At 47.6% G+C, this 255910-nt stretch overlaps 15 protein-coding genes, 1 long non-coding RNA gene and 1 pseudogene across 65 annotated transcripts; 6 read left to right on the top strand and 11 right to left on the bottom strand.

Annotated features, from left to right (window-relative positions):
* The first annotated feature begins 9064 nt into the window (after positions 1-9064).
* On the top strand, positions 9065-16857 carry PRRT3 (proline rich transmembrane protein 3). 3 transcript variants are annotated; one of them, XM_019428212.2, is made up of 4 exons: positions 9065-9327; positions 12683-13766; positions 13978-14133; positions 14716-16857. In XM_019428212.2, exons 2-4 carry the CDS (start codon positions 12740-12742, stop codon positions 16479-16481), a joined length of 2949 nt encoding a protein of 982 aa, XP_019283757.1. In that variant the 5' UTR covers positions 9065-9327; positions 12683-12739; the 3' UTR covers positions 16482-16857. The 3 variants fall into 3 exon arrangements, with proteins under 3 accessions (XP_019283757.1, XP_019283755.1, XP_019283756.1); XM_019428210.2 differs by lacking the exon at positions 9065-9327 and adding an exon at positions 9576-9862; XM_019428211.2 differs by lacking the exon at positions 9065-9327 and adding an exon at positions 9871-10027.
* Positions 16858-17392: 535 nt separating this feature from the next.
* On the bottom strand, positions 17393-26574 carry CRELD1 (cysteine rich with EGF like domains 1). 2 transcript variants are annotated; one of them, XM_019428243.2, is made up of 11 exons: positions 26465-26574; positions 25743-25936; positions 25428-25510; positions 21989-22099; positions 21570-21661; positions 20680-20856; positions 20500-20595; positions 19490-19573; positions 19192-19287; positions 18843-18977; positions 17393-18033 (listed from the first exon to the last, which is right to left on the bottom strand). In XM_019428243.2, the coding sequence occupies exons 2-11, from the start codon at positions 25914-25916 to the stop codon at positions 17819-17821; spliced, it is 1263 nt and encodes a 420-aa protein (XP_019283788.1). In that variant the 5' UTR covers positions 25917-25936; positions 26465-26574; the 3' UTR covers positions 17393-17818. The 2 variants fall into 2 exon arrangements, with proteins under 2 accessions (XP_019283788.1, XP_019283789.1); XM_019428244.2 differs by lacking the exon at positions 17393-18033 and adding an exon at positions 18270-18381.
* Positions 18381-20089, top strand: LOC109254393 (uncharacterized). The gene is made up of 2 exons (XR_002074777.2): positions 18381-18570; positions 19477-20089. It is a non-coding gene; the product is annotated as an uncharacterized LOC109254393 (long non-coding RNA).
* Positions 26575-26723: 149 nt separating the features above from the next.
* On the bottom strand, positions 26724-38316 carry IL17RC (interleukin 17 receptor C). Of its 6 annotated transcripts, none has more exons than XM_019428213.2 (19): positions 37975-38315; positions 37674-37695; positions 37331-37483; positions 36962-37036; positions 36761-36870; positions 35457-35568; positions 35090-35134; positions 33432-33571; positions 33149-33208; positions 31179-31245; positions 30911-31092; positions 30772-30822; positions 30032-30077; positions 29737-29858; positions 29408-29467; positions 28783-28831; positions 27624-27719; positions 27480-27518; positions 26724-27386 (listed from the first exon to the last, which is right to left on the bottom strand). In XM_019428213.2, the coding sequence occupies exons 1-19, from the start codon at positions 38077-38079 to the stop codon at positions 26767-26769; spliced, it is 2154 nt and encodes a 717-aa protein (XP_019283758.2). In that variant the 5' UTR covers positions 38080-38315; the 3' UTR covers positions 26724-26766. The 6 variants fall into 6 exon arrangements, with proteins under 6 accessions (XP_019283758.2, XP_019283759.2, XP_019283762.2 ...); XM_019428214.2 differs by having other exon boundaries at positions 31179-31233; positions 37975-38314; XM_019428217.2 differs by lacking the exon at positions 33149-33208 and having other exon boundaries at positions 31179-31233; positions 37975-38316.
* Positions 38317-39016: 700 nt separating this feature from the next.
* IL17RE (interleukin 17 receptor E) lies at positions 39017-50177 on the bottom strand. 3 transcript variants are annotated; one of them, XM_019428223.2, is made up of 17 exons: positions 50127-50177; positions 49729-49900; positions 49370-49385; positions 48678-48800; positions 47947-48044; positions 47540-47699; positions 47306-47445; positions 46348-46416; positions 45390-45456; positions 44004-44179; positions 43875-43922; positions 43747-43792; positions 43429-43577; positions 41392-41460; positions 40844-40895; positions 40662-40760; positions 39017-40147 (listed from the first exon to the last, which is right to left on the bottom strand). In XM_019428223.2, the coding sequence occupies exons 1-17, from the start codon at positions 50150-50152 to the stop codon at positions 39552-39554; spliced, it is 2106 nt and encodes a 701-aa protein (XP_019283768.2). In that variant the 5' UTR covers positions 50153-50177; the 3' UTR covers positions 39017-39551. The 3 variants fall into 3 exon arrangements, with proteins under 3 accessions (XP_019283768.2, XP_053753791.1, XP_053753790.1); XM_053897816.1 differs by lacking the exon at positions 49370-49385 and having other exon boundaries at positions 47540-47723; positions 50127-50176; XM_053897815.1 differs by lacking the exons at positions 49370-49385; positions 50127-50177 and having other exon boundaries at positions 49729-50001.
* A 5387-nt stretch (positions 50178-55564) lies between these two features.
* On the bottom strand, positions 55565-58600 carry JAGN1 (jagunal homolog 1). The gene is made up of 2 exons (XM_019428257.2): positions 58359-58600; positions 55565-56505 (listed from the first exon to the last, which is right to left on the bottom strand). The coding sequence occupies exons 1-2, from the start codon at positions 58445-58447 to the stop codon at positions 56043-56045; spliced, it is 552 nt and encodes a 183-aa protein (XP_019283802.1). The 5' UTR covers positions 58448-58600; the 3' UTR covers positions 55565-56042.
* Positions 58601-69953: 11353 nt separating this feature from the next.
* CIDEC (cell death inducing DFFA like effector c) lies at positions 69954-81492 on the top strand. Of its 2 annotated transcripts, none has more exons than XM_019428256.2 (6): positions 69954-70049; positions 71364-71441; positions 72340-72499; positions 77843-78001; positions 78107-78294; positions 81086-81492. In XM_019428256.2, the coding sequence occupies exons 2-6, from the start codon at positions 71389-71391 to the stop codon at positions 81246-81248; spliced, it is 723 nt and encodes a 240-aa protein (XP_019283801.1). In that variant the 5' UTR covers positions 69954-70049; positions 71364-71388; the 3' UTR covers positions 81249-81492. The 2 variants fall into 2 exon arrangements, with proteins under 2 accessions (XP_019283801.1, XP_019283800.1); XM_019428255.2 differs by lacking the exon at positions 69954-70049 and adding an exon at positions 71070-71120.
* Positions 81493-86051: 4559 nt separating this feature from the next.
* RPUSD3 (RNA pseudouridine synthase D3) lies at positions 86052-92896 on the top strand. Of its 3 annotated transcripts, XM_019428245.2 has the most exons (9): positions 86052-86174; positions 86498-86637; positions 87516-87560; positions 87702-87801; positions 88529-88636; positions 88718-88802; positions 89033-89156; positions 91508-91647; positions 92465-92896. In XM_019428245.2, exons 1-9 carry the CDS (start codon positions 86074-86076, stop codon positions 92654-92656), a joined length of 1035 nt encoding a protein of 344 aa, XP_019283790.2. In that variant the 5' UTR covers positions 86052-86073; the 3' UTR covers positions 92657-92896. The 3 variants fall into 3 exon arrangements, with proteins under 3 accessions (XP_019283790.2, XP_019283791.2, XP_053753796.1); XM_019428246.2 differs by lacking the exon at positions 87516-87560; XM_053897821.1 differs by lacking the exon at positions 91508-91647 and having other exon boundaries at positions 92465-92582.
* A 47-nt stretch (positions 92897-92943) lies between these two features.
* Positions 92944-118700, bottom strand: TTLL3 (tubulin tyrosine ligase like 3). Of its 8 annotated transcripts, none has more exons than XM_053897803.1 (14): positions 117222-118700; positions 116985-117076; positions 115067-115211; positions 114804-114901; positions 113555-113683; positions 112312-112426; positions 111473-111571; positions 110033-110228; positions 106664-106812; positions 103118-103361; positions 101532-101967; positions 96318-96753; positions 95394-95617; positions 92944-95188 (listed from the first exon to the last, which is right to left on the bottom strand). In XM_053897803.1, exons 1-14 carry the CDS (start codon positions 117685-117687, stop codon positions 95012-95014), a joined length of 3006 nt encoding a protein of 1001 aa, XP_053753778.1. In that variant the 5' UTR covers positions 117688-118700; the 3' UTR covers positions 92944-95011. The 8 variants fall into 8 exon arrangements, with proteins under 8 accessions (XP_053753778.1, XP_053753777.1, XP_053753780.1 ...); XM_053897802.1 differs by having other exon boundaries at positions 115043-115208; XM_053897805.1 differs by having other exon boundaries at positions 115043-115208; positions 117249-118699.
* Positions 118701-120413: 1713 nt separating this feature from the next.
* Positions 120414-130828, bottom strand: ARPC4 (actin related protein 2/3 complex subunit 4). The gene is made up of 6 exons (XM_019428258.2): positions 130638-130828; positions 127295-127413; positions 125967-126078; positions 124671-124766; positions 123526-123696; positions 120414-121373 (listed from the first exon to the last, which is right to left on the bottom strand). Exons 1-6 carry the CDS (start codon positions 130638-130640, stop codon positions 121368-121370), a joined length of 507 nt encoding a protein of 168 aa, XP_019283803.1. The 5' UTR covers positions 130641-130828; the 3' UTR covers positions 120414-121367.
* Positions 127302-171904, bottom strand: OGG1 (8-oxoguanine DNA glycosylase). 6 transcript variants are annotated; one of them, XR_008420489.1, is made up of 9 exons: positions 170775-171904; positions 170030-170277; positions 169297-169476; positions 167670-167851; positions 166284-166434; positions 156873-157060; positions 156333-156423; positions 146248-146341; positions 127302-127413 (listed from the first exon to the last, which is right to left on the bottom strand). XR_008420489.1 is itself a non-coding variant. In XM_019428250.2 (7 exons), exons 1-7 carry the CDS (start codon positions 170879-170881, stop codon positions 165820-165822), a joined length of 957 nt encoding a protein of 318 aa, XP_019283795.1. In that variant the 5' UTR covers positions 170882-171901; the 3' UTR covers positions 164906-165819. The 6 variants fall into 6 exon arrangements, 4 of the variants coding, with proteins under 4 accessions (XP_019283795.1, XP_019283792.1, XP_053753797.1 ...); XR_008420490.1 differs by lacking the exon at positions 127302-127413 and adding an exon at positions 136881-137753; XM_019428250.2 differs by lacking the exons at positions 127302-127413; positions 146248-146341; positions 156333-156423; positions 156873-157060 and adding exons at positions 164906-165858; positions 166094-166143 and having other exon boundaries at positions 170775-171901.
* TADA3 (transcriptional adaptor 3) lies at positions 130972-143305 on the top strand. Of its 4 annotated transcripts, none has more exons than XM_019428239.2 (9): positions 130981-131380; positions 132756-132988; positions 134319-134569; positions 134689-134794; positions 136310-136451; positions 136545-136648; positions 137860-137969; positions 140268-140453; positions 142798-143305. In XM_019428239.2, exons 2-9 carry the CDS (start codon positions 132782-132784, stop codon positions 142988-142990), a joined length of 1299 nt encoding a protein of 432 aa, XP_019283784.1. In that variant the 5' UTR covers positions 130981-131380; positions 132756-132781; the 3' UTR covers positions 142991-143305. The 4 variants fall into 4 exon arrangements, with proteins under 4 accessions (XP_019283786.1, XP_019283784.1, XP_019283783.1 ...); XM_019428238.2 differs by having other exon boundaries at positions 130981-131554; XM_019428240.2 differs by lacking the exon at positions 130981-131380 and adding an exon at positions 132458-132480.
* Positions 154041-165576, top strand: CAMK1 (calcium/calmodulin dependent protein kinase I). Of its 4 annotated transcripts, none has more exons than XM_053897819.1 (12): positions 154048-154613; positions 156679-156793; positions 158559-158690; positions 160439-160513; positions 160599-160737; positions 161505-161706; positions 161801-161876; positions 162550-162662; positions 163212-163290; positions 163386-163473; positions 165078-165195; positions 165299-165576. In XM_053897819.1, exons 2-12 carry the CDS (start codon positions 156711-156713, stop codon positions 165379-165381), a joined length of 1188 nt encoding a protein of 395 aa, XP_053753794.1. In that variant the 5' UTR covers positions 154048-154613; positions 156679-156710; the 3' UTR covers positions 165382-165576. The 4 variants fall into 4 exon arrangements, with proteins under 4 accessions (XP_053753792.1, XP_053753794.1, XP_053753793.1 ...); XM_053897820.1 differs by having other exon boundaries at positions 154057-154613; positions 161580-161706; XM_053897817.1 differs by having other exon boundaries at positions 154041-154613; positions 165078-165576.
* A 1028-nt stretch (positions 171905-172932) lies between the features above and the next one.
* BRPF1 (bromodomain and PHD finger containing 1) lies at positions 172933-188109 on the bottom strand. 8 transcript variants are annotated; one of them, XM_019428203.2, is made up of 14 exons: positions 187995-188109; positions 185493-186101; positions 181007-181966; positions 180040-180202; positions 179493-179624; positions 178939-179085; positions 177850-178159; positions 177198-177521; positions 176593-176877; positions 175948-176095; positions 175250-175386; positions 175029-175147; positions 174529-174683; positions 172933-173783 (listed from the first exon to the last, which is right to left on the bottom strand). In XM_019428203.2, exons 2-14 carry the CDS (start codon positions 186089-186091, stop codon positions 173600-173602), a joined length of 3663 nt encoding a protein of 1220 aa, XP_019283748.1. In that variant the 5' UTR covers positions 186092-186101; positions 187995-188109; the 3' UTR covers positions 172933-173599. The 8 variants fall into 8 exon arrangements, with proteins under 8 accessions (XP_019283748.1, XP_019283749.1, XP_019283750.1 ...); XM_019428204.2 differs by having other exon boundaries at positions 177198-177518; XM_019428205.2 differs by having other exon boundaries at positions 178957-179085.
* A 2125-nt stretch (positions 188110-190234) lies between these two features.
* Positions 190235-209213, bottom strand: CPNE9 (copine family member 9). Of its 4 annotated transcripts, XM_053897811.1 has the most exons (21): positions 209097-209213; positions 208742-208839; positions 208170-208210; positions 208013-208059; positions 207811-207914; positions 207295-207331; positions 206716-206792; positions 203191-203254; positions 202971-203074; positions 202618-202722; positions 200930-200971; positions 200553-200628; positions 200391-200444; positions 199931-199992; positions 199167-199213; positions 198133-198314; positions 197742-197869; positions 193322-193424; positions 192669-192726; positions 192213-192286; positions 190235-190635 (listed from the first exon to the last, which is right to left on the bottom strand). In XM_053897811.1, exons 2-21 carry the CDS (start codon positions 208807-208809, stop codon positions 190450-190452), a joined length of 1659 nt encoding a protein of 552 aa, XP_053753786.1. In that variant the 5' UTR covers positions 208810-208839; positions 209097-209213; the 3' UTR covers positions 190235-190449. The 4 variants fall into 4 exon arrangements, with proteins under 4 accessions (XP_053753786.1, XP_053753787.1, XP_053753789.1 ...); XM_053897812.1 differs by lacking the exons at positions 202618-202722; positions 202971-203074; positions 203191-203254; positions 209097-209213 and having other exon boundaries at positions 208742-208971; XM_053897814.1 differs by lacking the exons at positions 203191-203254; positions 207295-207331; positions 207811-207914; ... (2 more) ...; positions 208742-208839; positions 209097-209213 and having other exon boundaries at positions 202971-203131; positions 206716-207230.
* A 1263-nt stretch (positions 209214-210476) lies between these two features.
* MTMR14 (myotubularin related protein 14) lies at positions 210477-254962 on the bottom strand. Of its 9 annotated transcripts, none has more exons than XM_019428227.2 (19): positions 254666-254961; positions 252382-252530; positions 247251-247359; positions 240691-240766; positions 240352-240412; positions 238720-238839; positions 237367-237440; positions 233220-233290; positions 232341-232415; positions 227741-227807; positions 226391-226476; positions 226033-226109; positions 225733-225769; positions 222970-223040; positions 222153-222211; positions 221841-221979; positions 220905-221081; positions 213623-213778; positions 210477-210700 (listed from the first exon to the last, which is right to left on the bottom strand). In XM_019428227.2, the coding sequence occupies exons 1-19, from the start codon at positions 254819-254821 to the stop codon at positions 210517-210519; spliced, it is 1944 nt and encodes a 647-aa protein (XP_019283772.1). In that variant the 5' UTR covers positions 254822-254961; the 3' UTR covers positions 210477-210516. The 9 variants fall into 9 exon arrangements, with proteins under 9 accessions (XP_019283772.1, XP_019283771.1, XP_019283773.1 ...); XM_019428226.2 differs by having other exon boundaries at positions 238720-238842; positions 254666-254960; XM_019428229.2 differs by having other exon boundaries at positions 210586-210700; positions 213623-213773; positions 238720-238842; positions 254666-254962.
* Positions 240882-243266, bottom strand: LOC128775618 (60S ribosomal protein L13a-like; annotated as a pseudogene).
* Positions 254963-255910: the final 948 nt, after the last annotated feature.

The following is a 255910-nucleotide window of genomic DNA, read 5'->3' as shown; positions in this document are numbered from 1 at the left end:
CGCATTCCAAGCAGACAGGATAGAACCAGCAAAGGCCCACAGATTAAAATGTCCACAAATGGGGAGCCTGAGTGGCGCAGTCAGTTGAGCGTCTGACTTGATTTCGGCTCAAGTCATAATCTCCTAGTTTGTGAGTTCAAGCCCTGCGCCTCTCTCTGTCCTACCCCATTTGCACTGTCTCTCTCTCAAAATAAACTTAAAAAGAAAACCTGTTTTTAAAAAAACGTCCACAATTTGCTGGACCCTGAATAAGTGGGGTGTGGTATAGTATGTACCGAAAAGGGCAGGTTGTGTTGGAATACAAGCAGTACTTGATGACTGAGTGATGTCACCCTCATTCCCATGAGGAATCTCTGAACATTTCATTTTGCCTCCACCCACACAAAGTTTATCTTTTTCCCTGTAGCAAAGTTGGGTGGATAAAACATGTGAGCTCTTTCTGACCCCTCATGTTGATGATAAATGCACATGTCCTTGGCAGCAGGTAGTCAAAGGAAAAACTTTTGTTCGTTTTATCAGGCTCTTCTCAGAATCAGCACACTAGTTCAGCATACAGTGCTCATCGTGTGTGTTTCCTGGAGTTCAGTTTGGGCCGGGCTACTAAATGAGCACCTAACCTTTCCATCAACCTGGACTTAACACCTAGAATCATTTAAGACAATCTGAAGTGTCCTTTTACTGATCATGGTGTGGAAAGTACCACACACAGAAGTCTTAATATGGACAGTCAGAGATACAACACAACACAGAAAAATAATCATGACTTAGATTTGAGAATAGTAGGTAAACCTACATTTGGGGGCAAAAACCTGTGTGGTTCTTCTATTTGGTCAAAAGGGGTATGATGGGTGGGTATATAAGTGAACGACATGGAGGGTTACTGTGTGAGAAATGCTGCAGCTGCAAGTTATAGAAACTCAACTTGGCTTAAGCAATTTTTTTAAAAGGAATGTAAATGGCAGAATGTCCACTGGTCAGTTGGCTTCAAGTATAGCTGGATCCAGGTTCTCAAATGATGTCATTATGACTGCATTGCTTTCTCAACTCTGCTTCTAGTCTGAGGCAGGCTGTCTTCTTAAGGAGACACGAGCTTGGTGAAAAGAAAACACTCCTTTCTGAAAATTTCCAGTAAGTCAGGTAATTGACCTGATGTAGGTCATGTGTAAATTCTAGGGACTATTTAGCCCCACCTAAACTATAAAGACCAAAGGTGGGAAAGAGGTGATTCCTTAGAGGAAAACTGGGGTACTGTTGCCAGAAGAAAGTGGCAAGGGCACCAGACAAGAAAAAATAATTTTTACCTGTTAATCACACAAACTGTCTGGAATGTTACCAGAAGGAGGTATTGCCCTTGTCCTGGTAAGCAGTAAAGTCTGCAAACGTTTATGGGACTTCTACAATATGCTCAGTGTCGTGTTACATATTTTCAGATCTTTCTATTCACTTGTTCACTGACCATCTGCCAGACGCTGCATGTGAACAAGCCACACTCCCAGACCTTAAGAGTTCAGACTGATGTGTCAATGCCATGATAGCGTGATCCAAGGGACACTGTGGGAATGTCCTGCAGGCCATCCATCCAGCCTGGGTGGTCAGGAAAGGCTTTCCAGCATAAGTATCATCCCAAGATATGAAGGATCACAGGAAATATATACAGAACCAGGGAAATACTTAAGGAAAGACTATCTCAGACAGAGGAGACGGTGTGCAAGATCCTGAAAGCAAAGGTGATGGCATTTTCACAAAACCAGAACAAGGCCTGTGTGGCCCTGAAGGGTAGAGAATAAAAAGATGTGAGAGCATTGGGTTAGACCCTTTAAATGAGTGAAGAGTCTGGTGTGTGAGTTAGGTTTCAATACAGTAGCTTTAAAAAAAAGATGAGATGAGGCAGCATGGGGCCAGATGGCAGCTTGTAAATCATCCCTCAGAGGTGAACTCGATCCTGACGTGATAGCAGGGAGCCTTTGGGAGGGACTGGTGTGAAGGGATTTGCTGCTGGCTGGCAAGGAATGGAGAGGGTAACAGTGGGTGAGGGCGTGGCAGGGTGAGAATGGGCAGGGACTGGGGCCATTTACATGATTGGCTCCTGCTTTCTTGCACTTAGAGTTCTGTGTAGCTTTGCATAGAACATTTGCCTTCTCTGGGCCTCAGTCTCCCCATGTGTCAAAAGCAGATCATATGGTGTAGCCCCTTGGGATAATAGTCTGGCAGTTCCTCAAAAGGTTATGCATAACATAAGGTTTCCATATGACCTAGGAATTCCACTCTGTACCCAAGAGAAGTGAGAACACACATCCACATGAAAACTCACATATGAATGTTCATAGCAGCATTATTTATAATAGCTACAAAGGAGAAACAATCCAAATGTCCAAATAAATAGATAAATAAATAAAATATGGTACATCCATACAGTGGAATTTATACAGCGATAAAAAAAGAATGAAATGCTAATACAGCCTACAACATGGGTGAACCTTGAAACACACTAAAGAAAGAAGCCAATCACAAAAAACCGCATTTATGATCCTGTGTTTTATGTCCTGTCCATGGAGACAGAACATAGATTAGTGGTTGCCAGGGCCTGGGGGAGGGGAATGGGAAGTGACTGCTAATGGGTACAGGTTTCTTTTCAGGGAATGAAAATGTTCTAAAATGGAAAGTGGTGACAGTGGCACAACTTTGTGAATATACAAAAACCACCAAATAGTACACCTTCAATAGGTAAATTTTGCACATGTGAGTGATATCCCATTAAAGCTGTTAAGGTGGGCAGGGGTCATTAGTCCTTGGCCACAGACATCAAGATCTCTCGTGACCGTGGCTATGAGAGCCTCGTGTAGACTATACTGACTGCAGACGGAGTCTGGCTGCAGAGGGTCTTGGGACAGCTGGTGTGTTCCTGAGCTTCTTAGGTGCTTTCACCCCCAGCCCTGCCACCCCTCCTGCTGACCTAGCTCTCACCCTGATCTACCTGCCCACCTCCCTTCCAGGTCTCTTGGCTCTGCCTCACTGGAACTGGCCTGGGAAGACCAGCAGGGTTCAGAAATCTGGGTTATGTATCCATGCTCCTCCAAGATGGGCTAGTCCCCAGTAAGCAAAACGTTTCATTTTTGCAGTCAGCTCACAAAATGCCATCCCTGTACTACCTTTCCTTTCTCCCATTTCTTTGTGAATTTCTTTATCATTTTTAATTTTTTATTATGGAAAATTTCAAACATATCCAAAAGAGGGAAGAACACATAATGATGTACCTATCACCGTGTTTTACTAAGTGTCAATATTTTGCCAATCTTTCATGTATCTCCCAAACCCATTTTTCTTTTCTGGAATGTTTTAAAAGTAAATCCCATATTTCACACATAAATATTTTAGTAAGTGGAGTGCCTGCGTGGCTTAGTCTGTTAAGCATCTGACTCTTGATTTTGGCTCAGGTAATGATCTCATGGTTGTGGGATCAAGCCCTGCATCAGGCTCTGCACTTAGTGTGGAGCCCGCTTGGGATTCTCTCTCTCCTTCTCTCTCTGCCTCTCTGCTACTTGCTCTTTCTCTCTGTCTCTCAAAATAAATATATAAATGTTAGAAAATATATATTTTAGTAAGGATGTCTAACAGATAAGGAATTTTTTAAATATAACCCACAGTACCATTATCTTACCTAATTAGACATTCTTTAGTATGTCCTAAAGCCCAATCGTGTTCAAATTTCCTGTTATCTTAAAATGTCTTTGTACAATTGGTTTGAATGAGGATCCCCAAAAGGCCCCCATGTAGCATTTGATTGCTGTGTCTCATAACTCTTATTTTTTTTCTTTTAACTCTCTTTTAAATAGGTGCCCCTCCTCATCCATTTTTCAAGCCACTTATTTGTTCTGTAGAATTCTGTGAGTCTTTAAAAAAATTTTTTTTTTCATGTTTATTGTTTTTAAGAGAGAGACAGAGCACGAGCAGGGGAGGGGCAGAGAGAGAGGGAGACACAGAATCTGAAGCAGGCTCCGGGCTCTGAGCTGTCAGCACAGAGCCCAACACGGGATCGAACTCACAAATCGAGAGATCATGACCTGAGCCAAAGCCAGCCGCTCAACCAACTGAACCACCCAGGCACCCCTGTGAGTCTTTTTTAAAGTATTCCTATCTAGGGGCGCCTGGGTGGCTCAGTCAGTTAAGTGCCTGACTTCGGCTCAGGTCATGATCTCACAGTTCCCATGTCCAGCTCTGTGCTGACAGTTCAGAACCTGGAGACTGCTTCGGATTCTGTGTCTCCCTCCCTCTTCTGCCCCTCCCCTACTCGTGCTCTGTCTCTCTCAAGAATAAATAAACATTTAAAAAAGTAAAGTATTCCTATCTCGATGGGAAATCAAATCTTCAGATTGTTTTTCACTTCAAGAAAAGATTAAGGAGACTAAACTAGTGATAAATGCATAGATGCATATTTTTAAACAAACAAAAAAACAAGCATTACCCCTGGAAAACAACATCTAACAAAGGAATTGTAATCACAGTACACTTCTTGAGTCAGCTTGATTCATTGTTTCATGGTTCTAGTATTGTAAATGCAGAAGAATAATGACATTAACAAAAGCAGTACAGAAAAACGTAGAAATGTGGAAAGCTAAATCTTCATATTCCTTAGTGGTAATCAATAGATGAAAGTCTAAATCTGAAAAAAAAAATAACATGAGCAGTACAAGTCTGGCACTTAGATAATAGATATAAAAACCAGAAGAGGCCCGTCTGGGTGGCTCAGTCAGTTAAGTGCACGACTTTGGCTCAGGTCATGATCTCATGGTTCGTGAGTTTGAGCCCTATGTGGAGCTCTGTGGCTGACAGCTCAGAGCCTTAAGCCTGCTTTGGATTCTGTGTCTCTCTTCTCTCTCTCTCTCTCTCTCTCTCTCTCTCTCTCTGCCCCTTCCCTGCTCATGCTCTGTCTCTCTGTCTCTCTCTCAAAAATAAATAAACATTAAAAAAATTTTTTTAAAAAGTAAGAAATAATCAGAAATATCAGAAAGAGTTGACAGGAATTGGAAGTGAGAGGGAATGGGCTAGGAAACAGTGGTTTTAAAGTGTATACCAGATTATCATATTTATTCACACCAAAAATATCTTTTAAAAGTTTCACTCAACTGATATCGCTGGAGGCTAAAATCTGAAAAAGAATGAGTTAAGACTCCAGAAACCCTTGTGGCTTAATTTGGCAAATTCTGTGAAGGAGTGTAACTCTCCACCCAACCCTCCGAGTTTACAGCACAGAGAAGGTTCATCTGGCTGCACCTTCTCCCACCTGTTCTGTCTTTTTGCTGGTGCCTGCCAGAGTGACCAGCCAGAATGAAAATGCCAGCCAACTGTCCTGGACATTGTCTAAGCAGGAGACTTCATCATTGCCAGCCACATCACCTTTGCCTTTTCCTCCTCTCTCCCCTTCCTTAGGAGCCTCTAAGGTACTTTTCAGTGGCTGCTCCCAACAACTCCCAACTTTGTTGAAGATCCTTCAAAAGAGATGTACTGGAGTCTATTTTCATAGCCTAACACAGCAGGGCCACTTGGAAGGGCTGGGATGTTCGTCTCCCTCCCATCTACCTCTCTGAGGTACTTCCTCAGGGATAGGATGGTGCCATCAGTATTAAGAGCACTGGTTCTAGGGGCGCCTGCATGGCTCAGTCAATTAAGCATCCGTCTCTTGATTTTGGCTTAGGTCATGATCTCATGGTTCGAGTCCCGTGTCTCTCTCCCTCCTCTCTCTGCCCCTTCCCCCACTCATGCATACACACATGCTCTCACTCTCTCTCTCTCAAAATAAATAAATGTCAAATAGAAAAAAAAAAAGGGGGTGCCTGGGTGGCTCAGTCGGTTAAGCGTCCGACTTCGGCTCAGGTCATGATCTCACAGTTTGTGAGTTCGAGCCCCGCGTCAGGCTCTGTGCTGACAGCTTAGAGCCTGGAGCCTGCTCAAATTCTATGTCTCCCTCTCTCTCTGCCCCTACCCCGCTCATGCTCTGTCTCTCTCTCTCTGTCAAAAATAAATAAACATTAAAAACATTTTTAAAAAAATAAGAGCACTGGTTCTAAAGTCAGACTTATAGCTTGGTCTCTTATGTGCTGTGTGACTTTGAACAAATTACTTAAGCTCTCTTGAGTTTCAGCTTGCCAGCTGTAAAACGGAGAGCATAATAATACATAGGTTCTTGTAAGGACTTAAAAAGAATAACACGTGTAATAAGGTCTTCATGGCCAATTAAGTGCTTCACAAATGGAGCTATTAACCATCTCCCAGATACTTGAATCATCCCCCACCTATCCCTGCCATTCCAGAGTCTCCAGGATGATGCTGACAGCTCCTTTTGGAACCAGGATACTCCCCACCCATACCTGTGCTCCCCATGTTCCCCATTTATACTTATCTCCACCCCCAGCCAGTCTCCCCTTTCCATAGAATCAGCTTACATCTTGGCCTCTGGCCAAAGGGATCATAATCTCACTTGCCTTTGTGTAGAATCTCAAATCCCCTACCAATAGATGGTTTGGAAACAATGAGATTGGGGCTCCTGCCTCCAAAGAGAGCACTCAGGGAGCAGCTGGCTGGTCTTATGTGGATTGTAGGATTGGGCACTATAAGGCCAGCAAGACTGCAGGGATGAATGGGTAGTCCTACTCGGGGGAAACTGAGGAAGAGAACCAGGCCAGCTCTGAACCTGCTGAAGGAATCTCAACGTCTCCAAAGAAATCTCACCAGAGAGTTCACAGGAAGCAATGACAGGAGGGATTTGGACCCCTCAGCTTCTGTAGTGGGCCCCTAGAACTACCTTCCCCTTAAGAGTGCCCATGGGGGAAAAAACAGTTTCCTCAAAGGAAGTTAGGATGCCGTCAGGAAGAGAGATGGATCTTGGACAATGCGTTAAAAAATGCCCATTATCTATTATGTATAGAATCAGGATCCAGATAACTTATCACAAGATCAGAACAACTGGCTGGATCTAACAAGAAAAAAATAAACAAGAAACAAATGTGAAGTCCTACCCTGAGGGTCAAGAAACCAACTGCACACAAAGAGGTGGGGAGGACCTAGCAGACTGATACTGGGCAACAAAGTGATGTGGCTGCCAGGAACATTAATTCAGTGTGAGGTCATATTAATGGAAGAGGAGAATCTGGGAAAGGGAGGTGAAAGTCCAGCTTTGTCACCAACTGGGTTCAGTTCTAAGAGTTATACTTTAAGGGGGACATTGTTGACCTGGTAAGAAGCCAACAGAGGAAGATGTCAGAATGCTGAGAGCCCAGAATCCTGTCCTTTGAAGAAAGGCTGAAAGAACCTCATTCTAGACGAATGAGAGGTGCCTTTACAATTCTGAAGGGGTTCCCACAAAGAAAATAGTAGAGCTGGTCAGATGATCAGGTGAACTGGGAAAAGCCCAGTTTTTCTCCTAGAGTCAATTAGAGCAGCTGGATTCTGGGGGCACCTGGGTGGCTCAGTCAGTTGAGCATCAGACTCTTGATTTTGGCTCAGGAAGTTATCCCAGGGTTGTGGGAGTCTGTCTGCCTCGCTCTCTGCCCCTCCCCCACTCAGGCCCAGAAGAAGGAGAAGAAGAAGGAGGAGGAGGAGGACAAGGAGGAGGAGAAGAAGGGGAAGAAGAAGGAGAAAAGCTGGATTCGGACTCCACCATTTACTGGCTCTTAGGGACTGAACACTCTTCAAACTGCAACATGTCAGACACAACTGAGGGCTGAGTGTTGCTATTCTGTGAGAGCCAAAGGTAGGCAAACACCGGGAGGAAAATTTCAGCTTGATGCTAGGAAGAATTTTTTTCTTTCTTTTTTACTTTATTTTATTTATTGTTATTTTTATTTTAGAGAGAGAAAGTGCAAGCAGGGCAGAGAGGCAGAGGGAGAGAGAGAATATTAAACAGGCCCCAAGCTCAGTACTGAGCCCTATGTAGGGCTCAATCCCATGACCCTGGGGTCATGACCTGAGCCAAATCAAGAGTTGGATGTTCAATCGACTGAGCCACCCAGGTGCCCCTCTTTCTTTCTTTTTTAAGTGATATTTAGCATTCCTATCTCTGATCACAAAAGAAATACATGGTTGTGTAGAATATTGGTAAACAGAAAAGCAAAATTAAATAAAAATCACATCAACTACTATTTACCTGCTAATAATTAGGGATAGGATAGGTAGGATAGGTACACAGATACATGGATGATAGATAGATACATCCAGGTAGATATTAACAAAAATGGGATCATACAAATAATTATCTGAGAGAACAGAGTATCGCCACATAAAGATGTACGTATTGGTATGTAAGGATGTTTATTGCAGTATTGTTTCTAGTAGAAAAGAAGTAGTTATAAACCAGCTAAATACTGTTCAGTAGGAGAATGTTGGGAATGTGCGTAAATGACAGTGCATCCACACCATGCAGCACTCCACAGCTAGTTGAAAAAAAGGGTGGAGCTATAAGTATGCATCGCCTTCAGAACGTTTCCAACATATATTGCTTAAGGCCAAAAGAAAGTTATAGGATAATATGCCTAGTATGATCCCATTTTTGTGAAAAGAATAGCATGCACATACATGTTTTTATAAGTGAAGGAAACAACATGATGCTAACAGTGGGTACACCTGGGGAGGCAGATTTGAAGAGGCCACAAGACATTGAATGTGTTCTTTGAACGTTTCTGTGTTGACTTGGGACAATCAGCCTACATGATTTTTACACAGAATGACTGAAATTTAAATAAATAAACAATAATCTACCCTGGAAATTTCTCCATGGCATTAAAGATTTTACATCATATTAACGACCACATGTATTCCTTGTGTAAATTTCTCTTAATGTTACTGAACCCGATGGTGGACATTGAGTACATCAGGAGCTGTCCAAAGAGGGACCAGGGGCATTCTGACAGTGTCTATCAAGACCTGAAAATGTGCAGACTCCTAGATCTAACCATACCTCACGTAGGAGATTATCCGACAGGCACACTAGTGCTTGTGCCCCAAGATGTCTACCCAAGAATGGCCCCTGCCTTATTATTCCTGCCAGCAAGAGGCTAGAAACAATCTACATCTCCACCCTCAGGACTGGATAAATTAAAAGTATAGGCTGAGTGCATGCTCCAATTCTCAACAGCAGATACAAGAAATGAAATGGAGCTGTAGAAATTTACATGGAAAATGTGCCAGCACATATTCCACCGTGAAGAGAAGAAAGGCAAGTTACAGAACAGTATGTACAGTATGATCTCATTTCTATTTAAAACGTATATGTGACTGTGCATTGAAAAAGATCTGAAGGATAAACAGCAAGCTGTAAGTAGGATTTACCTCTAGGTATGTATGTATGTATGTATGTATGTATATATGTGTATATATATGTATATATATATGTGTGTGTATATGGATATATATATATGGATATATATATATATATATATGGGTGTATATATATATATATATGGGTATATATATATATATATATATATATATATATGGGTATATATATATATATGGGTATGTATATATATATATCCCTATAAGGATATAGGTATACAGGTATAAAGACAGTGAGCTCCACGAGGTGTGCAAACCAGGATTGGCTGTCCCTTATTCAGGGATGCTGCGGAAGGGAACCTCGGTTCCCCTCTTAGCCCTGAGAATCTCCGAGAGAGGGGAGGTCAGGACGGGGAGCAGAATCCACCCCTAAGGGGAAAGGGTTAAGTGGGGATGGCTTTCCTGTGGGCGGGCTCGGCGATCGGCAGCGCCGGGCTCTGTTAGCCAAGTCTGAGCATCGCGGAGGATGCGGCGCGGGGAGCGGCTGCAGGGACGCGCGCAAGGTGAACGCGGGGGCTGCCGGCTAGGCGCCCAGGTGAGGAGCTGGCCGAGGGAGGGGGCGATGACGGGGCCCAGGCAGGGAGCATGGACTGCAGCCCCCTTTCTGGGCGCGAGCGGCAAGGCCTGCACCAGTGCCCACCCCCACCCGGGACACTGCGGGAAGGCGCGGAGCCAGGAGAGAGGAGCCGAAGGAGGAGAGGTAACCCGAGATGGACCAGGTCCTGGAGGCTGCCCTGCGGCGGCCCTCGCCCTGCCCCCAGGCGGGCCTCTCTCCAGTCCCTAGGGCAGAGAGATACCCCCTACCCTTTACCCCATCCCCCCAAGAATCTGTCCTGTAGCGGGAACCCAGGACTAGGCAGCCTCCCCCGTGCCCATAAATGCCTACATCTCATTTGAATTGCGGGCGGTTGAGCAGATGGCATATGCTTATCACTGAAGGCCTAACTCAACTACCTCCTCTGAAAAGCTTTTGGACCCCCTGTGCAAAATGAGCCATTGCAGGTCTCACAACCCCTAGTGTGGCCATGCGCTGGCTGTGCGACCTTGGGTGATTTGCGAAACCTCTCTGAACCTTGGTTTCATCCTCTATGAAATGGTTATACCCACACCTGCTTGTGTTGAGAGGGTTGGGTGAGATGGAGGACAGGCAGCTAATCTTAGCGCAGGAGCCTTACTGGGTAAGTGCTCAACACAGGAGCACTATTATTAACCAGGACATGTGTCAGTGGCTGTTCAGTCCTTCCTCCTCAGCTACCGCCCCCCCCCAATCCTGACACTGCAATTGAGGCTTCTCTTTGGGTCCCCAGCACCCAGCTAGGAGCAGAGCAGAGTGAATGCTTGAGAAATTAACAAGACTTTAAGGCAGAGTCTAGTTTGGGGGATCTTTGAACCCCCTGAAATTGTCCACAACTTTGGATGAACCTTGGCATTTTTCTGGAGAGAGCACCTGGAACTTTCATTGGTTTCTCAAGGGGTCTGTGAGCCACCAAAGATGAGGAGCCAGGGAGTCTTCCCAGAGAAGAAAGGAGCAGGGCTTCTGCCCCTAAACACACCCAAGCCTCTCCTCTCTCATAGTTGCTGTTCCCTGGCCCTGCAGTCTCCTGGCCACCTTCCTGCCTCCCTGGCTTAACTAGGGACTTAAGAAGAGGAAACTTCAGGGCGTATCTACCCAGGGCCAGGCATATGCAGGGGGCCTGAGGCAAGAAATAAAGATGCAAAAGCAGCCTTTGAAAAGCCCCAGGCCAGTGGAGGAGACCTGAGATTGCATTATGTGACCTGGATGATAGGAAGGGGTGGAGGTGGTGTCAGGGAAAGAAATGTCTAAGCTGAAACAAGCCACTATTATTATCTTACCTGGATTTCTGCACTGGCCTCTCTCCCCCTTTTCAGTACACTTAATTGGACCTTTTTGCTTCCATGCTTAACATCTGCATTGGCTTCCTGTGATACTTAGAATAAAATCCAGGTGCCTTATTGTGGCTTACAAGGGCCCTTGTGATCTAGCCCCACCTTCTTGATCTTATCTCCCTTCGCTCCTTTCTCCTTCCTTTGCTCTGCTCCAGCCACACTAGCCTTTTCATTTCCTGAATTCACCTCATTCATTCTGCTTCAAGGCCTTTTGCACTTTCTGTTCCCTTTGCCAAATACTTTTCCCTCATTATCTTCAAATGGCTGGCTCCTTCTCATCAGCATCTAGCTTAGATGTCACCTCTCAGAGGTCTTCCTGTTGTACCCCCTGTGTAAAGTAGCCCCCATCAATCTCTTAACCTGTTTTATTTTCTTCAGCGCTCATCTTATTTAAAATTATTCATTGTCTGCCCCTTACCCTAGAATGCCAGCTCAGTGAGGGCAGGCATCTTGTCAGTCTTTTCACTGCTTTATCCCCAGGGCCTGGCAGATAGTATGTGCTCACATATTTTGTCGAAATACGTCAGGGGGCTGGTGGAAAGAAAGCTTTCTGGACAAAGGGAAAAGTAAAAGGTCTCTAATGCTTATTAAACTCCTATTATGGGCCTGGCCTATATAATGTGTTTTGTTAGGTAAGTCTTGGAAGAGCTCCTTTGAATTAGGTACTTTTCTTATACCCATTTTACTGATGGGAAAACCATGATTTGCAGAGGTGAGGTGACTCACCCAGGAAATAGCGAAGCTGGGATTCAAACCCAGATCTCTCCTCAAAGGCAGGAGCATGTTCCTCTCCCTCTTCACTGCTCTGATATTTGAGCCAGGCCTTCAAGAATAGGGTTTCAGGGGCACCTGGGTGGCTCAGTCAGTTGAGCATCCAACTTTGGTTCAGGTCATGATCTCATGGTTCATGAGTTCAAGCCCCACATCAGGCTCTGTGATGACAGCTCAGCTCTGTGAGCCTTCAGATTCTGTCTGTCTGTCTCTCTCTCTCTCTCTCTCTGCCCCTCCCCCACTCATGCTCTGTCTCCCTCTCTCTCATAAATAAGTAAACATTAAAAAAAAAAAAAAAAAAGAGGATTTCAGCTAGTGAAGAAGAAGGGAGAGGGCAGTCCAAGCTGAGAGAACAGCAGGAGCAAAGGATTGGGGCATTGGACAGCCCAGTGGTTGTTGAAGGGGATAAGCAGCCTGGTGTAGCCTTGGAAGGCTAAGAGAGAAGCTTATATTATTTCCTGAGGGTGATGGGGAGCCACCAAAGGTTTTGAAGTAGGGCAAGTGGCATGACCAGAGATACATTTTTAAAAGGTCACTCTGGGCAGCATGAAGGGGTTGAACAGGAAGGGGTTGGGGAAAGGGGAGCTCTCTTTCTTTCTTTCTTGCCACCACCCGCCTTGGGACAGCTATGGATGCTCCCAATGCTCACATGTCATCCCCCTTCTCCTTTTTTTAGGCTCATCCAGTGAGGACTGGAAGTTGAGTGTTCTAGGCCCACACATCAGAGTGGACCATGGCCCCCAGCCCATGGGGCCGTGTATGTGGCCCCCTACTGCTGATGCTGCTGCTCTCCCTGGGGCCTGGCCCTGCTCTGGGCCGGCGCCTTCCCAAGCCACTTGAGGACTCGGAACCACACCTGATCCTAGGAGATGACCCCCAGGGCCCTATGGGCACAGAGCCCCATGCCCTCGACTTCTTCTGGCAGAAGTCCAGAGATGAGAGCCCCTGGAACTCCAATGTCCCCCAGGTGCCTGCCGAGGAAGCACCTGAGGCGCCCGCAGATTCTCCCCTTGGCCCAGCCCTGCACGGACCTAAAGCAGCCCATAGGGCTCAGAGAGAAGGACTCCCAGTAACTGATGATCTCCAGATGGCTCGAGGGCCAAGTTCTCATGGCTGGACAGGACCTCCTGACTCACAGGAGCCTATGGAGCAAGAAGCACCAGCCCCCCATCCAGTGGGTCTCCCCCATCTCACTTTCATCCCCATAACTCCCAGACTCCAACTCAGGATAGCTACAGTTTCTCCCTCCCCAGGGCCAGAGGAATCTGGAGGCCAAATGGGACAACAACCACCTAAAGATGAGGGTCTGGTGGCTGAAGCCAAGATCAGAGTCTCAGAGATATCCCCCTTAGACCACCAGGGCCCTTCCCAGACTCTTGCCCCCAACTTGGGCACTACCAAGACGCCAGTGCTGGAAGAACAGGGTGGGGGCGAGGAGGACTTCCAGGAGGCAGCTCAAAGCCCCCTCTTCACCCAACAAGATCCAGCAGCCCCTCATGTTGGTTTGGTATCTCCAGCTGAGGTGGCATCCTCTCAGGAGACTGGGCCCCAGCCAGACCTGGCATTGGCCAAAAGCCTTCCTCCTACTGAGGAGCTACCACTTGAGCTCCCCAAGAAGGCTGGAGGTGGGGAGACCTGGGAAGTCAGTCTTCCAAGTCCCTCACCCAAAGAGGCTGATCTTTCTGATGTGAGGAGCTCACCAAGACCCCAGCCCTCAGGTCCCCCAGCCACAGAGACTCCTGACGGGCAACCTAAGCCAGGTGGGTATCAAAGTGGAGGTTTCCCAGTAGGGCTGGGAGGGGACGGTGTTCCAGCATAGCTGGATGCCCCAGTTTCTATGTGACCTCTGGTCTCTCTGGGTCCCATTTTCCTCATTCTGGCAAATGAGCGTGATTGTGCCTCCCTTTGGGGGGACTAGACTTTGGGGACCACTGCATGGTCAGACAGTGATAACTGCTTTTGTTATTTCAGAGATAGCAGCAATGAATGGAGCAGACCCCATCTCCCCCCAGCGGGTGAGAGGAGCACTGGAGACCCCAGGTACCCCCAAGTCCCTCATCCCTGGCCCCTTGGACCCTGGCCCAACTACAAATCGAACAGAGAGCCCTGTGGGGGCCCTGCAGCCAGGTGAGGGGATGACTAGGGGTTTGGGGGAGAGTGGGTACTCTGTCTAATAATTAAAAACCGAGGTACATGGCGGGGAGTGAATGGGGACAAATACTTCCTTAAAGGAACTGGCCAGGACTTCCTTCAAAAACTTAAGGATAATAAACTAATACTGGGTACTCTGGGACAAGTCATTTGCCCTTTGGGGATGGAATATTCGTAAATGTAACTTGGATATATTTAGTGCAGTGTCTCCAACTCCCACAAATCACTGGAGGAGTTTTTTAAAAACTCCAATACCCAGGCCCCATCCCAAGGAATTCTGATTCAGTTCGTCTCCAGGTGATTCTAATATGCAGCCAATGTTGAGAACTGCTGGTATATTATTAATAAAAGTGATAGGTCATGTCGTTTAACATTACTGGGTGTTGGGCACTATGCTAAACATTTAATCTTCCCCACAATCCAATGAGGTAGGTACTATTATCATCCCCATTTCACAGATGTGCTTAGAAAAGTGAAATAACTTGCCCACCACACTAGAGAATGTGGGAAATCAAAAGCACTTTTCAAAGGGTTATTCTGATATTGTTATTATTGCAGATGAAGCCGAGGAGTGGCCGGGGCGCCCCCAAAGCCATCCCCCAGCACCCCCAGTCCAGGCCCCCTCGACGTCACGCCGGGGCCTCATTCGGGTCACTACGCAGCGCGCCCTGGGCCAGCCACCCCCTCCGGAGCCCTCAGCCAGCTCCATGGCATCAGCCCCAGCCACCAGCCCCCCGGCCAATGCCACCGCCCCTCCCCTGCGCTGGGGTCCCCTGCGGCGGGTGCTGAGCTTTTCCTGGGAGCTGCACGTCTATGGGGTGGGGGTGCTCTTCCTGTTGCCCGCGTTGTTGGCACTGGCCTCACTGGCAGCTGCCCCTGCGGGGCCCCGGCTGGCTCTGGTGGCAGCGGTGCTGGTGCTCATAGCGTCGGGGCTTCGATCTGCCTACATGCTCGCGGACCCATACGGCTCTCAGGCACGGCTGGGCTTACGCACTGGCCTGGTGCTCTACAACCTGCCCTTCCCCTTGCTGCTCACTGCGCTGGCGGCCCTGACCCTACTCGGGCTGGGCGCAGGGCTGCCACAGCAGCTGCAAAACCCGCTCCTGCTGGGAGCGTTGGCGTTGGCGCACGGCGTGGGGTTGCTGACTACTGACCTGTTGTCAGTGAGGCCTGCGTTCAACCTCCTGGCTCAGGGCTTGTCTTGTGCCTGGGGTGCGGCCGTGGCTCTGGGCACACTCTGTCTGTGCCGTCGCCGCCTGCTGGACGGGCCGCGGGGCTGGGATGCCAGCCCGGGCCCGCGGCTGCTGGCCGTGGCCGGCGCGCTGGGGCTGCTGGCTAGTGGCTTGCAACTGGCAGCGGCGCTCTGGCTATACCCGGGCCCAGGTCGGGTGGGTCGCTTTTCGTGGGCCTGGTGGGGCGTCCACTTCTGGCTGCGCCTGCTGGAGCTGACATGGGCCCTCACCCTTGCGCTGGCCGCTGTAGCCGCCGCGCGGCCCAGGCCGCCCACAGAGCACGCTTGCTGGGCTAAGTTGCTGCGCCTGGCGTGCCCCACGCCCTCGGGCAAGAGCGAGGTGCCTGAGCGACCAAACAACTGCTATGCGGGGCCTAGTGGCGTGGGTGCAGGCAGCTTGGGCATAAGCAAGAGCCTCATCCGCAACCCAGCAGAGGGTGGGCCGCCTGCCACGCCCAGTTCAGGCGCCTGGGGGTCGGCTGCGTCGTTGGGCCGTGGTCCCCAGGGTGGCCCTGGACTGTCCCGCAGCAGCGTGGGGCCGGCGCCGTCGATGAGCGAGCTGGACCTGCGGCCGCCATCACCCATCAACTTGAGCCGCAGCATCGACGCCGCGCTCTTCCGAGAGCACTTGGTGCGAGACAGCGTTTTCCGGCGCTGTGGCCTGCGCGGTCTGTCCTCCCCGCCGCCCGGGGGCGCGCTGCGGCCGCGCCGGGGCAGCCACCCCGACCCCGAGCTCGAGGGCGCAGGCTCTTCGCTCCTGAGGGGCCGCTGCCGGTCTCTCAGCGACGTGCGCGTGCGCGGCCCGGTCCCACCACATGTCGCGGATGAACCTGACGGGGCGGTTTCTGGCAGCTCCATGGACAGCTTCTCTCGGGGCTCGCTCAAGATCAGCTGGAACCCGTGGCGTCACGGGCTGTCGTCGGTGGACAGTCTGCCCCTCGATGAGCTGCCCAGCACGGTGCAGCTACTGCCTGCCCCAGCCCCTGCTCCTGCCCCTACCCCCTCCCGGTCCGGGGAACCTCAGAGTGAGGTCCAGCCTCGCTGCAAGCCCGGGGACTCCCGCAGCGCCTCCAGTGACACCATCGAGCTCTGAGGGGTCCAGGGATGCAGGACCGGGGCCCTACCCTCGATGGCCATATGGCTTGGCCGACTGGGACAACTGAACATTTGAAAAACTGGCATTCCCGGGTTTCCATCTAACTACAGCCCCTGGCAACATTGGGGCATGAACCTAACTGCCCCCCTTTTGTTGTTTTTTGTTTTTTAAATATCTATTTTTTTCAGTGGGTATTTTGCACAGAGGCTGTGACTTATGCGGAATACAGGGTGGACATGCATGGATTTGGGTGTGGGATATGGGGTCCAGGTACCCCCAAACACCCCTCCAGACTCCGTAGTGTGGAGATGAGGTTTGCTTGCCCAGACTGACTGTCCTCTTTGTGCCAAAGAAATAAACCCTTAGGACTTGGCTCATGCCTCCCTCTGGCCATGCCAGGATCCTGTTCAGAGAAGAGGTAGCAGTCCCCACCCCTGACCCCCAGCAATCCCAAGTCCCCTATATGTTGGGGAGGGGAGGACCCAGAAAGGAAAGGTACCCCACTGTGGGAAACCTTAAGAATAACGGCTACAGAACATCTATCTGTTGTACACTGTTTTCAGCTCTTTGTATTTATCCTCTTCCTTAATTCTATTAAGCCTGAGTGGAAAGCATTATCATGGGAAGAGTGAAGATCAGAGACAAAAGCAATTTGTCCAGTGTCCTTTGGCAAATGATAGCTGGCAATGAACCCAGGAACCTCCACTCCAAAGCCTGGTTCCTCCATCCCCTTCTCCTAACACTACTTCAGGGCCAAGCCCCTCTGTCCTCCTTATACTGCTTCTCCATCATGGTAGCCCTCAATTTCCCAGGGTCTTAGAAAATTTCCCCAAGGGTGGGGTGGGGTGGGGGCTCGCAGTAGCTAAGGCCAACCTATAGGGAGTAGGAGGCAGGTAGTGAGACTGAAGTTTTTCCATTTTCCAAGACCTTTATTTCCTGAGATGAATAAATAATCAGCGGCTGAGGGGCAGGGGTACAGAACAGGAGCTGGCAGCATGCAGCTGGAAGGAGGAGGCTGTGATGGGCCCACCCCTGGAGGGAATCCCCCCTCATCCTGGACAGGGGCCAAAGCCCACTAGCAGCCACCACAAGGAGATACTTTTTTAAAAATTCACACACATTGTGAAGCCTACCCAGTTCCCCCAGGCCAAGATCTCATGGCATCCATATTTAGGGCTATTTTTTCACCCCAAGGGTCTCACCTGCCTAGGTGTGAGGTGTGGTATTTACCCCGCTCAAAAATAAAGCAAGCTGCCTCAAGTGTCCAGGCAGGAAAGAGGCCTGACTTCTGGGGGCAGCCTGGATAGGAGGAGATCCTGCAAATGTGGCAAGGATTATCTGCCCTTGATGAAGCCCTCCAGCACACGGTCGCTGCGCTCTGACAACCAGTAGCCAGTCATGGCCGCCACAGCCCCAATGAAGATGGCGGTAAACACCAAGTCACCCTTGGCAGCTAGTGTGGCCAGTGCACAGATGATGACACCGAAGAACATCTGCTGCAGCACCACCAGCTCATCCTCTGTCATCTCCGAGAAGAAGCCTGCTGACTCTGTGAGGAACAAGAGAAGCACCTGTCACTCCCCCGCTGTTCCTGGAGCTTCCCACATACCTCATCATTGCTGCCACATGGTTGCCCAGCAAGCCGGCACATGATGTCATTTACTGCTGAGAACAACTCCAACGGGCAGTTATTGTCCCTGTCTCAATAAATGGGAAACTGAGGTTCAGAGCGGTGAAGAGGTTTGCCCAAGATCATGTGGTGGGCAAGTCTGGAGACAGCCTGTGTACCAGCCTGGCTCCAGAGCCAGACTGCATGGATTTGACTCGCAGCTCTGCAACCTGCTTGTCATGTGGTCCTGGGCAAGTTATTTCATCTGTCGGCATCCTAGTTTCCACCCTGTAAAGTGAGGATGAGAATAATACGAACAGCACTGGACCTATTGTAGAGGCGAAATAACTTAATACATGCAACAGGCTTGGAACAGTGTCAACACATGGTAAGAGCTGTGAAGTAGTCACCATCGTCATCATTGTGGTTGTCCTTCATCTCAGAACAACAGCCTGCAACAGCTGTCAGCAGCCCAGGGTAAGGACTGGCCCCAATGGGACAGATAAGAAGGGAGATAGGGGGGATTTGACACCAAGTGCCATATTCTTTCTGCCTTGGGAGGTGTGAGGCCGCTAAAAGTCAGCCTGGGGATCAGATGTAGGGTTTGGGTCTCATTGCAGCCTTATGGGGGATGGGTGGCAGTGGGGATGGGGCAGGGCCTATGGCTGCCTGGAGAAGGGGCTTGCCTGCCCTCCCCCTGGATGAGGACCTCCCTTCCTCAGGTTTCTGGGGGCCACTACAGGGCTCACCTGGGATCTGCTCCTTCACACAGACGCCCTCCATCTGTTTGTAGCCCTCGGCACAGACACAGCGATAACTGCCCTCGGTGTTCTCGCACTGCTCGTTCTCTCCTGGACACACCTCTGTCTCACATTCGTCCACATCTTGAGGGAGGGTGAGGCGGGGTCAGACCCCCACTGCCAGGGTCCCACATATGGCAGCCCTGACTCCATCTCATTCATATCCGGACACCCCTTTGCCCTTGCCCAAACAACATTCCACCCTTCCTTCCCCTGCCCTGTCCACATTCCAGCTCTTCTCAATTTGTGGTGGGCAAGGCACTTCACGGTGTCTGTGCCCCACTGGCAGGAGACTCACCGAGACACTTGGAGCCCACCTGCTGGTAGCCAGGGCTGCATTTCTTACAGCGGCCTGGCCCTGCCCCCATGCAGCCCAGGCAGGCCTTGGCACAGTCTGGAGAAGGGATAGGAGAGAAGAGGGTGAGAGCTGCCCTTAGGCCCGAGGCGGATTGTGGAGGGGGGGAAGCCTTGCTCCAGAAGAGGTCTGGGGGGGGGGTGGTTTTCTGGTGCCTGAGAAGGCAGAAACTTGGGGGAAAGGGCATGGAGCAGCCCCTTCTACCCTTCCCACACTCCTTCCTTACAGGATCAGCACTTACCTCGGCACTCATAGGAGCCCTCTGTGTTCACACAGAACTGGTTGGATCCACAGCTGGCTCGTTCCGTGCCACACTCATCGATGTCTGCAGGGAAGCAGGCAGGATACGGATTTCAATCCCTATCACACTAACGGGGAAGCTGAGGCCAAGGTTGTTGGGGAAGGGACCTGCTCAGACTCAAATAGCTTGGCAGAGACTGCCGGCTGTGTGCCAACACGAAGGCAGAGGTGCAGTAGGACTTCGGGCCGCCCAACTAAAGATGACATTTTCCAATCTGCCTTGCAGCTAAGTGTGGCCTAATGATTGAGTTCTGGCCAAGAGGATGTAAACAGAAATGATGTGCTCCACTTTTAGCTTGGCCTTAAAACAACAGAAGTGGACTCTTCCATGCATTTTCTTCCCTTTCTCACTTCCTGAGTGTTGGTCATGGAACATGGAGGTACCTCAAGCAACAAAAACATCCCAAGGGGATGACCACACTGTAAGACAGAAAGTATCTGGGTCCTTGAATGCTTGTAACAGGTGGAACTTCCTTGCCAGCCTGGACCACTTGTTTTAAGACTGTGGTATAAGATAAAAATAAACCTCTATATTCTTTAAGTCATAGTCTTTGGTGACCTTTCTGTTGTAGCAGCTTAGCCTTTACCCTCGTTTATATAAATAGCTACACAGAGACCAAAACCAAGTCTTGAACCCAGGCTTCCTGACCCCAGGTTAAGTATCTTCATTTCCCTGGCTAACTCTTCCTCAATTTTCAAGACTTGGCCTAAGGGATACCTCCTGCAAGAAGCCTTTCCTGATTCCCCACCTCTACAGAGCTGGATCAGGGGCATCTCCAACTGTACAAAGATCGGTCTGTACTCTAGGTTACTTTTCTGCCTTCCCGAACAGGTTGAGATCACCATGAAGTTGGGAACTGTGGTGGTCTAGCCCAGAGATGTGTGTGCTGATGGGGACCAAGTCCAGGCTGCTGCTTTCCTCCCCAGACCTAGGGCTAGGGCCTCACTCACCTACACACTTGAGGTGATGCAGGGCCCAGCCCTTCTTGCACTGTAAACAGTTGGACTCCTCAGGTCCCGAGCAGCGGGCACAGGGGCCAAAACAAGCTGGGTGAGAAGCGGGAAGTGTGAGGGTAGGCAGGCAGGCAACCCATCTGCCCTTGCCCAGCCCTGCGCCTCTTGGCTACCTACCCGAACATACCAGATGGCTGGCGTTGCGCTCTGCCTCAAAGTAGCCGAGGCCACATTGGCCACAAGCCTCGCCCCCATAGCCGGCCTGGCAGTCACAGTGCCCGCTGCCCCCTCGAGTCCCTTCCCCTTCACACCGCCCATGGCCACCGCAGGGCTTTTCTGCGCCCCCAGGACAGGCTGTGGGCAGATACCAAACCAGGTGAGATCATAAACACAATCGTGAATACAGAGAATATTTCCCCATACCATTAAATATTTTTGGAGAGCAAACTCAATTTTAATGGCAACATAATATTTCATCATAAACTATATGAAATTTACTTAACCAATACCCCACTGTGGAACAGGTTATTTATAAATCTTTCCTCTTATAAAGACTGAATTATCATCTTAGTCACTCTCCCTTTGTTGTTGTTGTTGTTTTTTGTTTTATCTATTTTTTATTCTTTGTGTCACTTAGTCTTTTATCTGAATCTTCCAGAGTTTTCTAAAAGGGGCTGGTAGTAGGTTTAGCTCCTCCCTCAGGACTGTGTGATGACAATGGGGGCTTCAAAGCAGCACCCGCCTGTCCCTAGGAAGATCGCCTTAGTCCAGGGGATGGGGCCTGGTCTGATCCATGCATGGGAAATGGGGGGTGGGTGGGGCCATTTCTCACATACATGAAAAAAACCATAGTCCCATCTGACTCAGTCTAGCCCACTTATCTTTTTTCAGAGCCATTCCCCACTGATTTGCTCATCTCAACAGCTCTCAAAGGCAGATGAGAACGAAGGTCCAGAGAAGTTATGAGGGCAACCTGAGCTCACACAGCCAGCTATGCGGTAGAGCCAGGACTGGATCCCTGACCTTGTCAGTCCCCTCATCCCCCAAGAGGAGCTTGAAAAACTCACGGAGGCAGGAGGGCCCGAAGGTGCCAGAGGGGCAGCAGAGCTTCAGGGAATCTGAGCAGAGCCACTGGAAGAGGTCTGGGGCTTCCTGCTGCCTGAGGGGGTTAGCAGGTGGGGATGATAGTGAGGGGGGCTGAGACAGTGTCAGAGGTGCTATCCACCCCCCACCCTCCCAAAGAACCTGTGATACAACCCTTCTTGGATATAAGACCCATAACACTACCCAACCAACACCCTCTCCCCATTTGGCAGAGGGGTAAATTGAAGCTCAGACTGAGAACTTGGGTACCCCCCAAGTCCTTAGCAGACCTAGGTTTGGAAAAAGGAGTCAAACCAGGACACAGGCCCCAGCATGCACCCCCCTCTTTTACCACCAGGTCCTGCCTATGGCCCCCTCCCTGGGAAGCCCCCCATCAACTCACTTGTGAAACCACCAGCTCTCCACCAGCTCCTCACTCAGCTCTAGCAGGCGGTGGCACTCAAAGTCCGATTTGCTGCACACACTCTCGAGCACCTCTACCAGGCGGGTCTCACTGAACGGACAGGGCAGGGATCGTATGAATATGTTCTACCCCATCCACCACCCTCCTTAAGGTCTCCTCTCCCCCCACCCTCATGCCATGACAATGTCAAAGGAAAGGCCGTAGGGCATAATGGAAGGGGTACTGATTAGCGAGTCAGACAGACCTGGGTTTGAATTTAGTTGAGTGACCTTGGGCAAGTCACTTAACCTCTCCTGAACCTCTCTTTTCTCATCTGAAAAATGGAAACAATACCTGCCCTGCATGTTTGTTGTAAGATATCTCAGTTCCTGCATTTTCACAATGGAAGATAATACCCTTGCTGCGTATATGTGATTAAAAATACATCATGTAACAAGTGTTGGCAGGATGTGGAGAAATTGGAACCCTCCTACATTGAAGGTGAATGGTGAAGGTGAATGGAATGAAAGATGGTGTAGCCACTGTGGAAAACAGTTTGGCACTTCCTCAATAAGTTTAACATGCAATTACCATATGAATCAGTAATTCCACTCTTGGTTATATACCCAAAAGAATGTTTGTTCAAACAAACACTTATACACAAATGTTTGTAGCAATACTATACACAGCAGCCAAAAGGTAGAAACAACTTGGGGCGCCTGGGTGGCTCAGTCAGTTAAGCGTCTGACTTCAGCTCAGATCATGATCTCACGGTTCATGGGTTCAAGCCCTGTGTCAGATTCTGTGCTGACAGCTCAGAGCCTGGAGCCTACTTTGGATTCTGTGTCTCCCTCTCTCTTGCTCGTCCCCAGCTCGTGCTCTGTCTCTGTCTCTGTCTCTCTCTCAAAAATAAACATTAAAAAAAAAAAAAAGGTAGAAACAACCCAAATATTCATTAACTGAAGAATGGATAAACAAAATGTAGCATCCATACAATGAAATTTTATTAAGCTTTAAAAAGGGGTGCTTGGATGGCTCAATTGGTTAAGTGTCTGAGTCTTGATTTCGGCTCAGGTCATGATCTCATGGTTCATAAGTTTGAGCCCCACACTGGGTTCTGCACTAACATTGTGGAGTCTGCTTGTGATTCTCTCTCTCTGCCCCTCCCCAGCTTGCTCTCTCTCTCTCTCTCTCTCTCTCTCAAAAATAAGTAAATAACTTTAAAACATCATGATAAGTGAAAGAAGCCAGACATAAATGGGTTCCAATGGAATCAGCAATCCAATGGACACAGACAGCAGAGTAATGGTTGCCAGGGGCTGGGGGAAGGGGAGAACAGGGAGTGATTGCTTAATAGGTACAGAGTTCCTTTCTGGAGTGATAAAAGTGGCCTGGAACTAGAGAGTGGTAAAGACTGCAAAACACTATACATGTACAAAATGTCTCTAGTGGTAAATTTTATGTTATATATACTTTACTGTAATAAAAAAAATTTTTAAATATGTATACACACACACACATATATTATGTATATATATATTATGTATTTAAAGGGTCTGGCATGTGCCTGGCATATAGGAAGAGACGACTTAAAAAACAAAACACAAACAAAAAACAGGAGCCACTATACAGCCAAAAGTGCTCTTCAGGTTATCTTGCCCAATCTCATTCCTAAATGAGGAAACTGAGGCCCCTGAAGGGAAAGGAAAATGACCAATGTTACATGATAACAAAACCTTTTGTTTCTAGTGGGCATCACTGTTTAATCCTTACCACAATCCTATGAGATAGTCAAAGCAAGTATTAACATCCCCATTTTACAGATGAGGAAACTGAGGCTCACAGAGGTTAAGTGACCTTCCCTAGGATACATAGGGTCACAACTGACATCCAAGTCTGTCTAACTCCAAGTCTTTGCTGATTTCTTCTCTTCAACTTGACTTTTTTTTTGTTTATGTATTTATTTTGAGAGAGGGAGCACAAGTGCACATGAGTGGAGGAGGAGCAGAGAGAGAGAGGAGAGAGAATCCCAAGCAGGCTCTGAGCTGGTAGCACAGAGCCTGACACGGGGCTTGATCTCACCATGAGATCATGACCTGAGCTGAAACCAAGAGTTGGATGTTCAACTGACTAAGCCACCCAGGTGCCCCTCAACTTGACTTTGAAAAGTGGGAAGGCCTAGGACTCAGGCCTTTCATTCATTATAGTCTCATCTCATTCCATGGTTTTATAATACTGACTATATGCTGATGACTCCCAAATTCATATTTCTAACTCCTACATTTCCCCTGATTTCCCCACAGCTAAATCTAACTCTACTTGGCTGTTTAACAGACCTCCCAGCCCAATATGTTCAAAGAGAACACCTGATTCCACCCCTCCTCTAAATCTGGTCCTGCCTCAGTTTTACCTATACCGTAGAACATCCGCACTATTCACCCAGTTGCTCAGTCCCAAAACCTAAGGACTTTTTATTCTACTTTTTCTCTCATACCCCATAATGATTCCACCATCAAACCCTATCAGTCCATCTGCAAAATATACCCAGGATCTGACCCGTTCTCACCATGTCCACCACTAGATTCCACACTAGCTCATGCTGCTGTCACACTTAAGACCAGCCTCCCAAATGTTCTCCCTGCTTTCTCCACTCTGGTCCCTACAGTCTTTTTGCTACATCGCAGTGAGTGATCTTTTAAAGGTATAAATAAGACCACATCACTTCCCTGCTCCAAACCTTCCAATGGCTTACCATTACACTCAGAATTAAAATCTAACTCCGTTCTGTAACCTTCAAGCCCCTCTGGCTTCATGTTGTACCATTCTCTCTTCTGCTCATTCCCTCCCAGCCTCTTCTCAAATACATCAAGCTCAGTCCCACTCTGTCTAAATCCCTTCCCCGACTGTCACATAGCTTGCTTCTGTACTTCAGGTTTCTGTTTAAAAATTTTTTTAACGTTTATTTATTTTTTTGAGACAGGGAGAGACAGCATGAACAGGGTAGGGTCAGAGAGAGAGGGAGGCACAGAATCTGAAACAGGCTCCAGGCTCTGAGCTGTCAGCACAGACCCTGACGCAGGGCTCGAACTCACGGACCGCGAGATCATGACCTGAGCAGAAGTCGGATGCTTAACCGTCTGAGCCACCCAAGCGCCCCCTTCAGGTTTCTGTTTAAATGTCACACCTTGAACATCACACCTCCCACCATTCTGTAGTCTATTCTTTCCCTGATATGACATTATCTATTTACTTATTCACTGTCTCCTCTACTAGAATGTAACCTCCTTAACAATGGGTTTTTGCATGCCTTATCTACTGCTGTACTATAGATGTTCAGTGATATTTGTTGAATAAGGACTCCCCAAGAGTCTCCAGGCCCCCACCAGTAGAGCAGAGATTGGGAGGTGAGGTGTACGAACCCACCTCTCCAGCCCCTTACCTGTCTTTGTATTTGGACAACTTCTCTTCCTCCCAGGCAGTATTTCCACCTCCGAAGTTGTCCCGGATTGTTCTCTCCAGGCCCTGGAAATGGAGAACATTAGTAATGGCTAAGTACAGTGCCTGACACATTCTAGCACTTTGGTATTTCACTCACCAGGGAACTGAGGCAGAGAGGCAAACTGCCCAAGGCTATATACAACTAGTAAGCAACCAAGCTAGTACCTGACTCATGCAGTCTTGCATCCCAGAACTCCTCTCGACCCCTGTGCTATAATGGCTAGGCCGCCCCCCACGAGGCTGCTCATGCACCCACCTTGTTGAAGCTGTCGACCAGTCCACGGCAGGTATGACATGGATGGAGCTCAGTTGGGGGAGAGGACTGGGGAGACGGAGAGGGCTGGAGCCAGATGGGGCCTGGGAGGCTAAGGAAGAGACTTAGGCCCCAGAGCAGAGGTGGGACCAGGCCTCTGGGGGGCAGTGAGGCCATGTCTCACCCAGGCTGGGAACCTGTAGATAGAGGGAATGGGGATGACTCACTGGAGGAGCCAGGTGAGAAAGAAAAGGGTTGGCTCTGAGGTGCCGCGGGTCTGGGAGCCCAGATGTGTGTTATTGTAAGAAAAAGAGGCTAGACTCGGGGGTTCGGCTGGGGGAGGGGAGGTGGTGAGGAAGGAGCCTATTCTGCAATTCCAAGATGGTAATAAGTTATCCTTGTCACGGTGGGAGAGGTGGCCTGAATCCTTGGCAAAGGAGAAGTCAACTCATTGTTTTCAGGCCTGAATATGGGTTCTTAGGCCAGGATCAGCAGAATTAGGGAGAATGGGTCAGAGTCCAAGTAATAGGAGAGTAGAGGCCGGATGGGCGGTCTTGGGGGGAGGAGTCCGGAACGGAACCCGGGTCTTGTGGGGAGGAGCCCGGATCCGGATATGAAGAAAGGGGGTCAGGTTAGCGGCCCGCAGGCTGCAAAGACGCGGCCCACTAGTCGACAGGGGACGATCCAGATCCGCATAGGCTGCGGGGCAGGAAGAGATGACCCACCCAGCCCGCGGGCGCCGACGGCTGAGTCTCCCCAACGCCACCGCAGCCGCTGGCTGCGTAAGACGTGCAGCATCCGCCAGCTCCGCAGTCTGGGGGGCGGGGCCTACCCACAGCCAATGGTGGTGGCCCATGTGCCATTGCGTCATCCCACGTCAGCCAACCGGAGGCGGTGCCGGGCTGCACCTGTCCGGGTGTTAAAGGGCCGCCGGTGTGCTGATCGGGTAGTGGCGCGGTCACAGACACATGCCGGACGCACGGATAGAAAAATAGCGTCTGCCTTTATTCAAGTTGTCTCCCCTGCCTCACGTGCCATCCCTCGTCCCGTCCTCAGGGTCCCCGGGATCCCCGGGAGCCTTAAGCAGCTGGTCCAGGGCAGGCTGCAGGGCCTGAGACACTAGCCTCGCCCTCTCCCTCAGCAGCCCCGGGCGGGGGTCGCCGGGTTCCTGCAGGGTCCCCAGGAAGCCGGGCAGCTGGGAGGGCAGGGAGAAGACCGGCACGCTGCGGAAAAGGGCAGGCACGGCATCTGAGTGGAGCAGTCCGTCGAAGTAGGCCCCGACGTAGCGGCCAGGCGCCCGGCCCTGCAGGAAGTCAGGCAGCACGCAGCTGAGCGAGGCGGCAAAGGCGTCGTGCGGGCCCTGCGGGGCGGGAGTCGAAGCCCCGTCCTGCAGCCACTCCCGGCACAGCACCACGGCCCCAGGTGAGAAGAGCAGCACCACCACGCCGCCCTCCTGAAGGGTCTGGCGCCTCTGCGCGTGGAACCAGGCCAGGGGTCCCTGCGCGCTCAGTTCACGACGGCTCCACAGGTCCACGGCCACGCGCAACGGCAGCTGGCACAGCGCCGACGCCAGGGCGCTCACTAAGCGCTCGAAGCCAGAGTCCTCCGCCGAGTAGAGGAGCAGAGCCGCCCGGCCCCTGGTGGCAGCTGCCAGAAAAATCGAGGGGAAGGGAAGACGTGAGACGGCCCGAGGCCGGCCCGCTAGGGGCGGCCCCCCGCCTGGCACTTGCTCACACTTACGCCCCGCGCGGATGTCCTCCTTCAAGAGCCTCAGCCACCCTGTTAGGGGAGAGGGGCGGGGAAGCCCATGAGCTAGGCTGCCACCTTCTCAAGGGGAACTCCCAGCCCTGTCTCTGGGGAGTGCGGAAGCCCGGAAGCGCTCACCTTTCACTTGGTCCTTTCTGAAAAGGAAGAGAAGGAAAAGCACAGCGGCAAAAAGTAGGCAGGCCAGCCACACCAGAGCCCAGCGCTGGTGAACGTCTAGGAGACCCAGAGGAGAGGATACGCTAGTTAGATACCATACACTTTCACCCCAATTCACAAAGGAGAAAAACTCAAAGATTTAAAAGATCTCGGGGGCTGCGATATGTGACTGACGGACTCAGAGAAATGGAAAGATTTGCCCGAAGTCCACAGCATGTAGTGTCAGAGTCAATATATGAACATAGATCCATCTATTTGGGTGACCTTGTTTAAGTCATTTCATCTTCTGCCTCAGTTTTCACCTTTGTAAAACTGGGTTAACACTAGTACCTATTTCATAAAGTTGTTGTGAGGACTACATATATTAATACTCACAAAGCACTTACAATGCCGGGCATAGTAGGTGTTCAAATGTCAGCTAAGATTGTCTCCTAAGCCTAGTGTTGCTGGACGCTTGACCTCACTCTCTTGATGACTCCAACAACCTTCCAAATGGTGTCCCTGACCTCTTTTTTGCCTCCAGTTCATTCATTACATGGCAGCCCCAGAGACCTTTTTAAAATACAAATTTGATTATAGCCTTTCAGGAAGCTCCCACTGCTCTTAACATAAAATCCAATTCCTTACATCAGCTCCCAAAGCCCTAGATGACCCTTGCATCCTTGTGATAGAAGTCTGCCCCTGAAGACCCTCTAGCCACAATGGCCACCTTGAAGTTCCTCAAAAAAGCATTTTTCCCCCACTTCACTCAGCTCAGCCTTCAGAACATGTCAAACCTTTTCCCGGCCTCACCCCATCTAAGTCAGGTCCTCATTATTTGCATTCATGGTTTTAGACATTTTATAGCAAATGCTTCAATAACTCACATTTACTAAATGTAAGTGATTGTTTAGCTAATGTCTTTCTAGCTTTCTATGGCTGCGGTGGGGGCAGGGATTGTGCCTTTTTGGTGATGCTAGACTCTCTGTGAGCTCTCGTCTTAGCTTTTGAATAAAGGAAGGAGTGTCCCTCTGATTGATCTGAGCCAGGGAAAGACAGGCCATTGCATGTGCTGCCCCTAAGACTGTCTAGATTCCAGCTCCTGGTATGGAGGGGGAAGGGCAATTCTTGTAATACTCACACTTGTCCATGGGGCAGGCCCACAGTGCCCTCAGATCATCATCCCACAGCTGTAAAACAAAACCAAGACCATGGCCCCACAACACAAGTTCTGGCCAGCCTGATCTCCAAATTTCCAGCCTCAGCTATGCATATTTCTCTCTCTCTCACACACACACACATACACACACACACACACACACACACACACACACACACACACACACTGTAGTTCCCCACAAGCCTCTCTTCTCTGCCTTTGATCATGCTATGCCTACTGCCTGGACTATTGCCTTCCTCCTTGCCAGATCTGGCACAATGTCCTTCCTTGAAGCTTTCCATGGAACCCAATGCTTAGCACATATGAATTTGGTTATCTGTTTTCTGGTTTCTAGCCAGCAGTGAGCAACTTGGGAACAGGAACTATGCTTCTTCAACTCTTGGCTTCCCTAAGGCTGGACACACATAAGCACAAATAGATGGTGAGTGGGTACTAGGGGGACAGTGAGGAGGCCCCTACCTAGGAAGAGTGAGCGTTTCCCTGGTGCCCTCTGTGAGGCACAGGAAGAGATGGAAGAAGTTAAATACAGAGTTTTAGGCCTATTGCCCTTGGGCATTGGAGCAGGGCCCTCCTGCCACCTACTCACCTGCAGACACTGGCCTGACTGCAGATCTTGTAGTAATTGTTCTCCAAGGCGAGCTGCCCTCTGCCAAGACAAAAGGGGACTATCACCTAGGGGTACCACATTTAGGAGACCACCAAGCTGCAGCTGAGCAGAATAGTGGGGGAATGGGGCATGGAGATTATTACTAAGAGGCCTCTGAGAACAGGAACTAGGTCTGAATCACCCCCACATTCCCAGACACCAGCACAGGGCCTGGAACCGAGGAGGGGAAATTGAATATTGTGAAAATTTGAGGCCAGGCTTGAGATAGAACTGGAAAGGTGCATGGAGGAGGGTCCCCTAGCCCTCACCGTGGAGGCCCTGCTAAGTAGTGGGGTGCAGCCACTGGGTTCCAAGGCACAGAGTGATCTGTTGTTGTGGGGGTCTCGTGTCTCCACCAACAGCATATCATCCTTGAGGGGCCCAAGGGAGTCTGGAAAGGGTAAGAGCCCAGTCTTGAGTGAAACCCAAACTTGCTGGAGCCTGCCACTTGCCCCCCCCCCCCGCCCATTCCTGTGCCTGACCTTCACCCCCCAAGAGTTGGCACTTCCAGGCTTCATCCCTATTACAGTGGCCCTGCCCCAGCCTTCTCCAGGCTTCACTCACCAACCCACAAGCACTCTTGCAGCTGCAGCTTCTCCCAGCTGCTCACCTGCTTAGAAGGGGCCAAGGTTAGGAGCACAGGAAAAAGCTAGAGCCAAGGCCATAAAGGGTAGGACAGTAAGGGGAGGCCTGTCATGTGGGGGGGGGGGGGGTCTGCACTCTGGACCTAATCTTAGGCAGATCAGGGTTCAAGGCTGGATGATTAGCAAATACTTCATTTTTCTCAGCCTTAGCCTTGTGAGAGTGTCTGTGCTAACGGGCCTTATGACCCTAAATTAGCTCTTTTCATGTCTTTATACATTCCCTTCTCATCTAACCACCTTCACCAAGAGGCCTCATCTGACTGCTCCACTTGAAATTGCAACCCCCACCCTCCTTTATCCTTCCCCACCCTTCCCATAGTATTTAGATACAATTTTAACATAGTGTGTAGGTCTATTGTCTGCCTTTCTCCATTAGAACATAAGCTCTACAGGGTGGGAACATGTGTTGGTTTCAGCCACTACTATGAAGTATTTACTATTATCATCCCCATTAAACAGATGAGGAGACTGACATTCAGAGAGGTAAAGTGACTTGCCCAGAGTCCCATGGCACTGCTAAAATCAATACTGGAACTCCCAGAAGTAACTACTTTGTTCCAGTGACTCAAGGATAAAGTGGGTCCAGAAGACAGTGAATTATCTGGGGGGGTCCACTCTGGGTCCTGCCCCTAGCCCGGAGCTCTTATGCCCCCTTCTTACCTGGACACAGAGGTTGGGGTGGACATTCAGCAATGGCAATTCAAGTGCCTTCTGTGGAAAAAGAGTAATAGGTGGGGTCAGGAAATATGCCCCCCTGGGCTTCCACTTCCTTCCAGGAGCCTCCCACCGCTTCACTTACGTTTACAGTGACATTTGCTGGTGGCAGCGGTGGGACCAGCGACTGGCAGGGGCCCCCTCCTGGTGCCTGCCAACACAGAGTGGCCTCAGCAGGCAGCGAGCAGGGTGCATCTAGCCGCCAGCCCCTTGGGGGCAGCAGCTGCAGCCGGGCTGCACGCCAGAGGTTCCGATGTGCCCGGGGGTCTGCAAGGAGAGGGCGGGGTCACTGGGCACCCAGAACTCATCCACCTGCACTGTTACCACCATGGCCCCAGCCCCAGTTTGCTCACCTTCCCTAAAAGGGCAGATGCTTGTCCTGACAGAGTCGGGCTCTAGCGGCCACACCTGGAAAAGAAACTGGGTTCTACAAGTCAGTTCAACCGAGCTGACCCTCCAGGAGCCTAGCCTCTGCTATGCACTGGGGATGTATTCACTCAACTGATATTTCATAAACACTCGTCCAGTGTTTTTGCCCTTTGCAAAGCCCTAGAGTTGCACACATTTATTCTTCCAGCAAGCTCTATGCCAATTATCTGGCAACATCTTCATTCAACAGACTTTTAGTGAGTATCTACTATGTGTCTTAGCACTGTGGTAGGCACTAGGGACATTGATAATTAAATCCATGATCACTTTGTGTGAACCTACTATGTGCCAGGTGGTATGGTAAGTGTTAAGGACACATTCATTTATTCTTTCAGAATAAAATATATATATATACTCTTCTGTAGAAAACAGTAATGCGTATGGTCAGGAAATATGGCCCCCCGGGCTTCTACTTCCTTCCAGGAGTGCATAAATGTGTGTGTGTGTGTGTGTGTGTGTGTGTGTGTGTGTGTATATATATATTTTTTTTTTAGTAAACTTCACCTGAAGTGTGGGGCTTGAACTCTCAACCCTGAAATCAAGAGTCACATGCTGTATCAACTAAGCCCGCCAGGCACCCCATTTCTTTCAATAGACTTTTAAAGCATATCTATTCTTTGCTTAGCCCTGTGCTAAGATATAGAGATAATACATTAATTTACTCAGCACACTTTTAATTAAGACCACCCACTATGTAGCAGGCATTGTGCTTGGCAGTAAGGACGTTTATATCACAGCAAACGTTTCATGAATGTCTGTTATGTGTCCTATCACAGTGCTAGTTAGAGAGTTTCATTCATTCATTCCTTTAACAGACTTAATTAGCACCCACTACATGCCAGGCATTGTGCAAGGCTCTAGGGGAGTTACTAAATTTGAATTAGGTACTATTTCCTTACCTTCAAGGAAATTACAAATTCTCAGTTGTAGTAGGGATAAGACATGTATATATATATTAATAAATTGATCCCTCACTTATTGAGCATCTGTTATATGCAAGAAGAAATGAAACAGGTGCCCAAATAAGAAAGGAAGTGACAAATGGACAAGGAAAGACAAGTGCAAGAAGACTGGAAGATAAGAGAGGCCAGGGAATTGAGGTAAAGCTCTGGGAAAGAGGTGGCACTTGAGTTGGAAGGATTTGATTATACAGAAAAGAAGGAGGGGGGGCATTTCAGGTAGAGGGAATGACAGACATTAATGTCAGAGGTAAAACAGATGGGACCTGATGACCATTTAGACATACAATCAGATATCTTTCAGAGGAAAGAGGGGCACCAGGCTGGTTCAGTCGGTAGAGCATGTGACTATTGATCTCAGGGTTGTAAGTTTGAGGCCCACACTGGGTGTAGAGATTACTTAAAAATAAAATCTTAAAAAAAAGAAGAAGAAGAAGAGGGAAGAGCCAACACACAGAAGTCTGGATACTTCCTTTTATAAGAGTCCTATGAAGTTGGTATTGTTAGTCCTGTTTTACAGACAAAAAACAGGCTCAGAGAGGTGAAGTGACTTGCATGAGGTCACACAGCTAGCAAATGGCAAGAGTCAGGATTCAAATCAGTCTGAGTTCACAGCACATTCTCTACTTTCCAGGGGAGCACAAAGAGACAATTGGAAGAGTAGGGGAAGGCTTCAAGGAGGAGGTGACATTTGAATGGGGCCATGAAGCATAAGTAGGAGTCCTGTGGATAGAGGATCAGGAAAAGCATCCAGAGTCTGCAACAGGCAGAAGACAGGACAGCAAAGGTCAGGAGAGGGCTAGTCACCCTAGGGAGCAATAGTTCCCACCTCAAAGAAGAGAGTGGAGGATGGTAAGACAAGGAAGGTAAGGGGCACCCCCCTCATTAATTCTCCAGTACCCTTCCCCTGGCATCTAGCTGGACTCTTCTCTTACCTGAATACAAAGGCAGGGAAATAGATCTGTATGGTTCAAGGTAATGGTTTGTGGCCCAGTCTGTGGGACAAGCAGAAGGGGGAAAGTTGGAGAGATGAGGAGGAGGAAGGCTGGAGGCCAAAGTCGAGGAAACCAGGCAAGTAGCTATTCCCCCACCAATATTCCTTGCTTTGGGTGGGGGTCGCTGTGTTGTCTTCAAGGGTCCCTTTTGATAATGCACTCACATCCTTAGCATGCGCATCAGCCTAGAGTGGGAATGGACTTAGGGACAGGGAGGCCTCACCAGGTTTCTGTGCCACCAGGGTTTTGTAGGACCCTGGACCTGGTTCCAGTACAGCGAGAGGCCAAAGCGCTGATTCTCAGAGACGTCCAGCACCAGGTGCACATCATCACCATCGGCAGACACATTGAGCCAGGGCAGGGCTGTGCGGGAGGCAAAGAGACAGAGACCTCCATCACCTCTTTTACATACCCAAGCCTGATCACACCCCTTTGACTGACCCTTTGGAGTTCCTTCAAATTCCTGAGACTGGAAGGCCCCTAGAGGGCAGAGCCTGTGTCCTCATCTCAGACCAGACTTTGTCCCCAGCAGCCAGCCCAGTATCTTGACACACTCTTCTCCCTCTGCAGCCAGAAGGATCCTGTAACCACTGTAGGATAAATCATTCTCTGCTTAGAACCTTCTGATGACCCCCCAAATTACTTCCAGAGGTAAAAGCCAGAGTCTTTATAACGGCTTGCAAGACCTTACACAATTTGGCTGCCCTGACCACTGTAACTTATTTCCTAGTACTCTTGTCCTTAATTAATCTAGTGCAGACACCCTGTCCTCTCTACTTAAACACACCAGATACACTCCTGCTTCCAGGCTCTTTGTACTGGCTGTTCCCTCTGCATATGGAACCCTTTTCCCTCAGACACCCATATGGCTCCTTCCATAACTTCTTTGGGTCTTTTTTCACTCGAGTGAGGCTAACCCTGACTGCTGCAACCCCCAACCTCCTTATCCTCCTTTCCCCTCCCCAAATGTTCTCCACAACACTAATCAAGCTAACTTACTGCATATTTCACATTTCCTTGTGTTTATTGTGCCCTCCATCACCCCTACCTTGACCCTGACTCCCAGCTAGAATGTCAGCTCTGTGAAGGCAGGGATCTTTGTCAGTTTAGTTTACCAATTAATCTCCAGTACCTAGGACTATTCCTTGGGCAGAGTAATCACACAATAAATATCTGCTGAATAAGTGAATCATTGATTGCTGAATGAATGAAGATATGAAATGCATGATGTGTATCTGTGGCCTCAAAGCTCTGGTGCTGAGTAGTTTCTAATGAATTACCAAAGAGACAGGCCAAACTTAAGTTAAGGAGCCAAAAGGGAAATAAAATTGAAAAAATTTAAGAGCTCAAGAACATCACTGCTTATAGGTTGACCTGGGTGGTAGTTATGCAAGTGTATACATATGTAAAAATTAAGTGAACTGGACTTTGAACTTAGTGCTCTTTACATACTTTTCTGTATGTATGTTATACCCCAGTTCAAAAAAAAAAAATGAACAAAGCAAAACAAAATTCAAGTAGTACCTGGGAAAAACCATCAGAGCCTTGACTTTCTTAGCCCTTATTTTATGGCTTAACATTATTGTTATCTTGATATATGGTGTGTATGTGGGGGGAGGGTACCATAATCTTGACAACATTTTGGGCCTCTAGATGTCCCTGGTACTAATAAATAAATTTGTCATAAGGGAGATTCATCTTCATAGTCCCAATGCCTGGCACAGAGTAGGAGCTACTGCAGTTCATGTGTGATGAATTAAATGAGCTCTGTGAGCATTTGGACTGTGGCAAGCCCAGACCTGAAGCCACCTCCAAGGGTCCCTCACACACCAGACCCTGTCCCTCCCTCCTTCCAGCCCCGTTGGCCATAGTCCATCATACCCCAGCAGCTCTGGATGCTGTCCCGGACTTCCAGCCCCTTGCAGTCTGGGGAGAGATCACAGAAAAGCCACCAGTGGGGCTGGGGGCCAAAGAAAGAAGAGGAGTGGTCTGACCCATGGGGAGCACTGGGAAGGGCTCCCTTCCCCTAAATACCACCCCATCTATCCAGGGCCCAAAGCACCTTCCTCAAGCACTGGGAAGCAGTATCACCTGGGGAGAGGAGACAAGAGGGATAGACCCTGGGGAGGATAGGAGCTCAGACACCTGCCTGAGAACAGATGGGACAAGGAAGGGGATAAAAGCAGAATGGCAGTGGCCAGACAAGAAAGAGACTGGGGGTGGTGGGGCAGGACCTGGAGCCACTTACCAGGCAAATGCTGGGTGAGGTTGAGTTCCTTCTGGTACCTGGGCTGAGTGTAGGACCAGATTCGCACCTCAGCCCCCAGAGCAGCCTCGAAGCAGTCAAATACTACAGAACCCTGTGAGGAGAGGGGTGGCAGAAGGCTGGTAGTATAGGGCTCAGAATACAGACCAAGGGCTCTGAGCTCCTGTCCATGGACCACTCCACTCATCCCTTTCCCCAACCAATGATGCTATACTGTATAGCCTGAAATTCTCCCATTAACATTTCCTTTAAAGACCCTCAATTCTAAGCTAAAAAAAAAAAGGCTCCCAGTTCTAAAGCACACCCCCTCAGTAGGGGTGTCAGCAGGGCAGGGATAAGGGCCCTAGCTATTTGAGTCCCTGTGCCAACCCTGCTGTCCTGCATCTCGTGGTCAAAGCTAAGGTGATCAGAAACCCCTTCTCACACCCAGTGCCTCAGGGGTCCTCATGACAGCCCATTGAGGTGGGCCAGCAGATGTTCTCCGATTCTATAACTTTCCAGGCAAGAGGATATTGGCTGGGAGCTGGGGGCGGGAGGGGAAGTCAAAAGGCTTGAGTGATTTGGCCTGGGGTGGAGATATATCTTCCAAACACATGTGGCCTCCTGAGGTAGGAAGAAGCTCCAACACCCTGCACCACAGTATGTACACGGAGCAGACATGGTACAGCAGGAAGTCCAAGAACTAGATCCAGCCCACAGACTTCCTTTCTCCAAGCCTCAGTTTCTCTCTCTGGAAAATGAGGGTAATAATAATGCCTCGCTCATGGGTGTTTTGTTTTTTTTTTTAAATAAGTTTATTTATTTTGAGAGAGAGAAAGAGCAGGTGAGCATGGGAAGGGTAGAGAGAAGAAGAGAGAGAATCCTGAGCAGGCTCTGCGCTGTCAGCACAGAGCCCAACATGGGCCTCGATCCCACAAACTGAACCATGAGATCATGACCTGAGCCAAAATCAAGAGTCAGACGTTTAACCAACTGAGCCACCTAGGCACCCCCATGGGTACTTTTAAGGAGTACACAAGAAAGGGAAAATTAAACTTCCTGAGACCCTTTACTGCTGGGCATTACATCAGATGTTTTACACGTACCAACTCATCTATTTCTCACAACAGCCATATGAAGTAGGACTATTCTTATTCCCATTGTACAGACTGGAACACTGAGGCACAAAGGGCTGAAAGGGCTTGCCCACAGCCTTGCCATCAGCAAACAGAGCTAACGCACATGACAGCGCCTCATAGATGTCATATCTAGAAGATGGCTATTGGTATTATCATTATTTTGCATACCACAGACTGACCAGGCTGCACAAGGGCAGCAGGCACTTGCACCTCCAGTAGGACGCAGCGGGCGGTGGGGTAGGCCTGGAAGGAGAGCACGACTTGGGCCTGGAGAAAGGCTGTGAGCAACAGGGCAGGGGTTTGGTCAGGCCCAGGGGCCATGGGCAAGGCCGTGGCAAGGGGCAGTTGGGCCAGCCATCTTCTCCTCACCGTTTCTAGACTCCTCAAGCTCTGGATCAGCTGCTCCTCCAAACTTTTCCTCACCTTTAGGCTCTTCCCAGTGCCCTAGAAGGGCCCAAGAGCAAGACCCAGCTCAGGCCCCAGCTCTGGGCTGGCTTTGGGCTTGGCTTCATTCCAGAAAGCCCAGTGCTGAGAAGCAGGGGCCAGGCCTGGGGGGAGGGAGGGGGGGCGGGGGGGTGGGTAGACAGAGAGACCAGGCTGACATGGGGATCCTTTGGCCAGTGCTCTCCAGGAGAACACTGAGGATGCACAGGACTGCCTGCCAGACTCCCCAGTCCTTGTGCCCATCCCTGATACACTCACATGGGAACACACACAGTTATGGGATGACATGCTCACCATGCACAGCCAAGTGGATGGCCACACGCACACAGAGGTCACAGTCAGTCTCCTGGTAGCACCTCAGCACCAGCTCTGTCTGCAGGCGTGTGGGCACCAGCACAGGGCCTGGGGCAGACACGATGCTCCCAGGTAGGCAGAGCACGTCACCATCTGTGCATAAAGGGCAGGGTGAGAGCTAAAGCTGTTCAGAATCCATAGGGTAGTTGTACCTGACACCCCCAGAGGGACAAGGAGCTTTGGGCTCTTCCTGGGCTTAAGGTGGGTGTGAAAGGCATGGGACTGGAACATCCCTTCCGCCAACCTGGGCAGTTCTTTTCTTTCTAAAAGTAGGGCTACTCACCCCAGAGGTGGCAGGAAAGGCCCTGGGGAGAAGGTAAAGACGTGTTAGAGTTTATGCCACCGAATGTAGCCATTTTTCCCTGCCTGAGATCCCTGCCCACCTTTCCAGGGCTCCTTGTTCAAGTCCCTTCCAGGAGAAGACAAACTCCCCCTCCCCATTCTTCTCTTAACCCATCAGCACCAGACAGACCAGCCAGGGCAGTTCTGGCAGTAGTGACAGTGACAGGAGCCAGGCTAGGGCCCCAATGGGCCGCAGACTGAACCCTGAGCCTTCCCCAACACTCTTAGTGCCCCAGACTTACCGGAGAGCAGCGAGCAGTATCCTGAGGCCCCACAAGCCTCTCCAAAGAGAGGACCATGGGGCTTCGGCCCAGTGCCAAAGACAGCAGGAACCAGGGCACAGGCATCTTCCAGGTGCCAGAAGGCACCAAGGCCCAAGGCCCTGTCCTGCCCCCCCCAGAGGGGGGGGCAGACACGGTACCTTTATTCCCACTCAGCCCCAGGAGGGGCTGGAATCCCTCCTCAGCCTGGGGTCCCAGTGCGGGCTTGAGCACTCCCTCTCCTGGGAGTCCTGAATCCCGTCCCAGACCCAGCCAGAGTGCTTTCGTTTTGGCTCCCGGCAGGCAGCTGGCTGTTCCCGCCCCGCCCTGTCCCTCCCACCAACACCAGGCCTGGGAGCCAGCAGCCTTGGACTGGGGTGGTGGCCTCACCTCCTTCTTTCCCTCTCCTCCTCCTCCTCCTCCTCCCCCTCCTCCTCCTCTGACACCTAGCTGGGAGGGGCCCCTGAAGAGTCACAGCTGAGTAAGGGAGCTCTTACTCACCCTGGGAGTCCCTAAGGAAGAGGGCCTGGGCAATCTTAGGGCATTTCCACTTGCCACGTGAATCTGGGATTTTGGTGCCTATTGAATCTCCTCATACTGGGCACTCCAGGTCCCTTCTCACGTACTCCCTGGGACTTAGTGACCCTTTGTGGGACAGGAGCTCTAAAGGCAGGGACAAAGAGCACCAGAAAGTGGGCTTTTCACCACTTCCTGGCCCCTGCTCAAGTGTGGTATGGAGGAAAGGAACTCAGAGCCAGGCAGACAGGGGGCCCCATTTGTGCTGTTGTCATGGGCTGGCTACATGACAAATGGACCTTCCTGAACCTGTTCACAGTGAGAATTTCCAGGTCCTCCTTTGCCTTTTCAGAGGCATTGCTTGTGAGAATGTGGAGTATGTGGTTGTAGGTGTGGACACGCAGGGTTTGGGCCCACAAACTGATGCATAACAACCCCCAGGCAGGGCTGTGCTGACCCTCCCTCCAACTCAGCATCCTGAGCACAGTAGAGAAGCACATTGTGTCTCTTAGCTTATCCATTATATTCACCTTTATTTATTTTTCTTGATCTTAGTCACACCTGTGTCCTGGCCACTCAAGGCTGAAACCTCTTTCCCTGATCAGGCTCTCTCTCTCCCTCCATCCTCCTCTGGGCTAGGCTCCAGTCTGGGAAAGCAGTATCCTGGCTCAGAAAGGGAATTTCTCCCACCCCCTGAAGTCACCCCTCACTCAGAACTGCCATAGCTCCTGCCTCCTCTATCCCTGTCCCACAGCCTCTCCAGCCTGGACTGGTTCATGTGCAAAATACTCTTTCCGGAATTTTGAAGAGAAGTGGGAAGATTCCCCCACCCCCACAGGACTGGGGTCGGTGGAGCCCTCAGTAAAGACCAACTCTCCCTGCTGGTTCTGAAAGGGTAATCCTAAGGAAGAAGCCAGGCACACGTGGGGAAGGGGCTGGGACAGTGAGGGAGGTGCTCTGCTCCCAGGTTGGCAGACAGCGTAAGGATTTTTGGCCAGTAGTCCCGAGGTGGCACCCCAAGGATTCAAGGGTAGAAGGCTCATTCAGGGGTTCCAGCCAGTACCCCTAGGCCTGTCTCTGCTCAGCCTCAGTTGGCAAAATTTGGCGGCCTCCCGTTCCAGCCGTCGGCACAGCTCCAGGCGACCCTGCAGGCACGGACGAGCCCCGAGGCGGCCCCAGCTGGCGGCTTCGGTGGAAGGTAGCGCATCTAACGCCTGCAGCAGCCGCGGCAGGTCGCGCAGCAGGCGGTAGCGTGGCAGGGCGCGCAGTGGCGGGGGAATGTCGCCCTTGGCACAGAGGCGACTGAAGTAAGCGAGCAGCAGCAGCGGGCGCGGGGCCGCGCGGAGCAGGGCGCGCAGGGGCGCTGCGCCGGGATCCGGACCACCGGCCAGACTGGGGTCGGCTCTGCTCCACAGCAGCAGCACGATGCCCTGCTCCTGCGCCACGCGCGCCCGCGCCGCCCACAGCCACGGCAGCGGGCCCACGCGCGCTACGCGCGTAGCCTCCCACAGGTCCACGATCACGTCGCACCCGCCGCCCAGCGCTGCCCGAAGCAGTTCAGCCAGTGCTCCCACCAGGCGCAGCTGCGCCTCTGACTCCGCCGCGTGCAGCAGCAACACCGGCCGCGCGTGGCTCGGGCCTGGGGGCGGGAGCAGATGAACAAGGTGGGGGGGGGGGGTAAGAGACACCCCAGCACTTCCCCTCCCCCACTCCCCGCCTTGGGGCTACATCATAGGGTGCCTAGGAACTAGTATGATGTAGAAACCTAGTTCCTTATCTACGCTGTGGATGTGTACCCAAGGCAACTTTAGCCTATACTGTGCCTTTGGGCTAATAAGATGAAAGCTCCCTAGAAGGGGCCAAGTCTAGGTGCCAGGTTTGGCAGGTGCAGAGCAAGCTGGATTTCCGCCCCAATAGTCTCGTGCGCAGAGACTCTTAACAGTAACCACCTGCACAGAGGGACCTTTGTTCTGCCTTAACCATTCCTGACCACTAGGGGGCCTGAGGCTCCCCACCCTGGGTAGCAGAGAGCTTGGTGCAGCAGCACGAACCTGACTATCCGAGAAGGGAGTCTAAGCAGGGGAAGGGTGGGGGGCAACCAGCCTAGACGTTGTGCAGATCTGAATCCTCAGGTTACCCCCGAGTGTACTTACCTGACAGTGGGCGCCGGCGAGTGAGGACCAGAACAATGCCCGAGAGGGTGGTGAGTGCCAGCAGTGCCAGGATCAAGAGCCCCAGGTGTCTATGAGAGACTGAGTCAAGCAGCGTGAGGCCAAGCCAGGGTCCTCAGTGCCCATCCTCCTTCTTACCCCACCCCACTCTCCCAAGAACTCACCATCCGGACACAAAAGGTGCTTCCAGGAAAATTGAACATCTGACCTCCACACCTGAAGGCACAGAGCCCCCCCATCCCTGTAAGCCAGGGTGGCCCCTCCTCCCAGGGGAAGTTGAATGGGGACAGAAGGGGAGTTCCCCTGGATAGGGAATTTCTCCAGCACAGGGTGTGTTTGGTCCAGCCCTGGCTGGGCACACAACAGGTCAAGAGTGGCAAACTCAAAAAATAAACTCAAAGTTGGCCAGGGTGTCCATGAGGACCCGGAGGGCACAGGCCCTGAATGAAGTAATCAGATGCCACTGAGCTCAAGCCCATTGTCACCATGCCTGAATGTGGACACAGTATCAGGTTTTCTGATTTTCGAGGAGAAGCCAGAAATCAGCTTTTTAAAATATGAACTCTCCAATATTTAAATGGTGGCAACTAATTCCAATTTCAAACACCATGTTGGCCAAACCAAACATTTTTGCAGACTGCATTTGCCCCATGTGCCCCCTGAAGAGTAGATGCTAAGGGGGAATGTGCAGAGTGAGGGTAAGATTCCTTACCAGGACACAGCTCCCTGGCTTCAGGAAGGGAATGATAAGGTCTAGTGTCACTGGGCTTGACCCCTGAGTCTGTGGGAACAAAGAACAGAATGACTATCCCCATAGAGTCACATCTGGTTCTGTCCAGTCTGAGTCTTAGCCCATGCTCTTCCTCCTTTCTACTCCCCTCTACCCCCACCCAAATCCTACCCAGGCTTAAAGCCAAGTGCCACTGCTGACAAAAAAGTCTTCCCCCTGCTTCATTCTCAGATCCTTCTGTGATCATTCCTGGATCTGAACCACTGAACAGATACATATTAATCAGGCGATCAGGCATTCATCAACAAACATACTATGGGTGCCTACTCTGTGTCAAGCCCTGAGGAAAGAAGACACAGATGTCATCTCTGTCCTCCAGAAGCTCACAAACCAAGGAGGCTAATTATACCCTGCCTCCCTTCTCTGTCCCACATGTCTGAGGGGATGGCTTGTTCATGGGAGAGAACCTAAGTTGTGAAGTCAGAAGACCACAATTTTAAAAAGTCAGGCTTAACTCTTGCCTTTGTGGTTCCTAGCTGTGTGATCTTTGCATGGAGATAGGTTACCTCTCTCCCTGACCCTCAGTTTCTTCATTTATATATGAGGACTAGTAATCTTTATTTTACCAGGTTATTGAGAGCATCACATGTGAGTGTGCATGTGAACACCCTCTATCTTCCACAGTGTAGTGTGTATTCATTTAGTACTGAACTCCTTAGGGGCAGAGACTGTGTAAAATACTTTTCTTGTAGCTCCCAGAGTCTAATACAGAGTAGATACAGAGAAGGGATGTAATAAATACATGTTAAACTGGACAGAATTGATTGCCATCTGTTTACAGACAGGGTATGGCTCCACTCTACATTCTGGGTGTTGGTTAGGGAATTGACCAGAGTCTCCATCTTTTGGAAACTCTCTCCACCTCCAACCCCTGTACCACCTCTGTCCTAGACCCCATTCTCCAGCCAGATGTCAGCAGATGCTGACACAGTGACTCTCAAACCACGGCTGAACTCAGTGAAGGTGCTCTTTCCCCAGCTCACAGAGAGAGATGAGTCCATGGCTTTAGCACTCAATCTTAGGTTATCCCATGTGACTTTGTCTTAAATCTTAAGCATGGCTTGGTGTTAAATCTTAAACATTTGCTACCATCTGTCTGCCTGGGAGCCCTCATAGAATACAAAACAAGTAACCAGGGGCGCCTGGGTGGCTCAGTCGGTTAAGCGTCCGACTTCAGCTCAGGTCACGATCTCACAGTCTGGGAGTTCGAGCCCCGCGTCGGGCTCTGGGCTGATGGCTCAGAGCCTGGAGCCTGCTTCCGATTCTGTGTCTCCCTCTCTCTCTGACCCTCCCCCGTTCATGCTCTGTCTCTCTCTGTCTCAAAAATAAATAAATGTTAAAAAAAAAAAAATTCAAAACAAGTAACCAAGCTGCAAGTGAGCATTTAAGAAAGAATTGGAAAAAGCTGACCATGCTTAGTCAGATTGGTGCTATGGTTTGGGGGATATATTTTATTATGGTTTTTATTTTAGATCCACAGAAGAAAGTCTGCTAGTCAAACTGTTCTCAGTTCACATAATAGAGTTAAATCTGTCAGTGGTTTACAGTATTCTGCAAAAAGGACTTTAGCTTCCAGGGACTCTGTCTCCCAAGACAGTCAGGGAACTTCTGCCAAGTGCCTTGTGGAGGCAAGCAGGAACACAGGGGAAGAGGACAGGGGTTTCCAGAGAGGGCATTGGTATAAAATGTGGCAGACTGACCGGGTCAGAAGACAGCTGGATGTAAGAGGGTCAGCCTCTTGCCTCTGTTTATTCCCTGTAAGTTCAGAAACTAAATGGATTAGACACTGCCCCATTAAAGACCCTGCTGACTGGCAGAGAAACCAGCCAACAAAGGCTGATCAAGTAAACAAATAATCACATGATGTAAGTCAGAGATTTGCTTGCCTCCACCTGCTGTGCTCCTAGCAACACGACCTTGGGTGGGGGTGAGGGACAAACCCTGGCTACTAGGCCATACCTGGCTAATGCTATACACAGGGGGCACCAAGCTGTCCTGCCCCAAGCCTGGATGGCTCCAGGCAGCACTGAAGGTGGCGTGCATCCTCGAGGAGAAGTGAAGGACCAGCTGCTGGGCCTGGGTATCCATGCTCACATTCCAGGATGGGGCTGCCAGGGTGGGAAAGAGCATAATACAAGACATTCTGTTTGTAGGAATGGTTGGAGCTGGGTTGTGGTTGATAGAGAAGTCAGGGCAGGGCTAGAGTCTGGCTTGGTCACAGTTGGGTAAGGGTTAAGTGGTGGAAGGGGGTCCCAAAAGGGTCATTTATTGGCTCACCAGTCCCACGGGGGCATTCAACGTGGCTGCTATTTCCAAAAGAGAACTGAGAAATCCAAGAATGGCAAGTCAGCAAGCTCTAGGCACCACCCATACCCTTCCCCATCCCCTGTCACCCATGCTTGTACCTTGAAGCAGAGCTGGGGGTGCAAGTCTACTCCCTCCAAAACATACCACTGTGGTAGGAGAAGGGAGTTAGTCAGGGAGCAGAGCCCTGGGCCCCAGGGTCCTGGGAGTCCTGGGCAGGCCTGTCTCACCCCCTGTGACTCTCGAGCCGTGGCATTGGGGAGGTCTTCACAGAGGGTGTGCCAGCCCTGCCTCTGGCAGAGGGAGGCCTCCAGCTTCAGTGGGCAGCGGAGTGTTAGAGCCATGACCATCTGACTGTGCTGGCTGTAGTCAGTAAAGTGCACTGACTTCCAGAAGTCCGAGCCATCTGGGTAGGCGGCAGGCAGGGGCAGAGAGTGAGGCCTGGGGAGGCCTAGGCCCTGCTTCAGCCTCAGCCTCGCTTTGCACCCCAATCCCCAGAGCAGCAGGGGATGACTTTTTGAAGACAGCCAGCAGAGTTGCTGGAATGTCTAGGTACCCAATAAATGAGCACGCCTTCTCCAGACCTTTTATGACCTTTTCTACTTAAACTGTCTCCTCTCCTTCCTGTGCCTCCATTCTGGCCAGCTCCCTGCTGCTCCCAAACTCAAAATCCATATATTTTTGCTTAGGTTCCTCTTAGAACCAGGAATGTTCCCCTCCCTATTCTCCTTTTGACATCCTGCCCATGGGGATCCTGCTTGGGTGAGCATCAGTTGGTTGAGCATCCAACTTTGGCTCAGTTGTGGTCTCATGGTTTGTGAGTTCAAGCCCTACATTCAGCTCTCTGCTGTCAGCATGGAGACTGCTTCGAATCCTCTGTCTCCCTCTCTCTTTGCACCTCCCCCACTTGTTCTCTCTTTCTCTATTAAAAATAAATAAACATTAAAAAAAATAAAATCCTTCCCATTTTCTGAGCCCACCTCAGGTGTCATCTTCTATAAGAGACCTTCTCTGCTCAGACAGCCTGCATGGGATTCTCCCTTTCCTGAGTTCATGATCTACAGCCTAATCCTTAATTATAACAATGGCTTGGACTGTAGGCTGCTTTGTGCTTCTCATTTATTATGTTTCAGGGTCATGTCTCTTTAATTTTAGGATAATAACATATATACAGCATTTTAGACATCACCAACCACTTTCACATAAATATTGAATTCAACATTCATTTCCTCAACAGTTGGAAAGTAAGGCAGGGAAGGTATCACTACTTTACTGACGAAGAAACTGAGACTCAGAGAAGAATAAGTGGGATGTGACCCCAAGATTTCTGGTCCATCCTCTTAGAACACCACCTGCTGGGTCTCATATTTCTGAACCTCTCACAGTGCCTAGTACAATGTTCAATACTGATATATTGGCAGGCTGATTGGTAGATATGATAGCCCTTTTCCCCCACCAACTCCACGGAAAGTGCCTGCATGGCTTCTGGGACTTCCTCCACAGCATAGGTGCAAAGTGTGTGTGTGTGTGTGTGTGTGTGTGTGTGTGTGTGTGTGTGTGTGTAAGAGAGAGAGAGAGGCTGTGAATACACAAGAGTGCATATGTATAGCACTTACAGGCTTCAGGCCAGTTCTGGAAGGGGCATTTTTTGCACCTCACAGTGTCCTCTTGCAGGTAGGATGCCTGCGGGGACAGGGGAGAGCAGTCAGGGAAGGTCATAGGAATGGCTTTTCCTGTATCACTTACATCTGAAACTCATTCTGGCTTGACCCTTCCCTGATGCAAGCTGCCTGAACTGGCAGAGCATGGATGAGGGGAAGCAGGGCAGCGTATGGGCAAGGGTAAGTGGTGTGTGACCAGAGTACAGGAGCAAGACCAGTAAGTATGGGGCTGGGGTTGAGTCCTCTTCTCCCTGGAGAGCAGAACCTATCCTCCCCCAAAAGAGGAGAGGTCCATGTTCCTCCACTTTTGGCTTCCCTGGCTTCTGCCCTCAGTGATTCCCAAGGTGTCCGGTGCCCTGTGTGGACCCCTTCCCCTGGACTGCCCAAACACCCTGGCTGTTGCTTTCTGCCTCAGGTATCTGCCTGAACCTTCCCTTTTGTCTCCTCCTGGTTAACAAGGTCCTCTGAATTTTCTGTTTAGTTCAAATAAGTCTTAATGCCAGGCACCTCAGCTTCATAAGGATTGGAGAGCTGCTATGGAGAGCTTATGGGGACAAGACTTTTGGAGCCACATGAAACCTTGCAGTGGCCACATGTGCCTCCACTGTGACTCTTCAGAACACACAGCGAAGGCAACTGTGTATTCTGTCTCTGTGGGATGAGGCCAGTCTGAACCAGGGAAAGCTGGGTTTGGGTAGGACTAAGTTGGAATCACCCCCCAAAGTGTCCCAGGACACTTCCATCTCTGACCCAGTGTGTGGCTCACAGTCAAGTTGGTAGCAGTCTTCCCAAGCATCTCATCAATACCCAGTCTTTTTAAGGCCTGACTTACTGGAGATATGCTTGACCAACTGTGCCTCTAGGAGTCCTAGGACTGGAGCCATGGACAACCCATACATTCTCCTCTGCTCACCTCTATGCACAGACACGGCAGAAAGAATTCATAAGGCAGGTCTACAGCATGGCCCCCAGACACAATTTTCTGTTGACAAAGCAGCAAAAGGAGTGAAGAGGTGCCTGCCGAAAGAGTTTAGGCACCCTGGACAAGGGCAGCAGGAAGCTGGGACCTTGGCCAAGGTCCTCTTATAGGAGAGTTATTTTTTTTCTTATAGGAGAGTTATTTCTTTCACCAAGAAACTTCCTCTCAGGGAGGAGGGAGGTCCCTGCTCTGTAGTCTATTTGCTCTGGGTATCTCAATATATGGAGTGGGGAAAGGGAGGAAATAGGGAAAGGATTATACATTTCTAGAGACCCTACTCTACGCCAGGTAGGTGCTAGAAGCATTAACTTGATTAATTAAATGCCAGCATCTAAAATGATCTTTGTTTTTATAAATGAAGAGAGCTGAGGGAATCAGAGGTATAGCCTCATTCCCTGCAAATGATACCAAGTGCATACAAGGGCATCCACAACTGGAGGTTCAAGTGGGGTATCAGGGCCCAGGTTGAGTGAATGGGGAACATCTCATTCTCTGAGGGGCAGCAACAAAAGGAAGGAGATGGAAGGGTACCAAGACAGATGTGACCACTTCCTGGCGGGGGGGGGGGGGGGGGGGGGGGCGGGGCGGATTGAAAAGCCTTCTTAGTGCAACCTGAATCTCATTAACGGTCTTCTCACTGGGGATAAATGCCATATTCATTTCTCTGCTAGGCGTTCATGGCTGCTCCAGGTCTCTCTGTCTGCCCTTTCCCTTCTGCATTTTCTGTCTAATCCAAAGAAGGCTTAATGTTAGGCACTTCAGAAATGTAGTAAGGTCATAAACAATTACTGTCCCTCTCTGGGCCTCAGTCTCCCCATGTGTACAACAGAGAGGTCCTTTTTGCTGCAGTGCTGCGTGATCTGGTTTTTCAAAGGGAGACAACACTCCATACCTGGGCCTCGAAGGGACTGCTCAGCTCCTCACATTCTAGTGCCCATTGGTGACAAAGACGCACACTGACCTCGGGTCCCGGGGGAATGGTCACTCGAATAGCCCGTGCCTCAGGCAGCAATTCAAAGGAGAACTCGGGCCCTGGGGAGAAGGAGAACTGGTAGTCTTGTCTCTTGGCCTTAGCGCAGTCACCATTACTTGGCTGCACCCATCTCTGGTCATACCCCATGCCTACCTCCATGCCTTTGTGAGCTGGGTCTGGGGAGACCTTCCATTGCCTTTGCATATGAAGGTTGGGTCCTTTTAGAGCGTGATCCCTTGTGAGAGATGTCTGGGAAGGGGACAGCAATGTGATGACCCTTCTCAGACAGGCAACAGCTATTCAGCAGCTTCCTCTGTAGGCAGAGAACAGGGTTGGCCTTAGGCCAGGAATCGGGCTTCTATTACTGCTTCTGGAACCTGGGGTACCACAGGCAAGTTGCTCAACCTTTAGACCTTAGTTTCCCTAACTGTGTAACAGACAGAATAGTCTACTTCATCACCATGTTCTCTATCTCTCATGTGGCTAGAGAACAAAATGAAAGGCCAGAAAGGAAAGGGCTGTGGGGTATAAGGCAGGGCTGGAACTGGCAGGGGGAGTACCTGAGCAGATGCTGGCATCTTGTGTCTCCTACAGAACCGGAACTTGTATGACTTTTTGTATTTCTGCACCAGGAAGTGGATCCAGCCCCCCTGGAGGTCTGCGCAGGAAAGGACACATTGGCTATCCAGCCCTTCACTGCCCCTCCCCTACCTGGAAGTGTGGCCTGATGTTAGGCAGGAAGTCATTTGAGATCATGGAGGGTAATGATATCAAGCTTCTTTAGTCCTAAAAATTATGATATAGTCAAAAAAGGATTAATTCCTTAGGTAGAGAAAAAGCTATATATATGCAAAGATGTCCACTGTAGCATTATTTACAGCAGTGAAAAATTAGAAGCTGCCAATTGTTAAACACTGTCTGGGCATTTAGTATGTGCCAGGCACTAAGCTAGGCAATTAAAATACAGACTTGAATTAAGAAAGATCTTACTTTGTGAATAGAAGGTAATAATAGGAAACTCACAGAACTAAAACATTTTAATGCCAAGAATTGGTACCAGTGGAAAGGAGAAACACCTTCACAAAATGATAAAAGTGAACCCATGAATATCAGTCATGCTATGCTATTTTAGGATGACCTGTCTCTGTTGAGGTTGACAATAGGACAGACATCTGTTCTAGGATGATAAGTCCCACTTTCCTCAGACTGCCGCACCCCTGCCCCCTGCCCCCCGTCAATGCTCCTAATTCCCATCTCCACTGAGAAGGGCCCAAAGAGCTATTTCTCATACCTGAAGGATTTGACATCAGATGCAGGTGTAAATAGCAGGTGGGGAGCCAGAGCTGAGCACACCAGGACTTTAGAGACACAGGAAGGGCCAACTGGGTATGGCAAGGAATATGAGCAGACCCTCCTAGGAAGGATAATAAGAAAATCAAATGATAGGGTCCAAGAAGGTCCCTCTTGCCTCAGACAAGTTGCACTTGAGACTGAGATGTGTGGCTTTGAGCAAGTGATGGATCTCTCTAAGCCTCAGCTTCCTCATTCATAAAGTAGGACTGTTGTCAAGATCAAGTAAGATAATATGTGGGAAAATGATTTGTAAACCAGAATGTACCATAAGATATGAAGGAGTGTTGTATCTCCGACAGGAATGAGGGTCAGTTAAGGGAGAGAGATTATCCTGTCTCTCATTTAATCCTCCCCTCAGCCCAGGGGCAACAGTTTTCATGGTACCATCATTTCTACCGCACTGCTCTACCCCTCAGAAATGGAGAGTCAGAGGGACTAAGGGCACTGCTTGCAGCCACATGTGGAGTATGTGGTGGAACTGCAATGCAAATCCAGGCTTGTCTTGATTCTAAACCCCGTGATTTTTCCTTGTTATGCTACTTCCCAATTTGGGAACAAAAATGACTAGCTCATTAGGGATCTGGAACAAAAGGGGCAAAGAAGAGAATCAGGGCAGGGAATGAGACTCACCAGTGAGTGTGTCTTCCTGAAGGCACAGGGCCCAGTAAGGGTAAGAAAAGAGAGAAGAATTATTAGTAGAGATTCCCATGGGGGGCATTCTCCCTGGGGTCTTTGGTTCAAATCACCTAATTCTAAGGTCCATAAGCTAATAGCCCATCCACTCTAGCTCTTTTCTTTCTAGCTCAACCCTGCCCAGGCCCTCAGCACACCAGAACCTTGGCTACCCCTTTGAGACCATATAAATGACACAATGGGGCTGTCACCAGGGCACAGGGACTTGGGAGGCAGGAGAGGACAGGCCGAAGAGTGGGGACCTTTACCAGCCTGTGGCAGGCAGCTGTCCCCACTGGGCAGTGGGGGTATCTTACCATGTGGGAGGCCAGCAGACAGTGGGTGCTCCAGTGCAGAAGATAGGGGCAGCCAATCCCAGAGGAGGCAGAGAGGCCAATGAGCAGCAGGAGAGGCAGGAGCAGGGCCGCCAGTCTGGGGCTCCCCATGGACTTCCGTGGGGTCAGAGCCCCCAGAACATGGCTGCACAGCCTGAAGGATGGCAGGGACTTGTTGTTCAGTAGCAGAGAGTGCAGGGAGCAGGAGCCCTCGCCTCAGCCTGCCACTGCCCCGCCCTGCCCCAAAGCTCCTCCTCGATCCTAGATCCTAACCAGCCAGCCAGGCCACATTCCTTCCCCTAGCGGAGGGACTGAGGGACGCTTGCTCACGCCGCCCCCCCCCCCCCCCCGCCCCCTGCCCCAAATCCTACTGCCCCCACCTGGAGGGCAAGGGGCTCCTGCTCATGCAGAGAAATAACAGGAAAGAGGCCAGCACAGGGTTAGGAGGATGGAGGGCTGTACCTATTTCTTAACCCCTCCTACTGCCGCAACACCCGCCCACTACCGCTCTTGGACTTGGGAGCTTCCTTGGAGACATGCTACATCCCCTCACTTAGAGAATTAATAGAGCTATTAAGCACTGTTCTGCAATGGGGCCTGGAGACAATGGTGACCAAGGCACCACTTAGAGTTGAACAGAACAACAAAAAGTCATTACAGGATGCATATAAATCGCACATGCTCCCATACTCCTCCTGCTCCCTACCTGGGTGACCCTCAGGACTATAGCCTAGCTTCCTCTCTCCACCCAGCTCTTCTGGGCAAAGGGCTCCAAGCCAAAGGGACCTCCAGCTTCAAGGATCCTCTAATCCGTACTGTCTGTTCAGGAAGCCCCAGAACTCATAGCTGAGCCCTGGAGCTGAGGGAGCAGGCCCCATGCACTGACCTGGTTTTCTGTGGTTTCTGATGCTGACGAGGCTCCAGGCTTTGTGGGGACCCTCCCTATCATCCCACAGCTTCCTCCTGCTCATGGAGCATTTGAACTGCTTTAGTCCTCATTTTGGTGACACACATAGAAAGCAAGTTTGGGGCACACCTACAGGGTTAAGTCATCTTGAGATTGTAGCCTGACTATAACCTTCTTTAGGCCAATTCTGAGTCTTCAGGTCCACAGTCTGAAGACCCATTGTACTCATTATCCTAAAAATACCCTCTAACTTTTGAGTTCCTCAGAAGATAAGGACCCTTTCCTATTAGTTAAGTTCTCCAATGCACAGCAGTGGATGTCAAGAAATACGTGCTTTGGGCGTTCCTGGGCAGCTCAGTCAGTTGACTCTTGATTTTGGCTCAGGTCATAGTCTTGCCTTTGTGCGTTCCAGTCCTGTGTCAGGCTCTGCACTCGAAGTGCAGAGCCTGCTTGGGATTCTCTCTTTCCCTTTCTCTCTGTCCCTCCCCTGTTTGTTTTTTTTTCTCTCTCTCTCAAAAATGAATAAACTTAAAAAAAAAGAGAAATAGGTGTTTTGTAGTTGAATAAATATAAATGATACATTTAAGTAGCAATTTATCTGCTTCACATTTCACAAGCACTTTCATATTTGATCCTCCTAATCACTTTATGAGAGAGGTAAGTGATAATTATTCTTTTCATTTCATAAAAAACATTTCAGGGGCGCCTGGGTGGCTCAGTCGGTTAAGCACCCGACTTCGGCTCAGGTCATGATCTCGCAGTTTGTGGGTTCAAGCCCTGCGTCGGGCTCTGTGCTGACAGCTCAGCGCCTGGAGCCTGTTTCCGATTCTGTGTCTCCCTCTCTCTCTGTCCCTCCCCTGCTCACACTCTGTCTCTCTCTCTCTCTCAAAAATAAACAGTAAAAAGAATTAAAAAAAAAGAGAGAGAACACTTCATAAGGGAGCTCCAATTCTGCCAGCCTCCCACAGTTCATCTCATTTTCTACCATCCTGTAGTCTCTCTTCCCACTGCCTCATCTCCCTCTGCTCCTGGGAACCTAAAAGAGTTTGCATGGCAAGGATCTGTTTTTTGGCCTTGGAGCCGATCACTGCAAAAACAGATTAGTTAAGGGGCACCTGGGTGGCTCAGTTGGTTAAGCATCCAACTTCGGCTCAGGTCATGATCTCACAGTTCAAGAATTTGAGTCCCTTGTTGGGCTCTGTGCTGACATCTCGGAGCCTGGAGCTTGCTTCAGATTCTGTCTCCCTCTCTCTCTGCCCCTCCCCCACTTGCGCCCTCTCAAAAATAAACAACAAAATAATATTTAAACAAAAATAAATTTAAAAATCCGATTAGTTAAGATATGAAGGAAGAAAAATGTGGTCTGGCCATACTAAGGATAGGTTAAGTAGTTTTCCCCCTCAATTTTTACCAAAACCAAAGTGGTTTAGATCTACATAACTAATGCAATTTCTAACGCTAAGGGCATAAAGTAAGAGACTTGGTTCTATTCTAGAATACTTTTCTTTCTTAACCTCTTATATCTTCTGCTCTGTCACAGTGAAAATATTTCCTTAATTTCTCCCTGACCCTGGCTGAAGTATGGTAGGAGAAGCAGAAAAGAAACAAAAGGACCCACATTCACACATACAAAGGGAAAAAAGAATAGAAAGGGAAGAACACGAGCACCTAGAAAAGGAAAAAGAATAAAGATGAGTAAGAAAGATAGAAGAGAGAAAAGAAGGTGTGTTTTATTTATTGTCTGCTAGTTTGCCTATTGACTGAAGAGTGTTCCAAAAATGATTTAAAGTCAAAAGCACAGAAGGTGAGTTCCAACACATCCTGGGAAAGAGCAGGGAATCAGTTCAAGATTTGCTAAACTCTTACTATCAGGCTCTGGGCCATATCTCATTTTATGAGTACTACAAGCCTTGAGGTCAGTCTTATTAAACCATTTTACCGACTGGAAAACACTAGGAAGATTAAGTAATTTGCCCAAATACAAAAATGGAGAGCTGGGACTCACCACCCTATCTTTCTGGCTCTTTCTGCCAGAACACACTGCTTGGGGAGATCTGTGGGAAGTCAGAGGGTTTCTGGGCCCTATGGTCCATGGAAATACTAGATTTAGCAATGTGATGTAGTTAGTAGGGTTAACAATGTGAAGGAAGGATTTGGAAAGAACAGGTCTTATGACAGTGAATTAGTGGTCAGACTTCCAGATGAGCAGAGATTGTTTGGCAAGTGTCAACACAGGAGTAACCGGCTGGAAATAAGAGGTAGCCAACTAGAGTAAAAGCCAACTGTAGCACAGAGGCCCTGTCCTCTTGCAAGATGGCTGAGCCTGCCTCATCTGTGGTTTGTGTCTGAAGGAGCGGACCCCAGACTTCATGCTCTAATAACCTTTACTTGGGGACCAAGCCAGCAGCTGAGGAAGTCTTGGCAGGCCCATGAACATGCTCAGAGACAGAGTACACTGTGGGGGCCGTGGACAGCTGTTTTTCTTGAGCCTTACTCTTATATGGACTCTGGTCAGACCATGCAGCAGCACCTCCAGGCTCTTTCTGTAATGGCTGATTCTTAAAGTCTGTTGGGGCAACTGTGCCTACTACTGTTAGGACACCTTGGACAAGAGGGGCCAACCCATTAGACAAATGTAAACCAAGAGTGGACAAGTGTCCCTTCCTCATTTCTGCTGTTCCAGAAGGGATCAACCTCTAGAATTCCAAGGCAAGAAATTACGCCTAACAGAGGAGGTAGGGACCCCCAGTGTGAGAAAGGGAAGTTAACAATGCTCTTCAAGGAAAGGGATCTGGATATTTATTAAGCACCTGCTATGTATTTTATTTAATCCTCACAATCCCGGTAGCTACTATGATTCCCACGTGTCAGATCAAAATCAGAGACTCAAGTATCTTGCTCAAGGCAAAAGGTAGAATTCCAACCTAAGTCAATCTAATATCAGAAACTGTTCACTCCACTACACCACACTGCCTTTCTCATGGACCAGATGCTAAGGGTCCCTCCAATGCCTATATTCTAGATGTGCAAACATTAGGGAATTACCATTCCTTACATTTATATACTGTTACATAGTTCACAAAACATCTTCATAATACTTCATTTGTCTTCAAAACAATCCTGTGAAATATGCAGTGTCGATCCTAGCCATAGGACTAGGTGTGCTGGTACTTGAACCGATCTTCCACCATCCAATATAGTGTTCTTCCCATTAACTCAAGATCTCTTTCAAAGGGGATCTTGTTTGCTTTGGGGAATGCTACAACCTTGAGGCAGGAAAAAAAAATGACTGGAAAAGCAGATTCCCAATAACCCAACAAGCAGAAAACAAAAATAAAACAAATGGCTTTTTCCCCCATTCACAGCTATTTCCATAATAGGTCTTCAAAAGCACTCTAAGACTATAAAATATCATTCCAATAATCAGAGAAAATTTTAACATTATTTATTTTTGAAAGTTTTCAAAGTTTTTATTTGCATCCCAATTCTTTGAAAATAATCAATTTGTGCCTGATGCACATAATTCCATTACCCACACATTTCCATCTGCTTTCCTTCACTCTCCAAATTCTACTCCTGCTGCAGTCTAATTTTTTCCTCTATGCAATACATCCTGACTTCACTCTATAGTAGGTCAAGTTACTTCATTCAACAGAGTACACACTATGTGTCAGGTACTGAGCAAGGGGTGAGGAAAAGACATGTAAACAAGTAATTCTGTCAATAAGAGGTAAAATAAAAATGCCATGTGGATTCAAAGAAAGAACCCTTTGCTCCTCAAATTGAAGCAACCAGAAGGCTCCAGAATTACCATATAAACTGAATCTTGAAGGATAGGCAATAAAGGCATATGAAGGTATAAAGGGGAAATATTTAAGCAAACTGGGAAAACATGAAAGCAATTATGAGGACTCATGAGGTTGTACTGACCAAGAAAGACTGCGTGAGAGTATTGGGAGATAATGCAAGACTGGTACACTGGAATCACATCTTGGGAATGTCAAAAGATGGAAGTATTTTGATTGTTCAAAAAATAGTGGCACACTGTAGACTTGATGATGATCTAGAGCTGTGCTCTTGGTGTACTTGCTTGCACCACAGGGATGCAGGAAGAGGTGTGGGTATGAGGTGGAAGACAAGGAGCTAAGTTTGGTACACACTGAGTTTGAGATGACAATCAGAACATGTAGAGAAAAAGCTTTTGCAGAAGTACTACCAGTATCTAAGAGTGAGAGAGTATATACCTAATGTTTATGGAATAAAAGAATGAGTTAAAAAGATGACTAGAACTCTGGAGAGGGCAGAGATCTGCCATTAGAGACCTGAATATCATCCAGAGACAATAATAAAGTCAAGTGGACAAGAACAAAGGGACACACATCTTTCCTGCAATAAATATTTACTGTATGTCAGACTTTTAGGTGTGAAAAGAGCCTTTAGTTCACAGGTCTCTTTCCCATTTCCATTTTTAACTTATCTGTTCCATGCCATCAGATCCCGTGCTCATTAGTTGTTTCACATGTATATCATGCTTCACCCAGATTGCAAGCTCCCTTACATGCAGGGATACTTTAAAAATCTTTTGGATGCCATAATATATTATTAGACACATAACTGATGATCTGTTAACAGTGAATGATAAACATGAATATCCAACCAAAAGAACCCATAACCCAAGCAGGATAAATGAGACTGGACCATTTTACAGGTGGAGAGATTAAATGTACGGCCCATGGTAGTTTCTGGTAATCAGTTGCAGGGCTGCTACTATGACTTATGTTCCCTATGCCACTTCACTTCTCTATGGCTACTTGCAGGTTTCTCAGGAAACTACCTACCTCCTAGGGCCTAAGGCCACTCAAGCAACATACCTTTCACACTCTGTCAAATCCCAACACAAGGCACAGGGTGGACAAGGCAGTTCTAACTTTATTGAAGTTCTTTTCGTTAAAATGCCACAGCCTGCAGGGGGAGCCTCGCAAATGTTTCCTGCCCCACAACCTATAGATTGAAGTAGAATTTGATTTATTCCCTATCTCCTTCAGTCTTGGTGGCTAAGGGGTAATTGATGAAAGTGGAGAGAATGACCAAGAGGCAAGAATGAGGCTCGGTCTTAAAGAAAACCCCAGAAGGGCTTCAACTTCAACAAGTTTGTTCTACAGTTGTTGATCACCCAGTTCCAGCCAATCAGGAATAAGTTAAATATAGTTTTGCCACCTTAGCTGATGGCAACAGGAGGGGCTTTCCAGAACGTGGACTGCGTTTGCACTAGCTGCCAACATCACAGCTGCCAAAATCACCAAAGATTTCAGAGCAGCTCCTCTACTTCTCACTCCACTCAATGGGAGGCCCAGGCTTCAACCCCACAGAGCAGTCCATCAGGCAGGCTTCATTTACGCTTCTTCTCCTGTGTGCTGGTGAACCAAGAGTCTAGGAGCTTCTTGCTGTAGTATAACTGCCAGGCATGCACTTGGACTGCCAGCACCAACACCAGGTACATGACAGAGACGGCAGAAAAACCAAAGAGGAAGCGGTAAGCCTTTCCATGGCGGTAGAGCTGCTGTGCAGCGGGGAACATCTCCATGCTGCCATAAATGAGAGGAGCTATGGAAAAGAGCCCCATGCTGATCATGGAGAGCACCAGGTAGCTAATGTTGTTTCGAGGGAAGGAGAAGAGGCCCAAGAGAGAGGGCACAATGCTCAGCAAATACGGATATTCCCACTGATAGGGCATGGCCACCTGGTCATGCGACAATAGCCTCAGGTGTCCCACACTCATCTTGGCAACCAGCAGCAGCCATATGACCAGATGCACGTAGATCAGCTTCTTGATTTCATACTTGAGGGTCACACTGTGGGGTAGAGCAGAGGAAGAAGTACCTTTCATTCAAAATTTTCTGACCACCAACTATATGCCAGGCAACTATAACGGAACACTGGGATACAAACATGAATAAGATACAGCCCCTGCCTGGAGGCTTGGGGAACAGGAACAAAAGAAAAAATAATAGGAAAATGAAGTGGAAGAGGTCTAGTAAATATATATTGCAAGATATATGAGATCACAGGAAGGAGTAATCAGTTCAGCTTAGGATGGGATGTCTGAGAAGGGGCGCTGGAGGAGAGTGATATTTGAGCTCTGAAGGGTGGGTGGAGCTGCACATACCATTAAGAGGTAATAGCATGCAGGCAAAAAGACATTAGCACTGAGTTCCAGGAAAGCAGGTGGTGCAGCAGGAATACTTTGCAGTGGGAAGGGGAGTAGCAGGATATGAAGTTGCAAAGACTATGAGTCACATAAAAGGCAAAAGAGTAACTCAGAGCTGTGTATTCAGAGAGATGATTTTGACTGCACCACAGGAATATAGCCTAGAAGAAGGAGATACTGGCAGTGAGGAAATCAACTCAGGCTGCTCATTATTTCCCCAGCTAGAATAGATTTTATATCCAAAGGAAGCACACATATTTCTCTTATTCTTCTAATTCTCTCAGGTCCTAAATGTGTCCTCTTCACACCCCTGAGGGCAGTTTCTGCTCTGAACAGTCATCAAAACACTGGTTCGGGTTGTGATATCTCTTGGGCAGGGTCCAAGGATTAAAAATGAAAGTAAAGTCCAAAAAGCTTGTCATTCTTCAAAACTCTGGAAGGATGTGAAAAACATTCTGGGAGAGTTTGATGGATTTAAGGAAAGAAAATCAATTTTTCCAAGTTTTTATTTTAAAAGTATTCATTATAGAAAATGTGGAGAGGTAGGGGTAAAAAAATCAGTCACCTGTAGACTTCGTGCTCCATGAAGGCAGGGACCAATTTTGTCTTTTTTATTTTTAATTTTTTTTTTTAACGTTTATTTATTTTTGAGGCAGAGAGAGACAGAGCATGAACAGGGCAGGGGCAGAGAGAGAGGGAGACACAGAATCGGAAGTAGGCTCCAGGCTCTTAGCCATCAGCCCAGAGCCGGACGCGGGGCTCGAACTCACGGACCGTGAGATCGTGACCTGAGCTGAAGTCGGACGCTTAACCGACTGAGCCACCCAGGCGCCCCCAATTTTGTCTTTTTTAAAAGAAACTTTTTTGTTGAAGGTATAACATGCATACAAAGACCAGATCTGTTTTTGCTTATTACTGTATCCTCAGTGCCTAGCACAATGCCTGATGGGTAGAAACTCAATAAAGATTTGTTGAATAAACGAATGTAGAAATACCCCTTACAGGGGAATGTTCATAAAATTCATTCCAGGCAAGTAAAGGGTGGACTCTATGGTCCACATTCCCCAAAACGGCCCGAAATACAACAGCTACCATGTATTGGACAGACTCTCTACACGAATTACTAGCTCACTAAATTGTTCACCAAAACCTAAATAGATTACTTTTCCCTTCACAGATAAGGAAACTGAAGTTCAATTAAAAATTGGGTTTCCGAGGTCACAGGAGCCAGCGTCGGAAGACTCAGGAGCCTAGAGGGTAGGGACTGGACCCTCCCAAGGCAAAGGGAAGATCACGGGGTGGCGTTTATGGCAGCAGTGGGGCTTCCCGAAACTGGGGACAGGCCCTAGGCCAACATGGGAGGAGGGGACTTGGCAGGTGCGCACTGGCGGGATGCGGGGTGGAAGTAAGACCCCGAGGCCGGCCGGCACCTCTTCCCAAGCCCTACGGGTTCCGGCTGGAGAGAAGGGCTCCGTGCTTCCAACCTCACTTTCATACCTCATCTGGTAGTGCATGGCGACGCGCTCCCGGTGCTGAAAGTCGCTGCCGTCGGTACCGGCCGCTCGCGGGCCTGCCCGAGATGCCATTATCCCCGCCCCAAATCCCGGAGCCCCTTACACCGACCCTCGCCGCAACTACCGGGCCAAGAACCCTAAACACCCGGTTACCACAGCCTTCCCTCGCCACCCTAACAGCCGCGCGTTTCTGTGGGGACAACTTCCGGCCTCTCTGTCTCAGGAGGACCGACTCTGTGGTCACGTCCTCGCGCACGCGCACGCTCTCTGGACCAGGCCCGATCCTGACTCTGCCCTTTTGGAGTGCGGAAGCAGTTAAGCGGCACGGAAGGCATCTTTTTGCCATCTTTCTGCACCGTATCTTCTAGATTATCAAACACGTTCACCTTTTAAACTCTAATATGAGTTTAAGACAGCGCTGTCTCCACTTAACAGATGGGGAAATGATACTTTAAAAAGGTTCTGAAACTGTCCCAAAAGCACACATCATTGACACATAGATTACTTAATCATTGCAAAGAGAAAATGGTAACTTTATAGTGGAAAAACCTGGGGTGTACCCCTTAACCAAGTAAAGTTAACTTGAACAGTAATAAGACAAACTGACATCCTGTTACATTGAGAACACAGCATCACTTCTGTGATCTTTCTGGCAAAAATACTTAATCTGAATCTAATCATGAAGAGATGATAGATTAAATTTAAGGATATACTATAAGATAACTAGATTGTATTTTTTTAAATGTGAAGGCTATGAAAGAAAAAGAAAATCGTGTCTTTTTTTAATGTTTATTTTGGAGAGAGCATGAGCGGGGGAGGGGCAGAGAGAGAGAGGGAGGATCTAAAGCAGGCTCTGTCTAGACAGCAGAGAGCCAGATGCAGGGCTCCATCTCACAAACCATGACATCATGACCTGTGCCAAAGTTGCATGCTTAACAGGCTGAGCCACCCAGATGCTCCAGAAACTTGTGTTTCTTAAATAGTAAGACTTGAAAGTTGAAATGACCACTCAGTCCAAGGGCTGCATAATGGATGAAACAGGCATGAAAACATTTATCTCCTTATACATCTCTAGCAGAGTTCTTGAATGAGCATTGTCAATGAGCAGTAACATTTAGAAAAAAATGTTTATTTTGAGAGAGAGTGAGCATGGGGGTGGGGTGGGGGGGAAGGAGAGAGAGAATCCCAAGCAGTCTCTCACTAACAGAACAGAGCTTGACATAGGGTTTGATCCCTATGACCTAAGCTGAAACCAAGAATCAGAAATTCAACCAACTGATCCACCCAGGCGCCCTGAGTAGTAATATTTTGAAAGGAATTTTTTTTCTGAGCAGTAGGTCTCAACCAGCTTAAAATATTCAGTAAAGCACATTACAAACATCCATGTTATCATCCAGGATTTGTTGTTCCATTTATAGAGCACAGTCAATAGATTCAGTATAATTTTTAAGGGTCCTGGAACTTTTGGGATGGTAAGTGAGCACTGACTTCAACTTAAAGTCACCACCTGCATTAGCCCCTAACAAGAGACGCAGCCTGTCCTTTGAAGCTTTGATGCCAGGCATTGACTTCTCTCCAGCTATAAAAGTCCTAGATGGCATCTTCTTCTAATAGAAAGCTGTTTCATCTACATTGAAAATCTGTTGCTTAGCATAGCCACCTTAATTAATTATCTCAACTAGATCTTTTGGATAACTTGCTGCAGCTTCTACCTGCTGCTTTACCTTGCACTTTTATGTTACAGAGATTCCTTAAGCCTCATGAACCAACCTCTGCTAGCTTCACACTCTTCTTCTGAAGCTTCCACACCTGTCTTAGCCTTCATAGAATTGAAGAGAATTAGGGCCTTGCTTTCAGTTAGGCTTTGGCTTAAGGAAATGTTGTGGCTGGTTTGATCTTTTATCTAGACTACTAAAACTTTATATCAGTAATAAGCCTGTTTCACTTTCTTATCATTCGTGTGTTCACTGGAGTAGCACTTTTACTTTCCTCCAAGAACTTTTCCTTTGCATTCACAATTTGGCTGTTTGGTGCAAGAGGCCTAGCTTTCAGCTTACCTTGACTTTCAACATGCCTTCCTCACTAAGCTGAATCATTTTTCGCTTTTGATTTAAAGTAAGAGACTTGTGATTCTTCCTTTCACTTGAACACTCAGAGGCCACTGTAGGATTACTTATTGGTCTAATTTCAATCTTCCTATGTCTCAGGAAATAGGTAGGCCTGAGGAGAGGGAAGGAGATGGGGAGAGAAATGGCCAATTGGTGTAGCAGTCACAACGCACACAGTTGTTGGTGAAGTTCTCTTTCTTATATAGGCATGGTTCATGGTGCACCCAAGCAATTATAATAGTAACATCAAAGATCACTGATCACAGATCACCATAACAAATATAATAATAATGAAAAAGTTTGAAATATTGTGAAAATTAACAAAATGTGACCCAGAGACATGAAGTGAACAAATGATGCTGGAAAAATGGTGCTGATAGAGTTGCTCAACACAGGGTTGCCACAAACCTTCAATTTATGAAAAATGCAATATCTGCAAAGTTCAGTAAAGTGAAGCACAATAAAGTAAAGCACAATGAGGTAAATTATGCCTGTATCTGTCCCCTCTCCCTATACTCTCTAGAATGTCTTTTCTTGCCCTATGGAAATCCTGCTGACCCTTTAGAATCTATCTCATTACTCCAGAAAAAATCACCTGCTCCCACATCAGTTCCCATGGTTCTTGCCCAGTATGTTGCAGTGTCTGTTAAGCCTGGTCTAGGACCATCTGTGATAGAATCACCTGGGATTCTTATTAAAAACATGTATTTCTGGGTCTTACCCTTACCCAAATAAATCATTCTTCAGAGTTGGGCCTGTGATTCTTTATTTTTAATGTGAAATATTGACTAGATAATGCATTTATGTGGTCTAGCAATCAAACAATATAAATAAATTTATGCACAATGAGCACATGAAAAGATGGTTGGCACCATTAGTCATTAGGGAAATGCATTTCCAAATCTCTATCAAATACCACTTCACACCCACTAAGATGGCTAAAAAAAGACAGACAATAACAAGTGTTGCCGTGGATGTGGAGGAACTGGAACCTTCAAATATTGCTAGTAGGAATGTAAAATGGTACAGCTACTTTGGAAAAATAGTTTGGCAGTACCTCAAAAAATTAAGTATAGAGTTACCGTATGGCCCAGCAATTCCATTTCCAGATATATACCCATGAGAAGTGAGAACATACATCCACACAAAAATTTGCACACAAATGTTCATAGCAGCATTACTTAACAGTAGTCAAAAAGTGGAAACAACCCTATGTTCAACAACTGATGAATGGATAAAAATGTAGTGTGTTCATAAATGGAATGTTATTTGGCAGTGAAGAAGGATACATTCTACTACATGGGTGAACCTTGAAAATATTATGCTCAGTGAAACACTAGTCATAAAAGACCTCATATTGTATGATCCCGTTTATATGAAATATCCAGAATTGGCAAAGCCATAAGACCAAAAGTAAAGTAGTGCTTAACAGAAGGAAACAGGAAGTAATTGTAATAGGTATGCAGTTTCTTTTTGAGAGTGATAAAAATATTCTAGAATCATAGGGGTGTGAGCCCTGCATTGGTTTCTCTGCTGACAGCACAGAGCCCACATCAGATCCTCTGTTTCCCTGTCTGTCCTTCCCCTGCTCATGTGTGCTCTGTCTCTCAAAACTTAATAAACATAAACAATATTCTAGAATTATGTAGTAATGATCATTGGACAACTTTGTGAATATACTAAAAACCTTTGAATTGTACACCTTTTTAAAAAATATTTATTTTTGAAAGAGTGCAAGTGGGGGAGGAGCAGGGGGTGGGGGACAGAGGATCTGAAGCAGGCTGTGCGCTGACAGCAGCAAGCCCGCTGTGGGGCTTGAACTCATAAATCAGAAATCATGACCTGAGCCAAAGTTGGATGCTCCACTGACTGAGTCATGCAGGTGCCCCGAGTTGTACACGTTAAAAGGGAAAACTTTGGGGCGCCTGGGTGGCTCAGTCGGTTAAGCGGCCGACTTCAGCTCAGGTCACGATCTCGCGGTCCATGAGTTCGAGCCCCGCGTCGGGCTCTGGGCTGACGGCTCAGAGCCTGGAGCCTGCTTCCGATTCTGTGTCTCCCTCTCTCTCTGCTCCTCCCCCGTTCATGCTCTGTCTCTCTCTGTCTCAAAAATAAATAAAACGTTAAAAAAAAAAAAAAAGGGAAAACTTTATGGTATGGAAATTATATCTCAATAAAGCTGTTATTTTAAAATATAAATGTATTGTATTTTAAAATACAAAAACCTGGATGGTTTAGTTGGTTAAGCATACGACTTTGGCTCTGGTCATGATCTCATGGTTCATGGGTTCAAGATCCACATCAGGCTCTCTGTTGTCAGCACAGAGCCTGGTTCAGATCCTCTGTCCTCCTATCTCTCTGCCCACCCCACCCCACCCCTGCCCCACATACACACAATGGTTCTCTCTCTCTTTCTCTCAAAATAAATAAATAAACTTAAAAAGTATACAAATGGTCAGAAGGGAAGGGCAATGATTGAAAAGCATGATCATTTAGATCAGTGATTTGTGACTGCTTTTGTGCAGCAGTCTTCTTTGGAAGCCTGGGGATCCCTACTCAGAATGAAGTTTAAATTTTTTTTTATACATTTATTTATTTTTGAGAGACAGAGCACAAGTTGGGGGAGGGGCAGAGAGAGAAGGAGGCACAGAATCCGAAGCAGGCTCCAGGCTCTGAGACATCAGCACAGAGCCTGATGCGGAGCTTGAACTCCGTGAGATAAGGACCTGAGCTGAAGTAGGACGTTTAACGTTTAACCAACTGAGCCACCCAGACGCCCCCAAAATGAAGTTTTTAAATGCACAAAATAAAATATATAAGATTACAAAGAAAGCAAATTGTATCAAAATGAAGTTCTCCAATTTTTAAAACACATACAACAGTGAAAACTCCTACCCTCAACTCTGCTCCACATCTTCCCAGGTCTAAACCCAGTCCACCTGACTCTACCCAACAAAGGAAACACTTTGTGTTCATTTTAAAGTTACTGTATGTATTTCCAGAGTTTAAGCACATACAACCAAATGTAAAGTCATATTCTTATTTTACCCTTTTTAAAATACAGAGGCACTGTATTATACACACTATGAAAGACCTTGGTTTTTATTTTCACTTAATAATATATCTTGGAAGGCGCCTGGGTAGCTCAGTCAGTTAAGTGACCGACTTCGGCTCAGGTCACGATCTCATGATTAGTGAGTTCAGGCCTCACATCGTGTTCTGTGCTGACAGCTCAGAGCCTGGAGCCCGCTTAGATTCTGTCTCCTTCTCTTTCTGCCCCTCCCCTGCTTGCACTCTGTCTCTCTCTCTCTCTTTCAAAGATAAATAAACATTAAAAATTTAAAAAAAAAAATAGATCAAATTAAAAAAAAAAAACAACAATAGATCTTGGAGATTTTCCCCAGATCATTCTCACTTATTTTTTTTTTTTGTAGCTTCCTAGTGTTATTCCATTATATGAATATAAGATAATTTATTTAACCTGCCTCTCTTGTAGGATTTTTGTATCATTTCCAATATTTTTCTATTACAAACAGCTTCAGTTAATAACCTTATGCACATTTCACTCATGGGCAAGTAGATCTATAGTAGATCTGGAATCCCAGAAGTGTTATTGCTGGGTCAAAGAATATATGGTGACTGTAATTTTGATAGATCTGACCATATTCCCTCCCATAGGGGTTAGACCAATTACATTCTCACCAACAATGTGTGAATCTGTCTGACTCCTTGCTTCCCCACAGCTTTGCCAACATTTGCTAATCTGATGGGTGAAGAATCGCATCTCTGAGTACTTTTGTGTTGTATTTCTATTTATTTATTTTTTTAATTCTATACGTGGGATTAAAATGTCTTTTCATATGTTTAAAGGTCATTTGTATTTCATTTCCCTAAACTACGTTCATATCTTTTGCCCATTTTTCTACCGTGTTTTTGGTCTTAGTTTATATATAGATAGATGAGGAAGGAGAGAAAGAGAGAGAGAGGAGATCAGCATTTTGCCTATATTAGTTGCGATATAGCTTTCTTTTTTTATGTCTTTTGACTCTGCTCAGGTATGACAAGTTGAACATGCAGAATACTTTTTAAATGTAGTTGAATGCATAATCTTTAATGACTTCTCAGTTTTGAGTCATAGGTACAGTCCTTCTCCACTCCAAGGCATCACAAATGATTTCTAGGCACTTCAGAGTTTGAGAACTGCTCAGATATTTGCCTCTCCCACTGGAATGTAAGCTCCCCAGACAGGGATAAGAACTGAGTCATCTGTGTCCCCAGCAGCCCATAGTGCTTGGCTTAGTATAAATGCTCAAGAAAATGCTTGTTGAATAAATAAATGCCAACGGGCTCCAAACCAACCTCTTCTCCTGAGCACTGTGAAGAATTCTCAGGTCCATGGAGCCATCCTCCACCTTAAGGCAGATGCTCTTGGGCTTTACCTTGTGGCTATCTTTTTCTTTAAAAAAATTTTTTTAACATTTATTCATTTTTTGAGAGAGAGAGGGAGAGAGAGAGCCAGAGTGTGAGCGGGGCAGGGGCAGAGAAAGAGGGAGAGACAGAATCTGAAGCAGGCTCCAGGCTCTGAGCTGTCAGCACAGAACCCAATGTGGGGCTTGAACTCGTGAACCATGAGATCATGGCCTGAGCCGAAGTCGGAAGCTCAACTGACTAAGCCACCCAGGTGCCCCTGTGGTTATCTTTTTCTTATCTGTGTCTGCTTTCCATGATACACAGGGATTCATCAGGGCCAGACTGCTTCTGAGTCATCCATTGGCCTACCATGGGACAACTAATCACATGTTAGACATTCAATAAATGTTTGAGGTATGAATGTCCAAAGGAGGGGCCCAATCCATTTCCCAGTACAAACTACTGTTTGTACTTTTCTTCCGACTCTTGGACTGTCTTTTTTTTTTTTTTAACATTTATTTTTGAGCCAGGGTGGGGGGCAGTGTGGAGAGATAGTGGTGGGGAGAGCTACAGAAAGAGGGAGACAGAGGATCTCAAGTGGACTCTGTGCTGATGGCAGTGAGCCCGATGTGGGGCTCAAATTCATGAAACATAAGATCATGACCTGAAATTTAAGATACAAAATAGATGAATATAAGGGAAGAAAGCAAAAATAATATAAAAACAGGGAGAGGGACAAAACATAAGAGACTCTTAAATATAGAGAACAAACAGAGGTTTGCTGGAGGGGTTGTAGTTGGGGAGATGGGCTAAATGGGTAAGGGGAATTAAGGAATCTATTCCTGAAAGCATTGTTGCACTATATTCTAACTAACTTGGATGTAAATTAAAAAATAAATAAATTATTAAAAAAAAGAAAGATCACGACCTGAGCTGAAGTCAGATGCTTAACCTAGTGAGCCCATCCAGGCACCCCGACTCTTGGACTGCCTTAAAGTTTAGTGACCCATGCTCCTGTCTCCTCACCCTGCTCATTCCCTTTGCAAATCCTTTACACTGATGTTTCCTTTGCCTCGAATGTTCCACCAGGACTTCAAACACATTGGTTCTTAGCGGTAGGATTTAGCTTGAAGTTCACCTCCTCTGAGGCATGGCCTAAACCCAGAGACCAATGTAACTTGCCAGCCATTTGTTATCATACCACTTTGTTGAACATCATTATCTGAAATTCTTCTGTTTATTTTGCATATTCATACATGGTCTGAGTGCCCCTAGACCCTGGGAATGTCCACTCCTTGAAGCATGGGACAAGACTATCTTCTTCCCTGCTGTATTCTCAGCTCCTGGGAGGACTGGCACATAGTAAGTGCCTAATAAATATTTGCTAAATGAACGAATGAATTACTGATGGCTGTCTGGGAGCTCCTCCAGGAAAGGATTTAGATAATAATAATAATGATGATGATGATTTATTGAGCCTGAAGGATGCACTAAGTTTAAGTTTTTTTAATTTATTTTGAGAGAGAGAGTGAGTATATGTGTGAGAAGGGGAGGGGCAGAGAGAGAGAGAGGGAGAGAGAGAATCCCAAGCAGGCTCCATGATGTCAGTGAGGAGCCTGACACGGGGCTCAAACTCATGAACCATGAGATCATGACCTGAGCCCAGATCAAGAGTAGGTCACTTGGGCGCCTGGGTGGCTCAGTCAGTTAAGCGTCCGACTTCAGCCTGGGTCACGATCTCGCGGTCCGTGAGTTCGAGCCCTGCGTCAGGCTCTGGGCTGATGGCTCAGAGCCTGGAGCCTGCTTCCGATTCTGTGTCTCCCTCTCTCTCTGCCCCTCCCCCGTTCATGCTCTGTCTCTCTCTGTCTCAAAAATAAATAAACGTTAAAAAAAAATTAAAAAAAAAAAAAAGAGTAGGTCACTTAACTGACTGAGCCACCCAGGCACCCCAGGAGCTATCTTTAATTCCCATTTATCAGATCCAACTGAAGCTTAGAAGAGTTACATCACACAACTAATGCTAGACCTCTAGTTCTCAGAGTGGGGTTCCTGAGGAGTCACACCCTCAAGATCACCTGGGAATCTGTTAGAAGTGCAGTTTCTTAGGCTCCACCCTAGTCATACTGAGTTGGAAACTCTGGGATGGGGCCTAGCAACCTGAATTTTAACAAACTCTGGGTGATGATACACAATGTGAACACTTTTTTAATTTAATTTTTTATTTTATTTTATTTTGTAAGTTTATTTATTTATAAACTTAAAGGGGAGAGGAGAGAGAAAGGGAGAGAGAGAATCCCAAGCAGCTCCATGCCCAGCGCAGAGCCCTACATGGAGACATGGGGCTCGATCCCACTACCCTGAGATCATGACCTGAGCGAAAAGCAAGAGTCACTCACCCTACTGTGCCACCCAGGAACACCTGAACTCTTTTTTTAAAAAGTCTTATGAATCACTTATAAAAGTAGCAACAAACAAACAAATAAACAGCTTTATGGAGATATAATTCACATACCACACAATTCACCCACTCTAGTGATCAAGTCAATAGTTTTTAGTACATTTTCAGTTTGTGCAACTATCATTAAAATAGACAGTGACTATGGTGCCTGGGTAGCTCAGTTGGTTAAGCATCTGACTTCGGCTCAGGTCATGACCTCACGGTTCATGAGTTCGAGCCCCACATCAGGCTCTGTGCTGACAGCTCAGAGCCTGGAGCCTGCTTCAGATTCTGTGTCTCCCTCTCTCTCTGCCCCTCCCCTGCTTGCTCTCTGTATCTCTCAAAAATAAATAAACATCAAGAAAATTTTTTAAATAGACGGTAATTAGATTAATTGATTAGAACACTTTTATCTCTCCTGAAAGAAACTCCACTATTCCCCATTAGAATCATTCCCCATCCCCCTTCCTCCCCAGCTCTAAGCAGCCACTAATTTATTTTCTGTCTTTATAATTTTGTCTATTCTGGACATTTCATACAACAGGAATCATGCAAATATGTATGTGGTCTTTGTGACTGGCTTCTTTCACTTTGCATGTTTTCAAAGTTTATCCATGTAGTAGCATGTATCCTTTTTATTGACAAATAATATTACATTATGGATATGCCATATTTTGTTTTGTTTCAAGTTTTTATTTAAATTCTAGTTAGTTAACATATAGTGTAATATTGGTTTCAGGAGCAGAATCTAGTGATTCATCACTTAAACATAACACCAATGTTCATCATAACAAGGGCTCTACTTTGTGCCCATCACCCATTTAGTCCATCCTCCACCCACCTCCCCTCCAGCAACCTTCAGTTTGTTTTCTATAGTTAAGAGTCTCTCATGGAGCACTTGGGTGGTTTGGTTGGTTAAGTGTCTGACTTTGGCTCAGGTCATGATCTCATGGTTCGTGAGTTCCAGTCCCCAGTCAGACTCTGCGCTGACAGCTTGGAGCCTGCTTTGGATTCTCTGTCTCCCTCTCTCTCTCTCTGCCCCTCCCCCACTCATACTCTGTCTCTCTCAAAAACAAATAAACATTAGGGGCGCCTCGGTGGCTCAGTGGATTGAGCATCAGACTCCAGCTCAGGTCATGATCTCACCTCACGGTTCGTGGGTTTTAGCCCCACATCAGGCTCTGTGCTGACAGCTCAGAGCCTGCAGCCTGCTTCAGATTCTGTGCCTCCCTCCCTGTCTGCCCCTAACCCACTTGCATTCTGTCTCTGTCTCTCTCAAAAATAAATAAACATTAAAAAAATTTTTTTAACAAATAAACATTAAAAAAAGAGTCTCTTATGGTTTGTCAGATATGCTACATTTTTACATTTTTTACATTTTATATTTTTATTGATAAAATCCATTCACCAATTCATGAACATTTGAGTTGTTTCTACCTTTTGGCTATTATAAACAATGCTATGAACACTTGTGTATAAGTTTTGGTGTGGACATACGTTTTCATTTCTCTTGAATACATATATATATGGAAAGAGGAGTTGTGTCTGTGGCAAGCAGCACAGAACAGAGAGGAGAGCAGGGGAAAGTGAATAACTTCTCTATATATATTTATATGGACCAATGTGGAAGACACAAAGACTTGTACTCATGTTAGTTGCCCTCCCAGCAGGTGCATGATCTCTTCTGCTGCCCTTGGGTTCCGTGATGTTCCCTTCCCAGCCCTCAGTCGCTGACTCAGCTGCTCTCCCATAGTTGGTTATTTTTTATTTGGGGCTTTAGCCATGTATAGGGAGGGGAGGGTGTTCTTTCCAACCTCAGGTCCCAACTGTCTTCACATTATTAACGCCATGTGCCCTCCTCCAATAAAACTAGCTAGTTGGGTGTGGTTATTTTATATATATAAAATAAAGATTGAATGAGATACAATGAATATATATAGGAGTAGGATTGCTGGGTCAAGGGTAAGACCTTATACTCTTAACCACTACACATTTCAGCTAGCTTTAGTCTCTACTATTATTATTTTTTTTTTGTTATTTATTTATTTTTGAGAGAGAGAGTGCAAGCTGGGGAGGGGCAGAGAGAGATGGAGATAGAGGATCCAAAGCAGGTTCTGTGCTAACAGCAATGAGCCAGATACGGGGCTCGAACTCATGAGCCATGAGATCATGACCTCAGCCAAAGTGGGACACTCAATTGAGTGTCCACCCAGGCACCCCTCTACTATTATTCATTAATAATATTACAACACCAATACTCACTTCTACCTATTATGTGTCTCTGTTGCAAAGCCCTTTATTTTTATTATCACAAATCCTCACCTCAATCCACTAACACAGGAATGATTATCCCTGTTGTACAGGTGAGAGAAATGGGTTCACAGAAGTGAGATAATTGGTCTACACTCAGTGAACTCAAGTGGAGCTGGGAACACAACTCACATCTGCCTGTTTTCTGTGCCCTCTGTGACTGATATCACGTCCTGAGCCTGGCCCACAGCTTACAAAACATGCCTTTTCCCCTCCTTTCGGGCCTTTTCTGGATGTTAGGCTGGCCCGAAATCCCAAGGGAAAGAACTGCACACTCACTCCCCTGCTCTTTTCCCCAGCTGGGGCTGAAGACCAGGGGAGGGGCTTCCCTGGGACCTGGAAATAAAATGGAGGGAGGGCTGGGCTGGGCTAGGCAGTGTCTTAAGGAAGTAAGGAAGCTGTGAGGGGGGAGGTAAGTTTTTGGGGTCTTGATGGGGCAGCTCCTGGAGAGCAGGTGAAGTGAACTTGACAGAGTTTGGCTTTGGACGGGGAGTGAGGAGTGAGGCTGATGCAAACGGACTTGGGTAGTGCTAGTTGGGGGGTTCACAGATAGGGCTGGCCTAGAGAATCCCCAAGTTGTCAGAAGGAAAGACTGATTTTACCTGACTGGGGAGGGGGCTCTTTGTTCCATGACCACTCCTTAAGCCCCTTGCACTGTGTCAGGCCCTCTCTGAGCTGGGAATAGGGAGAACATCTCAGGGAGAGGCACCCAAGGATCAGTGGGGGTAAGGCAGAAACAGACAATGAGGCACACTTGACTAGGAAGTAGGAAGGGCACGATGAAGAGGGGACTGTGTGAGCCATCTAAAATGGCTTTCCAAAGAGTGGAATATAGGGAAATTGGGGTTTCAAGGTTGCATATGTTTAGCCCTGGGCCAGAGGAGTATGTTGCAGGTGGAGGGAGCTGTCTCCACCGACAGTTGGAGCTTGAAAGAGCTGAAGCAGAGAGGTTTAGGAGAGAAAGTGTCAGGTGAGCCCAGGGCTATCAGATAGCTGGATCTCTACTGTGCAGTCTGGTTGCCAGTAGCTATAAGCCACAGTGGCTATTTCAATTTAAATTAGTTAACATTAACTAAAGTTAAAAATCTAGCTCCTCATTTGTACTGGCCACATTTCCAGTGCTCAATAGCCACATGAAGCTCGCAGCTCTGGGACTGGGGAGAAAGGATATAGAACACATCTATCATCCATTGTCACAGAAAATCCCTCTGGCCAATGGAAAGCCTCAGGAGGGGTTCAAGGACACACGAAAGAGAGAGTGGGCTTAGACTGGGCTGCCTGGCCTGTGTGAGCCTGGCCTGTGAGGTCTCTGGACTGTAGGTGAGGAAACAATCCCCAGAAGACGGAGGTGGTGTGACTCACCTCCTGCCAGCATAGCATGAACTCTGCTCCCAGGGGCAGGAACTAACCAGATAGGGCCTCTTCAGACCCAATTGGGGATCCCTGATCAGTGTGACCAGAGCCGGGGTCGGAGAAACATGGAGTGAGTAGTCCTGGGGAGAAAGGAGGAGCTGCCGAGTGGGGCCGAGCCTGGGTCCAGAGGGGCTTTCCAGTTTGGTTCCAGTTGGCAAGCATGGGATTGGACAGGAGGGCTGGGAAAGCATGTGTGAGTTGAGAGGAGAGACCAGAGTGGAGGTTCACTGGATGGAGGTGAGGCTGCACTGTGTCGAACGATGAAAGGGACCTTCTGTTCCCACCCTAACTAGATTTTCTATTTCGTTCTCAGGCCCAACACTATCCAGGTGACAAGGATGGAATATGCCATGAAGTCCCTCAGCCTTCTCTACCCCAAGTCCTTCTCCAGGTGAGGAGAGCCAAGGGTAGAAACAAAGGGGAGCTACCTGTGAGCTATAAGGCAGACCTTCTCAAACTTCAGCAAGCTCCTAAGTCACCAGGGCATCTTGTTAAAATGTAGATATTGATTTAGGAGGTCTGGAGTAGGACCCAGATTTTGCAGTTTTGACAAGCCCTCAGGTGACTTTAAGGTTGGCATCCTCTCCCCACACTGCTACCACATATTGAGTAGAAAAAGGTAGACACTGTGCTTGGACCTTCATTCTTGATCTCATTTAAACCTCATCACAACTTTGGGAAGTGGGGATTATTACACCAAATTAATAGATGGGGACACTGAGGCACAGAACGGGTGCTCTTCATCACCTAACAAATGGGTAGTAGAACCAAGATTCAAACTTGGGTCTGACTCCAAAACCGAGGTTCCCCCTCTACTCTTCTGGTTCTACATCATGTATATCAGAATTCAAAACTATCTTACATTGACCTCAGCTTTGCCACTTCATTTCACTTTACGGGTGGGAAGAAAGAGGCCAAGAGAGGAAAGTTGGTATTGGGGAACGTGGGATGGGTCTCCTATCACCTTGCTACTCATTATGGTCAGTGTCAACCAACAGCATCAATGCCACTCTGAAACTTATTAGACATATAGAATCCCAGCTTCCACCCGGACCTCCTGAATCAGAATCAGGTCTCCTGAGGACTTAATATGATCACTGAAGTTTGAGATGCATTGATCTAACAGGACTTTTAGTGATACCGGTAAGTCTTAGAGCAAGCCTGGTGGGTGATAGAAGAAGAAGAATATGATGAGCTCAACCTACAGGGGTAGGGGAGTGAGTTCCCTGAGAGGGGTGAGGGATGGGAGGCAGCAGGCTTCTCATTCTGATGCTCCAAATTGCCCGCAGGCATGTGGCAGTGAGCACCTGCACCTCAATGGTGACCCAGCAGCTACTGACCGAGTCCAGCCTGGAGGCCCCCAAGGCCCGGCCCTGTAGAGTAAGCACTGCTGACCGGAGTGTGCGGAAGGGCATCATGGCGCACAGTCTCAAGGACCTCCTCCACAAGGTGAGGGACAGGACTACCCTCAGCACAGCCCAACCACTGGGACTGTGGCTGAGAGCTGGCCCTGCTGGCTTCCTCTGTCCTCTGAGTCATGAGCTGGGACTTCAGCAGGGATGGAGTTCATAGGTTAGATGGTGAGAAGATTTCCTTTCTGATGCCCACTCTAATGAGTTGGTAGTGCCTGCCTGGAGTGCTGTCCAATGGATTAATGATGTCTGTCTGGTGACAAGGGGAGGGCAGTATATTGCAGCAGAATACCTATAGGATTGCCATCCTATATCTACAACAGTAGATCAGTGGCATTTTCAGAGCATATTTTTCTTTTTTTTTTATTTTTTAATGTTTATTTACGTTTTGAGACAGAGTGCGTGCAAGCTGGCAAGGGGCAGAGAGGGAGGGAGAGAGAAATCCCAAGCAGACTCCACACTGTCAGTGCAGAGCCCAACATGGGGCCGAACTCACAAAGTGTGAGATCATGACCTGAGCTGAAACCAAGAGTTGGAGCCACCAGGCGCCCGTGAAGCATATTTTTCTTACTGGAAAGACCCTTAGGTTCTCTTTTCCATTGTACACATGCCTGGAAGTTGGGGAAATAGGTAAGATTTTAGAGATTCTCTTCCCCATTTCCTCCCTTCAGCCAGGGTAGTTCTTCCATCCATCTCCTACACTGGCTTTCCATGGCAGGCTTTGTTAACCGCTGTGGAAGACTCTTCAAACTATTGATCAGGTAAGCTTCTAGAGCAGGAAACAAAAGACACACAGCTCTCGTGGATGGTAGTAACAGCAGCCAAGAATGACACCCTTTCCCGTTTCCATGTTCCCTCTCTACTAGGCTGGGGGTAACTTCTCCCCAGCCTCTCCTATAGCCTCATCTAATCTTGCTCTTTATTAGTCTTGTGCCTCACTGCCTCATTAGCTTATGCACTCTAGGGGATGTCCCAGTTGCCTGGCACAGATTACACATTTGGATTAGGCTTCTGATTACTACAGTCTGTTTAACATATAGAAATCATAGCTTACCTAAGCCTCTATTCTGGAGTCCCTCCCCTGTTTCTGTGAATTAGGTCTGTTCTTCTTCATGGGAGCCAATCTCCCCTCTCTTGTGAGGCTAGTGGCTGTGACACACCAATTTTTTATGCCCTGAATCAAAAGGACTTTTTCACACTTGAGTCTAGACTTGGTAGTGTTTTTTCACCTGAGGGCTGGGGACCACTTCCTGTGCTAAAATGGACTTGTCACACATGGCTTCCCAGAATGCACGCCCTGGGACTGATTAGGTCATGAGTGAAGCTGAGGAGTTGTCATTTTAAGCAGTTGCTTCAGGAGATTCTTATAGCCACTGAGTTTGGGGACCCCAAGTCAGAATCCTAACTCCAAAGGATGCAAGGAGAAACAAGAGTGAGGGTCCATCTTTCCAAGATGGAACACAGGTCAGAAGTGAATCTTACTAATGGAGCAGGGAGGACATCAGCCTATCTGGACTGCTTTTCCAAGTTTGGCAATATAAAGAAAGGAGCAGAGAGTGAGGGAAAAAGGGAAAGGTGATATGGTTGGCAGTGACCAGAGTGTAAGTCCCTTATTGGCCATGGAAAAGAACAGAGGGATTTCATTTTAAAAGATAACAATAAGCCTTTGAAATATTTTTTTTTTAATTTTTTTTTCAATGTTTTTTATTTATTTTTGGGACAGAGAGAGACAGAGCATGAGCGGGGGAGGGGCAGAGAGAGAGGGAGACACAGAATCTGAAGCAGGCTCCAGGCTCCGAGCCGTCAGCCCAGAGCCTGACGCGGGGCTCGAACTCACGGACCGCGAGATCGTGACCTGGCTGAAGTCGGACGCTTAACCGACTGCGCCACCCAGGCGCCCCGCCTTTGAAATATTTTTAATTTATTATTATTTTTTTTTAATGTTTATTTATTTTTGAGAGAGAGAGAGGGAGGAGGGGCAGAGAAAGAGGGGGATAGAGCATCCAAAGCAGGCTCAGCGCTGACAGCAGAGAGCCGGATGAGGGGTTCGAACTCATGAACCGTGAGGTCATGACTGGAGCCGAAATCAAGATTCAGACACTCAGCCGACTGAGCCACCCAGGTGCCCCTCAAAATTAATTTTAAAAAATCTTCCAAAGGGGCACCTGGGTGGCTCAATCAGTTGAGCGTCCAATCTTGATTTCGGCTCAGGTCAGGATCTCACAGAAGACTTAATGTTAAGATGGCAATACTTCCCAAATTGATCTGCAGATTCAGTGCAATCCCCATCAAATTCCAGCTACTCTTTTTACAGATATTGACAAGCTTATCCTAAAATTTACATAGAATTATTTCTATGAACCAGAACCAAAATAGCTAAAACAATCTTGGAAAAAGACAAACTTGGAAGACTCACACTTCCTGATTCCAAAAAACTTACTACAAAGCTACAGTAATCAACTCTGTGGTATTGACATAAGGAAAGACACTCTATTAGTTTTCTAGGGCGTCCATAGCAAAGTACCACAGACTGATACTTAACAGAAATTTATTTTCTCTCAAATCTGGAGGCTGGAAGTCTGAGATCAAGGTGCTGTCAGGGTTGGTTTATTCTAAGGCCTCTGTTCTTGACTTATAGATGGCTGTCTTCATGTTTACATGGTCTTTCTCTGAGTATGCCTCTGTATCCTAAACTCCCCTTCTTATAAGAATACCAGTAATATTGGGTTAGGGCCCATCTTAATGACATCATTTTAATTATTTCTTTAAAGACTCTATCTACAAAGACAGCCAGATTCTGAGGTACTGCGACTTAGGATTTCAATATGTGAATTTGGGAGCTCATAATACATACAAATCAATAGAATGGAATTGAAACTCCAGAAATAAGCCCATGTATCAATGGACAATTGATTTTTGACAGAAGAAAGAATAGTCTTTTCAATAAATAGTGCTAGGACAATGGAATATCCACATGCAAAATAATGAAGTTGCATCCCTACCTCATGCCATGAACAAAATTAAGTCAAAATGTATCAAAGAGTTAAAACTATAAAACTCTTAGAAGTAAACAGGTGTTAAGTCTTCATGACTGGTTTCTTAGATAAGGCATCAAAGCACAAGCAATCAGAGGAAAAAATCAATCTTCATCAACATTAAACACTTCCGTGTATCAATATGTGTTATTAACAAAATTAAAAGACAACCTACAGAATGGGAGAAAATATTTGCAAATCTCATATATGATAAGGATCTAATATCAAGAATACATAAAGAACTTCTATAACTCAACAATAAAAAGATAACCCAATTAAAAATTGGCCAAAAAAACAGGGTGCCTGGGTGGCTCAGTTGGTAAAGCATCCAACTTAGGCTCAGGTCATGATCTTGCGGTTTGTGAGTTCAAGCCCCACGTCGGGCTCTGTGCTGATGGCTCAGAGCCTGGAACCTGTTTCGAATTCTGTGTCTCCCCCTCTTTCTGCCCCTTCCATGTTCATGCTCTCTCAACAATAAGTAAACGTTAAAAAATTTTAATAAAAAAATTGGCCAAAAAAATGGAATAGACTTTTCTCTAAGAAAATATATAAATGGGGTGCCTGGGTGGCTCAGTCAGTTAAGCGTCTGACTCTTGATTTCAGCTCAGGTCATGATCTCACAGTTCGTGAGTTAGAGCCTCATGTCAGGCTCTGTACTGATAGCACAGAGCCTTTTTGGGATCCTCTCTCTCTACCTCTCCTCTCTCTCTCTCTCTCTCTCAAATATAAACATTAAAAAATTAAAGATAATATATAAATGGCTAATAACATATGAAAAGATGTCCAACATCATTAGTCATTAGGGAAATTCAAATCAAATCTGCTTCATACCCACTAGAATGGCTAAAGTAATGGACAGACACTCCCTCTCTCTCTGCCCCTCCCCTGCTCATATTCTCTCTCTCTCTCAAAAATAAATAAACATTAAATAAATAAATAAATAAATAAAGGACAGACAATAACAAGTACCAATGAAGATGTGAAGAAACTGGAATCTTCACACATTGCTAGTCGGAATATAAACTGATATAGCTGCTTTGGAAAATAGTTTTGCAGCCCCTCAAAAAGTTAAACATACAGTTAATTGTGTGACTCAGCATTTCCAGTCCTAGGTATATACCCAGGAAAACTGAAAACATATGTTCACTCGCAAACCCGTACATGAATACTCATAACAGCAGTATTCATAATACTCAAAAAATGGAAACAACCCAAATGTCTATGTTAACTGATGAATGGATTAAAAATGAGATATACCTATATAGTAGAATATAATTTGGCCAGAAAAAGAAATGAATCATGTTGCAACATAGATGAACCTTGAAAACATACTAAGGAAAAGAAGCTAGTCTAAAAAGACCACATATTATATATGATTCTATTTATATGAAATGTCCAGAATAGGCAAATCCATAGAGACAGACAGTAGAGGTTGTCATGGGCTGGGGGATGGGGAATGACTGCTAATGGGTACTGGGTTTCTTTTGGGGTGATGAAAATGTTCTGAAATCAGATAGTAGTGATGGTTGTACAACTTGGTGAATATTCTAAAACACAATGAATTGTATACTTTTTAAGTTTACTCATTTATTATTTTGAGAGAGAGAGCATGAGCGGGGGAGAGGCAGAGAGAGAGGGAGAGAGAGAGAATCCCAAGCAGGCTCCACACCATCAGCACAGAGCCTGATGTGGGGCTTGAAACCACAAACCACAAGATCAGGACCCCAGCTGAAACCAAGATTCTGAGGCTTAGCCAGCTGAGCCACCCAGGCACCCCATTAATTGTATACTTTAAAAGGGTGAATTTGGGGGCACCTGTGTGGCTCAGTCAGTTAAGTGTCTGACTTAGGCTCAGGTCATGATCTCGCAGTTCATGGGTTCAAGCCCCACATTGGACTCTGTGCTGACAGCTCAGAGCCTGGAGACTGCTTTGGATTCTGTGTTTCCCTCTCTGTCTGCCCCTCCCCTGCTCGCCCTTTGTTTCTCTCTCTCTCTCTTAAAAATAAATATTAAAAAAAATTTTTAAGGTGACATTTATGATACGTGAATTATATTCATGTATATTATATTATATTCTCAATAAAAAATTACATATGTGATTCCCATTATATTTTTTTGGACAGCACTGTTCCAGAACATAACCATGAGGCCAGGTACCAAGAAGGACCATAATACAGAATCTTTGGATTGTGATCCCACAGCAAAAGCCTGGATTCCAGGCCTTTTCCCCATAGATCCTTATCCACTTGCTCTTTCCCTGGCAGCTGAGATGATGTAATATGGATTTTCCTCATGCTCTGTGGCTGTATGGGGATGGCAGAAACATCACTGATCTTATTCTCCAGGTCCGGGACACCCTGATGCTGGGAGACAAGCCCTTCTTCCTGGTGCTGGAGGAAGATGGTACAATTGTTGAGACAGAAGAGTATTTCCAAGCCCTGGGGGATGACACAGTGTTCATGGTCCTCCAGAAGGGGCAGAAATGGCAGCCCCCATCAGAGAAGGTGAGGTTCCCACCTGTGTGGTAGGCAGAACATTGGGAGTCTGGGAGAAGTCCTTTTTTGGGGTGTGGGGGGTAGGTTGCCAACCACAGGCTTCTCTTGATACAGAGTACTAGGTACCAACTCTCCCTCTCCCGTAAGCCTGGCAAGAAGATTGATGTGGCCCGTGTAACCTTTGACCTATACAAGATGAACCCACAGGACTTCATTGGTTGCCTGAATGTGAAGGCCACTCTGTATGGCACCTACTCCCTTTCCTATGACCTGCACTGCTACCGGGCCAAGCGCATCATGAAGTGAGTGAATTGGGATTAGCTGGGGATAGGGTGGGTATTCAGCAATGAGAGAGCCCCTCTCTGTTCACATGGACCTCAGGTTTCTAGGCCCTTGGACTAGTGTTGATGCTGACAAAGCATGGCAGCATTTTCTAGAACTTTATGGCTGAACTGGTGCTTTAGCAGATGCCAAAGGGGTACACATATCTCCTCCAGGTGGAACTGGGATACATTATTTTTCTAATTACCTTCCACCATAACAACTTATTTTTTCACCTAAAATAGTAAGTTTTCCTAAGTAGTCTTCTAATTGGTTTTTAAAAAGTGAACACATGTCAAAGATTTTATTGAACCCTTTAATTAAGGGGAGAACCAGCAAGAAGTTACAATCAGTTCAAAGGAGAATTCAATATACACAGCTCCATCAAGACAGATAAATTCACAGATACAAAACTGGATTTTTCCATGGGGGTGGGAGGAATGAAATAACTGTTCTTCCATAGATGGAATTAACTTGCAAGTCTGTGGACAATACTCATTTGTATTGATGAATGAACTTCTTTCAAACTTTCTACTTTACTGTGGAAGTCTAATCAAGTAACATGGGAAGCATGAGAATATGTTAAATCATAAGACAAATACTGTTAGGGTACAAGTACTGTTAGGGTGATGTTTCCCAATTTCAGCTGCTCCACTGGTGTTCTAATGAATTCCTACCCCATCAGGCAGATGCAGCCACTGATGCAGAGGCATCCAACGATGCCAAAGCCACAAAGCTAGGGACTAGCAGAGCATGGCTTCTTGCGAGTTTCTTCTGACAGATTCTAGTCCTCCCCAATTGCTTCATTTAGCATCTACTGAGCACACACTGTGTGCCTGGCCCTATGTGGTAAGCTTAAGACCCAGAAATAAACAAGATGTCAGAACAAGCTCCACTGTTGCCCCCAGTACCTTGATGAATGCCGGCACATAGCAGTAATTCGAATGAATGATAACGCATATGATCCTTGTTCTTAGAGGCCTTCTGAGAAATCCTGCTCAGGGTCCCCAGAGCTCTGTCAGAACACACGTAGCTAGAGCACACTAGACCTTTTGGCTTTCTGAGTTAATTCTGTGCATATCCAGTCTGAAGATGAGGGACCTGAAGCCTTGCCAGAGATGACATTCAGTGACAGGCTTGAGCCTAGTTCTGTGGCTAGAAATCCCATATTCCTCCTACACCATATCATGCCCCATCTTGATCTGGGCTTGCTGCCGGTAGTTTGCAGATTTCAAAACCTAGAATAGAAGCTTCAGCCTTTAAATTCAGTGCATTTAGGGGAAGTAAGACTCTCAGACCTGAACCCAAAAAAACAAAACAAGCTGAAGTAGGTGTGGTGACTTAATGGTGTCAGCTTTTTATTATTTTTTAATAATAGTTTTATATTTATTTTTTTTAATAATAGTTTTATTTTTGTTGTTCTGTTTTAAAATATATGTAACATGAAATTTACCATTGTAACTGGTTTAAAGTGTACAATTCAGTGGCATTAAGTACATTCACAATGTTGTGCAACGGTTACCACTATCAATTTCCAGAACTTTTTCATCATCCCAAACTGAAACTCTGTCCCCGTTAAACACCAACTTTCCACTCCCCCTTCCCCCAGCCCCTGGTAACCTGTGTTCTACTTTCTTTTTCTTTTGTGTGTGTGTGTGGGGGGGGGGGTCCTACTTTCTATCTTGTTAAGTTGCCTAGTCTAGAGATCTTACACAGTACTTGCTCTTTTGTGACTGGTTTCTTTCACTGAGCATAATGTTTTCAGGGTCCATCCATGTTGTAGTCTGTGTCAGAATTTCCCTCCTATTTATGGCTGGACAGCTGGTTTTAAGCCTTAGTACTCTAATTTGAGAAATGGGTATACTTCTCAGGTATAGCCTTTAACATTTTAAAGAATTTTTATGTGTAGATGTTTATAGAGTTCTGATTATCTTTGTCTCCCTACACCTTAACCATAAGTTCATTTATTGAATGAAGGTTAACAGTTTGTAAGTTTTAATACCAGCCAGAAAGTCTTTATTTTCCTTTTGTTTTCCCCTCCCTGATCTCCCCTAGGACTAAACACCCCTAGTGACTCTTCCTCGTCTATCTCTTTTAAATAGATTTGGACAAGAACCTGGTTGAAGTAGTCAAGCATTCCACCAGCTACTCTTGACCCCACATTTACCCTACTCATCTACCTATTAGGCTCCACATTAAGTGACTTAGGTTATTTCAACCTCAGAACGCTGTGAGGGATCAAAATAGTATGATCTTATTTTATGGTTGGGGAAGCAGAAGCTCAGAACTATAACAGTTTGCCAACCTTCACACAGCTGATAAGACTGGATTAGAACTCTGGCCTATTTGACTCAAGTTCTGTTCTCATTACACTGCAATACCAAGCATGAAGATCTTCATGTTCAGCGCTCTGAACATTAGCTAGACTACACATGACTTGGAAAGGTCTCAGAGTCTAGAACAGAGGTCATGAAGGACAGAGCCATGGGATGGAGATTAATCTGGCTGGCCTAAAGCAGTATTACAAAAATTAAAGGTCTTATTAAATGAGGGTGAATTTTCCATGAGAAAATAGGGAGGTGACGGACATCTCAGATAAGGCATGATTGCAGGCAATGTCTGTAGACCCTTTCCCATTTGCTAAGGGAAGGCAGCATCTGTTCCTGTTGACACATCACTCTACAATTTATGAAATTATGGAGGCAGCATTTAGAGGCTGTAGGGAGGGGTTTTCTTTGTGGTTTGACTCTAGTGCCTTTTTCTTCCACCCAGGGAAGCTCTTCGTTGGGCCCTCTTCAGCATGCAGGCCACAGGCCATGTGCTGCTTGGCACATCGTGTTATATGCAGCAGTTCCTGGATGCCACAGAGGGAGGGCAGCCCCCTGATGCCAAGGCCCCATCGCTCATCCCATCCTGTCTGAAGATGCTGCAGTGAAGGCCCAAGTCCTTGGAGGCATTCCCCGGAGAAGGACTAGACGGGGGGCCCCCATGCTCAGCTAGTAGCACCTACAAACCCAGTTAGGCAGCTTCTTATCTTGCCACACCTTCCTCACCTCCCAGGACCTCGAATGAAGAAGGCTTCCCAAGGGAAAAGGTCAGAAATCTGGGATAGGCCGGGAAAGGAGAACTGAGCGTTCTTAGCCTGGCCCAGCTACTTCCTGTCCAGGGTAGTTTAGCTTTCTTAGCCTGGCCCAGCTACTTCCTGTCCAGGGTAGTTTAGCTGACCAAGACGGGTCACCAGCAGGCTAGCATGAGGTCTGCCCCTCAGCTACCTGTTTTCACATGCTCTACTTTCATTGCGCTCCCCACCTCCTGGTCCCTCAGCCCTGATACTCCTGAGTGAACTGTCAAGTCCACTAGTGTATGTTACTAGAGAGTTTGCATTAAATTATTTATGCTAATACATCTTTGCCTGTGTTCTTTGGGGGTGAGGGTGGGGTTCTGCCTGGAAGGTTGGAAAGGTCTAAGGGAGGAGAGGAATCTACTGTCAAACCATTCTTCAAAATGTGGGGTTATAAGTACAGGACTTTTTCTGCCCCCCCAAAAAAAAAAAAAATTGCAATTGATTCTGGAACTAATGTCTGCTTCATCAGAGACTTGAGCAGACCACATAACCAAAACAGTAAAGGACAATTTCCAGAATAAAATTGCCTATCAGAAGGGCTTTGAGTGGCAGGGTGGGACTAAGGCACTCTTCTAATTTCTCAGTATTACATTTTATTACACCCTTTTAAGTGTTTAGGTGGGAACATACTAATCAGGCTGTACCAGAACCCTCCATCAACGCTCTCCGTAGCTTGCCAGATAGTTTACCTTTCATGTTCAGCACTGTCAACTTCAGAATTTCAAAATAAGCTGTTCTGTAGCCACAAAAAATATTAGTTTCTCATCAGTGTGAGCTGGCATTTTTCCACAATAGGGCAACTCAAACAAGATAAGCATGAAAGGCAAAGTTTGCAGGTGATTATGCTTTAGTCTATAACTCTCACATTCAAAAATGTGTCATTTATGACCCTGAATATAAAGCCTAGATGGGTTTATTAAGTACAAAGGCCTGTGTTGCCAAAGCTAGAGTCTGGAGAGTTATTGCTGGCTGCTGATCCAAACCTGCAGCCATGTGTGGGAGGGGTGCAGAGCTAACAGGAAAATAGTTTCTATTCTGGGCTTTCCTGCTCTTGCATTTATGGGTAGGGACCTGGCTCAGTGCTGTCCTGGCTCTGCAGGGTAGGCCTTTCCATGTGGAGGCACCATGTTCATACAAGCACATGCAGAGGCTACGACCAACTTGCCCCTCTTCTTTTCTTCTTTTTTTAACATTAATGTACTTATGTATTTAATTAAAAACATTTTTTCTAATGTTTATTTTTGAGAGAGACAGAGTAAGAGTGGGGAAGGGACAGAGAGAGAGGGAGACACAGAATCTGAAGCAGGCTCCAGGCTCTGAGCTGTCAGCACAGAGCCCAATGCGGGGTTCAAACTCACAAACCGTGAGATCAATACCTGAGCCGAAGTCGGACACTTAACTGACTGAGCCACCCAGGCACGCCTATTTAATTTTTAAGTAAACGCTTTTAAGTAAAAGCCCCAATCTGGGGCTTGAACTCACAACCCTGATATCAAGAGTTGCATGCTCTACTGATTGAGCCAGCCAAGTTTCCTTTTTTTTTTAATTTCTTTTTAAAAAATTTTTTTTAAGTAAGCTACCTGCCCCTCTGGTGAAGTTAGTCATCAGCCGAGTTGGGCTAAGGGTGGCAGAAGTTTGGAATGTGTCCAATCTTTCCTCCTCCTAAGACTCAGAGTTTCACAAGTAAGTTTTGAGTGACTGACCACAGTCTCTTGGCATTGAGCCCTCTCAGCTCAGGGAATATTAGGTTCTTCCTTTTCCTCCAGGAACCTGGAGACTAATGGAGTCATACCAGCTGTGGGCAGTGAACAGGAGAGGGCAGTCTTTGATGAGGCTAGTGTATATGAAAGAAAAATTCCAGAGAGCACGGGACCTCAGAGAGCCTGAGGCCAGTCCAAGTGGGGAAACGGCCTCTCCCATGGCCAAGTGCCCTCAGTGGAGGAGAGGTCTGTTGCAGTTAAGGCACACCGTGTACCAGCCCCTGGGCCTTAGTCTTTCCACTTTTGCTCAAGCTGGTACTTATTATGAAAGCACAGGAGGCCTTTCAGAAGAGGGTTTTTAAAATGCTGTGGGGCCTTATGACAAAGCACAGTACTGTCTGAGCCCAAAACAAGATAAAAACCACTTGCACTCTTGCCAAATGTCAGTTCTGTCTCTATTCGGGTACATCTATTCAAAAAGTGATTATTTAAATCTTTGAATTAAAAATAAAAAAATAAGTTTCTTGAGGTATAATTTACGTAAAATGAATTTTCCCCTTTTAAGGTATAGACAATTAAGTTTGGGTTTGTTTGTTTTTTAGTTTTGGCAAATTCATACTGTTATGTAACCACCATTTCTAGCATGCCAAAAAGTTCCCTTATGCTCTACTTCCCAACCTCTACTCACCCCACCCTTGACTCTTTTTTGCCAATATAGCTTGCCTCCCTTTCTAAAATGTCATGTAAGTAGAATCATATAGCCTTTAAAAAAATTCATTTCTACTGTTTTCTTTTTTTTTAATTTTTTTTACATGTATTTATTTATTTTTGAGAGACAGAGAGAGACAGAGCACAAGCGGTGGATGGGCAGAGAGAGAAGAGACACAGAATCTGAAGCAGGCTCCAGGCTCTGAGCTGTCAGCACAGAGCCCGACGCGGGGCTCGAACTCACAACCGCAAGATCATGACCTGAGCAGAAATCAGACGCTCACCCAACTGAGCCACCCAGGCGCCCTGTGTTTTCTTTTTCTTTTTTTTTTTTTAAGTAGCCTTCATGTCCACCCTGGAGCCCAGCATGGGGCTCGAACTCACAACCCTGAGATCGAGACCTGAGCTGAGATCAACGGACAGATGCTTAACTGACTGAGACACCCAGGTGCTCCCCCATCTACCTAGTTTTACTTAAAATTATTTGTGGGGGGGCACCTGGCTGGCATTTAAAACATTTTACGAATCATATAGTCTTTCATATCTGGCTTAGATTTTTAAACCAGCAAAACATATCAAGATTAAAAAAACTTACACGATTCTAAAGGGTAAAATCATTATTCATCTTCTCACCCCTGATTCCTTCTCCAGAAGCAAACACCATCTCGTTTTTGTGTGTCCTTTCAGAAATGTAAAGGCATAAAATGTAATACATATATATGAATCACACACACATATGCATATTCTAGTCACACTTGTCCTCCCTTTTTTTTTGCTTTAATATATTTTGGAAACTGATTCACATAAGCAGATACAGACATACACATTCCTTAATCAATGGCTGCATAGTATGGATATGCTACAACTGACTTAGCCACTCCTCTGTTGATGTTCAGTCTTTTCCTGAACAATGAATTGAAAGTTACAGTTTTTTTAGTAAATAAACAATACACAAGCTGCATGTAAGTTTTGTATAGGTATAATTATAGGATAAAACCCATGTTCTTTGTTTTTCACTTAACATCTCATTTCTCCTGTTGGTCCCTGCCTCTGCCTCCCTTCTTCCCAGTACCTGTTCCTCCTGGTGCATTTCTAGTTCTTCACAACCCTTCTGTCACCACACATGCTGGAACTTGCTCTCTGATTTCACTCAGCTCCTCTCCTTTTACTCTCTCAGCATCTGCACAGGGTTTAGCAAGGTGGGCTGTGGTGTGCTGTGTGTGCTGTGATCTGTGTCCACTGGGTGAACTTCTTGTTGTCAGGGCTTGCCTTGTTGATCCCTGATTCCAGCTCAGAGATGCCAGGGCCTGGTATAGAGTTAGCATTAAAAAAATGTTGAATTGGTGATATATTAGATTTTTGTCCCCTACAGAGCTAATCATAGGACAATTTATGTCTTCAGTTTTGAGATTTGTTTTGATTTTGTTTTGATAAATAATGCTGTAGTGAATCTCATTCTCCCTCAGGCCCTTTTCTTCTTTTGGATTGATTATGCACCAGGCTGTTCTTCCAAGCAGGCTTACTGGACCAAAGGGGACTTTTTTTTCCCCCTCAATTTGCCTTACAAAATTGGGCACAGTGGTGTTTTGTTTTAAGATTTTAATTTAGGGGTGACTGTGTGGCTCAGTCGGTTAAGCATTGGACTTGGGCTCAGGTCATGATCTCTCAGTACACGAGTTTGGGCCCCGCATCGGGCTCTGGGCTGACAGCCTGGAGCCAGCTTCGGATGCTGTGTCTCCCTCTCTCTGTGTGTCCCTCCTCCGCTTGCGCTCTTCTCTCTCAAAAAAAAAAAAAAAAAAAAAAAAAAAAAGACATTAAAAGAAAGATTTTAATTTTAATTAATCTCCACACCCAAAGTGGGGATCAAAAATCCTATCCTCTACCTACTGGGCCAGCCAGCCAGGCGCCCCACAGGTGGTTTTTTGAAGTCAGAAGCTCCTATGAATTGGGATGGTAATCAGAGTACCTTAATCTTTCGTTCCTGTTTTGTCCTAAGACAAGTCCTGTAATCGCGAGTAAATTCCTTAGCTGCTCTGTGCCTCAGTTTCCTCAAAAGCATAGACTGGGAGTAAAACATTTTCTGCCTGCAGGAAGGTAAAGCTCCGCCTTCTCACGCCTCTGAGCCAGCCGGCTCGCTAGTCGTATTGACAGGCAATCTGACCAATCAGTACGCTGTGGGAGAGCGGGTCGGGCCTTCTCCACACATGCGCACTGTCCTTGCTCGGGAGATGGGTGGCTGCAGTGTTTTGGGCCGGATCTGGGGTGTATGGTGGCGGCGGCCAGGGGTCCGCGCAGTGCCCAAGGCCCCAGGCTTTGGCACCGAAGCCGGGTGATTACCCCTTCACCCGCCCCTTCGTGTGGGTGGGACGGTGGGGCCGGGGTAAAGTGTGTGTGGTAGCTGGACTTAGGTAGGCATGGGTTCTAATCCCGCCACTATTGTGTGACCGACCCTAAACTACTCACTTGGTTTCTCTGAGTTTCAGTTTCCTCCTCTGTAAAATGGGGCCAGATGTGCCTGAATTTGCGGGAAGCTCACCCCAGGCATTTTGAGGCATTTGTAGGAGGTGGCAGTATATAAGGTGTGGGGAGATAAGAATGGATACCTCTCAGGAAACGAGTGATCCCTCCTACTGCGTACTCTACCTTTTTCAGACATCGGCTGCGACCCCGAGGCTCCAGCAAACGGTCGAGGCCCCTGGGGGGCCAGCCATTCCCGGGGCTGCTGCAGCTAGAGAACCTCAGTCGGGAGGAGCTGGTTGATGTGCTGAGGGCTGCAGTAGTGGACCAGAAAGGTGAGGGGTGGGAGGGGCAGCTGCACACAGACTCTGGAGGGGAGCCTGCTGCTGAGAGCCTTCTAGGGGCTGACAGTGCTCCCTGCTAAAGTCTTTGGGGGTCATATCCTCGTGTTGCCTCCCACTAGTGGTATGACCTGGAACAGGCCTCATAATCTGTCTGAGCCTCAGCATCTTGGGGATGGGGGTGAGAGGGTGCAAATAACTAGAGAGCCTTCAACATAGTAGGCACTTGGTAATAGGAATTGCCATAAAAAATTGTTTACCGATGGACAAAACACAGGCTTTGGAGTCAGATCGAGGCTCTGTAATCAGCTTACTGTGTGGCTGTAGGAAAATAATTTCTCTGAGCCTCAGTCTCCATTCAGTGATTTGTTAATTCTCTCAACTGTTTATTGAGTAGAGGCTTTGTTCCAGGTACTGTTCTAGGCACAGGTATACAGTGCTGAACAAGATAAATATGGTTCCTGCTCCCAGGGAGCTAATATTTTAGTGGCAGAAATGGATTCATCAGGAAATAAGTGAACAAAGTACTTACTAGTGATCAGTGCTATGAATAAAACAGGGTATTATGACCATGTGGCAGACATTAGATTGGGGATTCAGGCCTCTCTGTGGTGGCAACATTTGAGCTGAGATGATATGAAAGAGTCAGACATGTGAAAATCTGGGACTGAGGAAACAGCAAGTATAAAAGCCTAAGGTAGCAACTAGCTTAGCATATGCGAAGGACAGAAAGAAATTCAGTTTAGGGTGTAGTTGATAACTCAGGTCTGAGAGTTGTAGTGGGGTCACAAGATAAGATGAATTGAGAAAGTACTTTATAAACTCTAACTGCTGCTTTTGTGTTGCTCATGCTCATGTAATATATGTTTTAGGACCTCTAGTGACATTGAATAAGCCACCGGGTCTACCAGTGACAGGTACGGGCAGGGGATGGGGATGTAGTGAAAGAGGGTTTGAAGGTTCTGAGGGAGGGGATACTGAAGAGAACGGGTCAGTGGGATAAAGCCAAAGGCCTCTGAGAGCAACTTGTACTTTTCCTTCCTTTTTTGTCCCCCCAGGAAAACCAGGAGAGTTGACATTGTTCTCAGTGCTGCCAAAGCTGAGCCAGTCCCTGGGGCTTGGGGATCAGGAGCTCCAGGTTGTGCAAGCATCTGGGAAGTAAGTGATGGTGGGGGCGGTGATAGGAATGTAGGAGGACAGGTATCCATCTTGGGTGAGGGAACACTTGCTTGGGAGTAGGTCTAGACATTTTCCACAGGTTGGTTTGGGAGCACAGAGGAAGGATGCAAGGAAAAGGAGGGAGTGAACAGATCTGGGTTCAAATCCGTACGCACAAACTGTGATCACAGGCAAAGCATGAAAACTCACTGAGCCTCAGTTCCCTTAATAATAAAATAGAGCTAATCATACCTATGCTCAGCGTGCAGTCACTTCTCCAATACCATAATCATGGCAGGCATTGCTCGTTGACCCATGATATTCTTTCCTCTAAAACTGCTATCAACTAGAGCCGGTACTTGGATGAAATATTTCTGAAATTCCACAAACTCGTAGGCTTGTGGGGAATTTAGTTATTTATGAGCTATTATACACAGAATTCCTACTGTAATGCCTGGCACATTGTAGACATTCAGCAGTGGGGGTAATTGTTATGACATTTGGCTCTGAGCTCCTTGGGGACCAGGGCAAAATGAGCACATTAAATTATGTAGTCTTAGTATCAAACATGAGAAAGTCTTTCTTGTTTCTCAGGAGGAGGTCTTGAGTTATAGTTCTGGTGTGACTGCTTTGCCTTAAGCAGGCCAGTGTGCCTTCCCAAGCATGCTCCCTTTTTTGGGGGTGAGCCCAAGGGACTTCAGTTTTGTGATTTATCCTCTTTCTCCAGAGAGACCTCTGGGCTTGTACTCCTCTCCAGTTGTCCTCAGACAGCCAGCCGCCTCCAAAAGTTCTTCATCCACTCACGGAGAGCCCAGAGGCCCACAGCCACCTACTGGTGAGTGGTGCTGGGAGGCTCCCATGGCAGTAGGGAGGTCCTGGCAAGCCACTCTGTGACCTCTTCCTGCCTCTTTCTTAGTGCTGTCACTGATGGGATCCCAGCTACTTCTGAGGGGAAGATCCAAGTAGCTTTGAAACTGGAACACGTTGATGGCGTTGATCTTGTGAGTCATGGTCTGGCAGGGAGTAGAAGGGGACTCTCCAAATATATTATCCCTACAGAGGAATCAAGAGTAGAGACTTGGGGGGGCGGGGGGGCTGGCTCTCCTGTCCCCTAAAACAGGCAAGTAACCACTACTTATACTATGGCCCTGTCTATTAGCAGCAGCGAGGGTCTGGGCTTAGGTGCCAGGTGTGTGTGAAGCTTGTTCATTCTTGGGGGCTGACACCACAGGTAATTCCAGTGAAGTCCCCATCCCGAAAAGACTTCCAAGAAGGTGTCAAGAGGACCCTCAGCCACTTCCGTGTGGTGGCCATGGGCTCTGGCTGTGCCTTGGTCCAACTGCAGCCACTGACAGGTGGGTCTGGAGCCCCAGCCAGCCTTCGTACCTCTATTTGGCTGGAGGAGGCAAGGGGGATTGAAAGAAGGTGGTGGTGTTAATGGAAGCCTGGGGAGCATTTGAAGGACCCCAGGGGTAGGTAATCAGGCCCATCTGGAGGAGGTAGCACTTCTGTCAGTCTGGTGGTCATTCCTTTGTAGCTCATCTTATTATTTTTTTCATACTGATCTCAGGATCTTTTCTTTGTCTTTGGTGTTCTGTGGTTTCACGATGCCAAATCTGATAGGTATGTGGGTTTAGTTTTATTTATCTTGCTTGGGATTCACCTGAATCTGAACATTAATATATTTCATCCATCCTGGAATGTTCTCTCTTCCAGTGTTGCACCTCTTGCATTTTCTCTATTCTCTTCCTTTTGTATGCTTAAGAGATGTGTCTGACCTTCTCATTCTCCTTGCTTGGTCTCTTTTCTTTCATATTTTTCATTTCTTAATCCTTGCTACATTCTGGGTAATTTCTTTAGCTCTGTCTTCCAGGTGAATAGTTTTCTCTTCAATTGGATCTAATCTGCCAGTTCAGCCTATCCATTGGCTGTATTTTTCACTTCTAGAAGTTCTATTTGGTTGTTTTACAAATAAAAATGGCCTTTAAAATATATATAGCATCTTTTTTTTCTCAATTGTTATTTTTTTGTCTTTAGCCATGTTAAACACACTTGTATGTTGTATTTCTATATTTTCATTGTCTAAGGTTCTGGAGGGTCTGATCCTGTGATGTTTCATGCTGACTCTAATACTTGGTGAATTGTTTTCTCATTGCTCTGTGATTTAGGATTGTGAATTCAAGTTCAGCTAGGCCTTTATCTTTGGAAGTCTTTTGTTGCCTCACTGTAGATAAGCCCCTCGGGAGAGGTTCTGCCTTTGCTTCAGTCAAATGCCCCAGGGCTGTCACTAGTTCAGGATCTCTCTAAATATTGTCTCCGTTGGAAGTTCACAGATCACTCAAGTAGTGTTAATTTGAGCCCCACACCTGTGTGAGAGCAGGCTCATGGTTGCGAATTCTCAGGGGAAACTTTCTCATTCCCCACTTATCTACCGTTGACTGGCTTTTGCTCCTAGTCCACCCCATCACTGGAGATGTAGCCCCTTTAGTATTTCATTTGGGTACTAAGGCCTCACCCCTGGCCCCTGGGTAGCTACTTAACCCCAAGGGCCCTGGATACTCAAGATTGGCAGCATCCCTAGAATAGGTGAAACGTTGGCTCTGTGTGCTCTGGATTTGTTTTCCCCTGGTTTCGGTCTTGGGATCTTACTTTCCTATATGCCCAGATGCATATTTAAAAGGATGATTGTTCTATTTTTCTGGTGTTTCTAGGTGGTTTATAGCAAGAGCGTTTTTAAACTTTTTTTTAAGTTTATTTGGTTTGAGAGAGAGTGTGTGAGAGGGGCAGAGAGAGAATCCCAAGCAGGCTCTGCACTGTCATATATGGGGCTTGAACCCATGAACTGTGAGATCATGACCTGAGCCGAAATCAAGAGTTGGATGCCTAACTAACTGAACCACCCAGGCACCCAGCAAAAGGGTTTTTAGATTATCCAGTCCACCATATTGCCAGACATGGAAGCAGAGTATAGCTCCTGGGTTTGAATCCTAGCTTATGGTGGTAGGCAAGTCACTTCTCTTTGAGCTTCAGTTTTCCTGTGTGTAAGATGGGAATGATGATAGGATCTACTTTATAGGGCTGTCATGAGGATTAAATAAGTTTACATAAGTAAAGCATTTTGTACCATGCGTAGCACACAGCCCCCCAATTCTGTATTTGTCAAGGTACTTTTGGTTGTCAGTTTCCCAAAAACTTGTTCAAATTGGTGTCATCCAAAAACAGGGAATGTATTGGTTCATACAACTTAAGTTTAGGTGTTCCTGGATCAAGAGGCTCAGAGGACGTCCTCTGGAAGCTGTTTCTCCATTTCTTCTTGCCTCGGGCATGTCGGCTTCTTTCTCCCACAGGCTATCCTGTGGTGAAGGTAGAGATGGCCAGGGCTCCAGCAGCTCCTGACCTGCACCCCACCAGTTTAGCACCCTCACAGGAAAGAGCATTCCTTGTTTCCAGTAGCTTCAGCAGTAAATTCAGGGTTGTATCTCTTCACAAGCGAATCCCACAGGCCAGGTGGATTGATAGGACTGTCCTGACCTGGTCTTTCACCCTGCTCTGGAGGTAGGAGCAGTAGCATTAACATCACTGAAACCACATGATCTGGGAATGGGAGCGGAGTGGTGGTGTTTTCCCAGAGGAAAGGGGGAGTGATGAACCTGGGTGGGGCAGATAGAGCAGCTGCCCACCCTGTCATCTCTCTCCTGTCCCCCAGTGTTCCCCAGTCAGCTCCAGGTACACATGGTACTACAGCTCTGCCCTGTGCTCGGGGATCACACATACTCTGCCCGCGTGGGCACTGTCCTGGGTCAGCGCTTTCTACTGCCAGCAGAGAGCACCAAGCCCCAAAGACAGGTACCCAAGCCTACCTACCTGCCATTTCGGGGGGTGGGCAGCACCTTCAGACATTAGCTATGAAATTTGGGACTGAGGTAGCCCTCTTGGCTTCCAAGGCTATTTGTAGCCCTATCTTGCTGTGTGGCCCTGAGCAAGTAACATCCCCTCTCTTGGGCCTCATTTTGCCACCCATCTGTTCAATAAGGAAATTTAACTTATTGAAGGGCCAGTTTCTCAAGGCCCTTCTAAGTCAGCTGTCCTTTGGGTCTCTTTGGTATAAGGGGTAAAAGTAGTGGTGTATGTGTGCGTGTGTTAGGGTAACTATCTGCTTTAACAGAGTAACCCCAAAGTGCCAGAGTCTTAGCACAGTAATTTCCCTCCACATTAAATACAATTAATGGGGGTGGGGTGGGTGAGCTTTACTCCAAGCAGTCACTCAGGACCCAGGCCATTGCTATGCAGCCAGATGAAGGGAGACAGGACAGTGTGGGTTCACGTGGGAGGTGTTCGTGGGCCAAGTCTGGAAGTGGCATATGCTTGCACTCCTGTTCCATTGGCTAAAACTATCATATGGCCTCACCAAACTGCAAGAGGGACTCAGAAATGTTTACCTGTGTGCACAGGTGGAAACTGATTTAATGAACCCTACCCAGTCTCTGCCATAGCGTGATTGTGTGTGTGTGTGTGTGTGTGTGTGTGTGTGTGGAGGAAGTGAATAACAAATTATGGACATGGAGCGGGGGAGGGAGGGAGGAAATATTTGCCTTACTCACATTTTGGTTAGAGCTGTTGGAACTCAACCTGGCTGAACGCTGACATGCCTCTCCCACCCCAGGTCCCGGATGAAGCCCTCCTCAGACGCCTCTGCCTGACCCCTTCCCAGGCTGCCCAACTGCCCTTGCATCTCCACCTGCATTGTCTCCATCTTCCAGGCATGAGGCCTGGGGAGGCCCCCATGAAGCTTCTGGCACCCTTGCCCTCTTATTTCTCCAGGACCCTACAGTGCTTGGGGCTCCACCAACAATAATGCTCCTTCTGTTCCTTTTGTTTCTGCTGGAAAGCAGTGGGGATGGGGTGGGAGATGAACCTACGATGAAGCCTGAGGAGAATGTCAGTACTCAACATGCAGTAAGGCCTTGCTTTAAGATCCTGGGCGCTGCATTCGGACACACCTAAGATCAAAGCCTGCCTAGGCCACCTGCTGTATGGTGTTAGGCAAATGACTTCATCTCTTTGGACGTGCATTAATAAAAGTACCTACCTCATAGTATGGTTTTGAAGATTTGCTAAGAAAGTGAGTATCATGGAGCACGCTTTCTGCTGAGTTCAATATGTGGTCTTTTTATTTGGCTGTTTCTGTCCCAATTCTAGCTGGGAGGAAATGTTTGGTTTTTTAATTGTGGTAACATACACATAGCAAAATTTACCATTTTAACCATTTCTAAGCGAACAGTTCAGTGGCATTAGGTACATTTACACTGTTGTGCAATCATCACATCATCTTACAGAACTGAAGCTCTGCCCCATTAAACACTGACTTCCCATCTGCTAGTAGCCCCCATTCTCCTTTGTCCCTATAAATCTGACTACTCTGGGGACTTCATATTGAAATGAAGATCTCAGATCTTTTATAGTAAAAAATTGAAATATATCAAACATACAACGAGTACATAAACATCTCTGTGATTTAAAGAATTACAAAGTGACACCCATATAACCACCACTCAGGGCACGAAACAGAAACATGCCTCTTATTCCTTATTAGGGCAGTAGTTCTCAACCCTGGTCCCACAGTAGAACCCCCTCCTCCTCCCTCTCAGGACGCTTTAAAAAAGCGCCGTACCCTCCCTGTGATTCTGCACCCCAAAGATACCAATTTAAGCAGTCTGGGCCGGAGATCCTGGCATCAATCTTTTAAGTTCCCCAAGGGGTTCTATTGTTCATCCTAGGTTGGAAACCCTATCCTGACATGGGAGTTTCCCTTGCTTGTCTTGTTAAGGTTTTCCACATACATATGCATCCCTAAACAATATACTTCGTTTTGCCCGACTTTGGTGTTTCCATAAATGGAGTCATGCTGTGTATGTTCTTTTGTGATTTGTTCTTGCTCCACGCTGTGAGATGCATCTGTGATGTATGGTGTGGCTTTGAATTCCACTGCATGGCCACACCAGTCTATCCATTCTACTGTTAACAGACAGGTCATTCGGCTATTGGCACAACAGTGGTGTAAACTCACTTGTATGCATTTCCTGGTTCGGTTATGCAAGAGTTGCTGGATCAGAGTATATGTATCTCCACTTGACTAGTCTTGTTAGTTTCCTAGGACTGCTATAACAAATTACCACACCCGAATGGCTTAAAACAACAGAAATCAATTTTGTCATAGATCTGTCTGGAGGCCAGTCTGAAATCAAGTTGTCAACAGGGCTGTGCCCTCTGACGCCTCTAGGGGTGAATCCTTCCTTTCCTCTTTCAGCTTCTGGTGGCTCCAAGCCTTGACTTGTGGCTGTATCACACCAGCCTGCCTCCATCTTCACACGGCCTTCAGTGTCTGTGTCTTCTGACTCTTATAAAGACACTTGTCATTGGATTTAGGGCCCACCTGGATAATCCAGAGTACTCTCATCTCAAGATCTTTAACTTAATCACATTGACAAAGACTTTTTTTCCAAATAAAGTTATTCACAGTTTCCTAGCAGATATATCTTTGGGTGTAGGGAAGACTACCATTCAACCCACTACAACTAAGAAATACTAAAATACTACTGATATTTCCTTTTTAGGCAACCATGGCCCCTTGCTAAGGAAGGGACAGACCCACTCCCTCTGGAGAAGGGCTGGGTTTAGGCAAGGTTCATCCTTCTTTCATCTTACGTTATAAATCTAACACCCTTAGATGTCACTCTGCTGCTAGCCCAGCTTCTCCCCTGGGCTTGGAGACTGGGGATCTCCCAGTGGTGAGCAGTCTGACAGTGTCCTAGTTTTCTCACTGCCATATGATCTTGGGCAAGCCATGTCTCTCATTCAGATTCATCTGTAAGTTTCCTCATCTATAAAGTGAGGCTTATCCCCCCATCCAAAGGTCAGAGATGTCAGGGAGTCCCCGAATAGGAAGCCCCATATCTGTCGCTAGTGAGGGAATTCTGGCCCTTGCTTTGTGGAAGGTTGCTGATGGCCTATAGCTCTCACTCTGGACCTTGGGGTACAGGGCCTTAGCCTACCCTCTCTTCAACCTCCAATAGGAATGGAGCCAAGCCCAGGATACTTCACTTGCTCCTTTTTATTTGGCACTGCATCCAGGATAGGGGCAGTGAGGGTCAAAGCAAGGGCTTCTGTAGCCTCACGTCCCCCATGCTCCCTAGACCCTGGTATGCACTGATCAAGGACAGGGGTCCTGGAAGGCTGTCTTCATGAGGCATGTCTCAGCCTTGGGTCTGTCACAGAGTCTGGCCTTGAACTTGCCTTTGGCCTTGATCTTTCTGTGGGTGCTAGGAAGATTTCCAACTTCGAAGGGTAGAGGCCACAAGGAACTTCCAGGACAGGGACCATGAAGGTGCTGGGGAGCAACAGCCTCGGTGTGAAAGGGGGGAAGAGGGAGGAAGAGATGATCAGGAAATCTGTTCAGGAAGGGGGTTCTGAGGAAAAAAGCCCTTCCCTTGGGGCTCCAGCTAGTCAGGGAGCTACCCTTGCCTGTGCCCTCCAGCCCTGACCCCAGTATTCAGCACTGCCCACCAGGGTGTGAGTCACGGCTCAAGGCCCACCTTTCTTGGTTTCAGGACGCTGGATGCCAACTTGAGCTCAGGGTTAGGTGGAAAGGAAATCAAAACCTTGGCGGTAGGTAGAGTCATCAAGGCCTTGCCTGTGGTTGACAGGGCCTTAGAGCCCACCAACTTGCTGTGCTGCAGTCTGAGGACCCGCCCCTGGGATCGGAGCACATGAGAAGGCAGCCCGGCCTTGGTGTGAAGGCTGGGGAAGTGGTAAGGGGCTGTGGGAGCAAGAGGGGCCGTGAGGGCCTGGGGAGGCCCCAAGGCTGATCAGCAGCCCCTCAAGGTGTGCGTGGAGGGTGGAGAGTGGGGGAAGAGGAGGGCTGGGGTGTAAGATGGCAAATGGAGCCCTCCCAGTTCCTCCTCCAGAGGCCATGGGAAGAACACAGGGTTTAGAGCCCAACAGACCTGTGTCTGCATCCCAGCTCTGCCCCTTCTGAGATGTGCAACCTCAGGCAGCTTCCTTAAACTTCCTGATACCTCGGCTGGAAAATGGGGATAATAGCACCTACCTCGCTAGGTTATAAGGACTAAAGGAGCTGGTTGGGTAGCGGCACAGTGTAAGTTGTTAAGTGCTGAACAACTATTAGCTCCTTTCCCCCAGAGGCAACTTTGCGTGGAGGCAAAGGCAGAATACCGCTGCAGGAAAAGCTTGGGCTCTGAAGAGAGATGGACCTGGGACTGAGTCCTGGAATCTGTGAATAAGTACCACTACCTTGCAGGGTGACTATTTTGGAGGGAACGATACTCATTTGGTCACACATTTTTAGAAAATACTTTGTAAGTGATGGCTTTTACTTGCTACTGGTGTCTTTTTGGTGGGGCTACGGCGGGGTTGCAAATCTAGGTGGCTAGGAGGGGCTTGGAGAGCAGGAAGAAATTGCCTTGGGACCTTGGGGTGTTTTGGGGGAATGGTCTTACCCAGGGCTTGGGGGTTCTTCAGACTCAATGGCAATCTGTTCAAGGGGTGGGGTTGCCTGTCCCCACTAGCAAAGGTCATGGTGAAAATGCAGCCCATCCTGGTGCTGGGGGGTTCCCACTTCCGGAGATTGGGGTAGACCAGGGCCGAGGCACATTTCGCCTTGCCTTTCTTCCCCTTTCCGGGGGCCGAGGTGGTGGCAGTGGAGTCTGGCTTCTCAGTGTGCCCCAGGCTCCTGGCCCCAGCAACCTTCCTAGGAGCTGACCTGTGAGTAACAGTCCCCAAATCCTTGCCTTCCCCAGAGGCTCGCTGGGTCAGCAGGTGAGGGAGTGCGGGGCGGACCCCCATCCGCCGGTGACACATTGCCAGGGGCTTCTTGATGGTGGAGCCCTCTACTAGGAGTCGGACACCCACATACTGGGGTACCTCCACGGCAGGCTGTGGGAAAGAAGAGGAGATGAGGCCTGTTCAGACAGTGGTGCTGGAATCCTAGGCCCAGAAGGAATCAGGACAGAGATGGATGGAATTAATTTCTGGGTTGAGAAACAGGGAGCCCATCTCTGTTCTCTAAAGGGTCTGGCTCGAGAAGCCTGAATCAGTACCTAGAAAGTCACAGAACCCCTGGGATTAGTAACCCTGTGGAGTCAGGGGGTCTTAGTCATGCCTCTATTAGGACCCCCTACCCTTTGCCCTCCTAAGCTCTCCCAACCCCTGCTGGAATGTGTAGGGTTCTGCTCCATAAGCCACTGCTGATGGACAGCTTCCTGAGTTAAGCCAGATTCTCTGCAGACAGAATTTGAGTTATGTCACCCAGATAGCTAAGAGGCTTGGAGCCTGCCTACAGCCTTACATGAACCTATTATGGGGAAGGAGAAACTGAGAGCATTAATGAAGGCATTCTATGGAGAGAATGAAGTAGCAAATTTGCAGAAGGAGGCAGAGGAAGAGTTCCAGAAGAGGAGCCTCTGTACAATGTTCAGTTCTGATTAAGCCAGCCATACATCCTGCAGCTGGGCTCCAGGACAGCCTCCCTGTGTCTTGCTAATGACCCCTTTTTAACCTTGAGCTAGTGCGAGGTGTTTTCTGTGTCAACAAAGGATCCTGATTAGAATCTATCAGAATCACTTGCAGCTTGTAAAAAATACAAATATCAGAGCTCCTGCAAAGCCCCATTAATCAAAACTGGGTATCAAAGTAAGTCAGTGAAAAGGATGACAGGAAAATGTGTCATGTGCACCTAAGTATCACTTTACAAAGTAACTGATCATTGCAAAGGGGAGGATGCAACGTACAATGGAGAGATGTGGTAGCTACCACCTTAACCCCATGGCCAGACTTAGCATCACTAATCACGAGACACCAACAGTGTGTGCTTTGTGATACTATATGAGGTACCCAGCATCACATCTCAAGTGTTCTTGCCAAAAATGTCTAACCTGAACCTTAGCAAGCTGTTTGGCCCAACTTCTAGTTTATAGGACACTGAGATAACAGAAGAACAAGCTAAATAGCATCACAAAGAAACAATCAGACAAATCCAGAATGTGGGACAGTTCTACAAAACAACCAACCTGGTCCCTTCAAAAGATCCCAACAAACTATTGGGGGTGGGAGAAAACAGTGCTGCTGCTCTAGGTTAAAAGAGATTAAAGAACACCAAAAAGAACAAAAGCCTGTAATAAATTTAAACAAGGAAATGAAAGGCTTGTACACTAAAAGCTAAGATACTGACGAAAAAACCTGAAGACACAAATAAATTGAAAGACATTCTGTGCTGATGAATTGGAAGAATTAACGTTATTAAAATATCCATACTACTCAAAGCAATCCACAGACTTAATGCAATCTCTGTCAAAATGCCAAAGGAATTTTTCACAAAAAGAAAAAATCCTAAAACTTACACGGAACCACAAAAGACTCTGCATAGCTAAAACAATGTTTTTTTTTTTAAGATTTTTATTTTTAAGTAATCTCTACACCCAGTGTGGGGCTTAAACTTACAACTCCAAGATCTGGAGTCACACACTCTACCAACTGAGCCAGCCAGGTGCCCCCAAAACAATCTTGAGAAAGAAGAACAAAAGCTGGAAGCATCACACTTATGGACTACAAACTATATTACAAAGCAATAGTAATCAAACAGTATGGTACTGGCATAGAAAAAGACACATAGATCAATTGAACAGAATACAGAGCTGCCCAGAAATAATCACACATAAATGGTGAATTAATTTATGACAAAGAAGGCATAAAAATATTCAATGGGGAAAGGGCAGTCTCTTCGATAAATGGTGTTGGGAAAACTGGACAGCCACATGCAAAAGGATGAACCTGGACCACTACCTTGTAACACACAAACAAACCAACTCAAAATGGATTAAAGTGAATTTAAGACCTGAAACTATAAAACTCCTAGAAGAAACCATAGGCAGTAAGCTCCTTGACATGGGTCTTGGCAATGATTTTTTGGATTTGACATCAAAAGCAAAGGCAACAAAAGCAAAAATAAACACGTGGGACTACATCTAACTAAAAAGCTTCTGAACAGCAAAGGAAACTATCAACAAAGGGAAAAGGCAACCTACCCAATGGGAGAAAATATTTGCAAATCATATGTCTGATAAGGGGCTAGTATCCAAAATATACAAAGAACTCATACAACTCAATGGCAAAGACAAATAGTCTTATTTAAAAATGGGCAGAGGATCTGAACAGACATTTTTCCCAAAGATGACAAAGAGATGGCCAACAGATACGTGAAAAGGTGTTCCAAGTCATAATCAGCAGGGAAATCCAAATCAAAACCATAATGGGATATCACCTCACACCTGTTAGAATGGCTATTATCAAAAAGATAAGAAATAAGTATTGGTAAGGATGTGGAGAAAAGGGAATACTTGTATGCTGTTAGTGGGAATATAAATTGGTGCAGCCACTGTCAAAATAAATAAACTTAAAAAATTTTTTTTTATAAATAAAAATTAAAAACAAAAACAAAAAAAGCTATGAAAGATTTTTGGGACAACTAGGACATCTGAAAAATGCAGATGTGTAGTCCCTAAGCCAGACGTTTCAGAACAGTCTCTGGGGGTGGGGCTTCCTGACTCCTGTACATTTGGAAAGCTTGCCAGGTGATTTTGGCCTGTGAACCAGCATTTGGGAACCATTGTGCTAGAATGTTTCCTTCCCCTTTGGTTTTGTCTTATTTTCCTGCCCTTATATTTGTTTTTTGAAACCAATATGCCAATATTAATTTATGATCAGTAACTGTGACAAAGACCAGGACACCTGGGTCATGTAATCAGCATGTTCTCTACCTATGGCCAAACTCTGATAGAAGCCAAATACTTTTTTTTTTAAATGTTTATTTATTTGGGAGAGGCAGTATGAGTGGGAAACAGGCAGAAAGAGAGGGAGAGAGAGAATCCCAAGCAGGTTCTACACTCAGCACTCAGTGCGGAGCCTGATGCAGAGCTCGATTCTACAACAGCCAGTTCATGACCTGAGCCCAAATCAAGGGTCAGACGTTTAACCAACTAAGCCACCCAGGTGCCCCAATAGAAGCCGAATCCTAATCAGAACGATACTTAGAATTAGGATATTGAATTTAACTACCATGAGAAATTGCAGAGTTCAGCAACCCTTGAAATTGGTTTTCTGACTGATTTTTAAAAACTGTATTCTATTCCAATAAGTGGACTCAAATCTCTTTCTGGAACAAGGTGAGTAAAATTATTATACAAGGAATAAAATAATAACAACAATAATAACAACAGTAGCAGCTTCTACTAACTGACTCTTACTGTATGTCCAGGCATTATAAGTGATGCCGTCTATCATGAGACACCTGAGGACCTTATTAGGTAGTAATAATAGCTAAAACATGTAGCATTTATGATGTTCAAGTGCTGTTCTGAAGGGCTTTACCTATCTCTTCATTTAATTATCACAACCTTATGAGGTAGGGATTATGTTCAGTCCTGCTTTACAGATGGGGAAACGGAGAACCCTAGGGGTTAGGGAATTGTTCAAAGTCACACAGCTCATAGTTATTGAGCAAGGATTTGAAGCCATTTAACATTTAGCATTTTAACATTTTGCTATATGCATCTCTAGAAACATGATCCACATGTATATTTTTGTTGTTGTATTACAATTAATTTTTTTTGTTTTAATTCCAGTGTAGTTAACACAGTGTTATATTAGTTTCAGGTATACAATATAGCAATTCAGCAATTCCACATATTACTCAATGCTCGTCAAGATGAGTGTACTCTTAGGGGCGCCTGGGTGGCTCAGTCGGTTGGGCATCTGACTTTGGCTCAGGTCATGATCTCGCAGTTCGTGAGTTTGAGCCCCACGTCCGGCTCTGTACTGACAGCTCAGAGCCTGGAGTCTGCTTCGGATTCTGTGTCTCCCCCTCTCTCTGCCCCTAAGCCAATCACACTCTGTCTCTGTCTCTCTCAAAAATAAATAAACATTAAAAAAAAAAAAAAAAAGATAAGTGTATTCTTAATCCTCTTCACCTGTTTCACTCATCCCCCCCCCACCCCCCCCACCCCCCCCCCCCCCCCGTAACCATCAGTTTGTTCTCTATAGTTAAGAGTCTGGTTTTAGGTTTGTCTCCCCCCCCACCCCTTTCTTTATTTGTTTTGTTTCTTAGATTCCACATGAGTGAAATTATATGGTATCTGTCTTTCTCTTCTTGGGTTATTTCACTTAGCATTATGCTCTCTAGATCGATCTATCCATGTTGTTGCCAATGACAAGATTTCATTTTTATGGCTGAATAATATTCCACTGTATATACCACATTTTTTTTATCCATTCATCTATCAATAGACACTTAGGCTACTTCCATAATTTGGCCATTGTAAATAATGCTGCAATAAACATACGGTGCATTTATCCCTTCAAATTAGTGATTTTGTATTCTTTGGGTAAATACCCACTAGTGCAATTACTGGATCATAAGGATGATCCACACATATTAACTCATTTTCACCCTCCCAAACCCTATGAGAAAGATGGTAACAGCATCTTGATTTTACAGATGAGAAAATGGAGGCTCAAGGAAAAGTGGCTGTACTGAGTCACTATGGCAGGACCAGAACTTGAACTGGGACTGTCTGACTACATGCCCTGCGCTTCACTACAGGGATGCGTGGAAGAGGGGACAGACTCGCTGGGGTCTTGCCTAGGCCCAGCAGCCTCACCTGCTTGTAGATGAGCTCGAAGGCTCCCGTGTCGCAGTTGCGGTCTAGCCGCCGGTCAATAACCACGCGCAGGGTGTCAGCTTGCACACCTGCACAGAGCCGGGCGGTGACAGCCGTGGAGGGGGCCATGGTGGGGCTGGCATTGATCTCAATGAGCCAGGGCTGGAAGTCCTCACCAAACACAAAGTCAGCACCGTAAAGCTCGAAGCTGGCCTTCCGGCACTGCACAGTATCCTGGGAGGTCTGTAGGGCATGGATCACAGCAGCCTTCATGCCAGGCACGATGATGGTGGACCAAGCGTTTGGGGCCCCCATCTCCTGCAGGTGGGCCTGGAACTTCTGGCTTGACCACATGTTGTCTGAGGGCAGCAGCGGGTGTCGATGGCATGAATTCTCCAGGTGCTTCTGGATGGAGTTGTTGCACAGGTGCACTGAGCTGGGGCAGAAAGCAGAAAGCTGAGGTCTGACTCCCTGTGCCTCTCCCACCCAAATGCGGGGAAGGCAGGCAAACCCTGGAACCAGCCCTGGGCCACCCTGGACTGTTCACCTTGAGATAGGGCTCAGCTAGGGTAGACAAGAAGGACAAAGATCTGGGTGCCACCACAATCTTCTAGGGCCAGAACCAGTCTTATCCCTTTGAGGGCACTACCTATGGGGCCACAGTATTATGTACATTAGTCTCAGTTAACCCTTCCAGCTCCTGGAAGGTAAGGTGGGTTAGAAGTATGGGCCCTGTAGTCAAACTGCTCAAGTCCCACCTTCACCACCGACTAGTTGTGAGATCTTTTCACCCAAATGCTCCTTCACATCTGTCAAATGGGGTAGTAATAGTACCCACTTCACTGGGTTTTCATGAATGACTGAGATAATATACATGAAACACTTAGCACCTGTCACATACGCAGCATTCAGTAACCGACAGCTATGAGTTTCATAATACTGCCTCCATTCTTCAGATGTGAAAAAAGAAGCATAAAGAGGTTTCACTTGACCAAAGTCACACAGCCTAGAAGCTGCAGAGATGGAATCTGAACCCAGGGCTCAACAAGACTTTCTCTCAGCCCCCAAGTTAATACTGCGACTTGACTCTCTGCTCTCGCATTTCTCCTGCACCCCCTGACCCTGCTCTACAGTCTTTTTTTAATAACATGTATCATTTTATTACCTATTAGATAATTCTACTTATTACATTCATTGCTTATCTATGAGTAACAGCATTAAAATGATGCCTTATAAGCATAAGATACTTAACATTACTTGTTCTAAAAACGATAAAATTAAGACAACCATTTTCTACTTAGAGTGGCAAAAATAATCAATAGCGTTGGGTAGGACATGGGCAGACACATTTCATACATATCCAGCTTATGTGCGGGAATGTGAACTCTTCAGAGCTGGGCTCTTGTTTTGTTCACTGCTGTATCTCAAATGCTAAAACACACTTGGTAGGTATCTGTTGGATGGATAGGGGACCTGCCTGTGTGCAGTCTGTGTGTGGAGCCCAGCGTTGCACTGGGGAACCACCTGTTGCTTGTCAGCTCCCCAGCTAGACAGGGAGCTCACAGGAAACAAGGGATGGGGCTCACTTGTCCAGGTTCTTCAAGGAGAAGGGCTGTGTGGAGAAGCGGATGTAGCTGTCACGGTAGAACCACACGGTAAGTGGGTTCCAGTCAGTCACCAGGAACCACTGTCTCAGGTCAAACTTGGTGCCAAAGATGAGCAGGGGACGCTCAATATACTTCTGTACCACCCACTTGCCGTCCTTCATCATCATGGGGTTGCCATCTACCAGCTTCAGCATCTCCTCCAAGTGGTCCATACACATGATGCCTACGGGGGAAACAGGGTGGTCAGGGATCAGGTCAGGCTTGGGCTGTAAGGGCCAGGGGACCATGGAACTGATAGGGCCAAGTACTTAAGAGTGCTTCTCCAGAACCCTGTTCTCTTTGGCAAAGCTGAGCATCTGCTAAAGATTAAAGAAATTGGGGAGGCGGGGGGAACACCTGGGTGGCTCAGTCAGTTAAGTGTCCAGCTTCAACTCAGTTCATGATCTCACAATCCATGAGTTCAAGCCCCACATGGGGCTCTGTACTGACAGCTCAGAGCCTAGAGCCTGCTTCAAAGTCTGTGTCTCCCTTTCTCTCTGCCCCTCCCTGACTCACGCTCTGTCTCCAAAAAAATAAACATTTAAAAAATATTTTTTAATTAAAAAATTGTTTTAATTAATCACTTCTGTTTAATTGAAAAGTAATATATGCACGCATAAAAATTCAAACCATATTGGGCTTTTTAAAATACCATATGCATATATGACTTTGATTAGATTTTCCCAATAATTAACAGAATATAAAACATAAAAGCAGGCAGTACAAAGGGTATACAATTAAAAATACTTCTTTCCCATAGGCAGCCAATTGTTGCTTCCAGGTTCAATGGATATCCTTCCAAGTTATGGAAGATTTTACGTGCCTCAGTTTGATAAGATTCTATACATCTAACTAAACATGTTAAGGATTCAGAATAGTTCTTGGCCCATGGTGAGCATTCAGTAAATGTTAACTCCTATCACTATTATTAGTTACCTGTAGAATAAATTTCTAGCTGTAGATATGCTGGCTCCAAGGGTATGTACATTTTTTCATTTTATATTACCAAAGATGTTCTACCAGTCTGCACTCTCAGCAAAGTATATGAGATTATGTATCTTCCCACATCCTACCCAACACTATTGATTATTTTGGCCATTCTCTTAGGTAGAAAATAATTGCCTTATCTTAATTTTATCTCTTTTATGCAAGTGACATTAAGTATCTTATACTTAAAAGGCATCATTTTAATGCTGATACATATCAGAATCACATTGCAAACATACATACTCACAAGTCAATCTCATTCCTTCATTGTTTGGCACCCAAAGCAGACTGATCACCTGCCAATGGCACAGAATAACTTGTGTCTAGTTCCCAAACCAGATCCTTTCTCAAATGGCCAGAATGATCACCAAGATTCCCAAGAATACAATGCCTTGTATAACCAAAAATTAAGGCTATTCATGTCCATTGACCCAGCAATTTCATTTTTAAGAATTTATCCTAAGCCCAAAAGATATTTGCACAGGATGTTTATCATAGTGTTGCTTGTAACGGCAGTCAATCAACAATAAATAGGAAAAAAACTGGCAGCCATCTAAATATCCATCAGAAATGGATTAGGTAAATCCATGACAGTGCATCTAAACAAGAGTGAAGTATGCAACTGTGAGACAGAATGAGATAAGAGAGTACATACTGTACTTTTATGTAACATCTAAAACTAGGCAACACTAATCTATAGTATTATAAATCAGAATAGGGATTACCATTTTGTAGACATAGAGACTAAGAGGGGTCCAGGAGGGACCCTCTAGGGTACAGGTATTTTATTTCATAATCTGGGTACTTTCCACAAGTGTGTTCACTTTGTGACAATTTGTCGAGTTGTATGCTCACACCTTTTCGTTGGAATATCACATGTGCATTTCAGTTAAGCTTTTCTAAAAAATGGAGATACAACTTTGAAATTTGGTGCTAGGTACATGGGGATTCACTGTGTTATTCTCTCTAGTTTTGTGTATCTTGAATGTGTACATAACAGTAAGCTAAAAACAAGAAAAAAAGAAAAAGCAGATCTAGATGTACTAAAATGAAGTCCAAAACTTATTAAGAAAAAGAAAGATGCAAAAAAGAGATGAGTTATACTGACATGGAAAGATATAATAAATGAGAAAAGAAGGCTACAGAATAATATGGTGTTTAAAACAGGGGAGACTGGATGGCCCAGTCAGTTGACCATCCAACTTTAGCTCAGGTCATGATCTCCTGGTTCATGAGTTCAAGCCCCACATCGGGCTTTGTGCCGACAGCTCAGAGCCTGGAGCCTGCTTCAGAATCTGTGACTCCCTCTCTCTCTGCCCCTCTCCTGCTCATGCTCTGTCTCTGTCTCTCAAGAAATAAATAAATGTTAAAAAAAATTATTTTAATAAAACAACACACATGCGCGCACACACACACACCCTCCCTCACTCTCTCCCTCCCCAAATGCAGGGAAGGAAGTATAGAAAGAAACACACCAAAAGGTTAACAGTAGTTATCTCAGTGAAATCAAGAGTGGCTTTTGCTTTCTTTTTTCTATATTTCTGTATTGTCTAATCTTTTTTTAATAATAAATACATATTTTTATAATTAGAAAAAAACAACACAAGTATTTTCAAGGTAGGAAAAGAAAAGACCAAGATGCTGGTTTTGAAGTGACATGTGGATGTCACTCAGTGTCTGGACCTTTAACAGCTTCACCTGGACATGAACAAACTCAGTATCTGGAGGGTCTGGTGCAAAAAGTCTGTTTTCCACATCTCATGAGTCCTTAACCAGTTTTTTAAGGCTGGGCTAATGCACCACCCCAACTTGTTGGCTCCCCTATTATAATTCCATTCACGTTGGGCTGAGCAGCCAGGATAAAAAATAGTAGCACATATACAGCAGTTACTATGTAAAAGCACATATTATACTCACTTATCCTCTGGAGTAGGTAATATTGGCTCCATTTACCGAATGATGAAATGAAGTAGAACAGAGGTTGACTCTCCTGCCCCAAGTCTTACAGACAGTAGGAGGCAGAGCTGATGTAGTCTGGCTCTCAGCATCCATACTTTAACCACTGTGCTATACTTCACAAGGATGCACTGGTCAAATCAGAGAGCCCATAGATGACAGACCACTGCACATGAGTATCACCAGACACACCTAAAGCATTAACCCAACTCTGAGGGCAGGAGAGAAGATGACATCGTCATCACAGCAGCCAACGTTTGTGGGGTGATTACTCTGTGCCAGGCACCATGCTGAAATTTAGCCACAATACCTCATTTAATCCTCACCTCACAGGAAGTTATTATCATCCCTTACAGATGAAATAACTGAGGTTCAGAGAGGTGATGTAACTTACTCAAGATCACACAGGCTATTAGTAGCAAAGCTGGGATTCAAACCCAGGCAGTTTGGGTCCAACACAGCCTGCACTACTAACCTCCCTAGCCTGTATTTAGAGACGCAGGCTGTAGGGTGCTGTTGCAGGAAACAGGGGCTGACTCCCACCTCGTCCTCGGGACTTGGCTCCCGGCTTCACGATCCAGACGTTGCGATCTCCTTCCATGTCTATCTGCGGCACCACGGCCCGCAGCTGCTGCAGGATGTCCTCACAGCGCTGGATCTGAGTGTCGAGGTGCCTGAGCTCTGCCCCCTCGCTGTGGGGAGATGATGGGACTTGGGCAGGGCTGGGTCTGGGGGCAGCCTGGTGGACAAGGCAAGAGGAAACACAAGCCCCCTGGCCATGGTCCAACCAGCCTAGGTCACACCCTCCCCCGAGAGAGCCAGATAGGTCTCCTCCAAACCTCCATCTCACCCTCAAGCTGACCCCCAAATTCTAACTGGCCTAGGGTGTCATCTGAGAATGCTAGAATATGAAAGAAGGGGGATATTCCACTTATTACACGCCCTCCTACTCCAACGTTCCACCTTCTGCCACCTACCTTCTGTTACAATAGAACTGCCTTCAGCTGAATTTAATCACACCAGCATCTGATGATGAGGCACTACTATGTGCCAGGCATGGTGCCAGGGGTTTCACATATATTATCACTAATCTTCTCTATGGCCCTGCCAGGGAAGTATTACTGTGTAAACTGAAGCTGGGAGAGTTCAGAGACTTGCCCAAGGCCTCATATTGAGTTAAGTGGCTGAGTCAGAATGCAAATGCTGTCCTGTATGATCCCTCCACCCACAGGTGCTTTTTGGGGTTCATATTCCTCCAAACCTGGACCTAACACCAGTTGATAGGTGGGTCCCTTCCTGGTCTAATTCTTCCTAAGCACATCTGTATCACACATCTCCTTGGCTTGTTTCTCGTCTCATCACTTACCACTCCACACCTACGCTTATTTGGTTATTGTATCTGTCTCCCTCCCCTGGAATCCAAGCTCCATGAGAGCAGGAACATTTTTTACAGTCACTATTCTGCTGTATTCCCATCCCCCAGCAGTACACCTTTTAGGTACTCCCCAAGTCTGTTGAGTGGATGAATGGTTGCCTGCCTCAGCAACTGGGCTGTGCAGATAAGAGTTCATGGACAAAGACAGACTCTGTTCTCTACAAGACACAAATGTCCTGAACTAAACCAAGTCACGAAATACACTAGATGGCAGCCTCATCCACACTCTCCCATTCCTTTTCTTCTGATTGAATAGGAAGGAAGCTTCCACTAGATGCTAATCCCTTTTTACATCTTAGCCTTATGAATGTCTGCAGCCTTGAAGAACTTATACCTCTTTTAACAATGAGGCAGCAGCACCCAATGGGAAAGCACCAGAAGCAGAGACAGCCAAATGGTGGGGGCTAGGCATAGCCTCTTAGGAAAATTCACACTCAAGTCCTAAATCTTCTATTTCCAGAGGGTTTGCTGGAAACTTTTCTGTGGGCCATGGCATAGGGAATCTGCTTAATAAACCTGTGATTTGGCCCAGGGAAGTGTCATATGATGGTGGCAAGGGCATGTGTCATTTGAAAAAGTACATTAGACATAACAATACCATTTTTATATTTAACAACAAACAACAAAAAAGCAACTAGTGTTTTTGTGGGAAGTCAACCTTGATAAAAGCCTGGCTGGTGAGCCATGTATGTGTTTTTAAAAAAGTTGAAAACAGGGGCTCCTGGGTGGCTCAGTCGGTTAAGCAACCGGCTCTTGGTTTCAGCTCAGGTCATGATCTCACAGTTTCTGAGTTTGAGTTCCACATCAGGCTCTGCACTGGCAGTGCAGAGCCTGCTTGGGATTCTCTCCCTTTTCCTCTCTCTCTCTCTGCTCCTCCCCTACTTGTGCTCTCTCTCTCTCTCTCTCACTCAAAATAAATAAACTTAAAAAAAAGCAGTTGAAAACATAGCCATAAGTACTGCATAAATTAATGAATGTTAACTATCCATAACTTCAGTGAGTGAACCAGTTAACAGCATTTATATTTGACTGAGACAGCCATGTACCCCAAAACCTTTTTTTTTTTAAGGTAGGCTCTATGCCTATCATGGGACTTGAACTCATGACTCTGAGATCAGGAGTTGCATGCTCCACCAACTGAGCCAGCCAGGCACCCTTATATGATGTAATATTTTACATAATCCCAACTTTTGAGAAGTGCCTAAGGCTCTCTAGAACTTACCTCACATCTAGAAATACAAAGCACTCATGTTCTAATGTTCTTAGTCTTGAGAATTCTTAGTTTAAGAAGGAGGGGCTTTTTCTGATACTTCTCTGGTAGTTAAGGTAGTATAGGGTCACCTAGTTTTTAATTTCTAACATTTAAAACAGATACAAATTATTTATCAATAATGAAGGTTTGCTCAGTATGTCATTCATTCTAAGTTCATTTATTAATTCTTTAGTCTCCCCTATCAAAATCATTAAGTCTGCCCATTCCTTTTTATTAAAACCACCCCAGCTGAGGCCCTTAGCACTCCCACCTGACTTGCTGCAAGCCTCCCCACCTGAGCTGTACACCCACTGAGGGCAGGGACTACACTTCATTTTTGGAGACTTGCACAATGCTGGGCACACAGGAAGCGCTCAATAAATGCTGGGTGCCCTCCTGCCTTGGGGGCGCTTCTCCCTTCCTCTCTCCTGCACACCTCTGCTGAATCGAATTCCCGTCTCAACTCAACTCCCTTCCTCTGATTGAGAACTTTTTCCCAAAGTGTGTTCTGAGAACACAACCTCTCAGGATGCTTGGGGTAGGGCGGGGGCTGGGGGCTGTACAAAAGTACAGGATATAGTGCACAGTCTGTCTCTTGGAGGTTGACACCACCCACAGGTTCTGAAAAGTCTTGCATCAAGGAAGCCTAAATTCATTAACTTTGTTTAACCTGATGTTTTCCAAATGCAACTGACCACAAAAGCCTTTCTTTCATCAAATCGATTTAGGTCCCACAGAGCTAAGCATCCTATGGAGCATCCTTTGGGAAACACTGGCCTCCAGGATAAATCCCAAATGACTTGACAGACTCTCATTTTGTGAATGAATCCTGGGAGTTACACTGAGTGCATAACACAAATTATCCTGTCTAATCCTACCTTGGAGGCAGACATTATTTTGCATGTGAAAAGTAAAGCTCAGAGAGATGACCTTTGCCAAGGCCAAAGAGCTTGGAAGGTGCTAAAAGTCAGGACTATCTGACAGCACAGGCCATGATCTCAGTAATTATGGCACGTCAACCAAGATTCAGGAAGAATGGTTTGGAACCTGTCATGAAGGCAGTGGGAGCCCCCGAGGGTTCTTGAACGTAGAGGCAGGGCAAACAAAAGTGGGAGGCCTGGGGAGGAGAGAGTCTATCTCTGAGCATCAGCTCAGAACACAGAAGCCCCCTGAGGGCCAGGGGGAACCTGCCCAGGCCCCGCAGCCCTGCGGCAGAGGTACTCACTGGACCACTTGGTAGTAGCGCTGGAGGAAGAGGGACCAGCCCTCAGGGCTGAGGTACAGTGGCGCCTCCAGGCCCTTGTCGATGTCCATGTGAGCCAGGTTGCTAAGGTGCTCCTCACAGGCACACAAAGCCTCATCCACAAACTCTGGGGACACTGTCGCTGGCTTTTTCTCCTGTTTCTTGGGCTGCTTGTCTCCTGAAGACAGAAAGGGGCCTGTCACTATCTGACACGCAAGGCACATAACCTGACATATGCCACAGCCTCCAATGCTCTAAGGCCTGTCATTTGCCTGAGGCCCAGTATACACCTGTACCCTCTACTGTCCTGGGACCTGTCACTTACCTGAGGCTTTGTTCTAAATTCACCTGTGACCCTAGTACTCACCCTTGGCCCCACTGTTCCAGGACCTGTTATTCACTTGAGGTTCTACCCTAAATGCCCCAAAGCCTCTCAGGATATAGCCCCAGCACACACCTGTAGCCTCTCTGTTCCTGGGACCTCTGGCACACATAAGGCCCTTGTGTCCCTGATACTGGCACACAACAGTCTTCTTTTCACCTGACACACCCAGGAGACAGCAATGGAGAAAACTCTTTCTGGAAGAGGCAGGAATTTTCCTCTATCCAGTAGAGCTGCCCCCTACTTTCCTGAATCCATGGCTGATAGGCCCTTGGATAATAGGATGGACACTCAGAGGTAGGAACTAAGTTCAGAGACAGAAAGGGCAGGCAATGGGTTGAGCCAACATGCAGTAAGGGATTCTCTGTGTACCCCTGCCCCCTGCCACAAGGGACAAGGGGTCCTCAGACCACATAAAAGTACATGGTTTCACTGCTTCTTCCTCATCTGAGACCTGAGCTCCCCACAGGCAGGGATGGACCATGTCTTCTTAGTCTGTCCTCTCTATACTGCTTGGTCACATGCCAGGCCCATGGGATGGCTGGATGATGCAGTGGATTAATTAACAAGTGGATCAGAAGACAGGTGGGTGATTGGGAAAGAAGAACAGATGAGTGGGTGGAGTGGAGGATACATGGATGGTGGATAGGAGAACGGAAAAGCAGGTGGGTAGATAGGTAGATGAGTTTGTGGCAGGATGGGAAGGAAGGTAGGTAGAGGAGAGGATGGATCAATAAGGAGTGTGGAGCTGAGAGAAGGTAGGTGAATGAGTAGATCAACAGTGTGGAAATGAATGATAAATGGATGGGCGGGTGAATGTGAGCTCAGTGGGTGGGGGTGGGGGACTAGACAGGTGAGTAGATGGATGGATGGACAAGTGGGTGGGTACATGTATGGATGGTGGGTGGGAAGAAGAAAGATGATGAGGAGGGGCAGATGGATGTGGCTAATACATAGACAGATGTGTAGATGAACACATGGATGGATGGGTGGAAGGATAAATGAAACAGGTAGGGAGTGGAGGTAACCATAGTACTTACCTGGGGCCTCTTCCTCTTCTGCCTGGATAGAGAACGACTTCCATTCGGACTTCACCACCAGCTTGAGAACGTTGCGGGCAGCTGTCAGCCAGAAGTCCTCTGCTCCCGGGGCAGGGGATACCCTGCTCAGCCCCTAGGCTCAGGCCTGTTCTGGTTCCGGAACCTGATCATAACCTGCCCCATTTTGGATCCGGAACCTAACTACCTTCTGACTCTAGACTCTGGGGTTAGAACCTGGCTCCTGTTGCAGTTGTAGATCCAGGCCTAGAATCTGATGTGGCATATATACTGCCTTCAGAATCTTGCCTAGATCTGTTGTCTCATTTTCCCCTTCTGTTCCTTCCGATACACTTTTGACACTTATTCTAGCCTGAGAACCAGACCTGAGCCCAAAACCTATGTCAGATTTGGAGATGAATTTAAACCTAGCATCTAATCTGAACCCAAATTCTGACCTGAACTTGGAACATGTTCTGAAGTCGGAAACTACTCTGCCTTAGAAGTCCAAAGTCCACAGCCTTTTCTAGGTTTGGAACCCAATCTACCCAGTGGAATTTGCCACAGGCCTGGAATATACAGTGGACTCTAAACTCAACCAATCAACCAACTCTGAGAACCTGCTTTAGAATACAAATTAAGCTATCTGAGCTCTTCTGGAGGTCTGGGTTGACCAAGCTAGGAAGTTCATTATGGGAGTCACATTAGGGAAGATAAGGATTGGAAATGGAGAAGGAAGTCGGCTGGAGTGAATGAGAGCATCTAAAGAGAGGCCTTTTGCTCTCTAACACGAACCAGGGTTTTAGCCTGGGGGTCCAGGCATGGGGCTGGCATCTCCTTACCTATGAAGGCCTTTTTGTCATCCTCAGCACCCAGGCGGTAGCAGCGTGGAAAGAAGGAATCAGCATCAGCCTCATCAAACCACGGCAAATTCCGGAGATTGAGACACAGACCCACCTATGGAGTTAGCCACTGAGGGGGCACAGTGGGACTTTCCCAGAGCACCTCAAGGGACTTCCCACATTTGCCGCATGCCCAGACAGCTCAGGGAGACCCTGCTTAAATGTTCTCAGAGCCTCTGCTGCACTTGATAGGCCTGACTCACTCATCCATTTCCTTATGTATGCCCATGCAGTTTGCTCTGCCAAGAATGCCCTATATCCTTCTTATCCATCCTTCACATTCTTTTTTTTTTTTAAGTTTATTTATTTTGAGAGAGAGAGGGAAAAAGAGAGAGCATGAGCAGGAAAGGGGCAGAGGGAGAGAGAGCAGAGCCGTCAGCACTGTGAGATCAAGCCTGAGCCAAAATGAAGAGTTGGATGCTTAACCCACTAGGCCACCTAAGTGTCCCCATCCTTTCACATTCTTAAAGACCTGCCTCCTTTAGGATATCTTCCCAGCCCGCACCAATAACATACTAGTAGGTTCTAATAATAAAGCTCTTCATTCTTGCCAGAACCCTACAAAATAGGTGGTATTGGTATTCTCAGCACCTGGGTGGCCCAGTGGGTTGGGCATCTGACTTCAGCTCAGGTCATGATCTCCCAGTTCATGGGTTTAAGCCCTGAATCTGGCTCTGTGCTGATAGCTTAGAGCCTGGAGCTTGCTTCATATTCTGTCTCCCTCTCCTTCTTCCCCTCCCCTGCTTATGTTCTCTCTCTCTCAAAAATGGATGAAGAATAAAAATTAAAATTAAAAATAAAAAAATAAACAAGAGGAAACTGAGGCTCAGAGAGGTGAAAACACTTGTTAATAAACCCAGGTAAGATCGAATGGATCCATCAGCCAGATACCCCTTGCTTAACTGGTAAGGAGTCTCTTGTTCACAGTCATTGGATTTGGTGTTTTCTTGGCTCCAGATGCTGTTTGGATCCCGGAATCTATCTTAGTCATTATGTGTACATTTGCCAGATATGCTGCAGGGGTTGGATTCGAACCCAGGCCTGCCTGACTCCAAATCTCACTGAACTATATTCCTCTCCACCTCCTAAGAACTCTTACTGACAAGGAAAGCAGGGAGTGGGGTTGCCAGCCCAAGGACTAGTGGGTTAGAAGCTACTATGCCCTCTCCCCTGGGGAACCCACCTTTGTGGTAAAGGAGCCAGCCCGGGCATAGTGGTTTATCATCTGATCCTTGGAGAGGATTTGACAGTCCAACACGTCCCGCCGAGTGGTCCAGATGAAATAGGGGATCTCGTTCCGAACCATGCGGGACTGGGGAGAGCAGAGGAGACGGGGGAGGCTGGTGTTTCTCAGCACAAGGCCTGAGAAACTTCTCCTCACTCTGTTGAGCCGGTGTGTGTAGGTGTGTGTGGGTGTGTGTGTATGTGTGCGTGTGTGAATGGAAGAAGAGTATGCTTCCAAGGTGGCCTCTAGCCCACACTCCATCTTGGTATAAGGTAAGAAGAGACATCTCTTCCTCCAGGGCACATACTTGTGAGCAGAAAGCAGGCTGGCTGGCAGAACTCCTTTGGTCAGGTGCCCCTAGGCAGTGACTGAGCCACACAACCGAATGCCACACCTTTGTTTTGGCCCATGGCTATCAGTGACAGGACAGTGACTCCAAGCTGATGGGCACAGAGTGTGTGACAAAGACTCTCTCAGGACTCTACCTCCTTCATCCTTCCCACAACTCTGGGAGGTAGAATTACTAATAGGCAATGACATCATGTGTCGGGCCCTGTTCTAAGTGCCTTTTTTTTTTTTTTTAAGTGGTTTTCCTATCAATTCATTTAATGCTCATCAGAACCCCATGAAGTAGGTGCTATTGTTATCCCCATTTCACAGATGAGGGAACTGAGGCACAAGCAGGGTAAGTGACTTATCTAAGAGCTCACAGGCTTGAGCCACATGAAACTGCCAGTGTTCAACTTTTTCTGACATAAAAAAACGACAATTTGGTATAGTTCAGCTTAGTAAGTGGTGGTGCCAAGATTTAAAGCCAAGTGTCCTCACTTCAACACAGAGGTGTCCTCACCTCCATACCATCATATCAGCACCTTTCAGAGCTTTTTAGGCACTTCCTTCCAGCCTTCGCTTGCCAAGCGCAGAGAAAGGATGTGAAATAAGGGGGTTTTATTTGGAAGGGGGAATTACTAGGTGGGCAGGTTATGCTGGCTTATAACCTAGCAGAGTTCTGATCCCAGGCCAGCCTTGTCTGAGCCCCACTGTGTCCCTCACCACTCTGCTGGCGCATCCAGGCTTTATAGAAGCAGTTTTTACTATAGATGAGGAAACTGAAGCCCAGAGAAGGAAAGGACTTCTCTGAGGTGACCCAGCTGGACTCTACTGCTCTCCCTCTAAGTCCCTCACTGCCAGCCCCCGGGGCCCTCACCATCAGAGCATGTGTCCCATCTAGATCATCAAATTCCAGTAAATCATCAAAGTCAAACAGCTGTGGTGGCCGAAACGCCTCGTCCTCGTCTTCATCCTCTGTGGATGCAGAGCCCAGGCCTGGTGAGGCCCCTGTCCCTGCTCCATAGGCCCATACCAAAGTCTCAACCCTGGGATAGAGGGAACCAAAGGAAAGGGACTCAGGAGGGGCAGCCTGTGGAAAGGGAGGGAATGGCTCACCACCCTCAGTGGTGTCACTATCACCCATTACTGAGCTATCCAGATCCTTCTGGGGTGGCGGCAGGGTGGTGCCTGAGTGATGGACCATCTTCTTCTCCACCCAGCCTCTCCGGCGCAAGAGGCACCGTATCACTGGGTAGCGGCCTTGGATCATAAAGATCTTCTTCTGCTGTAAGTTGAGAGAAGGATACTTATTCAGTGAGTAATATCCAAGTGCCAGACATATGGGATATAGTGGTGAACCAGACAGTTCTGGTTTCTGCCTTCAGGAAATGTTTATGTTCTAATAGGAGAGACAAATTATAAACACATAGAGAAATAAATATGCATAGTAACAATTATAATGGTAATAGCTAACAATTATTGAGCACCTACTATGCACTGCTTAGCTTATATGTATTATTAATAATATGTATTTTTAATAGATGCTATTATCCCCATTTAAGTGGTTATGAAACAGAGACATAGAGAGGTTGAATAGTTTGGCCACAGAGTAATTAAGTGAAAAAGCATTTAAATCCAGGTTGGCTGCTTCCCAAAACTGGATGCTCAACAGGGACCTAGAGAGACTAGAAATACATACATGGGAACGGTAAGAAGGAGTGTACAGAACTAGGCAAACGGCAGTTCAGGCAGAGGGAAAAGCATGTACAAAGGTCTTGAGGCCGAACAGAGATCAGAAGAAACTGGAAGGAAGCCAGGGAGGATAGGGTGTGGAAAATGAGGGCAGAGCTCCTAAGGAAGCAGGTAGTGGTAGCTTCAGGAGACTGAGGAAGGCCTGCAGGCCTTGAACAGACTTGAATTTTATATTGAGGGTAGCATGAAGCAATAAAGGCAAAGTGAGGACATGATATGCTTGGAGGCTTTATAAGTTTGGCTTGCTGCTATACAGAGAACAGATGGAGGGGAAAGGGGTAGGCAGGAGAGGGGACCAGGGAGACCAGTTAGAAGGCTGTCGTGGTTTGGGCAGGAGAAAAATCACAATAGCATTCTAGAATGAGGGTGAAGATGTGGAGAAGGTGACAGAGTGGAGACTCGCTTTGGAAATAGACATGACTGGTTTTGCTCATGGGGTTAGATGTGTAGTAGGTGAGCAGGGTGCCTGGCTGGCTCAGTCAGTACAGCACTCAACTCTTGATCTCAGGGTCGTGAGTTCCAGCCCCATGCTAGGCAGAGAGTTTACTTAAAAACAAAAACAAGAACAAAACATGGTTATCTAGATGTGTGGGTGAACAAACAGAAAGATCATATTTCTGGCTTGAGAACTCGGAGACAGGAAGACCGGAGATTAGGGAGGATGACACGTTTAGGCAGGAAAATCAAGAATATGGTTTGGGGCATGGGTTTGAAATGCTTCTAAATTCTCTCTGGGTGGACATGTCAAGTAGGGGGATGGATCTAAGGAGTGTGGAGTCAAAAGAGAGACAAGGGCATGTAGAGGGCACAGCATGTTGACCGGATCCAAAGCCAAGAAGATCAGTGTGGAGAGAGATCCAGGGAACCAGGAAAGCCCTGTAGAGCCTTCAAAGGCTGAAAATTAGCACCCAGGGAGGGAGAAAGGAAAACTAGGGGTGTGCAGACAGCCAAGGGGGAAGGGTATGTGGGGCAGCAGTGTAGAGTGACACAAGGCACCAGACCAAGATTAAGACAGAAAGGGGGCTGCTGGATTTGGCTCCTTGGAGGTCAGAGTGACTGGGACGGATGGGAGTGGGTTAAGGCTAGAAACCAGAGTGCTAAGAGCTGAGTGGTGAATCCCAGGTAAATAAGTTAGACAATTCCACAAAGAAGGGGTACTGAAGAATTGGGAATATTTTAAGATGGGTGTGGGATCAAGGTTTTTGGTTTTGTTCGTTTCTTTTTAAAGAATGAAGGAATACAGTTCGGAGAGGCAGATTAAGCCATTCTCAGGGCCCTTTCTAGGCACCCCCCAGCCCCCTCCGACCTTGACAGCTCTCTCCACGTGGATCCTGGCGTTTCTGAGCCGGCCCATGTGGTGAGACGCCTTGGAGAATCCTCGCCAGAGGACAAGGGAACCTGCAGAAAGATGCGGAGTGGGCATGGGGCAGCCTGGGAGCTCGGCCTAGTGTCTCTCCGGGCCTCCCGACTCCCACACTCCTTTCTCCACCCTTCATCCGTATACCCACACTCCGCACTTCTCCCGACCCCTCATTCCCCCCACCCCAAATCGTCTCGTCCTCTCCACCACCTCCGACCAGGATGGGCAGGCCGCAACGGGCCTCATCCTCCTGTGACTGGGCATCATCCAGGGCCGAGGTGTGCGGGGACCTGAAACGGCAGAGATCCGCGGTGCTCTGCGCGTGGATGCCGTAGGCCGGCAACTCGAACGCGCGGCTTAGGCCGCGCGCAGCGGCGGGCCTCCCGGCCCCGCGTTTGCGGCCTGCGCGAGCCCCCTCGGGACGGGCGGAGGCAGGCCCAGGTCCCGGCAGCTTCTCGGGAGGCTGGAACTCGGTGTGGTGCGCACACAGCCATGGGGCGGAGGTTCTGGTGCGTGACTCCGTAGGCTGCGGCTTCCGCCGCCAGCTGCACACCGGGCCGCCCTCCCGGCAGAACCAGGCAGCAGAACCCCGTGGCGCGGCCCCCAGCTCCCCCACGCTCAGAAGCAGGGAGGCGCCGGGGCCCTGCATGCGCCGCTCACGGCAAGCGCTGTCCCGGCGCTCGAGAGCCCGCCTCCCCTCTGCACACCGCCTCTACTCAGGGGAGGGCCCAGCGGAGGCTGGAGAGAAGCCCTCAGTTCCGAGGCCCCGCCCTCTGTTTGCTGTCGCCCTGGAAACCATTCCCCGGGCACAATCAGGGCTCAGGTAGTGGGTTGCGGACTCCCTCCAGCGGGCTAAAATCCGGACCTCACCGAAGGTGGAAGCACAGAGCACCGCACTGCCAGTTAACTTCAGGGTCATGGTTCCTGTGGTTTGGGTCATTCCACAGTATTTATAGACAGCAACCGTGATAGGCAGGCAGCAAGCTAGGTGCTGGAGACTGGAAGAAGAAACTAGAGGTGACCCCTGACCTCATGGGGGTTACAGCCCAGTGGAGGGAAAACAAAATAGCAAGCAACAAAGAAATAAAACAGCTGTAGGTATGATAAGGGCAATCAACAAGCAGTAAACTGAAACCAGGAAGGGGATAAAGTTTAGAGAAGGCAAAGGTGTCCTCTCTGAAGAGGTGACATTTAAGCTGAAGACTACACAACACAAAGGAGGTCAGGAGTTGGCTAGGGAAGAGAAAAGGAATAGTATTCCAGGGAGAGGAAAGTCTCAGCAACAGCCCTGAGGAGGGTAAGAACCTTCCCTGGGAACTAAAAGGCAACCAGTGTGGCTGGAGCCTAGTGAAACTGGATCAGATCTACAGAGCAAGGCGAATGGGCCTAGGGTAAGGCCCTTGGGGATTGATCTGAAAGCCAGGGCAGTATATGGGGGAAACAATGGGAAAGTACAGAGTGCAGCACAATCTCCCCCTTGCCCCCACCCCACACCACCAACTCAGAAATAGGAAAACAGATTATTGTTTGAGTCAACCACAGAAAAAATGTAACAGCCTCAGCCCTCCAGACTGCAGACTTAACCTTTTTGGAGGTTGTGGCAAAGTATGATCTTCCAAGGTCACAGGTGACATAAATAAGGCTCCAAAATGTTAATTCGCCTAAAATCACACAGGACAGCCAGCAATGGAACTCAGGTCTGACTCCAAAACCCCACTCTTATTTAACATAAGTACACATTATCACTCAGATGGGTTACCTATTAGGCACAAAAGTACCAAAGGAGCAATTTGAGGTACAAACTCCAGCAGTGCTCATTCAAGCAGAGTCCAAGTAAGAGTACTCGGGTCTAAGAACCCAGCTTTGTTAACTACGGGGTAGATCTGCCAGTACAATGAGGGTGGATCCTCAACCTCACTGTCCAGCCAACCTCAACCTGAGATCACTCTTCCCAACCTCCCTTGGTTGGAGACTGGGCTTCCCAAAAGGAATGCCCCCAGAAGGTGGCAGGCTGTTGGCAACCATCCAGTCTGTTCTTTCTCCTCAGCCTCAAACCTGGTTTTAGGGGCTCTGGACCCTGGGAGATAGATCTGTGAGAAATGGCTGGCTCACCTTGGCAATGCTGTCCTGTGAGGGTTGTGTGAGCAGCTGCCATACTCTAGTGAAAATCCAGCTTCACCATGAGCATCTTTAACATTTACTGCAAAGCTAGAACATAGCCATGTGCCCCAGAGGAGGGCACACCTAATTCTGTAAGGCAGCAGTTGGGGAGGTCACAGAGGTAATGTCATAAAAGGGATGATAGCTGTTCAGGTTACTCCCACCTCTATCCCTCTTCCCTTTAACATTACCTCGAGACTTCTTTGGTGATTTGGAAGAAACTCTTTTGAAAGCTCAGCTCAAAGGCTAACCCTTCTGAAACTTTTCCCAAACCCCCTCCCCTCCCATAAATACACCCACTATAGACTGCCAGATTTGTGAATATGAAAACACTTCAATACACCAATTTACACACTTAGTTTTCACTACCCATCCCCCAACTCTCTCGAACAGGCATAAGGTCTCTCCCCCACCACCTCCATGCCTAGCACAATGAAAATTATCAGTTTAGATACTGTGCTGGTGGAATGATCAGCTATCATTTATTTAGTGCCTATTTGAAAAGTACTGTGTCAGATTGTTTACATTATCTCCACTTTATAAAGAAACTGAAGCACAGAATAAATAGAACTCACACAAATTCAGTCTTGAGAGTCAGGACTCAAACACAAGTGTTTGTTGTTGTTTCTTAACTTCAAGCAGTCACCAAAGTCTAGTGCTGTCCGATAGAACTTTCTCCAACAATGGAAATGTCACGCATGTACTCTCTGACATGGTAGGAAGTAGTCGTTTGTAGTTATTGAGCCCCTGAAATGTCTCTGGTGGGACTGAGGAAGTGAATTTTAAGCTTTACCTAATTGTAGTAAGTTAAACAGCCACACGTGGCTAGTGATTACAGATAGAGGTAGAAGCCTTGGATTTGAAGTCTACCCTCTTGCTCACTAGCTGGGAGATTTGGGCAAGCTGCTACATCTCAAGGAACCTTGGTTTCCTTAGTCATAAAATGGAATTATTATCTCTCTGAGGTTACCTTTTAGCCCAACTGAGCTCTTTATATGAAAAGGACCAAAGCTCTGTATAGGCAGAGAGCAGTTTCAGAAATGAGTGGTGCTTGGACTATAATGGGGTCTCTGGGTGGGGGCCCTTGGCACAACATAATGTCAGCCAATCAGAAGACTACCTCTGATGGGGACCCCCAGGCCTAAGTACCAGCTATGTGGTCTTGGGAAGAAAATGCCCCACCTCCCCTCCTTTCATACACACAGTGCACAGACCTCATGCAGCCCCAAAGGGGCAAGAAGAGACTTTAATCAGGGGAGCAGGGGGGATCCACCAGAATAAGAAAAGGTACAGCGAGCGTGGGAGCAGAGGAGCCAGAGCAGGCAGGAAAGCCCCAGCTCAGGAAGCTCTGGACGACTCACCTCTCCACCTCTAGCACAGGCACTGCACTGACAGACAAGGCGAAACAGTGGCCCCTCTCAACTAGGAGGGCACAAAGTGGCCCCTACGGCCAGAGGTACCTGGCTTTCAGGGTCCAGCTCCTGGACATGGCTGGTGGCCACCAGTTCAGCCCTTGTCCTCAACCAGTGCTGGGTGGCCATTTTCAGGTAGAGCTCAGAAAGCTGGCAGAGGGTCCCCACAACTTCTACTGGGACCAAGGAGGCTCAGGAATAAGACAGCAAGGGAAAAGAACTGGAGTCTGAAACCTTCCTCCTTCCCTCCCTCCCTCCCCACCTGGGGCTTGGGGAGGGGGTAATTGGGAAAGGGAGACAATAGTCGCCTTCTGGCTCCAGGCCCGCCCAGACCCACAGCGACCAATATGGTACAATCACTGGGACCAGTCACAGCCACTGGAGGTGGAGGTTGTTTAAAAAAAAAAAAAAAAAAAAAAAAAAAAGACAAAAAGGTTTCAGTCTCCTACAAGCACAGAATTTAAGTTTCAAGACGTTAAAAAAAATCTGTCCCAGCCCAGGGGACTGAACATCAGAAGCCAGCCTGACCAGGCACCTGTGGCCTTGGGGCAGGTCCACTGCTGCTTTGTTGCCCAGCTAGCAAGCACACCACCCACCTCCCGCATCTAATGCCCACCCCGACCCAGCTCCCCCGCTCTGCCGCTGCTGCTTGCTGCTGCTGCTGCCTCCGCCGCCGCTCTAGGGAGTAACTCCAGGATGCCTTTGCAGAGACACGGGGGAGTCTGAGGGGGAAGGCCTCAAGATCCAGCCAGATGGTTTAAAACTGTCAAGAGAACCAAGAGGCAGTGAATGGTGGTTATTACAGTATGTATCTTGGCAGGCCTGCTCTGGGGAGGTGGGCTGATCTGAGAGCTGCCACTGTGCTCAGATTTCTGGGGGAAAGGGCTGGGTTCCAGGACACCTTGGGGTCATGCTCTAATTCAGTCAGCCTTCAGCAGTGACCTTCAGGGCACTAGCCTTAAACCCAGCACTAAACACGGCAGAGAAATTAAGGGTGAGGTGGGCTTTTCCCCAGCTCCCCTTAGCCCTGTCATGGAGGTTGCTATAAAGCTGTCACAGTGCCTCACTTGGTGAACTGAGGTTGCCTTCTTTAGAGATGAGAGGCCTAAATGCAAGCACTTGAGGACTCAGAGGGCCAGAAGAGCAGAGTAGAAGGACCCAGGATCTGGTACTTAGTGCCAAGCTCTGGGTGGATCTCCAACCATAACAGGCCCTTGAAATGTTTTCTGACCTCAGGTATCCTTCATGGTACCCAGAATGGCCCTGGACATTTTACAGACCAGAAGCTGTGGTCCAATTGGCCCACAAACTGAACCCAGCCCAATAATGAGCAATGTCTGGCCCATAAAGTATTTTTAAAAGATAGGAATTAGTTTACAACCTTGAAAATATGCAAGATGTTGCATACAAATCCAGACTTGGGGATTCTTTTGACAAGCTAGAAGATGAAACCATAATGAACAGGAGCTCTGTGGTAGTGGTCCTCTTCAGATGAGACATATGCTTACCAGGTTCCCAATAGCCCACTTCACTCACACACATTATTACCTGCCTGACCCCTGCATGCACTTGAGTATGTGACCCCTGCCAAGTGCCATGGTACTATCTTTGATTTTTGAATCTGAAAACCAAGCTCCAAGTCCTGGTTTCTCGTCTTACTAGCTGAGGGTCCTGGATAGGTGATTTGACTTCCAAAGCCCAGTTCACTCATCTATAAAATAGGGATGACACCTGACTCAAAGATTGTTTCAGGGATTAAACAACAGAAATCCAATTATTATGACTAAATGACTCTTGAATGAATAAGCCAAATAACAAATCGGGACAAGAACTATTTTCTTTCGTAGTTGAACCTAAAGGCCTCCTGGTGCATTTGCCATAAAACTCTGGTGCTACAATACTTGGAAAGCTTACTATGAACCAGGTGATCTGCTCTGTATATACTTCCTCATTTAATGCTCAACCATACTGAAAAGTACGTATTAACAGTCTCATTTCACAGCTAAGGAAACTGAGGCTTTGTTGAGAGGTTCAGGAACATGCCCAAGTAGGCAGCAAGGCCGGACTCACACAAAGTCTGTGTGATCTGAACAAGCACACTGCTCTGCATGCACAGGGCAGCTACTTTGTACACTGGCTGCCCTCCGTATAAGTAAAGCCCAGGGGAAGCAGGCGTAATTTCCATTTTTAGGAATCTGAATTCCTTCTGGGCTGGATCTGTATGCACTGCTAGGAGTAAACACTTAATCTACCATCTAGGGATCGTAGTTGACTCTGAGCAGAACATGTCAACAAACCAAAGACTGGTTGGAAGAAGAAAAAAAAAGGCAGGATATCTTGAATATCTAAATTAGAGCAACTGTGTCATCAGCTCATCAGTGTAAACAATTCCTCCTCTTCAGAGGACTGCTGTCCTTTTAGTTAGGAAGACACAAACAAATGAAAGAGAGATCTGGAGGACTGAAGCCATGAAAGTAATCATGACTATAAGCCTGAGAAACAGACACTGAAGGAAAATATTTAAGTCTGTCTGAGAAGTGGAATTACACTATGATGAACTGCCCTATATTCCTGGAAAATTCCCATGTGGATTTAACTTGCCTCACCTGGGGTTTGAACTAGATACAGAGAAGGACTGTGTACATTTTGAGATGTACAAAGGAGCGTCTAAGTCTCCATGAGAGACTAAGAGAGGTGTCCTGGAGACACTCAAATACAGAAAATGCCCTGCAGCTCACAAAGATGACCCTCAGGTCCTCCAGCCCCAAGGCACCTGGCTGACGTGCCACCCACCAGAAGGTCCTAGAGGCCTCAGGAAATACAAACTGCTGGCACCACTTTACCGCCAGATTCTAAGTTCTCAACCCATGGCACCTCCTTCCTCTGTAGGGACACCAGTGAGTCCTCCCACTTACATTCTTGAGGAACTCCTCAGCCACGATGCGTGCACGAGCATTGACCGACAGCTTCATCTCACTGATTTCCTTGTCGATCTCTTCCATGAAGTGGATCACAAAGTCCACCAACTTGTGTTTGTACATCTGCTCTGTGTGGAAGTTGGTGATCAGAAAACTGATGTCATATCCCTGGGGAAGGAAGACAGTAGGAAGGAGGAAGAGAAAAAACAGGAGAGAATTAGCTTTCCAGGGCACTTAGTTGACCATGTCCTCTAAGGTCACTCAGCTATATGCTTCCTACTGGCTGCGATCTTCTCCCAAGTCACATGTCCTTCAGGCAGCAGCCCACCTGCTCTGCTAGGGTATCTATGCTGGGTCCAAGGAACGGACCCCAGGTGAGAATTTTGTGTCAGGCACCCCTGGAAAGCTGTTTGTGATACAAACAGCTGCATGCAGAATGAGTCATGGGAGAATGAAGGAACTTGAAATCTTCTAACAGAAGAATCTAATCAACCAGAGAGAAGAGACACTATGGGATAAGGATGGGATTGGTTGTGTGTGGAGGAGCAATCTTATTTGTTCTGGGTGGCCACAGAGGTTAGATCTAGGAGCACGAAGAGAGATTTTATTTTTTTTATTTTTATTTTTATTTATTTTTTTAGGAAGAGAGATTTTAGCTCAGGATGAGGACGAGGTTGGCCAACACATCTGATGGTACATGTGGCTCTGCATGGTAGCTACTCAGTCACTGGGGTTATTTTAAGTTGATTTGGCAGAGAATCTGTGGAAAGTACTCAAGTACAAAGTCAAGCAACAACTGAGCCAATGTCAACTGTGGCCTTGAGAGACAATGATTTAGTGGTGGCAGAGCTCAGAAAGGATTTGATTTATCGTGCCCTTTCTGCCATTAAGGCTCTAGGAAGATGAGCAATGCATCTCATATTTTTTGCCTTTCCCATGGTTGAGGTGGGCCCAACTTCTCTTAAGCTTCTAATCCCTCTTACTCCCACTCCAGCCAAAATGAAGGCCCACTCTCAACTCAGGGAGCGGTTGTCCTACAGTTGGAGAAGCAATCCAGGTTCTGTGAACAATCCCTGGCCAGTGACAGCAGACTTGGTGGAAGAACCTTGGGTATTATGAACATGTGGGTCATATAGTCTCACCTCCACTGGCTTCCTTCGAAGGATAAAGAAGTTCTCTGCTCGCATCATCATGAAGCGCATGAACTTATGGCATAAAATCTTCTCGATCTCATCAGCCTAGTAAGAGTGAAGGATAAACAGGTCTCCCTAAATCTGACATCTTAGGCTAACAGAAACCTGTAGCCCTGATCTTCTGACCTCAATTTCTCCTAGGCTTGCTGCAAGCAGTGGGGTTTGCCATTGGGAGCAAACACTGCCTGAATTGTGGGGCACCTGGTTGCCAACTGAATGTCTATTACATTAGAGCGTCTTCAACTTAACAGGGCATTATCACAGTCTCACTTTCGCCCATTCCAGAGAGGTAATTCTGGCAAACCTGAGGTTTTTATCCGCTCCTTCCAGAATTCATACCTACATTCTGAGCAGCCTCTTCCTCACCTGCCCATTTCACCAGTGCTGCATTTTCCAAAGTCTATGACATATACCATGTGGGGCTATCAGAAATAAATTTAGGTGATCTCCACTTTAATAGCAATGAACATCAAAAACTCCCCAAAGTTTTTCTCTGCTGAATTCTCATTATTTCTAATGGAAGAATTTTGCAACTAGGTGCTGGTATGCCCTGAACACCTCCCAACCTTGTTAATCTCCCTTTTTAACAGCGCAGGCCCCCAAGGACAGAGTTTTCTGTAGGTAACAGTATCTAGTCTAAATAACAGCTTTGTTTTCTTTCAATGAACTTATTTTTTTGGAGTTCCCTCTACTTGTCGAGTGATGTTGCTTTTCTCCTACAGCACGAAGTTTCGTTTTCAAACAAATTTAAATAAAGAAAAGTAAGTCAATTTAAGGAAATCCATTAAACAAATAACTGGCCGGATGATACATATATATGGCAATAATTATAAGGGTGATAGGAATATCACACACTTGTGAAACATCACCTGAGAAAACGTAAGAAATTACACTTTGTTCTTTATCCTAAATCTCTTTTTCAGAGGTTATAGCTATTAAATTGATACTGGTACTATTTATTTTTCTGAACTGGACTTATTCTCCCTTTCTTATAAATGATTCTTGACTTCACACTAAACTGTCAATGGCCTTGGCTGCTATGTTTCCTAACTTGTAATCCAGAGCAAGGCCTAGAAGACAGGGTTGCTCTGTCTACTCTACTGACCTGCTGAATTTGGCAAATCATTCCCTAGGTACAGTCAAGAAAATAGAGCCTGGGTTTCTTTTCACCTTGAATCTAGCACAGCTCTCTCAGATGAGGATCCCTGGCCTCCTGAGGAGGCAGGGGCTCAGTGGTGAGCTCACCTGTTTCACAGCAATGCTGACCCGGACAGAGTTGATGGAGCCCTCAATCAGAACCTTTTCCTTCTCATTCCTGCTGATGGTCACAGGTTGCAATAGGAGCTCTTTGCTACTCCTGAAACACAATGTCACAGGCCTCTGTACTATAGAGGAACAGAATGCTCAGGGAGACCCCACAGCAGGACCTGGAATCTCTATCTGAGACCATAGAGTCCAAGGAAGAGGAGACTCACAAGTAGGGGTGCTCCAAGATGGGGGCCAGCGAGCGTGTTCTCCAACAGAAGGAGCAAGGCTCTGGAGTCAGGGCGAAAAGGTTTTGAAATCCAGTCTCCTCTGTTACTTTCCTTGGACAAGTTACCCTGTTGGAATCTCAATTTCCTCATCTGTAAATGACTGATTCCTATTTCACTGGCGAGGATTGAGAGAGATCAAAAAGGGTCAATTGTCTAACAGAGTGCGGGGCACATGGTAGGAGCTTTACAAATGACAGCTCTTATTTTAATAACTACAGGCAAACCCATACACCATTTAGGGAATGAGAAGAGAGAGGCTGCCTTAGGGATAAAAGGGCAAGCTAAAAACAAAACACAGTTTGGTCTCCTTTAATTATCAATTCACGAATGATTCACTTATTTGGCATCAAGACCCCTCTCAGCTCAGTTCCCATTTTGATGCCTCTGAATCTACAGTTATGTGTACTGGCAATTAAAATGCCTAGTGGAAAACGTATGTTAAGTAAAACAACATGACACATGCTAACATCTTTTCAGTATTTTTAAATTCAAGTCATTTCAACTTGGTGTGGTAACACTGCTTATCTCAGTTATGTATGTCTCAGATTAAACTTTAAAGGGAAACAGAATATTTAACAAAACATATATCAGATAAGAGAAAATAACCCAAAATACGGAATATCTGAAATAAATGATGAGTCCAGGGAGGCAGGGAAACACAGCCCTTGAACTTTAAATTACAAAAGAATGGAGATGGGATCTTGGATAACAAAATTCTCCACCCTCTCCTTAAACTGGGTTCAGTAATGCCACAGGAGATACTTGACCAACAGCCCCACTCTGAGAACTCACACCTTGGGCCAAGCAATCTTGGTTCCAGAGGAGTTTCTCCCCTGGGTTTTGTCCTGCCAACCCACTGACCCTATTTTCCGAACTGTGAATTGGGAACGATTGTTCATCTGGCAACAAGACAAAATAAGTGAACTGCAGAAGTGTAGCTGTCTCCAACTCCAGGATGCGACTTTGTGGTAGCCTCCAGACAACTGCCATCTCTGGGGCTGAGCCCATCATCCCCACCCTGACCTTTCTCTGCCCTACCTGACTTCCACCTCGGGCTTGTTGTGTCGTTCCACAACCTGGGAGGAGAAATTCTCCAGGCAGAGGGCAGCCTGCAGCGTGGCCCGCACGGCACTCAGGTAGGGGCGGAGAGTGGCAGTCTGTAAGAAAAAACCAAAGGGAGGATCAGAGTCTGTCTCTGCAAACCCACTGCCCACTGCCACCGCCCACCCCCCCCCCCGCCCCCCCGCCCCACACTAGCTACAAAGGAGCCAGACGGTACTGACAGTACCTGCCTTTCAGACCACATGAACCAAACAGAGTAAGCCTTCAAGGTGCATTTCATTCTAAGTCTAGAGCAGTGGTTCTCAACAGGGAACCATTTTTCTTGCCAGGAGACATTCAGCAATGTCAGGACATTTTTCACTGACAGGACTGGGGGTGGAGTGGGAGAGCTACTGGCAATGAGTAGAGACCAGGCATACTGCTAAACATCCTACAATGCACAAAAAAGAATTATTCAACTCCAAACAGTGCTGAGGTTGAGAAACTCTGGTCGAGAGGCATGCGGGTGAAGGACTATTCTCAATCTGTCTTTTGAGCCAACAATGGATGTTTACTGTGTGCCAGGCACTGATCCAGATGCTAAGAATTTAAAGACCACCTCTACCTTTAAGGGTGGGGGGAAAAAATAAAACATAAAGACAATCTCTACCTTTAAATAGCTCCACTGGGTAGAGGAGACAGAAAAAGTGACTATGATATAAAGGAGGATGAAATGTGACATAATTAGACTTACAAATTACATTTCCAGAAGAAACTGGTTTGGAGGTGAAGATGAAAATAGGATTAGAATGATTTTACAACAAGGAAAAGTATACTAAGGACATTCCCAGTAGAGGGATCAGCTTCTACCTACACTGGCCTATCTTCAGTTTCTTGTATTAACTAAGTTCTTTCTCACCTCAGGGCTTTACACAGGCTGATCCATCTACCTGCAGGCTTTTTTTCGCCTCTCGACCTAAGTCAGCCCTTAGATCTTGGCTTATTTAGGGAAGGCCTCTTCCTTCTTTAGAGGCCTTTCTTGACTTCCCCCTTGATAGCATTTATTATAATCTACAATGACACATCTTTTATATTTATTTAATAAGGTGATTTCTTCTTCACTAGACTTTAAGCTTCCTGGTCTCCTTTACTGAAATCTATATTCCTTGCACCTTGCTCAGTACCTAACAAATGCAGTGTCTTACTCCTTTTCTAAACAATATTATGGAAATAGCATAAACAAGGTTAAAATAACACAAAAGGGCATTAAGAGTTCCAGAAGTAGCGATGAGTACAGTGTTGCTGTATACAGGAAGCATTTTTTTCCTTTTTAACTAAGTAGGCTTTAGGCCCAGCATGAAGCCCAACGTGGTGCTTGAACTTACAACCCTAAGATCAAGACCTAAGCTGATATCAAGAGATGCTTAACCTACTAAGTCACCCAGGTGCCCCTAGGGGAAGCATTTTAGGTTCAGCAGATGAGGCTGCAATGGTAGCCTAGAGATTCATGGCTAATTTCAAATGCCAGACTGTTAAGCTTAGCCTTTCTTTTAGGTAGTAAGGAACTGTTGGGGCTTTCTGAGGAGGAAGTTACATGACTACAGTTGCATGGGGGCTCTGCAGAGAATGGACTGGAGAGGGAAGTGAGACAAAAGGCAAAGAGGGTTATTCAAGGAGCAGTGATGAGAACCTGGACTGGGGCGGTGGACAGGACAAGCAGAGAGTCCTCACAAGAGTTGGACTGACATAAGATGTAGAGGATAATGGAATCAAAAAGCACCTCCCACCAAACCATGGTTCACCCATTTGATGAAACACTATTCAGCAATAAATAGTATAGGAAAAATTCCTGATACACACAACATAGATGAATCTCAAGTGCACTATGTTAAGAAACCACATTAAAAAGCCCACACACTGAAGAATTCCTTTTATATGACAATATGGAAAAGGAATACTATAGGAGAAAAAAAAAATCAGTGCTGGAATGAGAAGATAGGACTGATTAACAGAGGGACGTGAGGGAGTTTTTTTTTTTTTTTTTTTTTAATTTTTTTTTTCAACGTTTTTTATTTTATTTTTGGGACAGAGAGAGACAGAGCATGAACGGGGGAGGGGCAGAGAGAGAGGGAGACACAGAATCGGAAACAGGCTCCAGGCTCCGAGCCATCAGCCCAGAGCCTGACGCGGGGCTCGAACTCACGGACCGCGAGATCGTGACCTGGCTGAAGTCGGACGCTTAACCGACTGCGCCACCCAGGCGTCCCGAGAGGGAGTTTTTTGAGGAAACATTCTGCTGTCTTGATCGCAGTACTTACATGATCGTGTTTGTCAAAAGTGATAAATCTAAAAAGGATAATTTTTAAGGGGCAAGCCTCATGACACCTGCCCTTATACAAATAAAATGCACTCTCATGTAATAACTCAATAAAGCTGACTTTGAGAAAATCCAGGTTTCTAGCTGAGGTAAGAAGACACAAAGCCACAGCACCACAGAAAGAAAAGCAAGTTTAGGAGAAAAAATGGGCCTTGATCTGGAGGTCTACTATGAACGTGTTATCAAGATTTCCAGGCAAACCTTAAAAGAGAGCGAGGAAGGCAGATTCAAGAGTCACCAGAACACACAAGGTCACCAAAGCCAAGAAACTAGATAGGTACCACTAGGACAAATGTAAAGAGGAAGGTGGTGAGCCAGTCTCAACTCCCAGGAACACCCACATTTATCAAAGGGGAGGATTTCCAGGAAGGGAGGGATCAGTAGTATCAGAGCTCACGGACTACGGTAAGGCTAACACGGGTTGAGTTCTGACCAGGAAGAGGTCTGGGTGGCGACAGCATAAGAGATACTTCGGTGAGGTAGAAGCAAAGCAGGGGATAAGAAGAGTGGGATACGGAAGTGTAGACACTTCCTTTGAGAAACTGTGGGTCAAGCAGGCAGGAGAGAGCAGGACAGTGTATTTAGTGAAGTTCTATTCTAGGTGAGGAGGTGACCCTACTCTATGCCTCAGCTCCCCTACTGTGGGCAATGAGGCCTACTACGTGTCTTCGAGGCGCTATCACCAGCCCCACTTCCGGCGTCCTCCATGCCTCACAATTCCCCACCTGCATCAAAAGCCAGACCATGAAGCTGCAAGGCCTGCTTCTTACGAGAGCGTCCCCCGCTCGCCCCTTCCTCACTTTGGCTCCCGCCCCGCCCTCTTTCTCCCAGCCTCATCGCGCCCCCACACCCCACAGCATCCCTCGGCCCCGGGCCTCTCCGTTGCAAAGCCGCATCTCCCCCAGACCCAGAGCTTTGAGGCAAAACAGCGGGGGTCCCTGGCCCGGGGCCCGGCTCTCTCACCATCGCGGGCGCTGGCTGGGCCGGAAAGCGGAAGTGCGGAAGTGGCCAGCCCCGCGACGCCAGCCCTTTCGCGAGAAGCGCAGCCTCAGTCTCCGCCCGGACTTCCGGAAGGTACCATCTATGCTCCGAGCGGAGAAGGGGGAGCCTAGGAGCACTTGGTCCTTTTGAAGTTTCTCCGCTAGGACTGCCTCGGTATTTTTAGACTCCCGAAGCTTTAGATCAATACTCAAGCCTATCCCGTTATGAGTGTAGCTCTCGCTTGTGACTTTGGCCTTCTTGTCGTCTTTGCTGTCTTTCCCCATAGTCAGGCAATGGTGCAGCCCGGCCTCAGGTTGGGCACCATATTAGGACAAGGCGAGGCAGAGGAGCTCTTCGTTCCTTCCGGTTCCGCGCCCCTATCTTTTCTCTGGGCCCCTCCTACCTGAAGCCCCTGGGGCACGGCGGAACTAACTGCCGGGCTAAGATCTCGGCTGCCGAGCCCCGCCCCCAGCCTCCGGCTGTTCCCCAGAGTAGGCCCGAGGCATACCCCCGCCCCCATCCCACCTGCAGTGGGCTCGCTCGCGGCCTGCAAACCCTTCCCCGCAAGCCATATTGGGCTCTCCCTCGCGTCTCCCACCCGCGCGTCTTCTGCAGGGGGCCCGCCCCTAGCCAGTTCCGGGGCGGTTGCTCCCACCAACCGGAACTCCCCAACCCCTCCCGCGGCCTGGGGGCCGTAGGAGGCTGCAGGAGGCTGCAGTGAGGAGGTAGAGGGGGTAGGGGCCGCGTTAGGGGGTCCCTGGAGGACGGGGACCCTGAAGGCGAGTCACTGGGGCGACCCACGGGAGGGGCCAGACATTAAACAGGCGCACTTCTGTGTCAGGCACTGAACTGGGCTCTTGACGAGCATCCTCTCTTAATCCTCAGAACATCCCGGGGAGGTAGGTACTATTGTGATCCCCATTTTACAAATTCAGACTTCTTATGGGGAAACAGACTCAGATTTCTTTTGTCCCCATTTTGTAGATGGGAAAATCGAGACTCAGGAAGGTTAAAAAACATAATCAGAGCTATGTAAATAGAAAATGGTAAAAGGCTGGGCTTGAACCCAGGTATGTCCTGTTTATCAGCCCACATTCTTTTTTTTTTTTTTTTTTTAACTTCTTAATGTTTATTTTTGAGGGAGACACACAGAGCACGAGAGGGGGAGGGGCAGAGAGAGAGAGAGGGAGACACAGAATCCGAGGCAGGTTCCAGGCTCCAAGCTGTCAGAACAGTGCCCAACCTGGGTCTTGAACCATGACCCTGGAGATCATGACCAGAATCAAAGTCAGACGCTTAACCAACTGAGCTACCCAGGCACCCCTTACCATCCCACATTCTTTTTTTTTTTTTTTTAATTTTTTTTTTTAACATTTATTTATTTTTGAGACAGAGAGAAACAGAGCACGAACGGGGGAGGGTCAGAGAGAGAGGGAGACAGAATCTGAAACAGGCTCCAGGCTCTGAGTAGTCAGCACAGAGCCAGACGCGGGGCTCGAACTCACGGACTGTGAGATCGTGACCTGAGCCGAAGTCGGACGCTTAACTGACTGAGCCACCCAGGCGCCCCAACCATCCCACATTCTTAACCACTGTCAGGGGCAAAGAGAAGGGACAAAGATGGGAAGGGGTGAGACAAGGAGAGGCTGGGAGGCACAGAGAACATTAACAATGTAAGAATGGATGTTTGGAGTTCAGGGGCTTAGCAGAACCCAAGTGGAGAACAGAAGAGCATCAGAAAGACAGGGCATAGTATATCATGGTAATTAGTGACACAGACTCAAAACTACCTGGATTCAGATTGCATCTTGGTAAACTTGGGCAGGTAAAATCCTTGGAGTCTGAGTTCCCTTATCTGTAAAGTGTAGGTCACCATTGTCCCTCTTTATGGGGTTGGGTGAGGAATTGATGAGAAACCAGTAAAACGTCTGCCCTTAGCTTAATGCACAGTAAGGGCTCTCTGAGTAGGAGCTGTGCCATTGACCTTGTCAATAGGGTACTGAAGCCTGGCTTTCCCCTTGAAACTGTCCCTAGATGGAGGGAGCTCTTCGACTTTTCTTCTCCCATTTTATCTCCTATCCATGGCTCTCTTCTCTCCAGTTCCACAGGGTCCCGTATCCTGGGCCATGAGTGAACTGAAGGACTGCCCCTTGCAGTTCCATGACTTCAAGTCTGTGGACCACCTGAAGGTTTGTCCACGCTACACGGCAGTGCTGGCCCGCTCTGAGGATGATGGCATCGGCATTGAGGAGCTGGACACTCTGCAGCTGGAGCTTGAGACCCTACTTTCCTCTGCCAGCCGGCGCCTACGGGTTCTCGAGGCTGAAACCCAGGTGATACCCTACAGAGAGGATATCACCAGGGTGGACTGTGACAAGTGATGGGATGGGTCATTGAGTTAGCCCCACCAGCTGAGGCCTTGAGGTACAGGAGCTTAGAGGGGTGAGGAGAGGCCTAAACTGGGCTCGGGTGACATGTAGAATACACAAGAATGTGCACAATCCTCATAAATTTCAAGATTTCTAATTTACTGACCTCCGAACCCCCATTATGTTTTGGGTGCTAGTCATTAGAAGTAATTATTAGGACACTTCTGGTCTTCAGGGAGTTTGCCAACTAAAGGGAAAGGGAGGTCAGACAAATACAGGTGATGTTGGTTATGGTTAGAAGTACTAAAGGAACGGGACTGAGGAGACCTGTATTTGAATCCTGGCCTAAGCACTTGCTAGTGTTGCTGTTTCCTAGCTGTATGATTTTGGGACAGTTGCCTCCTATCTCTGAGCATCAGTTCCAAATCTGCAAACAGGGATGAATCATAGGAGGTACCTCAGAGCTTTTGTGAGGATTAAAAGAGATACTTTTGCAAAACATCGGTTGATGTCTGACCCTGAGTATTTCAAATGTTATTTGGTACTACTCTGATCATTTCTGTTGACAACATAAATATCCCCTCAGCCCCGTGGGCCAGATACTATGCCAGATCCTGGGGAACAGAGATAGTTAAGATAAGTTTTCTGGTCTCCAGTAGCTTATAGTCTAGTTGAAAAGACAAGGTATCCTGTTCATTCCAGGTTGACCAAACAACACAATTGGGCCTGCAGTGGAGGTACAAAGTGTCAGAGACACAAAGAGGCCTTTTTAATTGGAGCTCAAAGGATGAATAGTTAACTTGTGATCCCTGAAAGTGCACTGAAGCTTTTTGATCAGGGCTGTGGCATAATCAGTTGTATTATAGCTTCTAAGAAGCTGGGTAACTGATGTCGAGAAGGCTTCCCAGTTGTGGTGACATTTGAAGTGAAGGTTTGCTGGGAGGCTTGTTTGCATTCCCCCAAAAGTTACCACCAGCATATTCCAGTGCTAACATGCACTAGGGCATGATCATTTGTTTGACCTAAACACTGTAAGTGGTTTGGGTGATACAGAGGTGAGTCAATACAGACAAATGAATGGAATGATGACAAGTATATGAATAAAGTTCTGTGAGGCAGGCACAGAAAAGGAGCTGAGTTTTGAAGGATGCTTAGGAGTTTACTAAACAGGAGATGGGTAAATAAAAAGACCTTGGAGTCTTCTCAAGTTCTAGATCCTAATTCTTCACTAGGAGAAAGAATTGTCCTCTCATTTCCTTTCTCCCTCTCAGTGACAGTCCTCTGTAAATTTCAGATCCTCACTGACTGGCAAGATAAGAAAGGTGATCGCCGATTCCTGAAGCTGGGTCGAGACCACGAGCTTGGAGCTCCCCCCAAACATGGGAAGCCGAAGAAGCAGAAACTGGAAGGAAAAGCGGGACATGGGCCTGGCCCTGGCCCCGGACGGCCCAAATCCAAAAACCTTCAGCCCAAGATCCAGGAATATGAATTCACTGATGACCCAATTGACGTGCCACGGATCCCCAAGAATGATGCGCCCAACAGGTTCCGGGCCAGAGAACATAGAGGGGCCTTTGGATTCAAATAGTAAAGGCTGTGGAGGGGTCTGGGACTGAGGCTGGTGGGACAGGAGATTCCCATTCAGGATCTGCTTCTCCCTGCAGGTTCTGGGCTTCAGTGGAGCCCTACTGTGCTGATATTACCAGTGAGGAGGTACGCACGCTAGAAGAACTACTGAAACCACCAGAAGATGAAGCTGAACATTACAAGGTAGAAACATTGGACCTTAGTAGACATGGTGACGAACTAGAGGACTTGAGAAGTGCCTCAAAATCAAAAATCCCAAAGTCATGTATCTTTTTCCTTCCCCCACCCTGCCCAACCTCCTATCTAATGCATTAACCCACCCAGGCACCCTGGCTCTAATTGTCAGCTTTCTTCTTGCATTGTTTCCTCTCTATACCCTCCAAATGATCACCACATACATCCTAATGGATCTCCTTCAGTAAGGCTGTTCTTTGTACCAACATCTCCATCCCCTCTGCTTTTTTTTTTTTTTTTAACGTTTGTTTATTTTTGAGAGAGAGAGAGACAGAATGCGAGTGGGCAGAGAGAGAGGGAGACACAGAATCTGAAGCAGACTCCAGGCTCAGAGCTGTCAGCACAGAGCCTCAGTCGGAGCTTGAACTCAGGAATGGTGAGATCATGACCTGAGTTAAAGTCAAACGCTTCACCAGCTGAGCCACCCAGGTGCCCCTCTGCTTTGATTCAAGACTTCATCAGTTTTTGTCCAAGTGGTGTCAAGACAGTTCCCTGTCTCCAAAGGGACTTTTTTTTTTCTTTAGTATGTAAAAGTTAGGTTTCTTATGATGTAAATAAAACAGTTTCCATCAAAGAAAATGTAGAAAATAAGAGAAGTGTTTGGGAGAACTCTCCCATAGTCCAGCTGTCATGATCAGATGTGACACAGCCCTGTTCCCAGGCCTCCTCTGGCTCCTCTTTGGCACAAGATCGATTCCAAGTAGTTTGGTCCTTGGTGACACAGACCCACCACCCGTCTCCAGTTTCCTCAGTCATTCCCCCTCCTCACTGCTGCATTTACCAGCCCCAACAAGCACCTTACCCTCACTCTAGGCCCACACAGGATCCTTGCTGGTCTCTGGGCCTCTGTACATGCTCCTCCTTTTCCCTTGGCAAACTAGCTCATCCTTCAAAGCACTGATCTCTTATCTCCACCAAAATGCCTTTGCAGATTGCTTGCAGAAAATTTCTCTTTCATGTGCCACAGCACCTTGACCTACCTCTAGCACATCAGTTCTTTGAATTTTTAAAAAACTTACTTGAAAAAGAAAATTTATTTGAAAAGGTAGTCCATATAGGCAGTAGTAAATTCAAGTAATACAAAAGACGATTTCCTCTCCTGACCCTAAGCTTCCTAGTTCTTTCTAGGGACAATAGCTGTGACTTGAGATGGTCCGTGTACACATACCATTCTGCACCTGTATCTTGGAAATTTTCCATACTGGCCCCTGTGTGTGTCTTAGTTCATTATGTACCTGTCTCCCTTACCAGACTGTAAGCATATAGATTTTTATCTCCTTTGTTTCTTCCCATCTACGCAAAGCATAGGCCTCGGCCCTGGGGTAGGTACTTGGAGACAGATAAGTGAAGGAACGAATCATGAGCTTTTTGGCATTGCCCAAAGTGCGCAGAGAGCCCCTACCAACCCCAGGCATGGCTTGCCAGTGTTTACCCTTTTTGGGCCGGGTGGCATCTCCCCACCAGATCCCACCCTTGGGGAAGCACTACTCCCAACGCTGGGCACAGGAGGACCTGCTGGAGGAACAGAAGGATGGGGCCCGGGCAGCAGCCGTGGCAGACAAGAAGAAAGGCCTTATGGGGCCACTGACCGAACTGGACACTAAAGGTAGGCCCCTCGCCTTCCTGCCCACACCAGGCCAGGACTTGAGTTCCTAGAAGAACTTAGCCCACCTGTGTACCACTTCTCTGTCTACTTCAGATGTGGATGCCCTGCTGAAGAAATCTGAGGCCCAGCATGAACAGCCCGAAGATGGGTGCCCCTTTGGTGCTCTGACGCAGCGCCTCCTACAGGCCCTGGTGGAGGTGAGCATCCTAACTCAAGACAGAATTATGCATGCTTTCTGTTTTAATGTTTTATTTTCTTTTGAAGTATATCACATATTTATAAAGGTGCAGAGATAGTACATGTATAAATTGATAAATTTTCATATATGAGCACACATGTATATATAGCCTAACAGAAACAAAGCTTGCCAATATCCTACACAACCCTCTCTTGTGTCAACCCCCCCAGTCTGTAACCTGTCCCAGAAGTAGCCACTATACCACAGTTACTTTTGCTGAATGTTGGCTAAGGGCTGACCCCTGTGCAAGGGGCTTTCCACGCATCCTTTTGTTGGAGGCAAGGACAGCGGTTTGCTCCATGTTACATACTAGAAGATTGAGGCTCAGAAAAAGGAACTGTTTGGTTGGAGTCATGCAGCTAATAAACAGAAGCAGGATTCAAACCCCAGATACAGAGTCCCTTTCTTTATGCCCACTATCTGGCCCTTAGGCACATCCTTTCACCTCACTGAGCCTTAGTTTTCTCCCTGGCTCAAACACAGTAGTGTTTTTCTCTCTCGTGTAACAGTCTGGGGCCACGTGTTCCAGGTTGGCTGAGGTGGGGGAGGGGAGAGATCTCATCCCCACCCCATCAGACAAGGACCCCGTCTGTGATGGTTTTGCCACCCTAAACCTGCTCTGCACAAGGTCATTCTGGGTATGATTACTACTCCAAGCCCACAGAAAAAGAGCAAGGAAGAATGTGTGAAGGAAGGTTTATGGGGTTTATGGCCATGACTGGCTGTGGCTCTTATCTCTTCTGATCGCTTTCCACTGGAGAGAGTTTGTCACATGGCCACATCTGACCACAAGGAAGTCTGGGAAATGTAGTGTAGCTGGACAGCCAGCAGCCTCTGTCACAACATGCTTAACATACATTCCAAACGCTTAACAAACCTTGGCTCTTCTCTTTACTGTTGTTGAGTGTTTTCTCATTGCTTTTCTGTGTTGTCTTCTTTTGGTATCAGTAAAAAAGAGGCATTTCTAAAATGATCAGAGCTTCCTGGAATCAGTTTGGGAAGGCTTCCAGAGCGATGGGAGCAATGAAAGAATATTTCTGGTCTGTGAAGACTGAAGACTCTGACTGTAGGTCAGGGAGGAGCAAGAAAATGGAAATATTACAGCTCTTACTCTCTCCCTCCCATTTCTTTTTTTTTTTTTTTTTCTGTCCCACTTCTGTGTTCTTCTAGGAAAATATTATTTCCCCTATGGAGGACTCTCCTATTCCTGACATGTCTGGGAAAGAATCAGGGGCCGACGGGGCAAGCACCTCTCCCCGCAATCAGAACAAGCCCTTCAGGTGAGTGACAACCCTGTCCACATTCCTACTATCTGGTCCCTGCTTCTGTTGACTTCTTTTATCCTAACATGGGAAGGTCTTCATTAAGAGAGGTTGAGGGCATTTAGATGAAGCCCAATGAAAGTTTCACATGTGCATGCTGGCCCAGCATTTCTGCATGCACAGACTTAAGTACAGGTTGTTCATCATAGCCCTGTTCATACCACAAACAACCTAAATGTCCAACTGAAACGGATTGTTTGGCTAAATTGATATAACTCCATATGGTAAAATTACTTATAACTACTAATCGTTTTTGAGAAACACAGTTAATTGACATGAAAAAAGGTAAACACTAAAGTGCTAAGTGAAGAAAAAGTTGTAGCACAATACAGTTTGATCCTGTTTTTACTCAGCGTATATTTAAATGTGTGTATATAGAAAACTAGAATAATATAAAAGATAGGAAATGACATGAGACAAAATCTGGGATATAGATAGTAAATAAATATTATATAACAAAATATAAACATATTTAAAAATTTTTTAAGTTCATTTATCTTGAGAGAAAGAGTACAAGCAGGGGAGGGCCAGAGAGAAAGAGAGAGAGACAATCTGAAGCAGGCTCCACAGTGACAGCATGGAGCCGATGCGAGGCTCAAGTTTACTAGCCACAAATTCGTGACTTGAGTGAAACCAAGAGTCAGACATTTAACTGACTGAGCCACCCAGGCACCCCTAATAAAACACAGTTTTATATGTGGAATGTTAATAACAGCAAAATAACAGTAATGTGTATAATAGTGACGTAAATAATAGTGGTTATCTCTGAGTTGTTAGCATTATAGGTTTTTCTAGATTTTTTTACAATTCACATGTGTTGGCCTATGTTTGAAATAAGACCATGTCTGTCTGTATTTTTTCCAAAATATTGAGAAAAAATTGACATACGTCCTTGTATAAATTTAAGGTATACATGTACAATGTACAAAACGTACATGGTCTGATTTTACATGTGTAAATTACGTGTGTTGTGAAATGATCACCACAACATGTTCAGCTGACATCCATCTTCTCATAGACACAATAAAAAGAAAATTCTGTGATGAGAACTCTTAGGATTTACACTCTTTTTTTTTTTTTTTTTTTTTTTTGAGAGAGACATTGGGAGCAGGGGAGGGGCAGAGAGAGGGAGAAAGAGAGAATCTCAAGCAGGCCCCACACTGTCAGTGCAGAGCCTGATGTGGGGCTCAAGCTCACGAACCGTGAGATCATGACCTGAGCCAAAACCAAGAGTTGGATGCCTAACTGACTGAGCCACCCAGGCGCTCCAGGATTTACACTCTTAACAACTTTGTATATAACATAAAACAGTGTCAGCTACAGTCATATTATATCCCAGTGTTTATTCATAACTAGAAGTTTGTAACTTTTGACCACCTTCCCCCAATTCCCTTCCCCCCACCCTCCTCCTCTGGTAATGAAAAGTCTGATTTCTTTCTATGAACTTTTTTTTTAGATTTCACATATAAGTGGGATCATACTGTATTTGTTTTTCTCTGACTTATTTCACTTAGCATAATGCGTTCAGAGTCTATCCATGTTGTCACAAATGGTAGGATTTCCTTGTTTTTTTAAGGCTGAATAACAGTCTATTGAATGTGTGCATTGTGTGTGTGTGTGTGTGTGTATATATACATTCCACAACTTCTTTATTCATTCATCCATTGATGGACATTTAGGTTGCTTCCATATCTTGACTATTGTAAATAATGCACCCCCAGTGAACATGGGGGTGCAAGATACCTTAACTAGGGATATTGAGCATCTTTTCACGTATCTACTGGTGTTTTGTATATCTTCTTTGGAGAAATGTCTGTTCAGGATATTTGCCCATTTGTTAATTGGGCAGGTTTATTGCTTTTGAGTTATATGAGTTCTTTATTTTTGATATTAACTAATCAGATATATGGTTTACAATATCTTTTCCTGTTCCGTAAGTTGTCTCTTCACTTTGTTGATGATTTCTTTTGCTGTGCAGAAGCAATTTGTAGTTTGATGTAGTCCCACTTGTTTTTTATTTTATTGCCTGTGCTTTAGGTGTCACAGCCAAAAAGTCATTGCCAAGACCCATGTCAAGGAGCTTTACTCCTAGGTTTTCTAGGAGTTTCAGAGTTCCAGCTCGTATCATTTTCTCTATATTTTTATACCTAGATAGATAGGGAGTGCCCAAAGAGAAAGGAATGTGTCACTAGCCTTGGGAACCTTTCGGGTCCCCCCTCTAAGCTGGCCCTGGAGCTAAGTGCTACCTTCCTGTAGTGTACCACATACCAAGTCCCTGGAGAGCCGCATCAAGGAGGAGCTGATCGCCCAGGGTCTGCTGGAGTCTGAGGACCGCCCCGCAGAGGACTCGGAAGATGAGGTACTCGCAGAGCTGCGCAAACGGCAGGCCGAGCTGAAGGCGCTCAGTGCCCACAACCGCACCAAAAAGCATGACCTGCTGAGGTTAGTGTGGACGGGATGCACGGGCCTGGGAGTGGCTGAGAAGGCTTTGGTCGCTGCTGGTCACCTTCTGGGCGCTTTACAATAGGCTTCCCTGGGAGGGCCTCTAAATCACCAGGAGAGCCTTGAAAAAAATATTGCCAGATACCACAGACTCTAAGGCTTAGACATCTGTGATTTATTTATTTACCTACTTATAATTGTGAAAGAAACACATGAAATTGACTCTGTACCATTTTAAAAAGTACAGTTCAGTGGTATTACCTATATTCACATTGTTGCATGGTTTATTTTTTTAATCTTTTCATGCTTATCTTCTTTTCCTCTAACATTTTTATGAAAAATTTCATAAACACAGAACATCTGAAGGAGTTGTATGGTAAACGCCAATATACTCTGTACCTAGATTTATCAACTGTTAACATTTTGTTGGACATCCATGATTATTATTGGCTCTTCACTGGAAATTGCCTTGTTTTAGGATCAGTTCTTTAAGAAATTAGTCAGAATATCTTTCATTTCATTTTGACTCCCATCCATCTTGCCCTGCATTGGTCATGACAAAAGTATAGGTGATCTCTGGAGGGAGATTATGGTAGTTGTTGCCCTTTTTGAGGGGAGGTAGAGAAGTCGTCCAACTGAGTCTCCTTGCTTCTCACGAGCAGGTGTATGTCTTTGCCTCACAGAGCCACAACAGGGCAGGGCACACGCATTTGGCCAGCTCTGCCTGTCTCTTACACGTTGTACTGGGGGCTAGGAAGAGGGACAGCAAAGGGCTTGTGGTCTACAAGTGGGTAATTGGTAAAGAGGTGCACCATTAAAAGGAGGGGGAACTGCTTGGTGACAAACTGCTAAGGGAGTGCTTAAGGATAAGGGTTACTGAGTGCCTGCTGTGTGCCAGGGACTTTATTTACACCCTCCTGTTTAATCTGGACTACAGTCCAGGGGGTAGGTGGTATTTCACCTCTTTACTAGATGAGGAAGTGAAGGGCCAATGAAGTGAGTACTCTGCTGAAGGTCACACAGCCAGTCAACAACCAAGCTGCCACTTGAGCCCAAGGCTGAATGCAAAGCCTCTTTCTAGTTCCCTTTCATGCAAGGACAAGAAGAGGAAAAATAACAGATGAAAGAGATACTGAGTGGGGTGGAGAGGAGAGAAAGATTGAATGAGAGGGAGAAACAAAGATGTGCAGATATAGAAGTAGTGGACACTGGGGTGCTTGGGTGGCTCAGTCAGTCAAGCGTTCAACTCTTGATTTCGGTTCAGGTCATGATCTTGCGGTCACAAGATTGAGCCCCACGTCCGGCTCAGTGTAGAGGCTGCTTGGGACTCTCTCTCTCTCCCTATTTCTCTGCCTCACCCCCACTCGAGTGCGCACGCGCTCTCTCGTGCGCTCTCTCTAAATAAATAAATAAATAAACAAACAAACAAACTTCTCGAGCACCTGGGTGGCTCAGTTGGTTAAGTGTACAACTTCAGCTCAGGTCATGATCTCACAGTTTGTGGGTTCAAGCCCCGCGTCGGGCTCTGTGCTGACAGCTCAGATGGTGCTTTGGATTCTGTGTCTCCCTCTCTCTCTGCCCCTCCCCCGGTCATGCTCTGTCTCTCTCTGTCTCAAGAATAAATAAAACATTAAAAATAAACAAATAAACAAACTTCTAAAAAAGGTAGTGGACAGTGAAGGAACTAGCTTGGGTTGTTAGAAGCCTAGAATCCAGTCCTCAGCTCTGCTATTGACCAGCTCCAGGGCCTTAAGCAAGGTATCTCCTACCCTGAGCAGCAGCTTCCCCTTCTGGAAAATTAACACGTTGGACTAGATCGCATCTCTAAGCCACCTTCCAGTTCCACCAACAGTGGAATTGATAGGTCAGATTTCATTTACAGGGGTTGGTTTGGCATCTCACCCACTCAGGCTGCCTAGACCCTTAGGTTGCTCTGGAATTTGGATACTGAAGTCAGCAGGTCTTCTGCTAACACTAGAATACCTTTTAAAGATGATTGCGTGGAGCCAGCCTGCCTTAATTCAGATCTCCTACTCACTAGCTGTAGGATTTAGGAGTGTTTTTTATTCTCCTTGACCTCTGTCATCACTGGTAACATCAGGATAATAGTACCTACCTCACAAGGCTGTTATGAGGATTAACTGTGCTGACATATTTGAAGGGCTTAAGGTAGTAACTAGCACATAGTATCGTAGAAGTGTGGTTCAGTAACTTTGCTTTTTGGTATGAAACAGCCCACAGGAGTGCCATCCTGGGGTGGTAGGTGGGTTCAGTCTGGAAGAGGGAGAGGGACCCACTATGGAGGTGGGCTTCCCATGACACCTTGGTTGGCTGGTCCCTACAGGCTGGCAAAGGAGGAAGTAAGCCGGCAGGAGCTGAGACAGCGGGTCCGCATGGCAGACAACGAGGTCATGGATGCCTTCCGGAAGATCATGGCTGCCCGGCAGAAGAAGCGGACCCCCACCAAGAAGGAGAAGGACCAGGCTTGGAAGACTCTGAAGGAACGTGAGAGCATCCTAAAGCTGCTGGATGGGTAGACTTCACCCCTGCCTCAGACTGTCTTCCCCTGGCCTGGGGGAAGGAGGGCTAGGGAGCCCACTTCTTTCCTTGGCCTGCCGGAACCCTAGGCCTGTGACTGCCTGTTAATGTCAAATGATGACAGTCTGTAGAGGTCTGTGGCCCTTCCCTGAAGTTGTTGGTCTAGCTCTGTACAACCAGGACATGGGAGGCCCTGTTGGGCTGGCCTGAGGCCTACTCTGTGCTTCCCCCTCTTTACTATCCCCCACTCCCTCCCCTCTTTCCCTCAAGGACTTCTCCCTTGTGGTTTTGTAAAGTGCAAACCTAAAAGTAAAGTGACTGCTGTGGTTTTTTTTTTTTTTTTAAAGTATCCCAAATCTTTGAATGTCTGTTAACTACAGGTTAGAAAAGAACTGGTGTGAAAGAAAGAAAAAAAAGAAAAGAAAAGAACTGGTGTGGGTGGCAGGGGAGGGCATGCTTGGTGGCTCTCAGCCTTTGGACACTCACCCATGTCATTCATTCAGGAAGAGCTCTCAGGGTACTTGTGGCTGCAAGTAACAATACCCTCAGCTCCAAGTGGATTCATAACAAGGAAATGTGTTGGTTTGGGGCTTGGTGGTCCTGGGGCAGGATGGCCTCCAGGGTTGGCCAACCCAACATCTCAACAGGGCCATGAAGGGTCCAGGTTATCTCTGTACTGCCTTCTATGATGTCAGCTTTTGCCTAAACTGAATTTTCTTCCAGCTGTGCAGCCAGTAGCAGTCAACATCCAGCACAAGAGAGGGCAGGAAGGAGCCAACTGGTTTCACTGGCCCACCCAAAAGCAAGAAGCCTTTCCCAAATATCCTTATGTCTCGCTGGCCCAAACAAACTCTCACATGCCTATTCCTGAACCAGTCACTGTGGCAAGGGATGACTCTGATGGGTTTTAACTAGTGAGAGTGGAATCTGCTTCCCCACCAAGCCCAAGGCAATGGGGAAAGAAGGGGGAACTCAATAAAGATCTGAGTAGGAATAGGGAAATGGATGCTGGATAGGCCACCAATAATGTCTCTTCCACAGCCCGGGAAGGAAACAAGGTATAGGCGATAGAGATGAATAAATGTGCTCTCATCCCTGTCTCAAGTTGGTCCCAGATTAGTCAGGGAGTCAGAAAATAATTTGTAAATTTACTGTGGGAAGGTTGAGGTCTACACAGGACAAGGGAGGGGACAGTTCCCTGAGGAAGTGACCTGTGAACTGAGCCATAAAGAAGGATGTCAAGGACAGGCAACATTCTTGTATGCTCAGCACTACTGTTAGACCTGCCGCTTCCCCATTCCATATGGCTCTTGTGGGACTGTCAAACTAGGATGGATACATGACCCCAACTTGGCCAGTCACAGCACCCTATTCTTTATCCATGATAATTGGTCCAAAGAACGGACATCTGACTTGAACTGGGCCAGTCAGAGGCCTTCCATAAGCTTGTTCTGATGCTGAGAGAAGAGGATTTCTCTTCTTTTGGGTCAAAAGCCTTAGAATGTAAGCTTAGACCACCTGGTGACCCACTTTCTTGCCATGGGGAAGAACCTGCCTGAGAATAAAGCCAACTCAGAAAGGCAGAGCCAGGAGATGGAGAAGGAGATAAAGTTTTAATGATGTAGCTGGAGCCCTAGATCTCCCATTGGACCTTCCAATTACATCAGTCCACAAATGCTTTTTTAGGCTTAAGCTAGGTTGCTTTGGTGTTTCATCACTTGTCAACTAAAAAAGGGCCTGACTAATGAAAGTGGACTTTGGCAAGAAGGAAGGCTGGAGTGGAGTTCTGAGAGAGGACAGCATGAGGGCCTGCCTCCCACTAGGTGCAGAGTCTGGCTGCTGTTTTTCAGTGACTCATTGTTCGCAGATTGCTTAGAACCTTCTCAGAAAAGACACCTAACACTTAATTTCATTAATGAATTTGATTAGTGAATTGGCCATAAAATTAAGTACTCAGTAAATGTTAGCTCTGTACCAGGCACTGTTCTAAACTTGTTAAGTTACAAATCTCAGCTACCCCACATGGTGGGTACTAATAACATCCCATTCACAGATGAGGAAAACAAGCCTAGGTGATCAGCAATTAATCATCGTTGAGGCAAGATTCAAACTCAAGTCCATTTGACTTGCAGACACAGACTCTTCATTATAGAACTCACTGGGGCCCCACTCCCTTATGGCCGATATGAATGACACTCCTAGGTTTGGGCACTGCACAACCTGTGCAGCTTGCAGATCCCCTGCTTAACCATTCACTTCCATGTTCATTAAGCCAGACCTCCCCAGAGAAGCATCACTGGTAAAGAGTTCCAGGAGCAGAGACCATTTTATGGAGGAGGTAGGATGACAGTCGAGATCCCCAAATTAGGTAAAATTGTGAGAGAGGAAGACAGGTGTTATAAATAGGAGGAAGAACCCCAGAATTCTGACTGGGCCTGGTTCATGAGGGAAAAGGCTTTGAAGGATCAGTTGCGAGAACACTATTCTCTGTCGCACACCTACTATCTGCCTAGTGCTGCACTGGGCCCTCTACTGGCATGTTTTGATGCTCACCACACACCTACAAGGTGAATAGAACTATTTCCACCCTGCAGAGGAGGACAGTGAAGCTCAAAGAGGTGCAATGCCTTCTGAAACTATGCAGCTGTGGTGCAGGAAATGCTCAGCACCATCGCTGAGTTGACAACCACAGTGGGCCAGGGAGTCCCTTCTAATGGCCACATCCGTGTCTGCTGGAGCCAAAGGAGACTTCCTTTATGGGTGTTGGAGGAAGCTGGGTTCCCCATGGCGGGGGGGAACCTCTAGCACCTCAAACCTACTATTTTAATTTGAAACAACCCTGACACCTTATCACTTGTCTGGTGAAAAAGCCTTTTGTATCTTGGCCCTGAAAGGCATCCACCATCATTGTTTCTCCACAGTCCCAAATGTCTTATAACTGACTTTTGGAAACACCAGCGTGCATGAGAATAGGGAGGATTGAATGGAGGTTAAGCCCTGATGTCAGGAAATGACCCAGTGTGAGTCCCCAGCCCCTGCCAGCTCCTGAACACTCTGGGGGATTGGCTTGATGGATACGGGGTCCCAGTTAAATCTTGCTAAGAAGTAAGTGACGGCTGTAACTTTGTACTAATGTGGTCAGGGAGTAATTTCCCTTTCTGCTCCAGAGCTCAGGACTTAATGGAGACAACCAAACACAAATGGACCATAACTCACCTGTTCATGTATTAACTCATCATTTCTTCTTTTCACTCACCTCCTTTGTTCATTCACTCCATCTGCTTGCCTCCCTTTCCTCATTCATACTCCTGTTTCCTCACTCAGTGACCTTGTTGCCATGGCTGAGAGCTCTTTGAAGAACCATAATAGAAGAATGTACAAAGTCTGCAGGGACCTAGGGCACAGAATGACTTAACAACAGTTTAGAGGGTCAGGAAAGGATTCAGAGAGGATGTGGAAAGGAAGTTGCCAGGCAGAAGACATTGCAGACAAAAGGAACAGCAAGGCACAAAGGTGTGAACAGCTGGCCTGCTTAGAGGTGAGAACTGCACTGTGACTGGAGCCTTGGGTGTGTGGAGGGGGAAGGGAAGGATAAGAAATGAAGCTGGAAAGTAGGTTGAGAACAGGCTGGCTGTGAATAGCAGGTTAAGGGGCATGGGATTTAGTCTCAAGTTCAGTGGTTCTCAAAGTGTGGTCCTGGGGGCACCTAGCTGGGTCAGTCGGTAAAGCATGCGACTCTTGCTCTAGGGGTTGTGAGTTCGAGCCCCACATTGGGGGTACAGATTACTTATAAATGAAATCTTTAAAAAAACAAAAGTGTGGTCCTTGAGCCAGCAGCATCAGCATCACCTGGGAACTTACTAAAGATGCAAATTCTCAGGACCTAGACCCACTGAATCAGAAGCTCTGCCAGGGGGCTTCAGACATCTCTGTTTTAACATACTCTCCAGGTGATTCCTGATGCATGTTAAAGTTTGAGAATGACTTTTCTAGGTACTAGGGATTCAGGGTTGGTGTGTGAGCAGGGGAGTGCCATAATAGCACTCCGAATTGGAAAGCACTTTGAGAGCAGCATGGAAGCCCGACTGATTAGAGGGGGTGAGAGTGAAATTAGGGCAGGCTGGAGTGTAATCATGTGCAAAAAATACATCCGAGATGGTGGATGCCACAGAAGCTGGTAGATATCCTTCAAAATCTATTCTATAGTTAATAGGATTCCTGATTTTTAGTGGGACATAGCACCTCAAAGACTAAATATCCCAGCTTCTCTTGAAGTTAGATATGATCATGTGATTTAAATTTTGGCCAATAGGATGTGAATGGAAGAGACGTGTGTAACTATGAGGTCATGAGTCCCAAGGCATGTGCCCCCCATGTTCCCATTTGTCCCTGGCTGGGATGAGACTTGGTGGCAAGCCATCTTGAAACATGTGGTCAAAGACAACACCATGGGAACTCTGGAGCAGCAAGATAAGAAGAAGCCAGGATCCCTCCTACCTTGAGTCATACCAGCCTGGTATGACTACTTATGGCCTGATTGCTATACCCTTCCAATTTATTTAAGTCACAACTATTCTCCGTGTCTATTAGAGAAATCAAACTTATATTTTAGCTGCTACAGTGGGCCAAGTATGCTTTTCAAAGTATACCTTGGGGCACCTCGGTGGATCAGTCGGTTAAACATCTATCTCTTGATTTCAGCTCTCAGGGTCATGAGATCAAGTCCTGTGTCTAGCCCTGGGTTGAGTTCCTCGCTGGGTGTGGAGCCTGCTTAAGATTCTTTTGTTTCCTCTCCCTCTGCCCTTCCCCCTCCTTGCACAAGTGGTGCGCCCTGTGCACGCATGCGCGTGCACACACACACACACTCTCTCTCTCTCTCTCTCTCTCTCTCTCTCTGAAAAAAAAAACTATACCTGACTCCTTCCCTTTTTTTCTCCCTTTCTTTTTAAAGTCTGTGTATTTTGAGAGAGACAGAGACAGAGCGTGCATGTGCATGAATGGGGGAGGGGCAGAGAGATGGAGTGAGAGAACCCCAAGCAGGCCCCTCACTGTCAGTGAAGAGCCTGACATAGGTCTCAAACCCATGAACCATGAGATCATGACCTGAGCAGAAACCAAGAGTCGACGCTTAACCTGCTGAGCCACCCAGGCACCCCTCCTTGCTTTCTTTTTTCTTCCTTCCTTCCTTCCTTCCTTCTTCTCAAAAGAATTTGAGAAAACTTATGATTGAGGATGTGTACAATGAGTTTCATGAAATACAAATATAAAATTAAGCCCATCAGTTTTAATGGAACTGCTGTCATTAAGCATCAGATTTAGCTCTAAGCTTCCTGGCAGCCAAGACAAAAACGGCAATAAGATGAATCAGTCTCTTCCTTTGATATCAGAGGAAAGGGCATCTTCCAATTTTCCTGACAGAAAAATCCAATAATTTCTCATGCTGAGGAAACTTCTCCACTGGAGTCATATACTGATAATATTCTCTATAAATCTGACAACAATGGAGATTGAGTTTCACATGGTGATTTCTTATCACCACCTTTGATGAAAGCTCAGGCCATATTGTTACAAGACAGCTCTGGGAGGATACTTCTGCAAGATAGTGACTTCTCGTATTTGCTCTTCTCAATGATTCTACATCAGAGCAGGTAAGACCATTACCCTGTTTTACAGATAAGAAAACTAGGAAACAGAAAGGGGAAGAGCCAGATCAGATAGCTGGTGGGGAACCAGTTTTGTAAGCCAGTTTTGTAGACTCTAGGGCCCTATTCTAAGTGTCCCTCTCTGGACCTGCCAGCGCCACCACACACAAAATTATACATTGAGGGGTACCTGGGTAGCTCAGTTGGTTAAGCATCCAACTTTGGCTTAGGTCATAATCTTTCGGTTTGTGAGTTTGAACCCCAAATCAGGATCTGCACTGGTGGTGCAGAGCCTGTTTGGGATTCTCGTTCTCTCTCCCTCTCTCTCTCTGTCCCTCCCCCCAACTCTCTCTCAAGATAAATAAGTAAACTTAAAAAAATTATAGGTTGATTATCAAAGAAAAGCACAAGAATCCTTGTCCCAGAATATGCCTGTGTTAACCAAGACAAAGCAGTCAGATCTGGTAAACATTAGAGGGACCTCTGAGCCTGCTGAGATGGGCTGCTCCTGACTGCATGAGAAAATAGGGATGGGCACCATGAGGGCAGAAAGGAAATCCCAAATTTGGAGCCTGAATGGAACATGTGGGGCTTCAAGGACGGAAGGAAAAATAATATTAAAAGCAGCTTTCCCAGGGCAGTTGATAGCTATAAAAGGAGAAAAAAAAACTCTCTTTCTGTCTCATTTCTTACACCTATTATGCACCAGGTACATACTGGGGATCCAAGTGACAATGAGGGAACTAGCCTAGTGGCTGAAAGTCACTTTCTGTCTCATTCTCAAAATAACCCTACAAAGTAGGTATGCTTATCAGTATGATTATGCCATGTTATAGATGAAGAAACTGAGGCTCAGAGCCATGAAATGATTTGTCCAAGGTCCCACAGCTGGTAAGGGTTACAGAGTTTGAACTCTGGTCTGTCTGACCCCAAACTTTTATTAATGTGCCATCACTGTTTCAATAGTAGGAGAGAAAAATGTTGATGGATGTGACATTTAAATCTTCTCTATTTCTTTGTTATTTTTTATCTTTTCTTAAAATTTTTATTTATTTATTTTTGAAAGAGAGGGCGTGCACATGGGGGAGGGACAGAGAGAGAGGGAGAAAGAGAATCCCAAACAGGCTCTGCACTGACAGTGCAGACCCCTACATGGGACTCAATCCCACAAACCATGAGATCATGACCTGAGCCAAAATCAAGAGTCGGACACTTAACTGACGGAGCCACCCAGGCACCTGTTTGTTATTTTTTAAATAAAATTTTAAAATTTGACCACCAAGTTGGTACATACCAACCGTCTCCTGGCATACTTTTTTTAAAAAGTGACTTTTTAATTATAAAGTTAATATTACTCAGGGCGCCTGGGTGTCTCAGTCGGTTGAGTGTCTGACTTTTGATTTCGGGTCATTATCTCACAGTTTATGAGTTTGAGCCCCCACACTGGCAGTATGGAGCCTGCTTGAGATTCTCTCTCTCACTCTCTCTCTCTGCCCCTCCCCCCTCAAAATAAATAAACTTAAAAAAAATAAAGTTAATATTACTCAACAAAGTTTAGAGAATATAGACATGTAGAGAGAAGTAAAAGAAACAAAATCAGATGATTTTTTGACCATTGTTAACATTTATGATGTTCCTCTCCACTCTGCTATGAATAACATACATTTTGCATTTTACACTGAAGTTCCCAAACTGCATACCTGTTTAACATTACAAGCATTTTCATCCTTTTATTTTATTTTTTTAAGTAGGCTCCATGCCCAACGTAGGGGTTGAACTCACAACCGTAAGATCAAGAGGTGCATTCTCTGCTGACCAAGCCAGCCAGGTGCCTCTGTCCTTTTATTAAGTAGGTTGCATTACCATCAATTTAAGAACTGTGAAATATTACATCCCATAGGCATACCTTATGTTTTTTAACTGTTCCCTTCTTGGTGATTTCTTCTAAATTTTGCTGTTGGAAAATATTTCTTCAAGTATCTTGGAGCATATAGCTTTGTCCTAATTTAGGACTATTTCCCTGAAATTAATTCCCAGAAGAGAAATGCCTGGGTCAAAAGGCCTGGACGTTACTGAAGCCTTTGATGCATATTGCCAAACGGCTTTCCGAAAGATTTTAGCAAGTCATTTTCCCACCAGAAATACAGCAGTATCCACTGCTCACACTGACAATTTCAGTGTCACTAGTTTTTTAAACTTCAGAATTGAAAGGCTATTAATGGCCTTTTAGTTTGCACTGCTTTGATTACTTGTGAGGTAGAAAACGTCCTATGTTTATTGTGTTTTATCTGTCTCCACTGACCAGTTATTGGGTCTGTTTGTTATCAATGTTCAGTGTTCTTCACATAATAGAAAATATTAACCCATTGTCTATAAAACATTTCCTCAGTCTGAAGTTTGCCTTTTAATGCTGGGTATGATTTTGGAGTAGGGTAAGGTTTTGTTTGTTTGTTTCCAGCAATAGAAGTTAAAGAATGTTTTTTGGGGGGCTCCTGTGTAACTCGGTTGGTTACGCCTCTGGCTCTTGATTTCGGCTCAGATTATGATCTCACAGTTCGTGGACAGAGCCCCACATTTGGTTCTGTGCTGATGCACGGAGACTGCTTGGGATTCTCTCTCTTCCCTTTCCCCGCTCACATGCTTGTGTTCACTCTCTCTCTCAAAATAAGTAAATAAACATTAAAAAAAAGAAAACACTCTTTAAAAAAAAAAAGAATGTTTTTCTGTTTTGCACATAACTTTGTCCATCTTTTCCATAGGAATTCTTCCATTCTCTCTAATCTTAGAAAACCTTTCACCCCTCCAATGGCTTATTTTCTGTGTGCGAGAATTGATGGACGTGTCTGAGCTGTTTGGTCATCTTTTTTTAATAACAAAGGAGAGAAGAGGATTTTTTCCTTTTTTCCTTCATCTATTTGACTGTCCTTGACTTTTTGTTTTAGTACCATGAAATATGCTCATTGGGGGTTGGGACTGTAGGAGGAAATGTGTATGTAAATACATGCATCCCAAAGTCTGGAGGAATAGGTACCAAAAAATACTAATACTAGTTATTTCTGATTGATGGGAGCAGGGCTGGGATAGATGTGTTATTCATGCCTGCCCAGCATCTTTATTTCCTTTTGGCAAGACACGCCTCTTCACCCCTTGACTCTGGTGTGGCTGCCCATGACAGTACATTTACCCAACACAGTACTTCATTTCCCTGGCAATAGTTTGTCTGGGGCCAAGGGGTAGGCATGTTACTCTAGCAGAAAATAATCAGAGTCCTTCCCTGAGACTGATATATGAAAACTGGGTCGAGCTTTCCTGCTGGGTTGCATTGGAAAGCTGAGGCTACCTCACACCACATTTCCTGCCAGGCAGAGCTCACTCTGCAGAGGAAGGGAAGCCAACGTGCAGAGAAATTGAGACAAGGAGAGATACAAGAAAGCAAATGCTGGGGCGCCTGCGTGGCTCAGCCGGTTAAGCGTCCGACTTCGGCGACTTCGGCTCAGGTCATGATCACACGGTCTGTGAGTTCGAGCCCTGCGTCAGGCTCTATGCTGACAGCTCAGAGCCTGGAGCCCATATCAGATTCTGTGTCTCCCTCTCTCTCTGACCCTCCCCCGTTCATGCTCTGTCTCTCTCTGTCTCTCTCTGTCTCAAAAATAAATAAACGTTAAAAAAAAAAAAAAAAAAAAGAAAGCAAATGCTATGAGCCCTGTGTCTCCAGTTCCAGTCTCCAAGACCCTGATCCATGTTGTTTTTCCCTCAATCTTGCAGTCAGCTATTGTGAGCCACAGGTCCCTCTTTGGTGAAGCTGGCTTAGGTTAGGATTCTGCTACTTAGCAAGTGAAAGAATCTGATCAGTGACAAGGATGGTCTTTGTGTGTTTTTAGTATCTTATGTAATTATTTGCTTAGTAGAATTTTTTTTTAAAAAGACAGAGAATGTATTTGTTAAAAAAGTAAAGTGTAAGTGCCCTCAGACATGCTCAAAAGCAGGCAACGTGTAAAACAGAGCATAAAAGGTGTACAAGTCCTCGAAAGGACAGAGGCCACCTTATCACCTCAGAAATGTTGTCAATGAGATAAACAGGAATTTGTAGTGAAATAATTCTAGATCAATGGGTGTATTGGTGGTCTAGGGGAGAGTAGGGCCTCAGCCCTGGGTAGGAGATATGTTTCCCCATGAACTAGGAAGTCTGAGATACTGAGATTCAGGACAGGGAAACTGACCTGTGTCTCCTGCCCCTGGACAATCAGGTCCCTTCTCTGAGCCTCAGTTTACACTAAGTCTAGCTCTCATATCTGAACCCCTATGGTATTCCAAGCATTTCACATTTATTATCTCATAGAATTCTCAGTTGGTCACATATTCCCATATTCCAGATGGAAAAATTGAGGCTCAGAGAGGTGAAATGTGACTCAGATAAGTCAGTCCCTTTTTTTTCTTTAATGTTTATTTATTTTGAGAGAGAGAGAGAGAGAGAGAGAGAGAGAGAGAGAGAGAGGCAGAGGGGCATAGAGAGAGAGGGAGAGAAAGAATCCCAACTGATTGGGGATTGATTGATCCCATGAACCTTGAGATCATGACCTGAGCAGAAATCAAGAGTCAGACACTTAATGGACTGAGACACCCAGGCACCCCCAGATAAATCAGTCTTTAAAGCCTTTCTAGGAACCTCAGCCATCATCCTCTCTCATCTGTAAAATGGGCAAAAATGGGCATAATACATCAACCACCCCTGATCTAGTCCCAGGGAAAAGAGAAGTAAAAGCCAGCTGAAATTGAGTTGGGGTCAGAATTGTCCTCTCCCCAAGTCCTGCTGGAAAATGCACAAGTTTGGGGCTGTGGGAGGTGATGGAGGAAGAGTGGGTGTCGAAGCATGTGCCTCCTCTGACTGGCCCCAGTCCAGCCCCACCCACACTTCCTTTGAGTTGCTCCCTCCCTCACCCTGCACCAAATTTCTTCCCAAGGAAAGCCTTGCGCAAGAGGACCTTGGTCAGGTCCCTTGGCCCCCTGCCGACGTCCCAGGAGCAGTTTGTGCTCCACCCCCCACTCCAAACCTGGCGCCTAGCCATCAACCCCAGGAACCCAGCCAGTCACGTGGCTCTTTGGTCTCTGGCTCGCTTCCTCTGGGATCCTGATTTAACTCCCTCTCCTCCCTTCCCCCTCCCAGTCCCAGGCCCTCAGGGCACCACACCTATTTTGAGGGGCAGGTGCAGGGGACTGGAACTTCAGCTCAGCCTCCCGAAGGAAGGGACTTCGGGTCTGTTTTTCTGCCTGTCAACTGGGGACCCCACCCTACGACTGTCTCTATTCTGTTCACTGTTTACTCTTGCTTTCCCCTTTCTCTACGCCCTCCATCACCACCCCCCCCCCCCCCCCAACCCGCGTCAGTCTCCTGAGCCCTTTTGAGGGCCTGATTCCCTTCTTCCCTTCTGGGCACTGGGGGAAAGGGGACGGTGAGAGGAAAGGGGAGACAGAACCCAAGATTCCCAAGGGAGCTTCCAGGACTAGTCTGAAACTCCACAAGGCGACAGGGTGGAACTGGCCAGACTCTGGCATCACACAGACCTGGATTCGAATTTAATTTTGCCTCTGACCAACTGCTGATTTTGAACCCTTCATCTCTCTGGACCTCAGTTGTCCCCTCCGTGAAATGGGGGCCCTACGGAGAGGAAGGGAGGGAAAAGTCCAGAAGAGGAGCTGACCTGAACTAGGGGCTTCCCCTCCAACCGCCGCGCCCCTTCCCCAGCCCGGGAGCGCAGCGGTGCCTCCCAGTCCCTTGTCCCTCCGCCGCAGGCTCCTCCTCCACTGACATCAGAGCCGCAGGCGGGCGGAGGGAGCCAGCAGAGCCCGAGCCGAGCCTCAGCGAGGGAGCGAGCGGGCGGGCGGGCCAGGCGCGGAGCGGCGGCAGACAGCAGCCGGCAGCCAGAGCTCAGCTGCAGCCACTTCGGGCCTTCCAGCCAGCCCCGCGGCGGGGCAGCCGCAGGTACAGCCCGGGGGCCAACCCGCCTGTGCTCCTGGGCTCCGAGGAGGGGCGGCTGGACCCACCAGCCGCTGGATCCTCTCACCCAGGGATGGGATAGGTGCCTAAGGGAGCTAGACTCTGGATGGGCAGGGCAGGGCAGGGCCTTTCTCTCCTACCTCTGCCCCCAGGCCCCGCAGGTGCCAGGCGGCCGGTGGGGAACTGAGTGGGTAATGTCGGAAGGTGGGAAGGGTGTGCGTGTGGGTGCGTCTGCGTTCAGATGGGTCTGAATGTGGAAGGACTGGGCATTGGAGCTATAAATATGTGGGGCCGTGTTGGGGTGTGCTAATGTCTTAGCACAAGCGTGTGCATCAGATACGGAGCTACAGTGTAAGGGTATCCTTATGGGTGGGGATATCTGGGAATCAGTGTTTTTGTTGCAGATGTGTGTCCAGGTGTGGTGCATGCTAGCATCTGGCTCAAGGGTGGTAAGAGTGGAGGCTATATGTGTATTGAGGATGTTTGAAGTTAGGTATGTAAGGAGTTGGGGTTCAGTTTGGAACATAGGAGCTTTTAAGGTGTATAGAAACAGGATGAAGGGTATGAGTGTATCTGGGATGTCTGGTACATAGGTGAGGAATATGTGTGTGTGTGTGTGTGTGTGTGTGTGAGAGAGAGAGAGAAAGAGAGAGAGAGAGAGAGATGTGGTCTAAGTGTGTGCAGATGTGTGTTTTTGGGGTGTAAGAGGGATCTGTGGGAGGGATGTTGGGATGTGAGGATGTCTGGGGGAGTGTATCTTTGGACATGTGTGCTGATGCCTGGGTACACATGTATGATCAGGTGTTGGGGTATCTGGGGATGGAATGTACTGAATCTGGGGGCAGGTATTGTGGGTGGAGCTTGGTGTGGTGTGTCCAGGTGCAGAGATATGTGTGGAACTAGAAGGGTTGTATTTGCCAGGCCTCCAAGTGGGCTTTAAAACTGTGTTTCTAGAGCCTACCATCATATCTCCTTTCCTAGAAGTTTCTGCTCCTGGGATGGGTGGCTAGGACCCCCTGGAAACAAGGTCCTATCCAAGGAGTGGGGTCTCACACCAGGGACTCTAGTCAGGACACCTTCCTTTCATTCTCCCACAGGGGAAACAGGAAGTGCCCTCCTTGAGGTCACACAGCATACTGGGTCTGAATGGGCTCCAGTCTGGCTGCATATTGGAAGGACAAGCTGAGAGTGGCCCTGTCAAAGTCCTTGGCACTCAGCAAGCTTAACTGGGCCCCAGCCAGTCATCATTTGGGCAACTTTGGACCCAGTCCATATCTGTCTCCAACCTCAGTCTCCCTATTCTCCATCTGATAAATGGGGAGAGAACTCCCTGCTGACAGAGGTCTCTGAAGAAAGGTACAGGCTGGAGCAGGGTCAGAAGAAGCCAGGAGGGGACAGACTGGGTAGGACCATTTCTCAGGCTTCTGGGACCCAAACAGGGAGCCAGGAGGGAGAGGGGGTATAATAGGTGGCCTGGGGAGCTCCAGCTGTGGCTGCTGTTGCCGTGGTAACAGTGCAGAAGGAGCTATTTAAAAACGTGGCTGAGATATTGCTGGAAGCCCAGGCTACCGGAAACCTGATTTCCGAGAGACTGAGTGGAAGAAGAAAGAGGAAGGAGAGGAGACACCCCAGCAATTCCCAGGGTGGGGCTGGGACATTCCTGGTTCTGGAGACAGGGGGAACCCTCCAGGGCTGTGCACTTACTTGTACAAGCTGCTCTGGGGTCTTCTCTGCTGTTCTCCTGGAGGTCAGCATCCTCCTGAGTGTTTTGATTTGGAGAAGGAGAAACCTGGAGCTGAATAAATGAACAAATGACTTTGTTGAAAAAAGAATTCTGCTGCCACCTTGAAGGATTTTCCTTTAGGCATGAGGATTTGTTGGGTGAACAAAAGACTAGTGAGTGAGTGAGTTTGCTGAATAACTTTGTCAAATGAATGAATCAAGGAATGAATACATGCAGGCTGAATGACTGAATGGGGCCTCAATTTCCTAAGTCCCAACATAGAAGGCTGGGCCCTACTGAGTCTTTTCCCTTCATTTCCCTTCTCAGGAGCCCTGGCTGTGGCCAGGGGGCAGTGGGCCATGCCGGGGGCAGTGGACGGCCCCAGCTGGAAGCAGGTGGAGGACATTAGGGACATTTACGACTTCCGTGATGTTCTGGGAACGTGAGTCTCAGGGCAGGCAAGCGGGGGTGGAGGGGGAGGCTGTCTGTGAGCCGGGGTGTGGGGTTGGTAAGGTCCTTACTCTTGGGCCTGGCTGGCTGGGGAGACTGCATCCAGGGTGGTACTTCCTCTGGTCAGTTTATCACTGCTTCCTGTTTGCTATAGTCCAGGCCCTGCAGCGGCCTTGCCATGGCCCAGTCTGGCTCATCTTTTCACTTCTGGCTGACAGTGGGTGGAACAGAGGCTGCTCTTGGCTGCAGCTCTGGGTTCCTGTGAAGAGAACAAAGTAGGGGAGAATGAAGGAGCCAGTCTTTCCAATGTTTGGCCAAGAGCTGGGGATTTTGGCCTAGGTTTAGGAAATGAAGCTGGGCATGGCTCTGTTCTCAGTGGTGGGAATCCAGAAATAACTCAAACCTGATCTTTTCCCCTCAAGTTGATCCTAAATATGTGATGGAAGTACACCCAGGGAAAATGACAACAGGGTATATGATGTGTTCCTGTTAAAGTCAGGAATGAGGACTTTGTAGAGCTCAGAGTGATAGCTACTGCCTAGAGCTAGGGACTGAAGGATGAGTAGAAGTGCACTTATCAGAGAGGGAGAAGGGCATTCCAGCCAGAAGGAAGCCTAAGCAAAGGCTGAGAAGCACGTTATGTGTGGAAAGAGGTGAAGAATGATAGAGTTGTAATCAGAGGCTAGGGGAAGAGTGGAAGATGCTTCTCTCTGAGAAGAGAGAACAGGTCATGTAAGACCTTGAAAGCCAAGCTATGGGGGCTGGACTTTATCTCATGGACCATAGGAAGACATTTAAGATATTTTGATGGGTTTGCAATTCAGGATAGTCACTCTGGCCAAACAAAGCATGGAGGGTAAATTGGAGAGGGACATGACTAGAAACCAGCAATGAGGCTATCACAGTCACTAGTTATTCTGATGATTGAGATTTTGCCATAAGAGATGCTTTTCTTTGACTTAGATTTCTTATCCCAGGCAACACAAATAGTCCTAGAAAGAAGATGCTAGGAAATCTTCCTTCATCAATCAGTGAACTTTAGTACATGAGTTTGTTCTTTTCTAACTAACTTGTAAAATATTGCTTCTCAACAATCAGTGAGCATACAGATCATCTGAGGATCTTGTTAAAAATGCAGATTCTGATTTAGTAAGTCTGAGGTTAAGGCCTGAGATTCTGCACTTCTAAAGTCCCCAGGTGATGCTGATGGTTCTTCAAATTTATAAAAGGTGTTAAGTAAACCATGACTGAAATTGTAGCAGAAAAAGAAATGAATCAATTTTGCATGAATCAAAATGCCCAGGGCATAAACTTCAGGCATGGCTGGATCCAGGGGCTCACATGATGTTATCAGGAAATTATCTTTGTCACCAGGAAATTTCTTAGCTCTGATTTCATTTGTGTTGCCTTCATTCTCAAGCAGGCCCTCCTCAAGTGGTGGCAAAGATAACCACCAAAAGCTCCAGGGTTGCATCTTATCAGCTTGGAAGGAAAAAGAGCACCTTATTCTCAAAGTGCCAGTAACCTGGCTTGCATCATGTGACCCAATTACTGTAGCCAAGGATAGACTATTCTGATTGGCCAGCCGTGGGTCACGTGACCACCTCAGGGACCAGGGGTTGGAAGAGTGATGTAGGGAGGCTCATCTCATCTTCATGGTCCACAGGTGGTCAATGATACCCATAGGGGTATGAAAGAAGGGCTGAAGGGAAGCTAAGGTTCCAGTTCCTCACCTCATGAATCCCCTTTCTTTGCAGGGGGGCCTTCTCAGAGGTAATCCTGGCAGAAGATAAAAGAACTCACAAGCTGGTGGCCATCAAATGCATCGCCAAGAAGGCTCTGGAGGGCAAGGAAGGCAGCATGGAGAACGAGATCGCTGTCCTGCACAAGTGCGTGGGCCACACTGTCTCTGTGTGGGTTGACCCTGCCTTGACTCCTCCTATTCTCTTCCTACCTCTGCTTTGGGCAAATCATTTAACCTGTGAGCCTCAAATTGCTCATTTATAAAATGGGGTAATAATCTCCACTTGGTAGGATTGTGGAGCACTTTAAAGGTCCCTTTATTTCAGGTGTCTGCTGCAACAGCTAATGCCACTGCTTGTTTATAGTGGCTTAACTTGTTCATTCAGATCTAAAAGTCAATCCTTGAACGTAGCTTGGACCATCACATCTCAACTGGTGTTACTGAAGACCTACCTCAATTCCCCGTACATATTAAAGCCACTCAGGAAGTTCAAAAATACCTGTCTCACAGCCCCCTGACTAAATCAATAGCCAACTGTCTATAATTTGCTTATACTTGTGTGTAACCTGCTGCCCTCACTGGAAAGCTTATGGAGAACCTTCACTTCTATCCTCTCGCCTGAGTTTTCCAACCACCCTGGTCAGGGATTAACTGGTCATTTCCACTATTGGGTGTGGGAGGGGGCCTGAGGTCCAGAGAGGGTAAGGGATTTGCCCAAGGTCACAGAGCAACTTTGTGGCAGAGCCATGGCCCCTGTCAAGCTCAGTCACCATCATCGGTTCATTTATTGAGCATTCACTGTGTGCCAGACGTTGTGCCAAGATTCTTACCTGCATTTTCTCACGTGATCCTCACTCCAACTCTTTGAGGGAAGTACTGTCACTGGCTTCATATTATAGATAAGGAAACAGGCTTAATATTCAATGAATAAGTGAGCACTTACTCTACACCCGGTGTGGGAGGAACAACGGTAACATAAAGCCCCTGGTCTCCTGGAGCTGGCATTCTGGTGGGGGAGGCTGATAAACTTATAAACACAGACACTTTTTATTTTATTTTTTAATTAATTAATAATAATAATTATTATTATTATTTTTAAGGTAGGCTCCATGCCCAGTGTGGAGCCCAATGTGGGGCTTGAACTCAAAACCCTGAGACCAAGGCCTGAGCTGAGATCAAGAGTCAGATGCTTGGGGTGCCTAGGTGGCTCAGTCAGTTAAGCTTCTGACTTTTTTTTTTTTAAACGTTTATTTATTTTTGAGAGACAGAGAGAGACAGAGTATGAGCAGGGGAGGGGCAGAGAGAGAGGGAGATACAGAACCTGAAGCAGGCTCCAGGCTCTGAGCCGAAGCTGGACGCTTGACCAACTGAGCCACTCCAAGCTTCTGACTCTTGATCTCAGCTCAGGTCATGATCTCATGGTTCACGAGTGTGAGTCTATGCTGTCAGCACAGAGCCTGCATGGAATTCTTTCTCTCCTCTCTCTCCCTCTCTTTCCGCCCCCTCCCCCACTCTCTCTCTCTCTCTCTCTCTCTCTCAAAATAAATAAAAACAAAGAATCACTTGCTTAACCGACTGAACCACCCAGGCACCCAGAAACATGTTAAAATCATATATTGATCAGTGCTGTGAGGTAAAAAGATTTGTCCCCAAATAGCACATAGTGGAGGGAGGTTAGACCGAGGTGTGTCTGATGCCAGAGCCCAGTGTTTATCTCTCTGTGCTCTCCTACCTTCCATTACATCATAATAAATCATGGTGAATCAGCTTTTCCTTTTGGGACCCAGAACCCTGGTTTGTCCTGCCTAGGTCTACAGTGGTGGTTCTTCAAGGTGAGTGTAGGAAAGTGGCTGAGCTATCCTCAGCTCTGAACCACCTCATTTCTCCTTTCAGGATCAAGCACCCCAACATTGTAGCCCTGGATGACATCTATGAGAGTGGGGGCCACCTCTACCTCATCATGCAGCTGTGAGTGGCCTCACCCCTTGCTCACATCTCTCCCCGCCGCCCCCCCCTAGCTTCTCTGGCCAGACTGCCCTGTCCTCGGCTGCAGGGTGTCCGGTGGAGAACTGTTTGACCGCATTGTGGAGAAAGGCTTCTACACGGAGCGGGATGCCAGCCGCCTCATCTTCCAGGTGCTGGACGCCGTCAAGTACCTGCACGACCTGGGCATCGTACACCGAGATCTCAAGGTGGGGTGCAAGGGTGTGTGGTGAGCTGGGGTGCCGAGTGCGGCCTCCACATACCCCTCACTGTGTGATCTGGGGCAACTCTTACCCCATCCCCGAGCCTCGGCTTCCCATCTGCAAAATGCACCCTGTAAACCCTAAACTGCCTCCTCCCATTCCGGTTTGGACGCTCAAATGGACACCCAGGTGAATGGTGCTGCTATTTTATCCAAATAGTGCCTTGGTCTTTTTTTGATAATAAAAGTCCCACTTTGCTCTTTGTAGAAAACTTGGATGGGACAGCAAAACATAAAAAAGGAAGCCAGAAGCCCCTGTGAAACCCTACACCTCAGAGACTATGATGGGGTTCACATTTTGTAGTACATCTCCTCCAGTCTAGAAGAGCGCTGGGGTGAGACAGATCTGGACTTGAATTCTGTCCCTGCTACTCCCTAACTGTAGGTTCTCAGGCAAGTCCCTTTGCCTCTCAAGGCATCAGTTTTCTGACCTGTAAAGTGGGATTAGGCAGACTGGCCTGATAGGGATGTGGTAAGGATGAAATCAAGCACTAGCACAAGATCTGGCACAAAGTAGGTGCTTGAAAATTCTTTAGGGCCTCACAATACAAATCTGGCTTATGGAAAACTCCCACTCACATTCCCAAGTCCCTTGTCTTTTCTGGCCCTTGTCTTTTACTTTTAACTTCCTTGAGAATTTCCTTGAGTTTCTTGTGCCTGCAACCAAGATGGCAGCTGTGAAGCCACAGTGGCTTTTGGGGTGATGTCTTTGAGGTGGTGCTTGGAGAAGCAGAAGGTTCTGCCAGCCTCTGGCCATCTCTACCTCTTCCTTCCCCTCCACCTTCCAAGCCAGAGAATCTGCTGTACTACAGCCTGGATGAAGACTCCAAGATCATGATTTCTGACTTTGGCCTCTCCAAGATGGAGGACCCTGGCAGTGTGCTCTCCACAGCTTGCGGGACCCCAGGATATGTGGGTATGGAGCACCCTGGGCGGGGGCCATGGATAGGGGAGAAATCAGAAGCTGCAGGGCAGAGATCTGTCACCACCATGTCTCCTTCCTTCCATAGCTCCTGAGGTCCTGGCCCAGAAACCCTACAGCAAGGCAGTGGATTGCTGGTCCATTGGGGTCATTGCCTACATTCTGTGAGTAGGGTCTTGGCCATTGGGGCATGTGGCTCTAGCATTCTCCTCTCCCCTACTTTGCCCTCTTTCTCCTCTCTGCTATTTCTTCCTGCCATCCAAGTGTATACCTACCTATTAATGACTAATATTATTTCATTCAACACATACTATGTTTCTGGCACTGTGCTAAGTACTGGGGATTTAAAAGAGAAGAAAACAAAGTGCCTGCCCTGAGAGAGCAAAAATTCTAGTACAGTACACAGACAATAAACAAGTAAATCTATAAAATGTCAGGTAGTAAAATACTATGAAGAAAAATCAAGCAGGGTTAGGGAGATGGGGATGGATGCCATTTTAGGTAAGGAGGTCAGGAAAAAAGGCATTTCTTAGGCTATCTCCTGGATGAAGTGAGGGAGACAGACATTTGAGGTGTGGGGGAAGACATTTGAGGTGTGGGGGCAGAGGGAACAGCAAATGCAAGGCCCTGAGGAAGGAAAGACGGTAGCAAATTAAGAAACAGGCCAGTGTAGCTAGACAGGAGTGAACAAGGCACAGAGGGGCAGATTTCCCCTTTGTAAAAGGGGGAACTGCTTCCTGTGGGTGTTGCCTGACTCTTGAGACTACCTCAAAGCTCCATATTGGAGCCAATGGGTACACTGAAAGTGGAAATGAGGAGGAGTTTCTCCCTGCCCAGGCTCTGCGGTTATCCCCCCTTCTATGACGAGAATGATGCCAAACTCTTTGAACAGATTTTGAAGGCCGAGTACGAATTTGACTCTCCTTACTGGGACGACATCTCTGACTCTGGTATTTGATCCTTTGCCATCTTCCCCTGGGCCCTACCTCTGGTCAGACTCCCCAGCCCCAAACTAAGAGCTGTCTTCGAGACCAGACACCAAGCACCCCAGGTGCTTCCCTCTGCCTGGCCCCAGGCTGAGAAACTTGTAGGCATTCATTCAGTCTTCAAAACTAGTATTTTTGAAAATACCACACCCAATGACTTCATTATGCCTGAAATACCACCATAGAAGTTTTCATATGTTCTTTTGTACCTCTTACCAGGAGGCAAAACTGTGAAGCCATTATTGGTCACTTACACATCAGTGTGAATATACTGAGCAGAATCTTTTTTAAGAACAAGTTTTTCTTAAGGGAAAAAGGAGAGAACTGGAAGGCTGGGGTGGGTGGGGGGAGCTTAGAGACTAAGAGTACAGGTGGGGTCGGGCGGTACATATACAGATCTGGCCTCTTGTCTTGCTTGGATGCCAGGCCAGACCCAAGGGGGTGGGTTTTGTGTTGGGGGTATCCACAGGTACCATCATGCTATTTCTCTTTGCTGTTTTCTTGGGGATTCAGCCAAAGACTTCATCCGGCACTTGATGGAGAAGGATCCAGAAAAGAGGTTCACCTGTGAGCAGGCCTTGCAGCACCCGTGGTGAGAGCTCCAATAAGCTGCAGGCTGGGGTGGGGTCTGGGGCCCCCAAACCTGTCTTTGCCTTCATAGACAACCCTCCACACACCCCATCCTAGGATTGCAGGAGATACGGCTCTAGATAAGAATATTCACCAGTCGGTGAGCGAACAGATCAAGAAGAACTTTGCCAAGAGCAAGTGGAAGGTGAGCCCATGTCCCTAGTCCTGGGTCCCAGCCTCCCCAGACATCCTCCCCACCTCTCTCCAGGCCTCAGCTCACACAGCACCTAGCACCATGTCACAGTAATTGCTCAGGGACACTTACAAGAACTTCATTCATTCATTCATTCAACACTCCCTGACATTCTATCCCAGTGAGTCCCTGACTGCCAAGAACAGTATAATTCTTCTTTACTGTTTGTTTGTTTATTTATTTATTTAGACTGCGAGTGGGAGAAGGGCAGAGAGAGGGAGGAGAGAGAATCCCAAGCAGCCTCCATGCTCAGTGTGGAGACTGATTCGGGGCAAGATCCCATGAGCCATGAGATCTTGACCTGAGCCGAAATCAAGAACTGGATGCTTAACCAACTGCACCACCCTGGAACACTATAATTCTTAAAGAGACATCTACTCCAACCTATGGGGTCCTGGAAGGGACATATGGGCATTTGATGGCCTGACAGACCTGTCAGACCTGACAGCTGAGTAGGAATTAGCCAGGTACAACAGAACAATGTCTGAGGCAGAGAGGACCAGTATGCAGAAGTCCAGGGGCAAGAGAGTGAGTGTGTCCATTCAGGGAAGTGCAAGTAGTAAGTCTGGATGGAATGGAGGGGCTGTGGGGCAAGAGCCCAGACTGGAGATGGAAGTAGAGGCCTTGAGTGCCACAGTGGAGAACTAACTTGGTCCTGAGGACACTGAGGAGACCCAGGATTTTTAGCAGTAACCTGCCCTCTGGAAAGGGCTCTCAGGATGCAGAGAGAGGTATGGAGTCAAGGCTGGGAGACCCCTTAGAAGGCTGTGGCAGAGATGTGGGCAGGAGACAGTGAGGGCTTGGACCAGAGAACAGTGGATGGCTCAGGAGTCCTTTAGGAGGTAGAATTGACAAGAAGTGATGGTAGAAGAGATGTTGGCAGAGAGATGAGATGTCAAAGGCTGGCCCAAGATTTTGGTTGGGGAAAAGGTGAATGGTGGTACTGTTACTGAGATGGGGATCCCAGGGGCACACAACTGTCTTGGGGTGGATGACTATGGTTTTGGACATGGTGAATATGAAGGATGTGTGGGATACCTTCGTAGATATGTTGAATAGAGAATGATACACATACCGGGGTAAGTTATTTAACCTGTCTGTGCCTCAGTTTTCTCCTCTGGCAATGGTGACGCTAATAGTATCCACCTCAAAGACCTTTGTGAAGATTAAATGAATTGCCAAATAAAGTGCTTAGAACAGTGCCTGACACATACTGCTATTTTAAGTGCTTGCTATGATGTGAATATGAATTTATACATAAAGGGTTGTATATACTTGTTCATGTATACACATTACATATATATATATATGTATATATATATATATATATATATATATATATATATACATATATATATATATATGCATTATCTGTGTAAATATATAATGTGGCTGAATGTAATTTAATAAAGCCTTGTAGAGGTTTCAGGGAGTTTTAGGGGATCAACCAATAACACCTGAATGAAAATGACAAAACCACCCCATGAATCTCACTGCCAGACCCTGTCCCATGATCTCCAGCTCTCAAAAGTCCCTTTTTCCCCTTCTCCCCACAGCAAGCCTTCAATGCCACGGCTGTGGTGCGGCACATGAGAAAGCTACAGCTGGGCACCAGCCAGGAGGGACAGGGACCAACGGCAAGCCATGGGGAGCTGCTGACACCAGCAGCTGGGGGTGAGGACCAGTGCTCTGTGGAAGGGCATGGGTGGGAAGAGACATACAGGCTGGAGTGGAGGGTCTGCTCCTACGACCAATCTTGTTCTCTCTCCCCATGTAGGGCCGGCGTCTGGCTGCTGCTGTCGAGATGGCTGTGTGGAGCCGGGCTCAGAAATGTCCCCTACTCTGCCCCCCCAGCTCTAGGGCCCCAGATCCAGGGTCCAGATCCTTTGTGTGGGAGGGGTTGGGGCAGCCTGCTCCCCTTCCCTCCCTGAATTGGAGTTACCCAGCCCCACTGCCTTCCCACCCCTTTCCCTATCACTCCTCCACTGCATTTTCCATACAAATGTTTCTATTTTATTGTTCTTTCTTGTAATAAAGGGAAGAGATAAAAACATAGTAGCTCTGTCTCACCAGATAACCTCCACCCCACAATGTTGTGCAAACTACTTAATGTAAGGGTACCTGGCTCCTGAGGTAGCTGCAAGAAGCCCTCTTCCCAACATGAGACTGGATGGGGAAGAGAGGTGAGGAAAGGTATTTGGGGTATCCCTTTGTCCAGTGCCCCCCACCTAGCCTTCAAGGCCTGTAGATCTCCTGCGCTTTGCTGGTGGCTCCTGAGCTCGGTGGAGTTGGCGCAGGTCAGCACTGAACAGCACCTGGGGACAGTGGGGAAGGACACTGCATGGGGTCAGGGTACACGGGGTCAGGACTGATGGGGCCAGTGGCAGTGTGGAGAGGTATACAGGCAGCAGGGCCAGGGCGAGGAACATCCACTAGAGTCAGGACTGGGGTGGGTAGAGTCCAGTAGGGTCACCTGAAATGGTGGTGGTGGAAGGGTCTACTGGGTCAGGACGGGGGGAGGAGTCTTATGGGGTCTGGGCTGGAGGAGGAGAGGGAGCCTCAGAACACTTACTGCTTGGGCCCAGCCAGCATAAGGTCCCCACAGGCTCCGGAAAAAGTTTCCTATGCCAGAAGTGAAAAGGTGAAATTAATTGGCCTTCCTACTTATTCCCTATCCACAGGAGTGGGATTTTACAGAGAGGTATGAAAAGTTTCTACCACCTCAGCCCGCTGCTAGCCCCAGCATCCCACTCTCTCCTTACCCAGTTCCTTGTTAGCCTGGGGGCTTGGACCCTTGGCCTGGGACATGGTGGGGTGCCAGCTGTAGTCACGCTGGGCAATCTGCCACATGTGGATATCCACGGGCACGGCCTGGGGCTTGTCTAGGGCCATCAAGCAGATGCAGTCAGCTACCTTTGAGAGACAAAGAGTGAGCCACAGAGGAGGAATGGCAGGATCCAACCAGCATCCTATTTCTAGTCCCAAAGTTGGCTGCTTCCTCCTCCACTCTGAGGTTACTATTATTTTATACTTTCAATCAATACACACTCTCTTTTAATAATTTTAAAAATAGATATGATGAGGGGTGCCTGGATGGCTCAGTTGGTTGAGAGTCCTACTTGTCTCAGGTCATGATCTCACAGTTCATGAGTCTGAAACCCATATTGGGCTCTGTGCTGACAGTTCGGAACCTGGAGCCTGCTTCGGATTCTGTGTCTCCCTCTCTCTCTGCCCCTTCCCAGCTGATGCTCTGTCTGTCTGTCTCTCTCTCTCTCTCTCAAAAATAAGTAAACATTAAAAGAATTTTTTTAAAATAGTTATGATGAGAGTGCCACTGTGTAAACATCTATGTAGGCCAGTTCCTCATCATAACCTGGGAAGAAGGCAGTTACTACATCTATTCTGCAGACAAAAAAGTGAGATTCCGAAAGATGAAGTGACTTGGCCAAGGTTACATGGCTAGGAAGAGGCATAACCAAGATTTAATGTTAGGTTGAGGTTCTTTAAAAAAACTTAAAAAAAAAAAAAGTTTTTTAAACAAAACTCTATTTTTTAAACTATAGAGAAGTATAAAGAAGAAAATAAATGCCAAATTCCCAATCATCTTACTGCTAGCTAACCTTGTTGATATTAAGCAAAAAGATTTATAAGTACGTAAAATTTCAAGATAAAAACATGAAAAGGAGAAACATCTTCTGATTTGTCTTCCCAAATGTAACCACTCTTAAGCTTCCAATGATTCCTTCTGGAAAATTCTGCATACATAGAGCAGTGTATATGTGCATCAGAACAAATGGCCTTTCTAAAAAATGCACTCAAGGGACAATGTCATTTTTTTTTAAAGTCTATTTATTTATTTATTTTAAAAAGTAATCTCTATACCCAATGTGGGTCTTGAACTCATGACCCTCAGATCAAGAGTTGCGTGCTCTTCTGACTGAGCCAGCCAGGTGCCCTGGGACAATATCCTTTATACTCTTTCTGCACTTTGCATTTTCTCTAAAAAAAAAATCTGCTTGTATCCTTTCTCCTTTTTGCCCTGCCTCCAGAAGCCAAGCATGTACCCAGCTCTCAGGCCTGCCTTGTCTCCTTCTCTGCTACTCTCTGCGTGAATGGTGAGGGTAGCTCCTGTGCCCCTGGGACATTACCTTGGTGCCCACCCCAGGCAAGGTGCAGAGGGCCTTGTGGGCCTCCTCGTAGGGGGCCTTGTGCAGTTGCTGCAGCCAGGGCAACCCGCCCTGTTCTTCTAGGATGGCTCGGGCACTGGCATTCACGTAGCGGGCACGATACCCCAGGCCCAGCTTCCTGAGCTGAGCTTCTACCTCTGGCCCTGTGGGCGAATGGGGAAGAAAGCAGGGGTCAGGGATCCTCAAATCTTTCCTGTCTTCAGGCTAGTGTGTGAGGCCTCTACCCCCTACAGGAATGCTTTCCCTAAGCACCTCTCTCCCACCTCATCACCCTCTGTGAGACCCCAGGACACTTGCATATTCAAAAGAAAGGGTTAAAGCCTGAGTTTGCTCCTCTGCAAATATTTTCTGAGCACTTACTACCCAGTGTTGGTCACTGGAGCAGGGACTAAGAAGGACTTGCTGCCCTGGAGGAACTCCTCAGTTATCCTTTCCAAAGTGCATTTACACCCACGATCTAAAATAATGGTCATAATAACAATATAACAGCTTCTATTATCAAGTGCTGGGTATTATGCATGGGCAAAGTACTTTAGGTACATTATCATGCTTTTCTCAAGGACCCGGACAACAGTATGGCTATTTTCCCAATTTTACAGATGGAGAAAATAAGAACTTAGAAGAGGTTAATAACTTGTTCAAAAAAGGACATGGTGGAGATGGGATCTTGTACCCAGGTCTGGGAAACCAATGCGTGTGCTCTTAGCCTATTAGAGTACCCTGCCTCACGACTGCTTTACTCACCACTCAAACCCTTCTGGATAGAAACAGTTATTCCCATCCTACAAATAAGAGAAGCTTCAATAGGTAAATGAATTCTTTTGGTCTTATGACTACTAAGCTGGGAGCTGAGACCCAAGACTGGGTTTCTTTTTTCCCCCCCAATACTGGGTTTCTAAGCACCAAAAACATTCTCTTTTCTCTAGGTATCCTGTCTCCTTGCTATGCAGTCCCTAAGCACTTCTTCTAGCTTTATTCTCACATCTACCAACTGATATACTTGCTTCTGTAAAATACTTCCCTCACAAGGCTGGTATAAAGAACATATATGTTCTTGGATGCAAAATTGTTGGGTTCACTGTAGAGTTAGCAACTTTAATTTTCTGCATACTTCCTGTATGTCAAATACTGCACTATGTGCAGTATGTGTATTTCTTAACCCTTGTGGCAACTCTGATAGGTAAGTGCCATTATTCTCCCATTCCACAGATGAAGAAACTGAAACACAGAGTGATTAAATAATGTGCTCCAGGTCATATAGGTAGATGTCAAATGCCAGAAGAATTCAGATGTAGGTATTCTCCAGAAGAGTGGTCTTAACCCCATACTACTGTATACTATGTGTTTTTTAAATTTTTTATGAAGCAGTGAACCTATGGGGTAAAAAGCACAGGCTAGTGAGGTGCTGACGTTTCAAGGACAGACAGGGAGGATGAAGCAGGGCTGATCAGACCAGGCAAGATGGTTCTGGATGAGGAGGGTGTTTGGGAAGGCAGGAAGCTTTGAGATGGGAGATGGGGACCAGGGGAGAACCGAACAGACCCTGAAAGCTATTGGAGGGTCTGAGCGCAGGGACCCACCTACTCACCAGCCAGGGCCTGCAGGTTGGGGAAGCCATGGTAGGTGACATCATCCAGCTGGATGAGCCGAGGTCCGAAAGCCTGGCAGAGGCGTTCTACCATGCCGGTTATGCGAGCAATGTTGTTGTTGGAGGAACAGATGAAGGAGAAAAGGCACTCGACGGGGTCCTGTTGCAGAAGTCGAACACCTGGAGACCAGAAAGGTAGGCGGTAGGATACAGACCTGGTGTCAGGAGTGGCCTCTTCCCACCCTCAGATCCTAGGCACTGAAGATCTAGGAGGATCTAGGGGAATGAGGGAAAGCGTTGATAGAGAAAACAACACCAGAGCGCTCATTCCTCATAGGTCGGGGTTATCTTTACATTCCAGGGATAAAGAAGCCACAGTGTAAACACAACGAGCGTGGGGATTTGTGTCCATGGGGATTTGTGTCTGTTTTGTTCACATAGCAGATGCTCTGTAAATATTTATAGAATGAATGAGGTCACCTGTCCCAGGTCACACAGCCAGGATGTGGCTCAATATCCTGTCACCACACTATGGTAATCAGCAAAACAATAATAGTAATAATAATTACTATATATCAGGCACTATTCTAAGCAAAACTTTACATGTATTAGCTCCTTTAATCCTCATAAAATCTTATGAAGTGGATTATAATCCCCATTTTACAGATGGTGAAACTGCATAATTTAACCAAATTACAAGAACTCCAACCCCTGTCCCAATCCTTGTACTCACCTTGGAATTTGTGAGCCACCTCTTGAAAGTGGGGGTCCACGGAACTCCAGTGGTGATATAGTTGAGCCAGGCTGACATCCAGCTGGAAGTACTGGTGCACAGTCTTTAGCTCTTCTGGTGTGGGCCTGCCAACCCAACCCTTGTCCCCTCGGTACACAGTACAGTAGATCTGCTCCTCAGTCTGGGTCAGTGTCCATACTTGGTTCCCCAGCACGCCAGTCCAGTATGCAGGGTTTTGCTCCCTCCACCTGAGCCCCCAGGCACACAGCAACTCTGGTACTCAGTTTTCCTTCTTGCACCCTTTAGGGCCCTCAGTTTTCCTTCTTGCACCCTTTAGGGCCCTCCCATCCTACAACAGCTCCATACACAACACTGACTTAGGAAATGCAAAGTCGTTTGATTCTCACAACACGGCACTGGCCTTTTTTTGGTTTCTTTTGTTAAAGTTTATTTATTTTGAGAGCGAGTGTGTGTGTGTGTGTGTGTGCGCGCGCGCTTGCACTTACGCGGGCAAGGGGCAGAGAGAGGGGGGAAAGAGAATCCCAAGCAGGCTCCATGCTGTCAGCGCAGCGCCCAGGCACCCGCATTGCACTGGCTTTTTACCTCCACCTTAGAAAGGAGGTAAACAAGCTCACCACCCGCGTCTGCTTCCTCTTCTGCACCCTGAGGTTTCTTCCATCACCCCCAAAATTCCTTTACATTCCAGAACTGCAGTGTTGAGGGGCCAAGAATCAGGGTCACTCACCGGAAGGACTGTCCGGAAGCCAGAACCAGGTCCAGGCGCAGTTCCGAGCGTGGACAGGGGATGGAGGCCCACAGGGCCGGGAAAGAGGCTAGAGTACGATGTCTCATGCTCCAGAGCAAAAAGGACCCAGCTAACAATTCCACGCCAGGCTCCGCCCCATAATGGCCCCGCCCACTCAGTACCAGCTCCACTCATCGCCAAAAGACCTTGACCACACAGTCAGCACTCTTTAAGGCCTTGCCCACTAAGCCCTAGCCTCTAAAAGTTTATTGAAGGCCCGCCCAATTTCATTTAATTCCTCCACTCCCTGCAGGCCCCGCCCCTTACAGTCCACCAGGGCACCAACCCTCCTGACCTTTCCCGTTATGAATGCTCTCCCGGCCACGCCTCCCGGCGCGCACCACTGCGCTCAGAGCTGCCGCGACTTCGGCAAGCGCGCGCAAACGCACTCTTCCGGCTTCTCCAGGGAGCCGACTTCGCTCTCACCGGAAGTAGGATTCAAGCCTGGCTTATTGGATCCGGAGGTAGCCAATCCGAGCAGAAGAGGCACCAATGAGAATAGGGTGTGACGGCGGATGGGCGGGTCTCTCCGAGGGGCCGCAGCGGTTGGCGCGCGCTGGGCTCGCTGCCCGCTCTTGGCCTTGCGTTTGGGGTTGTCTGCCCTGGGCACGCAAGGGTGTCCGATCCCCGCCCGCCGCCGACCGGTCGCAGAATGCGCCCTCAGGCCCCAATCCGCACTGCCAGATCTCCTCGGAACCCTGGGGTTCCTCATGGCTTGCTCGCCCGCAGAGCCAAATCCTGTCCCCCACCACCCTCAGAGAGCCTTTCTCCACCGAGCCTCTCCAGTCAGATACTCGCCCTCCTGACTGAGAATTGGACCCGAACACAGCTCGGGCCCCTCCGAGCGGCCGAGACGTCTCCACAGCGTCCGCCGCCTGAGGATTGAGTCTTCGCGCTCGCCCGCTAAGCCGCTCCCCTCCAAGGCCTCGCCGAGCCTCGACTCCAGTCAGGTCTCTTCAGAGTTCACTCCGTCAGAGACCTTCGTCCTCCGACTGCCGCGCCCCGCGCTACCCAGCCGCTCTACCTAGCTGCTCCCTTCAGTCGCAGGGCATTCCTTAAACAGTGCTCCATCATCTCACACCCTGTGCCCACTGGGGCTTGTGGGCGCGAGGCAGCCCGTCTGCCTCTTCCAGTTTCCAGGGCGGGCTGCCTGGGCCCAAGAAAGATGTGTTATGTAATTTCTTCCCTTCTGGAGGAAGACAGTAAGCAAGGACCTAGGAGACATGAACTTTATCTGGGCCACTTTTCACCTCATAGCGCTGTGATCTGAAGTTACTGTGGTTCAGTGAGTAGACCGCAAATTCCTTAAGGGCAAGATTTGTGATCCACCCGCAGTACCTAGTAGGGAGGAGCATCACGTGCATGGTTATTATCAGACAAATGCTATTTTTGTCTGTTCCACTCCGAAGCTGCAAGGCCCTGGGCAACTACCTCCTGTGGCTGAATCCTCTCTAGGTGTGCCAGCCCACAGGTGTCCCATACTTGGAAAGCATTCCTGCAGTAACTGAATGAATCATCGGTAAAGGAGACGCCAAGGTTGGGAATGAATGCAGAGCAATCCTCTACATACCTGCTAGGTCCCCAGTTAAATGGGAAGGTCACAGCTATGGGGACTCTGAAGCACTTGGGACTAACCTACTGGCAAAGGACTTGAAGCCTCTGAAATTCATGAAGGAGCCGTAGACTTCTTCTAGCAGTTAGTTCTGAATACTGGTTAAAGAGCCAGCTTTGTAGACAGAGACCGGAGTTCAAATCCTAGCTCTGCGCCTTCCTAGTTGTGGGAACTTAGGCAAGTTACTTAATTTTTCTAAGCCTCAGTATCTTTGTGGAGATAACCACCTTATTAACTTTCCCTATAGTTTTTGCAAGGATTACATAAAATTGTGTATCTAAAAGTGCTTAGAAAAAGGCTTGCCACCCAGTGAGTGCCTGGGAAATGGGAGCTATCATATTATCCTGGCTGTTGTCTTACAAATGCAGCATGCACAGCAACCAGCAACCTCTTGAGCCCAATTGTTTACCATCCCTGAGGGACAACCTCACTTTTTATCTTTTTGCCCTGGCAGAAGGCAAGAACCCAAGAATTCCAAACAGACTATTTATTTTCTAAGAATCAATATATTTTCTTCCTTTGAAATAAATACAAACCAGTTTGAAAGGTGGGGGCATCTATGGGAAAAAGGGAAGTGGGGACAGGCCCCAGTCTTTTTTAGTACCAAATGACTCTGGCGCGACCCGGAAACGCAGTTACAAATGAGAATAATTTAAATTCTCCGCTAATTACAGTATTTACAACAGCAGGGGAGGGGGGTCACCTAGTGCCCCTCTTCCGGGCTGGACAGACATCAATCCCACTGCTAGGCTGGGCAGATGCCCGTTCACCTCACCACCTGCAAGGGCCTCAGGCCACTAGGCAGTTAGATTCTCCTGGCATGAGCAGAGCAGACAGAGGTGGTGGGATGGCCTGTTTTATGCAGTGTCCTAACCTTGGCCCACCACCCTGCACTACAATGCTGAGGTCTCTGGGGCTCTCTGGCCAGTGAGACCTCCCCTCTCCATGCGCAGAGCCGCCGTGGGCCCTTGGAGTGTTCTGTACAGTCCAGCTGCACTCAGGGCGGGAGGGACCTCCCCCACCCAGCTTCCCCTGAGACTGGCCCCAAGACCAGGAATGAGTCAGTGCAGAGGCCGGTGCCACTCCAGGACAGTGAGCAAAGGGGGAGGAGAGAGGTGGCAGGGCACTGTAGGTTGGGCTGTGCTGGGCATTATCAGTCACTATCACTGGTCTCGCTGCTCTGCTCGCCCTGCACCTTGCTGCGGTGCTGCAGAGCCCGGTGGTAAGCAATCTGCACTGATTTGCGGATGTTGGATTTGCGGCCCTCCAGCATCTTTTCCTTGTCGAGGTCCTGGTTCACGCCCAGAGGAACCAGCTTAGTCCTTGGCAGCCACTGCCTGTAGGACGAGGTGAGGATCACATAAGTCATCTCTGGGAAAGCAACAAGCATCAGCCTTCATCACTCCTTCACTCATTCAAAAACACCTCCTGAGTGCCCAGGAGGTTCTGGGCAACCTGGTTCTGGTGGGTAATGGGGTAACAGAGTCTAAGAGAAACAGTCCCTGCCCTCAAGGAACTGCTCATAGTCTAGTGATGAAAAGCACCCACTCAACAGTCACATTACGGGGTAACCACAGGGTATTTACGAGTGCAAAAAGGGGCCATGACCTAACCTGAAATAGGTACCCTGTCCCATAGGCTTCAGGCAGACTTTACTGACATTAAATATCCTTTGCACACAATACACAAAAAACACTGCATTACATACATGTGACAGAACAGAGATTTGAGAGCCTGAATGTTTATATCTATTTTATCCTCATCTTGTCACCATGGAGGCAGAGACAGGAAAACTAAGTCTAGAAGCCACCTGATTCTGGGTGGGGAGCACATTTGTCACAGTCACTGATGGCCCTCTAGCTTCTAGCTACAGCTGTTTGTCAGCTGTTGCCCACTCAGTCTCTCAGACTCATGGTCAACACAACCCTCACAACCCTTCTGCTCAAAGATCTAAGTCCCTCCCCCACTGATCTGTGATAGCCCAGTCTGTCTGTTGCTGGAGTTTCCTGGCAGCCTGCCCACATACCCAGGGTTGCATCTGTGGCTGTATGAGTCACAGAAACTGCTCCCCTCCTCCCTTACCAGGTTCGCTTGTTGTCAAAGAAGAGGACGAGGTAGAGATGCTCTCGGGCTTCCTGGGTCATCTGTTCCCCAAGTTTCAGCACCTCCAGGGGGGGCACAGGGATAGGAACCCCATGATGGAACATACCTTCCCGGGGCATCTTTGGATCAATTATCTGAGGGTGTAATAAGACCTTTGTTTGGTTCAGTTCCCTTCTTCCCCGAAACTTACTCTATACAAGAATTGGGAAACTACCTCTGAAGTTGGGACACAGAAAGGTTATCATGCCACAAGGCTGCATTGCTGACCCTTGGCTTCTCATGATGAACTATTCCAGATTCCAAGATGCAAAGGGAAAGAAAAGGGAGAGATGGAAAAACTAACCAGGAACTTGTTAAGTGTCTATCTGCCAAAGACCCTTGTTCTCTACAGCTCAGCAGAGAGTAAGTAAAGTCTGCTAATTGTGTCTACGATCTGGGGTTGGGAGGCAAGGGATATGATAAGAAAAGGGGAAGCCTACCAGAGCTGGGTATGATGGATACCCTCGGCATTTGGCCCACACCAGGTCCAGAGCATCCAGTGGGGAGTCCTCATCCTCTGACAGCCAGCCAGCTCCCCGTCCCAGACTCTTCCTTACCACTTCACAGGAATGGGAGAGAGGGAGCAGATCAGCAGCCAGGGGGCTGGCAAGGCCCTGATACCGGGCCCCCGGCTTCCCTGGCTTTGGGTGAGGGTACTTACTGCTGTGGCCCACGCCGCGGCCAGTGCCCACGGAGTAGGCCTCGTTCTCAGTGCCTGAGGTATCTTCACTGCTGTCTTCCGGGAATGTGCCCCGAGAGAAGGAGGGCTTGCCCCGGCCCTGTTTTGAGGGTGTTGTGCTGTGGACAAGACAAGAACTCAGCTTAAAGGAGGGTAGAGTGGGTAATGACACAGTAGTTGTCCTCTCTTTAAACCCCCAGGTCTAAGAATTTTGGAAAACTGAGGCTACTTGAAAAATTTCAAACTCAAAAGCCCTTGGGGGCTTGGCAATAGTGTGACTGACATGGGCTGGATTTAACAGTGGTGGTGATGAGTGCATTCCCTGGCTAGATTTGCCAGATCGGATTTTTAAAAAGAATATAGACACTAGGAATTTTATGTGGCAGTACTGGATTCCTTTTTTTTTTTTTTAAACACCATGCTGGCCAAACAAAATATGTCTGCAGGCCAAATCCAGGCCACAAGGCATCAGTTTACGCTCTCTGCTCTACAGCATCAGCTTAACCCAGGATGGTTCCCACTATTCCATTATGGTGACGTTCTTAGGTATGCCATTTATTTTGCAGAGAACCTTGGGTCTGAGCCATCTTAATCTAGACTGAAGTGGCTGCCATGCTATTTCCCAGAGGGAAACTTCAAAGGGCATCCTGGAGGCAGGCCTTGATCTGGAGGGCTGGTACCTGGTTCGGTCTGAGGCAGCGCTGCTACTGCTACTGCTGCTAGACTCAGAGTCGGAGCTGCTCCGGGGAAGGCTGCAGTCATTACGATATACCAAGAAACTCTTCTTCACTGGCTGATTTCCACCGCTGAAGCCATTAGCTGGTAAGTCTTGGTTGGGGGGAGGGGGAGGAGGGAAGGAATCGGTCAGGAAGATGTAGATGAGAGATGGCATGGGGGTAAGAGGGACTAGGAGCTCGGCTTTCCCTTCTGTGCTGGAAAATTCCTCCAACTTTGGCCAGCAGAGCCAGTTCTGGGCAGTGTCTGCCACAGTTGGCCATAGTCCTGCCCCACCCGTCACACTGCCCTTGGCAGTTACTGGCCTTAAGACACAAATGGCTTAAAGGGCAGGAAATCCCCAAGGAGGGTGAGAAGAGAAAAGGTGAAGTGATATAATGGAGAGGGTCCTGGATGGGAATCTAGCTGGGTCAGTGTTTCTGGACTTCAGTTTCCCCATCTGTAAAATGAGGGGACTGAATTAAAGGATCCCTAAGGGCCCTTCTAGCTCTGATATATTATGGGCAAATGAAGGGACAGGTGGGAGTTATGTTGGGAATGATGGCAACTTTGCTCACTCTCTCGGGGGGCTGGGTGATGGTGAGGCTCACCCATTGGGGGGTCTTCTGTGGATTTATCACTGTCGCTGTCTGAGCTCGAACTGGGCCGGGGGCTCCTACCCCGCTTGCGCTGACGTAGGGAGCCCATGATGGGGAGCTGGGGGGGCCCCACAGGACTGCCTCCGTGGCTGGGGGTCATCTGGCTCTCCCGGTTTTTGGGGGGCCGGCCCGGCCTCTTGGGCGGTCCAGCTGTCTTCGGGTTCTTTTTGGAGAACAGAACTGAGGTTCTCCTGCCCACCTCATGTGCGGGGGTTGAGGACATGTTGGGACCCAGGCCTGGAGCAGAGAAAGAGAGAAGGAGAGTTGGTGAGGGGCCTGATGTGGGAAGGGTAGATACCCAGGGTATGCCCTGGGCCTATAGGACTGTTACTCCAGCTAGAGTTGGGAGATGATCTGGGGGGTTATGGAATTGGGAACATTGTCCCTTATACCAATAGCCAGAGAGGCAGCTAAGAGGCCCCTGAATGGGGAATGAGGGAGAAAAGTACAGCTAGCTGTGTAGGAGGGACCTCTGCCTGGGGGATGGCAGGGGCTGAGTGTGTGCTACAGAGTCAAGTCTAGCTGGCTTTGGGGTCCACCTTGCTAGGGGTTCAGACCTTTGGTTGTCTCCTGGCTGCTGCTCTCTTCAGCGGCACTGTCTGTCTGCCCGTCCTTGTCACATGCTGCCGGGTGGGGTGTCAGGCTGCCCCGGCTGGAGGGGCCATGACGCTCAGGCCCATCCCTTCCAGTTTCCCGCTGGTGGGCAAGCTTCCGCCGCAGTGCCGTCATCTCTTTCTTGATCATCTTTGCACGCCGTGAACGACTCACACTCTGCTTGCTGGCATTCACCTCATCCAGCCGCTCCAGCAACAACTTCAGCTGCTCTTCCACTGGCAGGTGCTTCTGGTTCTCCAGCAGGATCAGCCGCTCTTCCTCTGCTGCTAGGAGTGGACACAGGGGGTGGGGAAAGGTCAAACTTAGGGTAGCCCTCTGGGCCCCCTGAATCTGAGCAGGCAACAAGAAACCCACTCTTTTCCCTTTGGCTTCTCACCAGGAACAGCTGTAAAACAGCAGCACCAAGATGTGGAAGGGTAGGCACTGCTATCCATTCACCCAGTCTGGCTTCTTGGGGAGCATTCCTGGGGATAGTTTGCCACTGCTCAGGCTAGCTACTTCCTGCCTACACTGCCTGTTCCCAGTAGGGGACTTTTGGAAAGCCATTCATCCCTGGCATTGGCCTCTATGTGTGTAGCATGATTTATCACCCACCATCTTCAGTGTGCTGTGGGGCCTCATCTCCAGCCAGGCTGTGGGGGATATGCATGCCCGTCTCAAAGTCAATGCCCATTTTTTCTGCCTGGCGCCGGGCCTGGCGGAGCACAGCGCCACCCTGTTCTCGGAGCCGCACTGCTGCCCGGTAGAAGATGGTGTCCTTGGCGTTATACTTGAGGCAGTTGCTGACGATAAGGTTGAAGTCCTCCTCAAAATCATCAAAGTTCAGGTAGCGGTAAGCCTCCAAGTTCTGCTTCATGGTGAAAAAGTCCATGGGCTTTTTGATGTGGTCTAGGTAGTCAGGTACCTGGGAGAGCAGGGTAGGTGTGGCTAAGTGGAGATATACTCCTCATTCACCCTGAACCCTTGCTCCTAACACCCCCACCCCCTGAAAAGCATCCAGCAACCTCCTCCCACCACAGTTAGAGGCAGGCATATAGCACAGGGGAAAGGAAAGCTGGATTCTAGTCTTGACTTTACCAGTCACAAGCTGTGTGACCATGGCAAGTCTCTTAACCTCTTTGGGCCTTCTTTTTCCTCACCTGGAAAATGGTGATGAAATTACAGTCAAATCTACCTCCTAGAGCCAAGAGGCTTCAGTAAGAAAATGGCTAGGGCAATCATTTGGAAATAACACCACTTTGCATTCCTATAGCTCTTTTACTTATCATTAAGACTTATAAGGAGGCTACTGCCTCGGGCCTCTCGTTTTATACCTTTTAGAGAGAAGAGTCTGCCAGTCAGGACCTAGGGCTTCAGAGCTGGTTCTTTAGGTGCTGAGCCTTCTAAAGTCTCCGTTCTAGGGTTCAGCACCCCGAAAGTGTCTTCCTGCCCTGGGATTATTCATTTGGCAGACTCAGTCCCTGCCTCTGGGGAAGGAGTGCAGATTGCCTCCCATTCTGGGCCCTTGGGGTGTGACAGGGACAAGACAGAGTCCAGGTGATGCATGTGGCTCCAGTTATCCTGGAGCCCCAGAGCCACCAGCCCCTCTCTTCACAGTCCCCTCCTAGTCCCTGGCCCAGACCTGCAGCAGGGGTCCAACTGGGAGAGGAACAGAAAGGTGGAGTGAGGGGAAGGGATTCTTACTTCGTCCAATTCGGTTACCTCAGACAGAGGGACCGGCTCGCTGAAGATGTTGCCTGTGTCCTTTTCTTGGAGCTGCTCCAAGGTTTTGCGAAGGAGGATGAGGAAGGGGGTCAGCTGCATCTCCATGGCGATCTGCTGGACCTTGATCTGACACACATAAAGGCCCGATCAGCCAGGCCCAGGCCAGTCCCTTGGAAGAGGTCTGAAGGGATGGTAGCAGCTGGTTTGGGAAACTGCCTTCCTTCTCTCCTGCCCACAGCTGACACACTCAGGTCTACTTTCTACAAGGCCCCACCTGGTGAAACCTTCCCTGACTACTCTGGCCTTTTTCTTCCTTGAACTCCCAGTGCCAGCTACCTGTATCACATAACTGAGGGTCCTGTTCATCCTCTTCTGTGACATGCTGCTTGCAGTGAGCTGGAGAACACACTGGGCACCATTGAGACCTGACTCCAGCATCAGCCCTATTGCTTCCTGGCCAGGGGACAAAGGCTTTTCCTTGTCCCAGGAATGTTTTCTCCTCTGAAAAACAGACTTGACCCAGGAGCACTCACCGTCTCCCTTTTGAGTTTCTCCCGCTTGCGGATCAGCTCCACCAGCAGCCGAGCTCGCTCCAGGTCGTGCCGGAGGCGCTGCCAGGACTTGAGCTGTTCTTTGAGGGCCCAGTTCTTATCCTCAGAATCTCTCTGTAGAGGCAAGAAGGGGATTGGTAGATGATAAGGAAGCCAGAAGAAAGGCCAGAGGGAAGAGCCCAGGAAGCTTGGGTCAATGTCAGGTAAAACTGAAGGAGGTAGCACAGTAATTTACTGGCAGCCTCACTAGCTAAAGTGGGAATTCCTGTACCTATGTGTCCCCTAGATCTGGCACAGAATCAATGGTTGGTATATGCTTGTTGAATGAATGCATGAAGGAACACACAGGAACAGTGCCCTTTTAACGTGCAGACAATCTGTAAGGATCTCATCCTGAGTTTGGTTTGAGGGCTACTTTAAAGGAGGAAATAGCCTAAGCTCTCGGACACTGAAAACTATTATCACATATCTCAGTCCTTTATGTCCCTGGCCCCAGTTCCCAGAGCCCATAGGGAATCTGACACGGTACCCCGACTTGGTCACAATTCCTCTGAGACTGCAGATGTGTCTGCAGGCGACGTAGCAGCGGGACTCCATTTCGTGACTGTCGTTTCAGCGTCCAGTAGCTGTGTAGCCTCTGCATGAACTGGCTCTTCCTTTGGATGGTCAGGCGGTTGGTGATTTTACTGAGCCTGCGAAGCGAGGAATAAAGAGAAAAACCTGTTGGGCCATTATTTTCTTAAGCAGAACAGGTGTCTCTGGCTGGTGAGAATTCCTGAATGGAGTTGAATCTGGAGTAAGTCTATTGTCAAAAAGGCCTGTGACACTTGGCTTAATGCGAAGAAGAGCAAACAGTACCAGACAGGAAGCCAAATTCCCAGCATGAAGCCAGATCCCTGACCCTGTTCACGAAGTTGGGTGAACTCATATGAGGAGTTTGGCCTCTAAGACTGCTCTTGTCACAGCAGCCCAGAGTACTATTTGACTCTGGGATACCCTGCTCAGCCTGAGCCTTGTAAGGTTTTAGGATAAAGTATAATTGTAGAGCAGTAAACTAGAGGAAATTAACTAGACAGCACAAGAGAAAGTTAAAAATAACTGATGATGGCAGCCGTCATTTGGATTCATTTGTGGTAGTGACCACTTCACAACTCCTTCCCCCTTTTTCCTTCCATTTCTCCGTTCAGGGTTAGAGTATTTCTGCCACTGTGGCTGATAGCTACTACATCCTCTTTCTTCCTACTTAAACCAGACCATAAAATGAAGGGCAGCTGAAAACATGTTAGATCTGACAGATAAAAGCTGAAATTTCTGGCTCCTAAGATAAAAGTCCGGTGACCTGCTAGGGCTAACTTCTTTTGGAATCTGGTGTTTTGTTTTGACCTTCTTTGTAGCTTCTAATAAGAGAACCCAACCCTGTCACTCCACTCGGGGCTATCAGTCTCTAGGAGGGCTTCTTCTTCCCTTACCAGCCTATCCATCTGCTCCCCACATACCTGTGTGGTGGGATGCAGGGCACCGACACCACAGGTGCTGCGGCCCGCTTCTCTGCCAGGATCTTCCGTGCCTTCTTCATCTTGATCCGGGACTTGGCCTTGGCCTTCTTGACCTTCTCTGAGCTCCAACTCTTACCCTCATCCTCCTCCTCATCCTCATCCTCCTCACCCTCACTGTGGGACAGGGCAGGCAAGCGGCGTGCTGAACCTGGGGGTGTGTGGATGTCACAGTAGGCCGTCTTGCGGACGCTGAAAGAAGTGCCATTGGCACCTGTCTCTCGCACAGGCTCCATCTTCATGTAAAGGCCAGCCTGCTGGGCACATGTCACGTGGAAGGCTGTGTAGCAGTTGGCCTTGTGGCACTGAATGCATGCCCCTGAGCCCCGCTGTTTGCAAATATAGCAGGTCAGCTTCCAGCGAGCTGGTGGGATGTGCTCGATGCTGTCGATAGGCTCCAGGAAGACTGTGTTGGCAAAGCAGACTTCAGGGATCCACAGGGCACACACCACATGGGCCCAGCGCCCGTCATCTGTCTGCTTGAAGGCACCACCCTTGTTGGGGCACAGGGCACAGTCCACAGCACGGGAGGGTGACTGTAGGCAGCGGCGGCACAGCCACTGGCCCTCAGGGATGTAGGGGACACCGTAGCACTCTTGGTGCACAGCCAGGTTGCACATGTCACAGAATAGGATGACATTGCTGTTCTGGCACTCACCATCATTGCAGATACAGCACACAGCATCCTCATCCACTAGTGCATTGGGGTCACCTTTATTGTGGCTTTCAAAGTAGGACTCCTTCTCCAGCCGGTCCATAAGGTACTCAAAGATCTCCTGCGGGATGGGACTCACACCCTCTGTCTTCCGCCGCTCATTCATGATATCCAGCCAGATGTAGTCCTCCTCGTCCATGTCATATTCTACTTCCTCGTCCAGCTCCTCTGCCGACTTCTCAATGTACCTGCAGTGCACATAGGCAGCTCAGCATCATATAGTTGAGATTTCCTTCCCCTAAAGACAATGGGTTACAATTGCTGGATGCTTACACATTGCCAGGTCTGTGCCTTTACTTATGCTGTCTCATTCCAGCCTCACCTTAACCCCAGGTGCTGTAATCATTCCTGTTTTGCAGAAAAGGAAACCTAAGGTTTGGGGAGTTAATTCACCTGTTCTGGCTCCCTTGGGAGAAAGTGGTAGAGCTGGGGTATGAACCCAGGCCTGCTGACTCCAAAGCTTGTGTACTAGCTACTATACCACCTCCTCTGGGGTACGGAGGCTCAACCAAACTCCTGAAGGGAGGAGGGTAGGGCAGCTAGGACCTACCGGGTTGATCTGGATGATGGTGCAGAGTTAGGAGAAGAAAGGTCTGCAAGTATCACTTGCAAATTATATATATGTTTTATTACCAACTGGCGGCATCCTGAATGGAGTTGCCATGGGTCTTATGTCAGCTAATGCAGCTCAGGGCTCCCTCAAACTCTTGGTATTGTGTTTGTTTTTTGGATAGCCTTGGAAGATAACAGAATAGCTAAGATTTACTAAGCATTTACTATGAGCCAAGCATTGTACTGTTACCACATTGATTCTCACCACAGCCATAGCATCAGTGTTCATATTGCCCTTATTTTGAGGATGAAGAAATGAAGCTTTGAGAAGTTAATTAACTGTCTAACACAGATAGGTCCTACAACCAGGAAGTAGCAGAACTAGAATTCAGACTCTACCCTACACACTCATTGGGCCAGCCAGACTGGAGCTGAGGGCTGCTCCAGGTGCCTGGCATACAGAGCAGGCTCCCCATGCCCCTGCTATGCTCTAGGCGGCCTGGACTCTGGTACTGTAAAGCTATAGGTCTGGATGATGGTGCAGAGTTAGGAGAAGAAAGGTCCCCAAGTATCACTTGCAAATTATATATATGTTATATATATATATATATGTTTCACAATGGAAAGAATGGGGCTTTGGTTTCTGAAAACATGGATTTAAATCCTGGCTCTGCCACTCTGACCTTCAAGACATCACTGGTCCTTCCTGAACTCAGTTTTATTGATAAGAGAATGAGGATGCTACTATTTACTCCCAAAGACACTTGTCAGGATTAAATGGAATTTAAAAAAATGAATGGGCTAACTGAAGTGGCACATAGCAGGCCCTAAATAAATGTTAGTTTCTGTCCCTCCACTCCCCTCTCCACAAGAGAAATGGAGCTCTGGGTGCTAGAGTAGGCCGGATGAGCATAGGCTTGGGAGCCATGCTCTGTATGACAGCAGGCAAATAAGGTGATCTCCCTGGGCCTCTGTTTCCTCATCTATAAACTGGTGATGCTAACCTGTACCTATTTCACACAGCTGTTGTGAGCATTAAATGAGTTAATACAGATAAGGTATTTAGAACAGTTCCTGGCATGATGCAAGTACTCAATAAACCTTGGCTTTATTATTAGCTTTTGTATAGCCCTGAGCTATCTTGCCTTGTATTATAACTATTTATGTGTCTAACTCCTCCACTACAGGCTAGAGGCAAGAACCATGTCTGATTCACCACACAGAAATAGGCACAGTTGTTCATTTCGAAGGCATTTTGAGGGTGGAATGGAGGAAACTAAAATACCGTATCTATAGGAAGCAGTTTCTTTCTTAGCCCTTTACCCCAAATGACCGCAATGTCCTCATCCTTGAAAAAGGGTGTGGCTTAGAGACTGTATGAACTATCCAGCCCCTGCTAGGCCTTGGCACTTGTTCTCAACCTTTGCTCTGCCATAACATATGTGACATTATGCGATGGTATATAACACACTCCCACAGTGCACCTAGATTACAGGCTGTGGCATAGATAATGTAGGCTGCATGTCATGTACAATTCCTGGCACACCAGCCTACACTCCACCCTCTTTTCTCCTTAAGAAAGCATATATTAGATGCAAGCAAGAGAAATCGGTGTTGTTAGAGAGATGACCTCAAATCTTCTTGAATTTATACATAAAAAATATCATTTGCAAAACTTGGACAGTTCTACTAACAGTAGTAATAAATGACATGCAACATACCTCCCAGCTGATCACAGTGTACCAGCTGAGAATTGCTGCCCTGGAGAACAGATTTGATCCCCAGGAATAAGGAGTGAATCTGAGCAGAGGGAGGAAGAAATGGAGTGGAAGGAACTGGTTTGGATTGCCTATCAGAGCAGAGAAGGCTGAAGAGCCCTTAGGAGAAAAGGCTGGCCCAAACAAGGGTTTGTATGTTGGGGGGTGAGCCTAACAGTCACTGCTAACATAAAAGAGAGGCAGTGCAAAGCCAGAAGGAGAAGGAGGTGAAGCTGGGCTGGATGGATGAAAGACAGGAAGAGGAGACTGTATAACATGTGAACAAGGGAGGGACCAAAGTGACATACCGGGCCAAATCACTGGAGTGCCCACAGACTTGATTTTAAAGAACTGAGATTCAGCATACCATCACACGGATTGCACTTTTGGTAAAAAAAAACCACCTTTCATATAAAAACCTTTACAAGTCCTTCTCAGAGATTAGGCCTTCTGATTAGTTGACACCAAATACTGCTCCTTAACTTATCTGAATGCCCTCTTTGCCTTGGATGCCAAGACTCAGAGAGAAGGTTTATACTTGATTTTTCTCCCATCCTCCAGCTAAGGTTTCTGTACATAGCTCCACCACCAAATTGCCCCCACCCCTTCATTTCTTACCTTGTGTTAAAGGAATTTGGCCTTATGCCTGTAACTTTGTTAGAGCCACCATGACTAATTTTGCAAGGAAGTGGGGTTCCAAGAAACAGTTAAGTGAAATAAATACAAGGGCCAATGGAGGAGCACAAACCATAGGTGATAAAAATATTGCTTACACATGTTAAAGGATGGGTGACAGTAACAGAATGGTGGGAAAATTACCTCTGCAGATTTGCAAATTGCTTTAGGGACCTTATGAAATCAGTGCACTTAGTCTTCTACCTCTAGGCTGGCAGAGGAATATTATACCTGCTCTGCAGATGGGGTCATTAGAAAACCAGAAGCCAGACAACTTTCTCAAGGTTACACAGTGATGGAGTGGAGAGGATCAGGAACCAGACACATGATTTTTTGATATAGTGAAAACAGTGCAGATTTGGAGTCAGAGGAACCTGGATTTGAATCCCAGTTCCACTATCTACTGGCATGTGACTTTCGGTAAGTCTGGCCCCCTTTCTGGACTGTGCATTCCTCATCTGTGAAATGAGAACGATACCTACCTGAGAGAATTGGGAGAATAAAATAAAGGAGTGACTGCAAAGTACCCAGTGCAGGGCCGGGCATGTGGCAGTATATAGTAAGTGCCACCATCATTAGCTGGGGCACGTGCCTCTCACCGCCCTGGCAGGACCAGTGTGCTTCTGCTATCCTTCATCTCTGCCACTCTCCTATCTGCTGCCTGTTACGTCTCAGCTCCTGAGCCCTGCCTGACCAGTTTTCCAGAGTTGGGAGGTGGAGGTGGCCTTACCGGTAATAGGAAGTCGGCCGGGGTGGGGCATCGGGGGTGTCCTGCTCCAACTCCCGGTATACCACCTCTGGCAGCTTGGGAGTGGTGCTCACAGAAGCATTATGGTGGTGGTGATGGTTGGAGTCCTTGCGCTTCTCCTTGTTCTTATGCTTGCCTGACTTGGGAGTAGCAGCTGGTGTCTCGGTGTTCTCCTTGTTGCTACCAGTCTCAGGAGCCTCCTCAGGGGCCTCCTCATCCTCTGACACCACATCCAGGTTGTCAAAGATGCTGATGCGGTGGACTCGGCCGTGCAGGTCCACCTCCACCATGCGCTGGGCCTGCGCGTAGCTCATCACCTCACGGCCGGGTGACTGGGATACCTCTGAGGGGCTGGGCGACTGCTTGTTGGCTGGGCGTGATTGGCGCCCCTTCTTTTTGTGCTTGCGGAGTGGAGTCTGCTGCGGGGGTGGTGGGTTGTCGTGGTCATAGTGATATAGGTGGTACTCAATACCACTGTAACTCTTGTAGACCTTACGGCAGGTCTCCACGGGGCACTCATATGGTGGCTTAGTTGCCCGCAAGTTGTGGCAGAAAGTCTTCACATCAAAGTCCACCCCCATGCTGTCACATCTAGAATGTACAAATCAGTTAGCACAGGCCTGGGGAAGAGTTCCTGGTCATCCACTACTCTCTCCAGCCCTCCCCTTCTCCCCAAAGGTCCTGGCCAGCCCACCTTTACAGTGACTCCAAATGCCATCACTTCCATACCATGGGCAGTCTGGGCCTCATCGCCTCCTGCCTGGTCATCCTGCCCCATATCTCAACTATTCTAGCCTAACTTCACATAATGTGGCCAGAGTGATCTTTTACCAAGTAGCAACAGCCATGTCAATCTTTTGATTAAAAGCTTCCTGATGCTCCCCACTTATTTCAGGATAATATACAAATTTCCTAAGATGATATTCAAGGTACCCCTTTCATTGGCCCTAGTCCTCCTTTCCAGACTCTTCTTTTCACTAGTTACAGCTGTGCTTCTGTCTACCCTGGGCAATTTGCCATTCCCTGAATGTTATAACCTCTCATTCCTGCAAGATTTGAAATGGTTTCCATCCTGATTGGTGAGCTCCTACTCATTCTTCAAAACCCAACTCAAATGTCACTTCTTCTGTTATGATTTGTCTTTCCCACGGAGGGCTGTGTTTCCATAGCATTCCATTGTCATCTCCACCAAGGCACTTACCACACTGGAAGTTCTTTGTCTCCTCCCACTAGACCAGGTGCTATACAGTACAGACATCAGAGAGCCTACCCACCTCTATATATTCCCAGGACCTGGCATGTAGTGGACACTCAGTTTTTGGCAAATGAATAACTTGTTTAATGAATACTGAATGAGGGGATCATCAGATCATCTGACAGATGAAGGCTAGTGTTAACCCATGTAGAAGTTTGAATGGATAGCCAATGATTTAATCCTGGTCACCAGCAGAAATCATTGCATTACAGAAAGAAGCAGTTCATTTCTGAGGTGTTTAGGGGAAGCCTATGCCCTGGCCCTGGCTCTGGGAGTGATAACCAGGTACTTAAGAGTACAAACAAGAGCATGACAATCTAGGCACATTCAGTTCCATGCTGGTCCTCAGGGCCTTCCCTTCCTCCTCTCCAATGTTCCTGGGTGAGTAGTGACAGCAGATGGCACCAGCCCCCAGGAAGCCCAACGTGGTCAGAGACTGCCCCAATTTCTCCAGGCCTAGCTGACTTCAACAATTCAGCTAGGGTGTTGGCACCATTCCAGGCAAAGCCACCCTGAGCTCCTAGACAAACGGTGACATCTCTTGGCTTCTCTCCTGTGACTTAGCCAAGCCAAGTGGGCTGCTCCAGCCTCTCTGTCAGTGCCCCTGACTTCTACATCGGTAAAACTACTCCCTCTACTCCAACTCACTTTTACTTCCTACCTGCAGCTGTGTCTTTAAACACAAACCAATCAGAGGAACAGGCAAGCTCTTCTCTTTCAATGATGGGTCGGTCCCTGGTGTATCCTGCATCTGTGTTGCCCTGGCTCCCAAAGTAGCACAGAGCCCCCGGCAGATGTCCCACTGGGACTGGGCGGCAGAGGCACACGGGGTGGAGACAAGAACTCAGACTGGAAGCCCGTGAGGAAGACCCAGAGCCCACAGGGGTATGGCGGCAGAGTTCAGGGGGCTGGAGGAAGTAGGGGGCGGGGGCCGGAGGGATCAGGCCGGGCCCAGGCGGTGCCCGCAGCCCTCTCCCGGATGCGGCGACGTTTCCCTTTTGTCGAAGTGTAACATGTTAAACAAGGCTCCCCTCCTGCCATTGGCCCAGGGAGCCCTGGAGGATACTCTGTTTCCCTGGGACGCGGGCTGGGAGCTAATGCACTGTCAGTTCTCCCGGCTCGAGTGGCCCAAGAGGCCCTCGGACCGGGCAGCTCAGTGCACGCCCCACGAAAGTAGTCTAGCCTTTCCCCGCTGGCCACTCCCGCCCTGGTCCCAGGCCCGCACTCACCGGCCACCTCGAGTCCGGGCTCATTGCCGGGGGCGCCCGCCGGGGCTCCGACCCCAGTTGGGGAGGCCGGCGGGGAAAGACGGGCCGGGGAGAGAGAGCCCCAACTCCGGAGACCGCAGACCTCGCCACCCCGGCACCCTGCCGCCCCACGCTCTGGCCCCGGCTCCCCGGGATTCCCGCGCTGACCCCTGCCGCTCCCGGTCCCGCCGGCGCCCTGGTGTCTCAACTCCGTCGGCCGCCGCCGGTTTCGAGAGCCTCTAGGTTGTCCGGCCTCGGGACCCGGCACGGCCGGAACAATGGAAGACCCCGGAGGCAGCGCGGGGACGGCGGCGGCGGAGACCGTGGCGGCAAAGGCAGTGGCAGCGGCGGCGGCAGCAGCGGCGGCGACGGCGTCTGCGCAGGGTAAACGCGGCGTCTCGGCGCTGTCGATCTGCACTTTCGCCACAGATCCCCGCCCGCCTGCTGAGTCTTGAGAGGCCTTTCTCTGAGACTCGGAAGGGCCCGTAGGCACCCCACATGACTTCTGTAGCACCTCCACCTTAGAGTTGAGTTCCTGTAGGCTGAAGTCGCGGTATTCCAGATCCGGAGTGGTCGGGCCGTTTGTAGCGAATCTGCGGACACGGACGGTGAGCGCGGGGCTGGGCTTGAGGAGCCCGCCCTTCTCCCTTCCCCCTCTGCCTCCTCCCTCCCTCCCTGCTGGCGCCGCGGCTGCAGTGGGGACCTGGCCTTGGTCTCCGAGAAAGGCGGCGAGGCGGGGCCGGAGCCACGGGGCGGGGCTGGGGGCAGGGCCGGGAGCAAGAAGGACGCTGGCTGGAGCCTAAGGAAGGACTCGGAGTTATGGGTAGAGGTGGGGCGGGTCTGGAAGAGAATAAACCAGTCCAAGGGGCGGAGTTTGCGGGGAGTGGGCGGGGACGTCTGTAAAGCGGTCCTCAGTAAGGAGAATAGGGGCTGAACAACGGTGAAAGGGTGGGGCTAAACAGAAGAGTGGGCCTCAGGAAAGAAAGGGCGGGGCTTTATATGGACCTGGAATGTGTTGGGCTGGGGAGAAAGGACAGAACTAGGAAAAAACGACGCGAGACTGAAGTAAAAGGGCGGGGCTTGGAAAAGGTAAAGGGGCGGGGCTAGAGGGAAGGGGCGGGGCCAGGTTAGGGTTATCGGGCGTGGCCAAAGGAAAGGGAAGGAGCTTGGGAAAGGCAAAGGAGCAGGACTGAAGGGAAAGTGTGGGTATGAAGGCAGGGGCCGAATCTGGGGAGGTGTAGAAGGCTGGTGGGATGTGAAAGGGCTTGTGTATGGTAAACTGGGAACCCCTTAGGGTTGGTAGAAAATGCATCATGGCTATGGGTGGGGGGTTGGAAGACCGTCAAAACAGACAGCTGGTTTTAATATGACTGGGCCACTTAGTAGCCGTATGAACTTAGACATGTTGTTAAGTTCTTCCTACTTTAAATTCCTTATTTATAAAAGGGAGATCGAAAACTATTGTCAGTTCTTGGGGACTTTGGGGAACTTGGGCGCTGGGAGGAGTCCACTTGTTAAGCAGTACTTGCTCTTCAGTTTTGCCATCCAAAGAACAGCATCGAAAGGGTCTTCCAGGGTTTGGGGGCAAAGCCCAAAACAAATGGAAGTTTCTGTTTTATCTTAATGCAAACCTTGCATTCAACTCAGTATAATGTATGTGTTTTCATGTACGATGTTTTTTGAAAAATATCCTAATACAATTGACACTCCAGGAAGATGTTTGCTGGTGAAGATCTTGGGATCTGGAGTCGAACTGATGAGTTCTCTTCAATAAGTGAACCTCTCTGAGTCTCCATTTCCTGATGTGTAAAATGGAGATAAAGTATAGTGCTTACCTCACAGGATTGTTGTGAGGATTCAATAAGAATATGTTTGTAAATCACCTAGATATGTAGTGAATTCTCAAAATATTAGCTGTTTTTATTATCCTTATTAAAAGATTCAGAATAAATTGATCAAAGCAGAGTTAGAGTCATTGTAAAGCTGACCCTTTTTGAGGTCAGGAACCCCACTGAAAACCTGACAAAAGCTATGGGCCTCTCCTCAAAAAAACATGCACACATACAAAGTTTCACTCATTTTTTAAAATGTGTTATTTTTGAGAGAGAGAGAGAGTGAGAGCAGGTGAGGGATGAACTGAAGCTATTTTTGCTCACTTCTTTTGGTGTGGCCCCAGGACCTGGGTCCCCTAGTCTCCTTCCCCAAGAACCATGAGACAAAGGTGGAGTAAAGATCAGCTTTATTATTGGCATGAAGGCAGGGAGGTGGTGACAATGCCAGGCCCTTCTGTGGGTGAGGGGGCAGAGGGCTCAACCAGCCAGCACTGATCCCCCAAGCTAGACTCACTGAGGTCCAGGGCTCCAAGTGCCTCTGGCTTTCAGCAAAAGCAGTGGGTGGGCAGGCAGGCAGACTGCTAGTTATTGAATAAGTGGGCTCCTCAGGGCTGTTCTGGAGCTGGGGTTGGGCTGGAGTTGGCAGGAGGTGGAGGGCGAGGCTGGATATCCCTGGTGCGCATATAGGACAGCAGCTGCTCTGGGATTTCAGCCAGCACGTCCTTGGCTAGTCGGGCCATACTCAGCACCTGGTTTCCGGACCGGTCAACATAGTCTCGGAAGGGGACGAACTGGGACAGGCACAGACAGTCAGGTGTGGGTAATGGCCAGGGAAGAGAGGAGTGGGAAGGGAAGCAGTAAGGGGGTTTCCTCCTTGACCCCTAACATCTCTTTCCAAATATCACATTAGCTCTTTCCCTCTATCTTGGACAGCTTTCCACATTTACTTTCTCCCCACCTCCTTTTTTTCTCACCTTCTATTTACCATCAGCCTGATCCAGTTTAGCTTCATGCAGTACTGACACTGCTTTTGCTAATGTAATAGTCCCTCTGTTCCCAAATCAGTCCAGTGGGCAATAATTGTCAGTCCTCATCTTGCTTGACTTCTCTTTAGCTTTTCATTACATTTGACCATAATCTTCCTAAACACATTCCACTCTTGGCATACCACACTCTTCTGGATTTTCTTGTTCCTTTCTGGATGCTCCTTTCCCCAACCCCATTCCTCTAGGTCTACCTGATCTCTAAACCTGGTCACGTCTCTCAGTTCTCTTCCGGGGTGATCTCATACACTTCCATGACTTTCAAAACTGTTCTCTGACTCCCAAATTTATACATCCATCCCTGGCCTCTTTGTTAAGGTCCAGAGCCATGTATTTAATTGCCCATATTATTATATCCATTCACTTGTCTTAGATACCTCAAACCCTAAGTGTTCACAACTGAATTCTGGCCCTTTCTGCCAAATCTTTTCCTCCTCCAGGTTTCCCCTTCCCAATCAATGAGACTATCACTGACTTAGTTGCTCAAGCTAGAAAACAGAGTCACCCTTGAAGCCCTCCTCACTCCCCATCACCATTTAATCAAAGCATAAACTCTTGTAAAATTTTCTTAATCTTTTGAACCTGCTTCTTCTCTCCATCCTCACTGCTTCCATTCCTGTCCAGATCCCTATCCTCCCCTCTACTACTTCAGAGACTTCCTTACTAACAGTACCTGCTGCAGTCAACCCTCCATGCAACAGAGATCCCCTTAATGCAAGTCTGACCATCTCAGTCCCCTATGTCAAATCCTCCAAGAACTTTCCAATTTTTTAGAACAAAACTCCAAATCATCACCATGACCAGCAAGGCCTTGGCTCCCTCTTCTTCACACTTACTGGGATCCTGCCACCCTGGCCTCCTGTGTTTTCCATGTTTGGGCTAATTCTGCTGAGCCTCAGGGCCTTTGCATGTGCTGCTCCTCTACCCTCCTTTAGGTTTCAGCTCAAATGTCATTTCCTTATAGAAGCCTTTCCTGACTATCCTACTAAGTCAGTCCCTGTTATAAGCTCTCATAGTGGCATTTGCTGTTCCTCTGGAGCACTTATCATAGTCTAATGAGATATTTAACTGTTGTGATTATTATTGGTTACCTCCACTAGAGGGCATGGGCTTTGGGGATATCTTATACTATGGATCCACAATGGCTATAGCAACCTGCCTATTCCTCAAAAAGAATATGTTCAATGAAGGCAGGAAGGCTGAAAGCGTAACGGGAAGAAAGGTAGGTGAATAAGAAAGCAGTAAGGGAGAGTGGCTGCCAGCTTAGCCTCTCCTTCTCACTGTGCCTTTTGGCTCCATGACTTCCTCTCCCCGGTCAGGTCTACCTGAACGATGTCCCGCTCTGCATAGCGTCCCCTAGAGGACACGCGCACGTCATCACCATCCAGCTCTTCCATTGCTACAGAGAAGACACCTCTCAGCTGATTGCCCTTTCCCACACCAACCCATACTACCCCCTTCCCTGTTAGCTCACTTTGGAGTCATCATGAGAATATTTAATGGTTGTATTAAAGTCCTAACAAATATTAGGCATTGTTATGGAATTGTTATTATGCCTTCCCATGCATTCTATCCTCCCAGGAACCCCAGGAGGGAAATATTCGTATCAACAGCCTCAGTTATAATAAGGAAATATGTACAGAGAAGGTCTGTCACTTGGTCAAGGTCTAACACAAGCATCCATCTTATCTTTTTTTGTGAGGCGGGCCTGGGTGCCCAGATCCTCCCCTATTTTCCCCAGTTCTTGGTCTCACTCATGGACACCCTTCCGTCCTACTCACCTTCAAACATGGCTGGTCCCACACCAACAATAATGATAGACATGGGCAGTGAGGAGGCCTGTGAGGGAAGAGTTGAATGGTTGGGGTGAACAGTCATAATGATGGAGGTGACTGTTGGGGACAATTCTCTGTGCATGTATCATGTTTCTGCACATCTTGCAAGCAGAGGCAGTGATTTCCTTTGTTCAAGATTATCTTTTCAAGGATGTCTGCATATCAAATAGCCTTGAAAGATATAATGTCTTCCTTTGGAGCAAAGGGCAGATTTGTGTACTATTCAATTTATAATAAAGTATCTCACACTGGAACAAAGGGCAGATATGCTTACTGCCCATTATGAAAGATTCAGATACCCTAAACTCAGGGTTTCTATCCTAGAATGTCTTCCATTGTGGGTGCAGCTGTCATTTGGCCCTTTTAATATGATCTTGTGGGAATTGGGACCTAGATTCAGAGCAAATGCTGATAATTGAGCTACTGCTATCACTGAGAATAACAAAGTCCTTTGTCTCTGATCCAGGAGTCTTGTGTCTTCTGCCAGCATCCATGAAACTGGTAGACTAATTTGTTAGCTTGCAAGTAGGATAAAATCTCAACTCCTTCACAGTTATTAACAGTGACCCTCCCTGGCAAGCCCTCCTCCTTAAACTCACACTGACAATGGCCTCCTTGGTCTGCGTCATGTCAGAGATGACCCCGTCAGTGATGATGAGCAGAACGTAGTACTGGGAACCATCAGAGATCTTGGCTGCAGCCCTGGTTGAGAGTCCAAGATCAGAATCCAGCTGAAAGTCCAAAGAGGCCAAGAGAATTCCCTACCCCTAAAATTTCCACAGCCAGTGTGTAAGCAGTGGGTAAGGACTGGGGTTTCTAAAGCCCATGCTCCTTCTCAAGACCTGGATGCCTGCCTGACATCCCTCTAGTAACATTTATGGAGAACTTATTATGGTAGGTACTGTGTTATGATAGGCACCAGAGGTACACAATGAGAAAAAACAAATTCATCCCAGCCCTCTCAAGGGAGGGCATTAATCCCAGAGTCACAGAAATAGGTGTAAAATTACACTTGTGATAAGTACTGTGATGGAAAGGGACATTGCTATGACAGTATCTAGTAGGGGATCCTGACATGGTCCAGGAGGTCAGTGAAAGCTTCTTTAAGGAAACAATGTTTGAGGGTGAAGGAGAGGTTAAGTGAAGGAGGGGGATCATTCCAGGCAGAGGGAACAGCATAGACAAGGGCCCTGTGATGGGACTAAAGGAAGCCCACCCTGTCTGGAGCCCAGAAAGTGAGGAAAGCAGAGTGGACCTTGTGGCTGAGATGGGGCAGGGGCCAGACTACACAGGGCTTTGACAGCTCATAGAAAGATTTTAGGGCAAGACCAAAGGCTGAAGGCTGCCTTTCTTCCCTTTCTCACTCATTTCTTCTTTCTTCCTTCTCCCCTCTGCTGGCCACCTCCCATTGCCTATGCTTCTGGGTCCTTAGCCAGTATAAAAACTGCTCCAAGCTTCTTTTCCTTCTCTCACCATCAATCTTTGAATCCAAGATTTTTCTATGTGAAAAGGACTTCAGACGTCATTTAGTCCAGTCCACTTATTTTACATATAAGAAGAATGAGACCTTTGGAGAGCACAAAGGTTCTGTGTGGGTTGGAAAGGACCGAATTACACTATCCAATAAGGTAGCCCCTAGCCACATGTGGCCATTGAAATTTAATTAAGTTAAAAAGAATTAAATTTTAGGTTCCTTTTTTACCCAAGCTACATCTCAAATGCTCAATAAAAGAACCCAACTAAACCTAAAGCCCTGAGCTCTTGATTCCTTCACTCTCCATTCCAGGCCTGTTTTTTGGATGCTCCTCCATATACACTGTATATTCTGGTCATAAATACACTGTTCATTGTTTCCTGATCTTGCCCCTTTATGACTCTGGGCTTTTCACATGTGGTTCCTCCTGCCAGGCCTACTCTGTATTCTCTTATAAAAACTCCAACTTGCCAAGCTGAGCAGTCCTCTCCAAAAGTAGATCTCTCAGACTAGGTTATACCCTCCTCTCCCTCTGCCTTCTAGGATACTGTCAACCAAGATGGGCTGTCAGCCCTTCCACATGGGTTTTCACACCCATGAGGGTACCAGCATGTGTAGGGAGAACCCAAGGCTACAGGATACCTAGAACATCCATTCTACTGTATGATCTGGTGCATAAAGCTAGATGACTGTAAGTACACTTATAACACCTTTTTTTGGAGGTGCCTGGGTGGTTCAGTTGGTTAAGTGTCTGACTCTTGATTCCAGCTCAGGTCATGATCTCATAGTTTGTGAGATGGAGCCCCGCATCAGGCTCCATGCTGACAGCGCTCAGAACCTGCTTGGGATTCTCTCTCCCTCTCTCTCCAGTCCCTCCCCTACTCGTAGGCATGCTTTCCCTCTTGCTCTCTCAAAATAAATAAATAAACACTAAAAAACCCCACCTCCCCCCATCCAAATTAAAGCAAACATGGACACAAGAAGAGAATGTAAAATTTGCATGAATTAAGATAAACATGTTGTCTTCAAAGACATTTTCAGCCAGGTTGCTTTCAGCTGTGCCCCTAAGATTCCCCTGGGGGAAGCAATTGCTTGCCTTTGTCAACAGGCAACTTGCTGGAAAAGTCTGGGAAGCTCTGGCCTATGGAAAGTAATGATTTATTTATATTTCTGTCTCCTGCACCAGGGTGGGAGCTCCTAAGGGCAGAGACTAGATCTGATTCATCTGTGAGTCTCCAGTGCACCAGCAGAGAACTGAGAATACAGCAAATGTCCTTTTAATAGTAATAATGACAATAATAGTAACAGTAATAGCTTAACACTTATAGCAGTTATGTGGCAGGCACTAAGCGCTTGACGTATATTAGTTTAGTTAGCCCTCACAACAATCCTATGATATTTCAATTTTTTAAGTGTTTTATTTTATTTTAGAGAGAGAGAGCATGAGTGGGAGAGAGGGGCAGAGGGAGAGAGAGAATCTTAAGCAGGTTCCATGCAGAGCCTGACACAGGGCTCTGTCCCACAACCCTGGGATCATGAACTGAACCAAAATCAAGAGTTGGATGCTCAACTGACTGAGCCACTCAGGTGCCCCCCTACCATGATATTACTATTATTATTCTCATTTTACAATGGAGCAAATAGGCATAGAGAGGTTCAGGGTCTTGCTCAAAGTCATACAGCTAGTGAGTGGTAGAGCAGGTGCACCAAATTAGCTAGTTTGGCTTCACAGCCCACATTCATGCTACATTGACTCTTTATTGAATGTTTATTGAATGAATGAATGAATTAGTGAACTAAGATAATATTTAAAAAATCTGTTTAATAACAACAAAAAATATGCTGAGGCTCCAATATTCAGTGAAAAAAAATCAGTAGTGAAATATTACATGTAATTTTTTAAAGTTTATTTATTTTTTTAGTAATCTCTACACCCAGCCTGAGACTCAAACTCATGGCCCTGAACAAGAGTTGCATGCTCTTCTGACTGAGCCAGTCAGGTTCCCCAACATATAATTTGACTGCATTTATGGATTCATAAGGAAAATCCTGTCAAGAACTACATATACATCCACATTCCCATGGGAAGTATTTTGGATGATTTCTTATTTCATTTCTCCATCCTTGAAATTTTCTATAGCAATGCTACGTTGCTTTCATAATTAAAAGAAACTATTATCCTCACTATGAATCACATAAACAGTCTTTATTAGGGAAATGGGAAGTGTATAGACATAAATATCCCTGAAATCCTTCCATTTGTATTCTCTCTCTCTCTCTTTTTTTTTTTTTTTTTGGTTAATCTTTTTACTTTCAAGCTTTCTGAGGTACTTTGTTTTAGCTGGGTCTCCTCTATTCAGCATATCATAGAGTTTACTTATTATTTTTTAGCCATTCAGAGAGTCTTTTTCTTTTAAGAGGTGAACTTACCCAATTTTTAAAAAAATGTTTGAGAGAGAGAGAGTGTGTGCGAGTGGAGGGAGCGGGAGAGAGAGAAGAGAGAGAGAGAGAATTCCAAGCAGGCTCCATGCTGTCACCACAGAGCCCAAAGCGGGGCTCAGTCTCACAAACCATGAAATCATGACCTGAGCCGAAACCAAGAGTCAGACGCTTAACTGTCTGAGCCACCCAGGTGGCCCCCCAATTTATGTTTAATGGTATATGTTTGGTTTTAGTTCTGTCATTTTATTTTATTTACATTCTAAAAAGTGATTGTGATCTCAGGGTTTTGTTTTTATTCTGAAAATTTGGAGTTACTCTTTTATTTTTAGAAGTTACTTTCCCATTTTTTAATCTACCATTTATTGAGCACTTACTATGGGCCAGACACTGTGCTCATAATTCTTACTTTGTTATCTAATTTTAACCTCCCAATATTCCTATCAAGAAGGTGCTATTGTTAGCCATTATTGTGGCCATTTACAGGGAGAAAATGGGGACTTAGGCTAAGCTGCTTAAGGTCATATGGTTAGTGAGTGGTGGAGCCAGGATCACTCCCAGGTCTGATGCCAAAGCTTGTGTCTTAACCATTGTGCTATAGGACCATCTCTCTTTTCCCCAAACTTGAGGGCTGAGTTGTTGTTCCCAGAGAATGGAGTTGGGGTAATTTGTTGACACTGTCTGTGCATCCTCTTTAGCGCAGAATAAGGCATTTACCTCTTTATTTTATATATTTTTAAATGTTAATTTATTTATTTTGAGAGAGAGAGCACGCGCGCATGCGTGTGGGGGAGGAGCAGAGAGAAAGGAAGAGAGAGAGAATCCCAAGCAGGCTCTGGGATGTTAGTGCAGAGCCCCATGGGGGGCTCAATCTCATGAACCCATGAGATCACGACCTGAGCCAAAATCGATAGTTGGATGCTTAACTGACTGAGCCACCCGGGAGCCCTAGCATTTACCTCTTTATACTAGAGCCTGGCCAACAGTGAAACTTGTATCCTTTCCCCAAAGCCCAGGTTAAGCCAAGAGTGGTCTTGACTATCCTTGGGAAGTCAGTCCCCTATTTGGGTCCCCTCATTCCCCCCAAACCCACCCAATTCCCTTACCTGGCTACCTGGTTGATGACAGGAGCAAAGTAGGTGGGCCCATAGAGCTGCACTGTGCGCAGGCTCTGGAAGTAGCTCTCCAGCACGCCCTCGATGCCTGCACAGTTGGGGTCCTCATCATTGTTGTTCTGTCAGGGAAGATGCCTTGCTGGGCTGAGCCATGCAGGGTATACCCAGGAGTACTCTGATCCCAGCTCACTCCTTTTTCCGATTACTCTCATGCTCCCCTCCAAACTCCAACCCTGCTCCCCTCCCTTCTCTGCCACCCTCTCATGGTTTCCTGGTCCTCTGCGGTACTTGACCCTTAGAAGAAATATGAAGAGAAGAAAATCACCAACATGAGTGGGCCAGAGGCCAGGGCATGGAGTTTAGGCTCTGGTCTATACTATACCAGGGGGAACTGGTGGGAGATCCGTCCTTCTGGAGGCAGCTTGGCTCCAAAGCCATAGGCTGGGAAGAGCTTGTCACTGTCATAGTCCTGGATGATTTCTCCCACTGCCTTGAGGGCCATGGCGTAGGCGCTGAGTTGGTAGGGACTCATGTAGTGCAGGGAGGTGGGCTGCAGAGGATTCCCTGTAGGGACAAAGGACCCCCAGCCTCATGGTCACCTTGATCACTTATGTATTCACCTGTCTGTGTATATATCCAACCACCTATCCATTCACCCACCCCTTGTACTCCCTCGTTATTATGCCCAAATCATCCATATGTTCGTTTATCCATCTGTCCACCTACCAACCCCTCTATCTATCCATCACTTTATCCACTTATCCACACATCCATTCTCCAATCCACCAGATATAAATCCATCTTTCAATCTACCAATCCATCTCTTCTACCTGCCTTTCCATTCTCTTATTCAATATACACCCAAATATCACCCATCCATTCATTCCTATTCATTCCATTCATTCTGTCTTCATATGGATTCATCCACCTGTGCACTCATTCATTGCCCTATCTACTTACCTGTTATTTCTCCAATGTAAACATCTGTCCATTTGTCCACCCGTGTACCCATTCATGCATCCACTTGTCCAACCTATTGTACTCACTCCGTAACCCATCTACCTACTTGGTTTGTTCATCTGTTTGCCCACCCAGTCATTACTCACCCATTTATCTCTTCATTTCTCCTTACACCCCTATTATCTCCCATCCATTAATGTACTCATCCACTTTTGAGGTATCTCTTCTTTCAACTTTTTTGATTCATTTACCCACTTATTTTCCTGTACCCTCTGCCCTCCCTGCCATTACACTGAATAATCTCCCCCCAAAACTCCTGTCCCAACCTGGTTGGGCTTTGCCTCAAGCCTGGGCTTCCTGGGTAGGTGAACTTTTATCTCCAGGTGAGAATCCAGGCCAATCCCTAATGACTTCCTTAGAATTCCTCCACACCCCATTCTCCCATCCATGCCTCACCATTAGAAGCTGTGAAGTCAATGGCAACTGTGAAGTTCAGCTGTGTCCTGTCGGGGAAGTAGATGGATTGAGAAGTGAGGGATTAATACTTATTAAGCCAGGATTTCTCAAACACTAGTGTGCATATGAATAGCCTGAGGATAGTGCTAAAATGCAGATTCTGATCTGGATGGTCTGGGTGGAGCCTGAAATTCTACATTTCTAACAAACTCCCAGGTGATGCAGATGCTGCTGGCCCATGGAGCACATTCTGGGTAGTAGAATTAAATGCCTACTGTGTGATAAGTTTATGTAATTTATGTAATTTAACTTAACCCTTACTATAGCCTTGAAGTAGTAATTAATATCTCCATTTTGCATAGGAGAAAAGTGAGGTTCAGAGAAGCAAAGCACTTTACCCAGGTCTGCCTACCACTACTGAACCAAGTGGAATGTCCTCTTTGGTCTGTTTGGGTTTTCCCTCTCTCTTGGCCTCTCCTTCTTGCCTGGCTATGATTTTTATCTGGATCCCAGTCAGGTTACTGGGGTCATCTTCGAAGACCACTGGTCTGGCATCTTCTCAGGGGGCACTGGAAGCTAGGCATGAAAGGCAGCTCCATGAAGAGAACTAAGATGGGCAACACTATGCATTTTGCAGAGCACTTTATAGTTTGCCAAGTGTTTAAAAGTTTATTTCCATGGACCCTAAACATTCATATATTAAAAAACTGAGGCTTAGAATTGGGAGTAACTCAATGCTGAACAGAACTTGGCCTGTGACTCACCCTCCCTTGATGTAATCAACAAAAGTGAATTCAGAGTCCACAGAGAAGGAGAGCAGCGTCACCTGTGGGACAGAGAGGCAGCCCTGCCACTTTGGAGTGGGCAGTTGGGTAGCAGAAGGCAGAGAGGCACATGATTCCACCTCCTGCCCCACACCCCCCACCCTGTCCAATTTCTAAAATGGCAAAAAAGAGGAAGCTGTCAGAAATAGATTTGGATTTACAAAAATGTATTAAATTGGGAAATACAACTTAAGTTTAAAAAAAAATTCTGCAACAGTAAAGTTCAAACAATTTTTCTCAAGTGAGAAACCAAAAGATAAGCTTAAGTGGTGCTATCTTGTGCCCAACATTACTATATTCAAGTAATCTGTGCCCACAGCCCTCCTGTACCCCCAACATTTGTCTGTGGGAATGGAAGCAGAAGGATCTAGGGAGGGCTAGAGCTTTAGGGAGCACTCACAGTTCCTGAGTTGACATATTTCTTCTTCTTACATTTCTTCCGAGGGTTAAGTACCTGAGTGAAAAAGATAACAGTGATGGTGGGAAATAGAGAAAGAGAGCTGTAGACTGAGAACACTGGGATGGAGGGACTGGGAAACCTGGACAAGGCTGGAGTTCTCACCTCATACACTGTGAACTGGTTCTGGGCCTTGCTCAGCTCCCGGTAGCTGGTGGTGAACTCACCAATGAAGTCATGGCTGCAGGGAGGCCAGGGGTGGGTGAGCAACGGCTACTGTTGGCTTGGAGCCAGCCCTGAAAGTAGTCTTTTGTTCCCACTATCCCCTCTCTCTACTTGAGCTGCAGGGCACTGGGGTTGGGGCCATAAGAGAGGCCAAGTTAAGGGGAAAGAGGGAAGAGGTGTACTCAAGGTCTTGGCATCTATTATTACCACTCACGTCTCACAAGGCCACTTTGGGTTCCTGGTGAATGTACTATGTATTATAGGAAGGTCTTTGAATTAACTACAGGAGAAGACAGTACTATGTGGGGCAGTTCTACCTTCCATCCCGGTCCCAGTCATACACATCAATCTTCACTGTTCTGAAATGCAGGAGATAAATATAGGTTAGGTGTGTACAATAAATCCTAGATGCACCCCCACTTACTTAACCATAAACAAATCATCCTCCAATATGCCCATCTGTTTTTCCTTCAGCTATCCTCCCATTAGTCCATCCATCCTATTTATTCATTCATCAGCCCATGCACATACCCAGCTATCTACTGCCACTGCCACTGTTTCTTTTACTGCTATTTGTACTGCTATTTCTATTTTTTTAATGTTGATTAGTTTTGAGAGAGAGAGAGAGAGAAAGAGAGCACTAGTGGGAGAGGGGCAGAGAGAGAGGGAGACAGAGGATCCAAAAAGCTGGCTTTGTGATGACAGCAGAGAGCCCGACATGGGGCCTGCACTCATGAGCTATGAGATCATGACCTGAGCCGAGGTTGGATGCTTAACTGACTGAGCCACCCAGGCACCCTTGGTGTTACTCTTCTTTACTATTTGTTGAGTGTTACTATATTCTAGGCATTGTTATCAGTACTTTCACTGATTGTCTCATTTAATTTAACAACCATCCTATAAAGTACTATTATTCTTATTTTTAGATAAGAGGTACAAAAGACAAAAACTCGACTAAGGACCATAACTAGTAAGTGATTAAGCTGAAACTTAAAACTCAAACATCTTAAAACAAAAAAACAAAAAAACAAAAAAACCCTCAAACATCTTGGTTCCAAACACTTTGTTCCTAACTACTATGCCTGAGTTCTCCTGTGTGTCCATATATCTGTTACAGTACAGACAACCATCTATCTATCCATCTAGACATCCACTTACCCATTCATTTGCCAATCTAATTACCTATTAACACCTATCTTTATCTACCCATATAACTATACATCCAGGCTTTCACTGACTTACTGATGTATGCAAGCATCCATCTGTCTGTCCATTCATATATCTAACTAAACACCCAACCATCTGATGTCTGTCCATCTGATCATCCATTCATCTATATAGCCATACATTTATGTACCCATCCATCCTTCCACCCACCCACTTACTTGTCTTCATACTGTCCATTTATTAGCTCATATGGTCAGCCTATCCACCTACTTATTAATCAGACAATTCATCCAATGATCCTTCCATCCATCTACCATCCATTCATCAATCCACCTTTCACTGTTTGTTCTCCTGCTTTTTCAATCATCCCTCTGCCTCTCTAGTCATGTAACAATCTCTCATATCCCATCCATCTACTCATTCATCCTTAATCCATCCATCATCTGTCCATCCACTGATCTGCCCATCATTCCACTTATCCATTTATCTGTTATCCACCCATTCATCTCCCACTATACTGACACACCAAGCCTCTTATACACCCATCCATATACCCATCCATCAATTCACCAGCTTACCCATCCATCCAACCATCCATCCATGTATCTGGTTTTTCATTTGTTCATTTGTCCTTTCATCTACCCATCCACCCATCCATCCTCCTGTCCATCTATGTGGCCATCCATTTGCTTCCCCATTTACCTATCTCCATGCCCCAAACTCTGTCTTGCCAAACAGGATCCTCCAAAACTATTGTTACTTCTGCCATCATTCTGGGGCCAGGAACCCCATTCTCATACCCTTGTTCCCTTAATCCTTAGCTTACGCTGAAGCAGACCTGTCATAGTCTCCATTGCACAGTGCCCGCACAGGGATGCTGAAGGGTTGCCACACAGGATTCAGTGTGTTTTTCACAACCTCCGTCTTGTGGCAGATGGTGAACCTGGAGAGGAGCAAGAGGACTGGAGCCTGCATTGGGGGTAGGACTGAGCCCAGAGATAGGTCCTCATACTCTTGGAGATCCCTGGGATTTCCCCACTTGTTAAACACATTTTGTCCTCTGCCTTGAGTGAATTCTGGGCTCAGGACCCAGTGGAATCTAAGATGCCCCACATCTAGCCTAAGAGCCATAATGGGCCCATGGCCACAGCTGGGGAGGGGTAGGTGCCACTGGAGAAAGCATTGACTCACGTGCCATCCTCATTGCTCCTATAGAACACAAGGAAGGGATCTGATTTCCCAAAGAAATCCTTCTTGTCCAGCTTGTTTGCACACAGCTGCATGGTGGCAATGTCCTAGGGATGAAGTTTGGCTTGTTGACATCCAAATTGTTCATAGCTTCAAACAGTCCACTAAAGGGGGTTTGGGAGAGAAGGGAGCCTTGTGGGTCTAGCATATGGCCCTTACTGACCCGACAATTGCTAAGCTCCTCTGCAGTCAGCAATATGGTCCCACACTTCTTGCCTGGTACACCCCTAGAAGCAGAAAAGTCCTCTTTGTGAGGGGAGGGAGAGTAGGCAATGAAGATTGGGGAAACCAATCTGGGAGTGAGTGGGCCAGGGATTCAATATGCAATTTACTGACAGTCCCCTAAATGTATCCCCTTCTGTCCTGGGTTTTTCCTGGTGGGGAAGGCCCTGCCTTTGATTGGGAAGAGGGTCTAAAGTCTGTAAGGAAGGGGCTGCTGTGGCCTAGGTGGACATGTTATAATGGTAGCTTAGGAAAGACATAGGATTTGGAATCCTGAGTAGGTTATTTCCCCTTTTTTGGTCCTAGTTCCCTCTGCTATGAAATGGGAATAATTCCCACCTCTCAGGGCTATGAAAAGATCTGAATGAGTACATGGAAGGACAAGCAATTGGGAGGCTTTATTGATATTGAAGGTGGTGATACTTCTCAAAGCAGACCTTGGTATCTACCATATGCCAGGCACTGTGCTAGGTATGAATTGGCCGGATGGTACTCTCCAGTTCTGGTAGACTCTGCCCTCAGAGAGCTGCCAGTGGAATGTCAAAGCTGACAGGCAAGTAGAGTGTGATGTAGCAGTCCTGAATGAGGGAGAGGAATTTCTATCCAGACCTGGGCAAAGGGCTGTTCTGTTAGATCAAAGATGGTGTGATTTCTGAAGAGTGAAATAAATGTGAAGAGTGAAATAAAAAAGACAAGGGCAGCCTTATCCTCTCCTGACCCAAGAAGGGATCCTTCCATGCGTCCTGGGCACATACCAGGACACACCCATCCCCGATTTGCCTTGGGTATCCAAGTGATCAGGGGCCTTGCTGATATGGGCCTGTGAACCCTAATTCCCCAAAGGGATCCAAAGTATGGCAGAGAGAAATCTAGGTCAGGAGTGTCCTGGGTGTAAGTCCTGACTCCAACTTGCTATGTGATTTTCATCGTTTTTAACATGAATGTTGAACCATTTGTTTGGCTCTTTCGATCTTTGACTCTTTGTGCTTTAAAAAGACAGAGTGTGAGGAATACAGGGACTCTTCACCTACACATCCAGGACCAAGTCTCTGATCCTCAGCTTTCTCTCTGTTCTTTGCCTCCTTAATGTTTTCCCTCATCCCCTTGACCCAATGTGAATTCCAGTCAGTGATTATAATAATCACTCCCCTGCATTCTACCCCTTATCCATTGCTCTTCTGTCACTTCAATATACTTATTTGGCAGAACCACAGCCCTAGTTAAATACAATTCTCTGCCTAAGCCATACTGCACCCGTGCAACTAAATGTGGCCAGAGGAAAACACAAATCTTGCTAACTGATCTCATTTCTTCTTTTACATTTTATTTATTTATTTATTTTAAGTAATCTCTCCACCCAACATGGGGTTTGAACTCATGACCCTGAGATCAAGGGTCACGTGCTCTACTGAGCCAGCCAGGTGTCCCTAACTGGTCTCATTTTAAAGCATGACCACAAACCTCAAGAGGGTCCTTAATCATACTTCACTCTCCAGTTCTGCTAGATGGCAGTTTCACTCCTCTTCTCTCCTCAAACCTGGAAAGCCTCCTCCTCCCCCATCCTCACTCAGCCCATGACCTTGTTTCCCACTTCACTGACAAGACTAAAGCAACCAGATGAGAATGTCCACGGACCTCCCACCACACCTACCTTGCCTCCAGTATCTTCACCCACGCAACTGTTGCTATAAATGACTATCCATGTGCCTATTTATCCCTCCACTGTGTGCTACATTCCACACACTCTTGCCGGTGCATGGACAGCATTCCAGTAATTCTCTCCTTTTTAAATTATGTCTATTTTTCAGTTTCTATTGGATCCTTCCCATTAACATACAAATGTAGTATAATTTTTCTCATGTTAAAAAATGCAAACCTATTCTGACCTCACTTCCTTTGCTAACCACTCCTCCTTTTCTCTTCTCTTTGCAGCAAAACCTCTTAAAAGATTCCTTGACTCTCATTCCTGTCTTCCATTCTCTTTTAAACCTCTCCAACTAGGCTGTCACCCCCACCTCTTCCTTCAGAACTTCTGATCTGGAGCAGCATTTAACATGGCTTGTCACTCTCTCCTCAATACACACCTTCACGTTGCCTCCAGGATAATACCCCCTTCTCTTGGTCCTCCTCTTACTTCCTTAATGCTCCTTCTTAGTCTCCTTTTTTAACCATCTCATTTATGGCAACTCCATCCTTCTAGGTGTTCAGGCCAAAGGCCTTGGTGTCATCCTTGACTCCCCTTTTCCTCTCACATCCATATTCAATCTGTCAGGAATCATGATGGCTCCCCTTTCAAGTTGTATCCAGAATCTGACCACTTCCCTCCTTCACTGCTACCTTCCTGGATTACTGTAATAGTCTTCCAATAGGAGCCCTGCTACTACCTTTGTCCACCCAAGGTTTATTCTCAATCCAGCACCAGCTTCATTCTTTGAAAACATGGTCAGATCATGTCGCTTCTCTCCTCAGAGCCTTCCACTAACTCCCAACTCAGAATAAAAGCTAGTCTTTACAGTGGCTACAAGGCCCTAAACTATTAACTCTCCAATCTCACCTCCTCTTCCTCCTTGCTCACTTGGCTACCGCCACACTGGCCTCCTTACTGCTCTCTGAACATATCAGGCTTTTGCACTGGCAGCTTCCTCTGCTTTCCACCTCCAGATATCTGCATGGCTCACTTCCTTACTTCCTCCTGGTCATTGCTCTGAAGTTACCCCTCCATAAAGCCTACTCAAGCACTCTGTTGAATATTGCAAGTCCCACCCACCCAGCATTTCCGATCCTCCTAATTCTGCTCTACTTTGCCTTTTTTCCATAGCACTTAAGGTCTTCTAATATATAATTTACTTATTTATTATGTCTATTTTATACAGTTTCTTCCCCTCTTCTATAATATAAGCTTCTTGAGGGTAGGAACCTTTGTTTTGTTCATTATTACAACCCAAGCCCCTTGAACAGTGGCTGACATAGAGTATATGCCCAGTAGTATTTATGGAATGGATAAGTTCCTGGTGCCTAGCACAGGGTGTGGCATACAAAACATGCTAATAAATACTTAGTAAGTGAATGTAATGGAAATTCCAGGGGACTTGATTTAGTGAGGGGAAGCTTCCTGGAGGAAAAGAGCTTGGAAGTGGACCTGAAAGGTAGAATCAGACTTAGAAAAAGTGAGGAGAGAGGGACAGAGTGAGGGGGGAGGGAGAGAGAGAGAGAGAGAGAGAGAGAGAGAGAGGTTGAGAACAAGACATGTCTTGCCTGAGACTGACTTGAACAAAGCCCTGGGTGGAGATTGGTCTTTCCTGGGTGGGGGTGGGGTGGGGGAGTGGGGGAGGAGGTGATGGGGAACCACTGAAAGCTCCCAACCAGGGAGAATTCCAGCCTCCACTGCTATTGGGTCAGCAGCATCTTTGGGAGGAAAATTTGGAGGCACCCACCCTTCCCCAGCACCCCTTCTGGTTCAGCTCACGTGAGGGGTCGCTCTACACGGCTGCCCTGGCCTCCGATCACCTCTCCCAGAGCCAGGAACGCTTGTCCAAGGAAATCCTGCACCAGGACATGGAGTCAAGAAGGCCGGGAGGGGCCGGGGTTGCAGAGTCCCAGCCCAGCCCTGGTGATACTGCTGCTTGGACGAGGGTGTTCCAAGGTGGCAGAATGCTAGAAGTATTGTCCTGTCTGTGCTTTAAAGGAGGAATCCCCAGGCCAGCTTTGCTGCTTGGTCCTGCTGCCAGTTTAAACTGCTCTCCACAATGCCATCCCACACTTCACCTTCCATTCCACACCCCCGCCCCATCCCACAGCCAGCCCCGTTCAGCCTCACCTTCTGTATGTCCAAGAGGTGGCGGAGAAGGAAGAGGAACAGTGAGTAAAAGGCACAGGCGGGACACCATGAGGCAGGAGCAGGAAAGGAGGGCCAGGAGGGTGGGTTTGGGGCCAAGAGGGTAGAGTTGGGGTTGAGGGATAGGAGAATTCTAAGGAGGGTCATTTAACACACTGAGTGCCTCCTGTGTGCCTGGCCAGGCCACCAGGGAATGCTCTGCTCGCTCACCGTTTTGGAGATGTTGGTTTTGGAGTCAACATTGTACCTGGGAAGAGAGTGCAACCAGCATAAGGCGGGGCTGGTGGGAGAGAGCTGGAAAAAGGGGTCAGGTTTTGAATACTGGTTAAAATTTTGGGTGGAAGGAGGGAGTGACCTTGCATCCGAATTCAGTCTGGATCTCCTTTAGGGCATCACGGTCACAGAATCAGGCCTGGGGCAAGGCCAAGACTGGGACCTGGTGGGGGTGGAGTCATATCACCGGCCGGAGGGGCCTAGATGGAGCCTGAGCTAAATTAGGGAGCAAAGCTTTGGGCCCAACCGGATCTGGGGAATGGATTTGACCTAAGGGCAGAACCAAGCTAGACCTGGGGACTGAGCTAAAACTAAGGTAGAGGCCTTCAGAGTGGGATCCAATGGCCTGGTGGAGGAACCAGGCCGGGAGTCTGGCCGGGGAGGGGTCTGCCAGAATTTCTCCTGGATCCAGGCTGGGGAGCGGTCCAACCCCGGAATCTGGGCAGGGCTTACACATCAAAGCGCAGATTTTGTTTTTCCTCAAAGAAGTAGTCGAGGACGAATTTGCGCACGAAGTCTGGGTTTAACGTGTTGTCGATCACCTCTGTCCGTCCGAACTGAATAGAGGGTGGAGGGAGAGTCAGCATGGCTCCTGCAAGGGGGCAGGTGATTCCCCGGGGGCTGCTCTTGGCTGGGAGAGGGCTCTAGGACTCACCTCTCGCCATTCCTGGCTCGCCCGGCTCTGCGTGTAAAGCACCACCACTGCAGGCAAGGGTGGAGGTGGGGAGGGATGTCAGATTGGCTTGAACCCCTCCCCGCCCCTCAGTCGCGCCCAGACCCCAGTTCCCCCTCCCGTCCCTGGCGCCTCCTACTGGGATCGGACTTGGAGAAGGTGTCGAGGTCCAGCAGATTCCTAGAGAAAGAGAGACGGAAAGAGGGTGGGTCATATTGGAGCCCAGTGCCTGGACTCTGCCCCGGTTGGACTCTGCCCTCAGTTCGGAACCCCGGGGAGGCATGGGGCTCAAATCGCATCTCCCTCCCTCATTACTAGTGGGTGGGGATGTGAGGGGGAAGGGAGGCCCCCCCTTGTCAGCACCCTGGACAGCACCGGAAATATCTGCTCAAGACCCGTGGTGTATGCATCCACACTGTCTTAAAGGGCCCAGGAAAGAGGGTCAGACCCAGAACTTTGTCCTCCTGAGGCCCAGATCCTACTGGATCCCTGTGACCCGTCCCTTGAACCCGGAGGCTGAACCCTCTTTTGCGGGTGGAGCTGTCTAAAGAAACCCCCTCCCCGAACCTGCCAGCGACTCCCCTAAGTCTGAATCAGATTTTCCGGCCCTGAAATCTTCTTTCCCCCGGGGTCTAGCTCTTGTTGGCGCCGAGCCCCACAGCCGATTGGGGCAGGGATAGTGCCTACGCCCTCCCCAGCGTGGCCGCTCACCGGCAGGACACGGTAATTTCAATCTTGGTGGCCGGGACGCTGCGCTCAGAGGCTCCGCTGAGAGACATGGCTGGTCGAGTGGCTGGAACCGCGGGAAGCTGTAAGACAGGGGCCGCCGGGGCTAGGTGCGGCGGCAGCGGCGGGGCCGGCCCCTGTGCCGCCGCGGCGGCGGCGGCGGCTGCACTCTTTCCAGCCCTGCTTGCACTCCCGCCTGTCGCGCCTTGACTGTGGCCGCCGGCGGCAGTGACTCCAGATGGCTACATAGCCCCGCCCGGCCTTGCGGGTGGCCCCCGCCCCATTGGAGCAGCCTCGAGCCTGCCGGGAACCTAACCCCGACCCCAAGTCCAGCCCATACCTTGGGAGTCCCTCCCAGCGCATTTCTCCCTGGCGAAACCCAAAAACCCTTTGAGAGCTGTCCGCGGTGCTGAATGGTTTGGGGCACCTGGTGGGCGTTGGGGACGTTTCCTCTTCCTGAACTGCTCCCTGAACAATCTGCTTCTCCCCCTTCCCACTTCCGCCCTGCTTTGGTCTCCGGATAGGAGGACGGTACATTTGTTCTTACTAGCTGTGTGACCTTGGGCAAGTTACTCAACGTCTCTGTGGCCCAGTCTCATTACAATAGTACCTACTTGGTGTGATGTAAAATTTTGAGATAATCCTTAGCTCAGGGGATTGTACACAGTAAGTATTCAAAATATGTCCACTGCTATTATTTCCCTCCTCTGGGCAGTCACACTGATGACCTCTTTTGTGTGAAGAGACAGAGCTCAGTAAATGGCTGTTAGAGCCCTGTGAAAAGCCCTTTGCCCATGTCTTTGAACCCTGACTTCATGGTATTAGAGATGCAGACATACTGTGGGGATGCAATCTACTCTATCTAGGTCACACTGCAGATGAGAGTGGTAGTCAGCCAGGTCCATTCTCCCCACATCAATTACTGTCTCCAAAGCCCCAGAAACCAGTCCCTCCACCAGTCAGGGCTCCGTAAGGCAGGGGCTGCTAGTCACCTGTAACAGGACTGTGCTGCCTGCAGAACTTGTTAAAAATGAAAGATCCTCCACCCCTACCCATTCCTAGCTAATTGAAGATCTCAGCAACCCAGTCTAAATTCCTCTAGTACTTGGGGAATCTGTGTGAATAGGCTTCCTACATGACTAGGGTCCATTGATGTCTGAGAATCACTGCTCCCACTTTAACCACCTGTGACTACATGTCCTCATCTCACTGAGATTTTCATGGGTCAGGAGTTAAGAGGTACAACCCTGTCTTCAGTTGTCTTTCTGCTTTACCTGCCCCCACCCCAATCCCTTCCTGCACAAGGAAGAACAGTAAGAACCTTCCAAATAACCCTACAAAGACAGCAATCAAACGAGAATGCAAGAGAGCAGTTGTTCAAAAAGATTTTATTTTGTGATCTGTGTCAAACTGCCTCATTCTCAGTGCAGGTGATCCCCTCCTCTCCAGGAAACAAGAATGGGAAGAGGGAAGTCTTTTTGTGAGGTCTCAGCCTTCACAAGGCCCCAGGGAACTTCCCCACAGTTCTGAGAGTTGATGGGAATCCCAACAAAGACTAGGGTGGGTGAAAGGCAGTGACAAGAGGGGTGGTGATCACCAGTGAGGAAGCTGGGGGTTGGAGAACCCTGTCCTTGGCCCTGCTTGGCTTTGGGGCTGCCATGTGTATGATGGAGAAGGAGTGAGAAGATTTCTCCCTATCTTGAAGCACCCCTTGTCCGGCTCAGATGAGAGGAGCAGGAAATTGTTGTGGGCTGGTTACTTCATAAGGTGCTGCTGCTGGTGCCCCGGAGTCCAACGCCACGGACAAACTGCTCCAGCAGGCCTCCGATGGCACCAGAGGGACTGGGGGCTGCTGCTCGAAGCCCCACTGTGCTGCTGTATGTGGCCAAGAAAGCTGAGCGTACTTCCTGCAGCCGAGTCTCCCGCTCACTGAGGGCTGCAAGCCTATGAGGACGGAGGGAAGGAGGGAGAATGAGTGCGTTACCCTGGGGCAGAGTCCAACATCTTCATGATTATACCACACCACCAATCCTGCATGTGAAAGTTCAAGGCCAGCATCTGTCCTGTGGCCATACTACCTCTGGGGTTCAAGCCACAAATATTTGGCCTTGTTCTCCTCAGCTGTCAGGCTACTGTTCCTGCCTAGAAGCTGCATGTTTTATTGGTGCACTGGGGAGGAGGGGAAGGTAAGTAGGAGGGAGTTAGCCCCAACTGTTGGCTCCCGTTCCTCAGTAAGAGTAATGTGAGGCACACATCATAGACCTAAGGAGAGACCACAAGATGAGGCACCAGGCCTTGGCTGACCAACGGCCTCAGCTTTCTTGAGGCCAGGACCTGGAGCATCCTGGGAGAGAACTCTTGGCAGTGTTCTGGAGAGGCCCTCAACTGAAAGCCCCCGAGGCTCTACCTACACCTTCAGTCACTGTGATCTCCAGGCAAACTGCTAGGAGGGTGCTGGCTTTTCTGGTAGGATTCCTGTTCTGCTTCCATCTGCTTTTCTTTCAGTGGCCTCTACAAACACTGATCACAGGTGGAAGACAGGAAGCCTCTCCTCTCTCCCTGCCCTGTAACTATAAGTCAAGAAGGGGAACAAGTTAAAAAAAAAAAAAAAAAGAAAAAGAAAGGGAACAAGTACATGAAAACTCAGGCTTATCAAAGAATGAAGCTACCTGACACTTTGAAAGGTCTCTAATAGAAGAGGAGTACCAGCCACACCCAACCTATGGAGTAAAAGGTATGCAGTCTAGGGGTGGGAGGGACATGGAATCAGAGGAAAGGTCAGGAACTCACGTGTTGTTCACTGTAACTGTGCCCTGGAGGGCTTTTTCCAGGGGTCAGACTTCTATGACATGAGCCCTTATGTTCCCATCCACCTAAAATCACAACTAGCCCTGACCACTAACTTATACCAAAATTTCCCCTAAGAGACCAATCCCTGCATAATCCCTCCCAGGAATCTGTCAGAAGTAGCAGCAATGTCTCCAATTCTCAAGCCCAAATGACTTGCACCCTGGGGCCTGGGGGAAACAGATGGGAGGTATGAAGATAAATGACAGTCCTAGGGTAGGTATGGGGAGAAGAGACCTAGGGAAAGTACACTGGTGGGAGTGGTATATATGAGTGGGTGAGTGAGTGGGTGAGTGAGTGTGAGAGAGAGAAAGAGAAAGGAGCAGCAGGTTCTAGGGTGAAGGAAAGTGAAGTAGCTCTTGCAGCAGCACTAAGAAAATGGAGCTGATACTGTATTCCTGCAATACCGTGAACAACTCCCAAGTTTCTCTTGGCATTTGGGGGAGATGTGTGGCCCTAGATCTCCTTTACTTTTTAATTAGGTGTCCTATAGGCTGGAGGCCATGTGTTCTTCAGCTTTTCTTTACAGCATATAACCGGGAGAGATTCAGATTAGTCTGTATTCACATGGAATATCCAAAGGTCTATATGTGTGCATTCTTACTGCCCCTTATTTCTGGGAGGCAGAAGGGGGAGAGATCAGCCTGTTTAGAGATAAGAAAACTGGAGCCCAGAGAGAACATGTGATCTACTTGAGGATACACAGCAGGCAATAGGTAGGCAGGCAGAGACACTCTAGTGCCAGTCCCTCTCAAGAGATGAACTAGCAGACTCAGAGAAGTCAGGGCTGACACCCAATGACATAGCTGGTAAGCAGAGCAGCTAGGAGTTGGACTAAATTCTCTGATAACAAAGCCCAAGCACTAAATCCACATACTGTGTGACTTCACCAGGAATCAACCCTGACCCCACCTCTACACTGCAATTCTGGAAGCCATAAGATAACTCAGAACCTAGCTTTCCCCTGGGAACCACCCAGACCCTGAGGGTTGGCTAGGACATCAGAGAGCTACCCAAGGTATAAATTGTAGGATCTGGGGCTGGAACTCTCATCTGTTCCAAATCACTGTTTCAGTGGTTAATGCCAGTTAAGTGAGGGGTGCTAACAAGCAGGGGCAGAAATGTCTGCTTCTTCTAGGGAGGGCTCTTGGGCCAATTCTGTCCTAGAATCCTAAGATCCAGTCTCTGCCCGCCTTCAGGGATTGATCCTTTGTAACTGCCCAGGGCAACTCGCCTCCGGCCAGTCAGCACTAGTGGGTATGAGCAGGATTCTGGTGGTGATGATGAATCCCCAGCACCTGAAGTTCATTCAGCCCATCGCGGGGAGAGGCAGGCCCTGCTTCCCAGACCACCAGGGGCTCTCCTCTGCCGGACCCATGAAGCAGTAGAGCAGGCAGGGGGCAGCCACTCAGGCAGATACACTACAAGAGTTGGAAGCCCAGTACTGGAGGCTTAAAGGAAGAGGATTTTACAGGCTTGGGATTTAGTATCCCCGTCCAATTCTCTTTCCTGACCAGAGGCAAAAACAGAAGACAAAAGGGGGGAAGGGAATGTCAAGAAACTCTTGATTCTGCTTGGAGGAGCACAGCCCTCGCGCTAACCTAACTCCATTCTGGCTCTGGTCTCCACCATACACCTACTCTCACTACCCCACTGTTCTGATTTCAAAGGATTCGCATGTCAGGCAAAGCCTTGGACAGAAATAGAACCTTCTATAGTTACAGTCCAGCCAGCTTTCCCTCAGGGTGTGCCCTGAGACACCCGTGGATGAGTTTTGGGAGCTGGGGCGTATGAACACACTCTGTAGCACACTTCCTGTGCAGCCCATAAGGCCTCTTTCATACCTCAGGAGTCCAGGAGCAGTGAGGTGTACTTAGCTGAGCCACTGGGGAGGGGCAGCGATCCCAGGCCAGCTCCCTGGGGCCAGCTGCTGCCTCACTCCTAACCAACACTCTTGACTGCTCACCAGCTTCTGACATGGGCAGGGGAGCATCCTGCCTTCTCAAGCAAGACACTTACAGACAACTGTTAGGGAGCTCATCCGGGAAGCTGAAAGGGAGAGAGGAGTCTGTGTGCAGGACAGCCCGTTCCTGAATACTGCCACAGCCTGTTACCATCTGCCAGCTGCCAAAGTCTGTGGAGAGAGAGGATCCGGGCAGGGGATGGTCCACTGATCTGGGGCAGAGAGGAGAGAGAGGGGAGATGATGCACAGTCAGTCAATATGCCTGACAGGGGTGGCCCTGGAGGGGTGGGGGGCGGCTATGGTGGTCCTGGGTCATAGCCATAAGGCTCTGTTGGTGGAGCTTCTGTAACATCAAGCACTTTCTTCAAAAGTACAAAAACAGCTGGATAGGTTGTGATGGAGAAAGAAGAGTATAGACCATAAGACAGATCAGCTGTGAGGATAATGCTTTGTGCAAAGACAGAAGCAGAAGAACAAGAGCAAAGCAGAATGAGAAGAGGTGAGCCAGCAACCAAAGCCTCAGGTTAGGGCATGCCTGCCCTGGTGGCTGACAGAGCAAGTACAATCTCAACAGCACCAAGTGGAGGGGAGAGCGGGAAAGCAAGCCTGGATGCCCCCAGAACAAGGTATGTAGGATCACCTCTTACTCCCAGCATGCAGATTGTCAAGGTGGGCAAGGCAGAACCCAGGAGCCACTGAGGTCTTATCAGAGTGATGCAAGAAAAAGCCTCTTGGGGACAGTGGAGGGTGGTGACCTAGATTGAAGAATAAGGTGATGGGAGCCTTGAGCCACCCCCGCCCCCCTTTCTCTGCAGCACCTTCCAGAAGCCATAGTTTGTATTCAGAGGCATCAACCCAGCAAACGCACTGGCTATGCCCAGAGGGAAGGGATGAATCAGGCAGGCAACTTGACAGCTTCATCAGGCCTTTTTCAGATAGAGGAGCGGTGTGCAGGGAGAGGAAAGTTGTATTGGGAATCTGCTGCCACCACCTTCTTGCTGAGAGCTAGCCTCTCTCTACTGTCTCAGGGCAGTAGTCTAGCCAGTGGAAGTGGAGGGGGAGGGGACTAGATAATAAGACATCAAACAAGGCTCTTTCATTGGCTACCCCAGGTCTCCATCCCCAAGGGTACATCAATTTTGATGTCTGATCCTTTATTCAAGAATAGCAGAAGGTGCTTCTTATAGAGACCCAGAAAGAGAGAAGCATGCATAGTGGTGTAGGGTGTGGGGAACGGAGAAGGACCTTCATCGAACTTGGCCCACCCAGTTAGCTGGCATCAGGGTCTCCTAGTTTGAGGCAACAGCCCTCATAAGTGGCCAGCACAGGCTCATCCTCAAGCAGCTGCCACCTAAGTGATGCTCTGGCCAGGTACTGCATCTCTGGTAATCCTTAACCATCTTTATCTAACAGACAGAGAGAAAAATGGCAGTTCAGACAGGTGAAGACATTTGCTCAAGGTCCCATAGCTAGTAAATGCAAGAAGAGCTTTTTGAAGGCAAGTTTGATAACAGATTTGTCCTACAACAGAACCACCTTGAGACCAGGGAAAACAGATGGTTTTCTACGTTAAAGCTGCCATGAATAGGAACCCCCTGCAACACAGAGACTTCCACATTCATCATTCCTGCTAAACCCTGGAAGGTTTGTGACAGCAGCATTAGGGATGAGAACAGGACGTGGTCTGCTACCTGGTGGAAGCCCCTCGTGCCCTAGAAAGAAGTGTTTCCTTGTTTCTAGATGGAGAAACTTGGTAGGGCTCAAGCAGTCTGTAAATCAAAGAGACAGCTGCCCAGGAGAGGGTAGACCACATGCCACAGTCTGGTATTTTCTCTCTGCTTCCTCCAGGTTATCCTGGGCCTTCAGTCAGCATAACTCCCCTCAGGTCAGCATGGCTCCACAAATCTATCTCATCTACTGTTCAAACTTCAGGGCAGAGTTTCTCTTCCAGTTTTAGCGGTCTGTAGGAAAACAACTGCTAAACACCAGAGTTTTGAGGGGACAGATGGGATGCTGAGTAGGATGGGGCACTCCTGGAAACACGTAAGTTTCTCTTGCTCGCCGCCCCCCTCCCTGGGCTATCAGAAATTCACACTACCAATGGAAAAATGGCAGGAACATGGAATGTGAGGATTCCTGGTCCCCTAAGCTAGGCACTTCCTTTTACTCCCCCTGTGTCCAGCAGTTAGCACTGCCCAGGCAAGAACCACGTTTGGAGTGGCCAAGGGATAGCTGTGGAATGAAGTAGGCAGCACACATAGCAATAGGGGGACATAAAGCCATCTCAACAAGCAACCATCTTTTGCATCTTGTACAAGAGTGAGCACACAGGCTGCAGATGAATCTTCCTACTTGAGGCTTTTGTCAAAGGAAGGGTTGCAAAGCAACTGTTCAGCTCCTGGGTTTAAGAGCAAGGGACTATGCGAAGCAGAGAGGTGCTCTTAAGTGCCAGATTAGCTGGCTGGAGGGGACACCTAAAGATGAAAGCAAATAGTCACTAGAACAAGTGACTGCACCTGCTGAGTAATAAAAAGGAAAACTTTCAAGACGGTCTCAGTACCCAGGTATGTTAACCAGCTTTATCAAGACTCCACACTCTTCTGCCCTGGTTCTTTACTCAAGCACAAAGCAGCAGAAAAAGAAGTCTGAGTTCTAGCTCTTCCAATCTCCTGCCTACAGGACCAGAGGGAACATGGGGCCAAGCTATTCTCAAACTGGAGAACTGTGGAGCCAATGATTCTTCCAAGGTCATGTGTCCACATCCCTGAAGCTCAGAGGGCTCCTGTCTCTGCCCAGGAGACTAGAGCCACAACTCCCATCTTTCCCCACCTCCTGTCAGGCACCCAGTGTGGGCAGGACTCAGGCAGGTATCTTTTAGACAGTCCTTTTTGGAAGGAGGTACAAGAATATCCATACAAGCAGAGCTGGCCCCAACCCACACAGGTGAGGCAAGAATGAACAGGTCTGGCCTGAGTGCGTGGCCTGGCCTTTTACCTAGCAGCCTAGTGCCCTGACATGGCCTGTATGCTATCAGATATGTGAATAAGGACAGGTCCTTTACCACAACTGTTTACTGAGCATTTATGGAAAGGATGAGTATTTACTATGTGCTAGATACTACGCTCCATTATCTAATTAAAAATTTTTTTTTTCCTTAACGTTTATTATTGAGAGACAGAGAGAGACTGAGCGTGAGCAGGGGAGGAGCAGAAAGAGAGGGAGACACAGAATCTGAAGCAGGCTCCAGGCTCTGGAGCTGTCAGCACAGAGCCCGACGCGGGGCTCGAACTCACAAACCACGAGATCATGACCTGAGCTGAAGTGAGACGCTCAACAGACTGAGCCACCCAGGCGCCCCTCCGTTATGTAATTTAAACCCAAACTTAGGTAAGCCAGGATCATTACTTGAACTTTAAAGGTGGAATGAAAAAACTGAGCTCAGCAGGGAAGTGATTTTTCCAAGTTACAAACAGCTGGCGGGCAAAGCTGGGACTAGCCTAAGCCAGCCTCATGATACACTGATCTTCCTTCCTGATAAAGGGTGGGAGGGACTTCAGGGATTGGTTCAGGCATGGGCACATCATTTCCAACTGGAATAAAGCACAGAGCTTCCGATCCATGATTAGAAAAGAGGCCCTTTTGTGATTCCTGGATGTGACAAAGGAAGCAGGGTGTCCTAGAAGTGGCTGTTCACCATTAGGGAAGCTGTCAAGGCAGAGCTAGCATGTAGAAGAAGGGAAGGGTAAAGAACCACAAGAAAATGGAGCTGGAGCCTTGAATAGACTACACTGGAAGGTCATTTTTCCACTGGACTTTTCCATAAGAACCAAGTTTTCCCTTATTGTTTAAATCTATCGAGATGGGTTTTCTGTTAGTTGCCTCTGGAAGCACCTGAAATGATGCTGATGCAGAAGGCTTGAAGGTACACAGCTAGGAAGAACCTGGGTGTTGCCCATCTAAACCTCTCATTACACAGATGAAAAATAGAAGCCCAAAGTCCTCAAGTGACCTGTCTGAAGTCATGTAGGGAATGACTATCTGAGCCAAGACCTAAAATCCCAAACTTTGAGAGGGCCTGGATGTCACCTCTAATCTACACTTACGCCCTACCAACCCTCAAGCCTCCAGATGATGGTTCCAGAGCCTCTGCCTAACTGAATGCTTCCAGGAATGGGGAAGCATCAGTTTTCCCCAACCCACACTTTAAACAAACATCAGTGTGTGTGTGTGTCTGTGTGTGTGTGTGTGTGTGTGTGTGTGTGTGTGTGTGTGTGTGAGAGAGAGAGAGAGAGAGAGAGAGAGAGACAGAGAGAGAGACAGAGACAGAGAGACAGAGAGAGAGAGAGAGAAAAGGAAGGATGGAAGGAATGAAACTGCATTCCTGCAGCAGCCCAAGAAATCTTTAATGGCTCTAAGTGTCCTTTTCTGGGTCTTAAGCTGGCAATGCCCTCTCACCACTCATCCTTGGTTTGGAGCTATGGTCCCATGCAAGACAATGTTAAACATGAGACAGGAACCCTATGTGTTGCAGAAAGCAATCTGGTTTCTCTGCCTCACTAAACACAGCCCAGGACAGAGCTCAATGGTTATACTGAGCAGTTGGTATGTGGTGAAAGATGGGGAAAGAGCAGCTAGCTGGGCAACAGAAGTTGGTTCCTATGTTTCCACTTAGCTGTTCAACCAGGCTGCTGGGTGTCCCTTAGCCAAGTTAATCTGCTCTTTAGGCAGCTTGGCTTCAAGCTGGGCTCAGTGGTGGCACCATCCCTCCTCAGGCGTGGACAGTGCTGTGCTAGCAACCCCCCACCCCTAAAGATGTCTGACTCAGGAGCAGAGACCAAGGCCACATGGGGCTGAGCCATTTAGTAACCAGGACCTTGGGAGGCACATGAGCTCAGAGCAGTGGTCTTGCCTCCTCCCAGCCCCCAGCCCTGTAGCTGATGAGAGATTTAACAACAGTCCAGAAATGCAGCTCAATCAGAAGCTGCTGCATGGCAACTAATAATGCAAAAGAGCCACAAGTCTTCTCAGAGAGGAGTACAGTGTTGGGGCTGGGTAAGAATTAGCACCCCACAGAACTTTCTTCCCAGCACAACACCTACTTCTTAACTGTGAACAAAGCTTCGCTGACTCTTTTCATAGGAAAATCCTGCTTTAAGAGAGAATTTGGAGCATATGAAACCCAGAGAATTCACATCATGAGGGAAATTTCAGCTGTCACAGATAGGGGTTCTTTCCATGCAGTTCCCCCTGCTGCATTAAAAAGCTGATTGGCTGTTGTTACCTAAAAGAGGCAGGCAGGGAAGCTAATGACAGGATCCCTCAGGCACTTTAAGATAAAAGAGACTAAATTAATTTTAATGTTAATGGAAATACATAATTAGAATGCTCCAAATCTGAATAATCTAGTCTTTCAAAACCTCTGGCAAACAGGCTCCCAGTCCAGAACCTTGTTGCCTGGCCAGACCAGCTGGGCTCCAAGCAGGCATTCCCAGAATAGACTGGCAGAGCCAAACACCTCAAAGCAGCCCTGCCCACGCCTCTCCAAGGCCTTGTGCCCCACTTTGGCCCAGCTATCCCAGTCTCGACTATGCCAAGCACACAGGGCTGTGAGGCCAGAGGACACCCCCAGCCCTCTGGTCTCCTTAGGGAGGGGCCTTTGTAGCTCTCCTGGGCCAACCCTCAGAGTCTGAGCCACCCAGTGCAGGCAAAAACCACTGTGACGCTGACGAAAACTATCACAAGATTGAGAAGTAGGATTTCTTGGCAAGAAGAAGGGGTAATAAAAAGCTAGGGTGTGGGAAGAGGTGATGGAGTGCCACCTCAGCGGGAGCCCCTAGCAGCTGGATAGTTGAGACTGGAACAGGACCTGAGAGGATAGGAGGAATCTTCTGGTCTCTTTCCCAGTTGTCTAGCAATGCTGCACAGGCAGGAAGGGAGGTAGGGACAGTGAGTAAGAGTTCCAGCCCAGAACTGCGAGGGTTATGTAGAGCCACTGCGGCCCTCGAACAGGCCTGAGGAAAGCTGGGCATGCAGACAAGGGTGCCATGGCAGCGGGCACACAGGACAAGAACACGCACAGGCCTGTGACTTGTCTGCCCAGCACCCGCTCTGCTCAGCCACCTTCACCAAACCTCCTGTGGGGTCAAAGGAGTTATAATCTTTGTTTAGTGGATGCAGCTATAGCACTGGCAGACATGTGAGTGCTCTGGGTTCTCTAAAGGTGAGCACAGGGGACTCCTTGGGCCCGTGCACTCTGCGGGGCTCCTACTAGCCTACAGCTGACCTCCTCTGCCTGTGTGGAGAAGGGCACCCTTCCTCCACTGCCTGCCTTTGCCCAAGGAGAAAAACCAGAGGATGGTGATGGGAAGAGGGTTCCAGAAATTTCAGGTCTTTCCTTGTAACATGCCTGTGACTTTGGGGCTTGGTTTCCTTACTGTTAACATGCATGCTGGTAAGACCTGAAACTTTTGGAGCAGTTCATTTCAGAGCTGGGCTCGAATCTGGGCTAGACTCTAAGGCTCATGCTCTTTATGCTAAATGCCCCTTTCTCCTTGGAATTTCTTAAGGACCTCTTAAGCCACACCCTGCTTTGTTCTCTCCAGAAGGGCCAGACATTCTCAAGACTTTAGAGAACAAAGCAACTCACAGGATCCTTTCCCTGTGTGTACGACATGGAAAACATGGCAATGCTAGGAAATGCTTTCCCCAAGTGCCAGGCCATCCCTCAATCCTAAGCCCCTACCTACCCAGTGCTCAGCTTCAACCTCTTATAGGAAACATTATTTCTGCAGCATGCTCCAGCCACACTTGTACATCTGGCTGAGCACTTCTCAGATGTAGAGTCTCCCAAGGTTCACCGGAGCCACACACATCTAGCCTAGCTCACTACTGTCTATTCTCCTCACCGCCCCTCCAACTCAGACATGGAATATGAGGACCAAAAAGGACTTTGAGGATCTGGGTCCATCTCTTGAAACAGAATATGAGGGCCCAGGGGCTGAGACCTGCCAAAGGCAATAGGTGGAGGCAGCCCTAACCCCCTGCTCATCACACTGTAACCAGTACAGCTTCTGGATTCCCTATCTGCCAGGGCTCTGGGAAGGAGTCTTCAATTGGTGCTGCAGACTAGCTCTTACCCAAACACTAACACATCCTCCAAATAGGGGTGGGCCTGCAAGCCTGGCCAACCCCTCTGGCCTCCTGGGTACACTGCTGACCAGGCTGCATGCCAAGGAACCACCTGAGACACGAGCTCAGGGGCTGAAACCCCACTCTCCAGGCTTATTAAGAGGGGAGGGCTAACTACCTCCACCATTAGGGGCTTTGGAGCTCCTCACCTGGGTTTGGGGACCTCCAGGGGACTGCTACCCATCCTGAAAAAGTCAGAATGGTTCGAGGATGAGGAGCTGGAAGACTTGGCTTCCCCCAGCCCCTGGTGGGAAGGCAGGCGGTCCTCTGAGGGCTGTGACCGGTTCCAGAGCACACTCTGTGGAGAGGATGAGTGGCTCTTCCTCCTGCAGTAGAAAGAGTAGGGCTGTTGGCCAAGGGGCCACCCCAGGCAAGCCCTCTGCCCACTTTTACCATATCTCAGGGCCCGGTCCTTCCTTCTACTGGGAAAATGCCACATAAGAATGAGTATACATTAGTATTCCCTCAGGCTTGGCTATGGGCAGCAAGAGCTGGGTCTTCAGAGGGACTGTGACATCCAAATAATGCTGGCCTACTGGCCTCAGAGCACATGCTAGATTTGTAACTAATAGCTCAGAAACTGCCCCTCCTTCCAAATGTTATGCAAAATTTTGAGTCATTTGTCTAGAGACAGAGTCATCAGATTCTCAGAGGAGTTTACCCTCCAACAAGTCCCCAATTCCCAATCATCATTTTGTAGTCCCTTCTCATTTTCTTCTTTTCTCTACTTGTCTCTCCCCCCCCCGCCCCCCCGCCGCCTGCAACCTCCCAGGCAAATGATACAAGGGAGCTCCTCCAGGGAGTCTTCTTAATACCAGCCTCCCCTCACCCCACCCTGTCTGCCCAGCCCGGCAGCTTCTTTCTTCATCTCACAGAGAGCCCCAGTCCTTTATGTTCCTGGGCCACCACGGACAGTGCCCCTCACCAACCAGATGGCTGGCCTCTGAGGTCCAGGAGAGACAGCAGGACAGGGAGCTGTGCTCTCAGCCCTACTGTCGGGGGTCCCTTTTGTTCTTGGGGCTCCCTGGAGCTGGTGGCCCTGGGCCACAGCTGTGAGCAAGCTTAGTTCCAGCCTGGCCCCTCACCAAGCTGCCTGAGTCTGTGCTCCTGCAGGGACCAGCTCCACGGCCTCATAGGTGAAACTCCCGGCGGCTCCTGGGGAGCTCTCCATGACCAGAGAGAAGTCACTGCCAAGGCTGGTGGTGCTGCCACGGTCCTTTCGTCCTGAAAGAAGCAAGTGCCATCAGTCAGCACATTATCTTCTCACACTACTGGTCCCCCACTTCTTCCATACCATACAGCTGGAAAGAGAAGTTTCTAGAACAAACAGTTCCTGTGTGGTCTATACTAAGAAATATGCACAGAGGAAGGGAAACCTGCTGGGGCCTGTAACTCACTCAGCATACAGATATCTTCCAGAGTGAAGCCTGCGTCCCGGGCTGGTAAACTCTTCCTCCTATAAACAGAAACAGAATAGTGAATTACATTCGGGGCCGGGGGCTCTTTTGTTGTCCCCATGCCCGGCATGCTGTTTGCCCGGGAAAGAAGCTCCAACTCACTGACAACTCAATGAGACATGTCCTACCTAGAGTGTTGCAAAACATCAGGCCACTTCTGAGAGGCCAGCAAAGTCTGACTCCTTCCTTTCACCTTGGCCCCCCAGAGTTCAATCTGGTCCAACACACCTAGGAGCTTGGATTTGGAAGGCAAGTGAATTCAGAAAAGATACCAACTCTCACAGAGGTCGTAAGGCAACTGCCAGACAAGACTCCTGTGCTTCCCAGGCTGGAGGCAGATTGTTCCACGATGGTGGGCTGCACAGCGACACAGACACACCGCTGCAGCAGCCCAGGGAAGGGCAGGCAGAAGAATTTGCCTCAGCCAGAGACTGGAGTGTCGGGAGTCCTCCTGTGCTTCGGCTGGCTTTTCCCTGCAGCAGTGTGCCCTGCTTAGTCACCAGAGACCACTCCTTGGTCCGAAAGCCCTTCTGCTAGTATAACTGCAGGCAGACCCCAGCCCTGCCTCACAGGCAGAAGAGCCTCTTCCCTGACTAGATGTCACCAGGGATCTCTACCCTGGCCTCAGAGGTCAGCTTGCCAAGCAGGCAGGGAAGCCAGGCAAGGCTAAGACAGTGAGTGAGACCCTGCCTACCCTTCCCAGAATGGTCCTTCCCAGAGCGCCCTGCCCAGAGTGAGAGAAAAGCCTTCTCCTCACCTCTGTGTCTTCAGAGCAGAGAACTCCTCAGAGATGATATGCTTCAAAAAATTGAAGCAGAAGAAGAAAATCTGAAGAAACCAAAAAGCAATACACATGAGAAGACAGCTTTCTCCAAGGAAGAGAATCTAGCAGCCAGCCACCTGGTCAGCCTGCTGACAGTTAACAGCCCTGCCTCGGGGACCCTGATGGATACTCTGCTCTATAAACAGTACAGGTGGGAAAGGGCTTAGCAGACCGGGCAGATGTGCCTGGGCGGAGCCAAGGAAGGTTTCATACATGGGTAAGCCACGGAGTTTTCCAACCACCTTCAAATTCAACATGCATGTTCTCAAGCTACTGAAAAGGATAAAGAGAATGGCAGCTTTCCCCCTCAGCCTCTTCTAAGAATCCCAAGGAGAGAGGTTAACCAGGAAGAACAGCTGGGAGAGAGATTATTTGGGGGTGAGATTAATGGACACCGTGGGAACATAATGGAAGGGAAAGGGATCAGATTTTGTAGGGGAAATACCCAGATATAGTAGTTCAAAACGACCAGGGTTCAGGGACAGCCATGATCTGGCTCAGAATCTGAGATGGGCACAGGCAGGAAGAGCTTCTGACCTCTAGCTGCATCCCCACCACTCTGGGCAAATTCTCTCTCTTCCTTTCCAGCCAGTGCCCTAGTCAAATGGGCCTCCATGAAGTGCACAAAGGCAGTCTCTGGGGGCGGGGAGCCTAGGTGGCTCAGTCGGTTGAGCAGCTGACTCTTGATTTCCACTCAGGTCCTGATCTCACGGTTCATGAGTTCGAGCCCCTTGTCAGGCTCTGCCCTGAGGTGACAGTGCAGAGCCTGCTTGGGATTCTCTCTCTCCCTCCCTCTGCCCCTCCCCTCTGCTTGCATGCGTATGTGCGCTCTCTCTCAAAATAAACAAATGTTTAAAAAAAGGCAGTCTCTGCACTTTTTAAATAAACTCCACAGTGACTCCGAAAGGTGTGGCCCATCAAACCCTCACTCAGATAAACACCCACACACTATCCCAGAACCCCAGACGATTTCCTCAAACAAACAACCCCCACCCCCACCACCAAAAAGGGAGGGCAGGTACCCAGGAGGGGTCAGTATGAAAATGTGTGTTACATAAAATTAAATAGGTGTCTTCACCACAGACTCTTTAAAGTCTTTAATATGCCAGTACGCTGTGAACCTCAAGGGCTGGAGACAAGGACAGAGTGCTATTTAAGAGGCCCCTAGGTTTTGTTTTTTGTTTGTTTTAAAGCATCAGTGTCTGGAGTGTCTGGTTGAGGTTAGGGAAAAGCCCAGGCATGCTTGGGTGGCTCAGTTGGTTGAGCAACTGACTTCAGCTCAGGTCATGATTTCACGGTCCATGAGTTTGAGCCCCACATCGGGCTCTGTGCTGCAGCTTGGAGCCTGGAGCCTCCTTCAGATTCTGTGTCTCCCTCTCTCTTTGCCCCTCCTCCACTCATGCTCTGTCTCTCAAAAATGAATAAATGTTAAAACATTAAAAAAAAAAAAAAGCCCACACCCTGAAAACTGACCCTCCCAGCTGAGAAGACCCTCTTGTTTATGCTGAGAGATGGCCAGGGTCTGAATCCAGACCCTGCTGGGCTCAGCCTCATCCACTGTCCAGTTTCTGAAGGCAGAATCTGCCTTCCCTTGGGGGTAAGGGAGATGGTGTGGTGTGCAGAATGCTCTGGAGCACCAGTGAGTCTCAAAATGACAGGCTGCAAAGGGGCTTTATGTGCCAATTTCAATGCCAAAGTCACCGCCTCTGACAGAGTTCATGGAGGCCTCTGAGGAACAGGCTTATGAGCTCTGCAGCCCTGGCAGATGCGATAAGCACTCAGAAGAGATCTGGAAGGGGAGAGAAGCCGCTGAGAGGGAGGAACAAAAGGAGGAGGCACAAGATAAGATGCTTGGAAAGAAGGCAGCCTCAGGAGGGTGAGAAAGACGTTTCAGGAAAAGGGGGGTGGGTGGACAGGGGGCAGAAAAGAAAGCGCTAACGCTGTGTGACAGCTCCCACACTGGGCACCTAGACTCATTCTCTTTGTGAGGCAGCACAATTAACACCAGGAGACCCAAGGTTAATCACATTACTCAAGGTCACCAGGTAATAGGTGGGAAAACCAGGGTTCAAACTCGGGTCTGACTCCTGGTCTATGCGCTGGGCAAACAGGCTGAAAAACAAGCCCACCAAAGAGGCAAAGACTGCAAAAAGCAGAAAAGGATGGGGTGTGGAGACGACAGAGAGGGAAAGAAGGGACGGCACCCAGAGAGTAAGGGAACCCTGGAGCCCTGCTGGCTGTGCCTGGTCTGGGCCTGGGGTGGTGGTGAGCAGTTGGCCAAGACTCTGCTTAGTCGGCTGGCCCTGGGGCTTCAAAGCTGCTGAGTGGGTGTGATGAGGAAAAGAGACAGGAAAGAGCCTCTGGGTTGTAGCTGTAGGGCTGAGGGGCCAAGGAAAAGCTTGTAACTTGGTTCCATAACTGAGTGCAGAAAACAAGGTCACCCATAAGAAAAATGGCAGCAAAAGCAAGGGGAAGAGAACTGACAGATGAGGTGATTGCAGCCATGTGGGCAAATGTCTTATCTCTACCTCAGGGAGAAGAACAGAGGGTCAGGACTGGGGCTATAGTGCTGGTGCTTTTCTGGCTGTGCTGCCCGATCCCTACACAACGGAGCAAGGAACTGCTCCCTCTGTGCGGACACCAAACAGAAGTCATGCTAATGGTCTCAGGGCCCAGGTGTTTACTCATAGTACCCACCTCCTCTCCTTTGCTGAGCCGATCTACCAACATGTGCCTGAAACAAGAAGGTGAAGAGGTCAAAGAGAGCAGCGCCATGACAGGAAGTCAAAGGGGGACTGGAGTCACAGTGGGGAGACCCTGGCTTTGGCACTACAACCTCAGGTAGGGCCTAACAAGCACCTTCAGGCTTCCCCAAAGAGGAGGGAGTGTCTTCACCTCTAGCCCTGTCACACAAGCCACCACACCCAAATACACTTGGAAATGCAGTTCCCAAGGCACTGCCCCCACCCAACAACCTGACATTCCCCAAAGGCTTACCCGAAGAGGAACCAGTCGTAGGCCACAGTCAGGTAGAGGATCTCAGCAGGCTTTAGGGATGTGTGGATAAGCCCATCCTGGAAGAAACCAGAGAGACTGCCAAGTTTAGAAAGGTGACCCCCACGATAAAGCCCCCTCCTTGTCTCAGAAGCTGAACTGCAACCACAGACGCAGTGACAACCAGGCTGCCCCAAAGCCCCAAGAACAGTGTTGAACCCGGCACTTGCTCTCAACACTTGGGGTCCCTCACTCCAAATCTCGATTTTCTGGAGACAGTCCTAATTCTCCCAAAGGGTAGATCTTGGTAGATGGCCTCTGAAAGCTCCCTGACTCCACAGCCCAGCCCATCCATACTCACAGCCCACAAGGAAAGGCGCAGGAGAGAGATGAAGAGTGGTGTCCGGTCCCAGCCCGAGATACAGTGTACCAGCAGCCCGCTGTCATCTACTCAGGAACCACACAACAGGAGGCCCAGAAGAAAAGCACACGAGTGGATGAGTAGGGGACATGCTCCCGCCCTGGCCTGGTGTCAGAAAGCCAGGCTAGCCCTACTCTCCTTCTTCCTGGTGGGCCTCTCCAAGATTCGTCTCCAACCTAGTTCTGGAAAGGGGTGGGTGATAGGCACTTGTCTCTGTACACAGCATTTCTTCTTTCTTCTGGCTATCTTTCTAGGTACTTCTTAGAAAGCAATGCTGCCCAAGCAGGTCTTTTAGGTGAGGCTGGTCTGCAACTCCCCACCTGGGGCCCTACAGTTACTCTGGGGGAAGACAATTCTTCACTGTGCAGGGCTTTCCCAGGAACTACAGGACATTTGGGATCCTTGGCTAAGGACCCAGTAAATGCTAGCAGGCTTTCTCTAATTCCTACAACAGCCACCTCTCCAGAGGTCCCCTTGAGGGGCAGTACTGCCCAGGTAGAGAACCACTGCCTAATTCCAGAGGCTGGTATGACTTTTTTGTACACCTGGCCACAGTGACTGGTTCAAGGATGGGCACTTGACCCAAACTGGGCCAATGAGCATGAGCTCTGGGACAGAGGCTCACTCTCTCTTCAGGGGAGGTAAGATGGCAGGATACAAGTCAAGAATGGGTGCCAGCCATGAAGCTAACCAGAAACAAGGAGAGTGGGTTTGAGAAACAAGGAGATTCTTTGTGACATTTCTTAGGCACCTGGCTCTGCTGTGGGGCTTTCTTGGTTATATAAGCTAACACGTTTTTACTTGTTTGAGCAAGAGCAACCCCACAGAAGTCTTGACTGGTATCAATGAGTCCACCAGCCCACCCTAGAGACACTGAGCATGACAGACCCAACCAATCACAACAGCCAAGCCGCCTGGAGTACCATCTGGAGAACAGGCCCTCTAGGGACTTTTGTGTGTGCCCAGTAAGAAACCAGGACTGATTTTTCTCTCATCTTTCTGAATTAGAAGAGGCATTTCTGACACCACACACAACACTGATGATCAAAGGTCAGCTGCCCTTAGTGTAGAAACACTGTGTGTAGTTCAGATGGTAAGGAGTGCACAATGTAGTTTTCTAAGGTTTTGAGAAAGAGGAACAAAGATGCCAATGGACAGGGGAATCCCCAAATCCTTTTCCCATAAAGCAAAAGGTAGGTGTGTGACCCCAACAAACATGTTCACAGTATCATGACCTGGGAATACCCAGAAGGTCCAATGGCTTGAGAGTTCACACAGAGGCAGACTCACCGTCGCTGTTAATTATGGAAAGCAGCAGTTTCAGGTAGTTTTGTGTTTGTTGCACCAGGTCCCAACTCTGTTGAAGAATGATAAAAGGTCTCTTGGTATTGATATTTAACTCAGGGAATTCAACGGATTTAAAAAATAAAATCCAACAGTTATTCTGAGGCAACAAGACCCAGGATCTTGGTCACTGTCCACAGGCCCTAAATCCTAGATAATCTGACATTTCACTCCCCACTCCAAGAGCGCTCTCCCTGCACCCTTACCCTGTGGGCCACCATCACCCTGTGCTCTAACACGATGTGATGGTGAGGGATGGGAAGCCACGCAGGGGCCTGGGCAACTCACAGCCCCACACCCAGCAGCAGCTACACGTTAGCCTCCTCTAAGCCCTGGGCTCCCAGCACGGCTGTCCACGGAGTTGGTGGCAGCAAACAAAGAGCCTGAGCCTACGACCACTGCTGCCAAATGCAAAGAGCCATTCTTTCACCCATGATCACATCAGAGAAAATATCAACCGTCTCATCGACCATGTAGCTTTCATGTTTTACTGCTATTCACTGCAAACTCTGTCCTTTGATAAATAATAAGTATAGTCTGTTTGGCAGACAAGATCTTTTAATACAGGAGGTCCATGAGGTGGGAGATGAAATATAAGAAAAACTGCAAAGAGATGGGAACTTCTGTTCTAGCCCAAGCAAAAGGTCCAGACCAGACGCTCTGAGAAACAGTCTACTGGAATCTGGAATTCCATGGGAGGGCCTGACCCGATTCTGAGTGCCCGCTCCCCTAGCTAGGGGAAGCCTCCTAACACAACTACGTATCATTGTTCTGGGGCTGTGTGGAGAGGGCAGCAAGTGCCAGTGAGAATGCACTTCCTGGGGGAGGGTGAACATGGCACCTGTAACCATAATGGTTTTCCCAGGAATTTAAAACAGGCTCATTCACCTGACCCTCCACAGCCCCTGGAGAGCTCTGACCCACTTTCAGCAGCTCTTGAGACGGTCGCTTGCAGCACTGCACTAATAAAGTTGCTACCCGTAGTAGCACAGGGGTCTTGTCACTCATCTGGCTCAACCTGTCATACACACCATCGCCAACAGACTTCCTCTGAGCTGTTGATTCTTGTGGGTGAGGAAAAGCAGGAGGGGGAAGGGAGGAGGCAGGAGCTATGCGACAGTACAAAGTCCGGGGAGGTCAGGTAAGCCAGGGAAGACTGCAGCAGCCAGAAGGCAGGAAGTGACCCAGGGCTGTAGCCTGCAGAGCTCCGGTAACTATGGTGGCTACCGGAAGGGGATACCAATGACCAGGGAGAGGCAGCAGATTCACTGTGCCCAGTGCTGGGGTAGGAACCAGAGGCTGGGGGGGGGGAGGGGGCCTCTGGGTTGGTAGAGGCCCAAAGTCCTACAGCTAATCTGAGCTGGGGCAGAACCCAGCCCTGCCAGACTGGGAGAGTCACCTTTGCAGTCACGTGCTATATACTACGGGGACTCTCTTCCTAAGCGCTCCATGAAAAAGTCTGTGGGGATAGAGCGGAGCACCATGCCACTGCTTATGTGTCTATGCTTGGAGTACTCTTCCCCATGGCTGGCAAACTCGTACTCATCCTTCAAAAGCCCATGCCCGTTATGTTCTATTGAGTCTTCAGTAGCCATAGATCAATACCTCTGCTGCCCAGGTGACGATTATGTTTTGCCTCTTTTCCTAGACTGAGCCTAGTGAGGGCGGAGGCCGTTTTGGAATCCTTTGCATCTTCAAGGCTTAGTGCTTTGGGATGAGGAGTAGAATGTTACCTCTCTATTCATGGTCAGGCTCCAGCTTGAGGAGAAGCAGGCACTGGAAGGGGCCTTGCGGCCCAGAAACAATGAGCACACCTCTAAGGAATTCAATCTGGTTATGTGGAGGGCAGCAACACCAAAACATGTACTGCCAGAAGTGTTCCCACACTTGTGAACATGAACTGAGGGCCCCTCCCTGGCAAACAGCAGGGTCCATGATGGCCTGGGCCCTAACAGGGCTGCAGGAGAGGGAAGACAAGGAGAACTGCCGCCAGTGTGCTGACTAAAAGGCACCTGTAGGATCCTGCAGGACCATGTAACCAGCCAGCAGGTTGAGCGTAGCATGATCCATGGGGATCAGGAGGGAAGTTTCCTGAAGGTGGTGACATCCATATAAGAGGGAAGGGAAAGGAGACAAGTGTTTCTGGCAGAGGGAACAGCATGTGCAAACCAGGAGAACACTCTTCTCTAAGGGGCTAAAAGGAGGCCAGTGTGACTGGAGGAGAAGAGGGAGAGGATGGCTAGTCACCAGAACGAGGCTGAACTGTGTGGAGCTGAGCAGCCCACATAAGGGTCACTGGACTGTACTCTGAGGAAAATGGGAAAGTCAGTGGCACATTCTAAGGAAGGGGTGACAATAATGACCTTTGACCGTCATTTGAGTACTGCTATCTGCCAGGCCCTACTCAAGTGCTTTACGTTCACGATTTCTAGTCCCGCCTCAGGGTGGCCCCACTCAGATGCGAGATGCCAGGAGATGACGGGGCCTAGACTAGGCTTAGTGGTACAACAGATGGAGGCAAGGTCTGGAGAGTTTCACCAGGGGCAGAGATTTATAGAATCGATGACCCTGGCATTGGAGGTGGGAGGAAAAACCCCCAAGTTTCAACTTTGAGTATCTGGGTAAGTGGTGGACGGCCGGGGGATGCTGTGGGTTGTGGCCAATTCCATTTCAGGAATCCTGAGTTTAGGGTATTGCCTGAAAGGACACTTGTAAGAGGTGATATAGGTGTGGATCCCCAAAAAAGGCCTGGCCCAGAGTTCCGGGCGTGGTGACCTAGCAGGGGGTAACAGAGTGGATGGCAGACAAGATCACCTGGGGAGGTAAGGAGGAGTAACAGGGAGTCCTGACACTCGTGCTAAAGGGGCAGACAGGGCAGAGCCTACATGTGGACTGAGGAAGAGGATGGTAGGAGGGCCAGTGAGACTCTGGGTCTGAGCAATACTGGAGAGGCAGGCATCGCGGGAAAATGCCCTGCCCGTCTACTTTTTGTGCCCAGGATTTTATTAGTGTTCACTCTCTCGAGTTAACAAGCTAGCAGCCTACTTCTTAATTATCATCATTAAAGTTGGTCTGGCATTTCAGTTAAGAGGCCACTTTCACACTGTGATCATACTTGAACCTCGCCACAACTCTGAAACAGGCGTTGTCAGCTCCACTTGTAGAGGACAGTGAGGCCACTTGCTCAAAGCCACGAAGCGGTGAGAGAAGGGCCGGGTGAGCTGCAGCCTGGATCCAATGCCTCCACCTACTAAGCAGAGCTCCTCCTCAGATGCACAGGACTCCTTCTTGAACAGACATACACCCCTGGCAGTATCAACACATCAAACCCGTACATTCGCACCTTATTTGTTTAAGTAAGTAGTTCAACAGACCCAGTTTGTGCCCAAGGAGAAACAACAGTGCCAGAAAAGAGAGTAAGGGTGGCCCGGGGTAGGGCCTATCCGGCACCTCTGCATACAACAAATTTAGAAGGAAACGTGCGGGTTCCTTTGGCCACTCAGTCTGTCTAGGACAACAGAGCCCACGGTGATATGGGAGTACACAGCTCCCTACCAGGTGAGCTGGGCCTCTCAGACAGAGGGAGATCTGAAGGCTGGAAGGGAACTGGCCAGACCTGGGAGCACAGAAAAAAGGGAGGGAAACAGAATGTTTTCTGGGTATTCACTGGCTTGGCCTTTCCGGCTCTAGGCTTCACGCCAGTTTCTGTGCTGGGGATGCACAAGCTATGGCTTCCCATCCTCCTGAAGCTCAGTCTATTGGAGATGGAGAAGCAGATCTCTAAATTGGTGACTACAGCTCAGTGGAAAATTCCATGACAGACATATTCAGGGTAAAAGGGGATGCAGATACAGGCATCCAACCCTCTGGGGAGAGGGGAGAGGAGGTACATCAGGGAAGTCTTCCTGGAGTAGACACTGGAGCAGAATCCTAAAGGCACTATGTCATCCAGATAAGAGGAGGTGACGAAGTGGCAGCCAGGTAGAAGGAACAGACGCAGGGAAGGCAGTGGCAAGAGCAAGGATAGTGGTCTCGGCTGAAGCAAGTGGCAAGGACACTGCTGATGGCCTTTGGGGCTTCTACAGTGGGCTAAACATCGTAGAGAGAGGGATCCATGGAGACTGGGGCTCCATCCATGGTGAGAGGGGAGACAGCACAATGGAAATAATTTTAAAGTTTCTATAATCAAACGAGGTCAGACAGCTCTGCACTTCCTCTGGCAGAACATGCATTTAAAAGGAAAAATGAAAAACAGTCGCTAAAGACCAGAGCTGGAAAAGCAGACTCCATGAGGTCCTCTGGAAACAGAACCTGCTGGTGGATGTACATCTTTGAGTGAGTCATGATCAGAAAGCTTTGATTTTCTGGGCCAAGAGCAAATCAGGAGAGAGTTAAATGGATAATCAGTTCCTTCTCTCCCAGGCTGTGAGAAGTCAGAGGGCACGAGTCAGACCTTCTGGTATCTGCGTGAAGGACTTCTGGGGCCAGTACCAGGGCCCCCCTGTACCCCTCCCCTATCCCACCCTGCTCGAGTTGGACCCCTCACCTGATACTGGCTCCAGTCAATGTTCAGAGAGCAAGTCAGGAAATCGGGGATGCTCAGTGGGGCATCGACGTAGTCCTGGGGACAGAAAGACACCTGTGAGATGCAGGCCGGCCACCAGAAGAAGCCATGGTGACAGGGAAGGTCATGGCCCTGAAGCTGTGTCTACCAGAGTCTGACCTTCCACAGTGCTTGCCTTCTCCAGGCCAGATGCCTATGCTACCCAGCAAGTGACAGTTTTAAAATCAAAGGGACCAGATTAGTGCTTCCAAGTGGAGCTTTTCAGTGGGCCATTCTAGTGTCTGCTGCTGAGACAGACATGTGAATCTGTATTCAGCATCCAGCAGCCTCCTGTGGCCTGCTCCCGCTGACTGGGAAAGGAAGAGAATGCTGGTCCCACTTTTTACACAGATGGTGGAACAGACAGGAAAGAGATTTCCTATTTTGTCCCTGAAAAATCCTTTGAAGAAACAAATTACAGGGGGACAGGAAAGTACATATAAAAAAATATATGAAAGTATATATGAAAATATGTATATATATAAACATATACATACAAAGAAAAGAGGGAGGGAAAATAATGATACTCATCCATGGAAGAGAAGAAAAAGGAAAAGGGTAGTTGTTTTCTCCAAAAAGACTGCAAGCTGTTCTCCAGGTCTCCCTTTGCAAAGAGATGTTAAGACCGGGGCGCCTGAGTGGCTCAGTCGGTTGAGTAACTGACTCTTGGGTTTCAGCTCAGGTCATGATCTCAAAGTTCATGAGATGGCGCCCTACATTGGGCTCTGTGCTTTTGATTCTTTTCTTCTGCCCCTCCCCTGTGCTCTCAAAATAAATAAACATTTAAAAAAATGTTAAGTTGATAAATGTTACTGCTCATACCTGCTTCCAGTTAAAAATGAGCCCTTCAGCCATGTAATCTCGATCCTTATATTCCTTGAAAAATTCACAGCCTGGAAAAGAAGGGCAGAGTTAAGATATTACCCTTGCTAATCCAGTTTCCTGAGAGGCCCCTGAGTGCTGAAGGACCAAGGTGACCACCAGCTCACACACTTCTCCGTGCTGGTGAGCCCCATCTGAGGCCACAGCTGATACGCGTGGGGACTAGCACGGGCAGGTGACAGCTAGGGAATGAGTCTCCAGTACTCCTTTGGTTTCTGACTACAAGCCTTCCTGATGAGGTACTGCCTGCCTGCACACCTCTTTGTTATCTCTCTCCATCTGGGCTCCGTGGTTATTGGTCACTTCTCCCTACTTCTAGGTCCCTTTGTCCTACATGTCCCTGAAGCGCCAACAGCCGGCAAACAAAGCTTGGCTTATAATCTGAGTGCCGGCAGCACTTTCTGCAGTCACTTATCTAGTTACTGAGGGTCACTCTCTCTAACACTGACATCACAGGCCTCCAGGGACATACTGGAAAAGACCACGGACAGTGCCTGAAACATGACAGGTACTCACGAGACATTTCCGTTTCCAACAAACCTGGCCAAGAGGTACTTTTCTGAATCGTTCTCTAGAGAAATTGAAAGAAACCACGCCAGGGTAGGCCCTCAGGAATATAGAGAGGAACAGTGGAGAGAAAGGGCTTCAGCAACATTCTCAGTTTCAAATCTCAGCCTTTCACTCAGCTCTGTGACTGCAAACAGCCTTGATTTTTTCATTTGTATAATGGTTCGAGATGAAATGAAACAATATATATAAAACACCTAGGAAGCACTGGTGCGAATGGCTTTCAGATGACAGCGCACTGTTATTATGACTATGCCACTGTGAGAAGAGCCCACAGTGCCAGCCCTGCAGCTTATACTCAACTGCTTGGCTCACAGAGAATGAGGCTTGCTTGTATGCCACGGCACAGTAAGCATTCTGGGGCTGCTGTGGCTCCAAGCCACAAGAGTGGGAGAAGGCACTCTGAGGTAGCTTCTTGAAGTAATTCTCACTTCCTCAACCAGAACCAATACAAACTCTGGAGCGCACACGCCTCCGGCCACAGGTGCAAGTCTGCTGAGGTCCCCAAAGGCAATCCAACAGTTGTCTGAATTGTGTGGAGGTGGCCACAGGCCAAAAAAACTCACATGGAACTTCCCCAGCTACTCTTGGGCCAAGTTCCTGTGGGAGGCCACCCCAGGGAGGACAGAAAGGGCTCCTTCAGAGAGGAAAGTCTGGAGACACGGCCCATGCTCTCTGCACTCTAATCCCTCAGGCCTCGCTGCTGACTGAGAAGTCAGGAAACAATCCTCAGCTCTAACACTCCAGCCTATTCCAGGATGCTTCACTGGCAGAAAGGAGAAACATAAATATCAGACAGAGGCCCTGGAATTATGAGCCCAGGTTTAGAAAAGACACCAATTATCTCTCTGAGCTTCTTTGAAGGATTGTTTTCCCAAACTCGACCTGCTCAAATCAATACTGCAGGCTCTAGGCTGAGCTCTGGCCAGGCTGTGATGCAGAGGCAATTTCATGGGAGAAATGGATGGAATTAAAATAGATTCAGTCCCCAAGGCAATGCCTGACATTCATTACCTGAAGAGACTTCCAAACCCACTGAAAGTCAAGGATGGGACCAAAAGCGGGGGTGAGAAGAGCCACTCACTCAAGGCGAAAACCAATCAGACTTGTGCTGTGGAGTTTTCAGTCTATTTTGGTGTCCTGAAGGAAGTGTTCCCAGAACACTTCTCCTGTTCAAGGGCCAGTCCAAGCCCAAGTTACTTGGACAGAGCTAGAAATGACAGCATCGGACTTCCTGTGTGGCCTCACAGTCATTAGAGGACTCAGCTGAGATGCCTTGAACAGCTCCAAACTGCAGTTTGTGACTGGGTTTTGTCAATGGTTAACTATTTCTTTTCCTTGGGACGAAGTAATTCAGGCTTGTAAAGAAATTCAAGAACACAAGCATAGCAGGTAAAAAGTGCTTCTCCTGCTCCTCACCTGGGTGTGTGGTGGCATCCTCCCCACCTCTGGCTTTTTGGTTTCTGTTGGTCCCTCTCTCCTTCCCTCCCACCAACACACACACCCAATTGCCAGATGTAGTATGTAAATACTTTGGCAAGAACAGGGGGAAAAAATCCACAGGTTGTATCGTCTTACCATTTTGGCATATCTCTTCCTCACCCTTTCGTGTAACCACATTTCCCCTCTACTGCTGACATACTATACAATTTTGTGTCCTGCTGGGCGTCTTAAGCATCTTTCTATGAGTATGCAATACTTCTATGACTATGTCATCGTCACTCTAAGGAGAATGTTTCTTGCATTCTGCTGGTATAAACAGACAGCGGGATGAACATCCCCAGGCCCACATTAGCTGCATTTGTGGTCTGTTGAATAACTGCATCGAAGGGTGTTAACGTTTCGGGAGTCTGGTAACGGGTTGCCTCACTACAGCAGAAAGGATACTGTGCTCCAGTTCTGAAGCAGTGGTATGCAAACTTTTACCAAAACTATTTTTTCTAAACCCAGCTCTACTTAGAAATGAAATATAAAAAAAGAAAGTGATGCTTGGTTCCTCACACAGCTTTCCTGTTGAGCAGAGTACTTCGGTCTGTGGACCCCAAGACATCTCTTGGGAGTCAAGAGCTAGGTCTGAAAATGAGCTTTAGAGCTAACAGCCCCAGCGCAGACACTCTGGGTAGGACACTTCTGTCACAACGTGGCTCTGATACTGTCAAGCCCACAGCAGCATCATGACGGTTTGCATCTACCCAAAGTGGCTTTCAAGAAGAGGAACTTCCCTGAGCCTCTCCTCCACGTACCCATGATTTAGCCTGCTGTTTACTGAGGACCTGCCGGGGATGGGTCCAGCACTTCACTATGAAATAAGCACCATTCTCTTCATTTTATGGAGAGGATGAAGCCAGTGATAAGTAGGGTTAAGGGACTTGTTCAAGGACACACAGTACTATGGCTGGCACTCACGCCCCACTCTGCATGGCACTAACCACTAAGCTGGCAGAGAAAAGTGAAGTGACACTCCAGGGGAGGCCACTGTGAGAGTGCCAAGCTATCACAGGTTGTGGCTTGGATACCACCAGCTCACACCAGTGAGGATACCCTCTCCCGCCAAGTACTAGATTAACTTGTCGTTCTAATGAGAAGACCTCGCTGAACAGCAACCTGCCATCATGGGCCCACCTTGCTATTGGCTATGTGGCTCCAATAAGAGGAGACAAGGTCCAGTGCAGGACTGAAGGCAGATGCTGATACTGAGAAGTAGGCGAGACATTTCAAGGAGAAAGAGCACACTTGCTGCTGTCTTGTGCAGACATTAGGGCTCTCTGGCCTCCCTTGCTGGACAAGCAGGTACTGTCAGAAAGCTTAAATGTTACCAGCTGGACCAGTACAGCTTTAGCGTCCAGTGCACACAATACTGCCCTGGCCACAGGTTGTATGCAGATCTGTGCACCAGAGACAAATGCAGCTAGCTCTGTGTACACCAAAGTGCCTTATAACATGGTGAGGCCACCAACCGTGTAAAACTGGAGACAGAGCAATTATGTTCTTTATCACCAGAAGGACCTCACCTGGGGCAATTTCCATAAATAACTTGATCACCCTAAGACAGACATTCAAAGGTTCACATCCACATGGGCCAGTGCAGTGTGATTAGCTGCTGACACAGAGTACTAGTGACGTTGTTCTACGCTTAAATAGTTTACCTGCACAGGGCACTTTGACACACACGATCTCATCTAAGCTTCACAACAAAACCTTGAGTTAAGCCTTTCCAAGTTCCAAATGACATCTGAGAAAACCTGAGGCTTGGAGAGGTGAAGTAACTCGCTCAAGGTTGTAGTAGTAGTACCTGAGCCAGGACTCAATCCCTGGAGTGGAAAGCGCCTTCCGGGACAGTGTCCTACCCTAAGTGTGAGAGCTTAAGAGTGAGACTCACAGTGTCCTATGCTGATCAATGTAAGATGTTCCGGGAAAGATCCCGGGTGCCTATGTACCTAAGTGTAGAAGGCCTGCAAATGGCCTCTGAGAGCTCCTGGTCCTAGGAAACCTGTCACTTGACTAGAAAAGAGCTCCCTACCTGGATATGGGATGGAGAGGAGAGTGAAGTCGGCATAGCGCTGGGCTTTGTCCACCTTCTCGGAGGAGGTTACACTACAAGACAGGACACAATGTGTTATGGCATCACAACACATACGCACCATTCCCCAATGAGCAATTACAACATCAAATGAACCTCTTGCTAAACTACTCTTCAGGGGCACCTGGGTGGCTCAGTCAGTTGTACGTCGTGATTTCGTCTCAGGTCACAATCTCATGGTAAATGAGTTCAAGCCCCGCATAGGGCTCTGTGCTGACAGCATGGAGCCTGCTTGGGATTCTGTCTCCTTCTGTCTCTGCCCTTACCCCGCTTGCAGTCTCTTTCTCAAAAATAAATAAATAAATAAACATAAAAAACAAGCAAACCCACAACTACTATTCAGAATCAGGAATGATTTCCTTTAGCAGTGCTTACTTTGAACAATCGAGAAATATAACTTCTCTGCCTCCTACTCCAACTTCTCAAGCAAGAGAGGTTTTACTCTCTAGTTCGACAGCAACCATAAGCAGAACAAGCTTCCCATTAAGCCCCACAAATGAGGACAGCACAGCTGCCCTGACCCAGCACGGGGAGTCAGCCGAGAGCAAGCAACTGAGACAATGTGCAAAGGGGCCTTTTGGGAGACTCTGGCCTCTTTGGTGTTCTCCAATATTCACTGATGACACTCCTAAACAGGACGGACAAATGGCATCTGACAGGGAAAGACTTAGGGCATTATGACAGATGAAGGGAAGAAGGGCAAAGGGAATGTTCAGGCACCTACAGAATGCTAAGTTGTAAGGCCTCAGTATGCCCTACTTTGTAAGACAAACTCAACATAAGAGTCAATATTATGAAAAAAAGTGTTGGGAAAAACTACAGTCTCATCACCTCATTATTTTCAAATGTTCTCTCCTATCAGATATCAAGATTTAGTCTATATGTGAAATAAAAATTGGGCACAGGCTGATTTTTGTTGTTGTTCCATTTAGAAAGAGAGTCTAATCCACCAGAGATGGCGAGAGCTTGGAACCAAGGGAAAAACCTTCAAGAGTATTTAAGAGAAGGAGGCAGCACAGCACAGGTTAGAGACTCATGGTGCCTCAGTTATTATCTGCATGACCTTGAGCAAGTTACTTAACTTCTCTGTGCTTCAGTTTCTCACCTGGAAGAGAGGGGTAGTAGAGTCTGCCTTGCAAGAACGTTTGAAGATACAGCTAGAAGATGTAGAGAGCCCTCAGCATGTGGCCCAGCGTGTGGTGAGCGTTTGGTCACTGCTACATACCAACACTGACCTGAAAAGCTGTGAACACATCACTTCTGCCCATTTCGCAGCAGGTGCCCTGTACTTACTTCATACCAAACTTCACCTTCTTGTTCTCCACCATCAGGTCACAGATGTATTTGACTGACAGGTACCGAAGCAGCTTGATGTCATAGCCTCTGACCTTATCAAAAAGATGTGTGTCGGAACTTCTGAAACAAAGAGCCAGGGGGAGAAGATGTACTACACATTTGTTCAGAGAAGTTTGGGGGGTGGGGGGTAGGGAGCGTGTTCAAGGAGGTATAGATGTCATTGGCAAGAACTTCTATTTCCCTTCTCCAGAAGACAGAGGGAGGGCCAAGACAGGACAACTGGTTTCAGGGAAGGTGACTTTCTAAGAGATTACTCTGCTCTCTGGGACTCATTTCAAAGGGGAGCAATTGGCAGCCAAAAACTGGGAAAGGGCTTTTGGGCACTACTTGACATTAAGCCAGAAGACTCAAGATAATCTCTGAGTTCTAAAAAGCAGCAAGCTGGTGGCTGATAGAGTCTTTGAGCTTCCATTAGAGTTTATCTCCCTCCACCCACCCTTTTTCCCATTTATGATCATTTTTAGCCATAGGATTTTCTCATAATGTAACAGGGTGAAATGCGTGTTGGGAGATGGACTTTGAGAGTTATTTTATCAACTGATCGTGGAATAGTAGCAGGTGAATTCCCTCTACTTAGCAGGTCTAAGAAGCAGAGAGATAAAATTTTTCCTAATCCTCCAGGCTGTCTTTTGAACAGTCATACAGATAAAGGCAAAAGTGGAACAAGTAAACAGTCCCCATTAATTTTTTAATGCCCACTGCTTTGCTGTACACAGCAGTCTCCTCGCCAAGAACAGCGTATGCTATGGAAGGCGGCCTGGCTGAGGCCGAGGTCGTCTGATCCCAGGGGAAGAGCCAAACATTCTTGAGCACAAGCCAGGGTTGCTGCTCTTGGAACTAACAGGCAGAACTGGGCATAGTGAGATGAGTTTTCATGCACCAAGCCATGATTTGGGGCAGCTGATCTTACTAGGGTGCTTGTGTGCATTCCAGAGATGTTTGACACCAGTTAAAGACTTTCCACGGGTACAGACCATGCAAAGGAGCTTTTCCAAAACATCCTTGGGTGTCATTTTCTAAAATCATTTGGAAAGGAGGCAGGAAGAATGTGAACCAACCCATTTCCTCTCTTTAAGGGGGTCTAAAAGAGTTCTTTGCATCAAGCTCTATTATGGCATCAATAACAACTTGATGAACTGTGGGACGTCTAGTCTCTGAGTCTCCCATATGGGGACCACAGCCCTTGCCCTGTGCCTTGGCACCAGGTGTGCTGTGTGTTATCTGGCAGGTTGGCTGTCAGCACCCTGGCCACCCCCTGGAAACCATGGGGCTTGAAGACACACACAGATGTCTGAACCCTGTCTCAGACCTGTGGACCCTGGGGCTGGGATATTATGTAGGATGGAGAGAGACTCCTCAGGCATTCGATAAAATCAGCTCTGGTGGAAGTTATGGGATGGACCTTAACAACTCTATTTCAGGGGCATGGATTTAGCAGTGGCAGGAGTGAACCAATGCACTCACCCGTACCAGTGGTGATTATATACACCATCAGTATGAAAATGGCCACTAATGGTCACTGACCCCATCCCCAATATAAGCCCAGACCCATAACAACCTGGCACTGACCGAAGAGCGCAGTCCTCCTCTGTGATGTCCTCTGCATCTGCCCAGGCATCATCTGCACCTCCTGCCAGAGAAACCTGTCAGCACCAAGGCTGTTGCACGGGGCTCCTCCCAGGGGCTTCTGGACCAGGCTCCTCCCACCCTGCTCTAGCTCTACATGTCTGTCAGCCCAGATGCCCCATATGCCTGGCAGTCTACTTTACCCCAGCATCTCCCTGAGTGAAGACCAGGCCCCTGGTCTTTCCAGAGCTTACTCGAACTCTCTACCTATGCCACTGTGGCATGGGTGGCTATTCTCTATAACTTGGTTCTTGTTCTTAGAGGATGTGGCTCAACATTTACCTGAGAAAATATAGTTGTAGCCAGTGCGTCCATATAGCTCCCCCCATCCAGCCAGGGTAGCTGACCTGCAAATGTGCTGGGAGAGAAACAACATTTTCAGATGCTTTTCTGGGTTTTTTTTGTTCTTGTTTTTCTCAGCTTTATCGAGATAGAACTGACATACAATATTTGTGTCAAAGTGTACAACAAGCTGATTTGACACACATGTATTATTAAACCATTACCACCATAGCATTAATTAACATCTCTATCACATCATACAATTAACATACAATCTTTTTTTGTGGTGAAAACACAAGATCACCTCTCTTTGCAATGTTCAAGCATGTAACACAATATTAGTAACTATAATCACTCTGTTGTAGATTAGGTCTGCAAGTTTGCACCCTCTGGCCAACGGGTCAAGATATTTTTCTCAAGTGTGCACAGTCGGAGGAACTCCTGGGACTCCTCATTTTTCTAGGCCCATTTTCTGAGTCCAGGAGCACTCCCCAAAGTCTTATGAGCTTTGAGGCCACAGTAGTCAGTCTAAAGTATGCCTGGAATTTTTAATCTACATCCTCTGTCAAGAGGGGTATCTCTTCCAAACAGGTGGCACCAAAGCATTACTAAGGGTAAATGGCTAGATATAGTGGCAGTCACATGTGTAAGATTTGATGTTGCTGCATATGGATGTGTGCTGGGCTTGGCAATGAAACGTTTACACTATCTTCTTTTTTTTTTTTTTTTAATTTTTTAAAAATGTTTATTTTTGAGACAGAAAGAGACAGAGCATGAGTGAGGGAGGGGCAGAGAGACATACAGGGAGACACAGAATCTGAAGCAGGCTCCAGGCTCTGAGCTGTCAGCACAGAGCCCGAGGCAGGGCTCGAACTCACGAACTGCGAGATCATGACCTGAGCCGAAGTCGGACGCGTAACTGAGCCACCCAGGCGCCCTACACTATCGTCTCACTGAATTTTCACAATAAGCCCATGAGGTAGATGTGGCAGGTGGCATGCACTGTTGCTGCTTCACAGAAGAAAGGCACAGAGAGGTGAAGTGATGTGTAAGGTCATACCATGAGGGGCAAGCTGGGATTTCATTTGACCCACCTACCTCCAAAGCCTGCATGCTGAGCAGCATATGGAACTGTTCAGTGCAGGGGTGAGCAACCTTTGAAGCAGGTGGGTCAATTAAGGGAGAAATGTGGGGAGGAATATATACATTTTTTTAAAGAAATTACATCTCTTTCCTCCTTATCAAGGAAATGTAGTAGCTGTAACTGCATATGCAAGCACCCCCAAGTTTCACTAAAGGCTGGGAGTGGCAGTGAGGGGATAGGAGATCACACCAGAGAGGGGGCGGCTATTTGACAGAGGGGTGAGGTTCATTCCTGAATGGGTTACACAGACTGGCAATGTAAAGCGGGTCCTTGGAAGACTGTGAAAATACTGCCTGAAGGCTTCTTCTCTGTTAGATAATGGGAAAGAAACAGTTATGTAGCTATAAGGAAAGGGCTGTGGGTGGGAGCCACCAGGTCACCTTCTGGCTCTCTAGAGGTAGTGGCAGGCTGAGAGAGAGGGCAGGTAACAGAAAAGCAACCTGGATGCCACCTGAGGAAGGTGGGGTGGTTTTTTAGGGCTGGGGACAAGAGATTTGCGGGAAGGCTGTCCTGGAAGCCTGCAACTAAGGACCTGGGCCTGAGCAGAAGGCACTCCCATGGGGGCTGCTTCATTCTTTCTGGGTCCACAAGCATTTTGAAAATCTGATGAAAATGAGCAACTGTCTCCAGAAAAAAATGTACATACCACAGTTCACATTTTAGAGGTTTCTAGACTCTCCCAAGTCCATCCACGGACCCATTTCTAGATCCTACTAAGAGTCCCTGCTCTGCAGGGACCATCCCAGTAAGCAGAAGCAGGGAAGTGGAGAACTGGAGCAGGGAAGAGCCAATCCCCAGCTTTAGAACCCACAAAACTCTCACAGTAAGTAGGGAGGGCACATTCAACTTGACAGTTTTTTGTTTTTGTTTTTTGAGGCATCAACAGTCATTTTTATTACGCTCAGATCAGAAGTCTGTGGGTCTTGAGGACCTCTGTAGATCTGTCGATTTTCTTCTCCAGGTTCTTTCCAGCCTGTTTCTGTAGCTTCAAGAGCTGCTTTTTCATCCAGCAATGGATGTTGGCCTTCTCTTTCCTCTTCTCTTCCGGGGTGGTAGTTACTGCCCAGTACTTCCAGCCAACCTCGTGAGCCAGAAGCCCCAGGTAAGCAAACTTTCATGTAGGCTTCAGACACACAACCTTGAGGGCAGCAAGAACCACCACCTGCTTTTTGTCATAGGGTGGCGGGATCCCATCCAACACCTTGAGGCAGTCCAGGGCGGCCTGGCCTTGGCTGGTCTTGTGGAGCAGCATGCCTCATGCTGTCCACCCAAAGATCCGTTTTGGTGCTCTGAAGTGGTAGGGGCCACAGGGTGGGTTGGTGTTCCTCGGCTTGTGGAGAAAGGCCAGGTACTTCAACTTGTTTCTGTAGAAATTGCCAGAAATGCTGATGTCTTCACAGGGCACAACAATGACCTTCAACCCCAACAGCATCTGCCTGGCCACGATGGCCACCAGCCGGCCCAGGAGACAGTGTCAGCCACTGAGCACAAGGACCTGCCTTCAGCAGCCACTTGGGAAAGCTTGTTGGCATTTGAACAGCATGTGTTCTCATGCCTGCCCTCCCCCCATCACCTAAGTTGCTTGCACCAAATCACACTCTTTGCATATTTTCTGTTAAATCTTTTCAGAGCACGCACACACTGTCTTTGGCTCCTGAGTTTTGAGACTGTTTCTTGAACTCTTTTCAAGGTTCAGATACCTCTTTCTGTCCCAGTTCTCCCATACTCTTAGATCTGTCCTTGCCTTTTCGGTAAGTCAGGCAGTCAGATCTGGGCCCAGAGGACTCATCAGATTGAAGAGAGAGGGTGAGCTGGCTAACTCCCCAAGTGAGGCACCAACCCCCTCTGAAGAAAGGTCCTGAGGTGGAACCTGGCAGAAGCTGTACTGCATTGCAGATTCTAACCCCTGACTCCTGCTGCTTAGCCTCATGGCTCCAATCCATGATCCCGCCATTTCTGCACTTTAAGCTTGACTGAGAAATCGGGATGCACTGTGAATGCCCTCCATTGGTCTAATTATGAATGGCCTCTAATTCTGCACAAGGAACATCACTCTGTAGGATTTGTTCGTCTCGTAACCAACTTTGGCACAGGGAAAAAAATGGCAGACCTTTGTTCCCCATCTCTTACGGGAGGAAACAAAGAGAAAGATGACGTGTCCTAATTTTCACTGTCTAAAAGCCAGATACAAGTGCTGGGGGAAAAAATGGCATGGGAGAACATCTTACCCTTAAATGCTTGAACTGTCTTTAAAAAATTTTGATAATGAATCTTATTTAACCCATTTATATTCAAATATTACAACAACATATAATCACTTTAAAAACCATTAATATTTTATTTTTGTACTAAATCTTCAAAACCTGATCTGTAGTTTACACTTTCAGCACATCTAAACTAGAATGCTTTACTTTTAGCAATTTTTTCAGTAATTAAAAGAAATTTTTTAAGTAATCTCTATGCTCATGACCCTGAGACAAGAGTTACATGGTCTACAGACTGAGCTGGTCAGATGCCCCTTTACTTTTAGCATTTAAAGGGAAAAGCAGTCCTGCCCCCAAATAGTGTTGTTTAATCAAAAAAATTTATTATTGTTTCAGCTATAAATTGACTGAAATAAAATCAAATGTTTAGCTCTTTTGTTGCACTAGCCACACTGAACTGAGTTTTGAAGAAGCAAGCACTTCTTAACATACCTGCCTTCCCGAATCCAGCAGAGAAGTTCTGGTAACAAACACTGCCATCGCTGCACTAGTTACCAAGAGCCTGCTGTGTGCCACAAATCCGAGGATGAGATCCCATTCTCCTACCTTTCCTAACCTTGCTCTCAACCGCCTGTCCACTTGCCTGCCACTCACTGAGCTCCACAAGGACAAGGACCGCCTTATTCATCTGTCACCCTACACACTAGCACAGGGCCCACTCTTGCTTTATCCAAGAGTAGTAGCTAAGCTTGCACTTACAAGCCAGGTCGGTACTTTGCTAGGTGCTGGAAGGACGAGAGTCAGACACAGCCCCTGTCCTCAAAGGGATTAAGGCAGAAAGGAAATTACAGACATTCAAACACACAAGCAGAACGAAGCACACTGTAGGGAGGTATAAAGTGAGTGAACACCGATTGTGTCAGGGGAAGCCAAAGGGTATGAAACGGTATCGCGCCGCCTGGACAAGAAGGTGTAATAGAAGAAACCGGGATTAATGGCAAAGCCCTCATAAACATTTATGAATGCCAAGGACTCCTTGGAATAATCCTTCTACTCACTGCCCTTCCTCTGAAATCAGGTGGTTTAAGGCTCTTTTCTCCTAGACTTGTCTAGTCTGTAAGTGCAAACAATCTGCCATTCAGCAACCCCACTTGGTCAGCTGTTCAGCGTGGCATTTCCAAAACACATTCAGGAAAGTTCCTTACTCATGGTCTGCAGACAAATGAGAAACACCAGACTTGACAAAGCTACACAGGTCTCTCAGCTACAAGATGTCTCAGAGCCTTTGTTATATTAATGTACATGTACCAACATACTTTATGAATCTGGAGCCTGGAGGCTAGGCCAAATCTACTATCATTGTGTGACAGAGAATGCTTTTCACAAGCATATCCTTAAAATACTGTTCTCTGGGGGGCGCCTGGGTGGCTCAGTTGGTTGAGTGTTCGACTTTGGCTCAGGTCATGATCTTGCAGTTTGTGAGTTCGAGCCCCGCATCAGCCTCTGTGCAGACAGCTCAGAGACTGGAGCCTGCTTCGGATTCTGTTTCTCCCTCTCTGTCTGCCCCTTCCCCACTCATGCTCTGTCTCTCTCTCTCTCTCAAAAATGAATAAACGTTAAAAAAAATTTTTTTTAATAAATAAATAAATAAATAAATAAATTTAAAAAATACTGTTCTCTGGAACACACTTTGGGAAACACTGGTTTGAGTATTACCTATATAATTTCTAGTGACAAGCACTATGCTCCACAGAGCAGTGGTCTTTAAACTGGAGTTCAGTAACTTGCAGGAAGATGCCAACTTCCCAAAGGGGGAAGGGGCACAAAAAGCTGTAAGGTGATCAACTTCAGGAGCTTCCATACAAGCTTTCCCTAAAATATACCTTCCCAAGGAAGCCTTCATTCAAGTCCCCTTTCCTAACCCCCTTTCACATTTGCCCTTCTCCCATTTTACAAAAGAAAGGCACAAAGGGGTCCAAACAAGGCTCACATCTCTCCTCCTCGCTGCCCTGGCACTCAACCACCCACTGGATAACCACAGCTGGACTCTGCAAGACACTGGGACTGCAACATGTGCCCTCAAGTATCTGCCCACTGAATAAAGAGACTGCGTTTGCTCCTCTCCCCTCCTCCAGGCTCTCCCTACTTCAGTCCGCTCCTCCTAGACTAATCCTCCTGAAAAAGCTACTTTCATCCTGTATTTCCCTGTTCAAAAATCACACTGCTCTCCTGGCAAATGCAAGCACCATGGTCAGCACTTGGCCTCCTGCCATCAGTCCCTTCCATGCTCTGGCCTGGCATGAACCTTCCACTTCAGTGAGGGAGGCATCCTGGCCCCTCTAGTTCCTGTCTCCATGCCTTTTCCCATGTTGCATCACTTGCTCAGAAAACTCTCCCACCCGTCTGCCAGCTAGCATTGTTTTTCCTCCGCTGCTCTCAAGCTATGTCCTGCTCTCTAAATGAGGCTATCAGTGGCTCAATCCACACTGCTAGCCCTGTGTTTCTCTTACACCACACCGCAGGACCCTAAATTTCAGTGTGGAAGCCTGAGGGAACTCCAGGTAAGTTCAAACCCCCAGCTCTCTTGGTAAACTTGGCAAAGTTATTTAATCCCTTTGTTTCATCTGCAAAACGAGACCATCCATTACATTAAAGGATTATGAAAAGACAGGTAAAATGAGACCACACTGGGGACCCAAATTAACAACCATCACTAGAGTAAAAGCTCCATAAGGGTAAAGACTGTCTACACACTGATGTATCTTATGGCTTTAAACATAATACACATTCAATAAACACTTAGTAAATTATATGATTGAAAGAATGAACACATAACAATGTATTAACTTACTTGATCTAATCTACCCCATAAACCTTTGATGTAGGTATGATTGTCATTCCTACTTCTACAGACAAGGAAACTGAGGCCGTGTATAGAAAGAAGTAAGAGAGACAGGATATGAACCTAGGCAGTCTCCAAAACACAGGGTGGGGTACTCTGGTGTGACTATCCCTTCCCTACATAGACTACCGTGAAAGGTGGTGTAAGAATTGGTCTGTTTTCTCTGGGCTTCTTTGCACAGCACCAGGCACCCAGTAATTACCTAACACTGGGCTGGCAAATGCCAAGAACAAGACAACCCTACACTTTGCATTAAGCCAGTTACCCTGAAGAAGGTCTCAGAGAGTGTGAGGCTATGGTACGTTCTTACCTTGCCCTTGAACAGGATCACCGGGCACACAAACCGTCCTCTGCACCTGGCTGTCTTGCTACGGTTGACGAGGTCTTGCAACTTGCTCACTTGCACGGTGCTCTGAAACCTAATGCACAGGCAAGAGACAGGTCAGACTGGTTTCTAAGTGGGCATTGTGTGTGTGTGTGTGTGTGTGTGTGTGTGTGTTTTCACAAAGACCCCATGAGAGGTCTGCATATGTGTGTGTCAATACTCATTTGGAATTTAGTAAATGCTTTAATCCCTAAATTCTAGATCACAGATAAATTTTTTCAGGAAAAGAAAAAAAATGCTGTATTATAGGTATTAAAATTTAAGTCATCCTGATTTTAGAAGCTTTAAGATGAAAAAAACAGTAAGCTACTTTGAAGACATGGGATACAAAACAGAAACACACACAGCAAACTGGGTGTTGACCATGTCTAAAGTACACTTTTTTCCTCCCATAATAGGACAATAGGTGCCCCGGGGAGTGTATGGAAATCATAGTGCCATTTTTGTGAACTTTCAGGGGGCAGGGTAAGCTGAAGGCTCACATCTCACATGGTGATAAGCTTCTGAAACTTCCTCAACATCCCAATTGTCTCTAACAGTCCAAACAGCAAACAGGGCAGGTAATGTTGGAGCAATGGAAGTAAAAAGAAGCTATGTGTGGCATGGAGAAATAAAGTAGTTAATCCACTGGGTGTGGTAAGGGAACTTCCAAAACAGGAGTCAGGTTGAGAGATAAGCTCCGGCAAGGCACACCCATGTCAAATCAGTAGACCCGTGTAAAAAAAAAAAAAAAAAAAAAGGGGTCTCCTCTTAAAGACTCACCTACCCATCTTGAGCAAAACACTCCACATCAGCCAGTCAGAGCTTCTGGTTGTGCAAGAAATGAGAGGCAGGAAAGTTAAAGAGTGGGAAGCTAAGTAGATCAAGTGAGCAGAAGGGAGGGAAGACACTCCTGTTCCCTCCTTAGAAGGGCTGCACTTCCAGGTCAAGTCCTAGAGGGCATTTAATTCCTTCTATGTCCTAATCCTTCTAGGCACACGGCACACACATACAAATAACCGTTTCTGAATGCGTAAGTTCAATGCCTCCTACACATCTGTGGTATCTTTTTAGGCCTATATGGATGTTGTAGGGATTAATAAAGTCTTTTAGAAATACTGCTGATTTTTTAGTAGTCTTCATAGATCTATTCACAAGACATAGTTACTAAAAAAATAACTACTATCAAGTGGGGGTCTGAAATTGAAGTTAAAAAGGGGTTTTCAAATAAAAACTTGGACCAACAGTTTGATGATCTTGGAAGACAACAAGGGGGTAAAGGAATAGAATTTACACTTCCCATGGTGTATTCTTCTGTAAGGTCTGATTTAAGATGTTACTTTTGTAATTTTTTTTCCCCTTTTTGAAGAAAGGAAGAAAGGCAAACTTGAAGAGGCTGGTGTGCTCTTCAAGCTGTGTGTAGGGTGGCACTGGCCCCCCACCAGGCCCCAGAAAATTCATGGGTCACTGAAAACCAAGTTCTGCCACTTCCCCTCACTCAGTTTCTCTATGAAATAAAAAGGCACCTCAGTACAAAATAATCTAATTGAACTTAGATGCCAGGAAAATACGAAACAGAGAGCACATATAATACTGTCCACAACAGTCTTCCTCTCACGTTCTGGTGGCCTCAGGCCATTTTCACAGATCTGGTCAGCACCATCTATTGCAACAGAATCTCACTTAGTCACAGCAGCAGCTCCCTCTGAGTTCTAAATGCCTTGAAACTGCATTGGATTCTCCCAGGTTGAGACCATCCGTTCCACAAACTCCACAAAACCAAGATGGAGAACATGCCAGTATTTCCCTCGTAGGGGCTCTGGGCAGTCGTTTAATGTAGAAGCAGGCGTACTTTTTTTCTGGTTAGGCTAGGTGGTTTATTTTGCTGGTTCTCCTACTCAAAGAACTGATTCAGTTTCTGTTCTCAGTGGTTCCTGTTTTTATTTTTATTATCTCTTGGCCTTAGGATCTTTTTCTTACAGTGCTAAGCAGTGAGCTGTGTCTGGCACATGATACTCAGAACTGAGTGAATAAATGATGGCTTGTATATTTATGTTGGTCTTGTGGGACTGAGCTATCAACCTGTGGAATCTGATGCTATCTCTGGGTAGACAGTGGCAGAATTGAGCTGAATTATAGGACACCCAACTGGTGTCCAAGAATTGGTGGTGTGGGGTAGCCTCCAGCCCCTCCCACATGGGAATTAGGTACAGAACTTAACCACCACCCCCCAAGGCCTCATCTGTACATCCCCTAATTCCGTCTCTTGTTACACTGTCACTGCTTATTTATTGGTCTTTGTTACTCACAAGACCTAAGAGGAGGGACTTCATCTATCTGGCAGGGCTTCCACTGCATCCCTGGGGACTGCCACATGGCAGCAGCTCAAGGTGTTCTTGTTGACAAACACATGTCTTGGCTGTTCAGAGATCCCTGTCCAGGCTTCTATTCCCAGATGGTGGGCTAAACCGGGGAGGGGGATTAACAGAACTAAACTGCTTCCTGAATCCAGTTCTATCCTGTGTAATGGGGTCTAATTAGTGTCATATTAACACCAAAGCCAGGTATGTAAAGAAACAAAAAATTCTGCTTCCTCTCATCTGAATGTGCATGTACTGCCTTCTCTTCAATTCAACAGCACTGCCCACTCAGAATTCAAGGCCTTAGAAGGAGTAAAAAGTAAAACAAACTCCAGTAACTCCTTAAGGGTTATGAATATACCACCACGGCCCTGGCCTAGAAGGGGAGACCCTGCTGGTGGAAGAAGTGTGGTGGTGACAGAAAGAAAAGGCAGACAGATGGACACAGCAGAGTGAGGAAGACACAGATTTTAAACCCATCCTGCTTACCACTTCTGTGATCTCAGGGAAAGGCAAGTTACTTCTCTGGGTTTTAACTTTCTCTTCCGTACAATGAATGGAAGTGATACTACCTACTTCACTGAGTAGGTGCAGGACTTGAGTGAGCTACTGTGTGGAACCCTAACACCTGCCAAACAGTAGGCACTCAACACACATTATTAGTTTCCTCTTCTTTAAGGGCTAGACTGAGTCAGCACTGAACTGGTTTCCTTCCAGGAAAAGCTTCTGTGAGGTCACCAAGACTGAGTTCCTTAATGCACTGCTACTACAGGGTGGTCTGGTATCACCTGGCAGCTGGTGAGAAAATGCAGGAGCTCAGGCCCCAGTCAGACCTACTGAATCAGATTTTGCATTATAACTAAAGCCCCAGGTGATTCACTCAGAGTCTGCTTGGAGAAGCACCATCCTGACTACAACTGAGCTTAATACCAGAATGCCATCAGGGCACCAAGGTAAAACCACCAGCCAAAAGTGAAGGGGGTGGAGAGGACGGTGAGGGCAAGGAAAAAGAGATCTTGTTCAGAAACTTTAGCGTAAGGGTTTATAGATGGTGAGTCTACCTAATTCTGAAAGAAGTTATGAAGAGACAGAAACCATGTATAACGGAGCCATCACAAAGCCCAAATCTTTAGGCTCAGAGATCCCTGGGGTTCTTAAGCTACACAATTGGGGATATGATACAGTTTCTATCATCTACATACAATCTGTTTTTCTAACACATTCATTTTTCTTAGTGAACCCCACCACAACGTCGTGAAACGGCACACTTAGTAGACATTACGTTTTACAGATAAGGAAACTAAGGTTTAGTCTTTAAACTCCTCTGACCTGGTTATTCTACTTGAAAGCCTTCTCTGACTCCCTGTGGCATATAGCAGTGGCTCTCAGGCTACAGCATATATAAGATTCATCTAGGGAGCTAAGAATGTAGATTCTGGAAATCCTGATTCAGGGGTCCCAAAATCTATGATTTTAGGGGATACTAACATAATAAAAACCACTAACACCCACAAGTCTACACTCCTTGGCCTGAAGATCAAGACCATATACAAATTGGTCCTTTAGGACGTGTCAGAACTGCGACTCATCCTTCTAATTCCAGCTGAAGAGGCTCTCTACCATGGGTTCTTCCCAAACACACACATTCCAGGCAGAATTAACCATTCTCCCTGGTTTGTCTGCAGAAGCACTTCTCAAACTTTAATGTGCATCCAAATCACTAGGGCATCTCGTTAGGCTGTGATTTTGATTCAGTGGCTCTGGGGCCAAAGATTCAGAGTCTCCAGCCAGTTCCTGGGTGCACTGAAGGGACACTTTGAATAGCGAGGGCCTGCCACACTGCACAGCATGACTCTACTATAGCACTCATCATAATATCGCACCTACAGGGCCGTGCTTTCACAGATCCTGTGAACAACAGTTCCTGGATTCTCTTAAAATCAGCAGCAAGCACGGAAACTAGGGGAACAAACTCAGAGATCAACATAAAGCATTTCCTGGAGCCTCCAGGCTGTGATTATTTATTAGTGTCAAACAGCCTACAGGTTGTATCCTGTGGCAGGTGCCTTATATATCTGTTTTTGTTTCACCTGTTGTTACCCCACAGAAAGCACTCAGGCCTTGGTAGGCTCTCAGTAAACAGTAGCTCTTATTTCTGATTCTTACAATAAATACGCCAGGCTTGTAATAGCCCCACTTATCATCAGGGATTGCACTAGCCACTTTCTAAACAGAGGCAGAGACTTGCCGATGAGAAAACGAAAAGACAAAAAGATTAAATAATTTGCTCAAGATAGTTATACAACCAGTGTGTAACTCAAGCAGTCTGACCACAGACTTCAGGCTCTTAAGCTCTACATATGGTTAAGTGCTCTTAAGAACTTTGACACAGCATACCTCCCACCTATACTCTCTTAAAAAAAGGATACTAGGGTTCAGAAAGGTGAGGTGTGAAATAAGCTGTCTTAAGTCAGTGAGCGCTAGGTAGGGGAGAAACAGTCCACTACTGTGACTTCCAACCACTCACTCTATGCCATACTACTTTGTCAGTCTAACTTATCAAACCCTGAATGAACCAAAGACACCAAGAAGGCTTCAAACCTGAGGAAAGTGAGTTTACCCCGCCCAGCTCCCCACCCAGTCACAAACTTCCTGACTCGGTGGATGAGCTGTCAGAGCCTCCCCAGACAGGCACACTCTAGTTACATGATGCTCACGTGTCTTTCTCCTTCTCAGAACTTTCATACTCCAGGAACACGATGTGCTGGGGGTAGTGGCCACAGATATCCCCATTCACATTTTGGATCACACTGTAACAGTAGTCTCGGCCAAACAGCTCCAGACATCTCTTCTCAATGCGCTCAACCTGCACAGAGGAGGACACCTGAGCATAAAGAATATTCTGGGATTCTGAGTATGAGAATTAGACAGTTCGTGACCTGGACAGGTCACTGGGAATGACATGTGCCTCAGTGATTATTATTCAATGCCTGGAAGAGACACTTTGCTGGGACACAGGCCCTGATGTGTATTTCATTAATCTATATGCAGTATGCTTTGGGAGGGTCTCTAAGCCCCGCAGTGTTGCAGTGAAACTGTTAAGCATTCCAAGGAAAGGATTACAGTTTTCATGAGATTTTCAAGGGGGTCCACAATCCATAAAATATAAAGAACTCTTGCTCTAGGTTACTTTAGCACTAATCCATTTTCTTCCCTTGGCTCCAGATTATTCCCCATTCTACAGCCACAGACAAGTACCTAGACATTCTAGTTGTTGTAATGAGTAAAAGCTACACATAAGGCTATCTCCCTACACTCTATTTTATTTGTCAAATAGAAGGAAGAGCTTCTCTTAAAACTGTTCTTGTTTAGTTCAGGGAAAGGTCCACTAGAAAAAAGGCATAAGACATGTAATATCTTGAGAAGTCAACAAGAGATCAGGAATCTTGGAGAGGCTTTAAGGCCAGATGTCGTGAAAGTCAGGTCTAATTCATAACCACTCTAATCTTCAGGGGTATAAGATGGAAGAGGAAAAAACTCATAGTGGCTTAGATGAGGAATTCTCAAATTTTAAGATACATAAGGATCATGATGAAACCTATTTAAAAATGCAAATTCCAAGTTGCCACCCTCAGAAATTCTGACTCAGTAGAAATAGATAGGAGCAAGGAACCTTTATTTTTAACAATGCTGACACGGGCACCTGGGTGGCTGTTAAGTGTCCGACTCTTGATTTTGGCTCAGGTAATGATCCCAGGATCGTCGATAAAGTCCCACATCCAGCTCTGTGCTGACAGCATGGAGCCTGCTTGGGATTTTCTCTCCCTCCTGTGCTCCTCTCCCACTCGTGCTCGCACTCAACTCTCTCTCTCAAAAATAAATAAACTTTAAGAAAATAAAGTAAAAAATAAAAACTCACAGACCAAAGTTTATTTATCCAAATGAAAACAATTTAAAAAAACAAACAGGGACACCTGGGCGGTTGTCAGTTAAATGTCCGACTTCAGTTCAGGTCAGGATCTCATGGTTCGTGGGTTTGAGCCCCGCATGCAGCTCTGTGCTGACAGTGTAGAGCCTGCTTGGGATTCTCTCTCTCTGCCCTACCCTCATTTGCATGCTCTCTCTCAAAATAAATAAAGTTAAAAACAAACAAAGAATGCTGAAACAGGTGGTCCTCAGGCTAAGCTCTGAAAAACACTTTGTTGTTTGGAGAGTGGGGAAATCCCATCATTACTGAAGTCTCCCCTAGGTTACTCCAGAGAATAGAATGATGCCAAGTGCAGTATGCTCCAGCGGTTCCCTAAGTTCCATGGCTCAGAATGGAACAGAACCCACTAGAAAGCCTGATATTAAACTTACCAACAGCACGTGGGGACTAAGAGGAGGATTCCCAAGATTCCTGTTTGACTGTCAAACAGTACCTAGGATGGGAATGGCCTTACTAGACTGGATGCCTTCCAGATATGGCAATAAGGACACTAAAGGGAATCCCAAGGGGAGAAAAAAGAGGAACTGAGACTGGCTTTTGATAAAGGAATAGAGACAGTGTGGGCTGTTTTCCTGCTAGGGGAAGGAAAGGGATGAGCTTAAGTCTAAAGTCATGCTAAGCCTGTATAAGGAAGCAACACACCCGGTTCTTGTCTCGGTTCCACTCTGACCTCTGACCAGGAGAAATCCTCTAGACCATTTAAACCTGGGGGCTTTTGTACCCACATCTGATACACGGGAACAACCCTCCTCACCTTCCCCTCTCTAATCTCTGAATATGGTCCCTCAGCTCTGACCTCCAAACCCCTTGTTTCAAACCAAAGGACGTCCTTTCTTGGCTCATTGTGTGCCCAGTTCCTTCTTTTCCGGTTTTTAAAGCCGACCTTTACTCTCCAGGTCCAGACCCCGGGAACTTCCCGCTCTCCTTCCTCTGATCCCTGACCTCAGCCTTTCCGTCTGTAACTTCTCAAACCTAGGAACTTCTCTTTGTGCTTATCACACCTTCGAACTCACCTTTGAGCCGCCCGTCCCGCTACAGTCCTTGGCCCGGTACTGAGTCCGGGAGAATTCCTCCAGCAGCTCCCCGAGCCCTGGCTCCTGAGGCGGCGGGTTGCCCGAAGAAGCCGAGGGCCCCGCTGAGGCGGCAGCGGCTGCCCTAGCGCCGGCCATGGCCCAGCCCTGCTTCCCCTTCAGCACCCCACGACCCCTCAGCGCGCCTCAGCCCTGCCCATGGCACCTGGAGGCACCAACTCCGAAACCTCCCGAACAGCCTCAGCCGCCGCCTTCCCTTTCCACTTCCGGCCCCGCCCCACCCTGCCGGATGTTTACTTCGGCCCTGGCCAATCCGAGCCCGGGACTCGCGCCCTGCCCCGTGATTACCGGCCCACCTCCAAATGCGGAGCGATCCAAGTGGTCTAGGGAGAGGTAGCCGGGGCTACTCCTAGATCCCTCTTGCTCCGCCCCTCGGGGTTTCCCCTGGGGAAGCCGGGCTAAACCACTGAGGCTGCGGGAGGGATGTTAGTACGGGAACGAGGAGGAAGGAACTATGGGAAAGAAGAGGAAGACTGGAATAAACCATTGCAGGAAGAGGAAGAGGGAACGCTTGAAGGCAACTAGTTAGTGTTGGCAATCATAGTAATCATAGTAAGTAATAATAAAACAGCATTTCATAAGGCACTTCTTTTTGCACTGCTCCTCAAAACGTCCCTGTGATTATAATGCTCCTATAGTCAACCCATTTTATCAAAGGAAACAGGAGTCATAACTGTGTTAAAATTCTATAATTGAAAAGCACCATATTCTTTTTTCTTTTTTTGTTAATGGAATATTTGAAACATTCAAAGAAGTGGCGAGAATAGTATAATGACCCCCTCATGTATTCATTCGTCAGTTTCAGCAATAATCAACATAAACCAAACGATTGCTTAATCAATCTTTCCTCATTCAGTAGAATAATTTTGTAGCAAATCTCATTACTTCATGGGTGAATAGTTCATCTCTATACAGAGATTATACTATACTATACATAGTATTCATCTCTAACAGATTATCACTGTTACAAAATGATTTTTTTGAGGGGGCATCTGGGTGGCTCAGTGGGTTAAGTGTCTGACTTCAGCTCAGGTCATGATTTCGTGGTTCGCAGGTTCAAGCCCTGCATCATTGGGCTCTGTGCTGACACCTCAGAGCCTGGAGCCTTCTTCAGATTCTGTGCCCCCCGCCCCTCTCCTGCTCACACTTTGTCTCTCTCTCAAAAAT

Source organism: Panthera pardus, unplaced genomic scaffold (assembly GCF_024362965.1).
Source record: "Panthera pardus isolate Hobbes unplaced genomic scaffold, ASM2436296v1 HiC_scaffold_8, whole genome shotgun sequence".
Lineage (NCBI taxonomy): Eukaryota > Metazoa > Chordata > Mammalia > Carnivora > Felidae > Panthera > Panthera pardus.
Note: the sequence above shows the minus strand (reverse complement) of the source record. Positions and strands in the feature narration are given on the sequence as shown.

Coding starts and splice junctions, on each gene's coding strand:
- IL17RE (XM_019428223.2), bottom strand. CDS start 50,152: ATGAGCAGGAGCCCCTTGCCCTCCAG. Junction 45,457..46,347: donor TGCCGTGTCTGTGCATAGAG/GTGAGCAGAGGA, acceptor CTGTCCCCGCAG/GCATCCTACCTGCAAGAGGA. Junction 40,896..41,391: donor AGCCAGGGAGCTGTGTCCTG/GTAAGGAATCTT, acceptor CTGTGCCTTCAG/GTGTGGAGGTCAGATGTTCA.
- CAMK1 (XM_053897817.1), top strand. CDS start 156,711: ATGCCGGGGGCAGTGGACGGCCCCAGCTGGAAGCAGGTGGAGGACATT. Junction 158,691..160,438: donor GAGATCGCTGTCCTGCACAA/GTGCGTGGGCCA, acceptor TTCTCCTTTCAG/GATCAAGCACCCCAACATTG. Junction 162,663..163,211: donor GGACGACATCTCTGACTCTG/GTATTTGATCCT, acceptor TTGGGGATTCAG/CCAAAGACTTCATCCGGCAC.
- ARPC4 (XM_019428258.2), bottom strand. Junction 126,079..127,294: donor AAGCCCGAGGTGGAAGTCAG/GTAGGGCAGAGA, acceptor ATTGTGTTTCAG/GAGTAGCAAAGAGCTCCTAT. Junction 123,697..124,670: donor TTCGAAGGAAGCCAGTGGAG/GTGAGACTATAT, acceptor TTCCTTCCCCAG/GGATATGACATCAGTTTTCT.
- BRPF1 (XM_019428201.2), bottom strand. CDS start 186,091: ATGGGGGTGGACTTTGATGTGAAGACTTTCTGCCACAACTTGCGGGCA. Junction 181,967..185,492: donor CGGCCGACTTCCTATTACCG/GTAAGGCCACCT, acceptor TGTGCACTGCAG/GTACATTGAGAAGTCGGCAG. Junction 176,878..177,197: donor CAGCCAGGAGACAACCAAAG/GTCTGAACCCCT, acceptor TCTCTGCTCCAG/GCCTGGGTCCCAACATGTCC.
- OGG1 (XM_019428247.2), bottom strand. CDS start 170,881: ATGAGACATCGTACTCTAGCCTCTTTCCCGGCCCTGTGGGCCTCCATC. Junction 169,477..170,029: donor GGTGGCTCACAAATTCCAAG/GTGAGTACAAGG, acceptor TCTGGTCTCCAG/GTGTTCGACTTCTGCAACAG. Junction 166,144..166,283: donor CCAGGCTAACAAGGAACTGG/GTAAGGAGAGAG, acceptor CTTCTGGCATAG/GAAACTTTTTCCGGAGCCTG.
- MTMR14 (XM_019428226.2), bottom strand. CDS start 254,821: ATGGCCGGCGCTAGGGCAGCCGCTGCCGCCTCAGCGGGGCCCTCGGCT. Junction 240,767..247,250: donor TGATCCTGTTCAAGGGCAAG/GTAAGAACGTAC, acceptor TTTCTCTCCCAG/CACATTTGCAGGTCAGCTAC. Junction 221,980..222,152: donor GGAAGATATCTGTATGCTGA/GTGAGTTACAGG, acceptor TGCTTCTTTCAG/GACGAAAGGACCGTGGCAGC.
- IL17RC (XM_019428213.2), bottom strand. CDS start 38,079: ATGCCTGTGCCCTGGTTCCTGCTGTCTTTGGCACTGGGCCGAAGCCCC. Junction 37,484..37,673: donor CCTTTCCTGCCACCTCTGGG/GTGAGTAGCCCT, acceptor CTTTATGCACAG/ATGGTGACGTGCTCTGCCTA. Junction 27,387..27,479: donor GGAGGACATCCGCGCGGGGC/GTAAGTGTGAGC, acceptor TTTTTCTGGCAG/CTGCCACCAGGGGCCGGGCG.
- RPUSD3 (XM_019428245.2), top strand. CDS start 86,074: ATGGGTGGCTGCAGTGTTTTGGGCCGGATCTGGGGTGTATGGTGGCGG. Junction 86,638..87,515: donor TGCAGTAGTGGACCAGAAAG/GTGAGGGGTGGG, acceptor TATATGTTTTAG/GACCTCTAGTGACATTGAAT. Junction 91,648..92,464: donor GCACCAAGCCCCAAAGACAG/GTACCCAAGCCT, acceptor CTCCCACCCCAG/GTCCCGGATGAAGCCCTCCT.
- TTLL3 (XM_053897801.1), bottom strand. CDS start 117,687: ATGCAGGGCCCCGGCGCCTCCCTGCTTCTGAGCGTGGGGGAGCTGGGG. Junction 114,902..115,042: donor TAGTGACACCACTGAGGGTG/GTGAGCCATTCC, acceptor CTGCATCCACAG/AGGATGAAGACGAGGACGAG. Junction 96,754..101,531: donor TCGAGCTCATCTACAAGCAG/GTGAGGCTGCTG, acceptor TCTTTCCCACAG/CCTGCCGTGGAGGTACCCCA.
- CPNE9 (XM_053897811.1), bottom strand. CDS start 208,809: ATGTCTCTCAGCGGAGCCTCTGAGCGCAGCGTCCCGGCCACCAAGATT. Junction 199,993..200,390: donor AATATGTCAACTCAGGAACT/GTGAGTGCTCCC, acceptor TCTGTCCCACAG/GTGACGCTGCTCTCCTTCTC. Junction 199,214..199,930: donor GTTGATTACATCAAGGGAGG/GTGAGTCACAGG, acceptor CTTCCCCGACAG/GACACAGCTGAACTTCACAG.
- PRRT3 (XM_019428212.2), top strand. CDS start 12,740: ATGGCCCCCAGCCCATGGGGCCGTGTATGTGGCCCCCTACTGCTGATG. Junction 13,767..13,977: donor TGACGGGCAACCTAAGCCAG/GTGGGTATCAAA, acceptor TTGTTATTTCAG/AGATAGCAGCAATGAATGGA. Junction 14,134..14,715: donor TGTGGGGGCCCTGCAGCCAG/GTGAGGGGATGA, acceptor TTATTATTGCAG/ATGAAGCCGAGGAGTGGCCG.
- JAGN1 (XM_019428257.2), bottom strand. CDS start 58,447: ATGGCATCTCGGGCAGGCCCGCGAGCGGCCGGTACCGACGGCAGCGAC. Junction 56,506..58,358: donor GCCATGCACTACCAGATGAG/GTATGAAAGTGA, acceptor TCTACCCCACAG/TGTGACCCTCAAGTATGAAA.
- TADA3 (XM_019428239.2), top strand. CDS start 132,782: ATGAGTGAACTGAAGGACTGCCCCTTGCAGTTCCATGACTTCAAGTCT. Junction 132,989..134,318: donor TTCTCGAGGCTGAAACCCAG/GTGATACCCTAC, acceptor TGTAAATTTCAG/ATCCTCACTGACTGGCAAGA. Junction 136,452..136,544: donor GACCGAACTGGACACTAAAG/GTAGGCCCCTCG, acceptor TGTCTACTTCAG/ATGTGGATGCCCTGCTGAAG.
- CIDEC (XM_019428255.2), top strand. Junction 78,002..78,106: donor GGCAGCCCCCATCAGAGAAG/GTGAGGTTCCCA, acceptor CTCTTGATACAG/AGTACTAGGTACCAACTCTC. Junction 78,295..81,085: donor CGGGCCAAGCGCATCATGAA/GTGAGTGAATTG, acceptor TCTTCCACCCAG/GGAAGCTCTTCGTTGGGCCC.
- CRELD1 (XM_019428243.2), bottom strand. CDS start 25,916: ATGGCCTCACTGCCCCCCAGAGGCCTGGTCCCACCTCTGCTCTGGGGC. Junction 18,978..19,191: donor GGTGGGCTCCAAGTGTCTCG/GTGAGTCTCCTG, acceptor CCCTCCCTCAAG/ATGTGGACGAATGTGAGACA. Junction 18,034..18,842: donor TGTGAAGGAGCAGATCCCAG/GTGAGCCCTGTA, acceptor TGTTCCTCACAG/AGTCAGCAGGCTTCTTCTCG.